Below are 286547 nucleotides of genomic sequence, written 5' to 3' on the forward strand. Positions count from 1 at the left end.
TCTCATGTGAGTCATCATCTCCTGAGCCCACTGAGCTGGAGTGACAGAGTGGTTGCCCCTTCCTGAAAAGGCTTTATCTTCTTGCAGGCAAGGCCCAAGCGGGCAGCACTAGGGGTTCTGCTAGGCACTGGGAGGGGGCGGCGGAACAGACCTGAAGCGGGAGGGACTGATCATTCTTAAGGAAGAGGATTTGAGTTTTTGCAGGGTGAAACCTGCCGGTTGCTCTCAGTGGAGACTGAGAACTGCATTTCCCTCTTGGGCCGGCAGGTGGCGCTGCTTTCCAGCCTTCCTGAGCTGAGCCTGGCCTCCAGTCCGCGGAGCAACCGCTGTGGGAAGGGGATGGGTGGAGGGGTCTGACTATGAGGGAGCCCATCGGTTGCCCAGGGAAGCCAGGGACTCAGGCAGGAGGAGACTTGGCTGGGAGTTGGAGCTTCATGTTGTACTTATCCTGTCCGACCTTGCTCTGTGGCCTTGCGCACATCATGGCCTCTCTAGGCTGGCCTCTTAGTCCCTGTGCTGGGAGTTCTGGACCAGATAGGCTACAAGCTCAGCAAAGGTGGCACCTTCTCCAAGAAGCTTCCAGATCCTCCGAGCTGAGCCGCATGCCTCTTCTGGGCTCCCTGATCCAAAGATGTGTCCCCTCCCCCAAACAAACCATTGCCCCAGAAAACTTAGGTCCAGTAAAAGGCAGTGTTTAGGGACCCCTTGTTTCCCTCACTGCCCTGGGACCAACCCCTTTAACCATGGTAGATTTTTAAATTTTTTTTTTTATTTCACAAGTTATATGTGAGTATATTCACCTTTTAAACATGAATATAGCCAAATAAAGTAATGAAATACTGACAAAGTAAAATATTAGAGGCAAGCCCAAAGCCCACCATGAGTCCTCATCCTAATGGTCCCTTTGCCCTCCCTACTTTTGGGGTATTCACCTTCATGAATTTGGTGTATACCCTTCCAGACCTTTTTCTAACTTTGTAGTTAGTTGTGTGTGTGTGTGTGTTTGTGTAAGTAAGGAAGGTTTTCTTTTTTACTTTATTTTGCAGATCGCATTTCTTCCCAGCCATCCACCCCATTAGTGCCTTTGCTCTTCTCCAAGAGTCTCCCTCGTTCTGGTCACTTCCTCAGAGGGGCCTTCCTGACCATACTGTCTAAAGCAGCCCCCACCCTCCTTGTATCTCCTTACTCTCTTTTATTTTCTTCATGTCATTTATCACATTCCCTGAAATTATCTTCTATATCTGTTTGTGACCGTCTCCAGTTGGTGCTTCTGAACCTGTTTTGGGTCATGAACACAGTTGAGAATCCAAACAAAAGCCACAAGCTCTTTTTCCAGAAACACCCACACAAATCTTTTGGGCAATTTCTGGGGATCCCTGGATTTGATGAGGACCCTATATTGGATGTTTAGAAACCTAGTTGTCTCATTGTATGGACAGGAGTGCTGAGGCACACACAGATTGGGGTGTGAATGGATGAATAAATGGGATCTAGTTTTATGGGGGTAGAGGAAGGTGTTCAAACCCTGATCTGTCTCCAGTCACAAAAAACACCTATCTGGGGGTGGGGTGGGGGCATCCAGCCCTGCTCCACCCTGGACCAGGAGTCCCTGAGGATGAGCTCTAACGAGTCCGGACTGGGTCTGGGCAGCTCCACCTGTCAGCTCTGCAAAAGGTAAGCCAAGTCTGGCACCCAGGATCAAAAATGAGAACCCTGGGCCAGATGGGGGCTGCAAAGGGTCCCTCCCTGCCTCTATTTGCTTGTGTGTTGCCATGCAGCCTTTGGGGTTCGAATCCCAACTCTAGCTCATCCGTGGAACAGGAACTGAGGGAGTGCTCAGTACAGAACCACCATCATCATCGTCATCACTATCATCACCACCACCACCACCACCTTCATCATCATCACCTCCATATTTGATGCAGTAATCCCGAGAGGTGGACAGGGAGGAAATTATTTTCTCTGTTGGACAGATGGGTAAACTGAGGCCCATAGCAGAGGAGCGACCTGGTCGCAGAGCTCCGTGAGCGCAGCGGGGTTAATAGGCCGCACACACGGACCCCCCGCCGGCCCATCCGCCCCGCCCTCCCTAGCGGCCCCTTCCCCGGGCCTGACCCCCGGCGCTGCCTGACAGATGACCTCAGCTGCCGCCAATCCATTGGTTCCAGCTCCCGGGGGGAGCGCAGAACAAAGCGCGCTTTGTGGTGGGGCCGTCCCCCCACCCGGCGCGGCCGCTGCCGGGACCCCCTCCGGAACTCCGCGCGACGCCCCCCGGCCGACAGCCGTGTAATGTCTTCCAGGCCGCGCGGCTCCTTCCAGAGCCCCGGAGCCTCGCTCGCCTCCCCCGGGGGGCTCCCCAGGTGGCGGGATCGGGGGCGCCCCCAGCGGGAGGTTGTGCCGACCGCCAACTTGTCCCCGCGGAGGGAGCGAGAGGAAGGGAGAGACTGGCGCCAGTGGTCCTGGCCGTGGGCGCAGGGCAGGTGCTGCCACCTGACAACTTTAGAGCCACCGCAGGGGGTGGAAAATGCTATTAGCGTTGGTGATGGTGTCACGGTTATTGCTGTTATTGTTTTGCGGTTGGGGAGGGAAGGGTCATTTTGACAGACTTAGGTTTGAATCTTGGCTTTGCCACCTACGAGCCGTGGGACCTTGGTAAGTACGTTCACCACCAGTAACAGCAATAGTAGCCAACATTTCTTGAGCACCTACTGTGTACCGGACCCTACTAAGTGCTTAAAGGCTTTATTGAAATAATTTAACCCACACAACAACCTTACAAAGGAGAAGTTATTATCCCCCTTTTACAGAGGAGGGAACCAGGACTCCAGATGTCCTGGAGACAAAGTCACCTCTTGCGCCTCAGTTTCTTCATCTGTAAAATAGGCTCCCCAAGGGCTGTTCACTTTCACTGGTCTTACCTCCTTCCAGTTGAGGATACAGGGCTGGGAGCAGGTCCCTGGCTCTCCAAAGGGACCCGGCATGGGTCTGCCCCTTCAAAGATGCCCCGTGGAGGGTGCTGCACTTGTGGCCATGGCTGGCTCCTGCTGGGCTTGTAGGGGAGGGAGGAGTTGGAGGAGGGTCTGCCTGAAGCTGGAAACCTTTCCCCTGAGGGATAAACTTCACTGTCCTGTGTTTCCCTGGATGGTTGAGGGGTGAGGGCAGGAAGAGAGGGAAGCCATGCCCAGAGAGGAGACCAAGGGGCCACATAGGGGTCTGGAGGGGTCTGCCTCCCCACCCTTCACACACTCCCTTGGACATTCATTCTACCAGGTGCCTACTGTGCACCAGGCACTGTTCTAGGTGCTGAGGCCATCAGAGTACAAAACAGATAGAAACTCTTGTCCTCTTAAAGTCCACTCAGGAGAGATGAGCAAGAAACACACACAAAACATGTATAAAATGTGAAATACAGTATCTGATAGTGATAAGTGCTGTAAGGGGAAAGCAGGGGAAGAAGAAAGAATGAGATGGGGAATATCAAGTTTATTAAGGTAGCTGGGCCTCTCTGAGGAGGGGGCACTGACCAGAACAGAGAGGAAAGAAGCCTTGTGGATGTCAGAGGGAAGGGTTTCAGGCAGAAGGAACAGCATATGCAAAAGCCCTAAGGTGGGAGCCTGCAGGGAGTGTCCAAGAACCAGCAAGGCAGCCATTGTGGCAGGGGCAGCCTGGATGGGATAAGACTGGGCTGAGCAGGTGATGAGGTGGGAGAGGTGGGCACCGTCATCTGGGAACTTTGGCGGGGAACCATGTGAGAGCCGGGACCTAGTTGGGCTCCACCTGCTGAGTGGGACAGGGTTGGGGAAGGAGTGAAGGGGGAAGCTGCTGCTGTCACCAGGGCCCCAGGTGATGGTTGGTGATTGGATCAGGGAGGAGAGAAGTGATCCAAATCAGGATGTAATTTGAAGGTGGAGCCCCAGAATATTCAAATGGATAGAACTGGATCTGAGGGATGAGAGAGAGAGGGAGGACACTGGTGACCCCCAGATTTGAGAGTTCATCAGCCCCTTCCAGGATCTTCAGTTCAGGCCAGAATATAGGCAGAGTCCCTGGGGTGAATCCCACTCTGCCACTGGTGCCCCAAGGCGACTCAGCCAAGCACCGGACACACATTAGGGCCTCCTGTTCCCCAAGGGCACAATGAGAAGATGAGGTTAGAAAAATGTTTCTTAAAATCCTGTCAAAAGCCTCCTTCACAATTTGGGCCACTTGGGACAGGAGAGGTTGAGATCACCTTCAGCGATGACTGTTTTAGAATTGCTAAATCTATTTACTTTTCTTATACTTAAATCCAAAAAAAATTTTTTTCTTGGGAAACTTGAGATAGCCAGACTAAATGGAAAATCAATAGCATGTTACATAAATGTGGTTGTCAAAGTAAACAGTGTATGCATAACACTGTTACTGACTTCCTTCAGATCTGACTGAGGCTGCACAATCTCTCTCCCCCCACATCTCTCTCTCTGTAACAAGTGTTTGAGACCCCCACCCCACCCCCACCAATCCAGGACTCTCTTCTTGCAGGACTCAGGACTGAAAGAGACAGAAAAAGGATTAATTGTCTTGCTCCATGTCCTTACCTTTTTTTCATTTTATCTAACAAACAGAAAGCCCTTATGATGTTATGTAAATGCTTCCCAAATATAATGGCATTTGATCGTCACAACAACCCCATGAGGTGGGTACACTGATTATCCCCATTGTGCAGGTGAGGAAGCTGAGGCTCAGAGCCAGGATGAGGTCCATTGTCCATAGTCAAACAGCAGGGATGAGGTGGAGCCAAGATGCAAACCTCATCAGGCCCATTCTAGAGGCCACTCGTTGTCCCTGGAAGGCACATCATTATCACTTTGGAAGTGCCGAACGACTGGAACTAGAAGGGCCTTCCGTTCATTTTAATTCAGTCCATATTTATTGAGTGTGTACTAAAACATAAGTCATATCACCCTTTGCTTCAAAGTCCTCGCGGATTGAATTTAGAAAACAATTCCAGGCTCCTCACCATCAGTGCCCTGAATGACCTGCCCTTTCCCCACACATCCCACTCTAGTCAGGCTGGCTGCCTCACAGTTTCCAATCGCCTTCTGACCTCGGGGCCTTTGCACTTGCTCCTGCCTCTGTGTGGGATGCCATTTCTCTGATCCTTCTGGCTCCTTCACATCCTTCAGGACTCAGCACAAATGACAACTCCTTAGAGAGGCTCCCTTGCTTCATCTCCCCCCTCACCAAGTCGCCCCAATATTCTCACCCTCTTTTTTTCCCTTCATAGCTTGTAATCATTTTGTTTATTTGCCTGTGTACTTGTTGTTTGTCTCCCCTGCTGCCCTGCTATGATGTAAGCTCTGTGTCAGCTGAACCTAGTGGGCAGAGCAGCTAAGCATCTGGGGCCAAGAGCCCAGAGAAGAGCAGGCGGGGGAGGGGGCACTTGGGCTGTCCCCAGATAGGGGGGCAGATGTGTTTGTGGAGCCACAGAGGGCAGGGGGTCACCAGGAAGATCAACTTAATATGAGCAAAGGTCTTTCACACAGTCCTAGTGTTGGGACAATAGAAAGACCTGTGTCATAAGGTAATGAGCTCCCCCATCACAGGAGCTATGCAAGTTGAAATAGGACAACTTCTGATCAAGACCACCTGATATGTTGGGGCTGTGTAGAATGGACTCATTACCATAGGTGAGGTAAATATTCATTCACTTGCTCATTTACCCATTCATTCATTTATTCTGTCTCCTGTCTATCCATTTATTCATTGACTCCGTGTTTCCCAGACTGTGCTGAGTGAAGGACAATCTTTATGACTTGGCCACACCCATAGGGCATCTGTGCTTAACATCTTAAAATATATATATTATATACATAATATCTTCAGTCAGCCCCAAGCCCCAAATTTAAATATATATGTGTTTTTAAATCACCTTTATTGGGAGATAATTTGCACACAATAAAATACATCCACTTAAAGTAAACAGTGCAATGCATTTTGACAAATATACACACCCACGTAACCACCACCTCCATCAGCACAGAGAGTGTTTCCATCACCATCATGAGTTCCTTTCTGACATCAGGCCCCAAGCACCACGCTGGTCCCAGACCATTACTTTATCAGAAAGTGCCAACACTTCTCCAGAGTTTCCCCAGGGCCACTTTGCACTCCCAGCAGCAATATCCAAACATAAATGAAAAATCAGAATCCCTTACCACAAATAAGAAGGAACTGAAATGAGTAAAATGGAAACAAAACAATATTCTCAACTTCCAGCTGGATACCATTGCCTGCAGAAGTTCTGGGCCCAAGACCAGCTTCCCCTAGGTGAGAGAGAGAAAGAGTGAGTGAGAGAGCACACATGCACGCGAGCCCCAGGTGCTAGGAAGGTGTTACCAGCATCCCTGGAGACTTTCTCCTTAGCCTATTGGAAAATCTGGGAAATACTGAAAAAAGAATGACTTTCTCGCTGTGGCTCTGTTGTTATTTAATACCTTATGGCTGTTCACCCACATCATCTTTGGTCCACTCCCACCATCACTCACTGATGCAGGTTCCACATTTGAGAAACTTGGCAGCTCCTCATCTCCCCTTTCATCCGCTCACTCATTCATTTATTTACAAAACCCATGTTTATTACTAGCTATTCTGGGCCAGCTGCTGGGGCTACAGAGAAAAACTCTGAGTCTTGAGGGTAGCATAGGGCTCAGCACATAGTAGACTCTGAGCAAATATCTGTTGATTAGGTTGTTGTGGAATGAAAGACACAAATACTCATATCCTCCTTCATACTCTGAGCTGTTGCTCTAACCAAGTCTGCCTGGGGCAATCAAGGAAGGCTTCCCTGAGGAGGTGGACCTTGAGCAGAAACTTGACCCCTTCCTTCCACTCATTTTCATTCTAATCACTTGATAGAGCAGGAAGTGGAGGCACAGAGAAGTAAAGTGACTTTCTTAAGGTCACACAGGAAGAAGAGAGGAAATGAGAGATGGGCAGGACCTAGGACTCAGGGTGCCAGCCTACCATTTCTCCTAAGGCCAGGTCCCAGATTAACTGACAAGAGAGCAGGGCTGGGGAGGGGGCTCCTAGGCCCTGAGTCTGGAATCCATTTGCTCTTGCCCAGTGATGTTTTCCCAAGGAGAAGTAGGAGGCCCTGGCCCTGCCCCTCCTTGTCCCCCTCCCCGCCACCATCTGCTCCCTGTTTATTTATTTATACTTAAGTCTCACCTCCCAACCCTGCCGGGGGCACCAAACATACCGGCATCCCTGCAGAGAGGGGAATGAGGGGGAGAGAGGCACTGTCAGCCCCCACAGCCAGGGGAAGCCCAGGTCTGAGGGTTCCTCGGCCCCACTACCCCTGCAGGGACCAGCCAGGATGACTGGGTTCAAATCTTAGCTGTGGGGCCTCAGGGCTGTGTGACCTCTTGGTGCCTCTGTCTCCTCATCTGTAGAATGGGGTTAATAGTAATGACTACTATTTTCCCAACCTTTCATGGGGTTTGTAATGAGGATTCAGGAATGTGCTTTGCACAGTGTCTGGCATAGACACACTCACAAGTGTTTCTGTTCTACTGTGTGACCTTGAGCCACACACTACACCTCTCTGGTCCATTCCCTCATTTCTGCAATAGTGGCTAGTCACATAATCTATGCAGCTCCAAGTCTAATAATGTCCTAGGACTTGCGAGGGCCATAACGTGGCCCCCTCCCCAAGACCTACACCTCTGGCTCTGGCCAAGATGGATAATTTAATACCAGCCCCCTGCCTCCAGTGGACATGGCCCTCCAACGATCCCCTAATCTGCAGAGGAGGCAAAATGACACCTTCCCCAGCCCTGCACGAGGCCAGGGAAGCCCTTCCTGCGATCTTACCTCGGCTCCCTGAATTGTCACCCCCGGAAGGTTAGTCCCGGCTGCCATCCACCAAGGGGCTGCCGCACTGATTATCGCTGCAAATGCAAATCCCAGGAAAAGGGGCCCAGCTGCTCATTAAAGATAATTAGCTCAGGGTCTATGAGCTGGGAAGGAGCTGCGGGGGCCCAGGCTGCTCGCCGGGGCTTTGTTCTGGTGCCACCCTCCACAGGCACGGCCTCCTCCTCCCTGAGCTTCAGTGGACGTGAGCACCCACCCCTCCCCAAATCGATTCTCTCCTTTGTACCCCCATTCCCTTACCTGAGACTTCATCCTCTCCGGGCCCTATTCTCCTCTCTGAATCTACAACACCCCATCTGAGCCCCAACTCCCTCTGTTCTGCCAGCTTCCTCTCTGCCCCCAGCCTCTCTCTGAGTCCCTGTCACCCTCACTAAGTCCCCATCTATTTCACTAAATCCTTGTTCTTCTCTGTACTCACATCTCCTCTGAAGCCCTTCTTTTCTCAGTGAGCCCCACTCCTCTACCCCTATCCCTCCCTCTGAGCTCACTTCCTTCCCCAGCCTGCCCCCACCAGCCCTCCCATCCCCTTGCACACCACACTGCTCAGGTACCCACTTGGGATGCACATGCCATCTAAAGGCCTTTCAGGGGAGCGGGGGTGGTCACAGGCCACCTAGACAGAACCCCTCCATTCTGGGGACCACACTGCCCTGTGGTAGCCACAGGGGGGCAGATTTCTTCGAAGGAGCAGGGAGAACTCGCTGACAGGCAGGGCTGAGGGCCACCAAGTCAAGGAGTGAGCACTGACCACCCAAGCCTCAGGGGCAGAGACCGGCTGCATCTGACCTCCTTCCAGTGCGAAGACTCAGCGGCCCCAGGGGACTTGTGCCAGCAGGCCTCTTGGGTCAGCAGGCCCGACCCAGTTCCATGTTCTTTCTGGGGAGGGGAGGATGAGTCAGGGAAGATGGGTGGGGGCTTCCATAACCAGAGAGGGACGAGCCGTGGGAGTTTTAAGAGGCCATAGAGACAGTAACCTCCCCGCCTCACGGCCTGCTGGCCTGAGTGAAGCCCATTCTTTCCTCACTGCCCCAGGGAAACAGGCTCAGGAGGGCCTGAGCTGCGATCAGGGCCCACTCTGTGTCCACTTCTCTCCACTGCACCCAGGCATCCCAGGCCAGAGGGAGAGGATGTGGGTGAGCCCTGCCCCCGTCCGCCTGGAAGCCCTGCCTGGGGAGAGGAGGCTGGGGGAGCAGCAGCCCCAGGAGGGCAGGACGGTGGAGGAGGGAGGGAGGGTGGGAGGAGGCAGGTGTCTGTGGGATCCTCTCTTCTCGCCTCCTTAGTCGTCTCCCCCTCCAACTGGGCCCCTGACCCCCCCCACCCCATTCTCATCTGGCCTCCATGTGCTTGGCCTGCACCTGAATACACACTCCCCGATGATCTGTCTTGGGCTGTCAGAGGATCAATGGGGCTCCCAAGGCCCAGCGCAGCAGGGCGCTGCAGGGAAGTCCCTAACGAGAGGTAAGAAGAGGGACAGAGACTTGATCCTGGGGCTGGCATTTTGTTGGGGCAGCCCCTGGAAGGCCTGGCTCCCCAGTGGTGAGACCTGGCCAATCCCTTGTGCGGCATCCTAGTCTGGTTTCCAGGTCTGCTTCACCTTTTAACTTTGGGGACCTATTTCTACCCCACTCTGGCCCTCAGTTTCCTTATTTGTGAATGTGAAAAGATTGCCTTCTCAGGTGGAAATAAGGTTCTAAAATCAGCAAGTCATTTCTCTTTACATGCAAATATAAAATGGTCTCCAAAATGCTCCAAATGAAATAAAGCAAGATGCAGAGCAGCATGTGGATTCAGCCACCTTCTGTACGCTTATAACTCTAAAAGAGGGTGCGTGTGTCTATTAGCAGTGTGCTTGGAACACGTCTGGAAGGACACAAAAAACCCAGCAGGAATAGGGGTGGCTGGGGGAGAGGACCTGTGGGCTGGGGATGAGATAGGAGAGAGACTTGTCTTATACTTTTTTGTGCTGCTGAATTATTGGTCCACGTTCATGTGTTCCTTGGGCAAATAGTAACTACACTTAATGCAAAATAGATCATCCTGTTAGGATGTGTGTGGGTAGGAAGTATGAAGAGAAGCAGAATATCTACCTAGTCTCCACGTATCTCCCCACAGATATTTGTTAATGATGAAGAGAAAAATAATAACTCTACTGTGGGCAAAACTGGCAGACCCTGCCTTAACCAAGTGATCGAAGTGGACATGGCTAGGAAGGGAGCAAACTGACATCACCTACCCCCTGTTGAGGAAGTACGCAGCGGCACTTCCGTGTCTGCTTGCCTAGAGCACCTGATCCGAATCTAATAAGGAAAGGCAAAAAAAAAAAAAAAAATCCAAATGGAGAGACAGTTTACAAGACAAGGAGCCTACACACAGAAAATATCAAGGTCATAAAAGCCACAGAAAAATTGAGGAGTTGTCTCAGATAAAAAGAGACCAAACGGGCATAAAAACTAAATGCAACATATATTCTTAATGGGACATTGGATCAGAAACAAGTTTTTTTGTTTGTTTGCTCTAAAGGACTTTAGCAGAACAATTGGCAACATTTCAATAGGTCTAAATGTAGACAATTGGATTGTATCCATGTTAATGTCCTGATTTTTGCATCTGTACTGTGGTTTTGTATGAGAATGTCCTTATTTTTTAGAAAATATACATAAAATCATTTAGAGGTAAAGAGGCATCATATCTGCAGTTCACACAAAAATGTACGCAGAGAGGAATGATAAAGCAAGGAGAGTAAAATGTTAGCATTTGAGGGTGAAGGGCATACAGGAATTCTTTGTACTAGGTTTGCAAGCTTTCTGTAAGTCTCGAATTGTTTCAAAATAAAAAGTCAAGTACAGACTTGGCATAACCAATATTTAGTGGGCATACGTGGTGTCCAGGTGCTGTTCAGAATTCATCCTCATAACAACCCCATGAGAGAGGCATTCCTCTTTTGTGCAGATGAGGACACTGAGACACAGAGTGGTTAAGCAATTTTCCCAAGGTCACACAGCTGGAGGAAGTGATGCTGGGGACTCTCCTTCAGCAACATTCTATAGGTCTAGGAACAAAGGGTCTAAGATTCAGGATTTTAGGATATGAATTGAGGGCAGTGAATTGTTTTTTCTGCACTGAGATTTTGCTGCTATTGGAAAAGTAACCTTGATGTCCCTACCATCAAGTGTTCATTCATTCATTCATTCATTTATCTGTCCCACAACCTGTATCAAGCACATCCTCTCAGCCAGCCCCTGAAGCTATCAAGGTGAAATGGGATGATCCCTGCCCAAGGTGGGAGGGCGGTAATATGGGGTGGGGGTGGGGGTACAAACTATTGGGTGTTAGACAGGATACAAGGATGTGTTCTATGAAACAGGGAAAACAGTCAATATTTTATAATAATTATAAATGGAGTTAACCTTTAAAAATTGTATAAATTTTTTAAAATAAAGTCATAAAATAAAAAGTAAAAAGAATAAAATAAAGATTTTTACCTTCTCTTTCCTTCTTCTTCTTCTGCTTTCTCCTCTGCCACCACCTCCTCCTCTTCATTCCCCTCTTCTTTTTCCCTTTTTCTTTTCTTTTCTCCTTCTCCTTCCCCTCATCCGCCTCCCTCCCCCAACCCAGCTCCTCCTTCTCTTCCTCCTCCCCCGTCTACTTCTCCTCTCCTCCTTTTTAATATCAGGCACAGAGAGCTGAGTTAATTCCATTTCTCAAGTCACGGCTCATTGTCATCACATGCTTCACTGAATTTTTTTCCCCATTTTTATCCTCAATCCCCACTTCTCTTCCCCCTACCCTAAACCATGGTGAGCACCCACCCATATGGGGCTGGCACGTGATGATGAAGACAGCATGCCATGATGGTGTGGCACAAGGACTCTGGAGTTTGATTGCTGGATTCAAAGCCTGGGTCCACCTCTTACCAGCTCTGTAACCATAGGCAAGTCACTTAACCTCTCTGTGCCTCAGTTTTTTAATCTCTGTAAAATGGTCATAATAAAAATCTTACCTACCTCACAGGACAGTCATGAAGATTAAATGAGTTATTAATGGAGAAACACTTAGAATAGCATAGTATCAATCTAAGAAATAATCTCAAGCAGCCGGTGTACTTGGATGTACTTCTATCCTCGTAGAAAGTGCTCAGGTTGTAGCCTCTTCTTTTCTGTCTATTCCCTCCTGCTGTGTCCAGACCAGGTCTCACCTCTGAAGCGCTGCCTCCACATTTCCACAAGGATGTCTATCAGCATCCTAACCTGTCCCAAATCTGCTCATGCCAGCCTCCCCCAGCTCAGCCTCCTTCCCTTCCATCAGACCAAAAGCCTGAAGGTCATTCTGGACTTGTCTTCTGGAGTAGACCTATTAGCAAATTATGTTGGATCTACCCACAAAATCGATCCAGGATCCAGCCACTTTTCCCCACCATCACTCTCCACGTCTCCCTCATCTCCCCCGGGGATTGGTGCAGCGTCTGCTCTACTGGTCTCTTCTTCCACCCCTCCTCTTCTTCACTCAGTAGCCAGAAGGATTGTTTCAAAATCAAAATCTGATTGTGTTTCTGCTCAAAACCCTCAGTGAGTAAGTGCCATGGGGGGAAAATGCTAGAATAAATACCAGCTCCTGTTCAGTGACCACCAGGCCATCCAGGATCTGCTCCTCCACTCTCTCTCCCTTGGTCCCCCATCCACTCCACTGCAGCAATGCCTGCCTCTTTGCTGTGCCTCCATCACACCAGGCACCCTGCCACCTCAGGGCCTTTGCATGTGCCACTGCTCTTGCCTGGAGTTCTCTTCCTTCAAGTCTGTTCTCAATTGTCAACTTCCCAGTGATGCGTCTTCTGGCCACCCTACCCAAAAGTTGGTACCTTCTTCTCATCTTCATTTTCCTCCTGATTTATTTATTTTTCTTATTTGTCTGCTACAAAGAGAGTGCCCAAAGGTGGCAGGATATTTGTCAGTTTTGCTCATAGCTGTGTCCCCAGTGCCTAGAACAGTGCCCAGCAGACAGTAGGCCCTCAATAAAGATTTGTTGGATGAAAATCAGCACCTTGTACTTAACTCAGGAACATCAGAGGAAGGGAATATAGTGAATTTAAAAGGGCATCTCTCTGGTCAATAGGCACATGAAAAGATGCTGAATATCGCTAATTATCAGAGAAATGCAAATCAAAACTACAAGAGGTACCACCTCACACCAGTCAGAACAGCTATGTTACTAAAAAGTTTACAAACTATAAACCCTGGAGAGGATGTGGAGCAAAGGGAACCCTGCTACACTGTTACAGGGAATGTAATTTGGTACAGCCACTATGGTATACAGTATGGAGATTCCTTAAAGAACTAAAAAGAGACTTAGCATATGATCCAGCAATCCCACTCCTGGCCATCTGTCTGGAGGGAACTCTAACTCAAAACCATACATGCACCCCAGTGTTCATACAGAGAACAGACTCCAGACCTTAGCTTCTGGGGTTTAGTGTCCAAACACTACTCCTCAGTTCAGGGAAAGGACCAGAGAATTGGATGCTGACCAAGCACACGAGGTACTGGAAGGAAAAACAGAGACCAGCACTGGGGGACCCTATGGGGACAGAAAGCCTGACAGCTAGGAGGGAAGGTCGGCGAGTGACATTACAGTAGAGACTCTGAAGAACAAGAAGTTGACACGTGAAGAGGAGTGGAGGGTGACTGGATGTTACCAACACTGTTGTTTGTAATAGCAAAATCCAGAAAAGACCCAAATGTCCACCAACAATGGAGTTCTGGATGAAACAGTGTGGTATATTAATATAACAGAAATATTATATTAGTATTTATTAATATTGATTAATTATAAATATTAGCGGTTGCCACAAGGACCTGCAGCTGCCTGCCTCAACACAGACGGATCTCCAAAGCACACCGTGGAAGAAAAAGTCAAGTAGGGCAGGATACGTATTATAAGCACCAATGTGTGTATTAGGTCATGGGCATTTCTATACACTTTTGAGAATGAAATACAGTCCTATTTATCATATAAGGACTTATATAGAGGTAGTAAAAGTTAAAGCATTCCTGGGAATGATAAGTACAACAGAGTGGTTTCTTGGGGGTGGAGAGCCAGACTGTTTATTGGGAAGGAGTATCAGGGGCCGTCTGTATTAGCGATCTAGTCTGCATGACAAATAACCCCCCAACATGCTGTTTTAAAACAGCAGGAGTCATTTCTTATACCTCACAGCTTTTGCAGGTCAGGAATTCCGGAGTGACTTAGCTGCTGGTTCTGGTCATCAGGAGGTTGCATTCAGGTGTCAACAGGGGCCGCAGGCATCTGAAGGCCTGACTAGGGCAGGAGAACCTGCTGCCGAAGGGGTTCATTTGCTTGGCTGGCAAGGTGGTGCAAGTCTTTGGCTAGGGGCAGCGGGGCGAGGAGGAGAGAGGGACTCAGTTCCTTTCCATATGACTTGAGTGCCATCACAGCATGGTGACTGGACTCCAAAAGTGACCACAGACAGACAGACAGATATCTGAGCCGAAACTGTACCCTTTTTATGACCTAGCCTCAAACATTCCTTTCACAGAATTCTCTTCATCTGAAGCAAGTCACGAAGCCCAGCCCCCACTTAAAGGTGGGGGTGGGGGTTAGATGCTCTTTTTGAAGGAAGTCATTTCAAAGTCTCTGTGGACATATTTTAAAACCACTACACTCTCAGTTGTGTTTGACATTGTCTTCCTTAAACGGGGTGATGAGAAGGTGGGGTTTATTATATTATTCTCTGTATTTTTTTTTAAGTATAGTCAACTTACAATGTTGTGTTAATTTCTGGTGTACAGCATAGTGATTCATTTATACATATATATTCCTTTTCATATTCTTTTTCATCATATGCAAAATATTGAATATAGCTCCCTATGCTATACATCTATATTATCTTGCTCTTTATCTACTTCATATATAGTTAATATCTGCAAATCCTGAACTCCCAATTTATCCCTCCCCACACCCATTTCTCCCTGGGAATCATAAATTTGTTTTCTGTCTGTGAATCTCTCTGTTTCATATCTGTATTTCTTTGTGTGCTTAAAAACACAGTGGCATGTGGGGAGTGGGAAAGGGGAGCAGTGATGGGTGAGTGGTGTGTGAAGGCCAGGGAGGCAGCTGGTGAGGGCAGAGGGGTGGGCAGTGCCCCAACCACGTAGGGTTTCATCAGCTGAGGTCACGTCATAGGTGGGACAGAGTCAGGACCCCAAGCAGGTCAGGGTGGGCTCTGCTTCCCCTCTGAGCCCCAGCACCTGCTCGAATCTGCCTGGAGAAGATGGTTCCCGTGTGGGTAGTGATTCCTTCTCTGAACCCACCTCCTGGGTGCCTGTTCTTCTGAAGTCGCCCATCCACTTCTGTCCCCTGACACCTGGCTCTTTTCTCCAAAAGTATCCTCTTGTATTCATTTCTACGAGATTCTTCCACGGAGATACCACTTGTGTATAAACATATATGCAAATACATCTCCTTTTATTTCCTCCCAGATGGAGGCATGTCATACACACCCTCCTATAGCACATTGCCCCTTGTCAATACACTTTGGCGATTCTTACACATCAGCATATAGCGTCTCCATTCTTTCTCATGATTTTGTCATCATGTGAATGTGCTGTAATTTATTCAACCAACTCCTATTTATTTTGTTTTACCTTTATTATTATGTTTTAAGCTTCAAATATAGATAGTTGAGTTTTAAAAAAAAAAACACTCCTCAGTTCATGGCCAATTATTGATGTTGACCCCTGTGTGCCCCTCCTTTGTTTTATTTCTCTCTCTAGATCCCCTTTTATCCCATTTCCTCTTCCCATTTTCTGCACCTCCATAGACCCAGTCTGATGGGTTCCAAGTGTATTCTCTTGGGGTGTAAGTCTTCCTGTAGCACATAATGAGCACAATGTGCTGGTATGTGTATTGTTGCTTTCTGTGTGTATGTGTGTGTGTGTGTGTGTGCATTTTTAATTGATTTTTGCTCTTGTGTTCATTCCCTGTTTAATATCCAGCCAGCTTGTGCTTGATCAATGGCTTCTAATTGCTGACTAGGACTCCTTGGTTTGCATCCACCATGTTTTCCTCTCTGCTACCCCAGTGACGGGCACCTGGGTGGCCTCTAAGTCTCTACCATCACAGCAGCACTACCATGTCCTCAGATGGGCTGGTATGAGAATTCTGTCTGGACAACTAGTCAGGAAGGCAATTGCGGGGTCATAGGCTATATGTATTCTGGTTATCTTTTGCACCACAATAAACCACCCTCAACTTGGAGACCTGAAACAGCACTTTGTCTGTTTGTGATTTTGTGGGTCAGGAGTTCAGGAAGGGCTTGGCTAGGCAGCTCATCTCTGAACCGTGTGATATCAGCTGAGACAGCTGGGGCTGGAGGTTCCCTTCCAAGATGGCATCTTCACTCATCTGCAGCCTTGATGTGCCTGGCTGGTCTTTCTCTCTCTCTCCCCTGCTCTCTCTCCCCCTTGGCCTCTCATCCTAGAGGACACCTCTCCATCACTAGCTGGACTTCCTCACAGCATGGCAGTCTCCCAGTGGTTGGACTTCTTTCATGGCGGCTGACTTCTCCCCAGGCGATCACTCCAAGAAAGAGGAAACGGAAGCTGCTCGTCTTTTAAGATCTGGGCCTAGAAACTGACACAACATCACTTCTGCCACAGTCACTGGTCAGGCAGTCATGGGCCAACCCAGATTCAGAGAATGGGTGCAGAGACGTCACCTCTCTATGGTAGCAATGTCAAAGAATAGTGGTCAACTTTTACACCCTCTGATATATATATATTTAACATGACAGATTGCTCTCCAGATGACAGCTCCACCCTCCCTACCCCAGCACTATCGCCACATCCCTACCCACACTTGGCTCTAACCAGCCTGTTCAGTTCTCCCTTTATACATAGCTAACATTCTTGTATATGGGTCATTTCATGCATATGCAAGTATGAATGGAGGATAAAAGCCCCAGAAGCAGATATTCTAGTCAAAGGATGTGTGTGCTTGCAACCTTGATAGATATTGCCAACCCTTCTGTAAACCCTGAGTTCCATCTCTTCATAACAGATCTGCAATCTGAGCACTACTCACCACCTCTGTCCTCACCCATCTGGCACAAGTCACCCTCCTCCCTGGGCTCCCAGCTTTTGTCCCAGCCCTCACAGTCCATTCTCCACATGCAGCCAGGGGCATCCCCCTAGGACCTAAGTCAGATCCTGTCCCTCCTCTGCTCAGAAGCCTCTGATAATCTCCCATATTATTCGGAGCAAAACATTCTGGCACTGGCTCTAAAGCCCTGTGTGTCTGACCCCGTGACCTCTTTCACCTGGTTCCCTCCGCCGACTCCTTCTCTGCCCCACAGAGTTTTGAGCACGTTAGACAGGCTCCCATCCTGGGCTCCTGGCAGGAGCGTGAACCCCCCAGGCACGGGGCAAGGGAGTTACACTTAATGTTCCCTCTACCTGAAATGCTCTCTACCTGTCTCCATGGCTCATCCTTACTCCATCCGTGCCTCAGATCAAACACGTGCCCTCCGACTCCAGCTCTTCTCCTTACCCTACTTTTGTTTCTTCATAACATTCCCCCCGCCCCAGAACATGCGGCATAACAAGTTGTATGTTCGGTTATTGTCTGTTTCCTCTCCAGATCACAAGCGCAGGGCAGAGGCAAATCCTCGGCACCTGCTCAGCACCTGGCATTTAGTAAGAGCTCTACAAATATATCTTGGATATTCAAACACCCGCTAAAGAGATTTGTGTCAATTTGCACCCCCTGCTCCCAGCAATGTGTGGACCTCAGTAACTTGAATTAATCCAAATGCACTCCCAGATATATATTCTTTAAATTCATTCTTTCCCCACTCAAGAACCTTCAGGGACTCTCTATTACCCTACCTGGTACATCTCAAACTGGAACCCAAGACCTTTTAATACCAGGACTCAGTGTTTCCCCAGCTCTTTGAAAAGAAGTTCATGGATGGGATTTTCTCAAGGTGGACTTTTCCTCTTATTTATTTTTCTAATGTTGTTGGCATGGACTCCCCCTTAACTGAAAAAAATCCCTAGGGGATTAAAGGGGATATGTCATAAATAATGAGTTCACTGGTTGGAGCTTCTAATGTAATGAAGCTAATCCCAACTCGGCCCCAATAAACAGCACAACTGATAACTTGGATCAGTGCATTCTTCTGGCTGAGCCTCAGTTTACCCATTGGTAGGATGAACACAGTAACACTGTCCTGTATGGTCCGCTGGCTAAGTGTCAGCCACAGGGCCTGGTACTGGGCACATTTTAACTCACTCAATTCTCATGGCAACTGTAAGAGGCACTATGATTATTATTTCTCAGATGAGGAAACTGAGCCCTAGAGCAATTAAATAACATGTCTATGTTTCCATAGCTGGGGAGTGGTGGGGCCTGGATTTGAACTCTCCACACTCCACTCCCAGGTTGGACACAAAGTCACATGGCTAAAGCAGTGCTGTGTCAAGTCCACGGTCCTCTCTGGGCTGTGCACCAAGGCTTCTCTGTTCTCAAATGGCTTCTCGATGACATTCTATTCTCTATCATTATTAGACTAATTACCATTAATAACAGCTAATAACTATTGCATGTTTACCAAACGGCTTACAACTATAATATGTTTACTGGGTGCTAAGAATTTCCTCCACATTTTGAATCTCTCAACAACCCTAGAAGTTAGTGGCTCATTTAACCCCATTTTACAGGTGAGGAGACTGAGTTCAGTGGCGGAGCTGGGATTTGGTCCCTGAGCGTCTACCCACTAAATGGTCGGGGGAGCACCTCTGCTGACGTGGGACTTTCATACCATCATCTCATTCGACTTCACAGTCACACCTTGAATTCTATCCTCCTATCGTTTCCATTTTGCCGACAAGAAAATTGAGGGGCAGTGCCCTACTCAAGGCCACACACAGCTCCTGGCAACAGTTGGCCCCGCCTCACCTCCCCCAGCAGTGTCCAGGACATCACAGCTGGAAGGGACCCGATTTACAGCGCAGGAAGGAGCAAGTCAAGGTCTCTGGGGCGCTGGGCAGGCAGTTGCCCAGAGATCCTGTTTACCAGCAGGGCCGGAGGTACACCAGACCAGGAAGGAGGGAGGCCCGGGAGACGCCCCATGTTTGCATCTTCAAAGCCTTGACCAGGGCTCTCCCATCCTCAGGGCTCCCCAGACGGGCGGCGAGACAGGTGGCGAGCTGTCACTCCCGTGGATTGTCTTCCTGCCCTGACCACACTAGCTCAACCTGGCCTCTCGACTCCTGCTCTTTCCTGAGCTCCGTCTGTTTCCCCACCTGGAGAGCCCCATGTCGGGGGTCCTGCACCTCATTCATTCACTCAACAAATCACTATCACGTGGCAGCTACAATTTTAGTCACTGGGGATACATTCATGAATAAACAGATCCCTGCCCTAGAGTGTTGATAGTTTGGGGTGGCGAAAAGACAATAAATAAAAAACACACAAAGTAAAATGGATAGTATGTTTGCCAGTTAGAAGGACCATGGCCAAATAAAAAAGACAGCAAGGCCAGTGGTTTGGGAGTGGGGAAGGAAGGTTATGATATTAAATAGGGCAGGCCTCATGGAGAAGGTCACATCTAAGCAGAGATGTTGCACCAGGCAACACCTGGAGGAAGTGTTCCAGGTGGTGCAACCCTGTCCACAGCAAGTGCAGAGGTCCTGAGGTGGAGTGTCTGGTGTATGAAGAGTAGCAAGAGGACAGTGTGGCTGGAGAGGTGTCAGGGAGAGGAGAGGGTAGGAGGGAGGACAGACAGGTCAGAGAGTGAGGGAAGGGACAGATCACCTAGGGCCTGGGGCCATCGTATGGATTCTGAGTGAGCTGGGAGCCAAGGGAGGAGCCAAGCAGAGGAGGGACCATCTGATTTGTGCATTATAGGATTTCTCTGGCTGCTGTGTCAAGGGCGCACTGCAGAGGGGAGGGAGGAACCAGGGAGCCCTTGAGGAGAGCATTGCAATGATCCTGGCAAGAAACAAAGCTGACTTGCCCAACATGGTAGCACTGTTTCAGTGACCACTGCTGCAGAACTAACCGTCCCAGAACTCAGAGGCTTCAGGCAGCTACTATTTTATGATGCTCATGAATTCAGACCTGGCGTGGTGAGGACAGCTTGTCTCTGCTGCATGGTATCTTGAGCCTCAGCTGGGAAAACTCAAAGGCCAGAGAGGAATGAACAACTGAGGATTATGGAGATTCCTTTAAAAACTCACAATAGACTTACTCTATGATCCAGCAACTCCACTCTTGGGTATGTATCCTAAGGGAACTCTAATTCAAAAAGATACATGCACCCCAGTGTTCATAGCAGCACTATTTACAATAGCCAAGACATGGAAACAACCTAAACGTCCACTGACAGATGACTGGATAAAGAAGTTGTGGTATATATATATTCCAGTATATATATGGAATACCACTCGGCTATAAAAAAGAATGAAATAATGCCATTTGTAGCAATATAGATGGACCTAGAGATTATCACACTAAGTGAAGTAAACCAAACAGAGAAAGACAAATACCACATGATATCACTTCATGTGGAAGCTGAAAAAAAAAAGACACAAATGAACTCATTTACAAAACAGAAAGAGACTCACAGACATAGAAAACAAACTTATGGTTACCAAGAGGAAATGGGGGTGGGGAGGGATAAGTTGGAAGTTTGGAATTTGCAGATACAAACTACTATATATAGAATAGATAAACAACAAGGTCCTACTGTACAGCATAGGGAACTATATTCAGTATCTTGTAGTAACCTATAATATGAAAAAGAATGTATATATGTATAACTGAATCACTATGCTGTACACCAGAAAATAACATAACATTGTAAATTAACTATACTTCAACTAAAAATTTAAAAATTAAAACAATAATAAAACAAATGAGGGCTATTATCGTCTGGAGGTCCCTGGACTAGGATGACTTGAAGACTAGGACTGCCAGCAGGAACACCTGCCTGTGACCTCTCCATGTGGCCAGGGCTTCCTCATAGTGTGGTGGCCTCAGAGTATCTGACTTCTTACACAACAGCTCAGGGCCCCAAGAATGGGTGTTCCGGTGAACAAGCTGAAGCTACATCATCTTTTGTAACCCAGCCTTGAAAGTCACACAGAGTCACTTCTGCCATCCCTATTGGTTAAAGCAGTCACAAACCCACCTAGGCTCAGGTGGAAAAGATGTGGACTCCCACCTCTCAGTGGGGCCATATTCTAAAACCTCTACCAGCACTTAGCATCTCCAAGGCAAAATGGAAGTTCCTTGTGTTGGCTAATGCAGGAGGCACAGGGAGGAGCCACAGTAGAAATGGTTTTGCTCACCCAGGGCTCACAGCCCAGAGACCAAAACAGTTACCTCTCAGGGGTGTAGGCAGCCACAGAAGAGCCCAGCTTGGCTAATCAGGGTGGGCTTCCTGGAGGAGGTAATACATGAGCTGACTCTTAAAGAGTAAGGGGGTCAACCAAGAGAAATGGGAGAGTGCACACCAGGAGGAGAATTAGGAATGCTCATTTTGGGAGACAGGAGAGAGAGATGAGGTCTGGGTTTGAGTCTTGCTCTGCCACTCCTAGTGGGCGACACTGGGCAGGCCACCTTGCCTCTCTAAGCCTCAGTTTATTGTAAAATAGGAGTGATAATAAATGCACCACCTTCAGGGGAGGAAATGCATACAGGGCACCTACTAGATAGAAAGAACCTGAAACTGTCAGCTCTGACTGGGAAGTCACAGGTGATGGTCAGCTCGCTTAGACTCCCTGGGTGCTCAGACGAGGAACCGAGCAGAGATCCACCCAATGCCACCAGGCATCACAGGCGAGGACTGGGGTCACAACCTCTTGACCTGCCACAGCCTGACCTCTCCCAGTCTGCTCTTACTCCTCACACCACAAGTTAAACTTGGGGGAGGGGGTGTCACTCCTTGGATGGGGGATGGGCCCCATCCAAGTAATCTTGTGAGGCCTCCAGAGGGGGTCACCTGATCCAGAGAGAGGCTTGAAGATAAGGGTGGTCACTGCCCTGATAAGGGCTCCTCACAGCCTGCACTCTCCACATCCCCATTCAGCAGGAATTCCTCCGTCCAGCATGGAGTTCCGGTAGATTTTACGGGCCAGCCACAGCAGACAAATGGAGAAGAAAAACATCCCTCTGGAGCCCTGCTCAGCTCTCAAAATCTGATTTCCGCTCAGCCGGAAGGAGACCGGCTGCTTTAACCCTCTGTGGGAGGGGACCGCGGGGTCTGATTCAAGATCCTCCCAGCTGCCCGCCCTGCCTGCCCACCCCACAGACTCCCTTCCTTCCTCAACGGCTCCTAAGCTGCCCCCTCCAGCCCCACCCCTGCCCCAGGGCTCAGCTTCCCCCCTCCATCTGCAGAACTGCGTCCAAAGCCCCAGACCCCATCAGCAGCAGAATGCCTACTTACTGAGAGCATACTACATGCCAGGCATCTTATAAACTTGCTCATAAGCAGTCTGCAGTAAGGTGGGAGAGAATGTGGACATGGGGCAGGGACAGAAACGGGTCTGACAACCAGCTATGCCTGTTCTAGTTTGCAAGATCTTGGGCAAAGTCCCTAAACCTTGCTGGGTCTGAGTCTCCTCATCTGTAAAATGGACTTCATAAAAGGATCCATCTCAGAGGATGGTTGTGAGGAGTCAGTGTGATCAGACACATCAAGGGTTCAGCATGTAGCCCTCAATAAACAGTAGTTGTTGTGGTTATTACTACCCGCCTTCCCTCCGCAAACCCAACGGGGTTTCATCATCACCCACATCTGACAAATGAGAAAAGCGAGGCTCTTGGGACTCGCCTTTCCCTGTTCCAGCCTCACTTTCTACAATTATTCATCAGGACTGCAAGCCCGGAACTTGTAAAATAATTGTTTGAAGATTCCATCTTTGTGAGTTCGCCTGCTCTGTACAATGTAATTGTAACCCCAAAACGAATACTCTCTGGAGGTCTCACGGTCACTCACGGATGTGTGCAGAGTGAAGAAGAATTCGGAGTCACACACACATTCCCAGCTGAGGTGGATCAAGATGACATGCTGCCTTTTCATTTCCACTCTCGTGCTGTAAAGAAGTGACCTGTTTGTGGTCTATTTAGTGCCATGCTTTGCACCTGTTTGGGCTTTTTGTTGGTGGCTTCACAGTTTAAAATGACCCCGAGCATGGTGCTGAAGTGCTGTCCAGTTTTCCTGAGCTCAAGAAGGCTGTGATGGGTCTTATGGAGAAAACACATGTTTTAGATAAGCTTTGTTCAGGTGCGAGTTATAATGCTGTTGTCCATAATTTTCATGTGAAAGAATCAACAGTATATATTGAATAAGGTGTCCTTAAACAGAAACACATATAAAACGAGGTTATGTATTGATCAGCTGATGACAATATTGACTAGAGGCTGGCAGGAAACTAAGTATTCTTCCCTAGGAGCGATGTGTTCAGTATTTGCTAATTCAGTGTTGGTGGTAACTTTCCAGAATATAACAGCAAATAATAAAGAATCAATTTGATTTTCAGGGTTTTGGTACTTTCAGGTGTGAAGATAATATTTGGGGGACATTGCAGTGAGCTACAGTGACAATTAGCATTGCTGTGAGACAAATTACCCAACAAGTTGGTGTCTTAAAACAACCATTTTCTTATGCTCGAAGATTCTGGAGCTCAGGAGTAACAATGATGGGCCCAGCAGGGAACACTTGTCGCTGCTCCAGAATGTCTGAGGCTTCACCTGGGAAGACTCAAAAGTGGGGATGGAACCCTATGAAGACATCTTCACCCACACATATGTCTCCTGGGCTGGGAGCCTGAGAACAAAACTATCACCGATCAGAAGCACCTTCACGTGGCCTGGGACTCCTCACAGCATGGCGGTCTCAAGGCATCCGAACTTGGTATGTGGCAACTCTGAGCTCTCAGTGAGAAGGTTCCAGTGAGCAAGGCAGAGGCTGCGTCACCTTTTCTGACCCTGCTTCAGAAGTCACAGAGGGTCACTTCCGTCAAATTTAACTGGTCAAAGCAGCCACAAACCTGTCTAGGCTCAAGGGGTGGGGACATAGACCCCAGTTCTTGATGAGAAGACTGGAGGGTCAGGTTTTCAAACCACCACAGCTACTAACACAGACTTAAGAAAATTAGAGACCCATGTCCAAATCTTGACTCTGCCCCTCTCCTAGCTGGGCAAGTGTGAACAAGTTTCTTAACTCCTCAGAGCCCTCATTTCTCTTTCTGTAACATGGTAGTAATTACAGGCCCCGCCTCCGAGGATAGTGAGGATGAAATGAGACGGTGGGTGTGAAGCTGCTGTTCAGTGCCTGGTACACAGAGCTGCACAGATGGTAATGGTATGAGCATCATTCATTATGAGATCCAGGTGTATTGATAACAGCTTGCATTTGGCTGCATGTAAAAGAAATCCAATATAGTTGCTTTACCAAACAGGATGTTTTTTTCAAGAGATTAAGGATTAGTGTGACTGCTCAAGGAAATTATCAAGGACCCAGCTACTTTGGCTTTTCACTTTGCCATCCTTAGCATGTGACCTTTGTCCTCATGGCACCAAGCTGGCTGCCATACCTCCAGGAATTGCATCTTTGTTCCAGGCAGGAAGTAAAGGGTAAAGGATAAAACCTTCTAGGAACACTCCCTCATTTCATTTGAGGAAGCAGGCCCTCCCTAGGAACATTTCCCATCTTCATCTCATTGGCAAGAATGAGCCATATGGCCACCCATAACTACAATAAGGCCTGAGAAGGGGAGTATGAATCGGAGGGCCCATTGCTGCCCTAGACAAATAGAGGTTGCTAGGGAGGGAGTTGCTATTGCGTAAGCAGATAGGAGTCTGCATGCTAACCCAGGAGACAATCCACAAATGCACCTGTTGTGCCAGCATCACCATTGACAATTGAGGTTAGACTAAAACACAGTTTCATCATGGAACTCCCTTATTTAAAGTAGCTGAGACCCCCTAAACTTGATCCAGGCTACTTCCCTCAGGAAGCCTTTCTGGACTGCACTGGGTCTCTAATTTCACTCTTCTCTAATATCCTATTATTTGGGCCAGGCTACCAAACTCAGAACTGGGGGACCACGATCTGCCAATGTTAAATTTCTCTTGCCTACCCCAACAACTTGCACACCCACCCCCTCCACACACACACAAACAGCGTATAGCCAGCAGAGGGGAAGAGCATTGCCCACAGGCACAGTCAGCAGCTGAGCTGGGGATGGGTCCCCTGCCCCTGACACTCCACCTTAAGGATTTTCAACAGGACTCCTTGAATTTTCAAAGGACTCATTAAATGGTGGTTTCATTTAGCAAGTCTTGAACTTCCACAACATCCTGATGACTCTTTCTCACCTGATACTGGTATTAGGGCCAACTTGAGCCAGATGGGTACCTGGGCAAACTAAATTATTTAGGACTTCCTTCAACTTAATAGTCTTTAAACATCAGACCCATATTTCTTTAGAGGAATGAGGCTGAGGAGGCATAGCAGCAGCTGCCTCCACTCTATCAGTGAGCAATTCCACCCTGCCCCAAATTTGCATCCCTTGCTCCACAAAATCAGAACACTGAAATTAACAAGCCTACTCTCCCTGGGGTGGAGTTTTGTGAGCATCTGAGTTTAAACTACCTTGGAGACGGGCTCTTCCCTCCTCATCCCCATCATAAGCAACTTACCAAAGAATTCCTATCTACTCCCTAGCTGTGTGGCCATAGGCAAGCTACTTAACTTCTCTATTCCTTAGTCTACTCATCTGTTAAATGGGAATGTGAATAGTGCTTAGCTGATAGGGCTGCTCTGAGGATTAGATAAGAAAATACATGCAAGTGCTTAGAAGAGTGCCTGACATATAATAATCCCTCAATAATATTATTCTTTCTGTTTTCATTGTTCTTCCCCTGATGGAAGTGCCAAGGAAACACTGTATGTAACATGTTACATTTCTAATGATGTTTTCATGTCCTGTAGAGAGTGGGGCTCTGGAAAAATGCCTGGAAGCCCCCCCTCTCAACCCACCTCTGCCTGGTAAGCAGTGCCCACCTGTTCACTTCCCCTCTCACTCCTCTCCAACGTGCTCTCAGGACAGAATGGGCTGCCCACTCCCACACCAAGGAGGATGTCACTGATAACAGCTGGAGAAATGTCTGCTAAACTGTATTCTCTACTGGGTGTCTGTGTGGGGTAGGGTGGTGTTGAGAGACTGTGCTCAAAGAAGCCTAGAAAATGCAGATTGAAATAAAGCCTAAGGAGTTTATTTGTGCAGGATTTCTCATAGCCTTTAATATGCTCATGTCTGCAACTCTAGAAGGCAGATGCAAAATGTAGCTTCCCAGACTCTTTCTTATCATGGAACTCTGGGCATCTTCCAGAAACAGAGTTTCCAGGAATTCACTCTTAAAAATGATGGTCTGGAGGGACCTTAGAGGGACTGAGCTCTCATGGTGGAATCGATGGCATGAGTTCCACACTGGATGAACCACATGGGGTCAATGGAGCTTTTTCATTAACCTGAACAGAACAGAACTAAACAAAACCTGGCATCTCTATGGAAGGATAGTTTAAATGTTTATTTAACACACTCATTCAACAGATGTTTCTGGATGCCGACTACATGCCAGGTACTGACCTGGGTCTTGATCTCACCCTCTAAGAATTTCAATGAGATGAGGCAAGTGGGCAAAATTGCTATCAGGCCAAATTCTGCTTCTATCACTTCCTGGTGGTGGGACCTTGAGACTCTTATAAGATTAAACAATGAAAACAGCTAACACTTAACACAGCACATACCAAGTGCCAAGACTATTAGAAACGCCACATATTTTGAGCCATTTAATGCTCACAATAACTCTCTACAGGGAGGCTCTATTATAACCCCAGTATTACAGATGAGGAAATCGAGGCACAGAGAAGTAAATTTTTCCAGATTACACGAATAGTAAGTGGCAGAGCTGAACACAGGCAGGCTCCTGAATCTCAAACTTAACCATGTGACACTGTATTATCTCCAGAGATAATACCCAGGGCAGGCATAACTGGTTGTTTTGGTATCTCTTCTTCCCTTCTTTACTAATAGAAACTCAGTATTCAGCAGGGTGTGAGGCCACCTGCAAGCAAAGACCACATTTCTTAGCCTCCTTTTAGGTAAAATGTGGTCAAGTGACAAAGTCAGGCTAACAGGATGTGAGTAGGAGGGAGGCTGTAACTCCCAGAAAAGTGTCTTCAACAAATGAAGCATGTCCATGCTTCTTCTGCCTTTTTCTCTCTTCACCAGTTGGAATTCAGAGAGAATGGTTCCAGTAGCCATACTGGTCCATGAAACAACCTAGGGAGTGGAAGCCACCTATGGTGGAGCAAAAAGACAGACAGAGCCTGGGTCCCTGACACCATCTGCTTTAGTTACTTAATGTTACATAACAAAATGCCCTAGACTTAGGGGCTTACTACACCAATGATTATTTCTTTTCTTTATCTTTCTTTCTCTGTTATTTTTCACAATTCCAGTGGGTCAGGAATCCAGGATCCACATCCAAGGAAGCTCACTCACATGGTTCCACGTTGGTACTGGCTATAGGCTGGGGGCTTCAGTTCCTCTCTGTGTGGGCCTTTCCACAGGACAACTTGAATGTCCCCAGTGTGGTGTTGGTGAAAGAATAGACAAATAGATCAATGGGAGAGAACTGACAGCCCAGAAACAGACCCACATAAATACAGTCAACTGACCTTTGACAAAAGAGCAAAGGCAATACAATGGAGCCAAAATCGTCTCGTCAACCAGTGGTGCTAGAACAAGTGGACATCCACATGCAAGAACATCAACCTCAACACAGAACTTACACCCTTCACAAAAACTAACTCAAAATAGATCCTAGGCCTAAATGTAAAACACAAAACAAAACAAAACAAAATCCTGGAAAACAACATAGAAGAAAACCTCGATGACATTGGGTATGGTAATGACTTTCTAGAAACACCACCAAAGACATGATCCATGAGAGAAATAATTGAGAAATTAGACTTTATTAAAATTATAAACTTCTGCTCTGCAAAAGACAATGTCAAGGAAATGAGAAGACAAGCCACAGACTGGGAGAGAACATTTGCAGAAGACACATCTGATGAAGGACTGTTACCCAAAATACATGAAGAACTCTTAAAGCTTAACAATGAGAAAACAACCCTATTAAAAAATGGGCCAAAGACCTTAAAAGACACCTCACTGAAGAAAGTACACACAGATGGCAAATGAGCATATGAATAGATGTTCCGCATCACAAGTCACCAGGGAAATGCAAATTAAAACAACGAGACCACTACACACCTATGAGAATGCCCAAAATCTGGAACACTGACAACACATCAAATGCTGATGAGAACGTGGAACCATAGGAACTCTCATCCATTGCTGGTGGGAATGTGAAATGGTACAACCACTGTGGAAGACAGTTTGGTGATTTCTTATAAAACTAAACATGCTCTTACCATACAATCCAGCAACTGCACTCTTTGCTATTTATCCAAAAGATTTGAAGACTTGGGTTCACACAAAAACCTGCACATTTTTTATGTTTATAGCAGCCTTATTCATAATTGCAAAACCTGGAAGCAACCAAGATATCCTTCAGTAGGTAAATGGATAAATAAATTTTGGTACATATAGACAATGGAATATTATTCAGCACTAAAAAGAAATTAGCTTTCAAGCCATAAAAAGATAAGGAGGAAACTTAAATATATATTGCTAAGTGAAAGACGTCAGTCTGAAAAGGCTACATACTGTTTTATTCCAACAATATGGTATTCTGGAAAAGGCAAAAACTATGGAGACAAGAAAAAGATCAGTGGTTGCAGGGATGAGGGTGGAGGGTGTTCGATGAACAGGTAGAACACAGAGGAATTTTAGAGCAGTGAAAATATCCTGTATGATACTATATTGATGGATATACGTCAATACACATTTGTCTAAACCCATAGAATGTACAACTCACCAACAGTGAGCCTAAGGTAAACTACAGACGCTGGGGATAATGGTGTGTCAGCGTAGGTCATCAGCTGTAACACATGTACCACTCCGGTGGGAGGTGTTCATAACAGGGAGGCTATTCATATGTGGGGACAAGGGGTATAGGAGAAATCTCTATACTTCTTGATTTTGTTGTAAACCTAAAATTGCTCTTAAAAATTGTCTTTAAAAAATATGTTAGAGTGGGTGCCCTGTGCGAGGAGGGACATGGGAGTGGAGAATCAGGGAGAGAAGTCAGAACATTGTGTATCAACACAAGTCTTGCACCAAGGAGGGGGAGGAGAGACAAAGCAGCTCCACTGAGTGGGATGGGTATAGCTCAGTGGTAGAGTGCATGCTTAGTATGCACGAGGTCCTGGATTGAATCCCCAGTACCACCATTAAAAAAAAAAAATTTTTTTTTAACGGGCAGCTTTGCCGAGAAGCTACACTGAACTCTGGTGGAGGAGTGGGGTTGTCTGGTCAGATCTGAAGGGATGGGCACCCCAGGAGGGGTGGAAAGAGTGGACAAAGCTGGTGCCTCGGGGGAACTAAGTGTTTCAGTGGGACTGAAGGCCAGGATGTGCTGGTCAGGAAGGCAGGGGCCAGCTGCTGCTCTCTCAGCCTGTAAGACCCTCCTCCTCTTACCTGGGACTCCTACTCAGCCCTTATACCCCTCTGGGCTGCCTGAGAGGCTGCATGCCTGGGGAAAATGAGCTGAGCTGTGCATCTTTAGGCAAGTCACTTTCCCCTCTTGGAATCTCAGTTTCTTCATCTGTGAAATGGGAATAACAATGCCTACCTCATAAGGTTGTGATGAAGTGGAAGTGCAATGAACAAAATACAAAGTCCTTGCCCCGTGAAGCTTATATTCTAGTAGAGACAGACAGTCAGCAGACAAATAAATATGTACTATGTTCACTGCTTTATTCCCAGTACCCAGAACCATGCCTCGCACATAGTAGGTACTCAATTAACATTTGTAGGTAAATGAATAAATGAAAGAGTGAACACAATGATAAATACTGTGGAAAGAAGTAAAGCAGGGGACGGGGGAGAGGGAGAGACAGAAGGGTGCTGGGGTAGAAGGGGCCATTGCTATTTCAGTCCCAGTGGTCAGGGAAGACCTCCCTGAGGAGATGAGATTTTAGGGAAGATGGGAAGGAAGTGAGGGAATTCGCTATGTGGATATCTGGGGACAGTGGGTTCTAGGCAGAGAGGGGCTCCAGGGAGAGCAAGGATGAGGAACAGAGGATGGGAGGAGCTGAGGCTCTTGTGTGGGTAGGCTGAGCATGAGGCAGGAGCCCCCTCCCCACTCCCAGGGACAAGACCTAGGAGAGTACAAGCGGCTGAGCCCCTTCCTAGGCAGGGTGCCCCTCAGCTGGGGCCAGCCCCTGACACCACAAACCCCAATGCCTCTCAGGTATTGAGCGCTCTGTGCACCAGGCCCTGGCTATATTGGCATAAACTCACGGAATCAACATCAATTCTAGAAATAAGTACTATTATCACCGGCCTATATTCAGAGCAGGAAGCTGAGACTCCAATAGACAGGAGACAGCTAACCTGGGGCCGGAACCACGTCTCTCTGATGCCAGGCCCTGGCTTGCTCCTACCACATTGTCCAGGATTTCTTTGTTTACAGCTCGCCTTCCCCTCTGGGCTGCAGAAGGCCCTGAGTCTCATTCATGGTTTTATTTTACTCCCAGGGTCCCCTGTGTCAAGACCTGCCCTAAGAGCGCGAGCGAATGAATGAACGCGCCTTGGGAGGGAGCCCCCTCCCCACCTTCCGGGCCCAGTTCACGCCCTATTTGGCTCCTCCAGGTCGGGCTGGAATGGGAGGGGGCTGGACAGAGGAATTTCAAGCTGCCTGAGGGTCGAGAGCAGAAGAGAGGGGGAGAAAGGGGGGTGGGTGGGGAAGCGAAAGTGAAGGGAGCGGGAGCCCCTGTGAGGAGGCGCAGACAGGGAAGGAAATCTCCCGGTAATAATTCATCGGCTCAGGAAGCAGCAGCCTGGCCTGGGGCTGTGTGTGGGGCTAGCTCTGCAGGGAGGGGGCCCGCGCAGACTCCTTCTCCTCCTCCCCAAAGCTCAGCCTGGCTGAGGTCACGGTCAAATAAGAGGGAGAGAGCCAGGTGTGGGAACAGACCCTCGAGCCAGCCCTAGGGCCTGAAGACTTCAGGGACCACTCTCCCCAAAGCCAAGGGAAACCCTCCAGCTCCCGGCCTTGCCCCTATTCTGGCCTTGGTCAGGGAAGCCAGGAAAGCACAGCCTGGCAGAGCTGGAAGGCATCGTCAAGGAAACTGACACCAGGAAGGAAGATGGAGCTGAAACGTACCTAGAAACCTTCCGACTTCGCTCCCTGTGCTCTCTCTGCCACACGGGCTGCCATTTGGGCTCAAGAGAAAGTTCTTTTCAAGACCAAGCGAATACAGGCTTGGCCAGTCCCCAGGATGAATCTGGGAAGGGAGCATGAGCAACACAGGGACCCCAGCAGCTATAATCAGCTCAGGACTTCTTCCCAGGGGCCTCTGAGGAAGAGGGTATGTCGGATGTCAGGCTGAACCAATCTAAGGTTTCCAGAAGGAAGGAGGGCAATGAGGGAGGATAGTCTCCCCACCCCTCTCAGTGTGTGTGTGTGTGTGTGTGTGTGTGTGTGTGTTTGGGGGCGGGGTTGGCATTTCAAGCTGAGGAAAGGGGAGGGCGTGGATTTGGAGCCAGGGAGGCTGCAGCGCTCCAGGATGGAATTGTGGGGAGTAAGGGAGAGAAACTTGCATTTTACTGCAGTGGAGACAGGACGGGGTGACAGTGAAGCCAAACAGGCTGGAGCCAGGGCTCTCACTCTAAGGCCAGAGCTCTCTTATCCCTAATCAGGGGTACTCCCCCACAATAGCAGTACTGAACAGGAAAGCACTCAGCAGTGTCTGGAACGACCATTTCGGTGGTAGGGCCTCAACCAAAATGTCAACTCTGTGAAGGCAGAGTTTGTTTTGTTTACGTCTCTATCCTCACCTAAAACCATGCCTTACATAGCAGGGACCCAGTAAATATTTGTTGAATGAATAAATGAATGAGTGGCACTACTAGCGTTTGTGGGGTTTGTTTTGGTTTTGCCTTTTTTTTTTTAAGTTTGTCGTCAGAGATGTGACACCGTCAAGTCCATATTTGGAAAGATTATAGTGTTTCTCCAACTGGTCTCCATGGACACCGCCGCCTTGTACAAATGCAGGTTCCTGGGCCCCATTCCAGACCTGCTGAATCAGGATGGGGAGAATCGGGAATTTATCATGTCAGAAGGCCTCCTCTCCTAATTCTTCCACACACGAAAGGTACAAAACCACAGTATTAGAATTTGAGGGCCGAAAAACCCGAGCTAGTTTCTCCGTAACCCGAAGCCAAGAGAGGAGAAAGGACCTGTGGTACGGCTGAGGAAAAGGAGTCCGGATCTGGGCACAGCCCACCCCACCCACCGCGACTCCCGGTGTTTGCCCCGCTGACCCGCGGGAACCCGGAGCCTTCGGGGAGGGCCACCAGCTCGCGGGCCGCTTTCAACCTAAGGAACGGGGGCGGCGGGCGAGTCGCCATTGGCCGAGGCGCGGCGGGCGCCTCCCCATTGGCCAGGGCGGAGCCCCCCGCCCCGACCGGGGCGGCCTCGGGACTGGCCCCTCCCTCGGCTATAAGGCGGCGGCCGGCGGGGCCGTGGGAGCGCGCGGGAGCGCACGGCGGGGCGCGGCCAACGCTGGGACGCAGCGCACGGAGGGACGCGGCCCGGCGCCCATGGCGTTCGCGCTGCTGCGCCCCGTCGGCGCGCACGTGCTGTACCCGGACGTGCGGCTGCTGAGCGAGGACGAAGAGAACCGCAGCGAGAGCGACGCCTCTGACCAGTCGTTCGGCTGCTGCGAGGGCCTGGAGGCGGCGCGGCGCGGTCCCGGCCCCGGGGGCGGGCGACGGGCGAGCGGCAGTGCGGGCCCGGTGGTGGTGGTGCGACAACGACAGGCGGCCAACGCGCGGGAGCGGGACCGCACACAGAGCGTGAACACGGCCTTCACGGCGCTGCGCACGCTCATCCCCACCGAGCCGGTGGACCGCAAGCTGTCCAAGATCGAGACGCTGCGCCTGGCGTCCAGCTACATCGCGCACCTGGCCAACGTGCTACTTCTGGGCGACGCGGCCGACGACGGGCAGCCGTGCTTCCGTGCAGCTGGCAGTGCCAAGAGCGCGGTCCCCGCCACCCCCGACGGCGGTCGTCAGCCGCGCTCCATCTGCACCTTCTGCCTCAGCAATCAGCGCAAGGGGGTGAGTGCGTAGCTCTCCAGTACCGAGTCCTCTAGGTCAAGGGACGGGGCCTATTAGAGAGCAAAAGAGGGTCCGAGACCCCAGTGAAGAGAGGAGGAAGCGACGTGGAGTCGTTGGAGGAGTGGCCTTCCAAGCCCAGGGTTCTGTGCGGAACAGAACTGCTACTTAACGTCCCCCAGACAAGGGAGGTAGGGAAGCCCAGAGCTCAGGCGTGATTTAAAGGATGGAGATTGCTCGGGGGGACTAAAGGTGTGCGAGGAACAGCGCGTGAGGAAATCATAACAAAGGTTTCTATAGAGCTCTTCCTATGTGCCGGCGCGTTCCTCGCCCTCTTTCTTTGCACGTTTACAAGAACCCTGTCAGGCAGGTAATTCTGCCTATTTGCTCACTGGTGAGGATCTGGGGCCAGAGGAGTGCCCACACTTACTCAGCTGGGAGGCCAGAGAATGCATGCTCTGGCTTCGTTGGGCGTGTGTTGCCCTGAGCTGCCCTTTCCATAGTATAATTGCCCCACATCCTGAGACTGACCTAAAGGCAGGAGACTGAGAAGAAAAGGGGATGCCCACCGCAACCAAGAGCCTGGGGTACCCAGCTGATGAGCAGTAGGAGTGAGGGAGGGGGTCCCCTGAGGACACCCAGAACACCCAGTCCCAAAAGGGATGCACTGTCTGGAAAGGGCACCGTTGAGTCAGAGGGCAGAGCTGGAGGTAAGCTCCTGTGGTCTGTCCTGAGTAAGGAGGAGACCCAGGCTTGTAGAGGGTAGATGGGACTGGGTTGCTGGTGGGGGGAGGCGCCTCTGGCTGAAAACTGGTTTTCTCCTGCTTGGGCCCTAAGGAGCCTGCTTCACCTCCAGCCTTTCCCTCTTCTGGCCTGAGCTTTTCTTAGAGTAAGGAGGCTTGCCTGCATGAAAGCTTTGGATTACAGCAGCTACCATTTACAGCTGGTGAAACTGAGGCTGAGAGTCCCTGACTGGCCCATGGCCTTCTTGAAAATGAAGGGGCATGGGGGATTGGAGTCAGGCCTCTGGGGCTCCAGGTCTTTGATTCTCACAGCTGCCCTAGCTCCCCCAGTTCACTCTGTTCTGGGAAGTCTCTGTGTCCTGGCCTCAGACCACCCGCTTCTGGCTCATCAGACTTATGTTCTGGTCTCTCACCCCCACGGCCACCTCAGTTTCTCTGAGTCTGTCTTTTTAATTCAGATTTGAACTCTCTTGAGGGTCCCTGATGCTCCCAGGTGTGGGCCCTGGTCTATGCTCCAGGTTGGGCTGGGAAACCAGGGTGGGCCTTCAGGCACCCAGCCTGGGGTATGAGGGCTGACTGGGCCTCAGTAACAGTCCTTGACTGCCTTTCACCCATTCATTCAGCTTAGCACACCTCAACTACCCAACAGCCCCTTTTTGTAGACTCTGAGAATGTCCCCAGAGAAGCAGGTCGTGGTTGCCCATCCACCACAGTCAGGAACTCCCAGTGCAGGGCCAGGGTCTGGACCAGGAGGTGAAGACCGGGATAGTGCCGTCTGATGGAAAGGGAGGGGGCACAAAGGGACTGTCAGGGTCAGAAGAAGCCCCTGACTCAGGGGCTAAATTCTGACAGATGCTCGGGGATGCAAGCAGACAGATGAGGGGGTAGGGCACAGAGAGCCCTGGGGTCAGAAAACATGACCTAGAAAAGGAAAAGGGAAGACCCTGAAGGTGGCAGCACACAGAGGGGAGGCGAAGACTGGCCAGTCACAGCAGCGTCTGCACTGTGCTAAGTGCTCTCCACATGTTACCATTAAAACCCACCTAACTGGGGAAGGAGGTGCTCTGGTTATCCCCACCTGCTCAGAGATGCTGTCACTGGTTCAGAGACACTGTCCATGATGGAGGCAGGATTCAAACTCAGGCCTGCCTGATTGGGAAGTGAGAAAAGTTAGGGAGGGCCCTGTAAGGGCAGGCCTGGGGGAAGGGATGTGTCGATCACGTGCCCGCCCCCACAGCAGATAGGCTGCGGGACTTAGCTGGTCTTGAGATCTTAGGGCCTTGCCTGGGTTTGGCTGCTTCCCTGGAATCTGTCTGTGAGACCTAGAACTCAGCCAAATTTGGCCACAGAAGCCACACTTTCACCCCACAGGCTCCTGTGGGACTAGGCAAAAGGGGCGATCCTGGCCGGCTCTGGCCCCTCAAAGACTCGACTGGAAGAAAACTGGCGGTCTTGGGGAGCCTGTTGGGGGCTTTCTTCTGAGCTTTGGGGGTCGGAGAGCTCCAAGGCCCCAGACCCTACCCTTTCACTCTAAGCCACCACCTCCTTCCCAGCCAGCTGGTCTGGGGTTAGGGTCACCATGGAAACAGCTGCCTGTGGCATCTTCCTATTCAAGGACGGGTTAGGTGTGGCCCTCTGGTAGACATAGCACGGGGGTTGGGAATGGGGTTCTTGTCTCTGCCCTGTTTTCCCTTTTGTCGCTTTTGAGTTGGGGTGGGCGTTGAATAGGCTCATCTTGTAAGGCCCTCCCCACTTGGTATACCCAGCTGTGGGGCAGAAGTGGCACAGAGTGCGGTAGGGTAAGGAGGCGCCATCAGCAGACGATGCTGATGCTAATACTTGTGAACATTTATTGAATGCTTACTGTGTTCCTGACACTGTGCTAAGGGCTTTACCTGTGTTAACATGTGTAATCCTGACAGTAACTCCAGTTTACACACAAGGAAACCGAGGCTCAGCGAGCTGAAGTCACTTGCCCTCGCCCAAGGTCCAACAGGTAGTCCAAGGCAGAACAGGGACTGAAGCCCAGATCTCTCTCACTCTAGCCACCTAACCACAGTGCTTCCCAGAGCCCTTGGTGCAGAGTTTCGAAGGGACAAAGAAACCAAGGCCTAATCTGGGCCTCTTCTAAGCACTTTTGGCAGTTTACAGGCCTCTTTCACAGCTGCATTTGCATTCGACTGCACCCTGGGGTAGCGAGTAGAATCATTTCATCCCCATTTCACAGATGAAGAAAGTGAGGTTCAGGGAGGTGAACAGTCCCAGTGTTCTCAGGGGATCCAGGTCTTGCGATGACTGCCAGACTTGAGGTGGAGGTGGCTCTCCCTGACCCCTGACCCCGAAGACTTTGAATGAGAAGGTGGGAGGCCAGTTTTCTATCCTCTAACCTCGATGCTGCACCCCCCCACCCCCATCCGCCCTTCTCAGCCACTGTTGCCAGAGTTTGTTTGAGAAGCCCAGGCTCCAGGCTCTGCTGGGACTGTGGCCTCAGCCCTCAAAATAGCCCTGCCTGTGAATGAACACACTGTCCCTGGGCCCAGAGAGCCTCAAGGGAGGCTGGGCTCGCATCTGGATGGATCTGCCCCAACCTGGGCCCAGGAGTGGAGGGGGGCAGGGACCAGAGCTCCCAGATGGTCAGCTATTTCTCTAGATGGCTGAGAAAGATGCCTGTTCCGTCATCTCCTAGCCAGACTCGGGGGGTGAGCATTTACAGTGAGATTTCAGACACCATTGTGTCCTGGGGAAACAGGACAGACTGTTGGACACCTTGGATGTCTAGCCCAGCCTTTTCCCCACTCTGTGGGTACCTCTGAGCCAGCCGCGCAGTGCTGGAAGACCTCAAAAGAGAGGTTACTCTAATGTCTGTGACCTTGCTGGCTTCAGTGAGGATGAAACCCATGTGTCCGACCTCAGAACAGTGAGTAGAGATGGTCCCTGCAGCATGAGGGACAGGTGGCTTCAGTGGCTTCCACCATTAGCTTGTCTTCCAGTGGACACCCCGGATCCAAGCAGCATTGGTTGGCACCTGCCCCATGCCAGTCCCGGGACTGGAACTGGGGCCACAGAGTGAGATACTTTCGCGACCACTCCCTGAGGTCCCAGCCTGATGCAGGAACATGAGAGAGACCCCCATCTGGGTTTTATCCTTGTGGAACGTCCCCAGAAAGGCAAGAAATGCTAGGCAATTGTAGGAATAGAGAAGTCATCCCAGGACACGGCCAGAGAGCAGATTAGATTTCTGGCTGAGTGGACACCCTGAATGAAGGCAGGGAGGCCAGAATTCCAGAATGTATGCACTCTACCACTGAGCTATACCCACCCCCCTAAAATAGTATGATTTAAACTGTATTGGATTTTTTTTAAAGCAGCCAATTACATGGGGAAGAAATGAAAAAGGTAAAAAAGTATACAGAGTAAAAAAAAGCCCCCCTCATATCCTGTCTCCTCATCACATTCCTCTCCCACAAGGAAACCCATTAGCAGTTTCCCATGTGCCCTTCTCTCTGGACTTCTCAGCACACAGGAAGGTGCACTCAGTCCTTGCTTTTGTCCTTAAATGATGTTATCTCAACATCATCCCCTATCAGTCCATAAAGTTTCTTCTGCCTTCTGTTGCAAGAACTTGATTGTGTGACTAAATGTGACTTGTTTATCAAGTTCCCTATTGCTGGACACAGAGGTTAGTAGTTCCGGTGTTCATAGTGACCTGATCGAACCCCCTAATACCTCTCTCTCCCTTCCTGCAGGGTAGCCGTCGTGACCTAGGGGGCAGCTGCTTGAAGGTGAGGGGGGTGGCCCCACTTCGAGTGCCACGGAGATGAGCCTGGAACCCTGTGTCATTTGCTCCAAGCAGGACCCTGAGAAGGAGGCCAGAGGCCAGCCACTGGGTGAACAGGCGAGAAGACCCCAGGAGCCGAACCCAGGTCCCTTCTTTGTGCAGGGATCAGAGGACAATGGCCTGGGCCCATGACCCTCTGAGCAGGCCCCCTGGGACATCTCCACCCCACCCTGGAGAGCTGTGAGGACACGTCCAGCCAGCCCCAGCCCTGGCTGGTCAGAGACAAGGCAGAACTTTTGGAAAAACAAAGACAGTTGATGACAGAGGATGTGTGCTTGTCTGTGCATGAGTGTTGGGGTGTGTGTGTGAGAGAGAATTGATGGGTTTAAAATAAAAGGTATTTTTAAGTAAAAGATGTTCCCAACTGAAGACGGGAGGGGCCTGGGAACATCAGAGGTCAGAGGTCGCCCCTCTCCTGGACCTTGGAAGAGACGGATGTCACAGGTGCTGCCCTGTGTTCTGGAGGGAGTGAGGCGGCAGGGAGGTCGGGGACCCCTGCTCCAGAAGTCAGGATAACCAAACTTTCCTCACCATCTTCTTGAACAACTGTTGGGTGTCTGGTGTAGTTGATTTTAAAAACAAAATCTTAATTTTATTTATTTTTGAATAAGGAATATATTCATCCACATGGTCCAGAATTCAAAAGGTACAAGCAGATATGTGGTAAAAAGTCACCGTCCCCTCTGTTCTCTTGGCACAGTTCTCCCACTACAGGCAGGCTTAGCATTAGTTTTTTTTGTTTTGTTTTGACATCCCCGTTCCCTGTGAATAATCAAGCAAATACAGAAATATATGTATCTGTTTTCTTACACTCTTTACACAAACAGTAGCACATCATACCCGTTTTCTGCTTCTTGTATTTTTTTTTTCCTTAATCTAGCTTGGCTGTCATCCAAGTCATAACGGGAAAGGGTACCTTCATTCCTTTAGTAGCTGTTTATTCCATTTGGGAATGTACCGTACTTTAACCCACCCATTATCCATGTCTTTACAAACAGGGCTGGGCAGGCACATGGTTTTCCACATGTGCAAATGAGTGTGTGCTAATGGGATGCTCTTACCCCTGTTGTAGCTGAGATGATTTGAAGAAACAACGATACCCAAAGCCTCCTGGCTGGCACGTGGCAGGGTGACAACGTGAAGTCTGTCCAAATTTAAAGCCCAAAGTGAGCTCCTTCCTCTGCCCTGGAGATGCCCCAGATGGGGTGCCAGTTTTGTGACCCCAATCATTCTCCCAGTGGCCCTGGGAGTTGGGGGGAGGTGTCTCCCCATCTCACAGATCCAGCCTAGAGTGTAACAGGGACAGCTGGTCAGTGCAGCCAGGAGTTCTTGGCTCTCTCTGTGGGGCCAGGATCAGAGACGCTCAGGAGGCTGGAGGCAGGGAGAGGAGCCAGGAGAGGCAGCAGAGCCAGGCAGCCACCCTTTCCTCCAGGGACATTCATGTGCCTGTTTTTTAATTTATTTTTTTAACACTTTTATTTAGCGTTTGCCAACTGAAGCCTGGCTCCAGAGTCCGTGCTTCTATCCACTCTGCTCTGTCACCCCCTGCGTTTGATACCCAGACTCAGCTATGTGGGGCTGCCCATTTTGCAGATCAACAGACAGTTGCCTTTCAGGAACTAATTAGGAAAGCACATTGCACTCCCTGCATCTACCCAGGGCCAGGTCTAGGCAGCCCCTGGCAAAGCCACAGGAAAAGGACTGTGACATTGTCAATGGCAGGAAACCTGGGAGTGGGGACAGAGCAGACACTTGGGTGCTCTGGGCTGGAGGCCCACTTCTGCCACCAGATTTCCTGGGTGACCCCCAAGAAGTTGTGTGACCCCTCTGGGCTTCCCTGACCCAATCCCTAACCAGCAGGAACAGCTGGAGCAGAATAATAATTAATTTGTTTTGCATTGGTATGTAGTCGTTCATAGATCATTTGCTCTTGGTAGATAATATAAGTTGTATCCAATAGTATGCAGGGAAAAGTCGTACCTCCCTCAGGCTCCGCCTCAAAGCCGACTGCTGTTAGCAGTTACCCGTGTGTCCTTCCAGAAATGCTCTATACTGATTACTGGTTCTAAAAAAGTATTTCTAGGTTTCTCTGCTTATGTTTTCATAGTAAAAAAAAAAAAATTGAAACACTACAAGACCCTAGAAATATCACCCATCCCAAAGACAACCACAGTTAACACTGTTATCCTGCAGAGATTTTTAGAAAACATACACATGCACTTAATCTTTTACAGCATAGCAATTCACATAGGTCTTGTTTTTCTGCATAAGAGGTAGCATTTTACCCACTGTTATATACTTGGATTTTTTTTTTCCTTAACAATGCATCTTGGAGACCCTTCAGTGTTCAAAGAGCTGCTTCGTGCTTTTTCACAGCTGCATGGTGCTCCATTCTGCACATTTTGCTGCTTGCTGTCTTCCCTGAGCCTGGTTCCTGAGTAGGGGATAGTTAATGTCTCAGACCCCTTGTGAGCTACAAGGCCAGCCCAATACACATGACCTGGCACAGCTGTGGACCAGGACCTCTGGGGCCATTTGCCTAACATCCCTGCCCCCAACACACACAACTTCCACCTTCAGGATGGGCCAGCCCAGCCAGGCTTCTGCAGGCTGCCTGAGCAGGAGCCGACTTAGGGCCAGAGGAGTAAAATTGCTCAGGCAGAAGAAACCCAGGGCTGAGGAGGGTAGAATGAGCAGCTTCAGCCAAGCCACCTGGGACCCTGAAGGGGGGAGGCTTAAATACCAGGTCACACCTTCCACCCAAACCCTTAGACACAAGGAGCATCAGCACAAGAAGGATCTCAGGCTCAGTCATTTCACAGTGAGAAGCTGAGCCAATACAGATGAAGCAAACTGCCCAAGGTTCCCCAGCAAGGCTCTCCTGGGCCACTGGGAGCCCAGGTCTCCCTGATCGCCACTCAGGGCTCTCTTCCCTAATTCCACAATTGCAAGTGGGAAGGCGTTAGAGGTCGTCCATGGCAATGGGGAAACCAAAGCCCAGATAGGGACAGCAATGGGCCAGAATTGCACAGCATTTGGAGCTGAGCAGGGCTGAGAATGCAGGGCCCCTGCCTCCAGCCTCGGGCTCCTCTACCACATGAAGTTCCCCTCAGTGGCCCAGGCCTCTTCCATTTTATGAAGCTCCTATTAGATTAAAAACAATAAAAACATCAGAATAGAATTCCAAAAACTGACACATTTAGCAAGTTAACTCTTAAGCGTCCATATACAATCACTAGTATGATGCAGTATCATGAGAACATTAGAGGATTTACAAAAACATCAGCCCATACCTATAAAGTTAAACACCTTTGTTCAACCCCATCTGAATTTCCTGCTACTGTGTGTTTTACCTCTTGTAGACGTGATATCAAAAGTCTTGACCTGGACAGCAAAATGTAGCACACCTCTGGGCTGGATCCTGTCCGGCAGGGGCGTAATGGTATAGAGGACATTACTGTGCAGTTGACAAAGTTGGAATAAGAACAACGAAGTATCAACGTTACACTTACTGAATTTGCTAACAGTATGGTTATGTTAGAGGATATCCTTGTGCTTCAGAATACCCCCTGAAGTATTAAGGGGCAGAGGAATGTGATGGAGGGGACATCCCTTCAAATGGTTCAGAAAAAAATAATTTGTGTGTGCGAGAGAAGGAGAAAGCAAATGTGGCAAATTGTTAAAACTTGTGAATCCAAGTCAAGGGTATATGGGAGTTCTCTGCACTACTTTCATCACTTCTCTGTATGTTTGTAAATGATTGCAGAGTGAAAGTTAAAACAAAGTTGAGCTCTTGGCCCGCTAGGATGTGAGGCCTGCCAAATGGTCTACTGGCCCCCTGTGACCTGCCCTACTTCAGCTGCCCTCACTGGGGATGGAAAACATCCCTGGTGGACCCAGGCATCCCTGCCCATGACTCTCAGGCCCCTGCGCCCTTTAGGAGGTTAAGGTGGTCCCAGCCCCGGAGCCTCCTGCCACCATGATTTATGTCCCTGTGAGCCTCAGCAGCTGTGAACACGGGTCCCGCCAGGCGACCTGCTTGGGGTTGGGGGGAGCAGCGTTTGCTTCTCAGCGTGTCTAATCCAGACCAGACTTGTAGACCCCACCGGCCTGGGATCAGCTCCCAGGGGGCCAGGGTCAGAGGGCAGGCCAGCAGGGCCTGGAAACTGAGGGTGAACTGGCTGAAAGGCAGAAGCCTGGCCTGGTCTAGCTTGGCCACTGCTCCTGTGTGACCTGGGGTTGGTGTCTGCCTTTCTCTGGGCCTCAGTTTTCCTCATCTCAGCACAACCTGCACATAGTAGACCAGAAGGCAATCTGGCCTTGTGGGAGGGAGGGCTGGTAAGATTTAGGAGTTGGTGTTTTCTGGATGCCCAGATTCTCTAAGCTTGGAAAAGTGCCTGACTTTTTTGAGGGCCCTCTATAGTCAGGCCTTGGCCTATCCACTTTACTTAAGTTACTTAATATAGCCTGCTCCATTTTATAGATAAGGACACTGAGGCACAGGGAGGTTAGAGAACTTGCCCGCATTCATATGGCTCCTGGTAAGTGAGTGGATTGAACTAAGTGTTTTGGCTACAAGACCCACTGGACTCTCAAGGTACGGCCTCACGAGGTATGTGCCCAGTCCTGTAAGGGCCCAACTGAACCTTGGCTTCCATCATAAGACAGAAAAGGTCATTCCCCGAGCCTGAGTCTTCACCCCTGCCCAGAGCCCAGCCTGCACCGAGGGAATTGGTATGGGTTTGGGTCCAGGAAGCTGCATCTCCCACAGGCTTCCCCAGCATTGCCAGAATTCCCAGAATTGGAGGGGCCCAAATACAGGCTGTTGGAGGATTTTAAATGGACAATCCTGGAGTTCATCTCCTCAGAACCCCTCAGATCAACAGTGGGGACACTGAGGCCCAGAGCAGACAAGATACATCCTCAACATCACATAGCAAGTCAGAGATGAGCCAGAATCAGTTTTCATGTGTCCTAGTCCTTGTTTTCATTGCTTAGTGATCCTGCCCAGAGCAGCAACAAGCATGAGAGTTGGAGGCACCGTTCTAGGTCACTTACAAGAAAGGCCTCACTTGACATAACATTGTAAACTGACTATACGTCAATTTAAAAAATAAATAAATAAAATTACAGTAAGAAAAAAAATGGCCTCACTATCTTGCAACAACCTGCGTAGGTAGGTACTGTTGTCATCACCATTTCACAAACTAGAAAACCAAGCCTAAGGTCACTCAGCTTGGCAACAGCATAGCCTTGATTCCAACCCAGGGCAGGTCTGGCTCCAGGTCCCATGGCCTGTGCCACAGCAAGGAGGTAAAATTCATCAGGAGGCATAACATAGAGTTTAATATCATAGACCAACTTAAGGCAGGCGGCTCAGTCAGTCAGTCAGTCAGTCAGTCAACAAACATGTATTGAACTGCTCCGTGGACCATGCAAGGTTCTAGGGATGGACAGAGAATAAGACAGATGTGGTGCCTGCTCTCACAGAGGCTGCTATCTATCAGATCAGCAGGCTCTGAGCAAATTATAAATTGTGAGGAGGGGATGTGTGAGTGGGAGAGACTAGAACAAACGTAAGGATGATGATTCTGAGGCAAGAAAAGGCTTTGCCAAGTGTGAAAGGTTCTGCAAAGTTGTCTGGGCCACCCCTGCATGAGATAAATAATGCAGCACCTGCAGGTCCCTGGATCTCCCCTGAACCTAACCTGATAATCCCTGATACATCTCTTCTGAGAGCCCAGATCTGTGCTGCGAAGTAGTCAAAGTCAGGTGAACCTCTGCAGGCAGAAGAGAAAGTGATGGCGAAGGCTCACGGAGCACCGCCTCTGGGCAGGGCACGGGGTGAGCCCTGTAGCTCACCTACACCTCCCCAGCTCCGTGAGGCAGGAGCTCTTAGCATCCTCATGGCTCCCCAGGGTCATGCAGTCACTGAATGACAGGCCAGGATTTGGACCCAGGTGCACAGGGTCCAGAGCCCACCCCCTTAACCTCCCTCCTCTGCTGCCCACATGCTCAACGCCAAGGTTCTGAGGCAGGAGGCAACTCCCCCCAGGTCACAGAGCCAGGCCACAGTCCCTGCTCACAACACCTCCGGCTGCCACCACATGGCAGCATCCCAGGGCCTCCCACAGTGCCAGCACATAGTGGGTGCTTAGCAGACACCTGCTGAAGGACTGAGAGGCTGGGGTCATCCCCACAACCTGCCCAGAGACAAGTCTGCCCTGCAGGAATGTGAACCTGCATCACATCGTGCTGTCTCATAATCACCCTACAAGGTGGATTTTACCCATTTCACAGATGGAGCTCAAAAAAGAGCAGTGGCTGGCCTGAGATCACACAGCCAGGAGTGCAGTTAGACCTCAAACCCAGCTCTGCGGTTCAGCCCATCTGTAGAAACCCACGTCCGGAAGCTCAGAAGATACTGACAGACGGCCTTTAGCCATAGAGGAGAGAGGGATGGGTCCAGAACTTAGGGAAGAGAAAAGGCGCTGACCAGCTGGGAACTCCGTGGGAACATCTTTTGCCCCCAACCCTACCCCACCCCAGTGTGTCCCCCCCGGCAGCAGCCGGGGCAGGGCGAGGAAGGGGTCAAGGAAGCGGGCCTCGGATTCCCAAGGAGCACCGTCCTCCTGTCCCCTGTGGCATGGTTAAGAAGTCATCCCGGAGCTGAGCCTGTCTGCAGCTCCCCGACCCTCTTCTCCCTGACACAGCCGCCCCCTCCTGCCCACCCCTCACCCACCTTCCCCTGCCTCCTGTCTCCTCAGCCCAGGCCCACCACCTCCCCCGCCCCTGGCTCTCAGAAAGCCCTGGAAAGGCTGCTTTCTTTGAGACAGGAAGGTGTCCTCAAGTCTCAGGAAGGAAAAACAGTCAAGCTGAACCCACCAAGACCGTCTCCAAGGGGCCGGGGCTGGCACTGGGCCAGGACTGACATCACCTGGGAACTGCCACGGCCGCAGCTGCAACACGCCTCCTGGGGGGACGAGCTTTTGCTATTTAAAAAAATAATAATAATAATAAAAAAAACGTTTCCAGTCTGGTGTTTTCAAATGTGCTTTTTATAGTGGGCCCTGGGGCGTGGGTGTTTTGGTGTCCCCCCTCCCCTTTTTCCACACGTCCTGATTTTCACACCACACAATGTAGCCTTTGACCAATTCCAGCTAATTCCCGGGGATTCAGGGTGGGACCTCCTTCCAGTCTCTGATCCCCTCAGATTATGTTTTATCTATCTAGATATATTTAATTTTAACTTTAAAAATATCAAAGGGGGAGTATATAGCTCAGTGGTAAAGCATGTGTTTAGCATGCACAAGGTCCTGGGTTCAATCCCCAGTACCTCCTCTAAAAATAAATAAACCTAATTATCTCCCCACCCCACCAAAATAAAATAATATAATAATAAATCTAAAAATTTTAATAACAAGGGGGAAGTATATAGCTTAGTGGTAGAGCATGTGCTTAGCATGCACAAGGTTATGGGTTCAATCCCCAGTACCTCCATTAAAAGAAAAAAAACTAATAATAAAATAAATAGACCTAATTATCAACCCCCCAAAAAACAAAAAAGACTAAAAAAATTAAAATATCCAAGAAAAAATATCAGGTGAGAATAAGCCTTTCACCAATCCCCCATCACTTCCTTCCTGTCTCCTGAGGCAACCCCTCTTTTATTTTATTCAACAAAATCTCCTCTAGTGTGTACTATGTTCCAGGCACTATTCTAAGCTATTATCTAATATTAACATGTTTCATCTTCATAAAAACTGTCTGAGGTAAAGTTTCCATTGGCCATTTTCTTGTGAATATTGTCAAAGATATTCTATGCATATAGAAGCAAATCTAGATTTATAATCTTAACCCCTCCCTTTTAAAAAAAATGAAAGCTTTTTTTTTTTTAATGGAGGTACTGGAGATTGAACCCAGGACTTCGTGCATGCTAAGTATGTGCTCTACCATTGAGCTATACCCCCACCCTCCCCTCAAAAGTGGAAGCTTCTTATACACCCTGGTCAGAACTTCACATCATTGACTTAAAAAAATATATCTTGGAATCATTCCATATTGGTGCCTAAAGAGATTCCTCATTCATCTTTACAGCTGCATGGTATTCCCTTCAATGGAAGGATGTACCACAATATAATTAATGTGTCCACTCTTGGTGGACATTAAGGATATTTCTAATTTTTTTCCTTTATGAATAATACTGCTGTGAATTGCCAAAATGATCTTTCCAAAGTATAGCTTGGACCTCATCTGTCCAATACTCAAAAGCTTTCCACCTTTCTCTTCTATGCAGAAGGGCATCTTAAATGTAGGGACTATCAAGAACCCATCTGACACTGATGAAAGCAATGAAGCTGCTCTTGAAAAACAGCTCATGGACAACTGAGCTTCATATGAAGTTCAGAGACTCCTGGAAACCCTACCAATGCACACAATAACACAAAGACACCTCCCCTGTCTGTATGATGTGCCTGTGGCTTTGAACTGGGCACTCTGCCCTGCCAGCTCTGCTGCTTTTGAGTTCCAGGGCCGTGGGGAAATTGATGAATCTCACCAAGCCTTGGTTTTCTCATCTCTAAAATGGAGCTAATTACAGTGGCTTCCTCCTAGGATTGTGAAAAATAGATCAGATCCAGACTCTGAAATGTTTAGCATGGTACATAGCAAATCCTTCACCCAGGGTAGCTGTTGCTATTTCTGCAAGATATACTCCAAATTCATGCATTTAGTCAACAAATAGTATTGAGAACATACTATGGGCAGGGAACTGGGGGTTTCATGGAGATGAGGAGAGGTTTTTAAAAAAAAAAATCAAACTAAATCAAGCAGCCATGCATGACTGTGCTGTGGGCTCTGAAGGTGGAAGAGGCAGGGAAGGGAACACAGGAAAGGAGGCAGCTAAGGCAGCCTGGGGCAGGGAGAGGAGGGTTATCTGGGAAGTCTTTGCCAAGAGTGGTGCTGGGGTGACTCTTGAAGGGGAGATTCTCTAGGTAAAAAGGACCCTGTGTAGAAGAGAGTACATATAACAGCCTTGAGGAGAGAGAGGGCCTGAGGCAGCAGGGGGACTTCATGGGAGGCTCAGAGTGGCTGAAGTGTTGAGGGGTTAGGAGAGAGGAGACTGGAGAGCTGGACAGGGTGGGACTGGGAAGTGGGGAGCCATGGTTCTCACCAAAGGAAGGACTAGTCATTGGCACAGGTAGAAAAAGCCCCTGGTGACCACGGTGGAGACTCAGTCAGCAGGAGGCATGAAGGCCAACTGGAGGCCACTTGGGTCATCCATGTAAAAATGATAATCTCAACTAGGGGGTGGTCATGGAGGTAGGCAGAAGAGGGCAGCAGCCCAGAAAGCAGAGTCAGGAAGCAAAGAGATAACCGCCCAATTAAGAGACTGATGGAGTGTTGGAGAGAGGGAAAAGTTGAGTAGAAAGGGCCAACTCCTGACCCTCCCCTGCCCAAACCTGCAAGAGTTCCTATCACTCTTAAAACCAAATCCAAAATTCTCTTCCAGCACACTAGTTCCTGCTCCCCAACCCCCACCCCACCCACTCTGGCCTCATCTCCCTCCCTCCTGCCCCTTTGATCTCTGGGCCCCAGGCACATCAGCCTCCTGACAGTTCTTAGAACACACCAGGCACACCCCAGCCTCACGGCCTTGGCCTTTGCAGTTCCCTCTGCGTGGACTGCTCTTCCCTGTGTATCTTCAAGTCTCACTAATTCCCTTCGTTCAGATCTTTGCTTAAATGTCACCTCCTCAAGGACGCCTGCCCTGACAACACTCGCTAAAATAACACCCCTCCACTCATCTATTTTTCCTTATGGTAAAATGAACATAACGTAAAATTCACCATTTTAACCATTTTAAGCGTACAATTCAGGGGCATTAAGTCATTGACAATGTTGCAGACCATCACCACCATCAGTTGTCAGAACGCTGCATCATCCCAAACAGCTCTCCACCAATCTTTATCCACACTTGTCTTAGTTTTCCTTCACAAGTTCTTACTACCTGAGACTATGAGACTTAATTATTTATCATGTTTGGTACCCATCTCCTTTGACTCGAATGGAAGCTACAAGAGGGCATGCACTTGGCCTGTGGTGTCCACTGTGACTTCTCCAGCCCTTCGAGAGTGCCTAGCATATAGTAGGTGCTTACTAAATGATTGTGGCTAAATTAACTGAGGAAGGGCGTTCTTTCAGAGAAGGAGGACACGGGCAGAGGAAAAGATGAAATTTCTGCACAATCCCTCCTTGCCAGCCCCTCCCCCACCACTTCTCCGGCTCCCTCCTCTCTCCAGCCACTCTGACTGTGCTGTTTCCAGCACTCTTCCACTGCCCAAGCAGCTCGCCTCACTGGAAAGATCACTTCTTCTTTATGCATCAATATACGTATGTATATGTATGACTGAACTATTACGCTATACACCAGAAATTGATACAATGTTGTAAACTGACTATACTTCAATAAAAAAAACTCATCAAAAGGTACACTTAACAGCTATATATTCCACTTTATGTAAATTACACCTCAGTTTAAATAAGGAGCAAAACTTCTAAATGTATAACATGATCTCGACTTCATAATGAAAACAATGATTGTATATGTACCTGCAGAAAAGGATTTGGAGAGGATTTTTGGGTGATGGGATTTGGGTGGTTTTTTTTAACTTTCTTTTTTTTCAACTTGTCAACCAGCATTATAATAGTTAAAATAAACACAAATGTACAACTGTAAAACAAAAAACAAAAAAAAACTCCTGTGACTATTAAAAAAAATCATCTTCATTTTTCAAAACTCTGCTCAATCTCACCTCCACAAGAAAGGATTCCCAGAAGAAACGTCATCACCCCAACCACTCTCCCTTTCCTACCTTCCCATGACACTGTACTTCTGCCTGGAATTGGTCAGGTCTCTTTTAGTTGTAAGTGACAGAAATCCAATTCAAAGTAGCTAATGAAGGGTGAGAGGAGTGGGAAGGTAAGTTATGGTTTCCAGAACTGAGTTCAGGGCACTGATTTCATAGCTGAATCCAGGTGATGTTATGATATCATTAGAAATGTCTCTCCACCTCTCATCCCTGCTTTCCTGGATGTCAGCTTCATTCTCAGAGAGCCTCTCGTCTTTTGGTGGCAAAGATGACTGCCAGCAGCTCTGGATCATGACTCATCCTTTTAGAAACCCCTTTGGAGTGGGCCCTTTTACTAGTAATTGCAGCAAAAGTTCAAGGGAAGGCTCCTATGGGCCCGCCTTGGATGACATGACCAACCTTGTGCCAATCCCTATGGCGAGAGGGACAAAGTGTTCTGATTGGCCAGGCCTGGTCCTGTGCCCATCTCTGAAGTCGGTGTGGGTTTGCCTGAGCTACAAGCACCGAGAATGGGGAAGGGAGTAAATTTCCAAAAGAAAATGGGAAAATGGGGAAATGGCCTCTCAGCAGGCAAAAGCCTCAGATGTCACTAGCTGTAGATGTGAGAGCTATGCCTCTGTTGGAGCACTCGCCATGCTGCCATCAGAAACTTGAGTTATTTTTGTAGGCTGTGTCTTCCCCCTGAATCTCTGAGTTCCCTTGAGGCAAAGTCTCAGCACGGGGTCTAGCACATGGACTGCTTGATGAACACCAGCATGTCTTCTCTCCTCTTCTTCAGGACCCGGGCATTCTTTGCACTCAGCCTGTGACTTGGTCAGCTCTGGAAAGACCCTGACCCCCGCCAGGGCAGTGGCCAGGCCCATGGGAGTGCACACGATCCCCGACCTCTGCTCTACCCCACTGGCACAGAATGTCCCCACCACAGGGGGATCAGGAGGTCCAGTTCTCAGTCCATGTCATCCACGTGACCTTGAGAAAGTCCCTTCCCCTCACTAAGCCTCAGTGGTCCTTTCTGTTCAACAGGGGCTGGGAGAGGCCTTTGACCTGAGAGGCATTTCCTCCTTTTCAGCCCATCATGGCCTCCTTTACAATTTTTTCCATGTCTGGGTACCACCTGTGCTCCCAGTTACATAATATTTTTTTCTTTAAATGAACTGTCTTTTAAAAACATAAATATATTCATTTCAAAAGGGAACTTTAAATCCCTCCATAAATGGAAAACCAGTATCTCGTGCCATAAATAGAAGGTAACCATAAAAATAAGTACAATGAAAACAAAACAATGTCATTAAATTCCCGCCAGATCCGGCTGCCTGCTGAAGGCTCAGAGGCCGGCTCTCTGTTAAAAAGGGAAGTAAGTGTTAAGAGAGGTGTTAAAAACACACCAGCATTCAACAGAGACTTTCTCCTTTGTAACAAGTTGAAGGAAAATGGGAAAGGGAGGAAAATTCCACTCTGGGCTCTGTTGTTCTTAACTTAAGGTGGGCGTGGCTCCGCCTGGTAGCAGCTCAGGTGGGACCTGTCCCACTCAGCCCACGCTTAGGAAGCTGTGGACCCGGCTATCCCGTCCATGGAGGGGCTGCGCCTCCCCTGCACACAGGCCAGGTTGGGGTGTGGGGGTCAGAGCCCCAGTCAGGATGGAGCCCGAGCTTGGGGCTCTGGTTCATATTTCAGGGTCAGTGAGGGATGGTCAGAAGAATCTCTGCCTGCTCAGTCCCAACTACCCTCACCAAACATGGCCCCGGGGGATAACAACACAGCTCTCATTTGCGTATGTTTGCATGAAGAAACTCTGGAAAGATCAGAAACTAACAAAAGTGGTAAGAACCAGACAGTTGAGAAACAAAGTGGAAATGAGCCTCTTCACAGTATCCCTTTTTATATTTTTGAACTGTATGAAAATATTACTGACTCAAATTTTAAACAATAAAGACAAATATTTATCAGCACCTGTTCTGTAAGCAGACTTCAAGTTAGGCACTGAGTTCATTCATTCACTCATTTACTCTCTTATAAATTAATCAATTCAAGGAACATTAGCACAAACCTTGGATGGAGCCCTCTGCTATAGGAGTCTGTTCATTTATTCAGTCAGCTAATGTTTACCAGGACTCCGTGGCTTTGTTCACTCCCATGGGGAGGGATCATCAGTAAGTCCTGCCCTCAAAGAGCTTGTGGTCTAGAGGGGAAAACAGTGGCCAGAGAGAAAAGTGAGATGCCAGGAGCCAGACAGTAAACACACCTTATGTAAGGGCAGGAGAGGTGGGGGCTCTGCGGTAGAACCTTGCATGTTCTCCTGGGGAGGAAGGGGAGTGAGGCAAAAGGCAGGAGTAGAAAGGATGAGGCCAGAAGGTCATGGGGGCCACATCATGAGGCCTGGTCCCCAGGGAGAGGAGTTCAGGCACATGCAGCAGGAAATGGGAGGAGGGGATGGTCTTGCTGAGATGAATCCCACATCGCCCCTGCCCACTCCACAAGTCCAAAAATTCCCTTCATTTCCAAAGCCATTCTGCCATGTCTCTTGTCACCTTTTGCCCAAGTGACTACTATTATCCTCCTGGCTGGTCTCACCCACCTATTTTGTCCCCCTCCAATTCACAGCAGCCACAGTTATCTTTTCAAACTTAAAATCTGATAAAGTCACTCCACAACTTACAGCCCTACAATAGCTTCCTGATGCTCTTAGAATAAAATCCAAATTCCTTACTGCGGCCCACAAGTCACATGAATGACACAGCCCTGGCCAACGTGGCTGACCTCATCTCCTACCACACTCCCCTCAGTCACTGCACTTTCAACACTGGCCCCTCTACTGTTCCTCAAATACACTGAACTTTTTTCTACCACAGGGCCTTTGTACATCCTGTCCACGCTGCTTGGAATGCCAGCTTTTTCTCATTCTTCAGGCTTCATCTTACATAGCATCTTCTCAGGAAGGTCTTGCAAGACCTCATTATTTAAAGTAGGGATTAGCAAACAATGGCCCATATTCCAAATCTTGCCCACTGCCTGTTTTTGCAAATAAAGATTTATTGGAACACAGCCATGCACATTGATTTACATATTACATATTGTCTATGGTTGCTGAGAGCTGTGACAGAGACCGCATGCCCTCAAAGCCTAAAATATTTACTATCTGGTCCCTGAGAGAAAAAGTTTGCTGACCCTTGATCTAAAGCAATCCTTCTCTCTTCCCAAGTTCATCTTGATTGTATCACTACACTTCTTTATTTCATGGCACTTACAACAATCTATATCCTGGTTATTTGGTGTGTGTGTGTAACAGCTTGTCTCAAAGAAAATTTAGAGACAAAAGCAGTTAGAATCCAAAAAAAAAAAAAAAAAAAAAAAGTACCTGAAAAGAAGTTTTACAAGAGGGTCCAGGTTTTAGAATGTTAAATCACCAAATAAAAAATACAACAGCTATTTCAAGGGAAAAAATTACCAAGGATTAGTCTGTCCATGGCAGAAAAAGCAACACTTTTCTCATTTGATTATTATATCTGCAAAGGTAATCACGTATTTTCAGATAGAGTTTTGCAGAAGTAAGAAATAAAGTTGTTTTTGTTAGAGAGTCAGTAATTCACAGGGAAGGCTCAAGGCTTTGTTTATTTGGGGATTTCAAACTAGACAGAGGAGCCCTGGTCCTTCTCAAGGTACAAAGTGCTTTTGTAATCTCTTAGACAAAAATGGGAAAGGCTTAGTTTGGCTTCCAGAAATTATCTTTCCCCAGCCCTCTGCCCCACTATTAGAACACAAGGGAACTTAAAACATTCTCCCTGAGGGAGATACTGTGTCTGTGTGGTTTACCTCTCTATTACCAGTACCTCGTACAGGTCTGACACATCAGGGAAAATTGTGAAAGGCTTTGAAATGGCAAAAAACAACAACAAAAAAACCCGACAAAGATTACTGACTGTCCAATGCCATGCACTGTCTTCACCTCTTTTCAGGTTAACTGATTCTACGGTGGTCGATGCCTTTCCTTACCTCTGAGTGATTGTACATCTCCGTAAGTCATAACGAGATGGAGAATGACACAAATAATTCTTGTTCATAGAGATGCAGATAAGTTTTATCTGCTCTGGGTACAACTGATCCTCCCGCCCCAGCTCTCTTAGAAGAAAATAGTTTTGCATCTTTAGCAAATTAATTTAATTAATTCAGCATTCATATAGATATAAATATAAATATCTTCTCTTTGGATTCTCTTTCCAACTAGTTTTTAACACCTTATTGGTTCCCTCACAAATTAATAACTTAAATACAAACTTTCACACATGTTCACTTTATATTTGAACAAAAGGCATGATTTTATTCTTTTGTAAAAATTTTAACATACATAATCTCTCTTGTTAAATCTTTGGATAATGAATGCTGGAATGAATAGTGAGTATGCTCTCAGAGCTATCTGTACTTCCTGTAGCACTGACTTAATAATGTAATAATGATAGTTATTTGTGCCTTTATTTGTCTATTGTCTGTCTCTCCTGACCATAAGCTCCGTGAGGGCAAGGATCTTGTCTGACTTGCTCATCACTGTGTTCCCCAGAGACTAGCAGAGTGGCTAGCACTGCCACATAGTAGGTGATTTTATATAGCTATATATGTATGCCTGTGTGCATATATATGTACATATACATGTATATATGTCTTGAATATGTATATATACATATAGAGAGAGAGAGAGAAAAAATGGGTTATGTGCTGCCCAGTTTAGAACAGAACTGAATACCTCTTTAAAGTTCCCAGTAAAAGATAGTATTCTTTTTGGAAGAAGGATTCAAATTTCTGGGACAAATTGAATAAACAGAGAGGGAAAGAAAGCAAGCAAGAAAGAAAGCAAGAGAAAGAAAGAAAGGAAGGCAGGAGGGAGGGAGGAAACTAGGGTTGATTTTCTCTGGCAGGAACAGGACGGGCTGGTGGCATTCAAGACGCACCCCACATCCCCTGCTCAACTTCAGGCGCCATCTGTCCTCACTGATGAGGTGACAGAGGCCAAGATGCTGCGTGGGCTGCTGAGCATTCTACTGAGTAAGAGCTGTGATTACTACACTGTCCCTTCCTCCCCCCAGGCTGCCTCCTCCTCCGCAGACTCTTCTCTGCCCCTTCACCCGATCCAGCCCTCTCACAGATCACCTTCCTGCGTCCCTCCACTGTTGCTGGCGCCTCCCGGACGCCCAGCCTGACCTTGAGTCCTCTCCATTGTGACCATCACCAGGCAAAAACCCTCTAACTCACTTGTTCTGATTCCACCAAAGCATCAGATCGCTATCCGAGGTCTGAGAGGTCCTCCTTCTTCAGTCTGAGCTAGAAGCCTCCAGGGATATCAGGGCGGTTATGTGTAGCCCCCTGCCCAGGGAGCTTGCAGTCTACTGGGAGAGAGGACATCTGTCCCTTTGGAGTCTTCATACCATGAAGACTACCGGTGCCCACACATCTGCTCCTCATCTGTGGCAGAGACCACCAATTGCCCCTCATACATGCTCTTCCCTTCTCGTATAGAAATAAAACTTCAGACTTTTAGCGGGACACTTAGCAACACAAAATAAAACTCGATTTCCCAGCTTCCTCCCCACAGTTAGTTCTAGCCACGTGACTAAATTCTAACCAGTGAGAGTGCCATGTACATCTCCTAAGTCATGGCTGCCCCTTGCCTTTCCCCCAGCCCACTGGCTATGGTATTGATGTGAGGGAGCCATCTGAGACCACTGGGACCAGGCAATGCCCCAGGGATGGCAGAGCTACAAGACAGAACCCTGGGACCTCAACTCCACCGAGCTAGTCCTGGATTCTTTACACCCAGACCTGAGAGAAGTAAAATTCGGCTTTGTTTATGCTACTGTTACTGAAGATTTGTGTTAGAACAAATGAGCCTATATGGTTTATATTCTAGTTGGTCATCTATTTTCTTTGCAATAGAATTCAAACAAGAACAAACATTTATTGTCTACTATGTGCCAGGCACTGTTAAAAAGTCTCAGGATACAGATTCTCCAATATGATAGAGCATACATTTTAGTATGTGAGTAATTTTGTCTAAATCATGTATGATTCTCCTCTTCCTATGGCCCCTCCTCCTTCCCTACTCATCCCTCATGCTGAGTGGCTAATGTAAACATATACCACAGCCAAAGAACCATGAGAGAGGGGCAGCAAAGAGAAATGGGAAAGACATGGAATTTGGAGCCACATGAACTAGATTTAAATCCTAGTTTTACCTCTCAGAGACTGTTTCTTCATCTATAAAACGGAAATAAAAGTAATAACTACCTCTCAGAGTTTCTGGGGGTAGGGGACAAAATGAAATAATGCATGGAAAGCTCAGAGCACAGTGTTTAACACATAGTCTGTGCTCAATAAAACCTGGCTGCGAGAGTATAACAATATTATTATTGATTACCTGAGTAAAGGCAACAAGGAAATACTAGGGGTCTCTTTTCTGATCCAACTTCACCTAAGAAGCTAACACCTAAGTGTTTCTCACCTCACCCTTCCTCCCAAGCCACTCTTTTCTTCCCTTTGTGAAATCCGTGCCAGTTCCTGGAGCTTCTGCTGTTGCCTCTCCCTGAATGGAGAGGTGCTGAGGCTGAGGTCTAAGGAAATCTTCTTCACCACCCCAACTACAGCCAGCTCCTGAAACAGCAGCCTCTTCCCTGCTTTGAGGCGGGTTTTCCTCACTCACGTGTCTTCCCAGATTTGGGAAGTGGAAACGACTCAACTAGGAGGCTGCAGACCTGGTTACAAGTGTCTGCCCTGTTGCTCTCAATACAGTTGTACACTCACTTCCCTGCTTTAAGTGTTCCCCTCCTCAAAAACAGCAGTTGTACTTCTACTCATCCCTCAAGACCCAGTTCAACCACCACCCCCTTTGTAACCCTTCTTTTGTTTCCTCAAACAGAGTTTGTGTTTCTCTCCTCTGTGTTCCCCCCAACCCCCCACAGTGCTTGGTACAATCATTCCAATATTATAGCAGCCATCACCTTATGTCTAACTACATCCTGACTTGTCTGTCTTTCTCTACTAGACTCTGAACTACTTGAAGACAAATTGTAGTTTACTTAGTCTGTATCCCTAATGCAGATTACCTGGCAGATGACATGGAAAATGAAACATAAATGGATAGACAACGCGATAGATGGATACAAATGGATGATGAATTGTTTAGATTAATTGTATGTAGTTTTATAGATGTCAGTTGTATAGATGATGACAGATATGGCTAATAAATGATATTTAGTAAAAGAGTGAATGAAAGCTGGCTAGCAGATGGATGAGGAATGGATAAAGAATGGTTTGGTGAGTTGATGACTGGCTTCTGAATGAAAGATATGAAGAAATGAATGAGGAATATATGTTGGATGGATACTTAATGCATGAGAAATAGTGAAAGATAAATGACAAGTGGAATAATGGATGGATGGATGAGGAATAAATAGATGCATAAAGAATGGATGGATGAGGAACTAATGAATGCATGAAAGATGGTGGGTGGCTATTAATGGCTGGTGAATGATGGCCAGATGAATGATGGATGGAGAATAAATGGGCAGATGGAATTATGATGGCTGGGTGGCTGGCTGGATGGATTTATGGATGATAAATAGATTGATGAAGGATGGATAATGGATGATAGGTAGATGGATAGTGGGCTGGTGGTGAATGCATGATGATGGATAAGGAATAGATGGTGGGTGAAGGATGAATAGACATTTGGCTAGATGGATGGTGAAGGGGTGATAAATGAATTGTTGGTGTTTGAATGGATGTATAAAGATGGATAAATGATAGCTGGATAGATTGATGGATGATGTGTGAACAGTTCACGAATACGCATATGTGTCACCATGAATATTTTTGAGGGTCCTTCCAGCGCCGCTATTTTGTGACTCCCTCTCTCCTGAGAGAGGAATGAAACTGATATCTGATAAGCTTCCATGAGCCAGGCCTCTTCATGGGCACTTGACTTATGTCATCTCTAGTAATCATTCCAACAACGCTGCAAGGCAGATACTGTTATGCTCACTTTACAAATGAGGAAAATAAGGCCCAGGAGGAGGAGATTTTCTCAAGCCTGGCTCCGCCTTGCTTGTGTCTCTTTTTCTCCTTCTCCCTCCTGTGGTACCTCACCCCTCTGCTAACCATTTTACACCTGCACCATCCTTGCACCATTCGTGGCTTGATCCTTCAAGAGCCTGCCCACACCCTGGCCCTCCAGGATCTCTCCATTCCATATTTAAGACTTCCTTGCTCCGCCCTTTCCTACATTTCACTTGGTTCCTACCATGATTCACAATTCTCAACAACACAACCATGTGTTGACTGCCCACCATGTGCTTGGCATTGAGCTCAGTGCTCTATATCTATTACCTCATCTTATTTCCTTGAGTGCCCTAAAGGTAGGTATCATTATCCCCATCTTAAACGTGAGGAAGTCAAGGCTCAGAGAAGTACAGTGACTTGCCCAGGGTTACCAGCTAGCTAGTGACAAAGATGGGGGTAAGTAAAACTCTGGTCTGTTCAGTTCCAAAGCTTGCATCTTAAATCTTGATGTTACATTTCCTCTTGGATATTGTGATGTTTGATTATGCATATTTGTTTAAGTGTGTATGCCCATGTGTTTGTGTCTTGTCTCTTGGAACAGAGTGCCTTGGAACAGAGACACTTTATCATGCTTCTCCTGAATCCCGTTCAGTATCAGACACAGAGAAGAACCACAGAACTTTGGTGCAGAAAGAGCCACCTTGGACATCCTGGAGTTCAATGCCTTTATGTTCTCAGGGAGATCACCCCGGGTCAGAGAAGTTATACAACATTCTCAAGGCCACACAGCAAGGTGATGGCTAGGTTTGGACCTGAACTTGAGCCTTGGTGCTCAGCAAGAATGCAGTGATGAAACTCAGCCTCCTGGATCTGCTGGGCCAAGTTAGAAGAAGGAGGAGAAGGAGGAGAAGTGAAGCAGATGTAACTCTCAGCCCACCCTCCAAATAAATAGCCTCCATTCCACTGAGTGGCAGAAACTGAATCTCAGTCAACTCTGGGTGTCTTCTTTCACTTTCCCCTTTTAGGTCACCCATGACCCCACCTCCATGTATCTGCAGAAACCAAGTCCAGGGGGCCTGCACACTTACTCAGGCATCTAGGTTCATGGCTTCCTTAGGTTTAACCCAGGAGTGAAACCATAAGTGCTGTTCTATGAGCCCTTAAGATGACCTGAGGTTTCTGTATTCATCTTTCAGGGTCACACATCAGTATTTACACACTCCACCATTTCCTATATCTGACCCTCTGCATCACTTGGGATGCTTATTCAGCTATTGTAGCATAAACTATGTCCTAAATAAGACAGAAGTTTATTTCTCTCTCGCTAACCAATAGAGGGTAAGAAGTGCAGCTGATCTGGTGTCCCATGGTGTCAGAGACCCTGGCTCCTCCCATTCTGTTGCTCTTGGTTGAGTCCCTATTTGGGGGGGGGGGGTGCATTAGATTTATTTATTTATTTAACCAGAGGTACTAGGGATTGAACCCAGGATCCTGTGCATGCTAAGCATGCACTCTACCATCGACCTATACCCTCCCCCTCAATTTTGTTGCTCTGAGATCCTTCACATGCAGCTTCCATCTTGTGGTTTAAGATGGCCTCTCCAGCTTCTCCTGTCATGTCTAACTCCACCTGGCAGGAATAGAAGAGGAGTGGTGACAGAATGGCCCTTTTTTCTTTAAATACACAACCTAAAAGTTCCACACATCATTGGTTTCACATATCCTTTGTCAGAACCTGATCATGGGCCACATCTAAGGGCCCACTGCAAAGGACACTGGGAAATGTAGTCTTCAGCCACGTGGCCATCTGCAGCCGCATAACAAGGGGAAGTCAGATAATTGCATGACGACTAAATATCTCTGCTACGCTTCCTTTCTGCCCACCTCCCGGATAATCTTTATCTCATTTCCTAAAGAGGAAAACCAATTTTGACTCATCTATTCTTCTCACTCTATTAGTTACGGCATGAATTGTGTGCCCTCAAATTCCTCAGGGCTTTGACTCAATTTCCATGACTCTTCCAAACCAAAAGCTTTGGCCTTTGAGACAAAGAAAAGAATTTCTTCCATTTCTGCCTCACCTTCTCTAAGGTGATAGAGGCCACTAACCAGCAGGGGAAAGGTAAAGTGCAAAAGAAATAGAGGAGATGCCTTCAACACTACAAAATATTTACAGCTACAGCTACAATTCAGACTTCTCCTTTTCCTGATAAGTCTTTTGGTGGCTTCTCCTGACCTAAGACTCTTAGCCTTGGCTTAAATGATAACTCCTCAAAGAGACGTTCTCTGCCCACCCTGTTTGTTTCCTTCATGACAGACATCACAATATATAAGGTATAAATATATACACTTTATTTGGCTTGTGAATGACATGAGGGAAGAGACCATGTCTGTCTTTTCATTTGCCTAAGGCCTGGCAAAATGCCCAATACACACTGGATGCTCAGCAAATACATTAGACTGAATGGTAACTTTGCATACCAGGTCCCTGTAAGGTACAAAAAAAAGTTCAAATCTTTTCCCCAGGTGACTGAAAGTGGAGTGTATGTGACTCTATTTACAGTTATTGGCCCAAGAGGAACCATGATTCTTTGATTCTAGAGGTCAAAGCATCAACATGGCTGGGACTTTTCCCAATGGATGCCAAGGGTGGAGGCATGCTGGAGGGTCAGATGGGCTTCTCCATCTTGAGAAAGACCAGTCACAGACCCCAGCTTGACCCCCAACCAATATCAAGATGCTTCCACCCATCCAGGACTTAAATAAACCCAGGAAAAAAAGGAGGAAGGGGAAAGCTTGACTCACTCAATTTCATTCAAATCTCAAATGACAATTTTTTGGTCTAGATTTGATTGAAGTTTGCATTTTTTGGCACCAGAGAAAACAGGAGCAGCAAAATCCGCATAGAAAATGGAATGTTATATTTCTTGCATGTCTGAGTACATGGCTGAGAGGTGTGTTTTGGCCACATAAAATGATGCCATTCTGGGTTAACTTATGAAAACTTGTAATCATGGAGTTAAAGTCATTCAGTCTCAGAATCACATAAGGTTAGAATCATCAACTGTATTCAGAAAGAACGTTAGAGATTGTCTTCGTTTGTATTCCCCTGAAAGCAGAACCTAAGACAAGGATATGGGTGCCAAGGAGCCCAGGAAGCAAGAAGGATCTGGGAGAGTGAGACAAGAAAGAGAAGAAAAGAGGAGTGAGACTGACTGAGCCAGTTTCCAACATGGGCGGCAGATGCCCTATCCCACTGCTGGCCTTCTGAACGGCCACGGGGAATCATCTCCAGTGGATAAGAGGCTGACACATTTATACACCAACACCCATCCCCTGTGACGGATGGCTGCCCCTGGGCAGGTCAACTCCTCCCAAGTCCTGGCTGAGAGTTCCCAAGGCTTCAAAGAAACCAAATGACTGACAGGCACTTGAAATCGGATGCCACCCAGTATGCTGGGAAGCGCCCACCACAGCTCCAGCTAAACTCGGTGGTAGGCTGAGGGGACGAGGTGTGAGACACCAATAATAACTAACAACCCAAATTCACCCCTGAACAAGAATTCCTCTCTAAAGGTCTAGACTGGAAGTCTGCAGACTACAAGCAGTCTGGGGGATCCATTTTGTTTCATTAGCACCTTGTTAAAATGAAATTAGGATCCAAAGGCCATTAGGAGAAGCCCGCAGTCTTCATTTTGCTATATACCCCATCACTCCCCATTGCACATCTGCCTTCAGCTTTCTGTTACCTGTCTGGCCCGCAGGGGCATCTGAGCCTGAGGCACAGCACCTCTCATCAGCACAGGGTCCTTAAGAAGATCTTTGTCTCCCATCTGTATCTCCAGTTCCCTGACACATAGCCTGGCCCATGACAGGACCCAATAAATGTCTACCAGGGAATGGAGCCTCTGCTTACATTTTTCCTCTGCCTGGGAGCTCACTCCTTTCAAGGCTGCCTGTTGTTATTGTCTACTACCTGCCCCCACCCCTCCTGCCTGGCCCCCAGGCATTCCCAGTGGGGACTGGGGGTGAAACTCCCTGCTAGGGGTGAGCAGCAGGTTAATTTCCTCCTGGAGCTTCCCTCGGCAAACAATGAGACAATGGCGAGCCGGAGGTGGCCTGCGTAAGACAGCCGTGAAGGGGAAGTTGTAATCTGTGCGTGAAGCCAGCGGGGCGGGCAAAGGGGCGAGAAAAGCAACCCGGGCCAGACTGAGCTCTCCACCCAGCCGACCCCTGGGACCAACCTGAAGGTCACCTGAGTCGCCCTTGAGGAAAACAGCCACGAAACACCATAGCCAGGAGAAAACACGGATGGGCAGGGCTCGCCACCACACCCCTTCCCTGTCCAGATGGTCCTAGTTCCTCTCTGCATAACCCCATCTGCCTACCTTCTGAGCCCTGCTGGCAGGAACACATCCCCAGACAGACACCATCTGATTCTGGCTGTGTTTTGGCGGTCTGACCTTTGGGAGTGTTACTTAACCTCTCTGTGCCACGGGTTCCTTATCTGTAAAAAGGGAATGATACCACCTCCTTCCTCTGGGTGTCGAGAGGATTCCATTCCTCCATCATCCAGCAGGCATTTATTGAGCGTCTGCTGTATGCAGGCACTGTGTTGAAGGTTGGGGATACAGTTGTGAATGAGTCAGCTTCCCTGCCCTCATGGAATACACAGTCCTCACATGGAGACAGTCAATAACCAGGTAATCACACCATGAAATTACAACAGTCATGGGTGTCATCAGGAGGGGAAGTGGCACCATTAGGTCCTTGCAACATAAGACCCAATCTAGTCTGCAGGTCAGGGTGGGCTTCCCCTAGGAAGAGGCGGTTAAAGTGAGCTGAACAGGACATGCAAGTTTACTAGGCCAAGGGGGAAGGGTGCAGGGACCAATACCAAGGGCCAGATGCTGGAACACAGTTGGCATTAATGAGGAAGAGCCAGGAGGTCTGTGCACCTGCGACAGGAGTTCATTCTTCATCTGGAGAGCAAAGGGAGGTCACTGAAGGTTCCGGTGGAATGACACAATCCCACTGGCTTAGGACAGTACCCAGGCAGGTGAGTTCCCTCCTCCTTCATGAGGGGTCCTGTCCAAGCACCTCATGCACGACAAACCACTGCTTCCCAACCTTCTCATCACCGCCAGGGCTGGGATTTGCTGTGCTAACCTCACAGATGAGAAAACTGAGGCTGAGAGCAGGCAGGAGAGGGAGGTGGACCCAGCACACCAGATGAGTCCCAGTCCTCTCTGCAGAGAGGAAGAGTCAGAAGGTGTCCTGAGACAGCAGAGACACTCAGGAGGACCCCTAGCTTCCTTCCCCCATGCATCTCAAGGTGGCTCCTTGACCCTCTTCCTTCACCCCAGAGGCTCCCCTAAATCCAGCTCTGTACCCAGAAGGGGAAAAGGGCCACAGACAATTTAGCAGGATCCCATCCCAGGTGACGACCCCACATGTCCCCAGGAGCTGAGTAGCCTTGTTCAAAGCCACACTTGAGACATGAGGTATCCTGAGATGGGCACCATCATTAAAAGAATGACACATCAGTTGAGGATAAGACATAAATTGGTTAAAAACCGACTAGGTCCAAGATGGCAGAAAATTCAACTTCCACCTTGAGGCCCAAGATGGCAGTACAGTTGACTTCCAGTAGACCTTGAGCTTCATTATACACTCATTGTAATACATTAGCATGCTAAGTGGCACTCCCACAGGTGCCATAAGAGTTCTGAGGCTGGCCATAAAAGGCCAAAAAGTGGGTGGTGGCCCAAATCCTGGGACTCCCCACCCCTTCTCCAACATAGTCGGAATAATCTTTCCACTTGTTAGCATATGGAATTACCCAGCCTATAAAAACTAACTACCTCTACACCTGTGGCTGCTCTCCCTTCTGAGTGAGACCAACTGCATTCTGCCCAAGGAATGTGTATCTACTAGGGCCTCTCGCCTCTCTCTCTCTCTCTCTCTGTCTCTCTCAATCTCTCTCGCCCTCAGAGACTGCCTGCACTCTGTCAATGGAGTGTGTATCTCTCTGAATAAATCTACTTTCACTCTACTATGACTCACTTTTTAATTCTTTCCCGCACAAAGCCAAGGATCCTTACTTGGCAGGGCACGTCCCAGGGACTTGCCTGGGACCCGGGACATGGCCATCCTCTCCCACCCAGTTTTCCTGCAACACACCCACACCTGGGTTCAAAGCCAGTCTTCAGCTCTGCCCAAGCAAGTGGCTTCGGATTCATAGAAAGAACAGCTCCCACCATTGAAAGCTATAGCTTCGCCTTTCACATTCCTTTCTCTTAGCCATCCGAGTGCTATGAGCCCCACTTTACTGAGGAGGAAACTGAGGCTTGAGGGAGAGAGTGTCCCCCTGGCCACGCTTGCAGAGCCAGGAAGGAGCTGTGCTGGGTCTCAAAGCTCAAGCTCCAGGGATGCAGCCCCTGCACCTCCCAACCCCCACCCCTGTGGGCCATTTTTTTTGGTGTGTCACTGCACATGTCAGAGCCCTTGGTGGCATCCTATGAATGGAGCCGAAACCCTTGCTGGGCTACAAGCCCCCAGCCTCCCTCTGCCCATCTCCCCACCCCACATAGGCCTCTCTCGCCCTCCCTCCCTGCTCCCACCTCGGGGCCTCTGCTTCATTGGTGCCTCCACTCGCTTGTCCCCCAGCAGAGGCCTTCTCCTGACCCTTGCACGCAACCCAAAGCACTCATCTCCTGACCCTGTGGGGGCATTTGTCTGTTTATTTTCTGTGAGCCCTGGTCTCCTGTGTTCACTGCTGAGCCCCAATGCTTGGCACAACGGTAAGTGATCAACAAGTAATTGTCTCATGAGCGAATGAAGGACAGAGGGTATCCAGTCCCACCCCTCTCCCAGTGTACCCCCACACCTGCACCCCCAACTTCCCTCAAACACCTCGTGTACTGGAGCAGGGCTTTCGGGTTTGGGAAGGGCTCATGCATAGCTGTCGCCTAACTGGACCGTCCACCAGCCTTGGCAGGTCCTGATCACAGGCCCTGCACTGAAGAGCCAGAAGACCAGAGCTCAGCCAGATCATGTGGCTTGTCCAAGGTCACAGAGTCACGAAGGTCCCAGAGCTGTGATTCCCTGGGGAGGTTGTCTCACCACCCCGACTGCAGCGGCCCATTCCTGCAGCAGTAGGCGCCTCTGCTCAGAGGGCCCAGTGGAATGGGAATACTGAGGCTCCAGTTCACCCATCTCTCCAGAGAACCCACTTATGTTTGGGGGAGGGGTGTGGCTCTGCTGCCAGCAGCTTCCCTCCTCCCTGTGCTGGGACTCCAGCTCCGCATGTTCCAGGAAATCCAGGCCACATTTCCCTCCAGGAGCCGCCGCCCAAAGGGACCCTCTGGGGAGAGACAGAGCATTTTTGAGGAAAAGGGGGGTGAAGGTTGGGGGTGTGGGAGAAAGAGTCACAAAAAAAAAAAAATAGTGGCTGGGCCAGGAATGTGCCTGGGTGAATCGGAGCCAAGCCTCCTGTCACATCCACAGCTGTGCCGGCCAGGGCAGCGAGCAGGGCGCAGGCGGGGCCGGGTCACTCTCAGGACAGGACACCAGCTGCCAACCTGCTCCTGGCTGACTCCCTGCCATCAGCCTGGTGGGGGAGGAACTGGGCATGTGCCTGGGCCTGGAGTCGCGACCTGGTGTCCTGCCACCCCAGTCCATTCGCCAGCCCGGGGCCTTGGTTTCCCCAGCTGCGCAACAACAGGATTTGGAGAAATACTGAGACAGGGTGACTCTTCAAGAAGAGACGGGTTGAATAAAGTGAGGGATGGCTACACTTTTTAGCAAGGGTTCTGAACCTGGGGTTCAGAACTCAGGGGCTCCATGAACTTGGATGGGAACAAAATAACAACTATATATTCACTAACTTCTAACTGAAATGCAACATTTCCTTCAAGTACAAATATGGACCATGAGCCACGGCAGGGTCCGCAGTGCCTTTGTCACAGTAGAAGTCAGAGACCCTTAGGTCTGACATCACAGTGCTTACAGACCCCTCCACATATTATTTAAGCTCATCGAGACCCCAAACCTGCATGCACATCTTTTATTTGATGTACAGATAAAGAAGCCCACCTATTACTGCATCACAAACTCTTGCTGCTGCTGCAGTAGTAGCATTTCCGAATGATTGGCTTCCTTTGCAATCCTATGCACTTTACTTTATGTGCTTAAAAAATATGATTACGAGAAGGGGTCCATCTCATCACCGGATGCTAAAGGGGTCGAAGGTACAACAAGCTAAAAATCCCTGCTTTATATGCAGCCATTTTTATTTTCAAATGGGGAAGTACTCTGTATGCTGACTTAGAACAATGTCAAAACATAGTGCTAAGTGCAGTACAAAAAGCAGAATACACCAGTGTCTGTGCAAGAACCAGCCTGGGTACCTACGTTTGCTTGATGTGCATAAAATACCTGGAAGAAGCCCCAAACTGGGAACAGTGGTCATCTTCAGGGTCCAAGAAAGACCTATCACTCAACACCTTGTGTACTGATTCTTTTTCCATATACATAAATTATTCAGAAAGAGTCAGGATTCTTGGAAGATGGCTGTGACAGGGGTAAAAACATGTTTGAATCTTCCCAAATCCCTACTTTAAAATAGGTACAGCAACTAGCAAACCAAAACCCCACAGACAAGGTTTACAACAAAACCAGATGACAAAAGCATCCCCACAAATCCCCAAATACAAGTGGGTGGAAACAAATCTGCACAGGATCAGGGTCTGAATGGGAGATACACTGTACTTGTCTTGGGGAGGATACATGAACTAACAGTAACGGTTAGTGGAGGACACAGATAATCACAAAAACACATAGAAAATTCCAACTCTGACAACAGTAATTCTAAGAGTTCCAGACTTTTAAGTATATAACAGAATCCATGTCTAAAATATTTCATTGTGAAAAAAAAAAGAGAACAAAGGAAGGAAGGAAGGATGAATGAATGAACAAATGAACGAAAGGGCCCAGAAGACAGACAGATATGCTGATAATTCCTCCTTTGCTGGCCCAGCTCAGTGGCCATGGATGGCATCTGAGGGCAGCTGTTCACCCATGTGGGCTCCGGGGGAGGTACCCAGCCCCCAGCTCAGGCCACAACGCCCACTGCCCAATGTCTTCCTTCACGATGAATCATGTGTTTGTGGACTCAAAGACAAGGTGATCCCAGCCAGGAAGTCTGTAGAGTCATCAGCATGAAGGCAGCCCCTCAAAGCGGAAAAAACATAGCCCTCAGAGGCTGGAGACATGGGTATGAGTCCTATCCTGGCTACATAATTCACAATGTGAGCTCACACAGGTCTCAGAGGCACCTGCCAGGTCTCACACGACACACCTGAGGATGCCTCTGGATTCCCAGGCAGACTCTTCAGCCTCTCAGCATCTCTGTTTGGGGGAAATCAGGCCACTTGGCGGCCACTGAAGACGGGGATGAGGATGAAGGCATGTTATGTGCTCTCTCCTCAGGCTCTGCAGATTCTCAAGCAGCACCAACCCCAGAGCTGGCCAAGAACAGAGCCCTGGGGACCCAGCCACACTTCCATCCACTCTCAAGAGCAACCTCAGCAGGCAAGTGTCCTGATCCTCATTTGACAGATGAGAAAACCCAGGCTCAGAGAGGGGAAGAAGGTGACCTGAGGTCACACAGCTCTATTGTGCTTTGACCTAGGTCACTTGATGGGAGCACCTCACTGCCCCCTCCCACCAGGGACAGCTCTGTCTTGGCAACCCCGACCCCACGCCCAGCCTGGAAGCCTGCTTGGGGTGGGGCCGTCTCCCTGTGAGCAAGACTATTTTTAGTGTCAGCAGCAGGGGCTGGGGGCTGAAGCCAGGAGTGACAATGGGGGGAAGGGGGTGGGGCCGCTGGCGGCCACCCCCGCACCCAGCAGCCGCCCCATTTCCTCGAGGAACCAGCCTGTGCACAATACAAGGAAAGCCGAGTGGGGAGCGGCTGGGGGCTCCCGGGGCGGGAGGGTGACCTGGCCCATCAGGGCAGCTGGGGGCCTGGAGGAGGCCTCCAGACCAGGGGGAAATGGACCGTTAGTCCAGCTGCCTGGACTGAGCAGCAGGGATCATTCATGCTCTATACTCAGCACATGCGGGGACATACACACACACACACACACACACACACACACACACACACACACACTCCTAGGCCAATCTCAGAGGCAGAGAACTAGGCGCTCGGGTCTCAATGAGGTGAGATTCCCACAGAAGCCAACCAGGAGTCGACTTGGGAAACCAGGTGGGAAATGGCATCACAAGCATCCCAGACACTCTGCCGGGTCCTGGCCTCTTGGGGAGAGGTGTCTCTGCTGGGAAGGGTCCTAGCCTGGGGCTCCCAGTCAAGGGGGCTCATGAGACAGGAGCACGAAGGTGGCTCCTCACAGCCTGGCAGCGAGGGTTCCTTGCCTGACCACTACAAAGGGGTTCCAGTTTTGCTGGGTAAGGGCTCTGAACTGAATTTGATGTCTGAGGTTTCCATGGGTTCTCCTATGGCTCAGGGCGGGAGACTGCTTCTCCCTCTCCCCATCCCTGCTCCGCCAGCTACCTCAGACTGGACCATGGGTGATGCCTGCTATCCCACCTCCACACCCTGGCTTACACCATGCCCCTGCCAGGGACACCCTCCTCTGCCTCCCCATTCTCCTACCACCATTACAGCTCTGAGAGCAAAGACAGCGACATACTTGTCTGCCATCACATCCCCAGAACCAAAAACAGTACCTGACACATAGCAGGTGCACAACAAATACCTGTGGACTAAAATCCTTGTCTCCTGCTGGAGGCCTCTCCTCACCTCACCATGGACAATGTTAGCTCACTGGATCCCCACTTAAGGGAGGAGGCCCGGCCATCAGCTCTCAAGTCTGAAATTATGTTGTCTACGTGGCTGGGTGGCATTCCTGCCACAGCAGTCCAGCTGACAGATGAAGGTGACAGTGGGGTTGGGAAATGGGATGGGATTCCAGATATAGGTTAGAGATGGGACCAACAGGACCAGCTGATGGATAAGAAGCAGGGGATGAGATGACAAGGAGAAAGCAAGGAGGTCCCTCCTTGGTGTTAGGCCTGAGCAGTGGCTGAGCAGTGACTCAGCCCTCCACTGAGTCAGAGAGAATTGTAGGAGGAGGAGATGTAGGCATGACAGACAGCTGGATGTCAGCATCTGGAGCTCAGGGGAGAGGCTGGAGCTACATCTTAGGTCTACGTTTAAGAGTCATCAGGACTTAAGTCACAGGGCTGGGTGACATCACCTGGGAGTGAGTCTGCAGAGGAGAGAAGACAGTAGAGTTTTACTAAGAGAGTAATCAATGCTGGCAAGAGTGAGGTTTGTTTGCCCCAAGAATGAGATCTTCTTCTGCCCTCTCAGGACCTACCCAGAGCTTAGGTCTCTTTCACATGGGATGGAATTTCACCCAAAGATCAGGAAGGGAAAGCAGAGGATTTCTGGATATGCTTTGGAGGCAGGCTCTACACAAAATGAAAAATGACCCACTGGAAACGTTTAAGTAATATTTGATGGAATACTACTCAGCAATAAAAAGAAACAGGTTGCTGAACATGCAACAACATGGATGAATCTCAAGACATGAAGATGAGGAAAGAAGCCAGGCACAAAAGAGTCCATGCTGTCTGATTTCACGTACATGAATTCTAGAAGAGGCAAAACCAAGCAACAGTGACAGATCGGATCAGTGGTGGCCTGGGGCCAGGAGGTGGGAGTGAAAGGTGAGGGGCACAAGGGGGCTTTTGGGGGCTGTGGAAGTGTTCTGCATCTTGATTAGGTAGGTGGTTATACAGGGTTTCCATGTTTGTCCAAACTCATGGAAAGACACACTTTAAAATGGACACCATGGGTGCCTGTGATTTTACATTAATTACATCTTGATACAGTTAATGTGAAAAAATGGCACCATCCTTTCATCCTTGAGAATTTATGATTGCTTATGAGACAGACTGCATTCTTTCTGGTAACGGAGGGTCCCTCCTCCCAGATGGTTCACAGGGCCCAACGCTAAGGTTGCATTTAGGTACCTGCTTAACTTATTTCCAGGACTGGAAAGTGCTGAGAAGAGAAGGCCCGTTGCTGTTTCCTGAGCATATCTTATGGACAGTACTGAGCTCTAGTCCTAGGTAACTCAATTCTACCAACATCAGGTCCTTCAGCTGAGCTCAGAGTGTGTGACCCTGGGTTCACCTCGGTGGCCCCAGCACTGCCTAGCACAGGAGTGAAGGTGGCATCTATTAAGGGAAAACCTCTGCCCGGTCCGGGATCCTGCCGCCTGTGGAGTCAGGAATGGCAGTGGTCCGGAACCCTGGGCCCAGTGCCTGTCCTGTCCCCATTCCACCCCCAGCCCCCTCCCCTGGGACTCCAGACTCTGCTTCCTCCACTTGCAGCTGTTCCTTCCGCTTCCCAGCCTCTTCCTTTCCTCCTCATCTGGGCCCTGGCTACGTCTCCTTGTCTCCTTGGGCCTTTATCTTCCCTTCAGCTGCTCTGGAGGGACCAAGGCCCTCCCTCCATCCTCTCCTTCCCTGCTTCCCTGGCTGGGCTCTAAAGCTTCCCCCTTGGGCTCAGGACCCCACCCTGGCCTCTCCCCTCACTGCCAGCCACTTCCAGGGGGCACATAGGGAACACAGGCCAGGCAGGAGTGGCCAGAGGAGTCTCAGGTCCCTCCAAAAGCCTCTGAGACTCCGATTTGCTGTGTGAGGCTGTCTGTGCTCCAGTTCCCACTCTGTCACTTGCCAGCTGTGTAGTTTTAATCAAGTCACTGTGCCTCAGTTTCCTCAGCTGAAAAATGGGGGTCAAGACACCAACAACTTCAAATGTTCTGGAAGAATAAAGCATGTCAAGCACTTAACAGAGTGCTCTACACAGAGAATTTGTCTTAACACAAGGATGCAATGCAACAAAATGGAAGGGTTCTCTAAATTGCAGAGCCCTAAATGACCCTTGGTTGTATATTTGTGCTATGTTTCTGACCCAGTGAGCCTAGAACTCCAAGGAAAAACCTCCCAGTGGCCCCTAATCTATCCCAGATGTCACCTACCATCTTCTCCTTATCATTACATGATCGATAACCCCCTCAGGTTTCAGAAAGGCTAAGTCAAGGGTCTGTCTCCTTTATAAAGAACAGCACACCTCCAGCAAGCTCACTGTCCCCAGGGGCCTCCCAATAATCCAAAACAGGGAAGAGTCATTATTGTTCCCTTTTGCAGATCCAGAAGCTGCAGCCCAGAGAGTTTCAGGCTGCCTGACCCCACAGCCCAGGCTCCATCACAGCCTGGCAGACTGAACGGAGTCCCTGTCCAGCCTTCCACCCGTGCCCAGCTGAGCTCCTCGGGGACTCTTTGAGCTTCCCCCACACTCCTGCTCAGCAGCTTCTCCCTCCAGTTCTCCCAGGCACCTGCCTACCCTTCCAGGATCCTCTGATGCCTGTCAGCCTGGGAGCAGCCAATGCCAGATTAACTGCTCTTTCCCTCCTGATTCCAGAACAAAAGATGCTGGTGTCACTGAGAGCCTGGGGGCCCCGGGTCTAGTTTTATTTGCAAATATTCCCAACAGCCACCACGTGAAATGGGCTTATTCCCACCTTAAACTGTGGTTCAGAGAAATTCGGTGAGAAACGCTTGAGGTCTCCTACCTAGAAAGCGTGTGAGCCAGAGCTGAAACTCACATCTGTCTGACTCTGAAACTCTTGATGCCGACCTTCAAAGAGTTCAGTGCCACTAGCGGCTTCTTTCTCAGCTCCAGCCGTCAGTTTCCTCATCTCTCAAATGATAGTAACACTTCATTTGTTGAGTTGTGAGAACTAAATCTGAAGAAGTTTACAAAGCACCCAGAACAGCACTGGGCACATGGGGGTGGCATCACTGAAGGATGAGGGGCGCTGAGGTCAGGCCGGCCTAAGGTCAAGTCCTAGCTTCATCACTTTTGCTCATGGAGACAAATATTCTAACTCTCTGAGCCTCACTAGATCCATCCAGAAAGCAAGGACGATCAGCCCCTCTAACAAAGATGGTGCTGGTCCCCAAAGCTTAATTTTTTTTAAGTTAAACACACAGCTCTCATACAAATAAAAAGTAAGCATGTGCCAAAATTATATGTAATTCATTAGCATTGAAATGATCAGCAGGACTGTGAAACTGGTTCAAAGAGTGTAAGAGAGTCTGAAATGTTTATAATCAACAAAAGACAAATGCTGACGTATGATTGCAAAGTGAAACTGGCTAATGTTCTACAGGGCAAAACAATTGTAACCTTTGGGGTGATCTTTTCTGCTGGACAAAAATCATTTGCAACTTAAATCTAGACGTGAATACATAACTTCCTGAGTCTGGACCCTAACAAATAAGTAAATGACAAGTGAAAGATCTCTTCCATAGAGCATTAGATAACCCTTGGGTGGGCCTGTTGACAGTGTTCCAGCATGTTCCCGAAAGGACATGCAGTCCTCCTTCTGCATTACTACCAAGTCTGGGATACTTTTTTTAAAACCTGAGGATGCCGTGCAGTCATGGAGGTAGAATGGATTAATAAACGCATTATTAGTGCAATGTCTCTGCCCACCAAGCCCAGAACTCCAGGGAGTCCCTCCCAGCAGCCCCTCTGCTAATCAAATGAGGTAGACAGCAAGCTACACTACTCAAAAGACTGTAAACTATTTATAAACATTATGTTATTCATCTTTATTTCCTTTCAGAATATTCTGAATGTCAGTGCTGGGACTAGGACAAAGTGATTCTGAACATTACACAATCACACAACCCACGTGTAACCTAAAGGATACTTACATGGAGTCCCCGCTCACCCACTGGCTCTCTGGTAAAGCCTGGGAAAGTCTTTAGTTTTATTTACTCAACAACTACTTCCTGGGGGCCTACTTGCTGCCAAGCACAGTCCTGGGAACTTAAGGCAAAACAGAAAGCAAGACAGACCCAGTCCCTGCCTTCAAGGGCCTAGAATCTAGTCAGGAGACAATTAACCAAGACAGAGGCTAAATAATTACACACCACCACAAACACACAAAAGGAAGAGAACAGGGATGAACACCAGCAGGGCTGTCAGCTTCCTAGCCAGCAGAGGGAAGCCTCCCTGAATGATGACATTCACATAGAGGTATGAGGAATGAGAGGATGCCAGCCAATGAGGAGGTTGCAGGAAAGCCATCCCAGGTGAGAGGCTCAGCCTGTGCAAAGGCCCTGATGTGGGAACTAGCTTTAAGGAATGGAGAGAAAGAGAGTGGTCACTGTTTAGAAAGTGCGGGAGATGAGGTGAGGGAAGAAACCAGGACCTTAATCATGGAGGTGGTGGAGGGAGGATGTGGTAAGAGACCGAGATTTAATTCTAAATATGATGGGAAGATACTGGAGTGTTTTGGTCAGAACCTCCGTCACTCCACCCGTGAGATGAAGAAATTGGTCCTGGTTTCTATCTCAGGGCTCCATCTAGGGGTTTTCACAGGGAGGTCCCTGAACCAGCAGCATCAGCATCACCTGGAACTTGTTAGAAATGTAGATTCCTGGGACCCACCCCAAACCTACAGATCAAACCCTCTGAGAGTGGGACTCAGCAATCTGGGGTTTAACAAGCCCCCCAGGCGATTCTGATGAGGCACAAAATTGGGAACCAGCGCTCTGTAATCAATAATCCGCAAGTTATAAACACGACCCAGAGTCGCCACCTGGTGTTATTTTTGGGAACTACAGCCTGCCTTCACTACCCCTTTTTGATGCCAGCAGGAAGGACTCTTTCCACGGTAACGACACAGACCACAGTCATAGACAGGAGGGTGGCTTTAGAGTGTGCTTACCCACTTTTCCCACGTGCAAGGACACACAACAAAGGAGAGCTTCCCCAGTGAAAAACTTCAAATTTTCTCCCTGCTACATTTGGGATTAAAGCCAGACTTCTTACAGTCTTCTCTCTCCTTTCACTCACGCACTCCCTGCTAGTTTGATCTCTGTTTCTCGAACTCACCAAGCATATTCTTACTTCAGGGCTTTGGTATTTGCTATTCCCTTTGCCTGGAATGCTCCTCCCCCCAGATCTGGCTCTCTCCTTCACTTCAGTCAGACATCTGTCCAAATGCCTCCTCCTCTGGGGAGTCTTCCATGACTATAGTCACCAGGGAGCTCTGGCCCTACTTTCTGTCTATGTCTGGCCCTACTTTCTGTCTATGTCTTCTTTTTCTTCATCCCCTACATAATCGCATATATTTATTTGATTTTAGTCTCTCCTCTTTATGAGACCATGAGTTCCAGTAAGGCAGAATGTTTGTTCTGTTCACTGTTATAGCTCAGTACAAACAGTAGATATTTACTGAAAGAATGAATATACTCTGTGAGGCTGGTCTCATCACCCTCTTTCCCACAAATGAGGAGATTGAGGCTTAGGAAATTGATGCAACTCACTCAGGCTCACACAATGAGTAAGTGGCTGGGATCCAGATTCAAAGTAGGAGTTCTGGAAGCTGAGTGTGAGCTGTGTCCATGGTGGCACCTTGGTGTTCCTCAGGCTGGGGAGACTTTTCAATCTGGCCACCATGCCTCCATCTCCCAAGATCAGCAAGCAAGCGATTGTGAGTTCTAAAGGGTGTTTTTCAAAATAAAGGGACTGAGGGCAATGGTCCAGTACTGAGATCTGAAGTGGGGCAGCACCACCAGAAGCACTAGGCAACCCCCAGTGATTGAGGGGTGCCCAGAGCACAGAGCAGGAGGGGAGCAGGAGTGCAGACATCTGGCAAAAGACCCCGAGTCCTACGTGGTATTCAAATGTTTCTTTGGTAATCAGCATAGGGGAAAACCCTGTTTTTAATTATCTGAGTCTGGGACCAAATTCTATTTCACAGCAAATGCAATATGTGAGGGGCTTGTTTTGTTTTGTTAATTTTTAATAGGCTTTACTTTTTAGAGAAGTTTTAAGGTTTACAGAAAAATTGTGCAGAAATTACACCAAGTACCCTTATTACTTCCTCTCCCCAACACGCTCAGTTTTTCCTAATATTAACACTTTGTATTAGTGTGATACATTTGTTACAATTGATAAATCAATACTGATATGTTATTTTTTTATTGAAGTATAGTCAGTTTACAATGTGTTAATTTCTGGTGTACAGCATAGTGATTCAGTTACACATATATATTCCTTTTCATATTCTTTTTCATTGTAGACTATTAGAAGATACTGAATATCATTCCCTGTGCTATACAGTAGTACCTTGTTGTTTATCTATTTTATATATAGTTGTTAGTATCTGCAAATCCCAAACTCCCAATTTATCTCTTTCCCCCATTCCCTCTATAAGTTTTTTTTCTATGTCTGTGAAAAAAACTGTTTCCATTTTGTAAATAAGTTTATATGTGTCCTTTTTTTTAGATTGCACATATAAGCGATATCATACGGTATTTTTCTTTCATTTTGTAAATAAGTTTATATGTGTCCTTTTTTTTAGATTGCACATATAAGCGATATCATACGGTATTTTTCTTTCTCTTTCTGGCTTACTTAGCTTGGTATAACAATCTCCAGGTCCATCCATGTTGCTGCAAATGGTATTATTCTTTTTTATGGCTGAGTAGTACTCCATTGTATATACATACCACCACTTCTTTATCCAGTCATCTGTCGATGGACATTTAGGTTGCTTCCATGTCTTGGCTATTGTAAATAGTTCTGCTATGAACATTGGGGTGTATGTGTCTTTTCGAATTAGAGTTTCCTCCAGACATACTCCCAGGAGTGGGATTGATGGATGGTACGGTAACTCTATTTTTAATTTTTAAAGGAATCTCCAAACTTTTTTTCTTAATGGCTGCACCAGACTACATCCTTACCAACAGTGTAGGAGGGTTCCCTTTTCTCCACACCCTCTCCAGCATTTATTGTTTATTTATGGACTTTTTAATGATGGCCATCCTGACTGGCGTGAGGTGATACCTCACTGTAGTTTTGATTTGCATTTCTCTAATAATTAGCAATACTGAGCATTTTTTCTCTTGTGCCTATTGGCCATTTTGTATGTCTTCACTGGAGAAATGTTTATTTAGGTCTTTTGCCCATTTTTTTGCTGATACATTATTGTTAACTGAAGTCCACAGTTTCCTTTAAAGTTCACTCTCTATGCTGTAAGGTTTTGTGGGTTTTGACAAATGCACAATGTCCTGTATCCACCACAACAGTATCATACAGAAGTATGTCACTGCCCTAAAAATACCCTGTGCGCCATCTATTCATCACTCCCTCTCCCCAAATCCTTGGCAAGACAGATCTTTTCATTGTCTATAATTTTGCCTTTTCCAGCATACTATTTGCTTGGTTTTCATATATAGTGGATCTACCAGGAAAGCAACCTCCATATAAGTTGGGAACAAACCAGGTTGTGTTTGGTTCAGAACTTTACCTAGGACCACTCACATTTTGGACTATCACAGCCGTGAGTTGCCAGAGCTCCTGATTCAGTCCACAGATTCACAGCAATTCCATCCATAGCCATGCCCTCCCAACTACAGTTGTCCTCTAGTATCCTCAGGGGACTGGTTCCAGGACTCCCCTCAGATACCAAAATCCTCAGATACACAAGCCTCTTATGTAAAATGGTATAATATTTGCATATAACCTACGCACATCCTCCCATATGCTTTAAGTCATCTCTAGATTACTAATAATATCTAATAGAATGTAAATGCTATGTAAATAGTTGCCAGTGTTTGGCAAATTCAAGTTTTGCTTTTTGGAACTTTCTGAAAAAAGTTTTTTTCAAGTATTTTCAGTCTAGGGTCGGTTGAATCCTCAGGTATGGAACACACAGAGATGGGGTGGGGGTGGGGGCTTCAACTGTACTTTGTGATGTTTTCTATGAATTGTGCCCAAATATTTGTGTATCGATTTATTCTTAATTACTTTCATTTTATTTTCTTTTATATTACAATTAAGGTATTATTTACGTTATAAATTATGTGTGTCAGTAGGTTATGTTATTTATCAACTTCATTTTAGAAAAGAAAAGAAGCATTAATTACAACTGTGTCAAAAGGAACACTGGGTCCCATAGTTTCCATGTACTGTTACACTGCATGACAATCACAGCAACAGCAAGCACTGCGGAGTGCCCACCTCTCAAAGGGCACCATGCTAGGAAGCGACTTGTACCAATGTATCATTATGTCTACACAGTTCCCCTACCAGGTGCTACACAGTGTGCATTGCCCCATTTTACACAGGGGAAAATTGAGGCTCCAGTCCCTCCGCCTAGGCGGGACTGGAAATTGAATCCAAACCCACGCTCCTAACCCCCCATCATTCAGCCTTGAATTTCCTGGGCCTCCTGGAAAGACTATGCTGGGTAAGCTGAGCATCCTCAGGCCTGAAGGCCCCAGAAGAAGATGGAGATATATGGGGAAGCAGAGAGGTCATGAGCACAGGTTCTGGCCTGAGTTCCATTCTCGGCTGTATCACTTACTCATATGTGACCCTGGGACAGTCACTCCCACTCTCTGAGGCTCAGTGGTCTCACCTATAAAAATAGGGGAATATCACCAAAGTGTGATAGGTGCTGTCCCTTTCCATGTCTGTGGAAACTATGGCTCATGGAGGGGAAGTGACCCACTCAAGGGGTGATGGGATGGCCCTCTAATGACATACTCCATTGTCCCATAAGGTCCCCATGGTTCCTTCAAAGTCCAATCCAGGACTCACAGGTCACCAGGCAAAGGTCAGAGGTCACCTGCCCTAGCCATCTATTCTCCAATTCAACCACCTACACATGACTTCCACAGGGCAGAAGTATCTGAAAGCCCCTAACAGGCTGGGAGAGTTGAGGGGCTGTCCCTGGAAGCACTGAGCCTCAGTTTCTCTGTGCTGGACTTCACTTCCAAAAAGGATCCCAAATCACTCCATTCCTCTCCATCCCCCCTTACTGCTTCTGCCCCAGTCTATGCCACCATCACTTCTCACATGGTCTACCTCCTGCTCCCTTGCTCCCTGCTCCCCATACAGCAGCGAAGGAGACCTTTTATACATGTAAAATCAAATAAAGTCACTCCCTTGCTTAAACCTTCCATGGCTCCCTATTATTCTTAAGCCAAAGGCCTCTGCATGTTGTGAAGGACCCTGCCCACCTCCCTCATCTCATTTCCCCCAATGTTCCCTCCACTCTCCCACCCTCCCCATATATGTTCAGGCCCCTTTGGCCTCCTCCACATGCTTTTAATACACCAGCATGCCCCTATCTTAGGACCTATGGTCAAGCTCTTCCTCCTCCTTGGTCAGCACATTCACAGCCCCCTCCTTGCCTTCACTGGGCAAACTCTTCTTCCCTCCCTCCCTCCACTAGGACAGCTTTTCCTGCTATGCACTCTCATACCCAACTCGCTCACCTCCTAGCAATAATCCCAGTTGGTGATGATAGATTTGTCGGATTATCTTCCCCTCCACTTGACTGAGGTCTACCCAGTCAGGGACACTGAGTTGCTTCCCCCGTGTGCTGAGGACCTAGAAGTGTCTGCCCAGAGTTGATGCTCAGGAAAATCTGCTGAATGGCAGGCTACAGGTATGAATGCCCACCCAAAGGATAGGGTTGTTCATCTCCTCTGCTATGTGGACTAAGACATTCAAAACAACCAGAGGACGAAAGTGGAGGCGGGGAGGAGGGAATGGAAGGCAGAGGAAATCCCAGGCTAGTTCAGTTCACTGTTCAGCAGAAGCCTACAGGTGCCAGATGCCATGCTGTGCACTGGGGACAGTGTGTGCACTGGGGACAGTGTTTACACTGGGCTAGAGGGAGAACTAGCTCTGAGCTGCACTGCCTGGGCTCAGAGCCCTACTCAATACTCACTAGCTATGCAAGTTTGGGCAAATTGCTAAACCTCTCTGAAACTTAATGTCTCTAAGTACCAAATGGGAGATGTGGGGAAGTTACTTGATTACAGAAACCCCATGTCATAATTAGGGCCTTAGGACTTAACATGCCCTTGAAACCCCAGTGGGCACAGCAGTTCTGTTTGGTTACTATTGCTGCATCACTATCCACTCCAATATTTAGTGGCTTAAAACAGCCATTTTTCCCCTCACTATTGTGTGACTCAGGAATTTGAAAGGATCAGCTGGACAATTCCTGCTTGGTTGCAGTCAGATGCTGGCAGGGGCTGTGCTGATCCGAGGGCTCAACGGCAGGCTGTCAGCTGGGCACACCAACATGTGGCCTTCCTACTACAGTAGCCCAGGGCAGTCGACTTGTCATGTTTGTTACCTGCACCCCCCAACTCAATTTCAGGCAGCCAGCTTGATGACAGTCACCTCCTATCTCTCCAGCTCACTCTCTCCAGTACCGCAGTGCCAACAGCCCTTCAGCCCACTGGGACCTCTGATGCGTGGAGCCTACCTCCTTTTCCCTTGTGTCTTCACTTCTCCCTTCGCTGATTAAAGCCCACTGGGCATCATTATCCCCACATACTGCACACTCCTGAGATGGCCCTGCCCTTCCCTGACTAAACACCCACTGGTTGACAGTGCCTCTGTCCCTCGGTGCCTGTCTCCCTGCAGTGGACTATGGCAGGGGAACAACACACCACCATGCGGACTGGTCTGACTTCACTCACTCGATGGCTAGTCTCAGTGAGGTCTTCAGCCCTGCCTGACAATTACACTATAGTTCCCCATAGGCCATTCATTCTCCCCAGGCAATTCCTTCCTGTCTTTGTCTCAAACCTCCATCACCTTCTCCCCTGTTCTCACTCTTAGCTGAGAACCTTCCTTCCTATCCCACAGGAAAAACTGTAGTAATCAGAGAACTCTTCAACAAGTTTCCACTTCACAGCTATCCATCTACCTTCACTGGTACCCATTTATACTCTGCGTTCTCCTCTGTGACCACACGAGGACCAACTACCTGAGGTCCAAACCACAGTCAGCCCTCCACTGGGTATAGATCCCCTCCTTCTCTTTCTTCAGGGATGTCATTCTAGCCACTCTCTTCTTCCTCTTGCATCATCATTATTTGCAATCTACTGAATCATCCTCATCCACATAAAAACAGGCTAGTGAGTACTAGCTGCATTAAGTAACTTCTCTTGACCCCACTTTGCTTTCCACCTACCACCCCATCCTCAGTCCTACAGCAAAACTCCTAAGAAACTTGTCCATACCCACTGCCTCCATGTCTCTCCTTCCAGAAAAGGTACAAAAATAGTACAAAGAATAACCAAATATCACCCAGATTTTACCACCTTTGCTTTATCATTCTCTCTTCCCTTCTCCTCCTGAACTCTTTTACAGTAAGTTGCAGACATGCTTCCCTTTATCCCTAAAAACAAGTGTGTGTTTTCTAAAAGCAAGGACATTCTCTCACAATAACCAAAATCAGAAATTTTTACATCGATACAGTACTATTATCTAGGCTACAGACCTTATTTTCCACCAGTTGTTCCACTAATATCTTTTACAGTAAGTGAAAACATTTATTTTCCTGGTCCAGGATCTCACCTCACATTTAGTTCCTTTGTCTCTTCTGCCTCCTTAATCTGGAACCATTCCTTAGTCTGTCTTTGCCTTTTATCACCTCAGCAGTTTCTAGCGAAGAATACAGCCAGTCATTCTGCAGAAACAGCCTTCAGTCTGGGTTTGTCTAATGTTTCCTTGTGAGTCAGTTATGCATTTTTGGCAGAAACACCACTGAACAGCTGCTGTGTCCCCCTCAGTGTGTCGTATCAGGAGGGACACAATGTCAGTTTGCCCCATTATTGGCAATGCTCACTTTGATCATTCAGTTAATGTGGTGTCTGCTGGGTTTCTCCACTGTAAAGTGACTATTTTACCCTTTGTAATTAATAAGGATCTTGTGAGGAGATACTCAAAGACTATGCAAATATCCTGTTTCTTGTCAAACTTTAATCCACTGTTACAGCATCTGTTAATGATTCTCTTCTGAAACAATTATTACTAGGGTGGTTGCCAAATGGTAAATTTCTAATTCCTCTTTCTCCACATTTTACAGGCTACAGGCTTTCTGCTGTTAAGAGCTGTCATTTCTCTTTATGCATGTACATATGTGTGTATGTTTATCTTCTCCTACTCTCTCTTACTACCACTCTAGTCAGGCTTTTGCCCCCACCATTCTACCTAAACTCTTTGTGTCACAGTGACAATGCCCTCCACTGGGCTGAATCACTTCTAGGTTCCCATCTTCCTGAGCTCTCAGAAGCCTCTAACACAGATCATCCATTCTCTCCCCATTGAAATGTTGGCCTAACTTGGTTCCCAGAACACTTACCTCACTGGCTGTTCCTTCTCAGGCTCCTTTGTTGGTTCCTTGTCTGTAAATGTTGGATCCGGGGTCTCTGTCCTTGCCCTGCCCTCTTCTTTGTCAGTTCTCACTCTGTTGGAGATCTCACTCAGCCTCAGGGCTTAGCATTTCTACAATGACTCCCATATTAATCTACTTGGGCTGCCGTAACAAGATACCACAGACTTGATGGCATAAAACAGAAATTTCTTTCTTATTTCTTACAATTCCAGAGGTTGAAAGTCCAAGATCAAGGTGCCAGCAGGGTTGGTTGCTGGTGAGAACTGTCTTCCTGGTTTGCCACCTTGTTCCTATATTCTCACAGGGCCTTTCTTCTGTACACCCACAAACACACACATACAGAAAGAGAAGGGAAGAGAGGGAAAGAGAATTCAGATTTCTCTTCTTAGGATTCTCAGATTATAGCCCCACCCTTATGACCTCACTTGATCTTTCTTTCTTTCTTTCAAGGAGGTACTAGGGATAGAACCCAGGACCTCATGCATGCTAAGCACACACTCTACGACTGAGCTATACCTTCCTCACCTTGACCCCATTTAATCTTAATTACCTCCTTAAAGGCCCTATCTCCAAATACAGTCACATTCAGGGGTTAGAGTTTCAACATTCAAATTTTGGGGAGACATAATTCAGTCCGTAACAACTCCCAAAATTGTATCTCCAGCCTGGGCTGGGATTTATACATGCAAGTTCTAACTAGGCATCTCCACTTGGAAGTCTGACAGGTGCCTGAAATTTAGCAAGTTCCAAATGGAACTGTTCGTTCTCCCCTCTTTTTCCCTGTAAAAAGGCTCTCCTCCTGAAGCCTTCCTCATCTCAGTTAATAGCAAATTCCTTCTTTCAGCTCTTCTGGGCAAAAACCTTGGAGTCATCCTCAATTCCTTTCTTTTTCAAACACCCCATACCCAATCTGTCCTTTTGGCTTTGCTTTCAAAATAATCCCAGAGTCTAACTTTGGTTCAAACCATCACCATCTTTTGTCTGGATTGTGGCCTCTTAGCTGGTCTCCCTGCTTCAGCCCTCATTTACATTCCATTTACTCTACACCCTGAAGTTACAGAGATCCTGTAAAAATGCAAAGCAGGTCCTGTCCTCTCTGGTCAAAACCCTCCAATATGGCCCACCTCCCTCCCTAATAGCAGAGGCCAAGTCCTCACAATGATCCACAAAGGTGTGCATGCACTGGCCCCTTCATATCATGTTTCCTCGCTGACTCAGCTCAGCCACCCCTATATACTGGCTGTTCCTTAAACTCACAAAGCATGAGTCTACTTCACGGTCTTTGCCCATCATCCACTTGGAACAATCTCCTATATACACTCATCGCTCCCTACCTCATCTCTTCCAAGAGTTTCCTCAAGAATCACATTCCCAGTGAGGCTTCCATTGATTACCACAGCACTCCCTTCTCCATTCCCTGCTTTATTTTCCTCCATAGCACTTATCACCATCTGACACACCATACACCTCTCCACCAAACATGAGTTCCATGAGAACAAGGACCCCAATAATCATTGCTCACATTGACTGTACCCTTGCTATATGCCAGAATATTTTTAAGAGCTTTACTGTATTACTCATTTAATCCTAACAAGAGCACTATGAGGTGGGTCTGTCAGTCAACTATTACTTTAATAATGTTATGTAACAAACCACCCCAGAAGTCTGTGGCTTATGAGCAGCAAATATTGATTTCTCCTTTTCCCATCTGTAGCCATTTGGGGTTTGGCTCACCCCGACTGAGCTCTGCTGGGCTTGGCTACTACATGTGTCTTTTCATTCTTCTGGACCAGCTTGTTTGATGCTGAGGATTTGGATAGAAGCTACTGCTTCCCTAAATTGGCACAGAGAAAATTTCTCCCTGTCTGTTTAGCTTTCTGACATTCAAAAGAGATGGAGTTCAAGAAAAAAAAACACAATCTAAAATTTAATACAAGCTAAACACTAAACTACAAAACTATTCTTATTCCAGACTTTCCTACAGCAATTTTGACTGGAACTCTGTTTCAAAAGATGGGGTGCACTAATGATAGCCCCATCCTTATGGCAGAGGTGGAAATTCCAAGGGGGCAATTGAAAACAGGAGAGGTCCCTTAAGGCCTTGGCTGAACTGCCACACTGTCACTTTCATCTACATTCCACTGGCCAAAGCAAATTGCATGGCCACATCTAGTATTGAAGGAGTTGGGAGTATCAACCAGCCCTGATAGGGGAGAGAGGAACAGTCACTGAACAGTAATCTACTTTGCTGCAAGGTATGTCACACTATATCCTCTCCCCTTTCTTTCTTCCTTTTCTTATTCTTCCTTTCTTCCTTCCTTCCTCCCTCCCCCCTCCCTCTCTACCCTCCTTTTCTTTCTTTCTTTGTTTCCTTTTCTCTTTCTTTTTTATTAACAGATAAGGAAACTAAGGCTCAGAGAGATCAAATAACTTGTCCAAGATTATACTGCTAGTAAATGACAGAGCTGGAATCCAACCAACTTGGAGTCAAGTTTACACATGCCACGTACACAGGGCCAAGAGGTTTGGACTTTCCCTGAAGGTGATACAGTGCCACTGAAAACTCTTGAGCAAGAAAGGTACATGGTAGTTAATAAACTTTCCTCCAGTAGCAGTGAGCAGAGCACATGGGAGTGGTAGAGAGGAGCCCCTTAAGGTAGTCACAAAACTTTAGGCCAGAATTGATAAGGGGCTGCGCTGAGATAGTGTCAAAAAAAGAATAAAAGAAAACACAAAGCAAAATGGTAAATGTAAAACCCAAACAGAAAAAGACAGAAGTGAGAGACAAGTTGAAGAACATTTTAAAAACTCGTTTTCCTTTGTTGAGTGTTGAAATAAAACACTCATGTTTGCTGTTAAAAAAAAAAACAAACAAAAAATTCACACAATGCAGACAGAAGTGTTCAAAGTTCCCTCCTCTTCTCTCTTCTGACATAAGCTCCACTAATAGTTTGTGGTAAATCCTTCCTGAACTTTATCTAAAACTATATAATACATATACATATATCCATTTTATGTGTGTTTTTAAAATGTGTTCTCATCAAACTTTTGTTTGGTCTCATGCTTTTTATCATATAATAGTATGACAAGGCCAGCTTTCCATGTCTGGAAATTAAATGGTCCTCATCCTTTTTAACAGCTTTGCCACTTACTAGTCATATGACGTCGCACACACGGTTTAACCTCTCTGAGACTTGGTGTGCTTAATCTCTAAATGGGAATAAACATGTACCTGCCACACAGGGCTGATGTGAGGATGAAATGAGTTACTACATGTAAGCCATCTTACATAGTGTCTGACACATACTAAGGGCTCAAAAAATATTAGCTCTCCTTGTTAATAGCTCTATGTTTAGCTGTACCATAATTTACTTAACCAATTCTGTACCTTAGTCAGTTAGTGCGTTATGTTGTTTGCAAAGATGACCACAATGATCCCACTCATCCCTACACACGTGACTCTTTCCAATATGACTTTGATGTTTTTTCCAACAAGAGATGGTGTCTATTTCTACTCTCCTTGAATCTGAGCTGGCCATGTGACAGGCTTGGATCAATCAAATGCAGTGAAAGTGATGCTACAGCACTCCCAAGCCTAGGCCTTAAGAGGTCTTGCTGCTTTGGTTCTTTTCCTTTTGGAGGCTATCACGAGGAAGCCTGAGCTAGGCTGCCAAAGAAGCCACATGGAGAAGAACCTAGACACTCAAGCCAACTTCTAGACATATGAATGAGGCCATACAGGACCAGTGAGTATGCCAACTTCCTAACGGACTGTAAATACAGGAGGAAGCCCAGGAAAGACCACGTACAGCAGAAGAGTGGTCCCAGCTGAGACATGTCCAAACTGCCAATCCACACAAATATAAGCAAATAATTTATTGTTGTTTTAAGTCACTTCATTTTTGGGTCATTTGTTAAGCAACAATAGAAAGCTGATATGCTTAGGTGCTTAGTGCAGTGTCTATGGCCCAGGTTGGAATACAAACTCCATCTCTTGTATGTGAACTTGGGCATGTTCTGTATTCTCCCTGAATCTGTTTCCTCATCTGTACAGTGGGATACTTTTAGTTTCTACCCCATCAGGCTGATGTGAGGATTAAATGAGATGATAAATATTCAGTGTGTGACACAGGGCAAGTACTATGAACATTTCAACTGTGGTTGTGTTATTGTTCTTTGAAGGAAGTCTAGCCTGAGAGTCGTGCTATGGGAAGGGGACAGGAAGAGTAAGTATTAAAGATAACTGAGCTGGTATCTGGAGGCTCCATAACTAGTGAAGAGCTTTTTGGAACCAGAGACCTATACCAGGCTGGCCTGTGAGATGTCAGGGGTTGGGTCTCAACTGTGTCCTGCAGAGTAGAAAAGGTTGTATACAAAAAAAAAAGAAAAGAAAAAAAGAAAAGATTGTATATGTGTGCCTAGGGGAGCCTTCTGAATGATGTCATGCATGGAGGCTGGAATTGGGTGGCAGAATGAAGAACTGAGGCTGTAGGAGGGGCTGCGATCATTAGGAAAGGTGTGAGGACTGAGTCTTGGGACTTATCCCCACTCTTTTTAGATAAAATCCCAGACTCCTTACCATGGCCTGAATGCCTTGCCCACCTTACCATATTTCCTACCCTTCTTCTCCTCACTCAAAGTGCTTTAGCCACCCTGGCCTTTCCTCAAACTTATCAAGCTCTTTCCTGCCTCAGGACCTTTGCACTTACTGTTTTTTTCCTCAGAGGGACCTTCCTTCTGAACCACTCAAGCTAAAGTTCTCCCCTCTTTTATTCCTTTTCACAGCTCCTTATCTTTTTCCTTTATAGCACTCATTGCTACCTGAAGTTACTTTGTTATCCACTTGTTTACCTGTGCATTATTTATCAGTTTAGAAGGTGTTTTGAGGGAGGGTATAACTCAGTAATAGAGTGCCTGCTTAGCGTGTACAAGGTCCTGGGTTCAACCCCAGAACCTCCATAATAAATAAATAAACTAACTAAATAAATAAACCTAATTATCCCCACCACGCAAAAAATTAAAAAAAAAATTTTTTAAAGGTGAGTTTCATTAGGAACTAACTGGTATCTGTCTTGCTCATGCCACTTTCCCAGCACCTAGCACACTGTGTGGCTCATGGCAAGTGATTAACAGGTATAAACTGAATAAATGTGAATAAAGATAGTGTGAAAGGAGCCACGAGAGCTAAAAAGACATGGTCCAAAAGCTAAGGGAAGGCATCGTTTCCTGGAAGAGGGCTTCACAGAAACCTTGGAATCACCTTGTCTAACCTCCTCAGTCCACAAGTAGGGAAGCCAAGACCCAAAAAGGAGGAATGACCAGCCTGAGGGCAGCCAGAAAGCCATTTCTGTGGACCTCCAGCCCGCTGGGGCCAATACTACAGACCTGTCTGACAGATGAGGCCCAGGGAAGGTCATGGTCACCTTCCTGAGGCCATCACTATATGTTTGCAGCTGCCACCACCCCCATCTCACAGGGGAGAAGATTGTCTCTTTGGGAGCAGAGGTGCCAGTCAGCCGATAACTGTGAAAGGAGGGCTAGAGAGGGTGGGCAGGCCCATCCCTGGGCCAGGCAGCTATTCTGAGGCAGCTCAAGGATAATAGCTGGTACCAAAATAACCCAGCCTCCTCAACCTTGTTCAAGACCTCACACCTCTGCCCCACCAGAGGTGAGGCTAACACTTGAATTCCTCTCAGTAACACACACAGCAGCTCTTAGTAGGGCCTGCAGGGAATAGGGTGATCATCAGACTCAGCTCTGCCCACTGGGGGCTCACAGTCTGATGGAGGAGGCAGGCTAGGGACCAGTCACGTTGCTGAGTGACGGTGCCAAGATCTGGGAGAACTAAAGGGAGGGAAGATCCCCAGTGGAAAGGATCCCTGAATTAGTTCGATGGACGTACAGAAGTTAGCCACTCCAGGAGGTGCAGTCCCATAAGTAACTGCCAAGGCAAAGGGAGGGAGGCGACACAGATAAGCTCCAGGAACAGTCTGCAGCTTTAGCGAGTGGGAGCATCAGGAAATTGAAATGAGAGGGGCCGAAGAGGCCAGAAAAGGAGCGGCGAGGGATATCCAAATTATGCAGGAACTTAGATGTCAAGAGAAGAGCTTGGGATACCTTGGGTGCACAAAGGAAAAGTCTTGGGAGATCTTTGACCAAGAGGACGTCATAGTAAGTTTTGCAAGGTATAAAGTGCCCTTTAGCTGCCCTGGGGTTGTTGCCGGGGCAAGCGGGTGTGGGGATGGGGGCAGATCGAAGGGAGAAAAAACACTTCATTCTGGATGGGCAGCTCTAGATAGAACTCCTGCAGGAGGCAGGAATTAGGTCTCAGTCTCTAGAAGGCTAGTACTATCACGTTCTCGACTCCTGCGCCACACCATTCCCGGGTCCAAGTTTCGGTCACTTGTTCTGGAACTCGAAGTTTGAGCCAAAAAAAAAAAAAAAAAAAAAAAGTGCTGCTGGCACCCTAACCCTAGACGAGGGGCGCAAGCAGGAGACTTCAACTCCCAAAATGCTTCGCTCTGCAGCCCTGCAGGTCGCGCATGCTACTTTTCAAGAAAGGCGGGCCCCCGGCTCGCAGACTGGTAGGACTCACCAGCTGGGTGAAGTGCGGGAAACCTAGGGACCGCCATCTTACCTTGGGTCGAACCAATTGTACACTTAGTGGGATGTTCGTGTTCTCGCTCTCGTCAGTTCGTACAGGTACTGAAATAAAATGCGCTTAATTACTACAAGTCTCCTTATTATGCTTTACGTTGAGACCTCCTTCCATTTTGTGCCCCAGTCCAGAACTAACCCCCTAGGGATACAATAGGACGTCCCAGCATGGCCGCACTCACCTAGATTCCGCTAGGGGCGGAGTCGGAAGCGGTCCCGCCCCGCCTCCCGGTCGGAGGGGGGTTTCCGCTTCCGGCAGCGGCGGCTGCAGCCTCGCTCTGGTCCCTGCGGCTGGCGGCCGAGCCGTGTGTCTCCTCCTCCGCCGCCGCCATATTGTCTGTGTGAGGAGAGGGGAGAGCGGCTGCCGCCGCTGCCGCTTCCACCACAGGTACCGTGGGAGCTGCCAGGCGAGGTCGTTGTGGGGTGGAGGTGGACCCAGGAGGGGGCAGCGGGGCGCGGCCGCCTCTCAAGCGTCCAGCAGACTCCCTAGAGGCCCTTCACCTTCCCCTTCCCCCCGTCTACACACACACCAGCCGAGGCCCCTGCAGCCCGTCGGGGAGGCCCAGGGCCACCCTCCCAGGGCGGGGAGCGAGGCTTGAGGCAGAGGCTGATGCGAGGATGGAAACTGGCTCTCGGGAGTCCAGCTTATTGCGGGGGAGAGGGCTGGGCTGGGGCGGGGACTAGGGGGCAAGTTGGAGGAGGGGGTCGCCAGAAGGGGAAGGGGACTTGAGGGGTGGGGCCGCTGTGGAGGATGCTGGGGGAGGGTGCCTAGGGGAGTGATGCCTGCTATGTAGACTGGAGTGGACCCTCGCGCGTAGCAGAGCAGCTGGAGTAGGGGCCTTCTAAGGTCCCTCTGGGCGAGGCTGGACTTCCCACCTGCACACTGGGGTGCAAGGTGGAGGGAACCCGGGGCGAGGTCGCTGGGGTAAAGCGGAAGGGGACCACGAAGTGGGGCAGAATGGGTGGAGTTGGAGTCAAGGGTTAGTTGGGAGCCTGGGTGGAAGAGAAGTATGCAGAATGAAAGATTGGCTACGAGTATACATGTTAGTTTGTGACCTTTTGAAGAGTAGGACTTTTATTTTGTTTTTGTTCTTCTGTTGTTGTTTGGTTTTTTGCAGCGTTGGAACATTTCTAGCCTAGGCAGGTGATGGGTGGAGTTTATGTAGATTGTTTTTGGGAAGCAAAGTCAGTATCGGGAGAAGTTGTTTCTTGGCCTTGCTATTGTGGGAAGGAAAGAGTTCTGGAAAGGAGGTGGCACGTTAATTGGGGAAGAGTTGATTACCTTTCAACTGCGAAATTCTATGAGAAAAGGGCTTGAGGAGAGGCAGTGAAAAGAAAACTAGAAAGGGAAGATTTTTCTAAGAGTTGGAAGACCTCGTTCAGTCTAAGGATTGACAGTAAATATCTGGATTCTCAAAAATAAGTGTCATTGTTACTTAGCTTCGTAACCTAACTTCTGTAAACCTCAGTTTTCCTATCTGTAAAATGAGGGTGATAATATTTCCTAGATGATAAGTTTATGATGAGTAAGTAAGATAATGTGTCGAGTGCTCACCTCAGTGCCTGGCAAGTAGTAAGTGCTCGATAGACCTTATCTGCCACTTTTATTAAAGGGGCTAGCTTGTGTCTTTGGGGTTCCTCCATTATAGGTAAAATTTATGGTCAATAATCTGACAGTAGGCAGAGCTTAAGAATATTATATTTATAGTTGTTGCAGTGTTTTTCTTTTGTTGTAAGTCACTTGGTTTAACTGGCTTGGTGGACCTTGGGCTGAAAAACCAGGACCAATACTAATTCTCCCTCATGTCACTTAAAAAGTTCACCTGCAGTTTTACCTGGGCAGGTTTGTCCTTCTGTGACTTTGAAATTCTTGATTTTCATTTGCTATTAGGGAAGGATGTATGACTTGAAGAGAGAATGAATGTATTTGAAGTTTGTTTAGATTGTTTTGTCAACTGATTACAAAATTAGGTCACCCTGGGGCAACTTTTGTTTAAAAAAAAAAAAAAAGAACCAGATATGCCTAGTTATACCCTCTTGTGTGAAATACAGTAGAGAAAAGAAGCACACATTTAAGGGGGAGCAGTTGGTTAGTTTCTGCCTAATGGGTTAGTTGTCTAGCTGGGGAAGAAACAAGTATCAGCTTCTTTTTTTACAATGTATTTTTAGTTCTCCTGTTGCCTAGCCACTCTCTTCCAGGTTGAGTCTTTGATTTTACCATTGTCTCTTATCTCTGAACATACACCTTTACTTCACATACTCTTTTGGAGAAAGGAAAAATTTTCTTTGGGAACTGAGTTTAAAGTCTTACATAGGGTTTGGGTTCATAGTAGGCAGAATGACACCCCGCCCCCAAGATGTCCATACTCTAATCCCCTGTAAATATGTTACATGGTAAAAAAGACATTGCGGTAATTAGGGTTAAGCATCTTGAAATAGGAAGATTATCCTGGATTTTGTGGGTAGGCCCAATCTAATCACATGAGCCCTTAAAAGCAGAGAACTTTCTCCACCTGGGAGTCTAGAGAGATGGGACAGAAGGGGAAATCGGAGAGAATCGAATCATGAAAGGGACTCCATTTGCTGTTGCTAGAGGGGGCCACATGGAAAGCATGAGAAGGAATGCGGGGAGCCTCTAGTAACAAAGACCAGCCCCGACTGACAACCAGCAAGGAAATGGAGACCTCAGTCCTACAACCACCGGAAACTGAATTTGGCCAGCAACCTGAGTGAGCTTGAAAGTGGATTCTTCCCCAGTTTCCAGCAATGAAAACACCTTGATTCTGACCTTGTGAGATCCTAAGCAGAAGACCTAGCCAAGCCCACCCAACTACTGACCTACAGAAACTGTGAGATAATAAATTTCTATTGTTTTAAGCCACTGTGTTTGTGGTTTTATTATGGCAGCAATAGAATGCTAGTATAGATTTTGGTACCAGGAATGGGGAACTAGTACCTAATAAAGTGTTAAGTGGCAGTTAAAGAGGCCAGCAAATTTTTGAGGAGCATGATAGAAAAGGCCTAGAACAGATTGTTAATAGAAATAGTGAGTGCTCAGATGGAAGTGAGGTATGCATTGGAAACTGGAGGAAAGAGGATCTTGGTTACATATTGGCAAATAAGCTTAGAATTATGTCCTGTGGTCATGTGGAAAACAGAACTTATAAATGATGAACTTGGGTATTTAGCTGAGGAGATTTCCAAGTAGAATGTTGAAAGTACAACTTGGTTTATTTGTGAGCATGAGTCTGCAGTGAGCTGTGAAATTCATGTAAAGCCTGCTAAGTTCTTGAGGATTTTATACTAGCAGAAACATTGCCAGCTTGGATTGAAAAAGACAGAGTAGGAAGTTAAAGAGGGCTATTGAAGCCTCCCAAATTCTACTGGTAGGATGCAGGCTAATAAAACTACTCATATGTGGATGTGCTGCATTTTCGTTAAAAAAGAAGAGTGACTCAGAGGGTGGAACCAAGAGCCCAGAGAGATGGAGCTGAAGGCCACAGAAGAGTTTTCCCTGGCTTTGAAATGGAATGGAGTTTGCCTAGATTTTGAAACTGCTTTGGACCGATGGATCTGCTTTCTCTTAAATTTTCCCCATTTGAACTGGAATGTCTATAAGTATTGCCCTATGCCTATCCCACCATTGTATGTTGGGAGCAGATAACTTGTTTTTTTAGGAATTGTGCCCCAGGATTCTGAATGTATTCTTCCCAGAACCTCACCCACACCTGATGTAGGTGGTGAAATTTGAGACTTTTGAATTGATGAGTTATAGGTGAGATTTTGGACTTGGGAGTTGATGCTGTAATGGAATGAGACCTTAGGATGGAATGGATGTATTTTGCATTTGGGAGAGAGAGCAGTCTTTGGAACCCATAGGGTGGGCTATGTTAGGTGGAATGAACACCCCTAAAGGTGTCTGTACCCTAATCTCTGGAACCTGAATTTGTTACTGTTATGTGGCAAAAGGGACTTTGAAGATGTAACTGTGGTATCCTAAGATAGGAAGATTATCTTGGATTTCCTAGTAGATCCAGTCTATTCACCTGAAAGCAGAGAACTTTATCCAGCTGGAGCTAGAGAAATCTGAAGCACAAGAAGGACTCAACCTGCCATTACTGGAGGGGGCCACATGGAAAGCACAAGAAGGAATGTGGACAGCCCCAGCTGACTGTCAGCAAGGAAATGGGGACCTCAGTCCTGCATCCACAAGGATCTACATTTAGCCAACAATCTGAGCTTGAAGTCAGATACCCCACCCTGCCACTGAATTCCCATCAGTGAACATAGCCCTATGGACACCTTGATTTTTGGCCTTGCGACCCTAAGCAGAGGATCCAGCCAAGTCTACCTCACTTCTGGCCTATAGAAACTGTGAGATAATATATTGTTTTATGTTTGTGATAGTTTGTTACAGCAACAATAGAAAACTAATTAGAAGGGTTTTGCTCATTTTATTTAAGAATCTTTGGGGGTTTCTTTTCTAGAGAACAAAGGGAGCCAAGATTATTCTGTAAAGTAATTTGGTCCTGGAAGACTTCACAGAATAATAGTGTTGAGTGGAACCTACACTTCTTCTTAGATGTATAAACATCCTGTTAGTGTCATTAGATGCAATTTGAAGGGGCTAGATGGCCAGCTTGGTAAAATGTAGATTCTAGAGTGCTAGGCCATTTTGGTAGAACTTCTATAAATTGGTGATTCTTCCATGCCTATAATAAACATCTTGGATAATTTCTTTATTTATTTTTATTGGCTGAATAAAACATTGAATTTGTGACAACTCTTAAAACTCTTTAAAGACTTTTTTTTCCTGTTTTTTAGAAGAGATGGAAGTGATTATTTTATAAATTTATAGCCACCTATATTTAGTAGCCTGTCTTTTTACACCTCCCACCCCAACCCAAAGTTGTTCTAAGGTCTTTTCCCTATGTCTTTGTCATTTGAGGTTAATAATAAGATTTGGGAATCATAACTGCAGAGTGGAGCTTTTTGTTGTTCAACAACATGCTGTTGATTAGAATTCGTAAAATATGGACTCTTAACTTTAGTGAAGGGGGCTAAAGAGGATGGAGGAAATAAAGACAGTTTCTTTTTGAGTTAGTTACCTGAATACAAAATTAGAGCATTTCAGGATGTGAAGGACTTTTGTGATTATCTGTTTGACTTCTAGGTTTAGAGTAAAGGAAATTGGGCCACATGAAGTTTAAGTGGCTAAACCAAGTATCTCAGCCCTACAGCTGGCCTAGAATCCTGGCTCAGGCAATGGAGATTCATGGCTTTTGAAATGTATTCCCTATGTACCCGTGCCTTGTCCTTTTCCTAGGTTGTACCTTGGATAGGTCATCTCTCTGTGCCTCAGTTTCCTCATGGGGTCATTGTGAGGATTAATCGAGATAATGCATGAAACACATTTAGCATAGTACCTAACACAGTAAGTACCCAAAAGTTGTTAACTATTATGATAATTGTTTTGACAACTGTATGACAACTTTTGCATTAATATTGTAGTACAATTTGCACAAGTTCAGAAACTGAGAATGGTATGATTTGACATTGGATTAGGTAAGGAATTGACATTTTAAGGTAATAATAATGCTTGGGATACTTGATTTAAAATGAGAAACTGAATTTGATCCTTGGTCTGTCACAATTCATTGGGTGACCTGGGCCAAATTTGTTTCTCAAGAGTGTTAGTGTGTTCATATACCTAAATTTCTTTGAACTCATAAGACGGATAATTTCAAAAGTAGTACTGTTATCATTTAGTTGTTTCTTAATAGAAATCTAGGCCAGCTAGCTTTTCAAATGAAGAAAGTCCTCTAGGATTATTAAGAGAAGGAACTGCTGTCATTTTAATGAAAGATATATTTACATTGGGTTATAGACAACTGATAGTTTTTCTTAAATATTTGGTATGCTCCAGAGTAGATTTCAGGTGATATAGTTGTTGACCAAACACACTTTTTTCCTTCACATTACAGAAATCAAGGATTGAGTCTTTTTTAAGTTTAAGGTAAAAGAATTTACAGTATCATGCTAGGAGTGATGTTTCACTGGTTTCTACAAAGTGTGTATCTTTCAGCCTTAGACATAAGAAACCTGCTAAGCAACAGTTACTATGGTGGGTATAAGCTTTTTTTACATTAGTAATAATAGTGTTTTCTTATATAGAAAATACTTTGTTATCTAAAGTGAAGGTTTTAGTATTAAATACAAGGTACACTTCAAATAATTTTTTATAATTTTATATGTGTCACATCGTAAATGCCCTTATATTGGGCACTTTGTTCTTTTTACACTTTCTGGTCTTGTGGATTTTTCTGACAAGTTTTTATTAGCTGAAACATTTTAATCTGCTTGGAAAAGTGAACACTTGAAATTTTTCTAAAGTTATGACTAATGCACTAACGGGCATTTCTCAGTTTAGCTACCTTACTAATGTTCTGTAAATTTTAAGAAAGCAACCTTGTTAAAAATAAATGGGTAGATTATTTTCCTAAAAATTTAATTATGTCATATCAGAGAGTACAAAATAGCCATTTTGGGCTATTGAATTTATAAACAGTGTTACTCATTCAATAAGCCCTTTGAGTGCCTGCTACGTTTCAGGTAGATGCTGTGCTAAAGATCTCTAGATTGTCCCTGACCTCAAGCTTACAGTTGAGTGATACTTTGTAATAATGCATATATCATTCCACAACTTAGTAGCTTTCTGAGGTGTTTCTTACAAAAACTCCCATTGGCTTTGTACCTTACGTATAGTTTCTGAAACAGCTACAGAAATGTAATAGGGGATGAATTGAGAATTTCTCATTCCTAATGGAATTCTTGAACTGAGATTGCTGGTGGCGGGGATGGTTGGGGAAAGAAGGCAGCAGGAGAGTTGGAAAGAGCTCTCTACCTTTGGAATGAGAGACCAAGTTTGAGGAAGTTTACTTAACTTCTCCCAAGCCTGGATTTTGTCATCTCTCCAATTGGGATAACTACCTTGGGCAACTTACTTATTAGCCTTTTGTGTGTTCGTTCATCTGTAAAATGGGAATCAGTACTTACCTTAGAACGTTCTTGTAAGGATTAATGACTAAAGCATCACATAATGTTATCTAAGGGTTACTGTGAGGATTAAAGGAGATAATTTATAAAATGCCAAGTGCTTTTCCCTTCCCTTTTAGTGAAGACTGTGTTCATTGCCAATGCTGTTAGTCTTTACTCTATTTTCTTTTTTTCTGCTACCAGGAGTTCTTATTTTTTAATGAGGCCTTCTGACCTGTACTTCCTGTTTCTGGTGTGGCCTGCTGAGTTGGTAAGGTACTGAATTGCTGCCACTTAGGGTTGGGTCAGTATGTAACTTGTGCCCAGTGTAGATTGCCTCAGTTATTCATCTATGGTGTACATTGCCAGAGTGATTATCTAGCCTTAGTGAATCTAGGGTTCTCTTGCTTCTGAATAGAGAAGTGAATCTTCCCATCTCTGACTCTGGGAAAGTTCAAGGTTTGTTCACCTATAGACTTGTGACCTGGGATCAGAGTTCTTATTCCCAGTGGTTCTTTGATCACAGCTTGGGGATTAACTTGTGTATTGTGTGTTAGGAATAAGTTTGGAGGAGAACTTCCTGTATTAACATCTTCTCTGTGTCCTGTTGTCTCAAGTAATCCACTAACTTTCTTAGCTTTCTTTCCCCTGTATTCTTAAATCATACACTCCTTAAGCAGAACAGGAACCTGTCTTTATCAGTATTTCACAGCGCTCTGTGTATTTATGACTCTCTGTAGAATGACTTCATATAGCCATCTGCCTTGGACTCTTCCATCTTTTCAAACCTGATTTTGTATACCATTTTGGCCTCGTGGCCACCCCATTCAGATAAGAGAATAATGACAACTCCAGATTGTTGAAACCTCCAACACTCACCCCTTACCTAGCCTCTAGATTTAAAGCAACCCATTTCATTGTAGTATTTATGGTAGGTTATTGTTGAATCAGTGTGCAGAATTGGAGAAACAGTGTTGAATTAGTGAAAATAATCTACTTAGGCTTTGAAACCCAAACAGACTTAGGTTCAAACCTGGACTGTGCCACTTAGTAATCCTATGACTTTTGGCAGGTCATTTAACCTCTGAACCTATGTTTATTTCTAAAATGAATATAAATCTCATACTATGGTTTATAAGAAGCATTCAAATAATAGTTATTACATACATAGATGCTGGATTGTACTTTAGATTACTCTAGGTCTCAAATGAAATTTCCTGTCTTATGGTTCCAGAGAGTTGTGGCTAATGGAATGAAGTTTCAGATTGTGACTTCATTTTGTTTGTGTTGCCTGATAAAAAGATACACAGATGATAATTTCTTTGCCCATAATTTATTTTATTTTGTATTACTGGAGGCAATACTGTACTTCAAACTTCTGTCAAGTATTTGAGATAAAACTGTGTTAATCCAAATCAAACTGCTTGGGTTTTCTTATAATACTTACCTTCATTGAAACACTTCCCACTGTTGCTATGTTATTTGTGTAACACTGACACTTTGATTCCTTTTCTGGCTTAAAGGTGGAGAAATGAAATTCACACAGAGGGCCCAAATGCTAATGTTTTTTGTTATTCCATACTTGCTAGTTTGTTTTATCGAAATGCTTGAGTGTACCGCCTGTTAAACAAGAATCTTGTAAATTTTGTACATGGAAATAAAAATAGAAGGCCCAGTGATACATTAGAATTATAATGTCTTAAAAATCCTGTGGGTTTGTGCAGGCAGTAACTTGATAACTTCATGAGTTATCAGGTATTATTATGAATATTTATATTCTGAATTTAGACCCTTAACAGGACCAGAAAAAACTTATATTATTGGTTTTGAACAGATAGTTTTCTTGCTTCTTCAGTGTGTACTTGGAATGTTGGGTTTTGAAGGTTGGATTGGGTATGGGGGACTATCAAGGAGCTAATTGTTAACCTTTTTGACCTGTATATTTTTCCCCAATTAAAAAAACAAAAACAAAAACAAAAACACCATTACTATATGGCATTAATTTGATAGATGAGAGAGAGTATTGCTGGCCGTGATTACCACCTGAAGTTGAGACCAGAAGGGAGAATCATTGTAAAGTGGACGAAAAAAGATAACTTCATTTAATCTTACATTCATTTACACCATTAACTTGTTTTCTCTTAGCTTATTCTTTTAAGCTAGGGTTAGGAGGTTTAGTTTGTGTTTGTTTGTTTGTTTGTTTGTTTTTGTGCCAGTGACCTCCAAATAGATGATCTCCCAGGAGAAATGGTTGCTTATTAATGGTGTATCTGTACTATACTTGAAAGCTGTAAAAGGTGATTGCCTGTCTAATGCGAGTTATGAAATAGTTTTCTCAGCCTACTGCATGGATTTTGACTGTTCAACTCCAGTTTTCTTTAGGTTATTTAAATCAGAATTTTCCAGCCATTGTATTATATCAGGGGGAGTTACAGAGCAACTGAGAAACTGGTCCTCTAAGCCAATGACCTTAGTTCCAAAAGTCTTGATCATTTACTTCCGTGTGCCATACAAATACTGTTTTCTCTTTGGTTTTGACTTTTTAAAAGGCTGTAAGCACTAATTTAGAAAGTTCAGTAATTGAGTATCTTTTAACAGTTTTAAGATTCAAGAGACTGCCAATTTTAAAATAATCTTGACTTTAGAAAAGACCATTTTTAAATTTATCTCTTTTGACTGTCAAGTAATTCTCTTTCCACATATAATTCAAGGGATATACTTTAAAATGTTTAGATTCTAAATGATTAAAGTTTGGACACTTGTAAAGAAATTTGAGTTGTTATATTTTTAAGCAGTATTGTGAAGCAAAAATAAAGTTCCCTTGTATAAAACTGCTGTCGTTACCCAACTGATTCTGAATGCCACTGTATCTTTTCTGAAGCTGACATTTTGTTAATCATTCATCAAGCGTGGGTCTCATGCTGGAACATAAATGGAAGCCTAGGATACATTTTCTTCCTCTCTTCCTTCAGGAAAGAATGGGATATACTTAACTTGAGAAATTTTAATTGTTTAATATTTACGTAAATTATCAAGTTAACCTTTTAAAATTGATATTTTGCAATGTTGAAAGTGTACCTTTCCTTTTGTCTCACTTGGAGATTCTTAATTCTTCAGGGGTTTACAGATTACCCCAAGCCTGTAATGAAAGCTACAGACCTGTTCTTCAAAAAATGTACCTGCACATGTTACTTTGTATATACTTTAGGGGGTTCATGGATCTCTAATCTTATTGATGAACTCCATTTTGAAATAATTTGTATAATCCAAATAATAGTTTTCCCTTTTTATTATTTTTAATACAGTAATATTTGCATGATTTATCATTTGTCACAGTATTCTTTCAACAAGTATTTCTGAACCACCTTCTATATACTAGCTTCTGTGATAGACTCCTGAGGATGCAAAGCCACTATTCTCTGCCCTTGGAGCTTTGTTTAGTTAGGGCAACAAATACGTAAACAACACAGTGACAGTACTTGAAGGAGGAGGTAAGCAAAGTGTGCTGTTGAAGTACAGGGGAGAGGTCTTGACCATTAGAAATTTTTGGTAAATCTGTCGTAGGTTCTGTATTTCTTAATTGGCAAAAATTACCTTGTGAAACTCTAAGGTTTGTTTTTTTTTTTAAGTTCTGATTGGGCTAGTAATGGAAACTAAATCAAGGAGCAAATGGTCTTAAATTGATAGCTTTAATGTACTTGCTGTTGTATCTGATAATGCTGAACATTTTCTTTGCCCATATTTTTCCCTAGTTACCTTTTTAAAATACGTAGTTTTTAAGTTGTATATTTATACATTTATATATTTAGTATAGAACAGGAATTGCTAACTGAAATTACTGCAGGAGTTGGGCCGGTAAAATAAATGCATAGAGCTGTCTGGGTTTACCTGTGTCATCTCCACTGGGTTGATCAGCAGATCCAAGTGAATTTGTCAGTGCAGGAATGCAGAATCATTGTTACCAGAAAGGCAGACCTGTTTACCTTTTCTCTTTCTTATGAGACACTGACAGTTAAATTTTTTTTAAACACTATGTGGAAAAGTTGTATAAGAATGTTCATAGCATCATTATTCATAATGGCCATAAAGTGGAAACTACCCAAATGTCCATCAGTTGATGAATGGATGAACAAAATGTGGTATATCCCTATAGTGGATTCAGCCATAAAAAGGAATGAACTACTGTAAAGCTGCATCATGGATGCACCTTGAAAATTTAAACGAAAGAAGCCAGACATTGCAAAATTACATACTGTGTGATTCCGTTTTTATCAAACGTAGGATAGGCAAATCCATAGATACAGAAAGCAGATTGCTGGTTCCTGGGAGGTAGAGGGATATTAGGAATGACTGCTGTGGGGTATTCGGTTTCTTTTGGGGCTGAAGATAATGATCTGGAATCAGATGGTGCTGATGGTCACACATTATAAACATGCTAAAAAACCACTGACTTACACACTTTAAAATGATGAGTGTGATGTTATGTGGATTTTACCTCAATTTTAAAAATTGAAAAAAAAATTACTCTTTCAGACAATTAGGACATGTATGTCTGCTGTACAGCAGGATAGACAGGCTGTAAATCTAGACAGGGTTTTTTTTTTAATCACTACCTCTCTGTGACATTATAGAAATTACTCAGGTTCACCTGTAAAATGGGAAAAAGGATTACCTAGGTCTTGGACTTGTTAGATTTAGGTGTTAAATATAAATCCCAAGGAGCAGTATAGGCATAGGCATTCACATTTCTTTAGAATCCAGGCATTAGGCAGATAATGTTTGCTGCCCTCAGTTCCAGCCTATTTTCTATTGTTGGCAAGTCTTGGGCAACCTACCATATTAATTGTTGCTCACCTGCCGGGAGTATGGTTGTCTCCTGGGTAACTTACCTCCATGACAGTGAAGGAGAGAGTGGGAGAGGGTATTAATCCTTATATTCTGCAGTTTCCTCAGTGTAATCAGATAGGTTAAATGACAGATCCAAGGTCATATTTGGTCTTAGTGGCTTCATTGGTCTTTCTACAACCTCATGATGCATTATAAAGCCAAGTTCATGTTTTTCAGTAATGGACTACTGAGCTGTTTCTGTAGCTCTGTCAAGGATTGTCTGGCACTGTGCTCATCACATGGGTAGATCACGTGGCCTCGTAAAAGCTTATGGCTCCAAAGAAACGTCTCTCACACATATTGACTAGCTTCTCATTTCATTGGGAAGTGATAGTATGACTGTTTCACCTCTGTTGTTAGTGATGGGAGTGATAACATTTACATGCAAGACCAAAGAGCATCTTTGAGATCAGCTACAGATCAAATATCCGTAATACAGCCAGGCTGCTCTTCTCAATTTTGAAGAGGAACGGGTCCATATGTAAGCAAGTTTGATTTTTGCCAAAATACTGTCTATTACTGTCTTGATATTCAATTCATCAAATATTTATGGAACATACCAACAAGCCTAGGCACTGTGTTAAATACAGGGCAATACCAAGAGAAACAAATCATGGTCTAAGTCCTTGAATTAATAATCTAATTTTAAAAAATCTAATGAGTGAGAAGTGTATAAACAAAATATGAGATAACATAATCAGTATATTTGAATGCTTTGGCCCCAGAGAGGAAGTACTTTGGTTCATTTTGGACAGGTGTGGAAAGGCTTCATAAAGAAACAAGACATGAAACTTGCTGCTTCTTGAAGGGTGAGTAGGATTTCCCCTAGAAAGCAGTACTGGAGGGTGTAAAGTATAAAGGCACAGAAAAGAGGGGAAACAACGTGTTCAGTAATCATTTGCTTAACATTTTTAGTTTTTAACTTTTAAAAAAATGTTCTAGAAATCTTAAGCTATGCAGTGGGAAGACATTAGGATAGAATGGAGGTTGTAAACTGATAGCCAGTTACAATACTGACTGAAATGGAAATGGTTATGGGATTATTCAGGATTTTCATTTCTTGTATCTGTTTGGGTAAGACTTTTTCCTCTAGGAATTTCAAATTTCCTGCCAAAAAGTTGTTCTCTCATGTTATTCTGTGTTTTAGGATACAGCATGTGATAGAATTTTTTTCCCTTTTTAATTTTATTTTTTAGATTAATATATTCCTTTTTGTATGTACAGTTCTATGAATTATAAGACACAGATTCAAGTAACCACTATCACAACCAGGATACAGAACAATTATATCATCTCCCTTATGTTACCTTTGGTAGTCATACCCAGCCTCCCACCCCTATACTCTGGCAACCAGTATTCTCAGTTACTGTAGTTTTATATTTTTCATGAATGTTATGTAAATAGAATCAATATGTAATGTTTTGAAACTGACTTCTTTCACTTAGCATATTGCTTTTGAGATTCATTGAAATTGTATCAATGGTTAGTTCCTTTTTATTGTTGAATAGAATTCCATTGTATGGATGGATCACAGTATGCTTATGTAGTTAAGACTCTTTGGTGATTATGGATAGAGCTCCTTTAAATGTACGTGTATAGGTTTTTATGGACATAGTGAGTGGGTTTTATGGGTTATAAGAAAAATTTTAACTTTATAAGAAATTGCCAGACTTTTCCAGAAGGGCTTAGCTGTACCATTTTGCATTCCTACCAGCAGTGTAAGAGTATTCAGTTGTTCCACATCTTCTCTATCACCTAGTTTTGTCAGTATTTAACATTTAATTTTGAAATAACTTTAGACTTACAGAAGAGTTGCAAAGATAGACTCTTCATATACTTTTACCCAGCTTCTCCTAATGTTAACATATCACATAACCATGATACTTAATTAAAACTAAGAAATTAACATTGGTACAATGCTCTAAACTATGGACTCTATTTGGATTTTACCAGTTATATCCTTTGTCTGTTCCAGAGTACCACATTACATTTAGTCATATGTCTCCTTAGTCTCCTCCAGTCTATGATAGCTTCTCAGTCTTTCCTTGATTTTTTGAACATTGACACTTTTACAGAAGACTGGTGAGATTTGTAGGATGTCCTTCAATTTAGGTTTGACTCTTATCATAATTAGATTATGATTATGGATTTTTGAGAATGCCATGGCGATGGCATGCTCTTCTCATTACATAGTTAGGGTATATGATATTAGCATAACCCATCTTTAGTGGTGTTTAGATAGTGTCTGCCAGGTTTCTGGCTTCTCCACTACAGAGTTACTATTTCTGTGTTTCCATACTTATTCATTAGAAGGGCTTTCCTTAGTCCAAACCACCTTCAGGAGAAGGAACATTGAGCTCCACCTCCTTGTGAAAAATCATATCAAATAATTTGTGGATGGATGTTAAAACCATCATAGTAATTAATGAATATCCTGGAGGAGATACTTAGAGGTTATGCAAATATCCTGTTCTCCTAAAAGTTTTAATAACCAATTTTAGCATTTGTCAGTGAATCTTGCCTGCGGCAATTACTGTACTGATCTAATGGTAAATTCTATTTCCTTTTTTCATTCTATATATGTAAGTTAAATTCTTGTGTAAGGAAAATTCTTTAAATTTATTTAATCATTTATTTACTATTTAATCATCATTTATATATTCTGGACTCATGGATGTTTATTTTATTTGGGGGGGCTACAATCTAGTATTATCATTACATTTTATTGTTCAGATTCTCCAAGCTTTTGCAATTGGAGCTCTTTCAGGTTGGCTCCCATGTCCCTTTGACTACAAGATTTGCCAAGCTATAATGTATTTTTTCTGCCCTGATCCTAGACTCAGCCATTTCTCCCAAGAGCCCTTGTTCCTTTTGTTGGAGAAAGGTATTAAGAAATCAAGATTTGGGCACTAGTTATTTTTGTTGCTACTTACTGGCACTGATTCTAGGTGCTCGCAGTGCTCAGAGCTAGAAATTTGCTTCCAGTGATGTCTTTGTGTTGTATGGTTTTATGGGTTTTGACAATACTTAGAGTAATAAATCCACCTCTACAGTATTAGAACAGTTGCGTTACCATGGGTCAACGACTCATGTTCTCTGTCTTTATAGTTCCGCCTTTTTCAGTCTGTCATATAAATGGAAGCATATAGCAGCTAGCTTTTTGGATTTGGCTTCTTAACAAATAGGTTTAAGATTCATTCATGTTGTGCAATAGTTTGTTTTCTGTTGTGTGATTATATTGTGTATCCATTCACCTATTCAATATCTTGGTTGTTTCCAGCTTTTTTGCAATTATGAATAAAACTGCTATTAACATTTCCATACAGGTTTTTGTGTAAACATAGATTTTCAGTGCACTTGAGTAAATAACTAGGAATGGGAATGCTGAGTTATATAAGTGTTTAACTTTATAGTCAGCGGCCAAACTTTTCCAAGATTGTTATACTGTGTTGCATTCCTATCAGAAATGAATTAGTTTATGTTACTCTGCATCCTCACCAGCTTTTGGTTTCTTAATTTTAGCCATTTTAACAGTTGATTGCCACATCACCCAAATCTGGGTGACAGTTGTATTCCTCAGGGTCACCTGATCCACAGTGGATGATCAATGTGTTAATAGCTGCGTAGTATATCTCATTTCAATTTGACTTTCCCTAAGGGGAAGAATATAGCTCAAGTGGTAGAGTGCATGCTCTAGGTTCAATCCCCAGCACTTTTCTAAAAATAAAGTAAACCTAATTACCTCCCCCACCAAAAAAATTAATCATTCATTCATCCATTCATTCATTTGACTTTCCCTAATGACTAATAATATTTGTTCTTTATATGCTTATCCACGTATCTTTTGTGAAGTGTCCAGATCTTTTGCCTGTTTTAATTGGGTTGTTTTCTTATTGTTGAGTTCTTTATATATGATACATGCAAGTCCTTTATCAGATACATGATTTACAAATATATTCTATCTGTGGCATTTCTTTTTATTCTGTTTACAGAGTCTTTCACAGAGCAGAAATGTTTTAATGTTGAAATCCAGTTTTTCAATTTTTGCTTTTATGGATTGTGCTTTTGGAGTTATGTAAAATACTCTGCCTAATACCATGTCACAAGATTTTCTTATGAAGGTTTGATAATCTTAGGTTTAGATCCACAATCCATTATGAGTTATTAGGTGTGAGGTTTAGATTGAAGCTCAGATTTTGCATATGGATGTCCGAGTGTCCCAAAACCATTTACAGAAAAGATGATCCTTTCTTCATTGAAATGCTTTTTAACTTTGTCAAAAATCAATTGGCCATATTTGTGTGGGTCTATTTCTGTACTCCATTCTGTTCTGTTGATTTATGTTTTATCCCTTTGCTAATAATACAGTTTTAATAACTGTAAGCTATGAATAAATAACTTAAAATTAGATAGTATGATTCCTCCAGCTTTATTTTTCTTTTTCAAAACTGGTTTGATTATTCTAGTTCATTTGGATTTTTAAATCCAGTCTGACAGTCTTTTGTCTTTTACCTGAATGATTTATTTCATTTATATTTAATATAATTAGTCATTTTTCCTCTCTGTTTCTAATATTCTGGGGTTTTTTCCTTTTGTTTTCTTACCATTTTTTGGATTCTTCCTATCATTCCATTTTCCCCCTATGGTATTTTTGTTCCATAAGTAGATACCACCATAAATGTTATAACTTGGAGCCCTAACTTGTCAAATTCTAATGTTAATCATTATTCAATATTTGAACTTTTCCATAAATTTTGCTCTTTATTTTCCCTTTCAACTCATGCCTTCCAAGTAGAATTATTGTTCTTTATTTTCTTTCTTTAGAGATATTTACTGGATATAGAGTTTTAATTTGGCAGGTTTTTTTTTTTCCTTAGCACACTGTTGGTATTAAACTGTCTTGGCCTCATTGTTGCCTTTGGAGAAGAAACAACTTCTAATATTGCTTTGAATGCAATTCATCTTCTCTGCTTGCTTTTCAGATTTCTCTCTCTTTGGCTTTACTTCTGTTTTATTGTATGTTTAGTTGTGAATTTCTTTTTTATTGATCTTGTTTGGAATTTGTTGGCTTCTGGAATGTGAGTGTGTAGTTACTTCTGGGAAATTCTCAGCTGTTAACCATTTCAGCTATTGCCTCTGCCATGTCCCATTTTCTCCTTTTCTTCCAATACCAATTAAAAGTATATCAAACCACTTCACAGTATTATTATTCTCTTATTTTTTCATAGTTTTGACTTTTCTGCTACACTGTGGATAATTTCTAGCCTATTTGCCAGTTCCTTAGTTCCTTTTCTCTTCATCTTTGTTGAATCTACTCTTAAATCGATCCATTTCAATTATTTTTTATTTCTGAAACTTCATTCTTCTATGTTTTGGAATCTGCTCTTTTTTTTTAATTTTTTTTATTGAGTAATAGTCATTTTACAATGTTGTGTCAAATTCCAGTATAGAGCACAATTTTTCAGTTATACATGAACATACATATATTCATTGTCACATTTTCTTTTTTCACTGTGAGCTACCACAAGATCTTGTATATATTTCCCTGTGCTATACAGTATAATCTTGTTTATCTATTCTACATTTTGAAATCCCAGTCTGTCCCTTCCCACCCCCCACCCCCTTGGCAACCACAAGTTTCTATTCTATGTCTATGAGTCTGTTTCTGTTTTGTATGTATGTATGTATGTATGTATGTATTTATTTATTTATTTATTTATTTTTAGATTCCACGTATGAGTGATCTCATATGGTATTTTTCTTTCTCTTTCTGGCCTACTTCACTTAGAATGACATTCTCCAGGAACATCCATGTTGCTGCAAATGGTGTTACGTTGTCGGCTTTTATGGCTGAATAGTATTCCATTGTATAAATATACCACATCTTTATCCAGTCATCTGCTGATGGACATTTAGGCTGTTTCCATGTCTTGGCTATTGTAAATAGTGCTGCTATGAACATTGAGGTGCAGGTGTCATTTTGAAGTAGGGTTCCTTCTGGATATATGCCCAGGAGCGGGATTCCTGGGTCATATGGTAAGTCTATTCCTAGTCTTTTGAGGAATCTCCATACTGTTTTCCACAGTGGCTGCACCAAACTGCATTCCCACCAGCAGTGTAGGAGAGTTCCCTTTTCTCCACAGCCTTTCCAGTATTTGTCATTTGTGGACTTTTGAATGATGGCCATTCTGACTGGTGTGAGATGATACCTCATTGTAGTTTTGATTTGCATTCCTCTGATAATTAGTGATATTGAGCATTTTTTCATGTGTCTATTGATCATTTGTATGTCTTCCTTGGAGAATTGCTTGTTTAGGTCTTTTGCCCATTTTTGGATTGGGTTGTTTGTTTTTTTCTTATTAAGTTGTATGAGCTGCTTATATATTGTGGATATCAAGCCTTTGTTGGTTTCATTTGCAAAAATTTTTTCCCATTCTGTAGGTTGTTTTGTTTTATTTATGGTTTCCTTTGCTGTGCAGAAGCTTGTAAGTTTAATTAGGTCCCATTTGCTTATTCTTGCTTTTATTTCTATTGCTTGGGTAGACTGTCTTAGGAGAACATTTTTGAGATGTATGTCAGGTAATGTTTTGCCTATATTTTCTTCTAGGAGGTTTATTGTATCTTGTCTAATATTTAAGTCTTTGATCCATTTTGAGTTGATTTTTGTATATGGGGTAAGGGAGTGTTCTAGCTTCATTGATTTACATGCTGCTGTCCAGTTTTCCCAACACCATTGGCTGAAGAGACTGTCTTTATTCCATTGTATATTCTTGCCTCCTTTGTCGAAGATTAGTTGCCCAAAAGTTTGTGGGTTCATTTCTGGGCTCTCTATTCTGTTCCATTGGTCTATATGTCTGTTTTTGTACCAATACCATGCTGTCTTGATGACTGTAGCTCTATAGTATTGTCTGAAGTCTGGGAGAGTTATTCCTCCAGCCTCTTTCTTTTTCTTCAGTAATGCTTTGGCAATTCTAGGTCTTTTGTGGTTCCATATAAATTTTATTATGATTTGTTCTAGTTCTGTGAAATATGTCCTGGGCAATTTGATAGGGATTGCATTAAACCTGTAGATTGCCTTGGGCAGTGTGACCATTTTAACAACATTGACTCTTCCAATCCAGGAGCATGGGATATCTTTCCATTTTTTAAAAATCTTCTTTAATTTCCTTCATCAATGGTTTATAGTTTTCTGTGTATAATTCTTTCACCTCCTTGCTTAGATTTACTCCTAAGTATTTTATTACTTTGGGTGCTATTTTAAAGGGGATTGTTTCTTTACTTTCTTTTTCTGTTGATTCATCATTAGTGTAAAGAAATGCAACTGATTTTTGAACGTTAATCATGTAACCTGCTACCTTGCTGAATTCTTCCATCAGCTTTAGTAGTTTTTGTGTGGACCTTTTAGGGTTTTCTATATATAGTAACATGTCATCAGCATATAGTGACACTCTTACCTCTTTTTTTCCAATTTGAATCCCTTTGATTTCTCTCTCTTGCCTGATTGCTGTGGCTAGGACTTCCAAGACTATGTTGAATAGGAGTGGTGATAGTGGGCAGCATTGTCCCAGATTTTAGTGGGAAGCTTTTGAGTTTTTCACCGTTGAGTACTATGCTGGCTGTAGATTTGTCATATATAGCTTTTATTATGTTGAGATACGTTCCCTCTACACCCACTTCGGTGAGAGTTTTTATCATAAATGGGTGTAGAATTTTATCAAATGCTTTTTCTGCATCTGTTGAGATGATCATGTGATTTTTGTCCTTTCTCTTGTTGATGTGATGTATTACATTGATTTGCGTATGTTGAACCACCCTTGTGTCCCTGGGATGGACCCACTTGATCAGGATTTTTATGTGCTGTTGGATTCTATTTGCTAATATTTTGGTAAGGATTTTTGCATCTGTGTTCATCAGTGATAGTGGTCTCTTTTTTGGTAGTGTCTTTGCCTGGTTTTGGTATCAGGGTGATGGTGGCTTCATAGAATGAGTTTGGGAGTATTCCCTCCTTTTCAGTCTTCTGGAATAGTTTGAGAAGGACTGGTATGAGTTCTTCTTTGTATGTTTGGTAGAATTCCCTGGTGAAGCCGTCCAGTCCTGGACTTTTATTTGTAGGGAGGTTTTTTGTTGCTAATTCTATTTCATTTCTAGTGATCGGTTTGTTCAAGTGTGCTATTACTTTTTAAAGTACCCTGTTCCCTGCAGATATTTTGAAGCTTCTCTCATTTCTATAAGTATAGTCAACATAGTTGTTTCATAGTTCGAGTCTAAGATCAGAAGTCTCTGGATTTTTTCTGTTGTCTGTTCTTTTTCTTCCAGTTCTTATTCTTGGAGTCATTTCCTTCAACACCTAGTTGTCTTTTATTACAAGCTGGATGTTGTATTAATACAACAAAATTATTTGTAGGAATCATTTGAGGCCCATAGCAAGGTATTTTTCTCTGCAGAGCGCTTGCTCATGTCAGGTGTCTATGGACATCACTGATCCAGGGACCACCTTAAAACAAGCTTCAGATCAAATATTCCCTCTGTAGGGCTATAATTCTTCCGTGAATCTTCCACTCTCCCATTCACTCCTTCCATAAGGTTTTAGCTCTCTGAAGTCTCAGCTTATTATGGAGAAGGTCTCTTTGCCCTTCCGTCCTCCCTCCCTCCCCCCTCTCTCCTCACCTTGTGAGAACCCCAGACTTTAGTTTCTGTCAGAAACAAAATTCTAATTTTCAGTAATCAACAAAGACTGTTTGGGCTTCCTTGCTTGCTTATCTTCTCTGGGTTCTCATTTTCTTTTCACTTTTGACTGTGTACTTGTCTGTCTTGTTTAAGAATATGAGAGAGAGATGGGGGAGAGGGGAGTGTGTGTGTGTCTGTGTTTAATTTTCTCTTTGATTCTCAGTGGGAGAGTTGACCTGAATATAAATAACCTAGCCTGCCATTACTGAAAACAGGAAAATTACCTGGAAAGTCCTGATTTCTTACTTTGAAATCTGAAAAGCACTCACACTTTCAGGAATTGTCTACACTCAATAGCTGCTTATCCTTTCTAGGTATTTTGCTTTGCACCTCAGCAGTAGAAACTAATTTGTTTGAGGAGTGGAGAAAGGAAGAGAATGAGATCTAAATTGCAATGATTGTGAATTAATAATTGTTTGGGGGAAGGGCACACACACTAACAGTCAAGTAGAGTACACTAGTGTTTTCCAAATCAGATATAGAGGTTGCTGCTCTGATTTGCTTCTTACAGAGGATAACAAGGTGTGCTAGCCTTTGGTCATTTTGGGGTACAAAATTATAGGTCTTTAAAATTCCTAACTGCTTTAAGTATTGTGCTCTATAGTTTCTTGTTTTAGTGTTTTTCATCTGAATAATTCCTATGCATCCTTTAAAACTGAGCTTAGATGTTATTTCTTCACTGACTGCCTTTCCCCAAACATTGAGGTACTCCATAAGTATTTGTTGAATGAATAATAGGTTGGTTGGTGACTTAAATTCCCTTCAATGCCTGCAGAGCACCCTGACTCAATTCTTTCAAGCACTGATCACTTGAGATTTTAATGGTCTGATTTTTTGGTTGTTATTGTTGGAGGGCAGAGTTACTTTCTTTATTCTCCAGGGTCTAGAGAAAGGATCCTTTCCTGGCAATCAAGCACAGATTTCCTGGTACATAATAAGTATTCAATAAATGCTTAATGAATGAACATTGTGCTCTTGATTTGAAAGGAGGAGATAATTGGAAATTAAGGGCAACTGTGGACAGTTAAAACAAGTAATTCAGATAGTATTAACTACTTATGCTTTTTTTGTGTTCATTTGGCCTTTTAAGCAGTGCCACTTTAAAAAGAGAAAGGGCAAGTTTGTATGACTGAATGTTTGTCTTTGCTTCTACGACTAGGCAAAAACATACATAGTTATACTCTCCTTGAGTTTGTTCCACAAATTCTGCATCTCTCTTACCAGTTTATGCTGCCTGATTGCTAAGAAGAGTTAATTCTCTGCAGCAGTACTTCAGAGGTTTTTTTTCCTCATACAACTGCTTTTCCTCTAAACAAGTGGTCCTAAATCATGTACTCAATGCAGTATAAGCACATTCCTCATTTTTTACTGTAGAACTCTTTGTCCTTTCTGGATGAATATGAGATCTTGTTTATTTACTGTGGTTGATCTAGGGATGGTAGGGGGATTTCTTTTCTTTTCTTTTCTTTCTTTTTTTTTTTTTTTTAAAGATCAAGGCCTTAATAAACTTTACGGTTGAAAGACCTAATAAACATTAGGGTTAAAAAACTATCACAGCTTGAAAATAAACTTAACTTTTTTAAGTTCCAGAATAATCTTTTCCAGTTCTAATACTGGAGAGTTGATCTATAAAAATTCATTAGTACAAATGATGGTTAGACTTGTGCAGTTTCTGATATTGGACCATTTACTAAGCCTCTGATTTTCTTTTTAGTTGCCAGATTGAAAAACAGAAATCATACGGAGTAGAAGAGATTAGAGGGAGAAACCGGCTGAAGAGGGCAAGAGGAGTTTTTATTGAAATTAATTAGTTCTGTTACATTCATGTCAAAAAATTTGATTTTGACAGCACGTATTTTAGCCTGATGATTTAATGAAGTTTTTGTTTCCTTGCATTTTATTAAAGGATGGGTCACACAGAGCCATGTAATTGGCTTTGGTTGTGTGATCTGACTTTAGTAGGAAAAATTTTGTTGAGAAGATAATTTTTCATAGTTGATTAGTTGGCTTCTGTTATGCTAAGCATTGAACAAGCCCTAGCCATGTCTTTATTCATAGTCAGTCTGAGGGCTTTTCAGATAGACTTAGTGATCTGAAATTGCTAGCCACTGAAGTTACATCTCCTTTTATGCGCTACATGGGGACAGTAAGGACTAATTAGTTCATTTAAAATGAAAATTATTAGGAAAGGTAATCCTTTTTCTGTAAGTCATTTTCTGTAAGTTTTCTTAAGATATACTTGTATTATGAATGATGGATAGGAGAATTGACCTTCAGGATATCCAGGACTCAAGCACTTTTCCCAAGTTTCAGATAAGCTGTTGTAAAAATTGCTTAGCTAAAGTTTCTCCAGTATTCTCTTAATTTTAATTGTTTTGGGGGGAAAGGACAAATCTTAACTGTGGCCCTGTTATTTAATAGAAGAAGCTATATAATATTGTGGGGGCGAGTTGAAAGAGAGTGAAGGGGAAACTACTCAGGAACCCTTCAGTTGGTCTTTCAATTTTCCTAGCTATGTACCAGATGACCTGAAGTGTTTTGCTTGTATTGTATGTTTTATGACGGGGAGATAATTAGATTTATTCATTGATTTCTGCTTGGAGGAGGTACTGGGGATTGAACCCAGGACCTCTTGCATGCTGAGCATGTGCTCTACCACTTGAGCTATACCCTTCCCCCAACCTGAAGTGTTTGGGGGCACCCTGCCTTTTGGAGGCAACTTCGTTTTCATAACATTGATTTGATCGATGAATAATATTTACTGAACATCTTGCAAAACACAAAACCTTGAGCTGGGTACTGTAAAGTGAAAAGATAAATCAGATAATGGATCTTGACTTCAAAAGCTAAGGGTCTAATAAGGAAATTTAAGGTTTGAAGTCCACTGTATATGAGGTAGAAAGTGATAAGTTTTATAGAAATGAGAAGACTTGTACCTTGAAAGCCAGCCAGCTTGGCTTTGAATCGTAGCTCCATCTTTACCAGATATTCTTGATAAAGCTTCTGAATTTACTGTTTTCTTATGTGTAGATTAGGGAATGAAATACCTGCCACATAGAATTTGGGGAGAGGTGGGTAGATTATTTAAAACTGAAAAGCTCTTTTGGCTCATGCTTCTCATATCCAATTGCCTATTCAGTGTCTAGTACGTCAAAGAGCCGTTTTAACCTTATATTCAACACCTGACTTGTGAGTTCTCTTCCAGAATGTTTTCTGTCTCCATGAACGGCATTGACAGTCTCCCTAGCCAGAAATCTGAAAGTCACTTCCACTTTTTACCCCATTATCCATTCCATCCAGAGCTATTGATTTTATACCATAAATTTTGCCTGTCAGATTAGTTCACTCATTAGTTCTCCATTGCTACCGCCATAGGCCAGATCTTCACAATTTCTCACATACACTACTGTTGATAGCTTTCTGTTTCCCTGAATCTGTTCTTTCTGCCTGTCCCGCACCTACCAGAATAAATTTATTTAAAATAAATTTTATTTATTTAAAATGTATATATGGGTCATTTTCCTGTTTAAAACTCTTCAGTGAGTTTTCATTATCCTTAATCTGCAGATAAAATCTTAAAAGCATATTCGTCTCATCCGTGTTCTGCCTTGCTCGTTTTTATATCCCCAAGGCCTATCATAGTACTTTTTCATAGTAGATGCTCATATATTTAAGGGGTGACCGAAGGAAGGAATTTCTGAAAGAACCAAATCTATAACTGGGAAAATTAGGCTGTCCTTTTGTTTCCTTCCTGTTTGGTTTCATGTGAATATGCATACACATTTACAGCGGTACAGGTAAAATACTATTTCTGAATAAAATAAATGTTTATCTTTTTTTTCACATCTTCTTTTTACCCTGTCCTGTCACCCTCCTTCATCTGTCCTTGCACCATTTAATTTATCTGAAATTGCTTAGCTGTAGTTCAAGAACCCCCTATTTTCTTCTCTCCACATAATTAATGAAGGTCAACCATTTGGAATTCGTGTGAATTACTCTCTTACTGTAAGCAGACTATTTGGTGTGCATGACAGTAAAGTAAAGCACCTCTTTGGGGTACTGCAAAACAGCTAGTTGTCCTCCCAGTGGAGACTCAAGTTCACCAGTTCATAAATTAGGTCCCAGCTGATGAGGCACAAAGCTGCAAAGGTCAATCAAACAAGTACTTGAGAATCTCAAGAGTTTCATTAGTGAATAGTCTTGCTCTGCTCTTAGAGAATGCCAAGGCCTTAAGAGAGCAGAGGAAGGCTGGGTGATAAGAGTATGATAGATACATGAGCTAGTAAATGGGAGTTGGGGAATATTTTCCATATGAGTCAGATGATTTCCAGGGAGAAATGAGGTCTCATTTTGTAATGACATGTCCACCCATGAGTTGGCCCTTAAAGGCTGGGCACTTTCTTATTTCATATTCATAGCTTGTTGCATTTAATCCCAGTTGTTAAATTTGTGCTGATTTTACAAACTTATTGAGCTCTAGGGGAAGGGCTTTGAGATCCACAGTTAAATGGTATCTTATAGAATATCAACAAAGAATAAAATACATATAAAGGAATATAGAGACTGAAGAGAAAGATACTGTTTCAGAGAAGAAGGGAAGAATTTAAAAGTTTATTGTCATTAAAAGTCATAAATTTCTGGGGACAGTATTTCTACTGGTTTAATGCTGTCGTATATACTCTTTTGGCTGTTTGTGCACATGTGCCTTTATGCATCTCCTTAATGTCTTTTGCTGTTGTCAGTGCAGGGATAATAGTCACCAAAAAAGTCCTACAATACAAATGACCTTACATCTTTGGAAAGAAGAAAAGTTACAGTAAAAGTGTCTGTTTTTTTTGCTTGTTTGGGGTGTGTGTATTTTTAAATAATTAATCGATATTAGGTAAAGATAAATTAGGTTTTTATCACCTATGTTGTTTTTATAAAACCAAAGATAAATATTTGGAAATAATTTGAAAGAGTCTTGATTCACTTTTTATTAAGTATTTGAATAATTTTGTTGTTTTCTGGCCATCTAAATTGTATATGTATGAGACCCCAGAGTTGAACAGAGGCAGGTTGCAGGGGTTTTATGAAAGGGAGAATTCTAAGTAGACACATGGATCTTTTGATCTCATGTATTGTGTGAGGATTGAGTGTCACTGTCTGTCACAATTCTGGAGTATAGCATTAACCCTCATCCCAGTCTCTTACTCTTTCTCTGAAAGCTTTAAGCCACTGGAACCATGGACATAAGGAGACATCACTTCTGGCTTATCTTTCGGTATGGTAGCTAAGCTCCAACTTCAATGCAGCATTGGAAAGAACATGCAGATTCTTGTAAATGGGTCTCTCAGAGCTCTCAAATAGGCACAGTTCTAAACACTTTATACTTACTAACTCATTGAATCTTCACCACAAACCTTAAGGTAAATATAGTTGTCTCTATTTTTATAGTCTGGTTGAATGTCAGCTCCTTCTAGCTATGTCCTTTGGCAAGTTACTTAACCTTTCTTGAGTTTCCTCATCTGTAAAATGGGGATAATGGTAACTTCCTTACCATTTCCTTGTGTGGTAAGGATTAAACGCTTGTAGATGTTAACTATTGTTATCTAACTAGTTTATGATTACATGGAAAAGAAAGATTACTGTCAGAAGAATCAGAAATTTGGTTTCTGGTCATTATTCTGCTCTTAGTAGCTATGTGATTGTAGGTAAATTTTCCTCGTCTTGAGCCTCACTTTCTTATACCCATTTTTTAACTTTTTATTTGGAAGTAACTTCATATTTATATGAGACAAAAATAGTACAGATATGACACCAAAAGCAAGATAAGACAAAATAGAAAAATTGGGCTTCATCAAGATTAAATAATTTTGTGCATCAAAGGACACCATCAACAGAATAAAAAGGCAACCCACAGAAGGGGAGAAAAATATTTGCAAATAATATATCTGGTAAAATACTAATATCCGGAATATATAAGGAACTTCTACAACTGAATAACCAAAAAAACCCACAATTAAAAAATAGACAAAGGACTGAAATAGTCATCTCTCCAAAGAAGACATATAAATGACTGAAAAACACAAAAAAATGCTCAGCATCACTAATCATTAGGGAAATACAAATCAAAACCACAGTGAGATACCACTTTATAACCATTAAGAAGGCTGCTATTTAAAAAAACATATAAATGCTGGGGAGGACGTGGAGAAGTTGGAACCTTGCTGCATAGCTGATGGAAATAGAAAATGATGCAGTCACTGTGGAAAAGTGTGTGTTGGTTTCTCAAAAACTTAAACACAGAATTAACATACAATCCACAATTTCACTCCTGGATGTATACCCAAAAGAATTGAAAGCAGAAACTCCAAAGATATTTGTACACTAATGTTCATAGCAGCATTATTCACAAAAGCCTGAAGGTGGAAACAACTCAAGTGTGTATTGATAGGTAGACAAAATGTGGTATATACACGCAGTGGAAATATTTAGCCTTTAGGAAGAAGGAAATTCTGGCACATGAAGACATGCTAAATGAAATGAACCAAATGTAATATGACAGATAGTCTTCAGTTCCACTTATGTGCAGTACCTAGAGTAGACAAACTCAGACAAAAAATAGCACAGTGGTTATAAGGAGCTGGGAGGAAGGAATTGGTATTTAATGACTCAAGAGTTCCAGTTTGAGATGATGAAAAACCTCTAGAGATAGAGGGTGTGATGGTTGTACAACCATGTCAGTGTACTTTCAGTACCACTGAACTGTACACTTAAACATGGTTAAATTGGTAAGTTTTACGTATATTTTATAATTTTTAAAAATACATGTTTCATCACAAATAAAAATAGTACAAAGAACAACTGTATCCCCCTTTACCCAGATTTACCTGTTGTAATATTTTACCCCATTTGCTTTATCATGTGTGAGTGTACTCTTGCATACACCTAATCTACTATCTGAATTCCAGTTTTGTCATTTGATCTGATAGTATTGTTCTTTATAGTGTTTTCCCCCCTTCTAGTACAGAATACAGTCTAGGGTGGGACATTGTACTTAGTTGTCATGTCTCATAAGCCTTCCCTTAGCTTTTATAATATTGACATTTTTGAAGAGCAGTGTATTACTCCCCATCCCCACCCTTTTTTTAATAGAAGCATCCTTATTTTCTGTTTGTCTTTTCCTTGTCATTAGATTGAGGTTCCACAGTCTTGGCCAGAAAATGTGTAAGTGATGTGTCTTCCTCAGGTTATGACATCTGGAGACTTAATACATTTTTAAAAATCTAATTGACTTTATTCAATGTTTATGCTTTGGGCAGCATGGATGCCTAACAAACAGAAGGGTGTTCCCTCAATGCATTTTTAATTAAAAGGAGAGTAAAGAGAACCAACAAATGCTATAGGAACCTCAGAGAACAGATGAATAGGTTGGAATGGTTGGGGAAGACATAATAAGGGAAACTTAGTTTACTGATTTGGTAGAAAGCATATTTCTAAAATTTTACCAGCCTTTCCTTGGTATCAAATTTTGCTTTATTTCAGTCAATTTATATTGCTGTCTTCTACCAGCCTCTATTAAATGTCAGGAAGAAATTACTGGCTTTTTTTTTTTTTTAGCGAAATCAAGTGTATCTTTCAAATGGTGCTCATGAGTCTACCGATTATTATGTAAGGTTCCCCAAATAATAAAATGGCATTGGACCTTTGTTTTTTTAATGGAAGTAATGGGGATTAAACTCAGGACCTCGTGCATGCTAAACATGCACTCTACTGCTAGGCTATACCCAGCCCCCCAACATTGAACTTTAATGAATGAGAACATTATTCCTTTCCTGCTTTCATCAAATATTAGAGTCAGACTGAGGGTTTGTACTCTTGGCTTTGCCACCATTCTAGAGCCTTTTAGCACCGATACCTGAGTTGCTGAAAGGAAAGTGCTGTTCTTGCCAATACTTTTTGTAAAATGTATATAAATAGTAGTAATGCTGATAGGTTTAGCCTTTCTTCTCTTTCAGGCTGTCTTATAAAGAGCATCCAAACTTTAGATAAGGAGGTAACAGGCTACTTCATAGAATAAGATTAGGGTCAATATAGGTTTAAGTATGTTTCTTGGGTGTTTTGTTTTTTCCCCATGTTATAGGAAACAATGTGATTGGCACAGTTGGGATATATTCATTGATAAACAGGGAGAAGAGACAGAGGTATATTTGAGGCCAGTATTGTAAGATGATTTTTTTTCTTCCCATGTACTTTTTAAAAACAACTCCTTGGCCTTTGTGCATTTTGTTTCTGCAGTTTGAAGAAAACAGGTCTGAAACAAGGTCTTAACCCCAGCTGCCTCTCAACACGGTGACTGCCAGGTCTCCAAACATCAAGTCCAGCTTTGTCCGCCAACCTGTCTGACATGTCGGGACCCGTGCCAAGCAGGGCCAGAGTTTACACAGATGTTAATACGCACAGACCCCGAGAGTACTGGGATTATGAGTCACATGTGGTGGAATGGGGGTAATTATTTCCATTTACTTCACTGTACTCACCCAAAGGGCTGACTCTTACGGATTTGTTGAGTAATTTATGTCAGGAAACCTCCCTGACTGTGCACTTATAAACCTCAAGATTGAACCCGATCTGTGTTTTCTTTTGCAGTAAAACAGGGTATTGCTTTGGCAAATTAATAGTTTTGGTGGGTTTATCAGTTAAAAAATCATTTCAGTCTCTTCTTAATTCTTTTCTCCAATGTATGTATTCTGTGTATAAAGCTTGTAACAAAGAGTTACCTGTTAGGTTGCTCAGCTAAGGGCTTTGTAGTTAGATCAGAATTAATACTTGGGAGGCTTTGAACTTTGAAAACACCAGACTCTTACATAAAATATTTTTGAGGTCAGAGAATGTTGTCCCATGATGATACTGAAGGATGAAACAGTTCTCCAGAAAGGTGTCCTCTTTCTGATAAGAAGCAAAATTAAACCTGTAAAATATTAGCCCTTATCATAGGCTAGCCATGTGTAACATGGAATTCAGCCCAAATTCCATCCTGAACAGTTGCAGTCTGCCTGAACAGCTGTGTTTGCCCTCCTAATTCTCTGTGCAGTCTCATTTGGATGTCCCAGCATGGTATGTATTTAATTGATCAGATCATACCTTTTGTGATAAAATTATTTTGACATTCAAATGCAAAAGAAAGCAATTTGAAAACTCAAAGCTGCAGCTCCCATATGCTACATTTTATATCTGTCCACATGTGATGTTCATATCCTGTAAGTGGTTAAAAATAAGTCTCCTAAAATTGTCATGGGGTGTTTTTTAATCCTGATCAGACCATGGTTCTTAACAGTAAGTACATTGCCTCTGCACAAGAAGGCATAGTGTGCTTCAAAGATACCATCAAGAACCATGGTACAGTGCCAATAGATGTTATCATTATTGATACCCTAACAGTTTTCCTCTTATGTCACATGCTTTGGACTCTAGGAATACTCTAGGAGTTTTACTACAGAAATTTCAACCAGTCTCTTCAAATTAAGTGTTTTGCACATAATTCTGCTTAAATGGCACTAAACAGCCCTTTTGAGTTTTTGCCATGGTGCTATTTGCTTGCTTGAATTTGTTTTCTATGCCCTCCCACAAGAGAACTGGACCAGATCTAAGAGCTTCCTTCCCTAGACCTGCCATGGTTATTGTATTGTCCATTGTCTTGAGTATCTTTCTCCTTCTCTGTTCATTCACTTTCTTTTTAGCTGCTTGAGGAAAATGAACGGCTGATTTGTTACATATTGGATTCTCAGTGTCTCCAGCAGGAATAAATAACTTGTAGGTCTTATTAAAAAGATTGTATTTGTCATTCTTTAGAGCAGACCCCTCTAAGTTGTAAGCAGAGGCAGGGAGCAAATGTTGACATTTTCCTTATTCATTTCACCTCTAATGTTGCTTACTGGCCTTGGAATATGGGTAAAAGTAGGGAAAGAGACACCTAACTATGGTTAATGAGCTATAGTGTGGTTTCCAAACTCCATTACATGAACTGTCCTCAGATCCTTGGAGGGCAAGTAGGAGGTCAAACCTATATATTTGAAAATCACTTAAATGCAAAGAGGCCCATTAAAAATCAGCTGCTCCCAAAGTGTGGCTGAATTGAAATATTCTTACAGCATATATTGACTTCTTGCTAAATGCTAGCTCTGGACCAGGCACTGGGGGACAGGAATATGTAAAAATTATTCTCCAAGGGAAAGCTGTCTGTTATTGGAGACAAATGTACATAACAAACCCTAATACAAGCTAGTGATGTATGGTATGCCAGTAGAGATGTAAACCATTTGGGATTTGAAAGAATAATTTAAAGGCTTAAATTTTTTAATTGTAGGATAGGGAACACAACATTTTTAACTGGCCAAATTAAAAAAAAAAATCAATTTGGGAATTATTTGAAATACCTCTTACTTATTTTTCTCCTACTGGTTTTAGTTTTATAAATTGAATTAGTGCTTGATAATACGAACTTTTTAAATCATTGTGACTTTGTTCACAGAAATCAAGATGACTACCAGCTGGTTCGAAAATTAGGCCGGGGTAAATACAGTGAAGTATTTGAAGCCATCAACATCACAAATAATGAAAAAGTTGTTGTTAAAATTCTCAAAGTAAGTATAAGAAGAAAAAGATTATAATTTCAAAGGTTTGGGGGGGTTCGTTTTTTATTTTATTTTATTTTGTTTTTTTAAGTAATAGTGATACCTTTTTTAAAGTAGCATTTGAAAGCGTTCTTGGAGTGCTTTAACACCTTTATTGTTTCTCTGAAGTCAATAGAAGAGGTTATCTTCATTTGACAAATCAGGAAACTGAAGCAACAAGTGATTAGACTCAAGTGGTATAGCTAGTTATGGCAGAGGAAGGGAGTAAAGATTCAGTCTTCTCTCTCCTTGGTCTTGCCTAACACTGATTTCCTGTATTTTTAGTTATGTTATGCTTTTGTTTTCAATAAATTATTACCTCTACTGTGTAAGGATGAGGAGTCACAAATGTAAGCTTTTAGAGGGCAGGCAGATGACATTAATGCAGCTAGTTGGATTTAAGTGCACATGATTAGAGTATGTGAGTGATGGGTACTTTGGAATGTACTCCAGCTCCAGCTGATTATTGCCTTACATTAATGCAAGTCCAGTGTTGCTTGATACTGTTTTATAAAGAGAAACTAGACACTTATATTTGCATACTAACTCTTTCGGTTTTTAAGTGTTGGCTCGAAAATTTTTTAAAACACTCCAGATTTGACCAGTGGGCTACCAGTATGTAAATTGTGATTTAGTTATAACTGTGCTGTGTACTGTCATATACCAGAAACTTAGCATATGGTTCCTTGCCACAGGAACTTCTCCATATTTGATATGAGAAGCAGAGGGTCCCAGACGTTCTCAGTTTATAGCAGCCATATCGCCTCAGTAACTTTCACGGTACCCCTAAGCCAAAAGAAATACAGTTTTGTATATTAAGTAGTTAAGTCCAATTAACTTTAAAAAAAAGTTTTTATGTTTCAACTTGGTTAACCATTTTAAAAGTTATACACATGAAAGAGAAAAGTAATTTTATTTTATTCTTATATAACCATAATTAATTATTATTGGGATACATATACCTGTTAGTCTTTGCACAGCTTCTCAAATGTTGGCATCAGATTGAACACCAGCAGTCTCATTTCCTGTTCCACATTAATTTTTGCACAATACCTTTTGTCACAGCAACTGCTGAAAACCCAGCTTCACAAAAATATGCCATCAGAGAGAATGTAGTGCAATCTAATATTGAAACTATGAACTACCTCAAGCTCGTAGTGCACTCAGTGTCTAGCAGATAGCAAGTATTAATTGGTGTTTACCTCAAAAATTAGAAATTCACAGAGCGCCTGTGAATTTTCTGAGGTGCTTTGGCATACTTTTTGAGAACCAGGGAGTTCAAGTATTTGTATCTAATAGTGTAGAAAGAGAACTAGGCTGGAAATCAGGATTTGGATTATGATCCAAACTCTAAAAGTAATTAGCTATGATAGTCCTTTTAATTTATCTAAGACAAGTGTTCATCTGTGAAAATGAGATAATCTTGTTCTACCTATCTTTCTCAGAATTACTAGGATGAAATACAAAATTGTATATAGAAATATACTTTGGAGACTGAAGTTCTGTGCAATTGTAGGATGATATTCCTGTGGAAAAGTATATTATAGAATGAAGTTGTATATCACTTAAGAGTCATATGAAAGGCACAAATAGTGAGTCTTACAGTTTAGAAGAGAATGGTGGTTAGACAAAGCTCCCTGGAGCTGTTTTCAGGCCCTGAGTGAGAGGAGGATTTGGATTGGTGGGCATGGGAGCATGGAAGGGAAGCATAATCTAGAATGCACAAGATAAGAGAAGAGGAAGAAATAAGTGAGAGAAGTATTTTGTATGGAAGCTGTCATGTGACCATATGGGAGGTAAACTTAGAAAGGGAGATTTAATTGATGATGGCCTGGAAAAGATAATCTCTGCGTTTCCTTCCAGTCTTAAAAAATATATTTTTATCTCTTCTAGGTCATTGGGAGCCATTGATGGTCTTGAGTGAAGGGTGGTTTGGAAAGTTTTTTTTAGTTCAGTCTTTTCCTAACTGTACTGTATATGTTACCGTAACTGTGTAGCTAGATGGTATAATTATAGATGAAGTTCATTTATAAACTATATTTAAATTTTTAAATCTCTCCCCCCTATTTAAAAAGACAAAATTTGCATTGATCACATTAAAATAGGGTTTAAGTCACCTTTCTGGTCTATCACAAACTAGCTTTTGTAAGTTTATGGATTTCAAGGATTTTGTAAAGTTTTGTAAACCGGTAGTTTTTTGTCATTGGCCAGCAGTTGGGAAATAGTGACTTAGTAGAAAACAGGAGAGAGATTGATGGGTTAGTCCCAGGAGAGTAGAGACATCTCCTAGATACTCTTAATAGATCAGAAACATTCAACAGTTGAAGCAAAAAGAAGCTTGGGAATCAGCTTGTTTCCCAGCCAATATACTGAGTTCCAATAGAAGCAAAGCTACGAGGCCATGAATTGAACTAAATGTGTGATTCACTGTTAGTAGTAAAACAGTTCCCATTTATTGAATATCTACTTTGCTTTGGGCTTTTCTAACTGCAGTATTTACATCACAATCCTGCAAGGCAAGTGGAAGCTTCAGAAACACTTAAGTGCTTTTCCCAACGCTGCACAGCTACAAAGCCAGGTTTTGAGGACAGTCTGTTTCCAAAACCTGCTAGCTTTCTGCTGTACCATATGCTTAGGACTTAAGATGAAGTTAAAAGAGTCTACGGTATTGTTTGGTAGTCCTCGATCTGGGTCATCAACCTGGGAGATACCTAAAAATAGATCTCCAGCTCCATTCTCAAGATTCTGATTCAGCAGGTCTATACAATCTGTATATTGAAAAATACAGGCTGATAATCAAAGTTTAGTAGCCTCCAATCTTGTTAATGAAGAGATAATACATACTTACAGCAATTTCTAAGAAGTATATGCAGTGTGTCAGTAGTCTGAGGTGACCAGCACCATAGGAAAAGACTTGCATGGTCCAGTGCAGTATACATGGGTCACATATGGCTATTGGGTGTTTGAAATGTGTCTGGCCCAAATTGAGATATGCTAGAAGAATAAAATACACCAGATTTCAAAGACTTAGTACCAAAAAAGAATATAAAATTGCTCATTAGTAATTTTTTAATATTGATTCACATGTTGAAATGATAGGATTTTGAATAATTTTTATTGACTAAAATATATTATTAAAATTTGTTTATACTTTTTAAATGTGGGTACTATAACATTTAAAACACACGTGTGACTTGCATTATATTTCTTTTGGACCAACACTGCTTTAGACTATTTAGAAAGAGGATTTTGTAGAGGAGGTACATTCAGACCAAAGCTCTTCTCAGAAAAATGAAAGGTATTTCTATACCAGAACAGATGTGGAAATGATGGGTGAAGACAAAGGAATATGGACGCTCTATTGGTATAAGGCTAGACAGACATTATGTGTTATGTCTCAGCCATATTATAATTAATTATAATTATTGATTAAGGTAACTCTTATTGATTATTTTACCCATAGTGAAAGGTTTACAGAGGTTATATAACTTGCTCATAGGCACACAGCTAGCAGGATGAAAATGGAATTCACATTAGTCAGTCTGACTCCCAGGCCCACATTTAACCCAGAAGGTTATACTGCACAAAGACAGTTTGGCCATCTTTGCTGTTGATCCTGACTTGACTTGTAGAGACTGTTAAGACTTAGAGGAAGAAATGGAAAGAGCGCCATATTTCATCCTAAGTAATAAATAGATTTTTCAAGATATATCTTAGTATTACCATTTACATTCCTAGTTTGTGCAGTTTTAAAAAATTAACATATTAAGACTGATGATTGGAATTAAATGCTAATTCTGCAGAGTTCTGAGTTTTGGAGTAGAAATCTTTTTCTTTCAATTCAACATTTGCTAAGTACCTGCAGAGTACCTGGCACAGGGCTAGGAGAAGGGGATTCAGAAATGTCTGACACATTTCCTTCCTTCAAGGAGCTCATAAGTAAGCCATTTATGTATTTACATTACCTGTTGAAATATCCTGAAATAATTTGTTTTAATGATGCATTTTTACTCTTTCAGCCAGTAAAGAAGAAGAAAATCAAGCGTGAAATAAAGATTTTGGAGAATTTGCGAGGTGGTCCCAACATCATCACACTGGCAGACATTGTAAAAGACCCTGTGGTGAGTATAGAAGGCACTAGTAAGGCCCATTAGGGCTGAGGTGGTTGACACTGAGCACAACTGGCCTCTTTCTGTTCCTCCCTCTACCATTAAGTCCTTTAAAAGTGCTTAATCAGTTATACCATTTAACTAGCTTGGGTCTTTCTTTCAAAGAGACCTCCACCCACAGACTATTTCTTATTCTTCTAGGCTAAGAGACTGATAGCACTGGAAACTGAAATGTGTTAATCCATTTTGCAAACTCAGGTCCGATGCCGATGGGCGATGGGCGCATTGTCGGGCTGCCTAGAGCCTGGTGAGACTTCAGCTCCATGTCTTCTGTTTGAAATCCATCCCCAAAATGACCTAAGTGTGGTGATGATCAGAGTGGGGAGGGCTTGTAGCAATAGAGGGTTTCCTACTTCTGAGGCGAGGACTGCCAAATTCACCACGTAGCATCCACAAACATTGTGCCCACTAAAGCTGCCAGGGCTTTTGCTAATGTGTTTTCTTTTTCTTTCCCCTAGTCACGAACTCCTGCCTTGGTTTTTGAACACGTAAACAACACAGACTTCAAGGTATAATGTATAACCAACCATTTCAAGCTTTTGGATTTTTAGACCACGTGGAAAGTCTTTAAGGATGTTACTGTTAGAAGAGCTTCCTTCTAACTTGTTTAAAAAGAGCTTTTTATCCTTACAGTGCTAGGTTTAAAAATAGACATACCCCTGTACAAGCAGTGCCCACTTTCCACATCTTGGTATTTTGCCCTTTTGTTTAGTGCTCTTTTTAATGACCAATATGTTTACTACTTATTACCTTTATCATTCATTTGACAGTTTTCACTAATGTCAGACTTAGTGAAAACAACAACTCGTGTTCAGTCAGGATCTGGCTTTAGGGTATTTTGCTGTAAAATGACAAATTTCAGTAACGAATGTATTCTGTATGTAAAAACTTATACCTTAGGATTCCTCAGAAACTGGGCTCTAGATCTTAAAAAGAGATGGGTGGGGAAGGGTGGTGTAAATTCTGCTTTGACACAATTCTCAACTCCAGTACAACAGAAGAATGTGGACACTCCTTTGGGTTTTAACTTGTAAAGGTATTTGTCTTGCCTTTGCACCAGTCCAGTATCAAGAATATTAGGTATCAGTAAGTGGGTGAATTCTTTTGCTGAGAGGAAGGGGAAAAAGAATATTTTTAGAATGATAACTTCAAGGAAAATGTTGTCAGAGGACATCACTAACCATTTAATGATATGTACTTTTTTAAGTCTGAACTCTTCAGAAACTGGAAAGGATACATAAAAGATGTTCAGAGTTACTTTCAAATTGGGACAAGAATAGTTCTGTTAAATTGGCTCAACAGATTTGGCAGCAAGCCATCTGCATACCATCACTGGTGATCTGCAGGGCCTGTAACTGTGTAGGCCAATGATGGGTTAATTCCCTACTAAGGAGGCTATGTATTTGCCCAAATGCCTTTTATGAGAAAATCTGGAGGTAAATGAAAAGCAAACTAAATTGCAAATGTATATAATTGCATGTTACATGTATAAGCTGATATGTTCCCAACAGTGGATTATAGCTTCAGCAATGTGAGTTTAAGTAATTCTTCACTTATGCACATAGAATTAAAGACTCAAAGTATCTCTTTAAAGTGAATGTTATGTTGGAAAAGTAGAGACTGGTGAACAGCAGATCTTGGAACAATGGTAAATGAGCCAAGTCTTGATTTAAATTACTACAAATGAGAGATGAGAAATTGCCTTCCTGTCAGTACTGTTTCATGGCTCAGATGTTGCATTTGTCTTTAACAGCAATTGTACCAGACGTTAACAGACTATGATATTCGATTTTACATGTATGAGATTCTGAAGGTAAGGAAACCTTGAATACTGTGTATCTTTAAATTGATCTCCCAATTGTTAAACCAAACGACTATAGAAAAGCCAGTGAATTAACTTTGTGAAATATGTTGAAGGAGAGGGTTGTCTCTTTATATAAAATTTTAATAAGTTAATAGCATCAGAACTCTTACGCTGATGTAAGGGTTATAGAGTAGGGCCTCGTACAAATATAATTTAGAATGCTTTGGAAAGGATATTTAGAAGATAGCTGGGACTCCTTAACAAATATTTGTAATCTCTGTTTTGCCCATGTGAAAGTTACAGTTAGATTGTAAAAACTTGTAAAAATAACTCGTGGTGTACTGTATACTCAATTTCACTTAAAATTGAACAAGTAAAACAGTAAACTTTAACTCAGCCCTCAAAGGGCCGTTGTCCTAAGGATAATGTATAACTCTGCATAGAGACTGCTGATTTAAAGTGGACTTTGATTTCTAAAGTGGGGAATCACCAAATATATTGCTCCCAGTGGTCACAAGGTCAGCATTATAGATGAGAAAATTGCTAAGAGTTGGCTGAAGTATCTTACTAAATGAGGGTTGTTGTAAAGCCTTCATTTGAACCTTAGAAGTGCCCTAAAGAGACTATGCCAGCAGAGATATTTGGTCTTTCCATTGGCTTGTGCAGTCTGGTGGCAAGTAGGACTCCAGAAAGTTAAGGATATGCTTGCCTAAGCCTGGGAACCCTAGGAACCCAAGTTGCCCTTCAGGAAGGGCAAAAACTTGGCTAGTGCCATCTGCTGGCTTAATGGCCTGGATTAGCAAACCCCAGAGGTTATGCCACTCACTAGTTTGAGAATGGACATGGTTTTGAAATTTGATTTGATGTCATAAATTAGGAGTTGGCAAACTTCTTTACAAGGACAAACAGTAAAATTTTTGGCTTTACGGGCTATAGGGTCTTTCTCACACTACTCAGCTCTGATGTTGTAGCACAAAAGCAGACACCAGCAACATGCAAACAAATAGATGTGGCTTTGTTCCAATAAAACATTCACAGAAGCAAGCAGCAAGCTACATTTGACCCATGGTTGTGGTTTGCCAACTTCTGTTGTAGACTCTTAGCTGCTGAAGAATTATTGTTCTTTGAATAAGAGATTTGTAGGGCAGATCAATTTTCTTCTTTTGAGGGGACGCATATTTGTGAAAGTAATCCAGGTTTTGGATGAGGAGAAATTAGAGATAATGCAATTGGTGTACACTTTTAGTCTTTTTTAACAAAAAGGATGTTGAAACCACTGTGCAAGATCAGAACTTGAAGTTCAGAGGCCATTGGTTTATTTGACCATGGGACCTTGAATAAGTCTGAAAAGTAGCTGTGGAAGTGATTACCCTAATCTTGACTCTTGGGGGTATTATGAGGCTAGAAGAAAAACTGTAGGAAGAAGTAAAGGACTTTAACTAAAGATTAGTTACTATGCAAACTAACTCTTTCCTTTCTTTCCTATTCCTCCCGTAGGCCCTGGATTATTGTCACAGTATGGGAATTATGCACAGAGATGTGAAGCCCCATAATGTCATGATTGATCATGAGCACAGAAAGGTAAAGTTATTGACAAGCCTTATTTATCAGCATAATAGAGTTAACAACCCATCTTCAACATTTTATCCTAGCATCTGTCACAGGCCCTGGTATCTGTTAAGCACTTGATAAATATTTGGTGAATGAATGAATTAACAAATCAGAATGTTTAAACCATTCATTCGTTCGTATCCCTAAGAATACTATCAAAAAGAAAACAGATTAGTGTAGTAGGTAAAACATTAGTTTGGGGCAGGGAACCTGGCTCTAGTCTTATTTATTGGAAAACTACTCTCTTGGAAAATGTCTTTCTCCTCATCTGCCTCTTTTTTTCTTACCTATACAGTGAGTATACAAGTAATGATATTTGCTTTGCATGCTACTAGGTTATTGAGAGAGTTAAATGTATACAGTTGTGAAATGAATAAAATGTTCAGAAAATGCTGCTGCTCGTTAGTATGTCATAAGGCCTCTGAGCTCTGCAAGTGCTTTTATGAAAGCTGCACTGACCACATACTTTATAACATTTCTATTTTTTAAGATGACCCAAACCCACCTTTTGTATGCAGCGATGACTTTCTGTTTTAAGCTTCAGGGATATAGGTGATTTGTTCATTTAATTAATATTTTTTGTAGATATACACTATGTAATAGGTATTGTTCCAGAGGCTGGGGATATATGCATGAGACAAAAATAGACAAAAAAAATATTCTTGTCCATAGGAGTTTGCATTTGGGGGAGGCTGGTAGGATAGAAAATTTAAGTGATGTGAAAGAAAAATAAAACAGGAATAGGAAGTGGCAGAGAGTGTTGCAGTTTTAAACAAAGTGGTAAAAAGAAGGTTTCATTAGGAAGGTGACGTTTTAAAGAACACTTGAAGGGAATCAGCCATGCAGTCTCAGGAAGAGGTTTTTCCCAGCTGGAGGATATAGCAGATGCAAAAGCCTGAGACAAGAATGTGCTTGGCATGTTGGAACAGCACAAGAATAGAGCTGGGATAGAATGAACGTGGGAGAGAGGGGAAGGAAATGATCAGAGAGATAAAGAGAACTAGATCACGTAAAAACCTGGAAGATAATTGTCAGGCCGTTTCTCTGAAGAGGTTTCACAGGGTTCAAGCAGAGGGTAAGTTCTCGCTTGCGTATTTAAAAGTTCATTACACATCTATTAGAACAGCAGAAATAAAAAATAGTGACAATTCTAAACACTGGCAAGGATAGAAGGTAACTCAGTCTGTCATACATTGCTGATGGGCATGTAAAGTGGCACACTTGTTTTGGGAAATGCCAGACTATTGTTTTTATAGTTTATCAGTTTCTTTGAAAACTAAACGTATGCTTACCAAACAATCTCTGGCATTTATCACAGAGAAACAAAAGCTTAGGTCCACATAAGAATATACGTGAATGCAGCTTTATTTGTAACAGCTCCAAATTGGAAAAAACCCGAAATGTCCTTCAGTGGGTAAATGGTTCATCAAACTCTGGTGTATCTATATCATGTAGTATTATTACTGATAGTAAGAACTATTGATAATGCAACAACTTGGATGGGTCTCATGCTGAGTGAAAAAAAGCAGTCTCAAAATACTGATGGTTCCATTTATGTAATATTCTCAAAATGACAGAAAACAGAGGGGTTACCAGAGGTTAAAAGGTGAGAGGAAGGAACAAGGGACATCTGTGGTAGTCTCCTGTATCTTGTGGTAGAAGCTATATGAATCCATACACACAATAAAATTGTATAGAACCACACACGCATACACACAAAGTTGGATATAAAACTGAAAACCAAAGTCTGTGTTAATTGTGCCATCATCAGTTTTCCTGATTTCAGTATTGTACTGTAGTTATGTAAGATGTTGCCATCAGGGGAAACTGGGTGAAGGGTACACAGAACGTCTTCAAGTTCCTATGAATTTATAATCATTTTTAAATAAAAATCTTTTTTTAAAGGATTATTCTAGTTCCTGTATAGAGAATTGGGCCAAGAGTGTGAAAGGTAGACAAATAAAGAGAAGCAGCTATTACAGGAAATCAGAGATCGGTGATAGCATAGGCCAGGGCAGTGGCAGTGGACATGATGATATAGTCAGATTGTGGGAGAGCCAGCAGGATTTGTTGACAGATGTGGAGTAGAAGAGAAACAAGAGTCCAGACTGAAAATTTTTTGACCTAAATGATTGGATAAATGGCATTAACTTTAATGAAGGAGGAGGAGTCTGGGAAAAACAGGTGTTTAAGGGAATAATCAGAAGTTTAGTTTTGATGTGTCTGTTAGGTGATCGTAGAATGATGGTTGGTAAGAGGCTGGGCTAAGTAGAGTATATAGGTGGGAAAAGCTGAGATGCTGTGTGTGAAGCCACCAGACCATAAATAATCAGCTGGGAATACTTACTGATATGACAAGATGTGCGGGAACAGCTCTGGAGCTCTGATAATTAAGGAGTTGAAAAGAAAGGCTGTAAAAAAAGTTATACTTTCTTTCATACCTTTTGTTAAATTTTCCCCTTTGTTTACTAAAACAAGACACTATACCGAATTAACAGTGAACTTTTATAGAGACAATGCTGAAGCAGTCAGGAATTCCTCAAGCCCTTCTGCTTACACTTCACATCATGATCATACTTTGCAAGATGGGCAAATTAGGTTGCCTCTTGTCCTTACTACCACTGTTTCTACTCTCAAGATGCATTTTGGTGAGAGCTGTTTTGTATGACTTTTCTTTCACTCAACAAATATTTTTAATTTTTCCTCCTGTGTACTGGACATTGCATTGAATTCTGAAAATTAACAAAAATGAGTAAAACAGTCCCTATCCTCAAGGATCTTACAGTCCATATTGAAAAAGAAAGGTAGAATCAACTGTACAGTAAAGAGTTGTAGGTTCTATTATAGAAATTTATCTGAAGTTTGATGGTGAGGGCTAAAGACAGTGGTTGGTTCTATTTGCATAAACAGAAAAGACTTCAGTAAAGGAGCTAACTTAAAAATAACTCAAAAGATGAGGTGTTTGCCACAGTAGGAGGCTAGGTTGTATAGTGGAGACATTCTGTAGTCAGATGAGCAGTTTAAGAAATATGCAGATGCACAAAATGAGATTGTATCTTCGAGGAACTGTAAGTCTCCCTGGAGCAAAGGACCTAAGATTATGGAGAGAAACCTGTATGTCAAGCTAGGAAGTGTGATTTTCATCCTAAATGGAATACGTGGTCACTGAAGGGATTTTGGTAGAGTGACATGGCTGGTATTTTTAAAGGAGTACTCTAATGGCAGTGTGGAGGGGTAACTTGAAAGATAAACTCACTCATGATTTGTTATCTTTCTTTTCTTTCAGCTACGGCTAATAGACTGGGGTTTGGCTGAGTTTTACCATCCTGGTCAAGAATATAACGTCCGAGTTGCTTCCCGATATTTCAAAGGTCCTGAGCTTCTTGTAGACTATCAGGTGAGAAGAGAAGGCCAGATAAAATTTTGTTCCTATGTTTATTTATGATTTTCCTAAATTGTATTCTAGATATAAAGACTTTTCCTCTACCAAAAAAGAAAAAAAGTGCTCTTCTTATAGAAACAAAGTCCTTGGGAGTACTTTTCATGCCCAATCCTCCTAAGTGTTGTTTATCAGATACCTTAAAAAATTCAGACTCTGTCCTAGAAATTCCTCTTCTGGGTTCTTGAGGTTACAACCCTGAGTTCAAAAAACATTTTATATTTTTCATATATAAGAATATAAAAATATTCTTTACAGCATTATTTATAATGGTGAAAAGCAAAACACTGTCCTATTACAGGGGAAATTAAAGGTCAAATTCTGAAACATTTATGCAATAAAATAATGGCACACATTAAAAAGTTTTCCTTGGCTAACAATTGAGGTGTTCTTTATGTAAATGAAAGAAGTAACTCAAAATAATATGTACGAGAGGGCAGGGTATATCTCAAGTGGTAGAGTGGAGGTCCTGGGTTCAATCCCCAGCACCTCCATTTAAAAAAAATAATAATCAATCAATAAACCTAATTACCTCCCCCTGTCAGAAGTTAAAATAAGAAATAAAATAGTATGTATGGATTATTTTAAAATTGGGGGGAAAATACATAGAAGAAAAGGCTGAAAAGTACATGAAGATGTTACTGGTGTTTGGGCTTCAAGTCAATGGAGTAATTTTTTTCTTTTTTAATGAAGAGCAATTTTTTTTATTTTAAAATGTTCATGTGTGATAACAGTGTTTTCTTTAATGCAGATGTATGATTATAGTTTGGATATGTGGAGTTTGGGTTGTATGCTGGCAAGCATGATCTTTCGGAAGGAGCCATTTTTCCATGGACATGACAATTATGATCAGGTGTGATATATGTTGTTCCTGTTAGGAAATTTACTGATTTAACCTAGTGATGGCCAGATCTGCCTCCCCATTAGAAACTGCAGTGGATCTTGCTAAAATACAGATGCCCAGCCCCAGCCTGAGAGCTATTAATTTAGAATCTCTATGGGATCCTAGAGTAATTTTCAGTGCATGGCTTGTTCAACCAACCTGACATCGATCCTCAGATTGGTGTTTTGGGAGCTGTCAGTTTAGCTTTTGAAATTAGAGTTTTTCCCTGGCCTTTAATTTGCATTGCTTGTTTAATTGTGAAATATACGTGTAAAATATTTTATAAAACATGTATGTACAATTCAAAGAATAATAGTTTAAAAAATGGGATATTACCTTAGAATCTACTAATGTGAGCTTTCTTTAGGGTTGGGAGTGTTTTCTCCAACATGTTGGTTTCTATGTGGTATTTCTATGATCATATGTATCTCATTATATGGATTGAGCTGATGTATGTCAGTAGAAATATAGATGGTATTTTTTATTAGCTGCACTTCCTCTTGAAGATCAAGGGGCCATTTCATTCAAGAGAACCTGGAATGATTTTAGGGTCTTATGGAAGGTATTATTGTCTTGTTTGAGCACGGTGACGATTTTTCATGTGAGTCAAAGAATGCCACCTGAATTCAGTTAAAATCATCAACTCTATATCAAGTGCCATGCAGGATTGAAATAAAGTTCTTCATTGTCTGTCTACTAAGGGAACCAAACATATAAGAAAATAAGTTACAGTTGTAAATGTCAGAATAGAAGTGCAGACAAAGTACAAAAGGCAGTTGTAGTGGGAGTGAGTAGTCTATGTAAATAAGGGGAACTTCCCAAAAGAAATACCATCTTCAGCTGATTTTTGGGGTAGGGAGAGACTTCACCGGGAGGAAGGAACAAGGTTATAAAGTGGTTTGCTTTTTCTTTTGGATTCCTTCACGTTAGTAATAATTTAGGGAATGTTATGTGGAAATCTGTGCTGGGCAAAAAAAATTTGAAGTAAATTGAGGTGTAACATTCATACCTAATTTAATCATGTGGTATGCTTTTGGTGTGGGTTTTTGTCTGTCTTCTATCCTAGTTGGTGAGGATAGCCAAGGTTCTGGGGACAGAAGATTTATATGACTATATTGACAAATACAACATTGAATTAGATCCACGTTTCAATGATATCTTGGGCAGGTAAGTCATAAAATCTATGCATCTATGCCTTAAGCACTTTGGGTATAAACTGTTACTTTGGGTCTTTAAAATAGTTACTTTCTCTTTGCCAACACTGCTGAGGTGTTAGTGGGCTGCTGCTGGAGGATGCTGCATAGGCAGGTCTGTGATAAAAGCATTGGTTGAATGGTTGTTTTTCCCAGATTCACTTAACAGGAGTCTGAATGTGGAGATTATATTCAGAGGATTCCTGACTATCTCGATTCTAATAGAAGGGTTACAGTTGGGTCAGAAATCAAAATCTCTTGATTTAGCTTGCTTCTCCAAATGACAAAACCCTCTCTGAGAGAAAAAAAATAGTAATAGAAAGTGTATTTTTCAAGACTGGTGTGCAGACAACAGACTCTTAAAAATAGTGACTAGGCACAATACTAATTCATTCACCACCTAACAGGACGAGGTGGACTTTCTTGATGCAAAGACTTCTGCTGGCCAAGTCGCAGGCCTGCCAGCAATGTGAAGGCGGGTAGGAGACCTGGTTAGCCCAGCCACCTTCTTGTGCAGGAGCATTCAGTCCTGTAAAGTAACCTGAATTATGTTTCATAAAATTGTGGGGACCTAGATTTCTCTTTTCAGCAACACTGCTATTTCCAGTCTCTCCAATTAGCTTTGTTGTCTCTCCAGTGGCAGAGTGGTATAAGACTAGTCTCTTGAGTTTTTCTCTCTCTTTGTGATTGGCTGGGCTCCTAGCCACTAAGGAAAATGTAGCAGGGAAATGTTGGGCTTTTGTGCCCGTTGGTCCATTTCTCATTCCCCTTTTGGCTCTGCAGACACTCCCGTAAGCGATGGGAACGCTTTGTCCACAGTGAAAACCAGCACCTTGTCAGCCCTGAGGCCTTGGATTTCCTGGACAAGCTGCTGCGATACGACCACCAGTCACGGCTCACTGCAAGAGAGGCCATGGAGCACCCCTATTTTTGTGAGTCCAACTGCCCAGTCCACAGAGCCTGTGCAGGCCTGCCCAGCAAACTCTACCAGGCAGGGGGAAATAGATGCTGTGAAGAAAGCTCTGAGCCCAGATCCCTACCGAACAGAATTGAAATCCCAACCTCCCTTACTTAGCTTTTTGCAGAGTTACTTCACCCCTGATGAGCCTGTTTCTTCAATGAGGATAGTAATGGCAACTGTCTTAACAGAATTGTTGGCAGGATTCTTGTCTAACAGAGTACCTGGCACATGATCACCCCTAAATAAACTTCTTTTCTTACCATGTGGGTGACACTTCTCAGTAGCTAATCTAGAGTTGTTGGATTAGAGCATACAGCTCTATATCTGTCTTGTCTCTGTTAATTCACAGAGAGAGCCATGGAGGCTTAAAAATCTTTATGTGTGAACACCTTGACCTAGGTTTGTGGGTATAGCTAATTGTGCTGTCCTGAGTGAAAATGCCACTTAGACCCACCCCATCCTCATTGTGATGGTAGCTTCAGTGCTGGATTGTTCTTGGGGAGTGGTGGGATAGTTTTTTAGTGAATCGGTTATACTCTTGCCCAATCTCTCGTACCTGAAACACAGACAGGCTGATTGGGATGGAGAGTGAAGTCTGTGATCTTAGCACTAACTTGCACAAACCTATGGTTTGGGCCCATTTGGCAAGATGTTTGACCAAGTGAGCTGTGAAGTGTAGTATAAATCAGTTCAACTCTGATAATATATTTCTGTCTAGGTCAGGGTAGACTGTGTTATTAAACCCTGACAGGATCGGTTTTGTTTTAAATTAGCTCTACTATGGATAATAACCTCGTCTTGTACCATTTAGTTTAATAGTTGGCCTTTACCATAGTTTGACGGGAGAACAGTTCTATTGTATATTACTCGTTCAGTTCACAGTGAAGGCAGTTGGCATCTTAAGGGAATAATATGGACTATAAATAAAATACAAAGAGTGAGGATAACTACTTTAAAGCCCCAGACCATTATATAACAGAACCTAACATTTTCATCTCTTTTCTAGACACTGTTGTGAAGGACCAGGCTCGAATGGGCTCATCTAGCATGCCAGGGGGCAGTACGCCTGTCAGCAGCGCCAATATGATGTCAGGTCAGTTAGTTGGTAAATTTCTTCAAAAAAAAAAATCAAAGACATCAATTATTGTTCTTAATTTTGTTCCCTCTTTGTGGCCTGATTTCTGTGGCCTTCCTTTTCTCTATAATAATTACCTTATTGACATACTAACCTGTGTGGCTCTCCCCACCAAGTTTCAGGATGCTTTTGACACCTGGTATATCTTAGTGACTCTGCCTTGAGTAGGATATTAACAGTCTCTTCTAGGCCAGAATTGTTTGGGACTTGAAAGTCTCGCTAAGCCATGAAGAGTAAAAAGATCCTTTCAGCTCACAGGCTAGAGTGACATTAGTCGTCTTGGTCCTCAGAAACAAGATTAACAAAATGAGGGAGAGAAGAGCTGGTGTTTGTACATGGTTATATATGTGTATAAGAGTGTTTCTCTGCATTTTTTAAGGCAACTACAGTGTGCCTAGTAAATTATAATGATTCTATGAAATAACTTTCATTGTTTTGGGTCATTGTGATTTAGAGTGAGTTTTTATAGAGTACTCAGTTACCATATGCCTATCCCATAAAAATTATATATGTGGGTAGCATCCACGTGGGTTCTTGTGGTAGAGAGGACTCAGACACCCTCAAAGAATTGTTATTGTCTCCATTCTCCTTTAAAGAACTTAGCTGCTTTCTAGAATTTCCTCTGGGTATCATGCCAATGTGCAAAATGATATATATCCAAGATTATTCATTGTAGTCCTACTTGTGATCACAGAACATTAAAAACAGCTCTCAGAGTAGGGAACTGATACTGTGGATTATGGAACATTCATTTGGTGGAATGCTTATGCCTGGAAAAAAATGAATAAGTGTTTTGTATTGTTTTCTAGTATCAACTCCAAGATAGTAATGTGAAATGAAAAAAAACAAGATGCAGAACCATGTCCACAACCAGGAATGGGCAAGAATATATAATCATGTTCCAATATGTGATTCTTACATGTATATTCTAATAAAATTATATTTAGGTATATGCATAAAATATTTCTGGAAGGATACACCCCAAAAATGGTGCCAAACGTTGGCCAGCTGACAGGGCAAGGGAGAATTTTTCACTGTATACTCTTTTCAGCTGTTTTTGAGTCATGTAAATATATTACCTGTTCAAATATATATATATATAAAACATTTTGAAAATTAAAGAACTAGCTGATTGAGGACTATCTAACAGGTAATCTGGTCATTAGATGGGTGGGAGAAACCAAATGGAAATAATTCTAAAACACTATTTTAGCTTAGAGATTTCCACACTGAAAATGCCAAATAACGCTAAGCAGTTTGGTCATTAAGACCAAACTTTGACTTCAGCCCTCAGCTGTTCAGTTTGTAGTGACTAGCCACATCTTAGCTATTTAAATTAACTAAAATCAAATAAAAATTTAAAATCAGTTGCGTAGTAACACTAGCCACATTGCAGGTGCTCAGTAGTCACGTGTGGCCGCCATGTTACTACAGATAACAGAGCAGAAGTTTTGGCTGGACAGTGGCTTGGGTTAGAATCCAAGCATAGCTACCACTTACTAGCCTTGTACCTTGGACAGACTGCTTAAACTCTGCAAACTTAGATTTGTTTGCATGTCTACTAAATTTATTAGAATTTGCCATTTTAATTCGTGAGGATTTAATTTGAAATTAGATTTAATTTGTCAAAATCTAAGGAGAGGCCTTCAATAAAATGAGAATTATTGTGTCACTTTTGAGATAAAAGTGCTCTGAAAAACTGGTGACAGTATTTCTATGGTTGGTGTCTCTGGCTCACTGTCACCTGTTTTCTTTCAGGGATTTCTTCAGTGCCAACCCCTTCACCCCTTGGACCTCTGGCAGGCTCACCAGTGATTGCTGCTGCCAACCCCCTTGGGATGCCTGTTCCAGCTGCTGCTGGCGCTCAGCAGTAATGGCCTCTTCTGTCTCCTGATGCCTGAGCAGAGGTTGGGGAGTCCACTCTCTCCCTTGATGCAGCTTGCGCCCGGCGGGAGGGGTGAAATACTTCAGAAGCACCGTGTCTGAACCGTTGCTTGTGGATTTATAGTAGTTCAGTCATAAAAAAAAAATTATAATAGGCTGATTTTCTTTTTTTTCTTTTTTTCTTTCTTTTTTTTTAACTCGAACTTTTCATAACTCAGGGGGTTCCCTGAAAAATTATCTGCAGGTGGAATATTTCACGGACAAATTTTTTTCTCCCCTTCCAAATTCAGTTCCTCATCACTAAAGAACAAAGATAAGCCAGCCTCAATCCCGGCTGCTGCATTTGGGTGGAGATTTCTTCCCATGCCCACCATCGCTCCCCTACCATCCCACACTTTGAGGGGTTTGTCTCTCATGCTCTTCTCCAGAGATTACATAAATGTAGCTTCTTCAAGGGAGGCGAGAAGGAAGGAGGAAGGGAGGTCCCAGCCTGTAAGAGCAATGTACTGCTAGTCACTTATATCACTTTACTCCAAAAGTGCTTCAGTGGGGATATCCTGGTGAATCTAGTGGAAATGTGTCTTGTTACATTGAGATGCTGAAAATCTACCCAAAGTGCAAACAGGTCCTGAAAACTTCTGTTTGGTATGAATCATGTCTTATTGACCTAACTTTAAGTCCAGCTCACTTATATAATTTAGTTTCAGTTTAGTTTACAACTTTAATACCATCCCTCCCAGGCTTCTTACCTTTGGCCTCTCCCCTTTCATCTCCCAACATGCTCTATAGCAGGTAGGAGGAGGAAGGCAAAATCTTTCTCAGTTTTCTTTGACTTGGCCCTTTTGAATTCAGTTAGTTACTGGGCATAACTTAATTGCTTTCTACAAAAGAAAAAAAATTGTCTATGTAGGTTTCATGCTAGCAACTCTTTAAGACCTAATGAGAGATGTGGCCACACTGAGTTTTATTTTAAGCTTTCTGTCCTCTTTTCCTCCTACCTTCCCCTTCCCTCACATGCCATCCAGTGAGAAGACCTGCCCCTCAGTCTTGTAAATGTATCTGAGAGGCAGGATCAGAGCCACTATCTCCAGTGAAACTGAAATGGTAGACCTGTAATTGTGGGAAAACGAAAACTCTCTTGTTACAGCCCTGCCACCCCTTGCTGTGTGTATATATATAATACTTTGTCCTTCATATGTGAAAGATCCAGTGTTGGAATTCTTTGGTGTAAATAAACGTTTGGTTTTATTTATCAAGGTTAGATTTAAGTTCCCTGTGTAAAGGTCTCGCTGGGTGGGTGTCTCACGTTCACATCTGAGGGGCCTGCAGCCCTGTACCGTGGAGGCCTTCCAAGGCTCCCATTTTTATACACCCTTCGTTTGACCCATGGTACTGGGCAGGGCAGAGAGGCCTTAAAAAAGCACCACAAGCCAAAGCGTCTCTGGGGATTAAGGATCCTTTGCCATAAAATTCATTTTGTGTCTCAGCAGTGCAGGGATTGGGGATGGAAAAAGTCGCCAGTTTTCGTGTGTTTGTGTGTGTGTGTAAAGTGGATTTTCCACTGTAATCCAACCACCTAAGTTTATCAGGTGCTTCACTGAAGAAGCCTAGTTTTTTAAGCACAATAGCAAAACCATCAGCTCTGTATTTTCTCCTGTTACTTCATTACAGTAGCTGCTTGTGGGGACTAGGAAAAATTCTTCCAACGTATTTTAAGGCCTGAAGTCTTAGTTCCCCATTCTCCTACCTTTATAGATTCACAAGCCTTTCTCACCTGGGCGTCATAGATAAACATAATTGAGGAGTTGAATTTAATGAACTTAATCTAACTTTGTAACCCATCTTGGCTCTAGTAACTTTATCAAGGTGGTGGCTTTAGTGAATATAATGATAAACTTTAAAGGAAGCTAAAGCCTCCTTTTATAACGCTTCTCAACCATAGGGAAAACATTCTGACTGTGTGGCAGGGTGATTTTCTTCTCTGTGGCCACTTACAGTGGATATTTATTGTTCTTGACCCTTTTATGCCCTAGAATGCTGTGGGGGGTTACCATGTTGAATTCGTGCAGAAGCTCAAAGCACCGGATGTGCCAGAGATGCAGTTTGTGATTATGTTTGCACTGGATTGTGATTTGAACAGGACACTTACGACTAATGAATTCTTTCCTTTGAGGTGGAGGAGGGTTGTAAATCAAGACTTCACATCCCACCCATGTAGCTCAGAGAATCTAGGTGTAGCTGAGGCTGATGTGAGGAGCTGCAAACAGCTGGACCTCCTAACATGCATCAGACCTTACAAGAAACTGAAGGTGAAAGCAGAGGACTCTGAAATGCTACCCAAGAGCCTTTTAAAATAAATAGAAGTTTTAAAATTGCTACTTAAGGAGTCACTGCAGAAGCATGAAAAAAAAAAAAAAGAAAAACCAATTGGGTAGGGGGGTGGGGGCAAGGGTTTACAGAATAACAACTTCTGTGTTGTTGTAAATTACCTCATCTGTATACCTTGTATTGGGACACTTCATTTCTCAGCACTACCTGTGTCTGCATTGATTAGATGGCAGGAAACGGAATGCCAGTCTAAGAGAGTTGTGTTGGCCATTACTCTGAAAGGTTTTTTAAGTATTTTTTAACTTTGTTTGAAGTGCCCCCCTCCTCCTTTTTTTAAGTTTGAAGTCATAAATTCCCCCTCCCCACCTTGATTTATTGGTTGTAATTGTATTGTAATTGGTATAACTAAAACATAACTGTGCTGGGAAGAAGTTGTGCCATGAAGGTCTTTAATTTTTTTTTAATAAAAACATTTAAACAAATGAAATGTCCCTGCAGCCTGAGCAATATGCTTCTCCAACCGACACCGAGTGTGATAGATGGCTTAGTTCTCATGTTCTTTCAATTTAATACTGGGTTGATGGAGATGTGAAGTGGGGTGGATTAAGATTGCTTGAGGAGCACTAAAGTCTAGGAGTTTTTGACATTGAGATACAGTGCAGAGAGCATGGTGTTGTTGCTAAACACGACTGGTTTTCATTCCTGCCCTTGTCACATACTTGGCTACTTGACTACTTAGCTTCTGAGTCTGTTTCATCATCTATAAAATGGAGACACTGCTTCTTTGGGATTGAATGAAAGTAAATGTCAAGGGTCTGGTACCTATTATGCCTTTGATAAATCTAATTCCCCTGGCCTCCGGTATGGAGGATTATTAGTTGTTGGCCCTGACTTTGCAAATAATTCACAGTATGATCTCTCCTCTGGATCTCTCGGGACCTCTGTGTGTGTTTGGTCAGGGGGAGACTGGATGAAGTATCTCCTGAGTTCCTTTTCAGCTTTGACAACTGATATTAGAAAGTTTGAGTGGTGTGTAAATAGAAGGGTCCATAGAGACAGCTTGTTTCTTAGCAGAAAAGCAGTGTTCAGTGCATGGCAGTAAGCCCTGTGGAAGGTCAGCCTTGGAGATATCTCCAGGGCAGGAGGCAACTTTCAGTCTTGGGGCCTGGAATGAAGGTATGCTGGTGAGCTTATGGAAACATATTTGGAGCCTAAATAAAAACTATCAAGAGGGCTGCTAAAAGATGAAACCGTTTACTTGCTTATTAATGCCAAATGAGTAAATTCTACAACAATATATAATCAAATTGCCATTTATTTCTCATTTAACCACAGATGAAAAGTTGAAACCAGGAAATGCTGTTATCCTAAATTTCTAGTTTTTTTTAAATGTTCAGTGCATACTATTTTATGGCATCCATGTGTTGTTGATATTCGGAGTTTATTAATACTGGAAGTTGAGAAGTGTGGTTTAGATAAAAGGAACCATCGTGTAATACCTTGTATCTGAAATGCCAAACTTACATGAACTTTAATTTCTTATGTTTACTTTTATTTTATACATGAGACAGGAAGATTAAATTGTTATAGTGAGCCTATTAGAGACAAAGGAATATATTTTGTAAAATTAGATCTTCAGGATATGGATAATAAAGTACTAGAGAAAATTGGAGATTGGTTGACAGATTTGAAAATTTTTATATCTCACTCTTTAAATTTCATCTTGGTTCACTTGTTGTCAAGTGTGGTTACAATTAGAACCGATCATTTGAGTATCTCTTGAAAAAAATCTAGTTTTGTCACCACTCCCACCAGCAGACTTCTCTCCTGAGATTAGAATTGGGTTTGAGTAGTTGTTTAATGTCACCAGTCCTTGCCACCTCCCTGCCGGTAACTTCGTCCTCCCTTGTGCCTCAGCTTTAGGGACTGTGGCTGACAGTGGTGTGCTTGCTAGAGAGGCTGTCTTCCCAGGGCCTTTTCCTGCTTGAAAAAGTTAACCAGAGGCTTTGAAGGAAAGTTGTCCCCGGTTCCCTTCTCAAAAAATGGGTCTAAAAACTTTGATCTACTGATGCTCCACCCTATCTCAAGTCATCTCTCCTTACTTCCCTCACAACCATCACTACCCCCATGCCCTTTTTCCTTATAACACCTGAACTTACATTATTTGTTTGTCTCTTCCCCTCACCTGCACGTAAACTCCCTGATGACCTTGTTTGTGTGTCTTACTACATATATCCTCATAAAAACCTCGTGTGTGTGTGTCACTATCCCTCAGATTGAAGAGGATGGAATGGAGTAGCACAAGGAAAAAGGCTTACCACCATGCCAGGCTCATCATAGGTGTTCAGTAATGGTAATTCCATCCTCCACTCCCAGTTCCACCTCCCCTCCACACAATAAGTTAATGGAAGTGGTGTGGAATAAAGAGCATCTCAAGATCTGAAGAGCCTTGTTCATAGGTTTGCAACTGTAATTATAAGCCACAGGTCAGACTTGATTAACATGACAAAATGTTTATTTCATGAGCCCTTGGTGAAATCTTAAGTGGCCGAAGGCTGAGCAATGATCCTGACCAATTTAGTAGATTTAGATGCTACAGTATCCCTGCTCCCCACTGTTTGTATGTAATAATACAAAGTTCAGGCTGTTCTCTAAGTAGAATAGACATTGAGGGTGTCACAAGGCAGTCTGGTTCTGGAGTCAATCTTAATGTAGACAAGTGCTGTCTAGATTTTATAACCCTACTATGATTCTGTGCTAAATTTAACTACTTTAGAGACGCAACCTAGTAGAACTACAAATGCCCCAGTTCTGACAAGAGTTCGTCTGGCTAGGTAGTTTTGGATCAGTTATTTAACCTCTCTGAATCTTCACAAGTGATGTAAAATTAGTATTGTAAAACATCTTAGACATGAGCCAAGTTGTAAAGAAGCCCTAACACACCTATGAACCGAACGCCCAAGTTAAGTCCACATTACCAATACAGATGAAGCCCCTTTTTGCCCCTCTTCTCTACCTTCTTGCTCCAGAGGTCCTAATATCTTCTTTATCTGTAAAATTAGAGTGTAAATACCTGTTCAGATTAGATGATAAATATTTAGAAAGTGCCTGGCACAGTGTCTGGCGTATAGTAGAGTTGGGCTAAATATTCATTTCCACTCTGAATAGTACAGTTTTGCAGGTTATGTGCAGAAAAAGATGCCACATCTATAGGAATGCCATTCATTTGTGCATTTATTTCTACAATTTTACAGTAGATGGCAGTAAATTATCTTGTTCTAAAAGGAAAAAACCCATTCATAAAATAAAAGTTTTCAACAGATGCAAGTTAAGTTTCTAATTTGCGTGAAGAACAGCATTGCTGTGTTCCCACCCCCTTTAACTCTTCCCCTGTAAGATTCTATCACTCTATCTCTGAATTTTTAACTTCTCTACTGAAAGCCGAATATTTTTACACGGTAGCAAATTACAGTCTGGATTTGCCTCCCTGTGGCCATAATCACCAGGGATTCTCAGTGGCCTCAGTGTAAGCAGCTCTTCCCCAGGTACCTCCAGATGGGAGTTTATTGGATGGCCAGTCCCTTTCTTGGAGTTCTTGAGAGCATTGGGTATTTCTGAGTCGGCTTCATTCTTGCATCACCTGCTTTGACAGAATTTTCTTGGCTCCTCTAATGAGGAAAAGAAAAAGCAGCAGCAGCAGCTGGCAAGTGGTTTCCTCACTCCACCCTGTGAGTCAGAGTCTCAGCTATAGATAAATGTTCATAGACTTATCTAGAAAGGAAGGACTTCTCTGTGTTGAACAGTTCTGGAAACTCCATGGTGAACCGCCTATGAAGAAGTCTAAATACTCACAGCTCTCCACGCTCTGAAATACATCTCGTTGTGTTCTCTGCTCACCCACTTAGCTCCATCCCCTCAGCCCAGAGACAGAGTTCCCTGTGCACTCATCTTGACTGGTCTTTCCAGAATTCATTTGTTTGCAAAATATGCCCCTCAACAAAGATTTGTTGGTGTCTGTGAACCTGGCCCTAATGCCAAACACTGGAGATTGAGAGAGATGAGACGCAAGCCCATGGGGAAATGTGTTATTGTCAAATAGAAAAGCAAGAAACAAAATTGTTCCCCAGGAAAAAATCACTGCTAGTCAACGTGGTAGACTGAGCTAACTCAGGTAGGTACCTACCTCCTGCTCTAAATACGTGAGGATGCTAACGTAATTTACTTTCAAATAAACAACCAGTATCAAAGAAAGAAATGGAAATTCCCAGGTGGTAGAAAAGAAGACAGAATTCATCCTTAAGGTAAGTGGGTATTGAAGTCATAGTGCCCTCCTAGGACACCAGGCTTGGATATGAATTGGACTCAGAGGCTAGGGGCGAAGGTTTGAATCCCCCAGGGAGATAGGAGACAGCCTTTGAAGTAACTTTGGAGGTAAAAAACAATCACCTGGCACTTGAAAAGGCTGCCTCCAGAATAAAAGAAAACAAAACAGTAGCTGTAGTATTAGGGTTATGGTAAGATGCCAAAGAAAAACTTCTTGGGGAGAAAGGGGTCCTGAACTCTTGGGGAAGGAGGGATGGTCAGGGAAACCTTCCAGAGGAGGGGCTGCTGAAGCTGGCTTGGTAAAGTCCCAGCCTTAGCAAATTAGAGCTGCCAGGACCCACACCTGCCATCAGAACCCATGTCTCCCAGGAGGGTATAGCTCAAGTGGTAGAGCATATGCTTAGCATGCATGAGATCCTGGGTTCAATCCCTAGTACCGCCTCTATAAGTAAATAAATAAAGCTAATTACCTCACCCTACTAAATAAATTTCTTTTAATTAAAAAAAAAAAAACATGTCTCTTGCTTAGTTCTGCTTCCTGGACTACCTTTGCGTAGCTGTGCTGCCAGGTCTCCAGTTTCTAAACCAGTCGTTATAGACAAACTCTCTTGCTTTTTGCTCTCTGATCCTTTCGACAAAAACCTTTATCCTCACAGATCTCTAGGTCAGCTATAGTCAGCTGATCTAAACTGGGTTCAGCCAAGCAAAATTGCTTCAAGTTGAGGATTGGCTGGGCTGGACTGGGCTCCTGTGTTGACTGGACTTGGGTTTGCTACAGATAGTTCCTTCTGGGTCCCAAGTTGAAGCTGCAGCAGCTACCCAGGGCATGTTCTTGTGGAGTACTGGGGCATGAGAGGCCGAAGGACAGACACCAAGCCACAGAGACGTCCAAGAGATCATATGATTTTTATGTGCCACAAATTATTCTACTTTGATTTTTTTCCCAGTAATTTAAAATTATAAAAGCCATTCTTAGCTCATGGGCCATACAAAACCAGGCAGTGAGCTGGTTTTAGCTTGCAAATGGTCATCCTTTGTTAACCCCAGGTCTAAAGCAAAAATATTAGCAGTGAATTATGTATTTATAGCATATATATAGTCATGTAATAAAATACTAAGCAATAAAAAGTAAGTTGAATTAATTTTAAAATAATTATGCTGAGTGAGTACCAGACAAAAAAAATACATACTATATGATTCCATCCATATACTATTTTAGAAAACATAATCTAGTGACAAAATGTAGTTAAGTGGTTGTCTGCAAATGTGGGGTGGAGCAGGGTTGGGGTAGAAGGTGAAGAGAAGGAAGGGATTTAAGAAGCAAAGCAGTGTGTGACAACAGCATGAAGAACAGAAGGGGGCAAAGGGAATCTACTTAATTAACCAAGTTTATTAATGGTACCAAAGAAGTGATTGTTAAAATTTACTAGATGTATGAATGAAATTGTAAAATTTGTCAGTTGATATTAAGGAAGAACTAGGTTTGGTGATTTCTAATTTAAATAAATAGAGTATTAGTTTTAAAAATCAAATTAACTTCAGCGTAATCTTTTCTGTTCATGAAAGCTAACCAGACGACCTTTTTAAAAAGGACTTACCATGTGATGGTAGATCATGAATCCTGGATTGAACAGGATGAGCATGAAACCAAAAGGGACCAGTAGTAATGGGTTCCACGGGCTGGACGTCTCAGAAGAATAAATAATTGTTATGGTAGGGGTCATCCAGCAACCAGAATCATGAGAATTTCAGTGACAGTGGCCTAGCACTGGAGATTGAAGAGGTGGATCAGTTTCTGGCCACAATGATACGGGGGTATGATAGAAGGAATGCGTCGCCTATTGGAAGAGAAAGGACTGTCACTGGAGACGATGGGGAGGAGGAGAAGGCAGTCAAATCCCTGATAAGACAGATGCTCATTTTGGATGAATGGCCAGTTTTGTACAACTCAAAGAGGGTACTGCCATATAATCATCTATGTGAACTGCACTTTCTGGCGTTGTGCAGAGCACAAACTGCAGAACCATATGAGAAGATTATGCTAAACCCTGAAGTCGCCAAGCATAATACAGGAATACCTGTGGGGAAGTGAGACAGGAGGTAAAATCTTTGATAAGCAAAAATAACAGCCCCAACTGTGGAGTACTTACTACCACGACATGGTAGTGTTCTAGGCACTTTCCCAAGAACTCTTGTGAGTTCAGGAACTTTATTATCATCAGTATCATTTTACATACAGATAAGGAAAACAAAAGAAATGATAAAATCTGGTCTTAAACACATTTGTTCAACCGCGCCACGCTCTGCAAATTCAGTTGGAACTAACTGGGGCGCGCTTCCCGTACTCTTCCTCTCGCCGCTTAGAGCGCCTGCGCGCGGGCCCCGGCGACCCGGCCCGGCGTAGCGGATGGTCACGTGCCGCACGGGGCGGGACCCGCGCAGGGACGCCTGCGCGCCGCGGGCTGACCAAGCCGAGCTTGCCCGGCGGAGCCGGCGCTTGGTCCCGCGGCCGTAGCCGCGTCTTCTCTTGGCTCCGCTACCAGCCGGGGCTCGGGCCCGGGCCCGGGCCCCCGGGACATGGCCCTCCGGAGTGCTCAGGGTGACGGCCCCACCTCCAGCTGCTGGGACGGCGGCGCGGAGAAGGCAGGTACGGAAGCCGGCCGGGGCGCGGAGGAGCGGCCTGAGAGGACGGCCTGAGGGGTAGGGGCGGCCCCACTGGCAGGGCACAGCTGCCGGAGGAGCTGGCCGGCGCCCGGGGGGCCGCGGGCTGGGGGCCCGAGGAGACTGCGCGGGGTGCTTCCAGGGCAGCGGTCGGGACAGCGAGAGAGGAAAAGGCGGAAGGCCCTAGTCGGTCTGAAGGGGAGGAGAGCCTGGATTGGGGGGTCAGTGATGCTGAAGAGACCGGAGGAACCCTGGTGGCAGACTCGCGTCCCCATTGGGAAGGGCGGGACGGTACTCCCGGGGTCTGGAGAGGAGAACTGGGTCTCTGAGAACTGAAGCCAAGCCTCACCCCTGACCGAGACTGTCCGGCCACGTCCGCAGGCTCCGGGCCCGCCTCCCTAGTGGTCAGGCCGGTTTCCCAAACTTCATTCATCGGTCGTCCTCTGGATGGACGCGGTGTACGGGGACCACGTATCTCTTTTAATTGCCACGAAATTCACCCTTTAAAGTGTATACAGTTGAGTGGTTCCTAGTGCATTCACAAGGTTGTGCAGGCATCGCAGTGTCTTAATTCCAGAGCATTTCTAATTCCAAATAGAAAGGCCATCACTCCCCATTTCCCATTCTCCGCAGCTCCTGGCACCCTCCAGTCTACTTTGTGCCTCAATCCTGTGGCACCCACTTATTTTAATGTTATTTCATTATGTAAAAAGCAATTCTATTGTAAAAACTGCTTTATACTAAGCAATAACTTCCATGAAATCATGGTTTACTTGTGCACTATGTTTTCATATATGTGTTACATACAGTTAATACGTGACAGTTAAAATTATCGTTTACTCTGTACCAAGTAAAATAAATTTGCGCCCCCCCCCCCCCCCGGCGAAGACTAAGGTAACTTTCCCACTTTTCCATCCTCTTGTGGGTGGTGCCCGTAATAGAACCAGCCACATACTCAACCCACATTTTGGTGAAGCACCTGGTATTCACATTTTGTTTCTCTGGATTCATTTTCTGTTACTCCCTTTCCTCCTATTCTAACCCTGCCTGGAAACAGAGCTCATTCCTCGTATTACTTCCCTGGGCCCTTTGGCCTTGTAACCCTTTGCTGGTGTTTGTATGCAATCTGTCCCCATGGCATAATAGTCATTAACCCAAGTTGGTATGGGTCTTGTGACCTGTTGCAGTGCAGCTGTGCCCAAGTTGCAAGACTTAATCCCCTAGTTTCCTTGATTTTGCTTCTCTGGATGAATGGGAGGAATTTAGAGATGTGAGGGTTTGGGGTTTTTTTCTTGTCTGTTTCTGTTTTGTTTTTAATCATCTGAGAATTGGCAAAGTTACTAATACTATAAACCCTCCTTTATGATCCAATTGATTTACTCTCTAGAATGTTTTTCTCCATTTAGGGGGTAAAGCAGCCTTTCTTCTACATGCTTATCTTTATGTTTCAGGTAGTTAATGAATCTGCTCATTTGGGTACTGTTTGTTGAAACTAATTAGGACCTCCAAAAAAAGAGTTTGTTTTATTTTGTTTTTAATAAGAATCTTACTCAGAATAAGGTAAGATTTTCCCTTCCCACTGTCTTTCTCTGGTACAGATATGAAGTTCAAGCATAAACTTTTTTTCCAAGCATAATTTTTTTAATTGAAGTATAGTTTATTTACAATATTGTGTTAGTTTCTGGTGTACAGCATAGTGATTCAGTTATACATATATGTATTCTTTATCATTATAGGTTATTACAAGCTGTTGAATATAGTTCCCTGTGCTATGTAGTAGGACCTTGTTGTTTACCTATTCTATATATAGTAGTTTGTATCTGCTAATCCCAAATTCCTAATTTATCCCTTCCCCCCACTTTCCCCTTGGGTAACCAGAAGTTTGTTTTCTATGTCTGTCAGTCTGTTTTGTAAAAAGTTCATTTCTGTTGTTTTTTTGGATTGCACATATAAGTGACATCATGTGATATTTGTCTTTGATTTCATTTGGTATAATAATCTCTAGGTCCATCCATGTTGCTGCAAATGGCATTGTTTCATTCTTTTTTATGACTGAGTAGTATTCCAGAGTGTGTGTGTGTGTGTGTGTGTGTGTGTGTGTGTACCACAACTTCTTTACCCAATCATCTGTCGATAGACATTTAGATTGCTTCCATGTCTTGGCTATTATAAATAGTGCTGCTATGAACATTGGGGTACATGTGTCTTTTCAAATTGGAGTTTTCTCTGGATATATGCCCAGGAGTGGGATTGCTAGATCGTATGGTAACTCTGATTTTAGTTTTTTAAGGATCTCCATACTGTTTTCCATAGTGGCTGTACCAAATTACATTCCCACCAACAGTATAAGAGGGTTCCCTTTACTCCACACCCTCTCCAGCCTTTATTGTTTGTGGACTTTTTCTTTAATCGTTGGTTTTTAAAAATATTTTATTTACTTATTATTGTATTCTTTTAATTATTTTCTTATTTTGAAGGGAGGAGGTAATTAGGTGTATTTATTTTTAGAGGAGGTACTGGGGACTGAACCCAGGACCTCGTGCATGTTAAGCATGTGCTCTCACTTGAGCTATACCCTCCTTGCCCTGTTTATGGACTTCTTAATGATGGCCGTTCTGACCAGTGTGGGGAGATACCTCATTGTAGTTTTGTTCAAGCATAAATTTTCAAGTTAATTCCCAATGTCAGTGTCAGGAGTTCAGCAGGTGGAACAGGGGGTGTCTGTCTGGGAGGATCTCCCTCTGACTGGCTCTTCCATTGTTTTAAGGCTAGCATTGCTTATTTAAGCTTAACTCCTGTTTAAAAATTGTAAAGCTTCCTTGATATGCATGCTTAAACCAAATAATAATTACTGAATTTTGTACTGTCTCGTAAGATTCACTTACTAAGTGTGTAGGTCGTTTACGTGATCTAAGTCATTAGTATATATTTTGCTGACATAGAAAAACTTTTAGAGGAGCATAGCTAGTGCTCATTTTTAGTCATTGTCCTTTCCTGTATATTAAGTTCACCAAGCCAGATGCTCTTGAAGATACCTGTTGCTCTGAGGAAGCAGAAATCTTTACCTGGGTCTGTAGCCAGAATTGGGAGAGGTTTGAGACAGCAAGAGACTCAGCCATCTTTATCTGAACTGTTAAGAACTGCTGTTCCATTTAAGTGATCATTCTAATGGAGGGCAAGCCAAGTTAGTGCCTGTGTCATTCCTTTTTCCTTTGTTGAGTGAATTACTTTTCAGGCAGCAGGGATTTATTTATAGCAGTGTCTTATATTTTACAGTGAGCTGTAAGATAGTCATTTCATTCTGTCATGGTTATAAAAGCCAAGACCTTTTACTATAAAGGAATTTGGAAGATACCAGCTTTGGAATATATAATACATCTCTCTTGTAAGTGGAGCAGTTAAAAAATTGGAGAAGAAAAAAGACAAATGAAGTTATTTACAAAACAGAAACAGAGTCACAGACACATAAAATAAACTTATGGTTACCAGGGGAGGAAGTGGGTGGGAAGGGACAAATTGGGAGTGTGATATTTGCAGATACTAACTATTATATATAAAATAGATAAACAACAAGTTTAATACTGTATAGCACAGAGAACTATTTCAATATCTTGTAGTAACCTATAATGAAAAAGAATATGAAAATGAATATACGTATGTATATGTGTGACTGAACTATTATGCTGTATACCAGAAATTGACACAACATTGTAAACTGACTATACTTCAATTTAAAAAATAATTGGAGAAGAAAAGATTCAGGGGGATTTGAATTACATAGATGCTATCTCCAGATGAAATGTGGACTTTTATCCCAAGCCCCAAAATAGCATTTTCAAGTCTAGAAATGTGTTCTACCCCAAAATCCATACATAAAATTTATCTTAAAATAGAATTAATAGTTAAACATTGATTTTAATCTTTTTTCCAAGCATTTCTTCTTTCTGAGGTAGAGAGAATAAGTGGAAATTAGTTGTTCAGTTGAGACTCTGCTGACCTTTTCTCCTTCATTGTGCAGTCTAATATTTGCCCTTATCACCATGTAATTTATCCATCTGTGGTTTGCTTGAGTTTTGTTTCTCCTCCCTTTTTATGTCACAATGAAAGCCAGTATATTAGGTGCAATAAAGTATTTGTGTGGGGGGGGCACACGTAGGAGTGCCTTCATCTGCCACTAACATTTAATCACTTAACTATGGGATTGAGGAAGGTGATATTGGGGTCTGAACATACGGCAGCTAAAATCCACAACTGAGCAGCATTCTCCTCTGGGAATCAACAGTAGCTTTAGAAAAAGGCCAAAGAGCCTACAAATCTATTTAGAGTTGTACAGTGAGGATATTCTTAACAATAGTACGGGGAAGATAACGTCATGTACTAGAGGCCAATTTTTCCAGAGGAACAATAGCTAAGCTAAATTATTTATTCTATTCTGCATTTAGGTATTGAGTTACCACAGAGCATCAGAATCAAGGTGATAGTAAATTTTGAAATGCAGGACTTAAATAGAATCCAAACAGAATATTTAGAGAAATAAGTGTTGGAGCTGTGGTTTTGGATTCAGAATTAGTTAAAATTCTAGCATGTTTACCGAAACCTACTGGAAATCCAGCAGATTGCAAATAGTGTTATTTCCCCTAAGATACAACCAATGGTTTCCCTTTCCCTAGATTATTGAATAGCTTAAATGGAAAGAGGGGCAGGGTGAGTATATGTCTAAACAAATTGAGGAAAATTTTCCATACTCTTGGCAAATAGGTTAACAAGGTTTCTAAATGTCCCCTTACTGCAAATATTTTGTACTACCACCAAAGTGTTCTTAATTTATGATGTGTAGAAAGTATAAGAACACTCTAAGATAAAAAAAAAATTTAATATCGGATTTTCTTCTTTGTTGGAAATCAATTCAATTCCTACTCATATTTTGCCTCAGCCTGTGTTATTATATAAAGTCTTTTGTGTCTCCTGTGTGTCTACAATCCTTCCTTGTTGGACACATACAGCCTTCTCTTCCGCAGGATGTCCCTTTGACCCAAAGTAAGATCCCTCCCTGTCATCCTCTTGAGTGCCGGATAAAAATCCAGACTCCTTAACGGGTAAATCCAGCCCAGGCTCTCCTACCAGCTGCATTCACTGCAGTCCTTCTGGCCTCTGTTCTCTTCCTTTACCTAGCACTTCAGCCTCACAGAATTGTTCTGCGTTTTCACAACATGATATTTCTTTCATGTGACAAGGTCTTTGCACATACTCCTTCCTCTGGAAGGCTCTCCTTTCAACACACTCTTCCATGTGCAAACTTTTCCTTCAGGAGGTACCAGAATATATTCTTGGTGAAGCCTTTCCTGATTGCCTCAGAAGTAGTTGTTTTTTCCTCTGGATTTTCATAATTATTCATGATTCTATTATATCATTTATAATACTTGTGTTCCTCCCTACTGTGAGCCTCTCAAGGGCTGGGAGGGAGTCACCTTCATGTCTTTATCCCCAGTACAGTGCTTACCACAAGGAGATGCTTACTAATGATGGACTGATAAATGAATGGATAGATTAATGGCAGGTAGATGAATGGCAAGACACGCCCAAGCCAAGAGCTTGAAGCACCTTGTGAATAAACATTTAACTAGTTATGTGCTTTGCTGATGGAGGGAATTGGGACTTGATTTTTCATGATTTCTGGGTAGAGTAACCATTTAATTTAGCATCTAACCTGGGATGTTCTTGAGAGTACAGATAGTAGGAGGGATTTGCTATGAAGCTACGCCAGGACTATGGGTGTAAACCAGAAATCTCTCAGACATACTGGGACACATTGTCACCTACCACGTCACCAGGAAAAATAACAGTCTAGCCAGGACAACAGGTTTACCTGGGTGAAAAAGCACCTGTGTTATTTTCCTGCCTACACCTCCAATTACTTGTAACTCCAAACCAGTTGGTACCTTTGTTTTTATGGTTTTTATGTCACAGCTCTCATAGATCAGTAACCAGGGCCATTAGTACCAACTTTCATTTGTATTAATAATGTGCAGCTTTGTCATGGAAGCAGTCTGTAGACTGTTGCCTCAGAACAACATTACTGAGGAAAGTTGCTTAGTGTCTGTTCTAAAACCTAATCTACCTCCCAATGTTAGTCCCTTCTGAAGTCTAACCTACTTCCAAAGTTAGTCCTCTCTAAAGCCTAACCTGCCTTCCAATGTTACCTACCTTACATTAACTCTAGCGCTCTGCATCTAGTATGTGCTTCATAAATATTTTTAATGAGTCCATTTACTGTTAAATGAAAGGGCCTGTATTTCCCATCTCCAAGCCTTTCTTTTGCTCTCCTCCCAGCCTCTTGCACTCTTCAGTAATGCCTTCTCAGATTAGCCTGACCCACAGCAGTCTCTTTGAGCTCCTGATATCTGCACATACCTTTTTTAGGCAGTTACAGTGCACTTCTTTGTGACATCTCTTTGGTGTTGTCTTGTTTAACTTTTCTTGTGTTTGTTCTTCCTAAAATTAGACATTCTGCATGAAAACTCTGAGAGCCTATTACCCCATTATTTTAAATAGAAGATTTATAATATGACGCACGGTAATCACAGACTCTCAACCAATCTCCTAAAAAAGTAAACACAGTATAAGCCTGTGTATAAATAACAAACTGCCACATAAGGATGTAAGATGCCTAAAATGTTATTTCCTGATCATCAGTAATTAGTATGGTTGTTAAGAAATACTTGCTTTGTGTGCAGTATCTTGCGTCTCTACCACCAGCCACACTGGAGACCTAAGTATACACCCTTTGACATTCTGCTTTTGAAAATATCTCCATGTGATTCTGATGTTTACTAGTTATATTACCCTGTAACTGGAGACTTCTTCCACATGTGGTTTTGTTTAAAAAATGTAGTATTGAATCTTGGTGACATGCATATACATTTTTCCTCTATAAAGAACAGGAAAAAACTATTATATTAAGAGATATGTATGCTCTGTAAAGTTTACTATTAAGAAAGCACAAGCATTCTATAGGAAAATATGAGCAGTAACTGTTAGATATGCCTGAATATACTGAGCACTTTTATAACTGTAATTCCTTACAGTTACTGTATTAATTAATTGTAATTCCCTAGTGTTTTGCACATTATGTGCTAATTAAATATCGATAGATTGACTTTAAATATACCTACTTATACCTCGAACCAAATAAGGAGATTGAGCCCTGAGCAGAAAATGCACACATGCTCAGTATGTGTCTAATGCCCTTTTCTCTTCTGTTTTGCAGACTTTAATGCCAAAAGGAAAAAGAAAGTGGCAGAGATATACCAGGCTCTGAACAGTGATCCAGCTGATGTGGCTGCCCTTAGACGCATGGCTATCAGTGAAGGGGGGCTCCTGACTGACGAGATCAGGCGGAAAGTGTGGCCCAAGCTTCTCAATGTCAATACCAATGATCCACCTCCTATATCAGGTAATTGGCGGGGAAGGGGGGGTTGTTGAAAGGGGATCGTGTCTAGGAGACAAGGAAAAAGAATTCTAGGGCCTTTGATTTTTATGCTCCGTTTAAACCAAGAGTATGTGAGTAAATCTAAAGCATTTTAGGAAATGCTTGGGCCTACTCTGAAAATAAGACCAAACTAATAAGTAGAATTTTATTTAGAAATGGAATGGGCTTTTATTAGGTTAATAGGTAGGAGCTTTTACTGGCTAGGTAGGGGAGTTTATTAAAAATGCATATTACAGTTTACATTCACTAAGAAGTGGGTTGTAGGAATTTGTATTTTAACAAGCACCCTAATTCTGTTGCAGAAAGACTACATTTTGAGAAACGTGGGCAATGGAGAGAGATAATACCTCTACAGCCCTTAAAAAAGCAAAAAAGCCTTTTTAATGGGGAAATACTAAGACCATTTTGAATTCTAAAATTATGTAATTCTATGGAAAGCTGTTACAGTTGGTCCTCCTAGTCCGAGGATTTAACCAACCATGGATCAAAAATATTCTAGGGAAAAAAAACTCCAGATAGTCCCAAAAAACAAAACTTTTTTTTTTAAAGGAGGTACTGGGGATTGAACCCAGGACCTTGTACATGCTAATAAGCACATGCTCTACCACTGAGCTATTACCCACCCCACCCCCCCAAAAAAAGCAAAACTTGAATTTGCTGCCATCTGGCACCTATTTACAAAGCATTTACATTGTACTAAGTTTTACAAGTGATCTAGAGGTGATTTAAAGCATACAAGAGGATGTGCATGGGTTATGTGTGAATGCTACACCATTTAATACAAGGGACCTGAGCATCTGGATTTTGGTATCCTTAGGTCCTGGAACCAATCTCCCTTGGATATCAAAGGAAATCTGTACTTAACTTATTTGCAAGACCTGCATAGTAAAAAAGAGTTCCTTAGAATATAGTGCAAAATACAAAAAGAAAGTACTGCAAAACAATGAATCCACTTTGTCATTCATTCACTCTACAAACATTTATTGCTTTCCTACTGTGTATGGCAAAAGTCCAGGTGCTGGGAATTGTTTCATTCATTTGGCAAGTACCAATTGTGCTCCTAATGTGTGCCAGGCACTAGAAATGATTAAAACAGCCTCTGCCGATAGAAAGGTCACAGTGTCATGGTGCAGCCGAGTAGATGTTTTAAGCTGCCACTTGCTATTATCTTTGGAACCAGGCTGCCTGAGAGCAGTCAGCTTCTTGTTGGAAGGAAAAGGGATTGCCATATTCACACTGAATCCTGAGATGATGCTCTGTAGATTCCAAATTGCCTGTAACTTTATAAGATGAAGTCTGTGTGGGGAAGTACTGTACAGGCTTCTCTGGTAAGTTTTTATTTCGGTTATGGAGGACATGTCCACTTGTTCTGTATATAACAGCTAGAGACTGCCTCCTTCCGTTCCCACTATATTGGGCTTATCAACTGAACACAAGTACTATATCCTGTTTGCAGTGTCTTAGTTTTAGAATTTCAGGGTCAAGAGAGGTTAGATTCTTCTGTATATGAATTTACCGTAGTAATCCTTTCTGAACAGCTCAATGCTCCCTAGACTTTACAGATGTTTGAGTTTTTCCAGTGGTCCTGTGGTTTCCACTTTCATGCTCTTATTTGATCCTATGGAAGAGAATAATTCCCATTTTACAGTTGTGGACTTTGAAATTTAGAGCAGTTCCCGTGAGCACAGTGGCAGCCTGCCCTGGGCTCCTGGCCTCGTGACTTCTCCTCTGCTCCTCTTTCCACCTCATCTGTCGCCTCTTGGATAATCTGTGTTCCCTCCTCACAAGTCACCATGACTTGCATGAAACAGTATGTTTGGAAGTAACTAGGGATTCCTCTCCCAGTGTTGTATCTTGAGTCATGTTGCATCTTCAAGAAAAAGCTGAAGTATGTCTTCCAGGCCTTTTGTGTCATACCAGAGTGTTCTGCTCCTGTTCTGGCTTTGCAGATATTCCTGCAGTAACATGTTCCTTTTCCTCCAATAGGGAAGGACCTACGACAGATAAGCAAGGACTACCAACAAGTGCTGCTGGATGTCAGGCGGTCTTTACGGCGGTTCCCTCCTGGTAAGACGTGCTTTCAGTCTTCCATGGGGGTCTTCTGTCCCAGTTGCACTTACTTTCCTGTGTTGGTGCTTGCTAGTATCAGGAAGTTTCCATCCCAGCACACAGTGTGACTACATGCGGGACCCTGCCCCCTCAGGGACCCATTGTGCTCCCAGTCTGCTGAGTCATTCTTTCATTGACTCAGTCCACTCAGACCCCAACTGTGAAAGCCGGAGCCAAAAATAATTTGGCCCAGAGGTGGTAAATGAGAGAACAGGGTCTTCCCACCTTCACAGCCACAGAAGAGATTTTGTAGGGATTGCTAGAGCCATCAATCTGGCTTTGAAGAATAGATTGGCTTGGAACTGGTCAATAACAAGATCTATTAATATTTTCATTTGTTTAGAATTATAAATAGTAGTATCTTGCATGTGCATATATTGGAGCCCTTGCACTATAAGGAGTGGCAGTCACTACATGTTTAAAGGGTCTGTTCCTAAAATCACCTCCCCATTCCCAGGAATAATGAGTAGAATGACCACTGTCTCCACTTTCACAGCGAAGGAAACTGGGCAGCAAACCTCATGCTGAGGATCTACTTTTCTTTCTTGGGCAACTCCACCTTTAGGTCCATGAGGAGAGGAGAATTACTAGAGCCTCTAAATCCGTTGCTTGACTCTTCTGAACCCATGCCCTGGTAGTGGATTTTGTCTGTTAAAGGGCCTTCTTTCCTGCTTGCACCCTTGGTCCCTGGAAAGGCTCTTGTGATTGGCAGAAGCCTGCCATTTTGGTTTTGATAAAAACATATGCCTGTGCTCCAATGCCCTTTTCCTATCCTGCTGGTCTTGATGAGACCACATAGGACAGATGTGTCCCATATTTTTCCCTCAGTAACCTGTTTTCCTTCTGAAACCTTTATCCCTCTTCCATATATGTGACATCTGTCTCTCATATTCTTTCTGTAGGCTGAACATCCTGTGTGGTTTCATATTTTTTCTACATCAATGTTCTTCTGAGCTTAGCTGATCACTTTTATACTGATCACTATACTTTTATATAGAATTCAAAGTTTAACTTTTTTTCTCATTACTCTCATTACTTTATCTATCCATAGTGCTTGGTTTACTTCATTTTCTCTTTTATCTTTCAGAGTATGCCTTTATGAGAAGGGGTGGGGTAAATATGGGCAAGAGATGGGCTTTGCTCTCACATAAAAACCTTTGTTCAATTTGGTCTGGCCCCTTACAGTAGCTGTTTTCTCTCACAAGATCTGTTTTTGACTGGAAAACCTAAGGTGTAGGAAGGCTGTGCTGTGTACTGTTCTTCTAAAACAGGTCATGAGGCCAAGCGCTGGCATTTTTATACTAAAAGCCGATGAGGAGCCACACTTGACCACCGCCAGAACCAGCTGCATCCTCTGACAGAGCTTCCAGGACAGGCTTCCTGTTTCCAGCTGCGCCTTTGGATCAAGGAGATCAGTACTTCCTGTGATACTTAGTCTGGTTCTGAGGGGAACATGCATCTCTTAAACTTTTTGTTTTTACATAATTTTATACCTACAGAAAAGTTGCAAAAATAGAACATAGAATTCGCCAGGTACCTTTTACCCAGATTTCCTTATGTGTTAGCATTTTACCATATTTGCTTTCTCTCTCTCCTTCTCTTTCTACACACACATAAATTTTTCTCTGAAATGTTTAAGAATAAATTACACACACAGTACTCATTTACCTCTAAATATTTCAGGGTGTATTTTTTAAAAACCAGGTTTATCACACTTATCAAAATCAGTAACAACACTGAAAAATACTGCTGTCTAAGCTACAGATTTTAGATTTCACCATTTATCCCAATAATATCCTTTATAGGAAAAAGAAATACAAATTCATGCTTTTCCCATTCAGTCTTCGTATCTCTTTAGCCTCCTTTATTTCTAGAATAGTTCCTTTGTATTTTATGACAGGTGAGTTGTTTTATAAAATTTCCCTCAGTTTGGGTTTCTCTGGTATTTCTTCATTATAAGATTCAGTTTATGCACTCTTGATAGGAATTCCACTGAAGTGATGCTGAGTTCTTTCCACTGTGTCATATCAGGAGGTATATGCTGTTGAATAGTCACACTACTGGTGTGAACTGTGGTGACTTGGTTAAGATGGTGTTGGCTGGGTTCCCCCACTGTAAGGTTGCCAGTCTGTGGCTCTTTCCTATATTCCAGGTGGTGTCAGCAGTGTATAGATCTTGAGTGTGTTGCCAAATCGTTTGTAATTAATTTTTATTAAACACTTTCTCTGCAAATCCACTGCTGACCATCTTCCTAACCTCCATGTTACTAGGTTGCTTGTCATGTTCAAGTGCATTTCCCTTGCCCTCCCCTCCCAGGCATGCCAGAAGAACAGAGAGAAGGGCTCCAGGAAGAACTGATTGACATCATCCTCCTCATCTTGGAGCGCAACCCTCAGCTGCACTATTACCAGGGCTACCATGACATCGTGGTCACATTTCTGCTGGTGGTAGGCGAGAGGCTGGCGACATCCCTGGTAGAAAAATTATCTACCCACCACCTCAGGTACCAGTGCAAAGGATGGGTATCATTCCTCAAGCCCCGCCTGGGGATAACTCCTCAGCCCATTTTCTCGTCAGTGTTTTTAGTGGTTTGAGCCCCACTCCACCCTACTGCCCCTCAACCCTGGTCTGAGTGTTTGGTCTGACCAAGCTCATTGAATTGTCTCCCTTTAGGGATTTCATGGATCCAACAATGGACAACACCAAGCATATATTAAACTATCTGATGCCCATCATTGACCAGGTGAATCCAGAACTCCATGACTTCATGCAGAGGTATATATGTGTCTACATTTATGTGTGTTTACACACCCCTCTTCAGCTTTCTCCTAGCCTTTGTTTATTCCTCACAAGTCTAGCTCAATTGCATCATCATCTTATGTTGATTAGTGTTAAGTTCTTTTGAGTTGTCCTTTCCAGTTACCAGCAATTTGGATAATTCAGTTCTGTACACAGTCTTTCATATTATCTGTGTGCTGTGCTCTTTTGGGGATACAAGAGATGTTACAGCCCATGCCCTTGAGGAGCGTACATCTAATGGGGAGAGGTGGACAAGGTAAGTATGTCAGCGTAGACTCTGAGGTTATTGCTGCAAGAGAAGTACAGAGTCTTATAGGATCCAGAGGCGAGAAAGACAGGGCCATCTGTGGGTTGTTTTATTCATCACATACCAAGGAGAAGAAATACTTCTTTGCAATTCTCTTATGACTTTTCTCTTCTCTTTAGATGGAAGTGTGTTCTTGGCCAATGCCTGCCCCTCTCTCTCTCTTTTTTTTTTTTAATAATGGCTGTGTCTTAAGGTGTTTCAGTCATCTCATGTTAACTATAAAATTAATACCGTTGTGTTTTCAAACCTGAGAATATGTGCCTGAGCCCCTCAAAAGGCTGTGGCTTTCTCAAAAGGAAAAGCACGGTATAGTTCTCTGAAGACAGTTGATTCTTGTCCCTGTAATTGACATTTGTTGGCCATCAGGAGAGCATCCAGGGAGATAAGGCAACCAGGGCCCTATTGTGATATTAGCATCATGGTGGTGGGTACAAAGATGCTGAATTTGTAGGTGACTGACTTTTCTAGAAATCGTGTTTCCCAAATGCTTTCTTCTCACAGCACAGAGGACAGAGAAGGCCCAGGAAGCAGGAAGGGATGGCTCAGTAGGGAACCTAACACCTAGCTTTCCTTGCCCCTAGTGCCGAGGTGGGGACCATCTTTGCCCTCAGCTGGCTCATCACCTGGTTTGGACACGTCCTTTCTGACTTCAGGCATGTTGTGCGGTTATATGACTTCTTCCTGGCCTGCCACCCGCTGATGCCCATTTACTTTGCAGCTGTGGTAAGTACAGACCATGAGCCAGCAGCTAGGTGCACATCATCCAGTCCAGCTTGATCATTTTCCCTAAAAGGAAACCTAATGATTGAAGATGCAAAAGACAGTACTTCCCAGGCTGGCATCCCAGGACACTATTCTGCAGAATGTTAATGGGAGCGCCATGGGAGAAAAAATTGTTCCATGTAAAAACAAGTTTTGAGAAATGCTGGTTAAAGTTAAACAGATTTGATTTGTTTACTGCTTAATTCTTCTGAACCTTTAAAATGCTCACATACATTGTGAATTATCAGGGTTTCTATTGACACTTCCTGGAGCTAGTATAGATGGCCAACTCTGGGTTTAAGACAAGAAGAGGCGTGGCATTATGATAGAAAAATTGACCTGGCTTTCAGTTGGGGTTGGGGGCTCCAGTTATTAGAAGGGCATGAGGGTGGAGGTGGGGACTCGTGGCACTCTTTGTTGTTCTTTAAAGAACATTCTTTCTACTGTCCTGAAGCATTTCTTCTATGCTGGAGCTCCAGGAATGTCTAGTAATTCCCCTCCTTTCCTTCCTCCTAAAAGAATCTCCTTCATGTAATTGGTCAGCCTTCCACATCGCGAGGTGAAAGTTTGCCTCCAGCAGGAAGGGCTAGCCCAGGGGTAAAAGCACTCAGATATGTACATCATTGCTTCCTAGATGGATACAAGAATGTGATGAACGTTGGGGGTGAGCCCGTTTGTTACCAATTTAAATTCATCTCTAAGGAGAATGAAATGAAGTGGCCAAGGTCCTGGATGTTCTGGTCTCTGATGCAAGGCCTTGCTCCCCACAGATCGTGTTGTATCGAGAGCAGGAAGTCCTGGATTGTGACTGTGACATGGCCTCGGTCCACCACCTGCTGTCCCAGATCCCTCAGGACCTGCCCTATGAGACGCTGATCAGCAGAGCAGGGGACCTCTTTGTTCAGTTTCCCCCGTCCGAACTTGCTCGGGAGGCAGCTGCCCAGCAGCGAGCAGAGAAGTGAGTGAAGCCAAGGCCCTGGTTGAACAAGGGTGTTTGTTAGTGAGCAGAAATGCTGGAAGGTTGTGTCTGGTGGGGACAGGGCTGGGGAGGTATTTCCAGAAACCTGTGCTTATGCCAGTGGAATCCTCACTTGAGACTTCCTGGGTCTTTATGAAGAAGAGTTTTCTGAATGGATGGCTCTGCCCTCAGCCTGTTTAGCCTAGTTTTTTCCCCTTCTTTCATCCCATTTCCTCCTTCTGTCTCCTTCCCCTCTACAGAACGGCAGCCTCTACCTTCAAAGACTTTGAGCTGGCATCAGCCCAGCAGAGGCCTGACATGGTGCTGCGGCAGCGGTTTCGGGGACTTCTGCGGACTGAGGATCGAACAAAAGATGTCCTGACCAAACCAAGGACCAACCGCTTTGTGAAGCTGGCAGTGATGGGGCTGACAGTGGCACTTGGAGCGGCCGCTCTGGCTGTAGTGAAAAGTGCCCTGGAGTGGGCCCCGAAGTTTCAACTGCAGCTGTTTCCATAAAAGCCAGAGAAGACACTTCCTCTTACGTGAAATCAAGGTCTCACCCTTCCATGGATGGATTGGGAGGGGGTGGAATTTCCTTTATTAAAAGGGTTTCTGTCAAGGGTTTTCTATTCCTGCCACCCTTCCCTCCCGTCCATGGTTGCCTTTGCTTCAGAGGCCAGTAGCAGAGCCTGCCTGACACCGGGCACATGGGGGCCTGAGCATGGAACTCTTTCTCCCTCACAGTGGGCTTCTGAGTGGGCTCTCCACTGCCTCCTCTCGTGTTGGAGGAAGTGGGTTTCTGGAGCTCCCAGCTGCTTTTGGACTGGAACTGGTCACTGGGGGATGTCTTGGCTGCTCAATAGTAAATAAGCTGGACCTCTGAATGCCTCCTGGTGGCTCCTCCCATTCTGTCTGCTTTACCCGGACAAAGAAGGATGGAGCTGCTGCTAAAGAAGTCAGAGGTTGGAATGAAGGTGAAGGGGCAGAGGAGGCTAGCCCGGAGGCAAGGTTGGCCCCTTTTAAGAATAGCTCCAGTAGTTGGTCAGAAATCTGAGAGACACATGTGAACTAGGTTACCAGGTAAATCCTACCTATTTTCAGCCTAGAAGTCACTTGGGCATTTCCAGACAAATAGGAAGGAATGTTAAGTTTTAGGGTTCAGACAGACTGGGTTTTGCCTGCTTTTTTTTTCCCTCCCTATTCTCTCCCACAAGCCACATGAGATGCTTATTAAAAAGACACTTTTACTACTATTTTTAGAATTACATACATCCAACATGTAAAGTACCCTCATTTTAAAATAAGAGTTCCTTCATGGGAAAAAAAAATAGTTCTCATCAGAAGGATGAGTTTCTAAAACGCTGACGTTTCCTTTTTACTCAATTATTTAACATTTTACTTTAGCCAGAGTTGCTATTTGTACACGTCCAAAGTGCCCACTTCTTGTCCAGCTTCCCTTCCTTCCTTCCTTCCTATTTTCTTCACATCACCCTTCTCCTCCCAAATTGGCCCCCACTCACCACCTTGGCTTTGTTTTTTGGGTTGGATTTCTCTCCTCAACTGCTGGTCTCTCCTTCCTGGTTGGAAATGTCACTGGGAACTTGTCAGCACCCAGAAAGGGACAAACTGAGGAGTGGTAGGAGCGTGGGACGGTAAGCTCCCTGTCCCAGGCTTCCTGAGGACTCTCTAGGCCTTAGGGAACAAGATGGATCATTCAGTTCTTCTGGTACAGCTTTCCTGTAAGTGAAGCCAGGTTTGTTTTAGATTAACTGTGGCTTGAGAAAAAAGTGCCTTTTGCTGCTTTGAAGAATTGGAGTGTATAATATGAAGCAGCCATGTACTTTTATTTTCCTGGTCTGTCGCGGGCACTGTTCTCTCTTGGCAGGTCTTTTCTTAAAGTAAACATGCCAGAAGCACTCCACCACACCCAGAACCCACATCCTTTCCAAATGCCCACGGTGTGCCCAGTGCAGGGCATTTGACGTGCCAAGTGCCCGCAAGCCCAGAGCAGTTAGGAGAGGCGTCTGTCTACGCTGAGTTACACGAAGCACTTTACAGCCAAGAAAAGCTCAAAGTGGTGGGTCAGACTCCATAGCAGGAGTCTCACCCGGGGTGAGTGTGATGTGGTTGGATTAATCTAGAAAGTGGTAGATTCATCAAGACAAAGGAAATTCTTCCAGGATCCCGATGATGTGACAGATCTTCCCAGTCTTCCCCCACAACAAGTTTGTCCTCTTGTCATCTTCACAAATGGACAGCAAAGGCCCCTCCTGCCACAGGCTATCAGGCCTTTCTGTAAATAGTGAAGGAATTGATGGGGAAGAGGAAAGGAGGTGCATGTGATCAGGGTCCCCAGGCCATGGCTTTTTGGATCCCAGGAAGCAGGTGGCACTTGCTTCTGTTGTGGCCTAGGAAGGAGAAAGTTCATTTCTTTTACCGCTTTGCTGACGTCAGGATTCTCGCCAGTGAGAAGAAAGCATTATCTTTTTACCTTCAGGTGGTTTACTATTCTGTAAAGAATATGTGTAAATATTTTGTACAGAGCCCTGTATGAAATAAACAGCCATATGTGGTTACTGGTCTCCTCATCAGTCATTCTTTCCTTGTTGGGAGTGGCTCTGGTCTTAGACATCTGGCTGTGACGTTCCCTGGCCTCCACCCCGGACCCGGAGCTGCGCTGTAGTCTGTGGACTCCTGGTTGGCCTCAACCTGCCTGGAGATCTTGCTTAGACAACACCTGCAGTTCTGTTTCTGTTTCACCTGAGACAAGAATCCATGTTGTCTGGGACATTTACCATTTCCTTGGCCTTGAGTGGAGATGTCAGGCGGCCCAGGGCTGAGCAGGCATCACTCAGCTGCTTGACTGTGTCCCACCACTGCAGGCCGGCTACCCATGCTCTCCTTTGACCTGACTTGTGGAGGACACGGCTGGCCAGGACACTGCCCTGCTTCTGGGAGCTCACACCGGAGAGTTGTGTGGAAGGAGCAGTTTGTTTTCAGTGGCAGTTTCATAGGAGTCGGTCATTGAATGTTAACGAGAATTTTGATAAATGGAAAATTGAAGGAAGGGGAAGTCCAGTGTAGTAAACATTTGCATTTTGTCCCTAGTTCCCCTAAAATCCTTAGAATTTCCTGAGTGATAATAGGAGTGTCTTTTGTTCATAATGATTTCCTTTTGATCCCACCTGAAGAAGAGACCAGAGGCTTTTGCCAAATCCAGGTAAGAGATGTTGAGACCCAAGGCTCAGCCTGGCTTTTTCTTCTTTCCTTCGCCTTACTGTCCCCTCCAAGTTTGCTGCTGGTGCCTCCTGCTGCCTTTTTTCCTATCCTCACAAAGGCCCTTGACTTGCTAGTATTCTTTTCTCCGGACTTCCATATGGTTGGAATTTGCCCAGCAGCCTTTGTGAGCCAGCAAGGCCGTGGGCTCGCCTCCAGCTTCCTGCTCTTGAAATGAGTGATTCGTGGCAGCCCCAGACTCTAGAAGCCACGTGGAGCTCTGGCACAGGCCATGGGGCCCATATGCCACTTCCTGCCCCCGCCAGCAGCTCTTTATCTGAGCAATGTGCTTCCCCTCGCCTTTCCCTGCTCCCGGAGAGAAAGATTGTGTCACACAAGTACACTTGGTGCTTCCTCAGGTAGGTGGATGGAGCCCAAAGCCTCTGGGGTTTGGTTTCAGGTCTTCCCTGGAGAGTTGGCGCTGGGGCCTGGCATGGGGTGACACCTTGGGTTGGGGAGGCACCTCCACTTGACCCTGTGGTTGGAGCATTCGTGAGCCTGCCCATTTTAGATCCTTCGCCCACTGGCATGTGAAGTCTGGTGCCAGAGGCTTGAACCCTGGGACAGCCCTGCACCGCTCCATTTGCCCTCCTGACCCCCCGCCAACTTGGCTGCAGCAAAAATAAACTCGCTGCCCAAATTGGTATAGATGGAGTGGGCCAACTGAAAGACATGGCCCGTGCAGCCCTGCCCCCAACCCTGCCACCTGTCTTGTCCTCACTTTTCACACAGCCAGGGGTGAAGAAATGCTTCATTAATACCTCTTAATACTCGTTGGAAATAGAATGGTGCCAGGGCACTGGAAAGCCTTGGTGTGAGGAGCGCTGGGAGTGACAAGGACTGTGGTGAAGGAGCCATCACACAACTCTGGACCCATGATTACCAAGCTTCGACTTTTTCAAGAAAAGCTGGGCATCTGGACTTTAATGCAGTACCTCCAATTTAAAAATACTGGCAACCAATTCAAATTTCTAAAATACTGGGTAGACTGGTTACAGCCTAGGGTGTACCAGTTTGCACCTGTACACCAAGAGAATGGTCTCCGTTTTCCTCTTGTGCACAGGCCCCTGAGGTGATGCCAAGATAGGCCCCGACAGGAAAGAGAGGAGGGAGGAGCTGGTAAAGGCAAGCAGTTGGCCCCATGCTCTCCCAGTGCAGGGGGTGCCCTTCACCAGACCCACAGGGGCAGAGCAGGAAGGCACTCATGTCCTTTGATCTCTCTGCGTACAGTGCCTGGGGTCTCTTTTGAGCCCTGATTCCCGAGGACAAGATGGCAATGCCTTTCCAGGGTCTAGAATAAGCCCTTCCCTACACACCCAATCCACATGCCCCAACTCCTGGAGCCTAGAGTCCAGACTTTGGACAGCAGAGATGCCCTCCACCTGCTGTAATGATGATCCACATCCCGGCTCAGTGTGCTGGCCTCAAACATCAGATCTCAGAGGGGGAGCGGTAGCGTGGAGGAGGAGGGGTCAGAGAATGAGGTAAAAACTTACAAAATGGACACCCAGAACCATGTTTTATTAATCTCTGATCAGCACAGAGTGGGTATTAATGAACAGTACTGGACCAATACTGTGCCATCTTGCCTGAGATGTAAAAACTAGGATGGACAGCTTCACCCCACAACTGCTGCAACTTCGCCTTTTCCTGAAATATCTCTTCCCCAACCCTGGACGCCCACTGAGAGGCCAGAAGTTTGCAGCCAACCTTTCCTGCCAGCCTGAAGCCCCTGACCCAGCCCTTCCCTCCCCCTCAAGCCCATGCTGACCTGCAGACCCTGCCTTGAGGACTCTAAACACACTGCAAGCCGATGTTGACCCAAAGCATCCGGCCCCTCAAGTGGGCATGAGATGCCAAGTCCGGCGCAAGGATCCCAGTGTTCAGCTGCACCCTCAGTCTACACTGACAGGGCCAACATAGCAACCTCTGGCTACCATTCCTGGAGAGCCTGGTGGCCTGCCTGTGCGCAGAGTCTCAGCCCATGACCCTTTCACTCCCTCTCACAACATGACACTCATCCCTTCCTGGAAAACCATTTTAATTAGTTTACACAGGTGGCAAAGAGGGAGACACCGAAGCTGGACCAGCTGGGCTGTACTTTAGAAACTGCCAGGTCTCCCTCCTGGCTCTGAACAGGATTAGCAGCAATTCTAGGAGGCCCCAGGCCCCCAACAGCAAAGCCAGAGAAAATCACTCCCAGAAAGCTGACAGGGGAGGTGGTGGGTTGTGAGTGCTCAGCGTTCAGCAGATGAGGGTGGTGGATGAGGGAGTGTGGACTCTCACAGGGCTCTCAGAGGCTCCATCCAGCAAGGCCTCTGGCCAGGGCTGTGTTTAAGGCTGGGTTTGGCAGAGATGGGAGCCACAGAGAAGAGATGAGAGGTCTGGCTGGCAAGTCCCAGGGGAAGGGCAAAGGCACTGGGGCAGATGCAGCCGTGGACAACAGCCAGCTCGGGAGAGGCCCCTGCAATGCCCATAGATAATGCAGAGGCCATCCATGCAGCTCAGGGGCCTTAGCCTTTTCAGGGCCCCTTATCTCAGCCAAGCGCAAAGGCATCTCCCAGGTCAGAAATCACCGAAGTACCTGCCCTGTCCCACAGCAGCTTGCTGATGTGGGGCGGGGCCAGCATGGGGACCAGGCCACCCTTGGCTCAGTGGCAATTCTGACAGCTGGGGTGGCAGGGAATCCCATTCACCCGGCAGCGGCAGCCCCCACTGGTGTCTCCTGGCCCCTAGAGGATGGCGGGGAAGAGAAGAGAAGGTCAGGACAGTGAACCCAGGGCCCCAGCTCCGTATACCCCATCACACCCTCGAAGCGCACACTCCCACCCCCAGCCCTTGCTCAGGCATGTCCCCTGCTGAGAATGGCCTTCTCAGCCTCAGCCACTGGATGGAGGCAGCCCTCAAGGCCTTTCTGGGCTCCCATAGCTCCACGGACGTGGTCTCCGTCTACCCACCCCTCGACCCAAAGCCGGAAAGGACCTGATGGGTCTCTGCATATTCGGGTGGGGCAGCACACGTGGCATGAGAGAAGGTGGCTCCTTCTGCCTTTACCTGTCTCACTGTCCGCCTGTATCTAACAATGACAAGACCCAGTTCTGGGAACTCCCCTCGATGACAGTGACCGTGCTTTGAGCTCACCAGGCACCAGAGGCACTGCGCTAAGATTGCTCTTGCATTCTTTTCATTTCATTCTGATGATAAGACTGAGACAGGCCCTGCTATCCCTTCCATTTTACAGATGAAGAAACTGAAGCTCAGAGAAGGCAGTAACCACACAACATGTGCCAGAGCAGGGAGCCACCACCACCTCTGTGGCCTTAGCCACTGTCCTCTGGGGCAGGGGTGGGCAAATATTTCTGTAAAGGGCCGGATGGTTCTTGCTTTTGTAGCACAAAAGCAGCCACAGACAGCACGTAAACAAATGAGCGGGGCTCCCATAAAAATTTACTTCTGGACACTAAAATTTGGGCTTCGTAAATTTTTTACATGTCACAAAATATTCTTCTTTGGATATTTGCAACCATTTTTAAAAATGTAAAGATGTTCTTACTTCATGAGCTGTCCAACTGCAGGCAATGGGGTGGACGTGGCCCAGGGGCTGACTTGTCCAATCCCTGCTCTCAGGCCCCCTCCCCACCACACTCCCCTTCACCCTCTGCTCCCCAGGAGACTCACCCCGGGGCCCCAGCGGGGGCCCTTGGTGACCCAGCAGATCTCGGTGTGGCAGACAGTGCAGCGGATCCAGTCACAGCCATCCTTCTTCTGCACCACGATCTGGCACTGCGGGCAGTGCATGGCCTCGCCCTGCTGCAGCATGGTCTGGAGCGGAGCAGGTGCTGACCTCGGGCCCAGCCCCATACCCAGCCCAGTGCCCTGGCCCCACCCCACCGCAGAGAGAAACCCACCACCATCAGAGTTGCTGTGAATCACTCTCCTATGCTGCTCCGCCCAGGCCCTGCTGCATCCAGCCTCCTCCCATGACCCAGACACTTTCTGCTGCTCACTACTTGACCACTCGTCCTGAGTCCCATCTCTGGATAGGAGTGATACCAGCCAGAGCTCAGAGCCCCCTGGGCTGTAGGGACCACAGACCTTCCTGAGAAGCCTCCATCCCTCCCAGTAGCTCCTAGAACTCAGATTCCCAACCTTCAGCCCTGCCTCAGCCTCACCTTCAGCATCTCCGTTGTCTGCCGGGCGGCCACATCATTCTGAGCCCGCAGGGCCAGGTCGTCCTGGTACTCCTTGCAGTTCATCTGCTCGTGGATGGCCTGCCGCGGAGCGAGGGGCTTGAGGTGAGAAAGTTACCCGGGGGTTAAGAAACCAAGGAGGCGAAGGGCAGAGCAGGCATCCACACAAGCACTTAATGCCTTTAGATGCTGTCAGTGACAGAGCCCTCCTTTGTAGACCACATACCCATTTTACAGAAAAGGACACTGAGGCCAGGGAAATAAAGCCAAGGTCATCACATACAGTGATAATCATATGTGCCTGTTAGTCCTGATGAGCACAGAAATCCCTAAACCACCTCTCCCCGAGACTGAAGCCCCTGTGTTCCTGGCTAGGTTCTGCCCGAGTTGCAAGTCTATTGCTCTGAGACTGAGCTCACTTAGGCTGTGACCAGGCTCAGCCCATCTACTTGCTCAGGACCAGTCTCTGCAGCAATCACCTGTCGAGAGGATGAGGGTAGGGATGGCCTGAGCTAAGGGTCAGGCGGGGTTCAATTCGGGTCTGGGGTTGGGGCTCAGTTCAGGACAGGGACTGACACTTAATCTGGGACCACCATTGGGGCTGTCCTGTGACTGGGATCAGGGTTCAGTCAGAGGCCAGGATTGGGGCTCAGTCCAGGGTCAGGGTTCTTCAGAGGCTCAGTCTGGGCTCATGGCTCAGTTTAGTTTGAGGTTCTTCAGAGGCCAGGTCTGGGCCGGGGTCAGGGTTCAGTCTAAGGCTTTGATTCAGGTCAGGGCCTAAGGCAGGCCTGACCACAGGGCATGAAGCTCTAAGTCATGACAACCAGGTGAGTATCCCAGCTCCCTTCCCAGGAGAGTAAGCAGGACCAGAGTGACCAGGCAGCGTGGGTCCCCGTCCCCACCTTGCAAAGCAGGCAGTTGACGTGGAAACACACCGGGCAGATGAACTCGTTGACATCATCCTCAAAGAAGCACCATCCCTTGCAGTCTGGGGTCTTGCAGTGGTAGCTGAAGGCACTGCGGTTTTCCGCGATGGAGACACCGAGGTCCAGAAATCGCTGGTAATCCTCGGGGCTCAGGAGCTGCAAGTGGACCACAATCTTGGTGCTCAGGGTCCAGAACACCTGGTATGTGTCCTCCTTGCCACCAAATATTCCCTAGGAAGCCCTCAACCCATAGAGTTCAACACAGCAATGTTTAAAAACTCCACTCAAAAAGTGGATGAACAGTTCTGAAGATGGATGGTGGGGATGACTGCACAGTAATGACTATACTTAATGCCACAGAACTGTGCACTTAAAAAATGGTTAAAATGATAAATTTTTTATCTGTATTTTACCACAATTTTTTAGAAAGGGAAAAAACAGACCAAAAAAACAAACAAAAACAAGCAAGGCTAGGAAGATGTGGTTAAACTAGTATCCTGGTACCTCACACTCTGAGAAAGCCATGTGGCAAAAATATTTTAACCCTTCCACACTTTTCTGACCCTTTGAGATTTATTCCACTTCTACAAGTCTATCCTAAGAAAATAATATATAAGAGGGAAAAGATACCATGTAAAATGTTCCTTGAAACATTACTTACAAACCAAGAAACTGGAATTATTAAGAGATGAGGTCTAAACAGGATGCATGACAGTGAGACTTATAATGATCTTTAGAAAGATTTTAAGGCAAAATAGCAAAAGCTATTGTATGTGTACCGGTTACAGTGAGGTAAAAGTCCTATCTAGACCCTATCTTGATTGGGTGGTAGTCACAAGAGGTGTAGCTGTCAAAACTCATCTAACCGCATGATTAAAACGGATGAATTTTCTTGTGTGCAAAATATGCCTTAATAATTTAAAAAGGAAATATAAAACCATGTCTGCCCAGAGATACCAAAGGAAACAGGAGAAAATGCAATCAAGGATTTCCTGGGATGGCAGGGCTGTGGGTGATTTTTCTCTTTGATTTTTTGTTCTGGTTCTTCGTGGTTTAGGCATGTTTTTGCAGAAAAAAAAAAAAGCACAAAAACAAAAAAAACCTCCACTGCGTTCCTTTGCTGAGCCCTGCCCCTTTCTCCCTCTGCCACACTGGATCATGCTTCTCCGAGGCATAGGTCAGCTCCCAGGGTCTCCAGGGAAGCACTGGCCCTGCAGCCCCTTGGCATGGACGCTGTCCCCATCACAATGCCCCTTGGCAGGGGTGGACTTTACAGGGAAGACTTCTGGGCAGCGACTATGGGCGCCAGGACGTATGGAATGATCTACGTCTTCGGGCCTCTCCAGGCCAGAGTGAGGAAGCTTCCAGAAAACAAGTTAAAAATGGGGCTGCTCTTTGTGTAAGAGCTGGGAGCTCCTAAAGGTCTGACCTTCCGTTTGCTCCTTTCCCTCTGAGGCAGAACCCTTTGGGCTCCAGGAAATACCTGGTAAAGTTTGGAGGGTTCTGAAAAGAAGCAACGTCGTAGGAGAGAGCTGGGGTGACATGTATGTGGCCATGGTGTGTCTCCCATTTGGACTTCAGCCACCTTTGGCCCTACCACCACGTTTTGGCCTGGGAATCCCAAAATGCCCAATTCTGGGAAAGCAATTCCCCAGAAGTTTAAAAACCACTGATCAAGCCCAACAGCCCACTTTCCAGATGGGAAACGGAGGCCCAGAGAAGGGAGAGCTCTTGCTCAAGATTAGCAGCAGGCAGGGCAAAACTTAACACCAACATTATAAATAGTAAACAGCAAACACACACGTGCAGACACAGCACTATAAAAGGCTGCTGGAGGGGTAGCCCCAATTCGTTCATCTCCCAAATTTATTCGGTCTCCCCATTTCCACACTCTTGGGAGGTCCCCTACCACACAGACTCTGGGCTTAAGCACGTGACTTGCTTTGGCCAATGGGACAGCAGCAAGTGAGCAGCCTTGGAAATGCTCCTGCACTGGCTGTTCTTAGCATCTTGAGAGCACGTAAGCAGGCCCTGGCCAGCCTGAGGTGGATGAGACCAAAGTGGAATGAGGCCCTGACATCCCAGCTATCGCACATAAGACTGTCGTGAACCAGCCAGGACAGCTGACCCACCAGCTAAGCCCAGATGATCTCAGCCAGCCCCAACCTGGACCAGATGAATCACCCAGTTCAGCCCAACCCAAACTGCTAACTTGCAGAGTCATAATCTAAATAAATGATGGTTGTTTTAAGTCTGGAGTGATTTGTTACACAGCAAAAGCTAACTGATACTAGGGCTTACCACGTATCAAGTACTACTCTGAATCCTTTACACAAGTCTTCTGCTATAATCTTCACAACCCTTGAAATAGAAACAAATTCTCTGACCCCGACCAAGATGAGAAAACCAAGGCACGGAGAGGCTGAGTTTCTGACCTCAAGTTACCCAGGCCATCCGGTCCCAGAATTCCCCTCTCTTAACTGCTCTGCTGTTTGTTTATAAGGGTGGTATCTTTACTAGTTGTTTCTCCCAATTCCTGTCCTGCCCACAGCTTGGGCCTCCAGCATCCCACAGAGGAGGCCCTTGATAAGCATCTGGTGCCTGAGACCGGGACTCCCAAACCAGTTTCCACCTGCCAGCTCAGCACAGGGAACATTCTCCCCACAACACTCCCGCCACCCCCAGGACTTACCGCCCGGATCTCCCTCTCCAGCAGCTTGCCCGAGCACGAGTAGGTGTTGTCAATGAACGGGCAGGCAACCTCAGCCTCCTGGCTGTTGCGGATGGTGCCCTGTAGACACTCCCTGGGAGAGGGTTGGGGAAGAGGGTGGAGGTTAGGGTCATCTGAACTGCATCCCCCATGATTCTACCCCTCACATGGTGAGGCCTGACCCCAGGTGGGCATCTCCTCAATACCTCCCTTGCTTCCTGTCCCTCCCACCAACCAGTCACCAAATCCTCCACTTCTAGCCCCCCACTGCCACCCTTATCACTCTGGTCCAGTCCCATCATCCTTCACCTGGAGGAGCCACCTCACTGGGCTCCTTGGGTCTACGGTGTCCCTCCCTGCAGCCTCCTACCCTATCCCACCCAGAGCAAACCGTGGTGACACACCCTAATACCTCTCTGTCCCCATCCCCTTACCCCCTCCATCCCTCGGCTCCAGCCACACTGACGGGAGCGGCTGCAGGCAGGCCAGGCACACATCCCGCCTCAGACTCCCTGATCTGTTCAAATGCGGCCTCCCCAGGGCCTTCCCTGAACCCTCCTGGGTCAGGGCCTCTGTTGTTTTTATCATAATCCACTGGTAGTTAGCATTTGACAAAATTTACAATTGTATCAGTGATGCTTTGATCAACATCAGCCTGCCCATAGGAATGTAAGCTTCGGGAGGTATGAACTGAGCTTTTTTGTTCACTCCTGGATCCCCAGTCCAGCCTAGCCCCTGGCACCCAGGGTAGCTCATCAAATGTGTTCTGTGGTGAAGGGGAACACGTTCTCCACTGCCCAGGCCAGAAGTGGAGCCTCAAAGGGCAGACTGCCCACCAGGGGGCACAGGCTGCCAGCTAAGGCCTCACTGCCCATGGGTGGGCCTGGGCAGTTATGCGGGTGGGCACAGGCTCTGGCGCCAGAACACATGAGTTGTGTGGCCTTGAGCATCTCTGTACCTCATTCCTCCTCTGCAAAATAGGGAGAGCACGCAGACCTTGACCTCGTGGGCTTTTGGCGGCTTCCAAAGAGAAGTAAGAGCACAGGGCCCCACACCCTTCCAGCCCTGGGTGATGGGCGCTGTGAGGAACTACATCAGCAGGGTTGGGGCTGGGGGCGCACCTGCAGAAGGTGTGCAGACACTCACGCAACACCACGGCCTCGCCGGGAGCCAGCACCGAGTAGCACACGGGGCACTCGGCGGGCTCGGTGTTCAGCACCAGGCTCCGCTGATCCAGCTGCACGTGCTGCAGGTAATTCCCCTCCTGCTGCTGCTGCTTCCGCTGGGCACACGGGGGTGGGGCCGCGGGGCGGGTCAGGGTCCCAGGGGTGGGCCAGACCAGGAAGGGGGCAGGACCAGGGGATGGGTCAGACCAGCAGGAAGGAGGACGGGGGAGGGGGCAAAACTGGGGGAGAGGCGGGACCCTGGGGTCGGGGTGGGGGTTGGGAGGTAGCGGGCAGGCAAGGGAGATTCTGGGAAGCATGGGGCCGGCAGCAGGGAGGCGAGGAAACCGGGAACAGGAGGTGGTCAGGCAGGGCAGGTTAGGGCTCAATATGGGGTCAAACCAGGCGAGGGAGTGATGGCGGTTGGGAAAGGAAGGGACCAGGGTCTCAGCGGAGTCAGGGATAGCAGGGCTCCCGTCTCTGCCAAGAAGCAAGACAGGGCTGGGTCCAGGGGGTGGAGATGGAGCCGAGTCAAGGTCACGAATAGGTCACAGGCATGAAGGTGGTGATAAAGCTAGGGAGCAGGGCTAGGCGGGAGAGAGGACAGAGTCTGGGCCAAGATTGTAGATGAGACCAGGAGTGAGGTCACAGCCAGAGTCCAAGAGGAATACAAGTTGGGGGTGGGGGCAACCGATCAGAATTGGGGAACGATCTCGGTTAGGTATCTGGGTCATCAGTGCCTGCCTATGTCACGATGGGGACCGGACTAATGGGAGAGGCAGGACAGAGGGTGGGGCCAATCTCCCAGGGAGCATTGAAGGGGTAGGCCCAGGGCCCTAGAAGTCTGGGACACAGCCAGGCAGGAAGGGGAGGCCAGGAGAAGCAGGATTCAGGGTCAAAGGCGGTTGAAGGAGCTGCGAATGGGGGCGTGGTCAGGGTCTCAGCTAGGATGTTGCGGTCAGAGCCAAGTACTCTTGTGTGCACAATGGGAGTGTAAATCAAAGCCAGAGGCGGGACCACAGCCCACATGGGGGTGGCGGGACATACAAGCCTGGACGTGCGGCACAGCCAGGAGCAGGGTCTCAGCGACAGAATGACCCCAGGGAAAGGGCCGGTCACAGTAAAATGCAGGGTCACCACCGGCAGTGTGGTGTGATTAGGAGGGGGCAGCAACCGGGGAGGAGCGGCAGTGCGGCAATGCGGGGGTGCCTCCCTTCCCGGCCTACGCCTCCCCCGTCCAGTCTGCAGGTGTCTGTCCGGGGACTTCCGCGCCCACCTGCTGGTACTGGCGCAGAGCCTCCTCCTCGCCAGCCAGCCGCGCTCGCTCCTCCTCGTCAGGCTGGTACGAGGCGGGGACCTGGTAGGCCTCGGGCCGCGCCCGGCAGCACATTTCGCAGCCAGGCCTCGTGGGCTTATTGATGAAGGTGCAACCCGGGCACTGCCAGCCCACCTGGGGGCAGAGGGGCAGTGAGCGCCCAGAGACCAGAGATGGAGACGGGCGAGACAGGGGCGCGCGCGCACGCACGCACGCACAGGGCGGCTTACCGGTGGAGGCTCGGGTGGGGCATCGGGCTGCCCCGGCCCCGGCTCTTGGGGGGCCCCGGGCTTCAAGGGGGCTGGCTCCAGGGGACCCCGTGGCTGCAGCGTGAGGTCCTTGAAGCCCAGATCTGGAGAGGAGGGTTCAGGGGATGGCGGATCCTTGCAGCCCACTTCATCCACACCCTGAGCCAGCCAGAAACCCCACGCCCTGCACTGACCCCAGTTCTATCCTCCCCTTCCTCCCCCAGGAGTCTCCAAGTCGGTCCTGCCAGGTAGGCCCAGACCTGGCTAAGCGGCCTGGCTCCCACGGGGTCAGAGTCCCTCCTCCACCCACTGATGTGCCCAGGTCCTCCAAGTTTAAAAACCAACCTCCTGTGCTCCTAAGCATTGCATCTATAGGGACAAACACTTCCAAGGTGGTCCTGCCAGAATACTGAATCTGAATCCATTCAAGAGGACACATCAGACAGAAAAACAAAATAAAACTGGCCTGGACTCTTCAAATACCAGGAGAGTCGAGGGAGGGAAGACAGAAAGACTGAGAGACACCAAGGCCTGCGGCCAGGTCTTTTGCTATGAAGGACATTAGTGAGACAACTGGTAAAGTTTGAGCAAGACCTGTATGTCAGATAGTAATACTGCATCCATGTTCATTTCCAAAACTGGATAGTTGTATGTGGCTATGTAAGAAAAGGATCCTTTTTAAAAGGAAATCCACACTGAAGTATTTAGGGGAAAGAGACAGCGTGTCTGCAACTCATTCTCAAGACAGTTCAGAAAAACTGTTTATGCATATATAAATAATTTTATACAGAGAGAATGATAAAGCAAAACAAATGCGGTCAAATGAAAAAAATTAGAATAAAAACTAGCTATTATCATCATATCCAATTTACAGATTTTAGAAAACTGAGTAGCAGAGACAGGAAGGGACTTGCCCAGGGTCACACAGCTGATAAACGCCAGGGCCAGGTCTGAACTCTGGGCCCCTCTCCCCCAAGGCAGGCTGTTCTCCAAATGGCTCCCTCCTGGGGTGTCCTTTGTCCTCTCTTCCTCATGAAGAATAAGGTGCTCCAGGCAAGTTCCTGTTGGGCTCTGCTCCCTGTTCCCCCTCACCTTGTGACCTCAGGTGAGTCACCTGGACCCGAGTCCGCGCCACTTACCTTCCAGCATCCGCAACTGCCGCTCCCGCTGCAGCTCCTGCGGGTTGAGCGAGGTGTTGCAGGCTGACAGCAGGTAGAGGTAGGCACTGTCCCCGTTTCGCCGCACACCGTGGGAGTGCAGCGTCTCCTGGTCCCGGGCCAACCGCTGCCCAATCACCCACTGCTGCAGGGTTGGCGGGAAGCCATAGTCCAGGAACACCTGGCAGGGGGACGGAGAGGGAGTGTGGATGGGAGGACCAGAGCAGGGCAAAGTGAAGCAAAAGTGGACCCTCTGCCCTGATGCCTCCTGTTAGCCCCCCTCACTCACCATGTCCTTGAGGGAGGCCACCGTCATGTCCGGGCGCACCGTGAGCCAGATGGTGACAGTGTGCATCTGAGCATCCTCCACGCTCACCCACAGCCTGCGGAGAGCGAGGCCGAGGGCTGCAAGTCCAGCCTCAGCTACCGGCCACCTCCTGGACTCCCCCAGCCCTGTGCTCACTCCTTGTGTCAGAACCCTGCCAGGGCTCCACACTGCTCTTAGAATAAAATCCAACTCGCTGTGGCATACAAGGGTCTCCATGATCTGGCCTCTCTGGACTTTTCCAGCCTCTTATTCTCTCCCTTGCCCCTTAGTCAAACCACAACAGTTATTATTAATAACTCTATGCCAGGACTCTTCAAAGCACCTAACATGTACCAACTCATTTAATCCCCTCAGTGAACGCATGAAGCAGGTACTACTGTTACCCCTATTCTACAGATAAAAACAGGAGGCACAGATGAGTTAGGGTGACTCTGCCAAGTGCACAATTAATAACTGTTAGAGGCAGGACGTCAACCCAAACAATGTTATTCCAGAGACAATGGTTTTAAACACCAACCTTCTTAAAGATGTGCAAACATTTTTGAAAGATCAAAAGCATGAAGAGGGAGGGCGAGGATGAAAAAACAGAACTGATTCCAGGAAAGAGAAAAATTAGGGAGTAGAATAATAAAAGGAAAATCCACTTAGAACCTCCAGAGAGATTTGGGAAAACGGTGCATCCATAAAACAAGAATAACCAGAAGCAATCAGAAAATGAGGAAGAGTTCCTGGAAATTTAACAGTGACTCCTGACTAACCTAACCTTTAGATCCAACTACAAGTTCACAAGGAAAACAAGAGCAAATGACAGGAGGCAATTAATAAACTCAGAATGTGGGAAAATTCTGGAGGCCAAAGACCAGGTTTCTTTGAAAAATTAATGGCATGAAAACAGAGAAGAATAAAAGACTCAGGCAATATTAAGAAATGCTATGTGGAGATCTCATCTGGCTCCTGACTGGAACAAACCAAGGATAAAAAACATTAATGAGATAATCAGGGAAAGCGGGCTATCAACAGAGTATTCAGAGATTTTAAGGAATTATTGTTAATTTTGTAGGTGTAATAATGGTACTGAGGTTATTTTTAAGTCCTTATTTTTTAAAGACATCAAATTACTTATGAATGGACTCAAATCTGAGATTTGCTTTAAAATACTCCAGGAAATACCCTCGGAATTCTTCAGGATAGTGATTATCAGTACCATGGTGATGAGTTAGTCAGAACTTTTGTTAGAGCAGAGAACTGCAGAAACACCTGCCAGTAAACCTTTAACACTTCATTTTACCTTACAAGTCATACAAATGCATATTCAATGGCCAAGGGCTTTTTTTTTTTTTTTAAGTACAAATTTGCTACTGGAGTTTCCATGGTTTTTTTTTTTTAATTTGTATGAACTACATTCATTATATATGGTCTATGATTTCTAGTATGTTTCTTTTGTTTTTTAATTCTTATTTTTTATTGGCATGTAGTCAATTTACAAAGCTAGTTTCAGATGTACAGCAAAGCGATCCAATTATACACTTTTTTTTTCAGATTCTTTTCCATTACAGCTCACTACAAGAAACTGAATAAAGTTCCCTGTGCTACAGTACCAGCTTCTTTAAAGTGAAGCAAGAACTTACAGATGCTCTCAAAGCATCTGAGTACAGAGCCCTTGTGGATTTTTACCATATGTTTTTAACTGTCCCCCCGCTAAAGTCATAACAGGTTTTTTTGGTCCTTTGTCTCTGTCTTGTCTTTCTAAAGCAATCAATTTAGTTCTCATAGAAACAATTCTGTTTTAGCACTCATGTTTTATTGATTGATGTGACAGCTAATTAAAGTGTGCTATTGTCAATAACAAGTACAACGGATACAAACGAGCCAGTGCAGGGGTATGTTTTACAGCAGAAACTACAGTGCCACTTAACTGGAGGAATCAAATGGAGGTCACCTGGGAGGGCTCCCACTACAATACTAATAAAAACCAGGAAGTCAGGAAAAGAAAAGGTGAGATGAGCATATCAAATTCCTCATTTTTCGTAACAAGGAGTGCACAGGTACTGTCCTGAGTGGCTATATCAAGAAGTGCATATATATAAGTATTTTATTTAAAATCAAAAGGCAATTGATCTACAGATTCAATGCAATCTCTGTCAAAATCCCAGCTGAGGTTTTTCTGGGTTTTTTTGCAGAAAATGACACACTGATCCTAAAATTCATATGGAGATTCAAGCGACCCAGAATAGCCAAAAAAAAAAAATCTTGAAAGAGAACAGAAGGAGGACTCAAACTTCCTGTTTTAAAAACTTACTGTGAAGCTATGATAATCAAAACTGTGTGGTACCACGTAAGGACAGACATATAGGTCAATGGAACCGAAATTAGAACCTAGAAATAAATCTCATATTTACTGTCAACTAATTTTCAACAAAGGTACCAGGACATTAAATGAAGACAAAATAGTCTTTTAACAAATGATGCTGTGACAACCAGATATCTGCATGCAAAAGAATGAAGTTGGACCTCTACCTCATACCATACACCAAAATTAACTCAAAATGGGTCAAAGATCAAAAGGTAAGAGCTAAAATTATAAAACTCTTAGAAAAACACATGGATAAACCTTTATGACCTTGGATGACACCAAAAGCAAAAACAACAAAAGAAAACACAGACATACTGGACTTGATCAAAATTAAAACTTGGGCTTCAAAGGGCACTATCAATAAAGTGAAAGGACAACCTACAGAATAAGAAATGAAAATTTCTGTCCATTGTATACATCTACACCACATTTTCTTTATCCTTTCATGGACACTTAAATTGTTTTCATGTACAATATAGATACACAATGAAATATTATTCAGCCACAAAAAAGGAAATTCTGCCATTTGCAACAAAATGGACCTTGAGGGCATCATGCTAAGTGAAATAAGTCAGACAGAGAAAGCAAACAGTGTATGATCTCACTTATATGTGGAATCTGAAAAAAAATTGAAGTCAGAGAAACAGAACAGACTGATGGGGGGATGGGGGTGAAAAGGTACAAACTTCCAGTTATAAGATAAATAAGTTCTGGGGGAAGTGATGAACAGCATGGTGACTACAGTTAACAATACTGTATCATATATTTGAAAATTGCTAAGAGAGTAAATCTTAAAAGTTCTCATCACAAGAAAAAATAATTTGTCACTATGTGAGGCAATGGAATTTAACTAAACTTACTGTGGTAATCATTTCCCAATATACATATATTTGATCATTGTGTTATACATTGTACACCTAAAATGGTTCTGAGGCTCAATTTCCAACATGTGGGGAGAGGGGAGGGAATGGGAGGTCTTCCCACACAACACCAAGCACCAGCAGGGCATCCTACACTTCAGCTGAATTCCGGCACTACCTACTCAGGGATAGCATCAGCTTCCACAGGTGGAGGGCTCCATCCCACAGGAATGCCCCCCACCGCTGCAGACACCAATCGAAAGCCCAAGCTGTCACCAGTGCTCTGACTGACTAGATATACGTTAGGGATTCCAACAACCCTCTCCTTCGACTTTAGACGTCAGTTGCAAGTCCAGGTTGTCACCTGTGCTTCTGACCTACTGGCTATAAATCAGAGGTTCCCCCAGTCCCCTCCTTGGGTTTGATTACTGTGCTAGAGCAGCTCACAGAGCTCAGAGAAATATTTTACTCACTACATCACCAGTTGATTATAAAAGGATGTAACAGCCAGATGGAAGATGCGGAGGGTAAGGCATGTGAGAAGGGGCGCCATTCTCTCCAAACCTCCACGTGTTCACCAACCTGGAAGTTCTCCAAATGAACCCTGTCTTTTTGAGTGTTTATGGAGGCCTCATTACACGGGCATGATTGCTTAAACTATCAGCCACTGGTGATTGATTCGACCTCCAGCCCTTTTCCCCTCCCCTGAGGTCAGCGTGATGGGACTGAAACTTCTAACCCTCTTTCTTTCTTTCTTTTAATTTTTTTTTTAATTGAAGTACCATCAGTTACAACCATCTAATTACAGGTTTCGTTCCTCTGGTAACCAGCTCCTATACTTAGGTGATTTAGGGCAGTCCAAGAGCCGCCTCATTAGCATAACAAAAGGCACCTTTATCATTCTCATCACTTAAGAAATTCCAAGGGTTTGACAAGCTCTGTGCCAAGAATAGGAAAAAGACCAATACATACTTTTTACTATAAGTCACAATACCTTAAACTAACTCAGTGTTATATGTCAATTCTATTTCAATAAAACTAGGAGGAAAAAATATGTCCATATAAAAACTTGAACACAAATGTTCAGAGCAGCATTACATGTTGCAGCCAAAAAGTGGAAACAACCCAAATGACCATCAACTGATTAATAAAGAAAATACAGTATATCCATACAATGGGTTACTATTCAGTCATAGAAAGGAATGAAGTTCTGATACACGCTACAACATGGATGAATCTAGAAAACATGATGCTAAGTGGAAGAAACCAAACCCAAAAACCCATATAATGTATGATTCTATTTATATGAAATTTCCAGAATAGGCAAATCCCTAGAGAAAGTAAATTAGTGGTTACCTAAGGTTGGGGGGGGTGGGTATGGAAAGAAAGGTAGGGAGATGAGGAGTGGCTTCTAATATATATAGGGTTTCTTAATGGGATGCTGGAAATGTTCTGTAATTGGTTGTGGTGATGGTTGCACAACTGTGAATATATTAAAAGCCTTGAACTATACACTTTAAGTTGGTGAATTGAATTCTTTAAATTGTTGAATATGGTCTGCCAATAATATCTCAATAAAACTGAGATGGGATCTTTTTTAAATCTAATGGGATCCACCACTGAAAATCACTGAAACTGTAGAACTATTGTCTTACTACACAGCAAAAAAGAACACACCAATGTTCACCGAGTGATTAACAGGTGCCAGGCACTGTGCTAAACTTTTCAGCATCAAGTTTACATGACCTGGGGAAAAGACTAACAGTACCCATTTTGCCTTGCTGCTCTTCACAAGGGAATCCCTGAATTCTAGTTGAATACCTGGCTGTATTTCACTGCCTCCCTTCAAGCTGAGCGTGGCTGTGAGAATAAGTTCTGGCCCTGGGAATTGAGTGGAAGAAGTGCATGCAACTTTCTAAGCTGTGTTCTTAACAGGAATGTGTTCTTAAGAGGAGGTGCCCCTCTTCCCTACTTCCTTCCTGCTGACAAGAATGCTGATGTGATGGCTGGAACTGGAACAGCAATTTTGGACCATGGAGGCTATGAATGACAGAATAATGAGACAAAAGATGCATGAGTCTCTGAGGACTGTAGGGAGCAGAGCCTCCACATCTGGACTGCTTGCCATCAAACTTATATATACCACTGTTAATATGTTTTCTTCTGTTATATGAAGCCTGACATCATAATACACCTCCTAACAAGCCTATGAACCACTACTACCATCACCCCGTTTTTTAAATGAAAAAAAACAGAGAGGTGAAGTGACCTGCCCAAATCTCACAGTTGATTTGTGACAGAGATGGGGTTTGAAGCTAGGTTTCCTGACACCAGAACTTGCCATTAATAACTGTTCTATATGCAAGACTGTACTGCAGCCCACTGGGTTCCAGGAAGACCTTAGTCCCTGGTCGGCCATGCACTCCTCACCTGATGTCCTGTGTCAGGGAGACTGCAGGCTTCACTTGCACATTCAGAGGTACCCGTTGCTCTGCCAGCCAGATGGCACACTGCATAGCCACCTGCTCATCCCCACCAGCCACTGCTCGGGTGAGTCTCTGGGCCATCTCCTCGGCTGAAATCCACAGTGGAAGCAGATTAGCACAGGGTTTATTATTCAGAAGCCGGGGATAAGGGGGTGAAGAAGGTGGTGATCCTTTATACATGCTGCTTCCTCTCTGTCTGTTTGGTGAACTCCTACATATCCTTCAGCACCCAACTTAAAAGTCCCTTTTCTCTGGGAGAACTTCTCTGACACTCCCCACTCCTCCTCCCTGCTCATTTGGTTCTATTTTTCTTTCATATTCCCAGGTCCCCCATACTTCCACTCATTTATCCAACAAAACATTTATTGAGCTCTTACTGTATACCAATCACTGTGTCAGAAACTGAGATTCAGCAGTGAATAAGTTAATGAGTGTCCCTCTCCTCATGGACCTCACAGCCCAGGAAGAAGACAGACAATTAATGAGTTTAAGAAGAGAAAAAGAGTCAGACTGTGATCCATTCTGGTGAAAAAAAAAAAAAATGAACAGGGCAAGGAGATCAGGGAAGGCCTCTAGGAGGGGTGACACTGAAGCTGAGATCTAAAGGAGAAGCTGGAGATGTCAAGACCCAGTTGGGGTAAAGCGTTCCAGGTGGAGAGAAAGGGAAAGGGAAAGGCCTTGGGTAAGAAATGGTTGGATCAGAACAGAAGCTGGTGGAACTCCAGCAGAATGAGCAAGGGGACAAAGCGGGGAAGACTGACGTCAGCGATGCCAGCAGGCCCGTGGGCTATCCAGACGCTCTGGGCTTTGTTCTAAGAACACAGGAGCACAGGAGGGTGTGAGCAGGTTGGTGACATGACCTAACTTAAGTTCTGCAATGCTGGGTGGAGGGGGCCAGAAGGGAGGCAAGGACCCCAGGTTGATTAAAGTCTGTTCCCCCACCAGCCTAGGAGGTCTCCTGTGTCCTCTGTAAGCTCCCCACTCGCTTCTCAGCAGAGCTGACCCATGGAGGCCTCAGGGGCATCAAATAAATGAATGACAAAGTATCTCTGGAAAGAATCAGGCCCCAAAGGAGGAAACTTGAGGGGCAGGTGGGCAGAGGGAAGGCAGGGTTAATGCGGCTCTCCCAGGCCCTTCTGGGCAGGGGAAGCCTCATCTGGCAGCGTCCACCTCCCACTCGAAGTTTCTCAGTCGCCTCCAGTCGGTGCCCACCTTTCTTGATTTTCTCGTCCATCTCGCGTTGTTGTGCCCATCCCCCCAGGCGGGGGCTACCGCTCCGGGGAAATGCTACCTTCGGTTCACCTGATGGAGGACGAACGCCCACGAGCAACTCAGCCCCAGCCTGTGGCTTCTGGCGCGGCCCGAGCCTCCTTGGTGCTTGGTTGTCCCCGCTGGCAGTCGGGCAGCATCACACTACCCGAGGACCGGGGATGGGGCCTGTAAGAGGGAAAAGGCCGGCCCCGGCGTGGGAGGTGAAAGGGCAGGGGACACCAAGCCAAGCTCGCACAGGGCGACAAAGCAAACGGGGCAGGCCTGGCGCAGGAGTGGGGGCGGTGCGCACAGCCGGGACGCTAGGAGTCCCCGGGGACCGCCCCCACTTCTCCCTGCTGGGACCAGGAGCGCCCACCCGGCGGCCAGGATTTCCACCCAACTCCCTCCCCTCCCGGGCGGCCCCTGTCAGTCAGGAAAGGGAGCGGAGCAGCCTCGGCGGAAAAGAAAGTGAAAGTGGCGGCCCCGGAAGTGCGGCGGAAGATTGTCGCGGGATCCGGGCCACCCCCTCCCGCCCGGTTCACCCGGCGGCGGCCCCCTCCCGGGTCACGGCGGTCCAGGGGGCTCAGCGCCACTGTCCAGGGCGTCCCCACCCCACCTCCCCGCGCACCGGGACTCGGTGACCCTCACTCACCCTCGCGGCCGCGCCGGCAGCGCTGAGGGAGGGGGAGGGGCGGGGTCAGGGGGACGGGGGCGGGGATTGGGCCGCGGGCGGGCGGGGCTCAGCGCGGAGACCGCCCCTGCTCAGCCCCGCAGCCCGCCCCGTCGAGGGCCGGCAGGTCGTTGCTCATTTTGCAGAAGAAGAAAGAGAGGTTCTGCTGTTAATGAGCTGCCGGAGGCCACGCAGCTGGATGTGAATCCCGGCCGGAAGGCCTCAGGAACCCACCCTTAAGCCAGCGGGACGCTGCCTCTCGGCAGTCACTCTCCACCTTTTGACTGGGCTGCTAATGAAGTTGGCATTCGCCTGGCATAGGCTGGAAGTTCTTTGCAAAGAACTTCTCCCATTCCTCATCCCAGAGGTCAGCAGATTCTGTAGGCTTCAGAATAGATCCAGAGTCTGTCACCTCGTCCTTCCTCTACGCCCCATTCTACTCCACCGCCAACCTTTCTGGTCTAGCGTCCTGCACCAGCCTCCTCACTGGGCTCCTTGCTTCCCGTTTTGGCCACTATAGCCCACTTTCCATCTAGCTGCCAGAGGGTCCCGTTAGAATGTAAATCAAACCATACCGCTCAAAGCACTCCCAGTAGCTCCCAACTCACTTAAGGTAAAAGCCGATGTCCTTCCCAGCGCTTGCAAACTGCTTCCACTCCTTTTCTGATTACCCTCCCCTTGGCTTGCCCTACTGGCCTCTGGGTCCTGGAACAAGGCAGGCACACTCCCACCTCAGGGCCTTTGCCCTTGCGGTAACCAAATATCTTCACGGCTTGCTTTCACTTTTTATTTTGGTCTTTACCCAAAAGTCTTCCCTGTGCACTCTTACCTGAAATTTCAGACACATACACATACATGCAATATTTTCTATTCTCCTTCCTGACTTCATTTTTTTCCCCAAAGCGTATATTACTATCTAACAGTGTATTTTACTTATTTATCTTGGTTTTGTTTTTTTGCCTGTTTCCCTCTTCTAGAAGGTGGGGACTTTTGTCTGTTTTGCTCGTTGTTATGTTCTATGGTGTCTAGAACAGTTCCTAACACATAATAGGTGTTCAAGGAGTCTATGTTATGTGACGGAAGGAATCTCAGACTTTCATCTGGGAACACCTTCCTTTTGCCTGAAATATCTCCAATAAGACAGATATGTAGGTTTCTCAGCCTGGGCTGTACATTTGAATCGCCTGAGGAACTTTTAAAACTCCTGCCCAGGCCACATCTCAGATCACTTGATTCAGAGTATCTGTAGTGGGCCTAGGCATCAGGGGTTTCTAATGCTTTCTGGTGAGTGTAATGGGAAGCCAAGTTTGAGAACCGCTATTTGAGAATTCCCTGTAGGGTACGTCTTCTGGTGACAGACTTTCTTGGGTTTTGTTTGAAGAGTCTTTCTTTAGACCTCATTCTTTTCTTTCTTTTTACTTCTTTTTTTTTTTTTTTTTGGTGGGAAGGGAGTGGGGTAAATTAGGTTTACTTATTTTATTTCTTTCATGGAGGTACTGGGGATTGAACCCAGGACCTCCGTGCGTGCTAGGCATGCACTCTACCACTTGCGCTATACCCTCCCCCAGTAGACCTCATTCTTGATAGGGATTTTTGCCGGATATGGAATTCTAGCTCGCATTTCATCACCTTGAAGACAGCATTCCATTGTCTTCTGGTTTCCATGGTTGCTGTTGAGACATCCTTATCTGTCAGTCTAACTGCTGTTCTTTCTTTAAATAGCTTTACTGAGATATAAATTATATACTGTAAGATCCACCCATTTAAAAGTGTACATTTAATGGCTTCTAGTATAGAATAGTGCAACTATCACCACAATCAAACTTTTTTAAATTAATTTTGTTTGTTTGTCGGGGGAATTAGGTTTGTTTATTTATTTTTTATTTATTCATTTATTTTAACAGAGGTACTGGACACTGAACCCAAGACCTTGTGCATGCCAAGCACACAATCTACCACTGAGCTATGCCCTCCTCGGCACCATAACCTAACTTTAGAACATTTCTATCACCCCTGGAGAAGAAACCCTGTACCCATTAGCAGACACTCCCAGTCTCCTACTCTTCAACTCCCCAGAGCTAGTCTACTTTTGGCCTCTATAGATTTTCCTAATCTGGACATTTCATATAAATTAAATCTTACAATATGTGTTTCTTTGCAACTGGTTTCTTCCACTTAGCATAACGTTTTTGAGGTTCATCATGTACTGCTGTTCTTTTGAAAGTAATCTCTGTTTTTTCCCCCCTCTGAGTGCTTTTAAGATTTTTTTCTTTGTTTTTGGTGTTTTGCATTTTTACTATGATGTTGTCTATGTATGAAAATTTATGGAGTCTCTTGAATCTGAGGTTGACATTACTTTTTGTCTCACTCGTTCCCTTTTAGCCACATCTAATCTGTGGTTTAATCCATCTGTGGAATTTTTTAGTTATTTTATTTTTCATTTGAGAAGTTCTACTAGATTTTCAAATCCATTATGTTACTTGACATAATTTTCTATACTTTGGCCATAGTTTCAAGTTTGTTATTTATTTAGTTATTTAAGTCCACTAAACATTTCTGTCTTATAGTCTGTGTCTGATAATATTGCTGTCTGAACTCTGAGTGTCTGTTTCTGCTGGTTTTCACCCCTATTACCTTGTTTTCTTCTGCTGAGCCTGCCAGTTTATGATGGTCACTTCTCTTCAGCCCTGAGGTCGCCTGCACAAATTTATATTAGAGGCAGATATATTCTTTCAGGTGTTCTGGCTTAGCTTTGTTCCTTTAAGGGCAAAGCCTGGCATTGCTTTGGACATCCTTCATCCCAGTGGGTAGACTCTGTAGTCACTCAGACCTGGCTTCAGTCCCACAGTTCACTATCTGTGTGACCTTGGACAAGAGATTTCCCTTCTCTGGGCTCAACTTCCCCCTCTGTACAACAGCCTTCATGATTGCCCCTCCCTCATAGGGCTGTTTTGAGAATCTGCATCAGTTATTGGTTATTGATACATAGCAAATTGTCCTCAAACTTAGCAGATTCAAACAATAATAAACATGAAGACACAGGGAACTATATTAGATTCCTTGTAGTAACCTATAATAGAAAAGAATCTGAAAAAGAATATATTTTATATATATATATATATTTTATATATTTTATTTATATATATATAAAATTAAATCACTTTGCTCTACACCCAAAACTAACACAATATTGTCAATCAGCCGTACTTCAATTAGAAAAAAAGAAGGTGGCCTTCTATGAACCAAGAAGCCAGCCCTCTTCAGACACTGAATCTGCCAATACCCTGACCTTAGACTTCCTAGCCTCTGGTACAATGAAAAATAAATTTCTGTTATTTATAAATAATAATAATAATAGTAGTAGTAATAACAATAAACATGTAGAGCTTACAGAGTTTCTATGGATTAGGAATTCAGAAACAGCTTCTTAGGTAGTTTTGGCTCAAGGTCTCTCAGAGCTGTAATTAAGATGGTGGCTGGGGCTTTAGTTATCTGAAGGCCTGATTGGGGCTGGAGGGTTGACTTTCGAGAACTCTCACTCATATCCCTGGCTGGTGCTGGTTTTCTGCAGGATACTTAAATTCCTCACCATATGTATGTCTCCATAGGGTACCCAAGTGTCCTAGCAACATGACAGCTGGCTTTCCCTAGAACAGACGATCCAGAAGAGCAAGACAGAAACCATAATATTCTATGGCCTAGTCCTAAAGTCATACTCCTTTATTTTCACAGTATCCTACTACACTGTCAACCCAGCTCAGGGTAGGAGGGAACTACACAAAAGCACAGAAACCACGTGTTGAGGATCATTGAGGGCCATCTTAGAAGCTGGCTCTCACATGTCAAAGGAGGCAATGCATATAAAGCACTTAGAACCATGCCTGGCATATAGTATGTGCTCAGGAAACATTAACCATCCCTAGTAAGTGTCCTGACTCTGCTCTAGGTATGTAGGATCTGCCTGGCAACCACTTTCATTCAGTCATTCAACAAACAGTCAGGGATGGGATAGCTCAGTGCTGGAGTGCATGCCTAGCATGAAGGAGGTCCTGGGTTCAATTCCCAGTACCTGTGTTACACAAAAGTAACAAATAAACCTAAAATTACCTCTCCCATTAAAAAATTTTAGTGGGGAGGTTATAGCTCAAGCAGTAGAGCCCATGATTAGCCTGGACAAGGTCCTGGGTTCAATTCCCAGTACATTCTCCGAAAATAAATAAATAAACCTAATTACCTCCCCTCACCCCCCCATCAAAAATTATTTTTTAATTTAAAAAAAGAAACAAAAAGAAAAAAATTTAAGGGAAACAAACAAACAAAAAACCATTTATTGAGCAGCTCTATGTGGCAGGCATCATTCTTGGAGCCAGGGAGACAGCTATAAACAAAACATGGTCCCTGGATTTATGAAACTCACACAAACAAACGGATAGAGTGTCCTGCCAGGTGGGGCTAATTGCTGTGAAGAACCACAAAGCCAGGCAAGAAGAGAGGGAATGAGGAAGGAATGAAGGCTTCCCCAGGAAGCTGGTCCAGCGGTGGTGGCGGCTTAGATTTTGACCTCTGACAAAACCCTCCCACATCTAGGAGCTTGTCCTAACAGCACAGGCAGATAGAATTCATGCCCAGTATACACCCATTTTACAAACAGACCCAGAGAGGAGCTAACGTGATCTCCAAGTCCCCAAGGTGGCAGGATTTCTCCAAACAGAGAGTTTCTCCAATTTGGATGCTCAACAGCATGGCCCAGGGAGATGGTTAAGATGCAGAACATCAGGGCTTCTGCCTCACCAGGTTTGGGGAGTATCCAGGGATCTGCATTTTAAACAAGCACCCTAGGAGACTGACCAATGACCTCTGAGAACCCTGTTCTGAGGGCTTCAGTGTGCAGGGGAGGGCAGGCCGGCTCTGACAGGGTCAGAAGAGGCTCCTGGTTGTGCCTCAAGGGATGGGCAGGGCGTAGCCTCAAAAGAAAAGGGGAACAGGCTGAGGCCCAGAGACACCAAGCATTTGGCCCACAGACACACAACCTGCAGAGTAGTTTTAGGTATACAGGGGTCAGTTGATTTAATCAAGTATATCTCCTGCTGTATATTGAAGGGGGAAAAAAGGCCAAAAATTATTTTCAGTTCCTCCCATCAAGAGAGGGAGTTTACTAAACAAAAGAGAGAGAGAGAATTTATTTCCCCATCTCCTGGATCTGTCCATGTCATGCTGATATGAATCTTCTTTTTTCCCTTTTTTCAAGGGGAGGGTAGCTAGGCTTATTTATTTATATACATATATTTATTTTTAGAGGAGGTACTAGGGATTGAACCCACGACCTTTTACATGCAAAGCCTATACTCCTATCACTTGAGCTACACCCTGCATTCCTTTGTTCCTTTTTGAAACTCCAAAGACCACCAGTGAAGGAGCTGGCCTCAGCCTATTGGAGGCTGAGACCACGTGGAGCAGAGATGAGCCATCCCAGCCAAGGCTCCCTAAGCCTGCCAATCTGCAGATGGCAGATGGCAGATGGCAGACGGCAGACAGACGAGTGGATAAGGTGGCAGCTGCCCTGTTGAGCCGCCCCCTGCCTGCAACCCCATGAGTGACCTAGCTGAGCCCAGCCCAAACTGCTGACCCAGAGAATCCAAAACCACTACGTTTTGGGTTGTGTAATACAACAAATTCTGATTCAGCCTCGTTAGTAGGGGAGAGAACTGTCCTTCCTTCTGTCGTGGCAAGTTTTCCATTGTCAATGTAATTAACACTAACTGCCCAACAGACACACTCCAAATTGCGCAGACTTAACACAGGAAGCTTCGTTTCTTGCTCAGTAAAATCCAGGGTGGATTTGGTGGTCCTTCCCTCTCTTGTAGCTTAGGGAATGCAGGGCCTCAGGTATCAGTGGAAGGGAAAACAAGATGGGGGCCCACCAGCTCTCCATCGCTTCACCCCAGAAGTGGCAACCTCTTTGTTACTTCTACACACACACACCATTGGTCAGAACTAGTCATGTGACTGTAAGGGAGGCTAGGACAGGTAGGGGATCATAGGACAGGTTGGTGACGCCCATCTTTGCCAGAAAGCACATACACAGGTATAATTAATTTCCTCATTCATGTGCTTGTCTTTTTAACATCTCTCTCCTCTATGAGACTGAATCCTTGAGGGTAAGGGACCACATTGCCTCTATGTAGCATGGAGCCTGCCCTACAGTTGCATTTGTAATCGTTGTTGAATTGCTAAGTGAACGAATACACTAACAGGTCACAGTGCGATCGGTTGTATTTAATCCCAGTTTCAGAGAAAATCCCCAATTAAATTTCTAACAGTCCCTCTCACTCAGTAATGTATATTACTTCTGATATTGTAAAGCTCTTATATGGTGATCATTCAATGACTACAAATAAAACATGAAAGTCCCCACTAATTGTAGCCAGGGGTGTGGCTACATGCATTGCTTGGTGAGAGTGGACTCAAATTTTTATGAGACAGTTTTCATGTGGCGGCTTTGCAGTGGCCCCATAAAAAGTTCCTGCTTCAAGATAAAACCAGGTGAGTTTTTCTCTCTACTGTGTGATTTTGGACTAATCTGCTGTCTCCAAATCTTATTTTTCTTATCTGTGAAATGACAAGACCATCTGCCTCATGGGATTGTTGTAAGGCATGGATGAAACTCTGTGTGTAATGTAGATAAAGACCTGCCACTTGGCAGCTCCCATTTTATATGGGCTGATCCCCCTTGCCCTTGCTCCACAGGCACTGGAGAGGACACAGCTTGCAAGCAAGCTGGGGCAGGGTCTGTTGGAGGCTGGGGAGGAAGGGTAAGAACTTGGGGGCTTCTCCATAAGATCCTAGATACAGCTGGTCCCTGTTCTGGGTGATGCACAGGGGGTTGGGGGTAGTGGGGGAATGATACTGGGTGCATAGAGATGAAGCTGACTTGTCCTTGTCTGTATCAGTTAGCATTTGCTGTGTAACAAAACACCCCCAAATTTAATGGCTTAGAACAATGATCATTTTATTTAGCCCATGATTCTGTGGGGAATTCTGGTCTGGGTCAGCCTTTGTAGTAAGCTGGGAGGTCAACTGGTGGCTGGGTGATCTAGGATGGCCTCCCTCACCTTTCTGCAGTTAGCAGGCTGTTGACTGGGGTACCTCAGTTGTCTTCCTTCTGCCTTCTCCCACTGCCTCCTTCCTCTCAGAATTTGATTCTGTTCAGGTATCTCTCTCCCACCACTCCCAAACCCCCTACATGAGCCTCAGGGAGGCTGCCCCCACCTACAGCTGGAGAATTGGCATGATTAATTAATGTAACTGCATTTCCCTTGTTGGTGATTGGTCAGGAAAGGGCATGGGGCCCAGTTCTGGCCAATGAGGTATGTGGGAAAGTCTGTTAGGAGTGCTCCTGGGAAAGCTTTCCCCATCCCGGGAAAGAGCTATGGAGGGAACAACAGCAACCACCTCTGATGGAGGGCTTGTTATGCCAGGCACTGCTTATTCTAAGTGCTTTAGGTAAAACAACTCATTCAATGCTCATGAGTTAGCTCTCACTTTACAGATGAAGATTCTGAGGCATACAGTGGTTAAGAAACACACCGAATCAAATGCTAGTGAATGTTGGAGCCAGGATTTCATTCCAGGCAGCCTGACTCCACAGCTCTGCATTCCGAAGGACTAGCATGCCACCTCCTTCTTCCTCTGGTCATGGATATCTTTAAAGCAGCACCTGGGACTGCTGTAGCCACTGTGCCAGCAGTTACCTGGGACAACAGCGCAAAGAGACAGAATGAGCCTAGGGCCAGGGTCCTTGCTAACAGCTCTGAGTGCTGAATCAACCAACCCTGCAACTCCACCCTGCTGTCAATGTCTTGCTTTGTGTGAAATACATTTTCTTCTTTTTCAGGCCACTATGACTCAGGGTTTCAGTTACTTACAGCCAAAAAGTACCCTGAGACACCAATATATCCAGAAGAACAGAGGGAAGAGGGTTCTTATGAACCACTCATTTGAGGTTGAGAAATAAGGCTTCCAACTTTCACCCTGGGGCTCGTTTTTGGAGGCAGAGAAAACTGATAAGAGATGGGGAGGAGAAACTGCATGAAACATCCAGGAGAGATGAAAGTATTTCAGAATTCCTTTATTAGGCACAAGGTAAAAATATATACTCTTAACATCTAAAACCCGTAGTGTTGATGTAGGGTCCTGGACCCCAAGTGTGCCCAGGACAGGGCCTGGAACTATCCAGGAGGCCAAGGGACAGACCCTGCCTAATCCCATCCCCCAACTCTGGTGCTTGGGTCAGGGGGTCACTGGCCCCTCATTCCAAACCACTCTGAGTTAGATGAGGACCAGCCTCACAGTCTACTCTCTTGATCTTCCAGCCCAAGTCCTTGGCTCAGGCCTGGATAGGCATCCCTTGAACAGGAGGACAGAGCTAGTGGGAGCACAGTTCCCAGCACAGTCTGGGTGCTGGGGTCCTGAGTTACAAGAAAGAGGCCTGGAGCCTTTGGCACAGGGATGCTTCCATTTCTCTGAAAAGGTGCAAGATACAAAGGCAGCTGGATTGTTTGTGAAAGGGACTGTCCCATGTCAGACGTGCCCAGGCTCCTGCAAGAATGGATGCCAACACCTGCACCGCCTGTGCCTGGGGTGGACATGGACCTGTGTGCGTGGAAAGGGGTTGTCAACCTGTGAGCAGGAGTTTTGTCTCTGTCATTCACTGTGGTGTTCCCAGCACCCGGCACGGGGGTTGGCCCAGTGAGCACCTGACAAGGACTTGGCAAAGCATGAGTTCACGTGCACGGGTGGGCAGAACCACCAGGTGTGCATCCAGTGTGCTCCACACATGCCTCCTCTTTTCTCCCTCCCAGAAGGCACTTAAGGTTCAAAGAGGCAGGAGAGAGCTTGGAGATACCCCAAACTCAACCCACTATTTGCAGTTGAAACTCTAGCAGGGCGGGTTAGCCATAGAGACCTACGTCTCTTTCTCCCTCCTCCTCCACCTCCTCCAGTCCTGGCCCCTCCGGGACCACCTGGTCAGCCTCCCAGAGGTGGGATCGCGTTGGGGCTGGGGGGATCACATTCTCCCGCAGCCAGGGGTGCAGCAGGATGCCCGAGGCCGTGAGCCGCTCAGTGGGCTCCCGTCGGAGGAGGCAGCGGACCAGGCAGCGGGCGGGGGCCGAGAGGCCCTCAGGCAGGGCAAAGGCCCCTCGGCGGATCTTGCCAAAGAGCAAGATGGGCTCAGAGTCCTGGAAGGGGTAGTGGCCGGCCAGCATGGTGAAGAGCGCCACGCCCAGGCTCCAGACATCCGCCGCCTTGCCGGAGTAGGAAGCCCGGGAGCTGAGGATCTCAGGGCCCACGTAGGCTGGGCACGCGTGCTTGTCGCACAGGGAGTCGTCAGACCCGGTCAGCACACAGGCGTCCTCCAGGTTCTCCAGCACCACCTTTGTCCTGCAGCACGGGAAGGGACAGAGGGGTCAGCTAGTGGTGACCCCAACACCACCACCCCACACTGTTGCCCTTCATGGCATCCAGTTCCCAAGAGGCTGCTGGTATTTGGCAGACATGAGCCAGCCCTATGAGGCTGGATGATTGAGCCCATTTTACAGATGAGGAAGTCTAGCTCAGAAAGGTTAAGTCATTTCTCAAGGACACAGAGCCATTCAGTTTGAACTAGGACTCTGAGAGGAATACATTTCCCAACAATCTCTGGGGCAGGGAAGGGGGTTGCTGAGGGGGCTGAGGGCATCAAGCCTCTTTTAAACTCGATGCAAACTTAGAGTCTAGGCAGGCAACAAAATGAGAGAAATTCCTAAGAAGTGGGGACTGTCCCAAACATCCCAGCACAAATCCTGCCTTAAAAGGGCACCACTAACTACATTACAGTCAATACTTGGAGCATCCACTGTGTACCTGACCCTGAGCTAAGCTGTACCTAGGGCATCTCATTTCATTCTCACACAACTTATGAGGAGGAAGACTGTGTAGCCAGGGCACAGGGCTGGGATGTGCACCCTGGCTCTCCCCCGCCCAGAGCCAGCGCTGTGAACCACTCATGTACTTCCCATTCTTCCACAGGAGAAGCCAGAAATCATGTTTTAATGAAAAAAAATCCCAGTTTAAAAAAAGTTGGCAACTGATTTCAATTAAAAACAAATGAACAGGTATGTGAGGGGGAAAAAAAGGGTAGAGACCACCACCTGCAACATCTGCTTTAAATAATTGCCAGGGCGCTCTGGATCACCTTACCTTCCCATTGCTAGTAATCTTATTTATTCCAATGGCACCACTTCCTGGGTGCCTGTCTGAAAACTCTGACCAGTCTTGAGAATCACAGCGCAGGGAGTGGGTGGAGGTGTCAGCATTAATGGCCCATTTCCCAGATAAAAAAATCAAGGCTCAGGCAGGTGAAGCCATTGCTCGAGGCCAAAGAGCAAGTTAAAAGGTAGAATCAGAATTTGAACTCAGGTCTGCCTGACTCCACCCTCCCTCCTCTACCGATGGTGCTTCTCAAATCACAGCCTTGAAAAGAGAAGCATGCACTTTTCTCACTTCTGGGAGGTCTGGAGGTGTTGGACTCACCCAAAGTTCAAAATGATTTGAAGCTGTGTATTAGCTTAAAAATCATTGTAAAATTTATATTCTACTTACTGAAAGGGTATTCGTTTTGGTATAAACTGTAGAAGGAAAGAGAAAACCACCCTCAGGCAAACATCACTGGAATAACTGCTACAGGCAAAATGGATGGTGGCTGAAATTAGTGGGTAAAAGTTTGAGGAGAAACAGGATATTAACATGCATAGCCTCAAAGCACCTCATGGTACTTACTAATTACAAAGTATTGCTCAAGGTAATTATTCATTACAAAGGGTAAATTAGGAAACTTCCAGTGGAGAAACTTGGCCCAGGCCACCTTTACCAAAGACTGAGGTTAACTTCACAATAGCAGGTATCAGTATCCTGTATCTCCTGATAGGATGCGCTGAGAAGGCCCTATCGCTTCTAAGGTTTTTCGGCCCAAAATGCGTAACCCCAATCTAACCGGGACAAAGACATCCATTGGGTCCAAATCAAGGGGACTTCCCGGCGGCCACGCTCACCTCTCACGGTCAGTAAAGACGAAGCGCTGGAGCTTGAGGTCCCGCAGGACGAGCCCGTGCTGGTGGCAGTGCGCCAGGGTGGCGGCCATCTGGCGGAAGAGCGCGGCTGCCTCGGGCTCGGGCAGGCGGCGGCGCCGGCGCACCAGGCTGTGCATGTCCCCGTGCGGCCGCGGGAAGAAGGCGTACAGGTGCTGCGGGCCCACCAGGACCTCCGCCGGCCGGGCCACGTGCCCGTGGCGGGGCAGCCGCGAGTAGGGCTCCAGCACCGCCAGGGCCTCGCAGGCTGGGTACACCTGTGGGCAGAACACGGTGTGAGCTGGGGGAGGAGGGGGGTACCCCGTGGGGCCCAGGCCGGCCTTGGAGACGGTCACGGCCAATCCTGCACACACTCCTGTGTGCCGCACCCTGGGCCAAGCGCTTCAGTCCCATGTCTCAATGCTGAGGAAGCTGGAGGACCATGCCGCGAACATGTGGCAGAGCTGGGACCTGAATCCGTGCTCTCCATCATCTGTGCTCTTAACTGTTACCTTCTATGGCTTTAAACTTCAGCTGATTCAAAAATAGCAGGTAACCCAAGCCCAGCATCTTTCCTGACAACCTCACCACTCTCACCATGGGACCCACCTTCCTTCCTCCCCCACCTCCTATTCCAGCCATACTGAACTTTAGCTGCGTTTCCATAGCATCTCGGGTTCTTTCCCGCCTCAGGGCCTTTGCACTGCCTGTGCCTCCCACCTGGAAAACTTATCCCTTGGCCATCTCAATCATTCAGGTCACTTCCCTGGAGTCCCTTCTGGGCTACACTTCCTAAAATGGGTGCCCCCTTCCAAAATATTCTATATTTCAGCATCCTTCTTAATTTCTTTGCAATGCTTATCAGAATTTGTAAATATCTAGTTTTTTGGCCTTTCACTGTCTCATGCATTTGACTGTGGGCACCAGGAGGGCAGGGACCATGGCTGTCAGTCAAGTTAGTTCCCCAGTGGCTGGCATAGGCCAGCATTCAATGCCTGCTTGAGGAATGAAGGAAAGGGTGGGTGGGCAGTAAGTCCTTTAGAATGAATGGTGCTGGGGCTTTACTGACATTAGATGGAAACTTCACCATAGTCCTGAAAGGATGTTCAGAGGAAGGTGACTTGGAAGCCACATAGCTCATCAGTGGCAGAGCTGGTCTACTCTCTTTGGTTTATCTGCCTTTAAACCCTTTGCGCACAAAGAATAAAAACAAATCTCAATCATACAGAAAATAAAAACAGATAAATAAAGCATATACATATTTAATCCGTGAAAAAAAAAAATAAGCATATGTCTTAAAACAAAACAACAGTTGGGGTGGCTTGGAGGAAATAATCCAAAAACAGAGACTTTCAAAAAAGTCAGGGCAAGCACGTTCCTGCCTCTGAGAATCTGCACTTGCTTTTCCTGCCACCTGCATGCTCTCCTCTAGGTACCCACAGGGCTGGCTCCCCTGATTCAAGTCACTTTTCAAAGTCACCTTCTCACAAAGTTCTTTCTGGACCTCCAACTAAGATCACCTGCACCACCTCCCCTCCCCAATCCCCTCGCTCCCAGCTTCTAGGTTTTTCTCCATAGCAGTTAGGATCACCTGACATATATTTGGCTTATTCACGCCCAGAGTGAACTGTGGGGGCAGAACTTGGTCTACTTTTGAGGCACAGCATGGTGCATGGCACGTACAGGGGCTTGCTGAAGATTGGTTGAGTTAATGAATAAGACAATAGTCTATAAAGACAGGATGCTGATCTTTCTATGCACTGAGAAGCCTAGACAATGTGGAAATGGCAGGTCAACCCCCACAGTTCATTCTGGGCGGAGGCACAAGCACATCCCAGTAGATTTTCCTAAATGATCCTGAATAACTGGGGCCATGTGGAAGCGTGGCGTTTCTGGCCCCACTTGCTTCCGTCATTCCTCTCAGCATGGACTTCCTTCCCCAGGGGAAACAGAGAAAACCTGTGATGCTATAGGAAGGGGACCCAGAGTTTGGGGTTTCCTTTGAGCACCTGGAGTAGCCCTGGGGACCTGTGTCAGGCAGCCCGGGGCCAGGTAAATCTGGTGTCCAGAGCTGTCCCCCTGCCCACTGCTCCCCCATCAGAAGGGGCTGATGCATTTCCAAGGAGACCCAGCCCCACTTCTGCTCCTCCCTATGTACCTGGGTCTCCCCCATCTGCCTTCCCCCTGCCCACCAGAGCCAGCCTGCCCTGCCTGTGTCTGAACCACCTGTCATAGCACGTGGCATGTGGCTCTGGGCCCAACCTGCCCAAGCGCAGTCTCAGCTCTGACACCTCCTGGCTCTGTGACGCGGAGAGTAGCCACAGCTTTCGGAGCCTCAGAGCCTCAGCGCCTGTCCTCTAGCTAAAAAATGGGCCCAATGAGAATCACTGCCTCAAAGATTGTGTGAAAATTAGAGGAGATTATGCAGACCAAACAATCAATGCAATGGTACTACATGCAAATACCAACTATTACGCTTTCTCATCTCTGTCCTTGTGGGCTGTGACCTGGTGGTGTCCTGAATGGGTCACTTGGCCTTTCCTGTTTCCTGGATTTGGCCAAGAACCCTGATTTCTGTCAGGAACACTGGACCTTGCCCTAGGATCCAGGCCCAGTGCCATGCGGCTTCATGCCTGGCCCTTCTCCTCTCCCTCAGTCTTCCCATCTGTAAAATGGCCACCAGTGGGCCAATGACCTCCGGGGTCCTAGGAGTTCTGATGTCTACCATATCGCATCCTTCCCTTGTGCAAATATCTTCAGGGGCTCCCCTAGCCCAGCGAGGGGCTCCTTCCTAACGCTTTCACCACCAGTGGCTGCCAGCACTCATCTTCTGGCCCTGTCTGCACACTCTGTCCACTCTGGCCATGATGAAGTCCTTTTAATTCTCTGAAGGGTTGCATTCTCACTCCTCTAGGCCTCTGCGCAGCTGCTTCGCCTGCTGGAATTCCCTTCTCCCCCTTCTTCCTGGCTAACTCCTACTCAGCCTTTTCCGACTCTGCCTTCCAATATAATAGAGGCTTCTCTGTGCTCTCATGGCCCCTAAAATCAACCCTAGCAACATCTCTCACACTGTGGGCCTAAGCTGTGGATTCTCCCAGGGTTGGGACCATCTGGTTTATCTCTCTGGTTTCAGCCTGGCCTGGGGCTTGACAGAGAGCTGGGGACTCATTGGCCACTTGCCCAATAAAAACAGAACTGAATTAATATAAGGACCCTTTAGCCCTGGCAATCCTATGGAGCCAAGGCCCTTCCCCAGCTCCCTGTGGTGCTTGGGGACAGTGGCCCCTGGGGCACGTACCTTGCAAATGTACTCAGTGCTGGTGGGGCAGTGCAGGGCCCGGTAGGTCCGGCTGCCCTCCTCAGGCTCCAGAAGAACATAGGGTCCAAGCCTAGAGGCAGCAGTCACAGCAGGGGCACAGACTGGAGCACGGGGTGGGCTCGGGGGCAGGGGGCAGGGCGGCAGCCTGGGCTGGGGCCCACTTAGGGCTTGCTTCCGGGTGGGACGCTCAGTGTCTAGGTCATCATCCGAGTCCAGCTGCTTCTTCCGGGAGGGGACACCCTTAGGAACAGCCAGAGGGGTGGCTCGCATCTAGAAAGAAGGGGAGAGAGGCACTAAAGTCAAGCTGCTTGGTGACCCCTCTCTTCCTCTGCTGGTGGGAAGATACACTGCACAGCCTTTATGAAGGGTGAGTTCGTGGTGTGCATTGAATGGACAAACACACATACCCTTGACTGGGTTTCCCATTTCAACTAAAATGCTCGTCAAAAAATTAAATACGTGAAAGGCTGTTTATCAAAGCCTTCTGTCTAACAGTAAAAAGCAGGAAATACCCCCAAATGTCCAGCAGTAAGAGGCTGCTTAAAACACCATGGTAGAGGGGGGAGGGTATATAGCTCAGTGGTAGAGTGTGTACTTAGCATGCACGAGGTCCTGGGTTCAATCCCCAGTGCCTCCGTTAAAATAAATAAATAAACCTAATTACCCCCCCCAAAAAAGACAAAACAAAACAAACAAAAAAACCTATCACAGTGAGCCACACAGTGGAATACTATGCATCTCTGAAAAAAGACCAGGAAACTCTCTACGTACTGATGCAATGATGTAGATTACAAGGTTATCCCTGCAGCCCGTATGATAGAAACAGTTGAAGGTCCATCATGAGTGAACTGGTTAGATACACTCTATTTCATCTATACATAGAACAGTTGTAGCCATTTGAAAGATTAAAAGAGAAAATTCTTTATGTGCTAATTGGAAAGATCTCCAGAGTGAACTGTTAAATGACCAAAAAAAAAAGTAAAGTGCAGAAAGGGACTTGATGATTGGTGAGAGGGAGGAGGAGTGATTTTGCACTATATCTGCTGAGTGCTGTAGTATCAGCAGCTATTACCTATGAAAAAAGAAATACACTTTATCTGTTTTGAAATACTCAATACATGAATGTAGAATCTTTATTTTAAATTATTGAAATTGAAAATTCCCTTGCCTCCCTGCCAAATGCCTACCTTCTTGGAGTGTCCCAGGAGGCCAGAAGCTACTGTGGACAATTTAGTCTGGGTCCTTCCAGACCTCTTCCTGTGCACTTACACACCTATAGATACAGACGTGGAGATAACATCATATTACACGTTGGTGGGGTTTTTTACATAAAAGAGATCATCTTGGGTATATTGTTCAGTAGCTTGCTTTGTTCACTTGACAGTACATATATTCATTCCAGAACATACATTTGTGTGTACATTCAATATACACTTCATTCACTCATCATCCTTCATCATCCGTACTCCTCTCCCTCCTTCCCTCCCTTTCATAGGTCTCTCTGGGACCCATCTGCCCACCCATCCAGGCTCCAGATGAGGGACAAGGAGGCTCAGGTATGAGGTGTTAAGAGGGAGACAGACTTCAGCATAATTAAAGAACTTCCTGACAGTCCCTGGCAGGATTAAGGGGAAATATCACTCAGAATCAGTTCTCAGACTAAGGCCCACCTCCCCAATCACGCTGCTTTCAAATGCATGGGCTGCCTTAGGAGGGAGGGAGCCCCCACTGAGAGTGAAAGGCCATAGCCCCATCTTGGTAAGAATGCAGTAGAGGGGGGCTGTAGTCAGATATTCCCGGGATCTAATCCTGGCTCAGACCTTCCTGGCTGGATAGTCCTAGGCAAGTTCTTCAAAATTCCTGAGCCTCAATTCCCTCATCTGTAAATGATGCAAAGCCCATAGGATTTTTTGGGATAATGAAATTAAAATACAAATGAAGTAACATGGCCCTGTTGCAGGGTAGGTGTCAGGAAATAGTCACTGCTGTTGGTCCGTTACTCCTCCTCCTCCTCCTCTTTCTTCTTCTTCTACACAGCTGAAGTCTCAGAAACCTCCCAGGGATGAAGCTAGGATGATACTCCTTACCGCACTGGCTGTTCTGAGAGTACAGCAAGACGATCCCTGGCTGTATGGGTGCTTTGTACCCTGCAAAGTCCCGAGACTCGCTGGACCACATGGCCACATCAGCACCCCAGGATGCTTTGGCCCTATCCAGAGCTCAGAGTCTGGTGGGGCCTGGGATAAGCTCCACTGGACGGATGGGGTAATGGAGTCTATAGATTAGCAAGGGAATTTGCAGGCCACACTGCAGAACTAGTCACTGTGGTAGGATGGAGGCAGCCCCTAATATCCGTTCCCCGACACTCCCCGAGGAATAAGGGCGGGTCATACCAAACACACCTACTCTCACAACCCAGGGCAGACAGGTGTACACACACCCCTCAGATACACTCTGTCCAAGATAGCCAGCCAAGGCACACAGGCAGGGCAGAGAGGGGCACACATATTATTAAGCGACACACACCTCTGCCTTCCGCTAGCAAGCGTGCACGCACACGCACACACACACAGAGCTCTCCCAACGGTTATACTCAGAACTGCAGGACGGATAGCAACAAAGCCACACGCTACGTCTGACCCCGCAACCCGCAACCGCGAAGGCAGTGGGCGGCCCCGCCCCGCCCTCAGTAACAGCAAGACAGCTTCTCCCGTGGGCGCGGAATCCCCGGGCAGAAGGTTTAGTGGAAACATAGGGAAGGCGGGGGCGAGGGGCGGGTACTGGGAAGGGGCTGACCTGGGACCTCGGCCCCACACCCCAGAGTCAGCAGGTACCACGCACATAGTCTGCAGGAACAGAAGATGCGAGCCCCCTATAGCGTGGGAACCGGTGGCCGACGGGCCCAGCATACACCTGCCAGCGGCCTCGCTCCGGCTTCCCAGCTGCCCCTGACCCCGCACCTGCCGGGCCCGCGGGCACCCAGCCTGTCCCTGCCGCGTCCCCGCACGGCCAGCACCTGCCGCCCGGTGCCCAGTCCTCCGCACAGCTCGCACGGTACCCGGAGACATAGCTCCATCCGGACCCCAGTGATCCACGCAGGTCCCCGAAGATCCGCACAGACAAAGCCCCAAGCCCTCAGTTCCCCCTCAGACCTCCCCGCACCCAGCTAAACTACTCCCCGGCCCGCCCCACACTCACACCAACGCGGACACCGCACACCCTGTCCAGGCAGTCCCCGCTTCCTCTGCCCCAGGGACACGCTGCTACGCCCCGCTGGTGGGCACCCTCGCGCCCGCCAGAGTCGGCCACACTCGGCTACCCCATGCCCTGCCTGGCCGCGTCACCTGGACACGTCGGGAGGGAACACTCAACCCAGGTCGCTCCCCAGACGGCGAGTTTTGTTAAAAGGGGTGTGTGTGTGAGAGAGAGAGAGAGGGGGGTGGCGGGGTGGGGGGGTGGGGGAGAGAGATACGCAGCAACCACAGCCGCCCGGAGGCTCCCGGCCGCCCTGCCGCCTCCCGCCCCCGCCGGATACCTTGCCCCGCGCACGGCGGGCTCCTGACGCCGCCCGAGTTCAGAGTCGCTGGTCACCCTCAGGTGGCCCGGGCCGCTCCGCCGCGGCTGAACGCGGCTCCGGGGGTAGCTCTGGCCCAGGATCCCAGCAGCCGGACGCGCGCGGAGCCGTCGCCGCTTCCGCCACGAGTGTCTCGGGAATGCCGGGCGCCGGGCTCCAGCTCCGGCCCGGGTGATGTAAACGTGAGCTAATCAGCCGCCGCCTGATGCCCTCAGGCCGGGGATTGCACCATCCCTGCGCCCCGCCCCTCGGGGTCACCGCCCGAGCGCGCCCCGCCCCTCCTGTGCGGTCCGCGCGCTGCTCCGGCACCCCTTGCCTCACCCGCCCTCTAGGTGTGTCTGGTCCCCCTCCCGCCTCGCGCCCGAAGATTGAATGCAGACACAAGCCACTGGCTTTCACTATCACCTTAGAAAAAGCATTTTGCTTTTCTGAGCCTCAGTTTTCCCATCTGTGAAACAGAAGAACGTTAATTCTTTCTCAGGAGGGCGCTAGGGAGAAAAAGCGAACCGTGACAGTTTCCTGGGTGCTTCCCCGTTTATAAAGCACTTTCTCCTACTATTACTTTATTAAACCTTTAGGAGAACCCTGGGCAGGCAGGAAGCTCCATTCTGCCTATTGTACAAAGGGGCAGCCCGAGGCCCAGCTGTGGGAAAGTAACCAGGAGCTTTTCAAAGACCACAGACCTAGGAGATGACTCTGGGCTCAATAGAACCATTGTGGTGCCCTGGGGAGGCCTGGGGTCTGGTGGGCTTCACAGCATTCATTAGATAGAGGCAGTGCAGCCTGGTAGTTAAGAGCAATCACCTAGGAACCAGCCTACCTAAAAGTGCCCTGACCCTAACTCTGCCCAGACCCACAGTGTCCAGACCCACTGTGCTACTTCAGGAAATAAATTAAATAAGCTAACACACCTTAAATACTTAGGACTGTGTGGCACATCATAGATACTCAGTAAATAGAGTGGAAAAAATGGAGGCTCAGAGAGCGACTGTAACACGACTTGCGGCCCCAGGCCTGGGAGGCCCTGGTGAAACATCCCTGTGCAGTCCCAGGGGTCCAATCCCTTTTAGGCCTTGGTGTTTGAATTCACCAGTGTCAAAAAATAACTCCTCCAGGCAGAGGTTGATGGGAGGGAGGTGGTGTCACCTTTGTTTCCCCGGTTGCAGAACCTCAGGGACTAGATCACCTGCATCTCAGAGCCTTCAGGGCACACCAGGGGATTCTAGGATCTTATTTAACCCTGGAGACTTCCCTTCTGGGGAGGGATGAATGAACTCATTTACTACACCAGGACCTAGATAGACTGTAAGGGGCAAGGAAAGTCAGGGATGCTGTTTTCTCAGCACCGCTCTGAAGCCAGACTGTGCTGGGTTTGCTCATACATTCCTAACTTTGTTCCATGCTGTGTCAGACCCTGTTCTAAATGCTGGGTACTCCGCGGTTACAAGAGTGACTCATTCTGGCCCTCATGGACTTTATGAATCAGTGGAAAGACAAACCATTATCAAGAAAATAAAATCAAAAAAAAAAAAAAAAAGAAACTCAGAGGGACAGTAGAGCTCAGTGGTAGAGCACATGCTTAGCATGCATGACGTCCTGGGTTTGATTCCCAGTACCTCCGTCAAATAAATAAATAAATAAACCTAATAACGCCCCCCCAAAAAAAAACAAAAAAAATTTTTTTAAAGAAAAGAAAATCAATAAGCCAGGATCATTTAAAACAGATTATAAGTGTCATGTATTTTCTTTTTTTTAAACCATAGATCAAAATTTTTTATTTTATTTTTTTAAATCTTTTTTATTGAGTTACAGTCATTTTACAATGTTGTGTCAAATTCCAGTGTACAGCACAATTTTTCAGTTATACATGAACATACATATATTCATAGTCACTTTTTTTTCCGCTGTGAGCTACCAAAAGATCTTGTATATATTTCCCTGTGCTATATCGTACAATCTGGTTTATCTATTCTACATATGCCTGTCAGTATCTACACATTTTGAACTCCCAGTCTATCCCTTCCCACCTCCTCCCTGGCAACCACAAGTTTGTATTCTATGTCTATGAGTCTGTTTATGTATTCTCTTGAATACATAGCATAGACTTGTTCTCTATTAGATATGACTGAAGGGTGGCTATTTTCAGCAGGGCATATCAGGAAGGTGATATTTAAAATAAGAACTTAAGGAAGAGGAGGGTTGAGAAGGACAAAGTTGTGAGGGGAGACAGAGGGGAAAGTAAGTGCAAAGGTGTTGGGGCACTTAAGGGACTGTGAAATTGGCAATGTCACTTCTATTCTATAGATGAGTCAAGGTGAGGGGCTTACCTAAGACCACTCGGCTTGTTACAAGAGGCAGATTTCAGATATGAGCCTGGGACAGCAGACTCCAGCACCCACATTGTACATTTCACAATTTTTGCAACCCAGCAGCCTCTTCCAGGACTCTTGTGGGTACAGTCACTGGAAATTCATCTGAGGCATGTACCCCAGGTTTTGGGACATTATCGCAGTTAGGGGTATCAAATCCCAATTCTCCAGGCCAGCACTTTTCAGTAGAACATGGCGTGAGCCAAATATGTAGTTTAAAACTTCTAGTTATGCATTAAAGAAAAATAAAAAGAAACAGGTGAAATTAATTTTAATAATATATTCTATTTAATCCAATGTATCTAGCATATTATCATTTCAACAGAGAGTAAAAAAATTGTTAACGAGATAACCTAAATTGTTTCTCATACTAATGTCTGCAAAATCTGGCATATATTTTACACTTAATTTGGACACAAAATAGCATGAAGGCTAAATTGTCAGTGGTTGAAGTAAAATGTCCTAACAAAACAATGAAGTTGCGATTAATGGAGAAAATGTTTCCCCTGCTAAAATTAAAATTCGATAAAGTGAAAATTCACTTCTTCAGTCACCCTATCAAGTGGTCAGTAGCCCCCTGCAGAAATGGCTACCATACTGAGCAGCACTGCCTCAGACCAAGAATCCCTGGCACAGGGTCCTGGGATTATAGCAAAGAAGGGAAGAGCCTGTTGGGTCTACAACATTTTTAAAAATGAGCTAATTGAAAGAAAAACATTATGGAATATAATAATACAGGTGGGTAAATGGATCTGGGCCAATCAATTTGGGAAAGGCGATGAGTGATTCAAGAGTTGCAACTCCGGGCCTGTGCTCTTCTTGGGGAGCGTTTATTAGACACTGGGCACCTCCCCCTTCTTTGGGGTTTCCCGGAGGCTTTGCAGAAATCCCTCAGCATCCCAACGTGGCTCAGGCTGGGCCCTAGGACAGGGAGGAAGGCCAATGCCTGGCCACAGCATCAGCCCATTGGTGGCCCAGTGGCAGCCATGACCATGCTGGGTGATCCAGTTCTGCCCTGTGGGCCTGGGTTTTCTTCACAAAGAATGTGATCTTGTGCCCATGGACCCAGCAGGGACCTGTGTGGGTGCTTCTCTTACATCATCTTACTGCCTCCACAAACTTCCCTACCAAGTTGCTGTTTTCATCCCTGGAGGCAGATGAGGAAATTGGGGCTTAGAAAGGTGACATCACTGGTCTAAGGCGGGGCAGAGGAGCAGTGAGATTTGAGCCAAGTCTGGCTGGAAGCCCGGATGGTCTTTGTCCACTGCCTTACATGGCCTCCCTAGACTGTCCTTGTTGGATGACACTTAGCTACTCTGAGACCCCGAGCCCTCATCTATAAATGGAATTGAGAATAGTATCCTCCTGATAGGGCTATTGAACTGCTTATTGTTATTGGCATAATCGTTAAATGAGAGGTTCCATGAGTTAATTACAAGTAAAGAGCTGAGAAGATTCCCTGGCACATGGTAAGCACTTGATGATAAGTGACTAATATTATTCCCATGGGGCCCAGGCTGCCACTCCTGCCTCTTAACACCCATCCCAAGAGTTGAAGGAGAGGTGGGGACATTTTCTGAGCATCATCCATGTGCCGTGCCTGGGCCATGCCCTCCATCTGTTTTCCCATGTAATCCTGACCTCAACCATGTAAGCTAAGAGTGAATTTATGCTCATTTTATAAGTGAGAGAAGCAAGTGTCAGAGAGGGAAGTAACCTGCCCAGGATCATACAGTGAGCCAGGTGGGGTTGAACCCAGGTCTGTATGGCTTCCCAAGCCCATGTCTGTTCACTATTTCAGGAGCCTCAGCAAGACTGATCCAAAGTTCCTGGGGAAACCCCATGCCTTGCTCAAGTGTAAGGGGTCCCAATCCTAACCTGTGGTGGGAGGAGCTGGAGACCCAGTAAAAAAGCTGATTTCTGGCTCTAACCTTGCCTCTGACAGTTGTATGACCTTGGGCAGCCACCAGTTCCCGTCCTGGCTCAGCCGGACAATTGCTGTTCTGTGTGTGTTGGGGGTGGGGCCTCTGAACTTCCAGGGATCCCGAGCCTCTCCTTCACCTTCCAGTGGAGGGCAGTAAGGAGGGAGCTCCAGACCTTCCCTCTTAATACCCGACTCACTGCTGAGTTGCTGAGTCATCTGGTCCCTGCCCGCCTTCCTTCTGGCCTGCCTCCTGCCGGTCCTGAAGCCACCAGGGCCTAGGAAGGAAAGGGATTATGTGTGTTCAATCCAGGCCACTGCCTGGCCCTTCCCTTTCTGAGAAAAACTTGCAGGGTGTGGGATGGAGGGTGCCGAGGTATTCAGCCAGCAACCAGTTGCATCAGAAGGCCTTGCGCAAGGCATCCTCCTGGGTCGGGCTCAGAGCTCTGCCCCGTGGCCCTACCCCCATTGCACTCCACTCCCACCCTGAGTCCTAGGGTGCCAGAGTGAGGATGTTTAGGCCTTGTTGGGGCCAGGCCCGGCCCCAGGGGCGTGACCTGGGCAGGGCCAGAGGATGGAGGGGAGGATTTGGGGCAGGCACTGCTCATCTGTCTGGGTGATAGAACTGATAGCATGTTAGGCTGGAAGATGCTCCTGAACCAGTTCAGGCCAACACACCCACCCTCTCCCTGGAGAAAGCAGAGACTAAGCCGGTGCCCAGGACAGTGACTGAGCCTATTCCCTGACTCTGGACTCTACTGAACCTTGACCTGAAACCTTAGATGTAGCCTGAGCCCTGATCGCTGCCCCCCAGCCATGGCCAAATTCTGACCATTGTCCCACGCTGAGCGACTTGGTCACTGACTGGGCTCCCGCTTTCTCCAATCCTGACTCCTGACCTAAATTCCAATTCCAGCTCCCGACTGAGTTTAGTCCTGCAGACAGACTTAGCTCTAATCCATTACCCTTGACCCCAACACCCAGAGAAGCCTCAACTCTCAACTCAAGCCTGGTCAGAGACACTCTTCTGAGAATCAAGAGACTCGTGCCCAGGCCCAGGCATCAAGAGCTGGCACCTGCTGGCCTCCCTTCTGGTCGTTCCCCACTCCCAGGTTGAGGATGGTTAAAGGAGCTACATTGAACTGGGGGCCCTGTGGAACTGCCCTCTGATTAGCCCAAGACTGTGACTCAGCAGGATGGGGCTGGATGTGGAGTCAGGCCAGAGCCACTGGTGATGGGCCGGGGCAGGTGCTGAGTCAGTGTGGGGAGAGAGGACAGTGTCTCTGAAGTTAGAGATATGGATGGGGTAGGGAGGCCCTGAGTCTGGCCATGGATGGTGCATGTGGCCGGCCAGGACCATTAAGATAAAGCAGCCCAGCTCAAGTCCTGTCTGCCTTCATTCTCCCCATTTATTGCCTATTTTTCCATCACTCATTCATATTATTCTCTCTCAGAGCATCCTGTCCTTTCCTCCATAATGTGTATTATAATTTGGAATTACATATGCATTTAATTACATATAATTATTACATAGTGATAATATAAAATATTAATTATTAATACTGATATATAATTAATTATTACTATTAATATATAATTATGTATCTATCCTCCACTAAGCTGTAAGCTCCCTTAGGGCAGGCATCTGCTGGTTTGACTCACCAGAGTATCTTCAGCACCTGGTATAGTGCCTGGCACAGAGTAAATGCTCAGGAAATAGTAGCTGAATGAATTAAATCCCTCCACCTATTTATTCATCCCTTATCCATCCGTTTACCATTCACTTGTAACTCATTCCCCACCATCTCTCCATTCAACTTTCTCCTGCCATCTCTATGTTCTTCCATCTGCCCCCTATTCAACCATCATCCATCCCTCCATCCAGCACATATCTATCTTTCTAAGCATCAATCAAACCATTTATGTATTTATTCATTCCTTCAACAAATATTTACTGAGTAGCTATTACTTGCCAGGCACAGTTCTAAAGGCTGGGCCTACTGATGTGAAAATAACACATATATATCTGCTGTAGCAGATGATGTCATGACAAAAGCAGTGCTTACAGCCTAGTAGAAAGAAAATATGTGAGAAATAATTAACATAAGAAATACTTAAAGTATAGGGCATGGTCAAGGGTGAAAAGTAAAAGAATGGGGCAAGAGGATCAGGAGGGCAGGGTGGAGGCAGGCAGTGGGTAGGGTGGTCCAGTGGATGCCAGGAGACCCTCTGGAGGGCACATTGTTCAGCCCAGGGGAACGACTTGTACAGAGGCTCCTAGGGGAAACCTGACTGGTGTGCTGGCGAAGGAGGTGGGCTGGAGGGGAGCAAGGGAGGGAAGGAGGTGGTTTATGAGTTTAGAGAGGTAAATAGGGGTTCAGACCATCTAGAGCTTTGGAGGCCTTTGAAAAGACTGAGGAGAAAGCAGCCGATGTTGAAATAATTCTGTTGAGAAACTCCAGTGGCTCAGAGCAGGGCAGTGGCTCTGCAGGTGGTGAGATGTGATTGGACTTTGAGTTTATTTTAAAGGTGGAACCAACAGGCTTGCTGATGGTTCAGATGTGGAGTGTGAGGGGAAGAGGGATTCAAGGATGCCTCCAAGCTTTCTTGACCTTGACAACTACCAGTATGGAGCTGCCATCCAGTGAGATGAGCAAGGTGTTTGAGGGAAGACCAGAGGTCCGCTTTGGTTGTGATGACTCTGAGGTATCTTTTAGACATTGTAGAAGAGACACTGGGTTGACAATTGGATGGATGCACTGGAGTTCAGTGGAGTGGGCTGGGCTGAAGGTATAGATCTGGAGTCCTGGCTTGAGACTGGATGAGAGCAGCAGGGACTGGGTCTTGGATCACTCCAACAGGGAGAAGCAAAGGAGTGACCCCTGAGGAGGAGGACAGCCAGGAGAGCATCGAGGCCTGGATGCCAAGTGAAGAGAGAAGGTGTATCAAGAGCAGAGAGTGTTCAACTGTGTCAAAAGCTGTTGATCAGTTAAGAAGATGAAGACTGAGAATTGAGCATTGGATTTGGCAACTTGGTGACCCTGACCAGAGCGGTTTCAATGGGAGTGTAGTGAGGTGGGCAGGTAGAAGAATGATCAAAATAGTAAGAGAGGAGAGGAATTAGAGACAGTGAATAAGACAGTTTTTTCAAAGAGGAGTAAAAAAAAAAAAAAAAGGATGGTAACTGGGAGGCTTGAAGGATTCAATGAAGGCTTTTGTCTTAAAGATCCATCCATCTACCTTTCATCTATGAATCCATCCAACCACCATCTACCATCTACCTGTCCATCCACCATTACTGTGCATCTGCCCAAACATCTGTTTCTTTTTTAATTAAAAAATATTTAAATTGAAGTATAGTTGGTTTACGGTGTTGTGTTAATCTCTGGTGCATAGCATAGTGATTCAGTTACACATATATGCATATATTCCTTTTCATATTCTTCTTCATTATAGGCTACCCAAGCATCCATTCTTCATTCACAAGCTGAATGCCTACAGGGTACCAACTCCCATGCCAGGCACTGGGCTGCGGAGTGGAGGGAAAGAAACGGAGAACCCAGAATCTGGCACTTGGTAGCTACTCAGTTTAAGTGAATTGAATGAATTGAGAGCAGGAAGGCATGATGCCTAGCATCCAGGTGCTGGGTCTAGCAGGAGGACCTGGAATGCCAGAGCTGTGGGCATTGTCTGGGTGACACCTGGTACAAACCAGAGAGGGTAAGTGTCTTGCCTGAGGTCACCCAGTGGGTCAGGAATGGAGCCAGGATTCATACCTGGACCTCTTATCTTGGCAGGCAGGTTTTTTTCTCTTCCAGGATGTTCTGTCCAGGGGGACAGAATTTAAGCAGGAGCAGGAGATGTGTGAGAACATGGCATTTTCTAGAAGGCAGATTTGAAAATATTTTTATTTATTTATATTTTGGCTCAAAATTCAAAAGGTGCAGGGAGTCATACTTGAAAAGTCTCCCTCCCATTCCTGTTTCCAGGCCCCTAGTTCGTCTTTAAGGAGGCAACCAATTTTCTTATGTTTCCTTTAAGATGTAAGTTGTAACTATTTTCCCCTTTTACTCAGATGGGGCAGACCCTCAGGTGGCTTTTTTCCTTCCCATTTAACAATTTGTTTTGAGGATTATTCCACGTCAGTTCAGAGAGATCTTCCTGATTTTTTTTTTTACAGCTTTGTAATATTCCATTGTGGGGATGGACTGGCTTATTGAAACCATCCTTTGTGGATGAACATTTTATTACTTCCAGTCTTTTGCTGTAACAAACAATGCTGTGATGTTCGTACACAGGGAAGTGGAGAGAAACTCTGAGCTAATTTCCTAGAAGCAGAATTGCTAAGTCAAAAGTTGGTGCATTTGTGCTTTTAATGGAAATTTCTGGACGATCCTCCACCAAGATTGTACCAAGCTACCTCTGGCTGCAGAGCATGTGAGAGCCTGTTTCCCCAGAACTTGGACACCCCAGGGTGTTATCGAAGCTTTTGATCTTTACCAGTCCGATTTGGAAAAACAAAAGTGTCTTCATGCAGCTTTCATGTTTCTCTTCTTCTGAGGGATGACTTGCCACGTTTTCACAGCCAAGGAGGCAGCAGATGTGGAAGAAGAACTTCTCAAGGTTGGTGTGACCCTGGCTGTCTTGGTGGGCAGTGAGCGCCCCTTCACAGGAGTTGACTCAGGGGAAGTAAGAGGAAGCCAGCTGGTTGGTCTGGCAGGGGCTGTGCTTCTGAGAACAGTTTCAACTTCCTCTGCTTCCTCTGGTCTCAGCTCCCTGCCTCCTTCCACATGTGCCCCTTGGGGTCTCTCATCCCTCCCATCTTTGCACCCCCACAGGCCACGCCAGAGTTTCCACCCTCTTCCTTAGGGAGCCATTTCCCTCTGCCTGCCATTTAAGCTTTCCTTGGCCCAGAGCTTCTGGAGGGCTGGGCTACGGTGACATCCAGTCCTCCGACCTGGCCCCTCATGACACCAGGGAACATGGTAGAATCTTAGGCTATCTCCATCAGTCTGGCACTTACTGACGGTCAAGCCCACACCCGTCCTGGTGGTTAAGAGCGCAGAGCGAGTGTGTGCCGATGGGCACACGTTGGCATACATGGCATGCATGTGTCTCTGTGGTAGCCCGGACAGACCTGGGCTGGAATCCCTGCTCAGCCTCTGAGGAGCTGTGTGATGTCGGGCGAGTCACTTGCCCTCTGCGAGCACAGGGTCTCGGGCCCCCCTCTGCTCCAGCCCCAATCCCTTTTTCCTAGTCCTTGAACAAACCAAAATTTTTCCTGCCTCAGGGCCTTCACCTTGGCTGTTCCATCTGCCACAAACTTTACCAACATTTTCCCCAGGCTACTCCTCCTCCTTCCGTCTCAGATCAAATGTCACCTCCTCAGTGAGGCCCTCCCTGACTACTCATGAAGCATGGTGCCCCTCCCTTGCCCCTGCAGTCTACCTCTAAGCCATGACTCTGTCTTGCTTTATTCATAGCACTTGTCAAGGTTTGAAATGATCTCTGTGTATTAAATTGCTATTGTCTGTCCTTCCTGCCCCTATTGGAAAGGAAGAACCTGAGAGTGGGGATGCTGCACCCTCATGTCTAGCACACAGCCGGGCACCTACTAGGTGTTCAGTTAATAATTGCTGGATGATGAATGCAAAGCGCTCAGCATAATGCCTGGCATGAAATAAAAGCTCAAAATTGCTGGTTATTTTATTATATAAATGCTAGGTAGGGCCTGTCATTATTATTTATAAAGAATAAATAACTCTGCTCAGCAATTCTTACATCGAGTATTTATTTGAGTTCCGTGTGATGCAGGGATGTGAGACCCAGTGGATGGTGCTGAGGAATGGACGACTTGCTGGGAAGACAAGGACCAAGGAAAAATAGTCACGTATTAAGATCATGATGCATTAAGTTATTCTAACAACAAGACTAGAAGTGGTTATTATCACCCTTGTTTTTAGGTTAGAAATGGAGGCTCAGAGATGCTGACATGCCTAAGGCCACCTAAGCACTTGGCATAGTGCCTGTGCCCAGAGTGGGGACTCAGTGCCCAAGGATCATTTGCACACCTGTCCAGGCCTCCCTGGTGTGTTTCTAGTGCCTGGGATGCAGGGCACGTGCCTGGGCTCACCTCTCACACAGGGCACTGGGGAGGTGGCTCTGGGCTGCATGTGTTCCTCCAGGGCTCCTGGTGGAGAGGTCCGCGCTGAGGGCCACCAGGAGGTCTCTCTGCTGGGAGGTCTTTAGCCCTGGGGTCCAGGATACGGGCTGATTGGAAGGAGCAGCTTTGATGTCAGGCAGGACAGGGCTAGGTGGAGGCCTGGGAAGGGAAGAAGGAGGAGGCTGTGCCACGTTGATGTGTGCGTGCACGGACACGGACACACACACACACACACACCCTTCTTACTCCCCCAGCATGTTGAGGACTGCTCACACTGGCTGAGCCACTCTGCACGTCAAGGGTCCTCCCAGTTCCCTGGCCTGACTGACCTCATGTGAGTGCTCAGCTGTGCAAAGCAGGACTGTGTCCACCCTGTTCACCAGGCATCCCCAGTACCCAGCCCAGGGCAAGCCCAGAGGAGGCACTCAAGTTTTATGGGGATGATAAATTCACTCCCTTCCTCTTTCCATCTTTAATTTGTTACTCTTTACTTCTATTTTAAATTGGAGTATAGTTGATTTACAATGTTGTGTTAATTTCTGGTGTACAGCACAGTGGTTCAGTTACATATATATATGTATATATATATAGTCTTTTTCATATTATTTTTCATTATAAGCTATTACAAGGTATTGAATATAGTTTCCTGTGCTATATAGTGGGACCTTGTTTATCTATTTTACGTATAGTAGTTAGGATCTGCCAATCCCGAACTCCCAATTTATCCCTCTACCCTTCCCTTTCCTCCTTCACTCACTCATTCACTCACTCACTCAGGGACTCCAGGATGGTGCAGTGCTGCTCCTGCCCTCTCCCCTCCAACACACACAGCATGCATCTGCAAAGTACCCAAGAGATTCTAAGTCCTGGCAGCTCTTCTCCTGCCAAACCCAGTCCTGGACCCTGCCTGGTGCACACCCAGTGGACATCCTGTTTTCCTCCCTCTTCCTCCCTGCCCTGACCACATGTCCTAGGCCAGATGCTTATGAAACCCTGAGTTCTTCCATCACCAGGCTCCTGATGGCCTAATGCCCAGAGTTTGGCTTTCAGTCATGTGCTCTGGGGCTTGGCGAGGCGGAGACAGGAAGCTCACAGCCCTCAGTTGATACCAACCCAGGCTGGGACTTGGCGCTGGACTGGAGTCACTGTCGCATCACTGCACACACTCATGGAGCACACCTGTGAACAGACATGTGAGGACGTGGCCCGGAACAGAATGTGATGTGTCCAAGGTCACAGGGAATGTCAGTGTGGGAATCTGTTCACTCCTGAACACAACTGCACAACAGTAGAAATAGACTCACTGCCTAGTATCACAAGACCAGGGTGTGAATCCCAGCTATTTACTAGTTGTGTGACTTTGGACAAGCCACATCACTTCTCTGAGCCTTATCTTTACTTACTTACACATAGTAGATGCTCGATAGATGTGGCAGCTAAAAACATCATTGGCAGAGTCAATGCAAGTACACACTGAGTGTGTCAGTATGTCTGCAGAATGTCATCACAGTAACCTACATGCCTGTAAATATCAGCGTGCACCCACTCACGTAACGTGCTTATTCACGGATTTGTGTGTGGGTCCACCAGTATGGATGCATGTGTCTGTGAGGTCACTTGGGCTGACTGTTTTCTCCAACAATGCACGCCGTTCTAGGGGTGGTTTTCCAGAGGATTTTCTGAGTGCTCGTCATGCCAGGAATTGGCATTGATCTGGGTAGACGTGCAGATGCTTACCTGTGTCTGTGTGGACCTGTGAGGGGTTATGAGTACAACCTCTTCCCTTATCAGGTTGATTAGCTGGTAGAATCTGTGGGATTGGGTCATTTCTGCATCTGCGGATGCCAGTGTTACGGGGCATTCTGAAGCTGGGTTCAAATCTCACCCATGCAACCTTGGGGCAAGATGCTGCAACTTTCTGGGCCTAGGTTCCTTTTCTGGGAATTGGAGATAATGGCAACCACCTTATGGCGGTCTGAGGACCAAAGGAGCTAGTTTATGTGAGGTGGTGAGTGCAGAGCCGGGCACAGACGGGTGCGATGTGTGCTGCTCTCTGAAATATGACATGACCCTTTCCTTCACTTACAGCACTGGCTCCATTATTCTGCCATTGTCTGTCTACAGGATTATCCTGTCCTCTAGAGTGTGGGTCCCCGGAGGGCAGGACTATGTCGCAGTCCTCCCTAATTAGAACCTGCACATCGCTCCTCTTTCCTGACAACAGCTAGAATTTCTTGGGTGCCAGGTACAGCAGTGAGCTCCTTAAGTCTTCAAACAATCTTGAGAGATTGGTCTCCTTGTTGTCTCCAGTTTACAGACAAAGAAACTGAGCCTCGAGGTTAAGAAAATGCCCTGGATCACACAGTGAGCAGAACTGACCAAGGGTTTAGGGCACAAATGTTGCTGAACCCTCGGCTCATGGGCTCCCCACAGTGGACTCTCTCTGGCTCCACCTCCACTGACACCGCCGCGTCGATATGAATATCCTTTTGTTACTCTCTCTCATCCTGGGCGTCTCAGCTCCCTGCCCTGGCACAGCGCCCCCAGAGGTAGGCCGGGTCCCCAGGTCACCCCTTCTTCGATCCAGCTGGGGGCGAAGTGGAGGGGCTTATCTAAAACTGGGCTTGAGGATAACCTAGACCCGAGGTCAGCGGAGATGGGGGAGGGGATGCAAGACAGCAGGAGGGAGGGACAGCCTCTGGGTGGTGATGGGTTGGGCGCTCAGGCTCCGGGATAAAAAGGGGTGGACCTTGCCCATTAGCCCCCCTCCCTTTCCCAGGTCTCCCTGCCTCTGGTAGGAAAGGGAATGCAGGTTGGTGGAAACGGCTTCCCTCTACCCGAGTTTGAGCTGCCATCACCTTGGAGGAACACCTGAGGGCACCCTTGAGGCAGCTATGGGCTCTGTGTCTATTTAGTGCCGCCCTGTGCCCCTCGGGTCTCCAGGAGCCACTAAGACCTTGTATATTCCGGTGTTGTTGGGTGGAATGCCTTATAAATTTCAGTTAGGTCAACTTGGTTGATAGTGTTGTTCAAACCTTCCATACCGTTACTGATTTTCTGTCTACCTGTTTCATCACTTTTAGAACACAGTATAGACATCTATGCCATGGCCTGGAAACTCTCTCAGGGCAGTCAACTAAGGCAATTGTAGGACTCTGCTCATTGATTTATTTCCCAGTCCATTCTTTGGTTCTTCCAGGTGGGAGGATAACCTGATTCCTGTTACTTCATCTTGACCAAAACGATTGTATTTTTTTAACTTAAAAACAAATAGTTGTAGAATAATAGAAGAGTTGCAGAGACAGTACAGAGAGTTTCTACATAGCCTTTAGCTCTATTTCCTCACTCTCCTGCAATCGGTGACACTGTCTTTGTCTTTCTTGTCTTTTAGGACCTTGGCATTTTTGAAGAGTGCTTGTCAGATGTTTTGTAGCATGTCCTTCAATTTGGCTTTTCCCGTAATTGGGCTGAAGTTATGGATCTGGGGAAGAATACCATGCAGGCGAATTGCACTTCTCAGCACATCTTTTCAGGGGTCCAAAAAGCAGCAAAACTTGTTCCTGGCAATGTTCATCTTGAGCATTTACTAAAGCTGGTGCCTGACCGATTTCTCCACTGTGAAACTGCTATTTTTCCCTATCCACATTCTATTTGTCAGAAAGCAAGTTGCCAAATCCAGCTCACACTCAAGGAAAGGGGAATTAAGCTTCCCTCTCTGGAGGGTGAAACAGCCAGGAACCTGTGGACACATGTTAACCCCCAACAGAAGGTAATCAACATTTGGAGAGGAGATACTTTGAGACTATGCAAATCCAGTTTCACCTTAAAGTTTCAGCCACTCGTTTTTGCATTCATAGGTGGGTTTCGCCTGCAGCAATTATTATTCTAGTGGGCTCAGGGCCATTTTTCTAAGTCTCTCAATCCTTCTGTATTTATTAATTAAAAATTCTTCTGCAAGGACAATTTGTCCCTTCTCCCCCATTTATTTAAGTATATTCCATCAATTATTATATAATTATATTATACCTATTATTATTATTACAACAATTTTTTGTTAATTATTTTAAAAAATGTAATACATTCACATGGTTCAAAATTTAAAATAGGCAAAAGAGCATGAGGTGCCAGAGGCCCTCGCACCCCTATCCAGCCAGCCAGTCCCCAGTGCCTCCCCCAAAGGCAACCAAAGCCAAGATTTTACACCTATACCAGCGACGTCCATAACTATTCTTCTTTTTACACAAACGATTTAAAAGTCATCATAGTGTTTTGCTCCTTGCACCTTTTCACCTAACAATATAACTTAGAGATCAGTTCAGATGAACATGAAAAGCACTTTCTTGTTCTTTTACACAGTGTCCCACGGTGTAAAATTTCCATGATTTATTAACTGATCCCCTAGCAATAAGCACTTGGGTTGTTTCCAAATGTTCTCTGTTACAAGGCTGCAGTGTTCCAACATGTAGAATTTAACCTACAGATATACCCACACAAGACAGAAGGGTCAAAAGGCACGTACTTCTGTTTTTAATGTTGCCAAGCTGCCTCCCTTGTAGGCTGCACCAGTTTACACCCCATATTAGTTTCCTAGGGCTTCTGGACAAGGTACTGCAAACTAGGTAGCTTAAAATAACAAAAACTTATTGTCTCACGGTTCAGGAGGCTAGAAGTCTGAAGGTGACAGGACTTGCCCATGGATTGAATTCAGGCTGTGAGGAAAGAGAGGCGTCAAGTATGACCCCAAGGCTTTGGCTGGAGCCACCATGCTCTGAGAGGTGGGCAACAGAGTTGAGGCAGAGTCTGGTGGGGGCTGGCGGGGGAGAGTTTGGGACAGTTGAGTGAGGTTTGGGAATAATTGTTCTCCCATCCGTAGGCTGTTGTTAATGAAGGTTAAATGACATCCTGTCTATAAGGCCCTGAGAACAGGGCCTGGCCTCTAGTGAGTGCGGCGGGGGTGGGGGGAGGTTACCTGTTCTTATTGTCCTGGAAAATATCCCACCTTTGGCTCCAGCTCTGGTTCTCAGAGCCCCCTCCTCACATCCCTCTTGGGGATGCGGCAGAAGTCTGTCAAAATGGCTGAGATATTTCTCATCTCATCGGTAAAATGAAGAGAATCATCCTTTTTCTCAAAACAAAACAAAAAACGGAGCAATGTGCCGGGCACACAGTACCTGCCTGCTCTTTCCTCCCTCCCCCACCCCAGCGATCAGGGAGAAGAAAAGCGAAGTCAGTACCCATCCTAGCTGTTTATTGAAGGGGAAGGTGGGATGGAAAGGTGCAGGTTGGGGAGGGGTCGTGGGGGCACAAAGGCAGTAGGGCCTGTCTAGTAGGGGAGGACTGAGGACCCTCCCAGGAGGCCCCTCTACGCTGGTGGTGAGATTGAGGCGGGAGGGTAGAAGCTGTGTCCCGGGCGCCTCTTTCCAGCTGTCTTGGCGCTCCCCCTAGTGGTAGAATAGAGATGCTGCATCTGGCCGGGAAGACTGCAGGATGGAAGGACCCGTGCTTCCAGGAGAGCACATTTGTTACCAGGTGAGGTCAGGATCTGTGGATGATGGTTTCTAGGTGGGTGGACTTTGAGGGACAAAGGCATCCCACTTCTCCTGCCCCCTTGGTTCTTAGAGACCATTTACGTACATGTCCAAAGTATCTTCTGAGTCACCTGGGACCATTAGACATCAGTTAGTCTCTCTGTGCCAAACATGTCCCATCCCTGGGGGTCCTCTGGAAGCCAGGAAGGTGTGGGGTTCTTCTCCAGCTGAAGAGCTGGCTCAGGAGGAATCTGAAGATGTGGGTCGAAGTTCCTGCAGGCTGACCGCCTCCCTCCTCCACTCATCTGTAACCTGGGGCCTGTAATAGCTCATGATGGGGTGGACTGACACCCAAATGCATGTAGAAAACATGCTGGAGAGGGTAAATGTGTTCACATCATCCTGGTCCAAGAGAGTATCAATGATGCATCCTAAGGCATCCTGACACAGCTGACAGAGGGAGGGGGCAGTGAATGAGAATGACCCTTCTCCCCCTCCCCCTCTTTGCCTGTGGAGGGTAATACTTATATTCTGGGGAGAAAAAGAAAGCCCTGGAACTCTAGAATCTAGTCCAAACCCTTCAGAGTACAGAGGCAGGAACCAGTGGTCTGAGAGGGTAAGGAGCTTGCCCAAGGTCACACAGAGGAAAGAGTGGGGATAGGTTGAGAGAGATGTTTTCTGCCTCTGAATGGCCTTGGGAGGGAGGTGGGGGTAGGAGGTTTTGGGAGGACTCTGGTAAGGTTGGCATCTTAGATGAGTTAGTGCCCCGCCCCTGGGAAGGGACACAGGGATGTGAGCTCCAGACTTTCTTACCTGGAATGGGGCCTTCTGGGGACTTAGATGGAAAGGGTCCACTAAAAGGGAGAAGTTAGGGAGACAGTGGGAGGGTGGGGTGTGGTGGGAGAAGGAAGAGTCCAGATCCCAGATCTGGCTCTTCCTCTGGCTGTGTGGGCAGCTCAGAAGTCCCGCTTGGGCTGGATGGTCTGCGCAGAGGATTGCCCAAAGTGGCTGGCATCACAGAAGATGGGGGACAAATGCTGCTCTTGTTCATCCCCGAAGACTTCCACGTGGCCATCGGCATCAGTGTCCAAGGGTTCTGCCTTGGTGTCCGGGCTCAGCCAGCCGGTCATGGCCCAGAACAGGCAGATGGCCAGCAGGATCCCAGCCGCCATGCAGAGCGCTGTGCCTGCCAGGCGGCAGGTGCTCAAGGCCTGGTTGTAATCGGCTGCCCGCTGATCCAACACGAGGAACTCACCCCCTCCAATGCCCTCCAGCTTGGGGGGCACTGCATAGCCAGTGGTCAGGGCTGCCACACCCAGCAGCAGAAGCAGGGTCCCTAAGGACAAGCTGATCTGGAGAGAGGCAGACAGATTTGGAGGCAGTCAGGGTCTGCTGGGGTCCCAGGAGAAGGATCTCAACTGGACTTGAAGGGAATCCCTTAGTCCAGCCTGTAGAGATGGGATCACAGACACACCTGCTGGGCTCTGACTGACAAGGGGCAAAAACTCATGTTCTGTTTGGATTCTTGAGGTCTCCAGAGTAATTTCCTTCTCACCTCCCACCTAGAAGTTGGTTTCTGCCAACCTTGATTCTCCTTCCATCATTATTTGGATCCTATCTTACATCCTGCTCCATCTACCTTCCATCTCTATCCCTCTGTCGGGTTAACTCCTACACATCCCTTAGATCGCATATCAAACCTCACCTCCTCCGGGAAGCCTTCCAGGACACCCCTGGACTCGGTCAAGTCCCCTGCTCTGCATGTATGCAAACACTGCACCCATTCATTCTTCAGTTCATTCACCTTGGTGCACATTTGAACATGTACTTTGGTTACTGTATAAGTCTTGTCTGCCTGCTCCACTGGATTGAGAGCCAGGGATGCCATGAGAGCAGAGACTATGTCTTTTGGGCTCACTAGGTATCTTCCATGCCTAGTACGGTGCTGGGACAGAGCAGTAGCTGAGTGTTTGCAGAATGACTAAGTGAATCACAGCTAGGAGCTCCTCCAGGACAAGAAACACATTGTCTTAAATTCTATGTCCCCAAGAGCCTAGCACACACTACCTGGCAATAAGAAGATGCTCAGAAACTTATAATACACACTGACTTTCTCTTGGAAGTCTTCCCTGATCACCCCAGCACTGATAGCCTTTCCCCTCCAGACATCTTCTGTACACCTGGCCTGAGATTCTGCCTTCACCGCACAGGCTGGCACCTCATCTCCCCACTAGACTGAAGCCTTTTGAAAGCAGAGGTGAGGGGCCCTCTGCTTCAGTCTTCCCACAGTATTCACCAAAAAGCATTGTTGGGACCCAGCTCACTGCCACCTCCATACCTTTCTTTACCCACATTGTGCTTCCTTAGTGACCAGTCTCCGTGGCTGGTACGGACATCGACTGTTTCTCTCATGCCTTCTGCTGCCCTGGCAACAGTCCCCCAGTATATCACTGGGAAGCCACAGGAAGATTTAAGCGGGGTGAACCCCCTTCCTGCCAGTCAGCATATACCATCTACCATTCCCCCTGGCCACAGTAACTAGCTCAGGGCTGGGCAAGTGACCCAACCAGAGCCAAAGCAATACTAGTCAGGACTTCTGGAAATGAAGGGTGTTGCTTCTTTTCTGAAGGAAATACTGGAGGAAATTCTGATATTCCTCGTTGGTGGGGAGTGAAAGACTGAGGGTCAGCATGGGAGCAATCATTTGGAGAACATATGCGGAGAGTCTGAAGCTAATAGACTGCATGGGTGGAGGTATTATAGGGAGACTGAAGGAAATCTCGAGTCCTCAGTGTGATGAACTGCTGGATCAAACTCTGCCTGAAGGCACCCAACCTCTAATTCTATAAAATGAGCAATATTTTCCTTTTATTGTTGAAATTCATTTAAGTTGGGTTTTCTGTTCTTTGAATATGCAAGACTCCTTGCTGCTTCTCAGCCCCTTTCTCTCCACTGATCCCACCTCCTCCCTGAAACCACAGGAAATCACAGGAATTGTTCCTCCTCCCACTTTACCTTCCAGCACAGTGAGGGCCAGTGTCGGCGAGGGCATAGGACGGGACGCCCCTCAGGGTCATCACTGAGGGCGGTCCCTGCACAGTCCTCATAGAAGAGGTGCAGATAGGAGCGGACCCCATACCACTTGCCGTCTTCCACACTGGGGCCTCGGCTACAGCCGCAGGGATGGTCGCAGCTAGGCATCATGGGTCTCTGTCGGGTAGGCAAGGTTCATGGACAGAGGGAGGGGTCAGTGAGAGTTGCCCACGGTGACTCTCCAGGCCCCATGAATCTCTGTGCCTCACTCATCTCTCCACCCATTTCAGGCACCCAACACTCATAGCACACACAACCTGGCCTTCTGGAATCTCGGCCTGTCTTTCCCTAGGTACACTGAGATTGAGCCCATGCACTGAGTGCTTAGCGCAGGGCCTGGCAATTTATAGGTGGCAATAAATGTGCATGTTTACTCTGGAGGCCACCCAGCGCCTGGGACTGTGGGTCTGGAGCCTGACTGCCTGGTCTGGAATCCAGGATACCCCCCTTCCTGGCTACGGGATGTTAGACACGTGCTTTGATGGCTCTAGGCCTCAGTTTCCTCACATGTAAAACAGAGCCAATAATCATATGGGCTTCATACAGTTATTGTGTCCCATGCCAAAAAATGGTAGCTTTTGTGATAATTATTACTTTAACTTCTTCATTATTATTTTTATCATGAACTTTTTGAGCCCTGTGTCTGGAGTGAGAGATCCTCACCCCCATCTCCTAACATATCTCCTTAATCTCCCTGCCTTTCAAGGTACTCTGGGGGGTAACTGCCATGGCTGTTGGACACATGGCTATTGGACACTAACTTATCCAATCAGATAGAGCTCCCCAAGCTGCAAGGCCCTGTAAGACCCCTCAGAAGGGCTGCCCTCAGGAGGCAACAGTCTCCAAGTCACAGAGAATCTTGACTCCACAGGAGGTGAAAGTCAGGGGCCCTCGGGCTGCAGGGCTCTTAGTCTCAAGGGCTGTTAGATTTCTAGAGAAAGCTGTCTAAGGACCTTTCTATTTTGTCACAAATGGAAGCACTGAGGCCTAGGGAGTGGCAGGTACCTGTATACCCACACACCCTTAGGACTAAAACTGTTGGGGGTCAGGGAAGCTGGGGAAGGGCTGGACTCACCCCCACCCCATGGTGGCCCTCAGCCCCTCTGAGCAGCTTCAAACCAAATGAAGTAATGTGTCTACACTGAAGGGTGAGACAAATTTCTAGCCACCTCTAGTTTCCAATCAGATGTGGCCCTCCAATCCCGGTGTGAAGAGACTCGCCAGCATACGTACACACACGGCACAGAGAAACACACAAACCAGACACATACACAGATCGATGCACAGACACACAAGTCAACACAGACACACAAACACCACAAAGAGACACAGACAGGCACACGTGTACCACGTAGAGACACATACATCCAGACACACACCACACACACACACACACACAGAGGCACAGCCACAGTATGTGCTGAGGTAATTCTTGGAGCCCCCATGGATCAGCACAAGTGCTCAGAATTGCTGCTGTTAAAGGCAGTCTATAAATCGCCGCTCTCCACAGCCCTCACCCAAAACGCAGGGGGGAAAGGGAAAGGCTGTTGAAGACTCCTCCTCCCCTCTAAGATTTCCTTCAGAACTGACAGACAATGGGAAAAGGCAGAGACCAAAAGAGAAAGAGAAAGAAGAGGCCAGAGGTCTGGGGAGAGAGAGGCTCTACCCAGGGGGCGGGGCTTTGCAGAGGGTGTGACCAGAGTGGGAACCACCCCAGGAGGAGGCCCGGGTGAGGAGAATGAAAGGGGGTGAGCGGGGCGGTCAGCGTCTGGGTATCGACCATTAGGGGAGGGGGAGGACAGGGTGCTCAGGGATAGTAGGCCTAGGTTAGCTTCTCCCTTGTAATTTAACATTTCCCTTCTCCAAATATACAGAATCACTCAATACTGCTGGCGATGGAGCTGGAAGGTGACCTTGACACTGCCTCCCCCTCGGCCTGGCTCGTACGCCTCCCTTAGGGTTGCAGGGAGGCGGTCTGGCGGTTAGGGCGAGGGAGGGAGAGGATGCTGAGGACCGGGGACCAGGGTTGCCATAGGAACCTCTGGGGAGCTGTCCTTAGGCGGGATGAGGGAGGAGCTCGGTGAGAAGGGAGCAGGAAGAGGAGGGGGCTACAGGGTCTAAGGGGTGGAGGCTGCGGCGAGGAGGCGAGTGGAGGGAGGCGCACAGGAAGATGACAGGCGCGAGGGCCAGAAGATGGATGCCTTTATGGAGCCTCCCTGATTTTTCCTTCCCAGACCCCTAGACCCTCCCACTCCAGCGCCTGGCGTTGCTCAGGCCGGGGGAAGGGGCGCCGTTCTGGGAGGCTAGGCCAGGGAAATCAGGCCAATTCCTCCCGCCCTGCACCGCACACAGTTTCTGACCCGACCGCCGGTTCCCTGGTCCAGATTAAGTGCATCCTTTCCCCTCGAGGGAAACCTAGGCAGAGAGGAATGGGGATGGGTTTTCAGCAGAGAGGTGGGTGGGGTCTCGTCCTCTGAGAACTCTGTCCAGCCTATCAACCCTGAGGTGTCTCTTGGCGTTGGGACTGGTGAGACCTCCACCCTCTGCTACTTCCCTGGGACCCCCTGCCCTTCCCAAAGCCGGAGGCACGCCCGGGCTGGGGCGCTGCCGTCCTGCCCCAGACCGGACACGGCCTGGGCTGGGGGTGCGGCAGGAGGAGGCGGGGGGAGGCTAGGGGGAGGGTCGGGCCGCGCCTGAAACAGGGCTGAGCTCACCTCTCCGTCTGCCGTCTCCGCTGATGGGAGCCGGAACGCTAGCAGAGCCAAAGCGGGTTGGGTCGGCGCCTGCGCCGCAGCTGGGGGGCGGGGGGGGTGACACGGGGTGTTGGGGGGGCAGCCCGCCCCAAGGGCTGGCTCTGCAGATTACGGACCCCTGCAGGATCGCGAGCCCCTATCCCCTTCCAAGAGTTCTTTCCTCTCCCTGAGATCCCAGGCCCCTCACGGGGACCCCACACCTTCATACAGTCCCTGTAACTCCTCTCCTGACTGTCCCACCACTTCCTTAATCTCCCTACCCTCTGACTGAAGACACTTGCCTTCACTGAGCTTTCATTTCCTCGCAGTATCCTCAAGTCTCCTCTCTGGGCCTCCATCTTCAATCTCCAGTACCTCCTCTAAGAATAATGAATAAATCTAATTACCCAACCCCCCCATCAAAAAAAAGTCTACAGAGTCTGGGCCTCCATCCCCCTCATGGAGCCCTTACCCAAGTATACAAACGCTCATCTCCTGGCTGAGCCCCATCCTCTTCACAGACGCCCGCCCGTCTCTCTCTCTGAGCCCCCACCTCTCCCACTGCATCCCTACCAGGAAGTCTCCTCCTGCTTGAATCCAGAGCCCCTAATCATACTGAAGTCCTCACCTTCTCACTGAGCCCCTCCATTCTCTCGATTCTCTCCCTCCTTGAGCCCATATCCCTTGCTAAGGATCGGTGCCCTCCCCGATCTTGAGAACAGAGCTGGGGTTGGGGAGGAGGTGAGGGGAGAGACACGTCCTTTCCCTTCTGCAAGGAACCTCCCTTCTCTCTCCCAACCTAGTTCTTCCCTGGGCAATGCATCCCATGGCCCAGCTCCCTGGAGAGCCAGCCCTTGCCAGGCAGCCGAGTTGACTTTATTCCTTGTCCCATATTTGCTATGTGGTCTCGGGTGTCACCGCACCTCTCTGAGCTTCTTCTGGCACCATTGCACCCACATGCTTTCATGCCTTGTGTCCATTCTGTCTCTCCTTGGGCTGGGGGCTGGGGACACTGGGATGAATGAACACTGCAAGGTGGAGCCACATCCTTTTCATTCACTATTTTATCCCCATGCCTCACATGGCGCTTGGCACTGAGTAGGCAGCTCAGTAAACACTTACTAAACACAGACTAATAATAGCAAATATGTGATGATACTCGTTGTGTGCAAAGGGCTCTCTAAGTGCTTTGTGTGTAATGCTTACCCATTTAATTCTGTGTGTGTGTGTGTGTGTGTGTGTGTGTGTGTGAGTGACAGACAGAGAGAGGGAGAGAGAGAGAGAGAGAGAAGGAGAAAAGGAAGTCCTGGAGCTGAATAAATTTAGCAGTTGAATCAAACACACAGTAGAGAATAGGGAAAGCCCTAAGGAGCACCTGACAGGTATTTATAATCTGAAATAAAAGTCAGTGAGGTCATTAACATCTTTAAGTCTCACAGCAAATCCTCCACTGACCTCAAACCTAGGCCTCTTTCTATTCGGGGTTTGTATCCAAGTCTCCAAAAAAGATCCTTGGTCTTAGAATTTTGGGGAGGAGAAAAAGCAGAACTTGAAATTCATTTAGTCAAACCCTGAAAACCACTGAGGGTGAGAAACTGGGTTGCTAAGAAACCTCTGAAGATGGGGGAGAGAGTTGGTGTCCATTGCTAGGCAACCTGGAGGAAGCTAGGCAGACAGGTTTCGTAGGCTCCTGGGATGCCAGGCTGGATATGCCTTAAAGACTCCTAGTTCAACCACTTAACTGTACAGATGGCAGAACTGAGGCCTCAAAAGGCAAGGCAATGAACCCAAAGTTCCTCCAGTTTCTCAAGGAGAGGAAAGACAAATGGCCTGGGAGGGCACTGTCACTGGGGAGTGGCCTGTCATGACTGAGGCAGAGTTTTAGGGGAGGACTGGTCACTGAAGAAAACTTTGTAAAAGGAGTAAAGAAGTCAACTGCAAAGGGCCTTGAATGCCAGGCCAAGAGCTTTCGCCTTTATCCTGAAGGTGATGGGGAACCACTGAAAGGTTTTCAGCTGTGATTAGATTTGTATTTTCAAAGGATCCCCGGGGCTGCAATTTGAATGAGATGGAGGCCATTGGAGAGTTTTGAACAAAGGCGGGACATGGTCTGATTTATAGTTTAAACAGATCCCTTTGGCTGCTATGTGGACCACAAGATTGATTGGGGCAAAGGAAAAGGCAAATATTTCAGTGAGGTGGCTGGTACAGGGTACCAGGCAAGAGATGATGGGGTCCAGGACCAGGGGGGTGGCCATGGAAAAGGTGTGAGCTGATAGGACACAGGACGCATTTTGAAGTTAGAACCAAGAGGAGATAAGGACTATGAAGCTATGAGGAAAAAAGGAGTCAAAGATGACCCCGAGGCTGTTGGCCTTTGAGTAACCTGAGATGCGAAGATGAAGGTCGGGGAGCAGGCTTGGGAGGACTGTGGAAACCAGACTTCATTTTTAGACATGCCAAGTTTCAGGTGCAAGTTAGTTATCCCAGTGGAGATGACAAGAAGACAGCTAGACATAACGGGTCTGGCAATGTCAAGATGGAGGTATCAGTTCGAGAATCCACAGCTACAATAAGCAAATTCTAAGATGGCCCCCAAGATTCCCACTCCCTGGCAAGTTTACCCAACATAACTTTCTCCTCTGCATGTGGGTGAGACCGGGGAGTCCATGGACTTCACTCTTGTGATTATACGACACTATTGGCAAAGGTGAAGGGATTCTGTAAACATGATCAAGGTAAATGTGATTAGATTAGTTGGTTTTTAGTTCATCGATAGGGAGATTTCCCTGGATGAGCCCTTTAAAAGAGAGCCTTCTTTGAGCCAAGTGACTTGAAGCTGCTGAGTCCCCCTGCCGGCCTTGACACAAGACGTGCCACGCTGAGAGAGGGCCTGTGAAGAAAGAAACCGCAGGCGGCTTTTAGGAACCAAGAGTGGCACCAGCTGACAGCCAGGAAGAAAACAGGGGCCTCCGTCCTTTAACCACAGGGAACTGGGTTCTGCCCGCCATCACGTGATTATGGCAGCGGACACTGAGCTCCAGAAAGGAACACGGCCCAGCCAACACCTTGACTGTAGCGTTGAGAGACCCTGGGCGGAGAACCCAGGTGAGGCACACTTGGACTCCGGGCCCAGGGAGACTGTGAAATCGTAAATGCATGTTTTCAGCCATTAAGTGGGCGGCAGTATGTTACAAAGGAATAGACAACCAATACATGAGCGTATAGGTGTTTTTAAAACCCTGGAACCAAGATGGCTCAAATAGCGCAGACCAGGGGCCTGACCCAGAGATGAATCACAGCGCACGAATGGAGGGGGATTGGAGTGGGACACACCCTGCACCCCCGTGCCACCACCCTAGCCCCCGCCCGCTCTGCCATACTTCCTACCCCTTTCAGCCGCTAGGGGTCCCCAGAGTCCACTTAAGCAGGTCTCTCCCCACCTTTCGCAGGTCAGAATCCATTTCCTTCTGAGATGGGAGGAACCAAAGTAACAGTAAACGGTCTTTCGAGTCCCATTTCCCCTCCCCCACGTCACCTGGGGGAAACTAAGGCCTGCAAAGGGGAGGAGCTTTGCCCAAGACCTGCAGTGCTCTAGCACCGTCTCCGGCCAGGCCTTTTACCCCGCCTTACCCCCTCCGAGGGCATTCTGAAGGACACGGGCCTTGAGCCTCCTTCTCTCCAGCTGAGGCCCGGGGAGCGACTGCGAATGAGAATGACAATGGCAGAGAGCTCGGGCGTGACTCATGGGCTAAGGCTGGAGTTTCTGATTGATGCCGACTGGAAAGGGTGGAAAGGGTGGAAAGGGCGCAGCCCGGAGGTTGGGGCTGACCGTATGGATGGAGAAGAGACCCCTCCTGAAGGCGAGGGATTCAGAGGTGCTTCGCTGTGGCTGCTTGGCCAGTGACCCCCTGCCCTTTGTCCAGCCCCTTCCACCCTCCGCCGCCGACTAGGTTCTCCACAAGCAGACACTGAGACTGAGTTTGGGGTGCAAGATATTTATTAGGGATAAACACCTGTGAAAAGAAGAGGGGCGCAGCAGGACTGGGTACAGGAAGTCAAACTGCGCTGCTGGCCTGGCAAAGCCTCAGCCATCCTGGGAGGGCCCTGGTGTATTGGGGGGGGGGGTGCCCCTACTGCCCCTGACTGTGTAATGCAACCTTGAACTAAAGCGGCAGGCTTTTCTGCCTGTTCTCACTCAGACTCCAGATGCAGGGTGCCCTGGGAGAAGCAGCTCTCTTCCACATTTTCTCAACTCTTTCTTACAGGTTTCATTTTGTTTGTGGCCATCTTGCTTCCAATCACAGAGGCTAAGAGGAAGCACTCACAGTCATTCCTGCAGCCCCAGGGCCTCTTTCTATAGGTGCCCAGTCCTCCCAAACCTGCTCTGGTCCTCTTTTAAAGCATCTATGGGTGTCCCAGTCCCCCAAACCCTCTTTGAATGAGGTCTTCACACTTGGCCTTGATTCTTACTGGGGAAACAGGCTTTGTCCAACCTTAGGAATTCACCAGATCTGTCTGGTAGAAAAATTAGGGGTACAGGGGTCAGGGGTTAAGAAGTTTGGAAATGCCTTGGCCTCAAATTTCCAAAATACAGTGGTAAGAATCTCAAGGACAGGAATCGCTGTGGCTTCTGCTGCTCCACACCATCTATACCGGGGGTAGTTATGTGCCAGGCACTGGGACTAACCCCATTACGCCAGACTCTGAGCAGACAGCCTAGCATGATCTGTAGACCCAAACAGGGAGGGAGAGGCAGCACCCTGAAGTCACACTTCACCAGGAGACACAACCAAACTTTAGGGCCCTATCTCTGACCTTGGTTCTTTGGAGGCCCTTTACAAGTTTCCTCCTCTGAAAAAAAATGGAGCAATACAATTTATGAAGCACATGTTAGGTACTTCTCATCTCACACATCATTTTACTCTGTGAAGCAGATATTATCATCCCCATGTTAACACATATGGAAAGAAGAGTCAGGGTCAAGTTAACTTGCTCACGGTCACACAGGTGCTCAGTGGTGGAGCCAGGCTTTGAGCCCAGATATTGTGGCCTAACCCTGCTTCTTAATCCTCCTTTAGGGCAGGGTCAAACTGGCCCCCTTGTACCAGGTGTGCCTGCACAATTGTTTCATTTGGTCCACAAGGATGTAACAATATTTGAGTCAGCTTTCATTTTGAAATTGAGACATTCACAGAAACATCCAGGTTTCCACCTTCTCTTGAAAAATCTAGCCCCCTGGTCTCAGTGTCACATTCCCACAGGGTCACAACTGGCAGGTGAGCAGCTGCTCCCCTGTAAGTGGCTCATGAAGACAATGTCTACCCAGGCTCTCTCATTCATTTCTGTTACCTGCCTGGCCTCTGTGGGGATGAGTCAGCCAACCTTAGCGAAGGCCAGGGAATCCTAAGATAGAGGGTACAGAGAGGCCTAGAGGGGCGGGTGCCTTCTTGCCCTGGAACCCCCAGGTCTTTCTGCATGATTTTAAATCACACGGACTTGAATCTGCCAAACTGTCTGGGGAGGGTTGAGGAAAGGCACAGACATGTAGAACCACAGGGCGAGATGGGGCAAATACACTTTATTCAGTCCTGGCAGAAGTCCTGCTGTGGGGCCAGTGCCCCAGATCAGAGGGACCCCTCCCCTCAGCTACAAGACTAGTTCTCCAAGACCACAGACAGTGACATCTTTTCACTCACATGACGTTTTCTGGGATTTTTCATTGTCTTTTTTGTTTTTCTTAAAAAAAAAAAAAAAGAGAGAGAGAGAGAAAGAGAGCGCGCGCGCGTGCGCGCGAAAAGGCCCAGAGCCGGAGCACCAAGCTTAAAGGAGGCAGCTGGTGGCTTTGTCAGCGACGGGAACGCGTGGGGCAGAGACCTGCAGAGACCCTGGGCAGGGGTCCCGGAGGACTCTGGGACCGTTTGTTCCTGAGATTTGTGTGTGTGTGAATGAGAGTGTGTGCACACCCGGGAGGGTGGACACACGCCGGTGAGATACAGGTAGTGAGGGCAAAGGGGGCGTGGGGAGGCCGGAGGGGCAGGGCTTTAACAGGGAGCTGGAGTATGAGGGGTAACAGCATCAGGGGCAGGGTTTCGGAGAGCACCCCGAACTGGACATATCTTCCTCCTATAGCAGCGCTAGGCGCAAATGGCCCACCACTACTCTGACACTCCCTTCAGTCTCACTGGCCCAGTCGATGGTCTCTCTCAAGCCGGGTGCTTTAAAGTGGGGCTCGTCTTGTTACTCCATCGGCTATCATACCTCAGTCTCAACCCCACAGTACCATTGTGTCTCAGATTCTCCCACTGAATACTGTCACTGGAGGCAGAGGGACCTGGGTGAAAGTAAGGGGCTTGGGGAAGAAGCCCAAGCGGGGAATGTGCCCTGATACGATACGGCACTTCCGGGGGGTGGGGAGCAAAAGGACCCTGTCCCCAAACGAACTGCTACATGTCCCAGTTCTGAGTTTTCTTTTCCTCTCGTGAAGGGTTTTCCCAAGAAAGACCCCAATTCCCAGGTGAGGGAAAGAAAGGGACGTTTCTGGGAACCAAGATAGGCTGTAGAGGCAGTCAAGCAGTCGGTGTGTGGGGGTGGGGGTGCACGTGGGTCTGGGAGACCCCGTAAGGTAAAAGGGGCTATGCCACTTGGGAGAGTTCCAAGCTCCAAACCAACCCTTTCGGGCCGGCTTGTCTCTTTCTCCCCCTTCCGAGTGCTCCTCCCATTAAGGCAGTGACGCCCCGTCGGGCTGAAAGGAAGCCGTGGCTCCTGGATCAAAAGATTTCTCAGGATCGCTCTATATCCGCCCCTCTTCTTCCCGGAGCGACTGACAGAGGCGTGCGGTTCGTCCCGGACCAGCCCCCTCCTCCCAAGAAGCATTAAGCATGCGCGAGAAGGGGGCGGGTCCCAGCGCTCCAGGGGGAAAAAGGAGCGTGCCCCTCCCCCTCCCCGAGAGGGAGGGGCATGGGAGGAGGGCGCGGGGCCGCCCAGCTGCAGCGCCCCTCTAAACAAGGGAAGAGGCCGGCTAGGCGAAGGCGGAGGCGGAGGGAGTCCGGAGCAAGGGCAGGGGCGTGTCCTCCGGCCACGAGGAGGGGCGTGTGCAAAATGGGGGAGGGGTACAGGTCTCTAGAAGAGGACATGAGGTGTATCGGAGGGGGGCTGGCTGCTGGTGGCTGTGCGGGAGGGGGCAAGATGGGGAGGAGCTTGGATGTCGGGGAAAGGATGGGGGTTGGGCTGCCTTGGGGTGTGTCTGCGGGGGAGGGGCATGTCTGCATTTGGGGGGATGGGCACGTCTAGGAGGGGGGAGGCTGCGCGGGAGATGGGGTGCCAGCCTCGGCCTCCGAGGGGCCCCAATACCTGATTCCTGTATGTAAACAGCTGGTTTGGGGGCGTGCGCGCCCCGCTGACGGTGGGCTCAGTAGGTGAAAACCAGGTCGGCGATGCTAGACGGGCGCCAGTCCCCTGCGATCATCTCGGTAACCTCAGGGGTGCAGTAGTCCGGGAACTCGAAGTGCGAAGTGCCCGAGGCGGGTGGCAGGTCCGGGTCGCGGTCCAGGGCGCTGCAGTCCAGGCCGGCGGGGCCAGGGGGCATTCTGGACAGAAAGCCCAGCGACTCCTCCCCCGACGCCACCGTCTCCTCTTCGCCTTCCTCCGCTGCCGCTACCTCCTCCTCCTCTTCCTCCAGCTCCTCGTCCTCCGACGGAGTCGGGGAGGCGGCGGTGACAGCCGGCCCCTCGCCCGACGGCCCCTGGGCACGCTCCGCTGGTCCCCTGGCGGCCCGCCCTGCCGGGACCATCCTCCACAGCTCTCGCCCGGGGGTCTCGACCAGGCGCACTTCCAGCAGCTCCTCCTCGTCGTCCTCGTCGTCGTCCTCTGGCGCCGCCGCGCCGCCCCCCAAAGGCCCTCCCGCCGCTCGGCGGCCCCCGCGACCAGGCAGCTGCGGCCCGGGCTTGAGCCGGCTGCCGCCACTGCCACTGCTGCCGCTGCCGGGGGGGCGGGGCCGCGCCTTGGCGGGCGCCCCCTTGCTCTTTTTGCGCGGCCGGTACTTGTAGTCCGGGTAATCCGCCATGTGCTTGAGGCGCAGCCGCTCCGCCTCCCGCACGAACGGGATCTTCTCCGAGTCCTGCAGCAGCTGCCAGCGGCGGCCCAGGCGCTTGGAGATCTCGGCGTTGTGCATGTCGGGCCACTGGTCCATGATCTTCCGCCGTTCGTGCTGCGACCACACCATGAACGCGTTCATCGGTCTCTTAATGTGGCCGCTCGGGGTCTTGCACCAGCCGGGCTCACGCGCCCCCTCCTCAGCCGGCCCGGGCCCCGGGGGCGGCGGCCCGCCGTCCCGCTTGGCCCTCGCGCCCCGCTGCTGCACCATCGTGCCTGGGCCCGGGGCCGCTAGACGCCGCCGGGGGCCGTCCGCATCCTCCGCGGCTGGGGGTGGGGGAGGAGGCAGCAGCGACGGAGGGGCGGCCCCGCCCCGCAGCTCGGCCCGGCCCCCGCGAGATGGGGAGCGAGGAGCTGGGTGCTTGGGCCCAACGGACGGCGGGGGGAGAAGGTCAGCGGCGCGGTCTCAGGCGGGCTCGGCGCGCCCCCGCCGCCTCCGGCAAGTTGCGCCCTGCTGCACGCCACACATTGTTTTGCGGGGGCAGAGGAATTGCACCCCCGGGCCCCCGCGGGCTCTTCTCGCAGCCTTCTGCTCGGCCGCGGCCGGCGCGCGCCGCTCCCCGCCCCGCCGTCTTCCAGTCTCTTTCTCCCCGCGCGGCCCCGCCGGCGCGCGCGCCACCCCTCCCCCTCGCCGTCTGCGGGCCGCTGCGGCGCGCGCGGGGCCGCCCCGTGTAAACACCGAGGTGCCCGCTAGGGCTGCGGCCGGGCCACGCCTCGCGCTCGGGCCGCGCGTCACCCGTTGCTGGGCAGAGAACCTGGTATTTGCATCTCCCAATCGCTGCCTGCCGAAGCGGGGCGGGGCTCGGGCTGCGGGGCTGGGCGGTCTCGCGGCTGGGATTGGGGGTGTCGGATGAGGTCGGTTTCTTTTCTTAGGCTTAGGAAGAGCGGGAGGGTGGGGAGACGCCGAGCGTGCTTCCCTATCTGGCTCCGAAAGCTTGTCTCCGCCCCGCGCAGCCTTTGAAATTTTAGCTTACTCAGTGACACCTGCAGCCAGGTAGGACCTCCGCTTTCTTCTCTTTCGGGGGCGTCTTTTTGGACAGCCCCAGAACAGAAAGTGGGGGGCGCAGGCTCAGGAAAGCTCCTCAAGGAGACAGATTTATCGTGTCATCGATGAAGCCCCTGCCTAGTACACACAGGGTCTAGCCACGTAGGGTCTCAAGAAATGCTTTTGAGCCCAACGAACCGAATCTCTTAAATATTTTTTTTTCTCGTTTGAGGCTCCACGAAAGTCCTGAGAAAGAAGGGAATATGACGCCCACTTCCAGGTACGAAAAACCAAAGATTTGTAGACTAGGGCTCAAATCCTAGGCTAGTGGTCCCAGCTCTTTCTTCTCTCAGCGCACCAAGGGACCGGGCCAAGGGTCTGGAGCAGGGCGGACTTCCCGCCTTCAACAGTACTCGTGAGAGGCTCGAGGATGAATGGGTGCCCCTTTCCCAGGTCCCACCCCACACCGCAGCCAGCCTGGTGCCAGGTTAGGGCGCGATGCCCCTCCCGAGTCTGGAGAAGCGAGCGCGGGCACGGGGGCGGAGCCAGACCCAGGGGCGTGTCTGGGACGCACGCTCGAGGCGCGTGGCGGGGAGGGGCTGCGCGCTCCCAGCTCACCACGTGTGAGCCCGCTCAGGCACTGCGGGGCGGGTGCTGCCCCTTGGGGAGGTCACCTTCACCGCGTCTTGAGCCTGGGCGATGGGAGGGGGCGCTGAAGCATCCCACCGAGGAATCAGGAGCTGGGAGAGGTCGGGATGAGGGTCTCTAAGGTAGCATTCCGTTGGGGCATAGTGGGCAGTGACCGGGTCGGGAGGTACTTGTCTCAAGCCGTCGACCTTACCCACCTCTGGGCGAGCCGAAGGTGAGAGCCTAGCCCGAGGGTATGGGATGGGGGAGGAAGGGCCGAGGTGTAGCTCCGCAGAAGCGGGGGGCGGGCTGATGCTTTGAGGGTCCGGGAGGGAAATTGGAGCTTAGCCTGCTGGAGGGGACGATTCTTAAAGGCACAGGGCGCTCGTAAGGAGAGGGCCCTGCTCCCCTGACTACATGGTTCCTCCGGCGACTTATTGGACGCTGAGATCTGGAGATCCACGGGTTTGAACCCTCACAACGGTATCCTGGACGATTCCATCTCGATAGAGTCAGAATTTCTGTGTTCATATCCTGGTGCCTCCTTTTGCTTATCGTTAAAATAGTTTGAAAAAGCAGTTTCTTCCTCATATGGTTGTTTTATAAATTAAATGGGATAATGGATGTAAACCCATCCCTGACACCTAGTAAGTGCTCAGTAAATATTACTTATTCAAGGACTCAGGCCACCACCAGCCTAGAGACATCAACTTAATAAGAAGAAAAATAGGCAGGGGCGGGGATGGATTTAACGTTTCAGAAAAGGTATCAAAGTAGTGATCCTGGGGAAAATAAAAGCTTTTTTTAAATTTTCTAACATTCTTACACTTCTCTCACTTAATATTTATTTATTTGTTTACCCTCCCCGCCTAATACTTATCTTGAATGGCATAGGGTGGGCACTGCCATCTTTTCAGTGCTTAGGGCCTCCGAAAGGTCTTGCTCTGGCCCTGCAGCTGCTGCGTTGTTGTTGTTGTTGTTGTTGTTGCTGTTGTTTTTGCTGCTGTTAAAATTTCAAGTCCTGGCCTCCTGGATATTCCTCAAACACTGAAGGCTTGGGCCCACCTCAGGGCCTTTGCACATGCTGTCTCCTCAGCCAGGAAAACTCTTCAACCCCCATTCCCGCATCGCTAGTCCATCTCATTCTAGCCCCAGCTCACTCTCCAGAGAGGCCTGCCCTGACGACCACGCTCTGCTGTTCCCCACCCATTCCCATGCATCTCAGGTACACAGAATTGCTGCTCTGTGACTTTTTTTTTAAATCATTGTCCATGATTGGCTCACTTTATGTTTATATGTATTTATTTACATATAATAAAAACCAGTGAAATCAGCAACATTGATAATAACCTACCTTCCCCTGTCCCCATCCCATTCCCTGCTTTCCTTCATCTGATGTAATGTCTATCCTGAGTTTTCCCTTACATTTTTTAAAAATGTTAAACTTTTTTTTTAGCTTAGCAGCTTTATTGAAATATAATTCACATACCATACTATCCACTCATTTAAAGTATACAATTCAATGGCAAATTAATGGAGTTGCACATCCAACAGTATGATCGATTTTAGGATATTTTCATCATCCCCCAAAGAAACTCTGTGCTCATTAACTCCTTCAGCTCCTCTACCTCCATCTCCAGCTCTACTGCCTTTGCTGTAACCCCTAAATCTAGACAACCATAAATCTACTTTCTGTCTCAATAGATTTGCTGCACCATTTGACTTTCCCATCAGCAGTGTATGAGGGTTCCAATTTCTCCTTTCTCTTATTTTTAAAAATATGTTTTCTTAAAATATATTCTCTTGCTTTTAGCTTTATCAAAAGGCTAGCAAGCTGTATGTAATACTCTCGTATTTACTTTCTTACTCAATATTACAGTGCTAAGATTTATCTAAATTATTGCACCTATATGGAGTTTGTCCACTTTCCACTGCAAGAATATACCACAGTTTTTCTACCTGGTGTCATGTCCATGGACACTGTGGTTATTGCCAGGTTTTTGCTCTTATGAACAGTGTTCCTATTAACAATCCTAAATGTATTCCTGGTGCTCAAGTGCAGGAAGCTCTCCCAGGTGTCTTATGGAACGTGTGATGGCTGCATATGAGGATGTGTAAATGCTATCTTTGACAAAGTGATGTCAAACTTCTGAGTTTACTTTTCCATCAGCAAAATAGAAGAGATTGCCCTCATCCACATCCTGTCCAAAGTTTGGTACTGTTAGACAACTTAATTTTTCCTTGCATTGTTCTAACTCATCACTCTTTCTATTTTCTTCATAGCACTTACCACATTCTGGAATTATTTTATTTGTTCACTTGTTTTTTGCCCGTGTCCTCTCCACTGGAATGTCAGCTCCAACAGGGCAGAGATTTTTGTCTGTTTTGTTTACTGCTTCATCCCTTGGAGAGTGCCTGGCACACAGTAGGTGCTCAATTAATACTTGTTAAATGAATCGAAGTCAGTGCTCTATCATGAGTACATTCAAATTCCTGTGGGAGCCCAGCGAAGGGAGTAAAATTTTGGAAACCCCCAAAACTCCAGTCTGCCACTGAGATGTGGTTATCACCACACACAGACTGCCCTGAGTCCTTTTAAATGGGTGCCTCAGAGTCTACCTTGCAGGCCACAGGAGTTCAAGGCTGGGCTTATCACCAAGTTGTTCAGTTCAAACTACGGTAATTAAGATGGTGAGGTTCTTGGAGCGAAGCTAACCACCAATGCCCCCACTGTCCAGGCCACCATCTTCTCTTATCTGGGTACCTGCCCAGCCTCCTTTCTGGTCCCTGTACCCACCAGGTCTCCTTCCATTCCATTCTCCTCCCTGAAGCCAGAGTTATACGGTGTTTTTCTCAGGCACAAGTCTGATTATGTCTCTTCCCCTTTTAAAAACCCTTGAGTGGTTTCCCCAGTACTCTCAAGAGAAACACCAGACTTTCTCCTGACCCGTGAGTCCTGCTCACCTATCTGACCTCCTCTCCTGATTTCGCAGGCTCGAGCCAGTTTCTAGTCACGTAGGTCTTGTTTCAGTTTGTGGAACAAGCCAAGCTGCCTCCCCAAGCGGGGTGTTCCCTCACCCTTTCCAGCTCTCCCGCCTCCGTTGCTTCCTTATAGCTCAACTAACTACGTGTTCCCTTTCTTCAGAGCACCAGTGGCCTCCCTAGCTTATTTGACACTTGGGACAGAAAAGTTTTTAACACCCACCTCCTTTAAGTAACATTATTTTCTATAACAATCATGAAATACAATGGATAAATACTAATGATCACAGCCGGAAAGGAAATGCAGATGGTGAACATATTCTTTTATTGAACTTTGTATATGTAATGTCAGTAAAAAGAAATATTACAGTCCAAAAAAAGGAAAAGAGTACTGGATCAATACTTTTCAATTAATATATTTCTCTGAAAACAAAAAGAAAAAAAATACCTACATAGTGGTCCATTGCAATAATAATTATGTTACATTGCATTAATTCCATTACAGTTTAAAAACAACAAAACACTTCAGAAATAAGAATCAGTTTTAATAATAAATGTGATTCAAATTCGGTAAAATATAATTGGGCAATAATACTAATATGATATACTGTTTTACTAAATAAGAAAATTTGCAGTAACCACACTCTGTGCAGTTCACTCTTTGTTTCACTGTTTTAAATTTTAAATACAAAAGCTTCAAAAAAGAAAGCTTCAAGTGGTCACATAGAATGACAGAATTGAAGCAAATCAAGTTCTTGTGCTTCAGCTTCTTAATCACTGTGCTGTCATTGTTTATTTTGAATCTATTGTTTAAACACAGCCATATGTTGTACCAAAGGGGCCAGAGACACAAGTACTCCGGAAGTGAGCTTGAACAATTCCGGACTGTTATAAACTTATTCTCAAAACTAACGCGTACAGCTATGTCTGACTTGGTGTGCGTTAGGGCTGAATGTGTAATTGGGAGTAACTGAATTACCTTCCTTGTAGGCTATGATTTTTTTTAGTGTGCAAGTAATTCAAATATGCTGATTTGAAGTTTACAGATAGATCATTAAGACTCAAGGGAGACCAACAACTTGATTTTCAGGGAGGTGGTTTTATCCCTGACATAGTTTAGAATTGAGGGCACGTGGTAATAATAAAATGCAGACTGACTTTCAACGAGTTTTATTGTTTTCAAATTCTCTGCAGACAGTACACCCTCTCATTGCCTGCAGAGCTTCACTTGGAACACCAGGGCAGAGCAGCAGTTCCATGAGATCAGAGGACCCACCTGATCTCCACTCTCCCCAGCACCTAGCAGATCTTGGTGCAACACATCTCAGTATCTGTTCAATGAGGAAGGAGCCAGCTCAGGTTTGGGCGTGGCTGTCCAGACACCATCATGCAACTCTACCCACCCCAGCTGTACCTAGCTCCAAAACATCAGACTCTGAACTGGCATGGTCCTCAAAGATGTTCATAATAGAGAAAACAATATGAACAAGGTAATTTGGTTTTTGATTCATCTAAGTGTCTTCTTTAAAAAATACAGAGATTATGATCATGTGTATGATCATACACATTAGTGTATGTGTATGTGTATATACATTGAGTGCATATGTGTATATACATTATAGGGCTCTTACTGAGTAACAATATAGAACTGCACATGTGGCTCTGGAGCACTTAAGTATGGCTAGTGCAAATTGAAATGTGCTGTAGTGCAAAATTCTCACTGGTTTTCAAATACTTAGCATAAAAAATGTAAAATATTGCAGTAATATTTTTCTATCGATTATATGTTGAAATTGTAACATTTTGGACATATTGGGTTAAATAAAGCAAGTTAAAATCAATTTCCTTTGTTTCTTTTATTTATTTATTTTGTACCTTTTGGCTTCTGGAAAATTTAAAATAACACACATGGCTTGCATTATATTTCTAATGGATGGTACTAATATAGAAGATGGAGGGCTTTCTCATCTTTACTTGGCAAAATTAAAAGCTGGCAATCTTTTTCCCACCTCCAACTTTTTAAATGCATGGTTTTTTTAGAGGAGGGAGGATTTTTTTTTTAACTTCTCTGTGAAATCCCAAAGTCTTAAAGATCTTGATGGAATTCCGGGTTGCCAATCCATGAGATGCAGTTTGAGACTCAGAGAAACACAAGGCAGAGAGGAGAGACCAACTGGGACATGTTCACGGGGAGAAGACTGGACAGCATCAGTCATTTTAGCAGCACCAGCAGAACTGATGGAATTGGGGAATAATCAGATTGGGAGAGGGAAGGGGAAGGTGACTAGATGGAAGAGGGGATTTTATCTGGATAGTAGGTTCCATCTGGTGACTCAGATCACACCCCACTGGTACATCGCCACATTTCCTCCTGGAGTATAATCCTTACCCCCACAACCTGACTCTAAAATTCACTAGACTTTTTCCTTTGGGGATGATCATATAATTTATCATGAAAGGGGACACTATTAATAATTATGCTGGAAGAACAGAAATAAACTGAGACTGCCTGGGTAAACTCGGAAGGAAGTCATCCTCATCTTATTGGCTAAATATAGTGGACTCCCATAGATGACTGAGAAGTCAAGCATAGAAATACTGGGGCTTTAAGCAATAAGCAATCAAAGTGTCTGGGATTTGAAGTCAAACTTTGTTCAATGTTAGTCTTTAGGGAGTTACTTTGACTTATTTGCCTCAGTTTCCTCATCTGCAACATGGGAGAGTAATTAGTTCAGGACATGGGACATGGTAAAGTTTCAATGAATGGTAGCTATAACAAAAGCATCAACAAAAATACTCTATTATGTATCTTCTCTTTTTTTAAAAAAAAAAAAAAAGGCACAAAAACTATAGAGACAGCAAAAGGATCTATGATTGCCAGGGTTTAGGGGGAGTGCGTTGAATAGGTGAAGCAAAGGGGACTTTTTAGGGTGGTGAAACTCTTCTGTATGATACTATAATAGTGGATACAGGACCTTATTTATGCATTTGTCAAAATCCATAAAACTGTACAACAGAAAAAGTGAACCTTAATGCACGAAAATTTTAAAAAATCATTTAGAACACTGGGAGAATCCAAAAATGAAATGTGGGATGTGACAAACCAATCAAATTGTGTTACAAATATATGAAACAACCTCACTGAAGGGGGTGGGGGAAAGGGTGTTGACTTAAGTAACTTTAGAAATGAGTGGAGTCTGTAAAACTAAAAACAAAAGAAAGTATACAGAACTACTGCTCCAGTTGATAGTTTCCCACAGGGGTTTGGGTGAACAATGCTGATTCTGATTTATATATACTGGAATTCAACAATTAAGTGGGTGGATGGTGGATGGTGGGAGCCAGGTTTCTTACTGCTGGAGTGGGAATTTACAGATAAGCAAGGGGAGGAGGCTAGAATGAGTCATGTGGTAATGGATTAGAGTTGAAAATATAAATAGGATCTTATGTTTAGATTAATATAGATACAGATGGTTACACATAGAAATATTCATAGATATGCCTATATGCATAGGTTAGTATACACATCTACATTTCTCTATTCTGTTAGTTGAGAAGGCTTAAAAGAAACAACACCCCAGTAGCAATGAGCACAGTTAGCACCAAGATCTTGGTTTTTAATACCATTCACCAGTAGGAGGAATCAGGGCTTTTGAGAAACAGCTGATTCTAGGACTGATGCAGGGAATATACAAGATGAGTCTGGGACATCATAAAGTAAGGAAGGCTCCAGAACAGCAACAAAAAGGTATGTCAAAGGGACAGAGGAGCCAACTAAATAAAAGAGCTCCCACGAGCCAAATCTGGAGCAATTTGAGCAACAAAATTAAGTACTACTGGATTATAACCTAAACTATGAAATAGGTATTTATGAGTCCACTGATGTAAATAAATAGAGGAAAAGAAACGTATCCTCAGTACAGAAAAATTCCAAATAACTTACGCAGATACCACACCTTCAAGGGGATAGAACATGTCTCCCTACTCAAGTGTGGGCTAAGCACAGCCACTCCCTTCCAAAGAGGAAACCATGAAAGGGAGTGAAAGAAGAGTAACTTTACAGTGGAGAAATATGACAAACAGTACCTCAGCCAGTTGATCAAGATCAACATTAATAATGAAAAGTCCTGTTGATGTCTGAGAAACTGCCCCAGCCACGAAGAACCTAAGGAGACATGAAATAAATGCAACGTGGCATCCTGGATGGGATCCTGGGATGGAAAAGGGGTATTAGGTAAAAACTGAGGGAATATGAATAAACTATGAACTTTTAGTTAATAATAATGTATCAATATTCATTTATTAATTGTAACAAATGCACCATATTACTGTAAAATATTGATAATAGAGAAAACAGAGTGGGTAGGGAATGTAGGAACTCTGTATTATCTCTGCAATTTTTCTGTAAATCTAAAACTGTTTTAAAAAATAAAGTTTATTTTTAAAAAGACGGCACAGGGTTTTAAGAACACATTTAGTTTATTTAGATTTTAGAGTGTTAAACACAACCTGCCTTAAAAATGGAATTTCTTCAATGAAGTAAGAAATATTCATTTATCCTACAGCTTTAAAATGTTTTGAATCTGGGAATTAAATTGTCTAATAAAAGTAGGCTACCAATTACTTAGGTCAATGTCTCATGAACTCAGCATCAAAAATTTAGCGTCTTTAACTTGTATTTATTTGAAATACAAACAAGTAAAGATACTAGTTCCTCGATAATTTTAAATTAGATGAAAATACCTATAATGAAAGAAATCCACATAGAGCAGATATCAACCCCACTGCCTAAAGTTTCATTGCCTAAAGTTGTTTTAGTATAAAATGACATATATTTTATTGTGTAATTGGAGCAGTTTTGTTCTTAAATAAAATACCAGCCAAAGATTATTCAGGCTGCAACTGACAGAGGCGTTACTGCTAGTTCCTTCTAATTTGGAGAATTCCTTTTTTTGAAAAATCGAATCTTGTTGCTACATTGAATCTAGAAGAAGAGCAGGGTCGAAGCTCATTGGTGGTATCTCAGGACGGAGGGCAGGACTCAAAGACAAGGGACTTGCCCATTGGTGGGCTGCCGGGCAGCTGGGATGGAGCTGGCAGCCCATTGGCTGCGTCGCTGGAGGATGGTGTAATGGACCGCCAAGGCCTGTGCAGCTGGTTTCTACGGCAACCGAGGCTTGAAAGAGCCACTCAGATTTCGGCATTCGCTCCTAACTCCCCCCTTCCGGAGGGGGATGGGCGGCCTGGATTTGCAGGCTGGTGGAGGAGGCGTGGGGGCTGGGAGTTAAGGGGACAGGGCTTTCTTCTGACCAAACCAACCCAGCAAAGCAACACTTGAACCGGGTTCGAGGAATCTGGCCTGTGTGCGCACTGGAAAAAAATCAGACAAACAGAAAGCCGTAAAGAAGATAGAAAAATGCCCTATAATTTCATCCTCCCTTGACTTCTCCATTGGTAACATTTTGCCTGTGAACGAACACAAAGTCTGGCACAGAGTAGGAACGCGATGCTTAGTGGGAGGGAGAAAGAGAGGAAAGGAAGAAGGAAGAGAAGGAGAGAGGGAGGGAGGATCCATGATGTGGACAACGTGGCGTGAGACAAAGTGCCCGCCATGTGGGGCCAGAAGTTCACAGACGGCCCTGAGGGGGGATGACAGACTTGGGTATGGGGTCTTGAAGGAGAGATGGGTCGCAGGCGCACTGGAAGGAAGGAGGGGGCGGCATTTGGGAGACCTGTCTCTGCAGTAGGACCCCCGGGTTCATAGCCCCGCGATCTCTGCCGCTTACCAGAAGCCAGTGCTTCAACTCTCCAGTTCCCAGCGTCTTTGTGTGTGGGGACTGATAAACAAACAGTACCCATTTCAATGAGTTGGTGTCAGAACTGAGTTGAGATCATGCATGTCAAGTTCTTAATACAATGCCTGAAACAGTCAACTGCAGTCACTAGCTGCTATTATCATAACTGAAGGAGTAGGATTTGATGAGATGGAGAGAGTAGGGGATTATCGTTATGGGTTTGGGTAAGGAGGGAGGAGGGAGGAGCAGGCTGGAACTCCTACAAAAGAGACCAGTTTGGATGTCATATAGATCATGGGAGGTGAGAGCCAGAGGGCAAAAAGGAAAAGATAATGAGAACAGCTACTGTTTACTGAGGGCCTGGCACTCTGCCAAGTCCTCCACATGAATTTTTATTTCATTTTCTCACCAGCCTTGATCAGACAGTTATCCTTAAACCCATTTTTCTAACAAGGAAACAGGCCCAGAGAGATTATATGGCTTGTCTGAGCTAAGAAATGACACAACCAAACAGGGGCATTTGTGGTATCCAGGACAAGAGTGCAATTGGAGGTCCAGATAACATGTCTCTCCAGTTAGAAGTGATTCATCAGTCTAATGTGTTAAATAAAATATGTCCTATTCTCCTTCATGGGTCTACCTTTCAATAACCTCAAAAGCCAGGTTCAAATTAGAATTCCAGTGCCCTTGAAATTCTGTGTCAGAATGTGTTGGCCCAAGGAGGGCAACCCCCTGGGTCCTTCATCCAATCCTTGTCCAGCTACCTCCCATCCCATCAGCGAGGGACGTGGAATGCATGAGTGGACACCCCAGCCCCCACACCGAGCTGTCTCTTGCAGAGACCTACTTTGAGACCTAAGTCTCAGGTCTGTAAGGTGTGCATCAGGCCCGTAGCTGAGACGGACCCAGGGTTGAGGCCCACAAAGGCTCTAAATGAACTTTGGGATATTTTGGAAGGGAATTTTGGGGTTTCAGAGAATGTTCTAGAACAGGAGGGCAACAGACTCTGGGTGGGCAGTTCCTCTAGTGCCTACAGAGTCCCACTCCACCTCCTGGGGAGGGGCAGGGCTCAGGGCTGGAGCTACTCTTGGCAGGGATAAGGGAGTGTGTTGAAGCCAGGCCTTCACAATCCAGGAGCTGGCACTCTCTCTGTATGCTTACAGTGCCAGGGGACAGGCAGGCTAAGTTTCAGTGATATGCCCCCAGAGAAGTGCAGGAAGATGGGCCTGACCTCCAGGCTGAAGTAAATCTTTATCAAAGGTGAGAAGACCAAAGGAGTGAATTTACTTTTTGAAGATGAATAAATAAGCCCTTATTCAATAGAGAGTCAGTGACAGGTGTGCTAAGGAATACTTTGTGTATCATTTTAAAAGGACAGGTAGGCACATATCCTGATACGTAACTTCAGCCAAATAATTTCTAGATCATTCATGCAATAAATATTTATTGCGATTTTACTATATGCCAAGCTGAATGTTGGAGCTACAACAAAGGGCAAAACAGTCATGTCTCTGCCCTCTGGGGGCTCAAAATTGAGACAAAGAGGCAGATATTAATCAAACCATGGCGTACACAGTACATAAACACATCATTATACCTGCAGTGGCTGCTAAAAGGAGGGAAGAGTGTAAGAGATGTCTGGTCTAGAAGATTAGGGAAGGCTGCTGTCAGGAAATGACATTAGAGCTGAGCGCCAGGGGAGGTAAGGGTTAACCACGGGTCTGGGAGGGTGAATTCCTGGAATGACTAGCAGGAGCCCAGCAGGGGCGAGGGGGTGAGGCCCAGAGGAGGCTGGGCCAGGCCGGCCTGGAGGGCTCCAGGGAGGACACAAAGTCTTTGAAGGTCTTTAAGCTGGGGCTTAATGTGATCAAATTTCATTTTGGGGACAATTTTCCTGGGTTGAAGGAGGCCAAGTTTGGAAGCAGGGAGATCAGTGAGTCGGCTGCTCTGGAGTCTTGAACTTTCCCATCAAAATTTCTTATTTTTAAAGAGGGAGGAAATGGACTCCTGTTTCTGCAGAGTCCACAGGAATTTCTTTGAAGTCTTGTGTTTTGCACTTATTTTTATTGTTAAAAACATTTCTTGGGGGGTCAGAGATAATACATGAAATGGTTAAAAACAAAAGCCTCCCTGCTCCACCCTGCCCCAGGGGTACACCCTGGAAAATAAGTTTTCTTTCCATCCCAAATCCCAAAGAGCTAGTTCTTCTCAGAAGCTACAGCAGTGACCAATTTCACTAATATCCTTTCAGAGTTATTCTATACATAAATGAACATACGGATATATTTATTTCATCATTTTAAAGTGTAATATGTATGTCAAATCATCACATTGTACATTTTAAATATCTTATAATATTATTTGTCAGTTTTACTCAATAAAGCTGAAAAAAAAATAAAATTAAAATGTAAAGAGTAGCATACCATTTCCTGCTTTGTTCACTTTAAAATATCTTAACCTTAAATATAAGACATGATACCATAAAACTCCTAAAAGAGAACATAGGCAAAATATTCTCTGACATAAATTGTAGCAATGTTTTCTTAGGTCAGCCTCCCAAGGCAAAAAAAATAAAAGCAAAAATAAACAAATGGGACATGATCAAACTTACAAGCTTTTGCACAGCAAAGGAAACCATAAGCAAAACGAAAAGACAACCAATGGAATGGGAGAAAATTTTGCAAACAATGCAACTGACTGGGACTTAATTTCCAAAATATACAAACAGCTCAATATCAAAAGAACAACCAACCCAATCAAAAAGTGGGCAGAAGACCTAAATAGACATTCTCCAAAGACATACAGATAGCCAATAGGCACATGAAAAGATGCTCAACATTGCTAATTATTAGAGAAATGCAAATCAAAACTACAATGAAGTATCATCTCACACCAGTCAGAATGGCCATCATCAAGAAGTCTACCAAAAATAAATGCTGGAGAGGGTGTGGAGAAAGTGAACCCTCCTACACTGTTGGTGGGAATGTAAATTGGTGCAGCCATTATGAAAAACAGTATGGCAGCTCCTTAAAAAACTAAAAATAGAGTTACCACATGATTGAGCAAGACAAAAACTCTAATTTGAAAAGATACATGCATCCCAATATTCACAGCAGCGCTATTTACAATAGCCCAAACATGGAAGCAACCTAAGGGTCCATCAACAAATGATTGGATAAAGAAGATGTGGTATATATATATAATGGAATACTACTCAGCCATAAAAAATAATGAAATAATGCCATTTACAGCAACATGGATGGATGTAGAGATTATCATACTAAGTGAAGTAAGTCAGAGATAGACAAATATATGATATCCCTTATATGTGGGAATCTAAAAAAAAGTATACAAATGAACTTATTTACAAAACAGAAACAGACTCACAGACATAGAAAATAAACTTATGAGTACAAAAGGGGAAGGGGGGAAGGATAAATTAGGAATTTGGGATTAACAGATACAAACCACTATATACAAAATACATAAACAACAAGGACCTACCATATAACACAGGGAACTATATTTAATATCTTATAATAATCTATAATGGAAAAAGATCTGAAAAAGAATATGTTAATCACTTTGCTGTACACCTGAAACTAATACAATGTTGTAAATCAACCATACCTCAATAAAAAATTAATAAATAAATATAATGTCTTAAAGATTGTTTCATATTAATACACATATTCTTTTAATAGCTGTTCTTTTTAACAGATGCATATAAATAGTTACACTATTTACAGCCTATATAACTATTATTGATAGATAATTGATAGATAACCAGGTTGTTTCCAGTCCTTGGTGCTGCAAGTAATGCTACAGTGAACATCTTGAAACATACATCTTTGTGCATGTGTCCAACTTCAGCTATAGATTCATTTCCTATAAATGATTGCTGTGTTAAAGATTATGTGAATTTAAAATTTGAAGAGAAAGTGCCAAACAAACTGCTTTCCAAAGATGTTGGTCCATGTTTTAAGTCTGCAAAGTTTGCATTCTCCTCCATAATGTATCTGTTTATTTTCATGAAACACGTCCTTCCCCAAATATTCTTTGCCATATTGACTAGCCAGCAAGTCATGCTGTATGGAGCCACTGGCTTTGTCCAGGTCTGGTGACACTCTTGTGGGATTCCACCTTAAACTTGGTATGATCTGACTCCTGCTCTCCCTCAGCTTCCTCCTGTACCACCCCAGCCTCCACCATACTGACTTCCTCCTGGTTGCTCTTTGTTGGCCATATCTGGAGTTGACTTGAAGCGATGTAATGGGCACTCTGGTGGAAAATAAGGTCCCAAAGGATCCCTGAAGCCTCTTGTAAAAGTTGTACACTAGGCTGTCTCTCCAGAGCAATTAGGGAGCCCTAGAGGGAGTAAAAGAGTCAGAGTGCTAGGTGGCATTTTAGGAAGATTATTTGTTCCTTAGTCTGCTTCTTTCTTCCAACACTCAAAACAGCCTTCACCAATGACCTCCACATTATTCAATCCAGTGGGCAGTCTTCAATCCTGACTTCCAAATCTTGACATTTGTGAAGGCCAATTTTCCTTGACCTCTTGCATCACTTGAGAGTTGTTAATCCCTGCCGCTTGTAGCTAGTCTCCCTTGGTTCATGTGTCTCTACGCTCCTGTTTTCCTTTTCCCTTTCTGGCTGTCCTTTATTAGTTTGTCACGATCTCCTTTTCCATCAGGGAAAACTGTCCCATGTCAGAGTTGTGTAAGATATGATCTAAGCTGATATAATCTTTCTCTCCTACTCTTTTTCTCATGACCTATTAGGAGATTGTAAAATCAATTTAGTGGGTCATATAAGCATTTATAAAAGAATGAAGCAATAGAATAAAAAATATCAGAGCATACCATCCACAGGGATAATTCTATTTCTTTATGTATATAAACTTACTGCTTTATATATAAGTATACACATGTATGTGTCTGATGGCTGCAACGTAAAATGTATATCTTACTTGTGCGATGCAGTTAAACAGTTTGAAAACCATTGCTATAAGACATCCATGTTTATTTCTCAAGCCCAGAACCCTCCTTAGAACCTAAGACCTATGGATATTGAAACATCCATTCCACACCTTCTCTTAGACATCCTCTATAGATACCTCAAACTCAACACAGCCAAAATTAAACTCAAGACCTTTGTTCCAAACTTGGATTTTCTCCTTTGTTTTGCAACTTAGGGAATGGCCCCACCATCTACCCAATTGCAGAAGCTGGAAACCTGGGTGTCATCCTTGGTACTTAACCTTTCCTCCAGCCTGTGTCTGAATCTTATTGATTTAAACTCCTAAAAATCTCTTGACCCTGCCTGCTTTTCTTAATCTCCATCATCCAGGTCCAAGGTACCCTCATCTGTCACCTTGGTAAACTGGACTGCTTCCTACTTGGGCTTCCCTCCGACCCATTCTCTACAAAGTATTATGAATGGGCTTTTAAGAATATTATCCTGATCTATCACTTCCTTGCTTAAAAATCTTTCAGTGGCACCTCGTCATTCTTAGACTCAAATTCTAAACCAGGCTGCCTAGCACCCTCAAGATCTCCAGCCTTACTTTGTAGCATTATCTCCCTCCCCGTCTCTGCACTGTAGCCACAGTGGCTGTATCAGATGTGATCAGTTGGCGGATTGCTTCCAGTCCCACTTTTTATGTGTCTTCTGTGCCTCACATGCTGAAAAGCAAAAATAATTCCTGACTCCCTTGCAGCTAAGGTTCCAGCAATTAGGTGTACTTGCATGAGGTTTGAAAGGTGGAAGTAGGCAGAAGTCAAACAATTTTAGTTGTTTTTGCTTGTAGGTAAGATTGTGGAGACACTAGAATATGGTCTCTGACTTCAAGGAATTGGCATTTCACTGTTCTAGCAGTAACACTGGCAGTGGCATCCTGTCCTTGGTGGCAGTTTCCGCAGTATGTCCTCAAACTCAGCCTTTCCAGTGATGGCCTCCTGGCTCCTTTCTGACTATGAAAGCGGTGGTATCTCCACTGGTAGGTCAGTTCTGTGGTGTTCTGGGAGTCATTCCAGCCTAGAGACCATCACTTTCTTCAATACCTAGAATGGTTTCTGTTTCTGAGCACTGGACTACTTTTGTTTTCTAGAATTGGCCATGCCTCCTCCCACTATAGGGTTGTTATATTTGTTACCCCGTAGGCAAATGTAGGCTAATACCATGGCCACCACTAAACCCCCACCTCGTCTCTCAATTAACTCTTTATATACTCTTGATCTCAGTTCAAACATTTTGTCTGGGAAGTTATCCCCGATCCCCCAAGACCAGATCAGTTTTCCTTGTTAAACGTATCACTCCATCTGTTTCTTTCAATGCATTATCATAGATTATAACTATGTATTTGTGTGACTCTAGACTTTGAGACACAGGGGACTTGACTATTTTGCTGTATTCCATTGCCTTAAAAGAGATGGTGCATTTAAAACACAGTGTGTTAAATGAATGAATGGAATGGAGGCGGCTAGAGAGGAGGGTGTTAGGACAAAATCAAGCCTCTTGTAACACTGATAAGCCCTGTGTCACCTTCTCTTGGACTTTTCCCAAACATATCTTCCTGTGACTCTCTAGCCAGCCTGAACATGCCCTGTGCTTTAGCCTCCAGGTCTTTGCACAGGCTGCTATCTGTTGCTTGGATATGTCTTCCCTCTTCTCTTGACTCGTCTTCATCTTGCAGGTTTCAGTCAAGACATCATCATCTCTTCTAGGAGACCTATGCTTGAGACAATTCTATAGTCTTCTTCCAGAACATTTAAACATACTTAATATTATTTGAAAAACTGCTTATTACTTATCTGTATCTCACTCTGCAAGAGCACACCATCTTATTCATGGGTGAATGCAGAGAATCTTGCATGGGGCCTGGCTCTCATAGCCTTCAGGATTGTTGAAAGCTGAATGAATGAATGTCAGCTAAATCAGCCAAACTCAGTCTGGGGAATCTTGACACTTCCCCTACTAGGGGCCCATGAACAGTGGGAGACTGTAATTTGGGGGCTGTGAGATCAGGAGAGGAAGCTGGGGGAGGTTTGTTCCGCTCCAGCCAGTGGCTCAATCCCCAGAGCAGGCAGGAGGCCCTGGAGCAGATCCTGGGGGGGGGGGGGGGGGGAGGATGGGTAGGGAAACCATTTCTTCCTCTGCACTCTCCAGTTGGTTGGGGGGAGGGGCAGAGAGAGGGAAGATTCCTTCCAAGGAGGCTCACTGGCACAGTGCCTGCTCAGAGGAAGGGGGCAGGGACGATGATGAATGCAGGCTTTCTCCCAGCCTCCAGCCCTGTGAGGGAGGGTAACCTGTGGCAGAGACGGGAAAGATGAGGGGGAGAGAGAGGACAGGAGGGGGAATTGGGAAGGAAAGAGCGTGTTTGCCTTGGGAAACAGGAAGAAGGGCTGAGCTGGCTCTGAAAGGCAGGATTTCCAAGAGCCAACCAGACCTCAACCACACCAGGTCAACTCTGGAAACATCCTCAAATCACTGGGTCAGAGAATCAATACACTGAGGACACTAATTCTTACGATCAGATCATCCTATCATCTCAGAGCTAGAAAATCTGTCAGACGGTTGTGTCTGCGGTTTCTAGCGCTAGCTTGGAGGAGGGACTCAGCTCTATTGGAAGTTTCCTGGACTCTTTCTTTCTTCCTCCCTTATAGCAGGAAGAGATGGCATTTTTTTTAAGCCTATGAATACTGTGTATCCAATTCCAGAACACAATAATTTTAAGATGCTGAAGTGACATCTTACCTGGGGTCTTTCTCACTGGTTTGTAATCTCCAGGGCACAGTTCCTCTCACTCATGTTAGTACCATGCAGAACTGTGGTCTCAAACCTGGCTGCCCATCAGAATTGCTTGGGGGTGCTTACTAGAAATATTTTCACTCACTCCGGTGATTCTGATTCCTGGGAGCTGAGTTAGGGCTTAGCAGTGTGCTAAGTGACTGTGATGCACAGGGCTAGATAACAACTTCCTAGGGCCTGGGACAACATAGTAGGTGTTAAGTGTTGCCTGCAGGGGCTGGGTACGTATTTGCAGGGTAAACAAATGGTGTGTAGGAAGCCTGGGTTGAAACCAGAGTCTGTGTACCTATGCATCTAACAATGGGAAAAGAAATAGTGCAGCAGTGTTAGTAATACAAAAGATAAATATTTATTCAGAACAAAACTTTTAACAATCGATTTTACATTCTAAGCCACAAGGAAATAGCAAAACATAAAGCAGAGGAAAGACAAAAAACTAAAAGAAAAAGCAGCATACTGTCTTTTCTACTTTAACTTGTAACACTTAGTTGGCCCAATGCCCTTTTGCTTGCCTAGTTCACAAGTACATTTTAGAGTTAACAGCTCACTTATAATAATTCCGGTTAAAACTGCCTTTCTCTTTAGAGTCAGGAGGTTGCAGATGAGCTCCAGTGAGCTGCTTCTCTGGGGTTTATAGCTACTGAGGCTAAGGTGCAAATGTAAACCTTTGGTAGGTTTCCTTACTCAGAAGCACCTCTATTTCTCATTGATGCCAATGAGTGGGGAAGGGTTAGGCCACAGAGGACCTGGCCCACCTTAATCCAGATATGGTACCCCAAGGAGCAAGGAGCACATCCTGGATTATGTTCCTTTGTCCCTTCCGTATCTCCTAAGAATTCAAAAGCCCCAGCTAAATCTTCTGCTTTCTCCCCCAGTTGATTTCTTAGCATTCTTCTGGGCTCATTATTCTGGAGAACAGACTTTCTGGACCCTCAAGTGTTGAGGAAAATGTTGTGAAGTGTGAGAGGTAGTGAAATGAGCACCAGGCTTGGGGGCAGGGAACTCTACTCTAGGCTAGCTCTGGCACCAGACAGCGGTGTGATTTTGACATATTCATTTAACCTCTCTGGATCTGTTTCATCGGTTGGAAAACCAGAGATTGGTCAAAATCAATTTTTCCATCTTTTTCAGCAGGAAAATTCTAGATTCCATGATTCTGTGAAGAATGGCTTCTGAGCCACAAAAAGCGCTGTCACAAAATCCAAGCATTTTAATGCCGTAAGAGAGGCCCTTGGCCACCATTCAGAGCTTATTGACTCAGATTACATACACTTCTAACAACACTGGTTTCACAAATTCTCAGACCACATAGATTAGAAGCAGCAAATTAAAAGGGGAAGGGACGAGTTGCAAAAGATAGACACCCTGACAGAAGCCACAGTCAACAATGTTCTCAATTCAACAAACAATGGTGGCGTGCCTACCATGTGCTGGGCCCTAATGCAGCGCACTAGCGCTGGGGCGTAAGGGCGAACATGGCAGCCCACAAGGTGAAAATATGGGAAGACGACAAGGCGTGGGGAGTAAAAGGTACCAGAAAAAAAATCCCCCAATACAAATATAAAAACAAAATATAAAAAAGGAAGGGGTGACATATCTGCACACGACAGTTCTCGGTAGTGTTACTGATGACAGAGTCACCAAATTCAGGAAAGGCTGACGTGGAGTAAACTCGGTTTAGGAAGGCAGAGCGAGATGTCTCTTGTAGGTTTAGGAAAATCTCCTTCAAAAACGATTAAAAAATGGTTTTAAAAAAGTTTTGGCACTTAAGAAGGGGTAAGCTGGCTCTGTGTTCACCGTGGCAGGCAAGCGGGTGTTCAGTGCCCGGCCACGCCGGTTAGCTGAGCTGCCACGGAATTGTGAACTGCTTTGGGACACTGGGCAAAGGCGTGTCCTCGTTTGCCACAGAGGTTGCACACGATGCCCTTCCGGCAGTAAGGGCTGAGGTGCCCCTCTTCCCCGCACCTGAAGCACCTGTCCTGTGTGCAGCTGCCGCTCATGTGGGTCCGGGAACCACATTTAAAGCACGTCTTGGGCTGCCCCTTGTACCAGCTGTAGCCCCTCTCGGCCCCCAGGAAGAAGGCCCCGGGCAGGTGCCTGACCCCGCCCTCCCCCTGGCGCAGCTCGATCTCGCACTTGTACTCCCCGGTCCAGATCCCAAACCTGTCGGTCACTTTCACCGGCACGGCCAGGACATCGCAGTGGCGCTTGAGCCAGGTCACGATGTCCTCCACGTCCACCGTCTCGTTCCGGAAGAGGATGAAGAGCGTCTTCAAGCTGGACTTGCTCCGCCCCAGCACCACAAAGTTCTCCCAGCAGTCCTCCTGTTCGCGCTTCTCCTCGTAGACGCGTAGGAACAGGGCCAGCTTCTCCGCCGAGCGGAAGCTCACGTCGAACTCGCGGCTGCCAGGGATCTGGATGACCGCGTAGATGTCGCTCGGGTCCATGCCTATGGAGCGCAGGATGAGCGCGCCCACCACGAAGTCCCGGGTCGGGCAGGCGCCCTCGTCTCCCTGGAAACAGATGCGCACGAGAAAGCGGCCCTTGCCCGGGCCCACCGCGGGGCCCGTTGCCGCCGCCTGCTCGTCCTGGGGGAGCCGCTCGGTCGCGTCCTCGGCCGCGCCGGGCCTGGCGGGGGCCGCCATGGCCGCCCCCTCCGCCTTCTTCCTCCTACCCGTCTCGGCTGAGCCCTTCTTCTTACGGACGTCCGCCGCCTCGCCGGGCGGGTCTCTCCGGCGGCCCTTCGTGTCCCCGCGGCCGGCCGGGGGGAAGTCACCGAGGCCCGGCGGCGCCAGGCCCGCGGAGGCGCCGAGCCCGCTGCCCGCGCCGCTGCCTGCGCCGCTGCCGCTTTCTTCCTCCCGCCGCGGCGGCCGGGACTCGCGGAACTCGCCCTTTTTCTCGGCCAAGTTCTTCACCACCTGGGCCCAGCCCATCTTCTCGCGGCCGCCCTCGGCCTCCTCGGCCCGGTCTGCTGGGCGCGCGGGGGGCAGGAGCTGCGGCCGCCCCCTCTTCCTCTCCTCCTCCGCGCCGCCGCCGGTGGCCATTTTACCTCCTTCCCAGCATCCTCCACTCGCTCCCGCAGCCAAAGGGCGCCCATCGCGCGCGCCCGCCCGCCTGGAGCTGTGGGGGTTTGGGCTTTTTTTTTTTTTTTTTTTTTGAAATTCGATGCTTCTCTCCCCCGCCCCGCCGAAGGTATTTACTTGAGGCCAGCGCCGGCCGGGAGCCCCCTGACAACGGCCCGGCTGCGTTTCCGCCAGTGCTCGCTCCAGCCACACCTACGCACCGAAGCTGGACGGGGAGCTTGGAGCGGGTCCCTGTCCCTTGCGAGGGTTTGGCAGCCTTGGGCCTCGCTCTCGAGGATTTGGTATTTCGCAAGCGGTCTTCGATGATTTCATTCAAGCAGCTTTACTAACGGCCCACAGCCCGAAGGCGGGACAGAACTGAGGAAGATTTCGCCCATTTTGTTTTCATTTTTGTAGTTTTTCAATTAAAAAAAAGAAAGACAAACCTGGCTTTCCCTCCTTCCAAAGCAGATCACAATGCATTATTTTAACAACGTTGGATTATGGGCATGTTCAAACATACAGGAAGTTGAAAGAATTTTGCAGTGAATATTTTACCTTTAACTTTTTAACTTTTAATTTTCTATCATTAACATTTTACTGTACTTTATCATACTACACTTCTATCCATCAGTCCTTAGTTTTTGATACGTTTCCAAGTTTCCAAGTGAGTCATATGGCGTTATTTTTAAACAAGACCTCCATCATATTCATGATGACAATTCTGTTGAGCGCTATGTGCCCAGTACGGTTCTAAGCATGTTGCAAGCTTTATAACGTGGAATCTTCCAAAACAATGCTGTAATTATACCCATTTCACGGGAAGCAGGGGCTTGGAGATAGGGTTTAAATCACTTGGCCAAGTGGCGGAGTTAATAGGCAGCCCTATGCGTAGGTGGCTTGTATTTATTCTCCGTCTTTGCTTCTGACATTGTGGATCAAGGACTGTTTTGATCAGACTTTACAGGAAACCTCATAAAGACACAGGTTCCCGAACTAAAGTTAGCACTGGACTCTCTGCTCCTCCCTCATCTGTCTGAACTGGTGCTTCAGCAAGACAGATAAAACTTGGGTGATTGAGGGGATGGGGTTAACATCACCTTTTGTCATCCTGCTTTCTTTACCATTCCTGCGTGGATTTCAGGGTGCTCCAGTGAGCTTTAGTGAAAGAAAAGATGGATTGTGGAGTCAGGGAGACCCTAGTTTTAATCTGACTGCTTCAGATCTCAGCTTGATAACAGGTGGTGGGGGAGGCAATGACCTCAGTTTTCATAGCTCAATTTGTTCATTCATAACAAAGGGATATTAAAATCTACTTGCAGAGGACTAATGTGGGTATTCAAGGAGATAACATGTGTCAAAGATCTTGGTCCACAATGGATTTCTAGAAAAGGTTATTCTTCCTTTCTGCCTGTGTTGGATTCCTTCCTATTTCTTTTGCAGTTCTACTTAGTTTGGGAGTCCCTGTGACTTCTTAAGATGTTTCCCTTTACCCCAATTCCAGTTTTGGTCTCAGCATCTCCAATTCTTGTGCTGCTTGAACCTTCCAGTTCCCTCACTTCATAACCCCTCAGGGGCTTTCCTCCATCACTTCTCTACCACACATGCCCACGATAGATCGATAGTACTCAGATCGTTAACCAGAAACAAGGTCAGATTCACACATTCCACTCTTTCATTGAGGAGGATATTTACATAACAAAACAACCTGTGCGTTTTAAATAATCTCTTTTATTCCTCTTACCCTAACTCTCCACCTCAGCTAACCAGCACACAATCAAATATCTACAAGGGTCAGGGAAGTGCCTTAAATAAGGAAATGTGCTGGGGGAACTTATCTCAAGGGGCAGTTACTAGTCAACTCCAGCTGATTACTGCTCCCACTGTGGCCAGATCTTCCTGTTTTTAAAGAGAAGTCTGAACTCTGGTTTCTTTTTTTTAATGGGAAACATTCTTCCTTCTCCTTCTTCTTCAAGATTGTCTCAGCTATATTTGGATCCTCCGTATAAATTTTAGAACCAGCCTGCTGAGTTCCAGGAAACCACTTTTGGGGATTTTAATTAGACTTGCATTGCATTTATACAGCATTGCCATGTTATAATAATAAGTCTCCCCACTTATGACCCTAGCATTAAAAGGCTAGTTAGGAGCCTGTGGAGGAGGTATGATTTGATATGGACTTTGAAAGGAGAAGCAGGTTTTGGAGACCTAGACATTACCACTTTTTTTTGTGGGGGATAGGGGAGGCAATTAAGTTTATTTCTTTACCTACTTATTTTTGGAGGAGATTCTGGGGACTGAACCTAGGACCTTGTGCATAAGCGCTCTACCACTTGAGCTACACCCTCCCCCCTGGAATGCACTTTTAAATCTATGCTCTATCTGGCAAATGTGGGGTGTGGAGAGAGAACTGGAGTGGGGCAAGGATGGCAGCAGGGACTATAGTCCAGGGGTGAAAGGAAAGTGGGGTGTATGTTTGTACTGGTGGTGGTAGTGATAAGTCGTCTGATTCCAGACATACTTTGAAGGTATTGCTGACAGATTTGGAGGTGGGATGTGACATGAGTCAAAAGATGAGTTAATGGTCACTCCAGGAAGAGAGTTGCCATTATGAGTTAGGAGAAAATGTTTCTGGGGAAAGGTCGAGTGTCAGAGTTGCCTATTAGGTGCCCAGGTGGAGATGTTGAGTAGGCAGCTGGTTGTATGTGGCTGGAATTCAGTGGAAAGGCTGGAGATGTGACTCTGGGAGGCACCTGGGTAGAGGTGGCATCTGAAGTCACAAGACTGCAAGGGAGCATGAGTGGACTGATAAAGTATGGATAGAGACACAGAGAGGGCTGGGTCTCAGTCCTAGGGCAACCCAGGAATAAAGGGAGACCAGGAGGAACCAGTAAAGGAAAAGCGAAGGAGGTAGAAAGCAATCCAAGAGAGTGGTTTCCTGGACACCACGTTTAGAAAGTGTGTCAAGAAGGGAGTGATTTGTTATGTCAAATGCTGCAGGCGGACCAAGAAAGATGAACGTTGAGAGGTGACCACGGGGTCTAGCAAAGTGGAGGCCACTGGCAGCCCTGACAAGGGCAGTTTAGGTGGAGAGGTGGAGAGTGAAATCCTGGTTGGAGAGGTGGAAAGGAATGGGAAACAAACCTTTCTAGAAGTTTTGCTGTGAAGTGAAATAGAAATGAGAGGGTAGCTGGATGGGAACTGGTCACTTTAAAAAAACAGAACAAATTAAAATATGTTGCTAAAGCGTTGAGGATAATACAGAGGAGAGGATGATGGAGAAGTGGGGAGAATTGTTGGGGGGATATTTTAGAGAATATGCGAGAGGACAGGATTCAGTCCACAACTGTAGGACTCGGTGTCAGTAGGTAGTTTATACATAGTTACAGGAGGGAGGTGTGTAGGTGGGTAAATGAAGTGATGTGAACTTGTGAGTTTACTGAGCTCCACGATTTTCCTAGTGAAATAGGAAGCAACGTTATCAGGCAAGAGTAACGATGGAGAAGGAAATGATGGTGGTTTGATGACAGGAGAAATATGGCATAATTCTTCAGCATGACAGGCGGGGCCAGCTGAAGGGAATTTGAAACCGCGTTGAAAAGAACGCGGAGACGGCTACATTTTGTCATGCGATGTTAGTCCCTCAAGGCGCTCAGTAGTCTGCGTCCGTTTCCTTGGAGACGGAGACGGGAGAGGGAGCGTCAGGTCTCCCTGCAATGTTTGAGTGGCCCTGGTTGCCGCGCGACCCACGTTGAGACAAGAAAGTTGGTGAAGCCGAATAAATAGGCATCCCCAAAGATCAAGGCCCCAAGGATTGAGGACTCTTCTTCCATTTTCCTCAATGGCGCGCGTCTTCCCAAAGTAGGTGAAAGGAGTAGCGCGGGCTGTTGGCGTGCGCATGCGTGTCCCCAACCTTGCCCCGGCTGGTCCTCGCCAGGTGGCCTCCCGCGGTCTTGGCCCCGCCCTCTCCCTGCCCATTTCTCTCTAGACTGCTTTTTCCTCGCGTTCTTCCGCTCCGGGTGGGCTTGTGTCCATAGTAACTGCGCTTTCGGATTCGAGACCCATCGCCTGTTTCCGCTGCAAACGTTTGCCGCTTGCAGCCCCATGGGCTGGGAATGATGGGAGTTCTTTCCAACTCTTTCCAGACAGAGCCACGCTGGGATTTACTCCACAGCCCACCAGTTCCAGGTTCTGGTAAGTCCAGGAGGGCTAGGGCAGGTGTGGGGGGCTCGCTGACCTTGGGCTTGCAGTCCGCCTGCCCTCAACCCCCACGGCGTGACTGTCCCGGGCGATAGAATCCAGAGACCTGAATTCCAGGCCAGGCTCTGTCACACATTTGCTGTGGGACCCGGAGTGTGCCTCTGACCTCACTTTTCTCACCACCTTATCAGGATGTAAGGGTATATTCTGTTGCTCTCTTATTTATCTCTGATTGCTATTCTGCTTTCCTATTGGGTCTTTTCCATGCCTCCTGTTTCTCACAGTTCTTTGTACCTCCTAGCCTGGATGTGCTTTGTAAATTCTGGCTGGCTGATAAAAAAGTGATAGCTAACATTTATGGAGCACTTACCACATACTTCACAAATGTCGTCTCTTGGAATTTTCATACTAACCTATGGAGGTAGGTTTTATAATTAGGTCCAGTTTACAGATGAGAAAATTGAGGCTCAGAGAGATAAAACCACCTAGTCAAGGTTGCAGATATCTATAAGGGGTGAAGCTGGGATCTGAACCCACCAGGCTGTGTGACTGATTGTGTTATGTCTGGTAGGATTATGTTCCACGGCAGCGGTCCAAGCAGAAATCCAAGCCATCTACTCTGCCTCCAATCCTACAAACGGTTGACACTAAGAAAAGCAAAATGAAGACTTTGCCAACCGTCCAGCCAGGTGGGCAGAGGCACTTGGGCGCTGGAGTGGGAGTTGGGGACAGGATAGAGTGGATGCTCTTGGCCCTTGGTGGCAACATTTATATCAGGGTAGGCCAACTACTACAGCAAACAATCCCAGATTTCAAGTATTAATACAGAAGCTTATTTCTCATTTATGTCAAAGTACTTTTGTGGATCTTGTGGGGAGGAGGTAATCTTTCTCACAGATGACATGACTGTCTCTGTAGAAAAGCTTAAGGAATCTACTAAATCTAAAAGAAAGTAGAAGTAATAAGTGAGTTTATCAAGGTTAATGGATACAAGCACAACACACAAAAATCAATCACATTTCTATATGCTAACAATAAATATGTGGAAACCAAAATTAAAAACACATTTACAGTCACTTCAAAGAAAATGAAATATTTAGGCATTAACTTTAAAAAACATGTACAGGATCTGTACACTGAAATTTATATAATGCTGATATAAGAAATCAAAGAAGACCTAAATCCATGGAGAAACTGTACTATATGTTCATGGATTGAAAGACTCAACATAGTAAAGGTGTCAGTTCTCAAATTGATCCATGTTTTTAATGCAACTCCTATCAAAATCCCCGCAAGGCTTTTTGTAGACATGGACAGGTTTATTCTAAAATTCATATAGAAAAGCAAGGCCCTAGAATAGATGACAACTTAAAAAGAAGAATAACATGGGAAGAATCATCTTACCTGATACTAATGTGTACCATATAGTTATAGTAATCAAGACAGCATAGTATTGGCAGAGGGATTGGCATATAGATCAATGGAACAGAACAGAGAAACCAGAAATAGAGCCACACAAACTTACCCAGGTGATTTTGACACAGGTGCAGAAACAATTGAGTTGAGGAAAGAAAGCCTCTTCCACAAGTGGTACTGGAGCAAGTGGACATCCATAGGTGAAAAAAAGAATGTCAGTTTAAGTCACACAATTTACACAAAAATTGACTCAAAATGTGGATTTAAACTGAAATCAAAATCAAATGTAAAACAGTAAAACTTACAGAAAAAACATAGGTGAGAAAAATCTTTGGGACTGGTGGCCAGATGAAGAGTTCACACCAGCAGCTGGATCTGTAAAAGAAAAATGAAATAAATGGATAACTTGGACTTCATCAAAATTTAAGACTTTCGTTCTGCGAAAGACTGTTAAAAGTATGAAAGGGCAAGCTACAGACATGGAGAAAATATTTGCAAACCATATCTGATAAAGGACTGCTTTGTAGAACATACTGGGAACCCTCAAAACTCAACAGAAAAACAATTCACTTAGAAAATGGGCAAAAGACACAAAGAGACACTTGACTGAAGAAGACGTACAGGTGCTAAATAAGCACGTGAGAAGGTGTTCAACATCCTTATCCATTAGGGTGATGCAAGTTAAACCACAATGAGTGTCACTGCACACCCATCAGAATGGCTAAAATGGAAAATAGTAATAACACCAAATGTTGGTGAAGAGGAGAAACTGGGTCCTGCGTACACTGCTTAGGGGAATGTGAAATGGTGTAGCCCCGCTGGAAAAGAATATGACCATTTCTAATGAAACTAAACACACATTTCCTATAACAATCCAACAGTTGCACTCTTGGGCATTTATTCCAGAGAAGTGAAAACTTACGGTCACTTCAGAACCAGTGCATGAATGTTTCATAGCAGCCTTGTTCATCATACCCCCAAACTGGAAACAAGCCATATGTCCTTTAACAGGTGAGTGAGTTAAACAGACAATGGTACATCCATTCCATCCTGTGCAATTCCTTTCAGCGATAAAAAGGAAATAACTTTCGATATATTCAATGACTTGGATGAATCTCCAGAGATGCTGAGTGAAAAAAGTCAATCTCAGAAGTTACATACTGTATGATTCCATTTGCATACCATTCTGGAAATGATGGAATTGTAGAATGGAGAATTAGTGATTATCAGGGATTAGGGACAGAGGTTGGGGGAGGATGGTAGGGGGAGGGAGTGACAATAAAAGACAACAGAAGCGATCCTTGTGGTTGTGGAGATGTCCTCTATCTTGCCCATCTTAACGTCAGTGTCCTGGTTGTGGTATTGTACTTCGTTTTCCAAGATGCCACCATTGGGAGAAACTGAATTAAGGGAACATAGGATTTTTCTGTATTATTTCTTGAAACTTATCTGTATTATTTCTGAACTTATCTCAAAATAAAAAGTTTAATTAAAAAAAAAGATAAACCAGGGCTACCACCACTAATGAAAAGAAATACTCATTATTAAAGCTACAAATCTTCCTAAGTATTTAAGTTCCATTTACAAATCTTATAATTTTATAAACACTTGTAAAGAGGGTTTTGGAACGTGGTTAATTAAATTCCCCTAAATTGTTTAAGCCACGTTTAAAAATTTAATATATTCATTTTCATTTTCACATATTTCACTTGTTCTAATTAACAAAACCTGGCATTTAAGTAATTCTTTGTACATCTAATAAATAAACATCTAAATATGGGTACTCTTTTGTTCTCTTAAAAGTTTTGGTAATTTATACACATTTAATAAGGGTGTTTAAACCTTCCAGCTTCAAACAAATCTAAATCAAAATCTCACTGACACATTTTAAATTAGAATTGTAAAATTAATCTATTTTTGGGGGGGGTAATAAGGTTTATTTATTTATTCATTTTTAATGGAAGTACTGGGGATTGAACCCAGGACCTTGTGCATGCTGGGTACGCACCCTGCCACTGAGCTATACCCTTCTCCCACAAATTAGTCTATTAGTCACTCCATCTCTCAAGCAATACCATTCAATGCCAGATATGTACAGACAATTCATAATTTTAATACAAAATTATTTAAATTTACTTCATCACTTCAATTCATAATACAAAAATTTTCCAGGGTTAAGGGAATTGATCTATAAAGGAAATAATATTTTTCAGAAATGAACTGGCTTGCACCTCCAACAGGGATTTTGGTGGGGGCTGAGAAGGCAGTGGCAGCCCTTGTGATGCTTTGGGGGATTTATCTCATGCTGGTGCCGGGCATGCCGAGAGAAGCAGGGATTCTAAGAATGTGCCCTCCAAATGCCTTATTCTGATCTGAATTATCTTTGTATACTTCGTATCTGGCAGGACCACAGCTTTTACACATATTTCAGGGACAGCGAGTTGGCATGTTGCATGGCTCCTGGGCCTTTATCTGATGCTGTGGTCCTGATCCCAGTTCTCAGGTCATTAGTAGTAACAGTGACAATAGTAATTTATATTTAGCACTGGATATGTGTTAGGCACTATTCCAAACACTTAAAGTGTAGTAACTTCTTATTTAATCTTCACGACCACCCTCTGAAGTAGGCATGATGATTATTCCTATACAGACGGAGAAGCTGAGGGACAGAAGGTCATGTGATCTGCCCAAGGCCGCATAGCTAGGAGACTGCAGAACCCAGATTCAAACCCAGGCTTTCTGGCTCATTAGTTATTGCTCTTAACCCCTGCACCTTCTGACCTTGCCACCGGCCAGCTTGGTGGGAGAGACTGGGGGTGTCTGTTGTACCCCTCTCCTCCCCTCTGTTCATACCCACAGACACTGTGGTACATGAAAGTCCCGTGGCTTCTCCATCCCTTAACCAGGCCCACAGTGGGGCTGGGGAGCTTATGGATGGATGTGAGTTTCATCCTCTGTCTGACTGTCATGCATTATAAGGCTGGGAGTGGATGGGGCTGGGGCCGGGCTATCTGTCATGGCTGGTGCATTTCCTGGGACCTAATCCCAGACCTGCTCTACCCTCACTCTCTCTCTGCCCTTTCCCATGCCCTAGGCTTGCAGTCCAAGCCCACCTTGTGGATGACAAGCCAGCTGAGGACTCCACTAGGACCGTGCAGAGGGAAGTTGGACCCTGGGAAGACACAGACCAAAATCCAGCTAATTAGAGTATGGGGAACATCCTCCCACAGGCAACAGGGCCTGGCAGCAGGCAGCTGGGAGGGGGGGGAAATGTGATAACAAACATGCACTGAGTTGCTCATGGGTGCCCGACTTGACTCTTTTTTTTAAAATTATTATTATTTTTAAATGGAGGTACTGGGGATTGAACTCTGCCACTGAGCTATACTCCTCCCCCTGACTTGACTCTTTTTTTCCTCACAGCAACTCCATGGGCATGCATCATCCCTATTTTACAGATGGGGAAACCAAGGTGCAGGGAGCTAAATGACTTGCACCAGATCACACAGCTAGAAAATGCAGTACCAGGAGTCACAGCCAGTTAACCGAAGTGTTGGCTGTTGTGTTTAAGACTCAGGAAAACGATCAGAATCACTTCTGATCGTACTGTATGAGGAGCACAGTCCTGGTGGCTTGTTCATTTAAAAAATTTCCAGGAAATTAACCTTTTATGGAATACAGTGCACCTTGAAGCAAGGCTTAGGAGCTTCCTGTTCAATTTGTGACAGTGACTGACAGAACTTTTGATAATTGATTTTTCTCACCATTCATTGTTTTTAATGGCTTCTGAACATTGTTTGGAAGTATTTGAAAAGAAGAGGGGTCTTTAATGTCCATAGCAGAAAGTAAAATAATAAAAACAATAAATACTACAAAATACTATAGAAGAATACTTTTTAAAAAATTTATTGTAGTATAGTCAGCTTACACTATTGTGTCAATTCCTGGTGTACAGCATGTTTGTCATACATATATATATATACATATATTCTATAGAAGAATTCTTCTGCAAGAAAGTTTTTTTAAATTTTTTTTTGGGGGGAGGTAATTTGTCTTTTATTTATGTACTTATTTATTTTTAATGGAGGTACTGGGGATTGAACCCAGGACCTTGTTGCTAGGTACAAACTCTACCACTGAGCTATACCCTCCCCCCAAGCAAGTTTTTAATAGCTCAATGAACAATGATTACTATATAAAGAACTAGGAAAAAATGTATTTGCTTTGAAACCTTTTTTCCCGTTAAGCTTCAATTTTTCAAAAATGGTTTAGAGGCAGCTCAGCCTTCTTAAAGGAGTAACTCAAATTTCCAATGTTATTTTTATCCTGACTTTAGCCAGGTTGATGTGTTTTTGTTTGATACACAGTGTGAACTGGGACAATTGACTCTAAAACCTGTGCTCCTTACCAGTTCCTAACACTGTCTCTTGTAATCATTCATTTGCTGAGTCAACAAATATTTATTGAGCACCTACTATGTGCCAGGCCCTGTTCTGAGTGTGAGGATTCACCTGCAATGTGACCTGTGACCTTGGGGAGCTCACATTCTGTTGGGGGGGACAGACAATAAACAAGGCGAATAAAAATATAATATGTGTAGTGAGGATAAGAGCTATGAAGAAGTAGAAGGGTTAAGGTTAGGGAACTAGGGAGGCACAGAGGAGGGAGTAACTATGACTTTTAGGAGAGTGATCAAAGGAGGCCACTAAGGTGGGGACATCTGAGGGAGGAGTGGTATAGGTAGAGGAACTGGAAATGCAAAGGCCCTGAGGTTGGCAAAGTCAGTGTGGTGGAGCTGGTGATGAGGAGGAAAGATAGTGGGTTGTGGCGGGAAAGGGTTAGCTTGTATACAGCCCTGTAGTCCATGATGTGGCTTTGTGTTTTTATACTGAGTAAGGCAGGAAGACCCTGGAGGGTTCTGAGTAGAGCAGGGCTGTGATCTGACTTAGGTTTTCACAGGAGTCTTGGTTGCTGCTCAGGCCAGACTGGACTGCGGGAATGAGGGGGAGACAGAGCAAGGAAGTAGAAACTACCCAGCTGGTTTGTCCTCTTGGAGATGGAGTAGAATCCTGACTCTGCCCCTTAGCCTCAGGTCAGTTATTTAGTCGATCAACAACTCCTGAGAGCGTACCCATGACGTCCAAGGCACTGTGCTCGATGCTGGGGACACGGCCATGAACACGGCATTCAGAATCTGTGCTGTGATGGAGCTTATACTTTAGTGGGAAGACACATAACCAATGAATTTTAAAAACTCCAAAGAATAGTTACCCAGCAGTTTATACAGCCCATACTTACGGAGCTCCAGGCATTGTCCTGTGTGCTGGAGATGCAGCTGTGACCAAACAGCCAAAGCCCAGAGAATTTCAGAGCCCTCCTGGCTGTGAAATTCGAGTTCGGGGACAGATAAGAAACAAGGTAATAAGAAAATAGGTTATGTTGGGTGGTGATAAGTCCTAGGAGAAAAAGAAATTGGGAAAGGGGGAGATAATTTCAAACTGTAATTCTGTAATTACAAATTGGGGTAAGGGTTGGGGGGGACACAAAGCAGGCTTCTACACTAGATTCTAGGAGTCAGGGAAGAGCCATTTCTCCAGCCGAGGTCTACACTTTATCAGAATCACCTGGGAGTAGGGCTCATTGGGCCCAAGGCTTGGAGACTGGTGTTTTTCACAAGATGCTTCTGTTCCCAGTGGGCCATATTTGGAGATGTTTTGGTCTGGAGATGTGAAGGCAAGATAGTGGAGTGGCCAGGAGCCCAGACTTCCAGGACAACAGCCGTGCTATGTGTGACCTTGGAAAGGTCCCAAATCTCTCTGACCCTCAAGTTCTGCCTCTCTAAAGTGGGGCTAATGGTAGCTCCAAATGAGGGAGCGCGCGCTAAGTGCTTAGCACAGTTTCCAGCTCATAAGTCCTCTGTGCGTTCATCCTCTTACTCTCTTTATTGTGTGAGGAATATGGGAGCTGAGGGCTAGAAAGGGGTAGTTTCTAGCAAAGGACAGACAAGTGAGGAAGAACGGAAGGAATAAAGAAGAATGGTGACAGGTGACTGCATGTGTGCCGGGTGTGCGAGGCACTGCCACTAAGCGGCTTAATCGTGAACCTAACCTCATTTATTTTTTATGGCAGCTCTCTGAAGTGGGTTTTGGTTTCCTAACCTACAGAATGAGGATAATGGGGTTCTGGGAGGTGAACTAACTTGCCCAGGTTCCCTTAGCTAGCTGGTAAGTGGCAGAGCTGGGATTTGAAGCAAGGTGTGTAGAGGCCTAAAGTCCAAGTCTTGATCATGGTGAGGTCCGGCCACGCCTTATAGCCTTAGGCCCACTCAATTCCTTGTCTTAGTGTAGCAGAAAGACAGGCAGTGGGAGTCAGCAGTCTGCCTTTTGAATTTCAGTGCCACTGCTTTCTGGCTGTGTGACTTTAGGGCAGTCATCTAACCTAGCTGAACTTCCCCTTGTTAGTACAATAGAGTTTGTAAGCAAAGGGTTGTTGGAGGGTGAACTGATACTGTGTGCCATGGGCTGAGTGAGGCCACACTCTCAACCATTGTTACTGTTATTGTAGGTTATGTGTACCTGCTGGGGGTGACCTTGGGCAAGTCACTTAATCCCTTAGATGCTTATCCCCAGCGGTGTTGTATGAAATGCAAGTCCTCCCTCAGCTCAGCTGCCTGATGAGAAATGGTAGTGATTATCATCCATTCTGCCTCTCCTGCTTCTTCTCCAGACATGGCTCATCTCCTGGGCCACCTTCTTTTCCCACTTGGGCATTTTCTATAACTGTTACCACTGCTATATTTCATTGATTATAAGAAGCCATAGACAATAAGGCACACCTTTATCTTAATTACCCGCTAATGAAATATTTATCGATTACATTGTGACACACCACCAACTGTAAGACATATCCCCATTGTAGAGATGTAAAATTATGGGGAAATTGGCGTTTCAGAATGGATGAAATAGTTAAAGGTGCTCTGACCTGCAGACAATGGGGAACCGCCGCCCAACTTGGGTGGCATTTACTAGTTGAGGCCACAAGGCGGCGGATGTCCGTCGGGAGGGAACTGGTCCCTAGGCTCCGGGAGGCTCCCGCCGGCCCCGCGCAGCACAGCCTCCCTTCTCTGTCCTTCTGCCCGCAGACGATGCTCAGGAACCGGCGAATCTCACACCAGGAGCTCTGCAACCACGAAGACTTCCTCTCCAAGCTCACTGTGGAGCTGATGAAGGCCATCCAGGACATGGAGGAGAGCTCGGCCATGAAAGTGCGGGTGATGCTGCAGCAGCAGGACGTCTTCTCGGTGAGACCCTCCATCGTGGCCCGGCAGCCCCGCCTCTGCCCTCTGCGCCGCCGCCCTCCTGAGCGCTCGGGCGCCCTCTCCTGCCTTCTCCCCGCCTCTCCCGGCCTGTAGCATAAGCTGCTTCCTGCTTCCTCCATCTGGAACATAAATCTTAACACCTTGCCCCCAACCCCCGCCCCAACCTACCTGGGCTTTGGAATCAGACTGGGATGCGGGGGGGTGGGGAGCTCATCCCAACCAACACTTATTAGCTGGAAGACTTTGAGTTAACCTCTGAGCTCTGTAAAGTGGGGCACAGTAGCACCCACTCCAAAGAGGCATTGTACTTGGCACACAGTAGGGGTGTAAGAGAAATTAGCTGCTACCACCAGCACCGTTAGCAGATACTAACACGGAGTAATACTATGTGTGTATTCACACAACCCTTACAACAGCCGTGTGGGGTGGGCATGATTGTTATCAGAACCAAGGCAGTCTGACACCCGGATCTGTGCTCCTTCCACAATGCTAGGATTATCACCCTCACCCAGTGGTGGCGCTCGTGGCCTGTGGGTAAGAGTGATTTGCAGAGAGCCCAGTATCCACAGCCTTCTCTGGGAGAGGTTGGTGAGACTTCCATGGGAGGGCTGAAAGTTCACAGGGGATCAGGGATTCTGGCTGGAGAAGAGTCAGAGAAAATGGTTTAATGGAGAAGCAGTTACCCTCTGACTGCAGTCTGCCTGGCGGGGAGAGGAGTTGAATTTACCTGGAGCCTCTGAGACGAAGAGAAATTCCGACATCTTGGGGTCTTCATTGGTTTGCTTGGGCTGCCGCAACAAAATGCCACAGACCGGGTGGCTTAAATGATAGAAGCTTATTTTTTCACAGTTCTGGAGGCTGGAAGTCCAAGGTTGAGGTGCTGGCGGGGTTGGTGTCTGGTGTCCTTCCTTGGGGTGCAGATGGCTTCCTTACTGCTCTGTCCCCACCTGGCCTTTCCTCTGTATGTGTGTGTGTGTTGGGGGGGAGAGGGCGAGAGAGAGCAAGAGCCCTGGGTGCCTCATCCTCTTCTTAGAAGGACACTAGTTTCCGGAGTAGAGCCCCACCCTTTTGACGTAATTACCTCTCTAAAGGTCCTCTCTCCAAATACAGGACTGTGGGGGAAGGGATTGGCCCTTTAACACATGAATTTGGGGAGGGACACAATTCTATCTATAACAGAGACCAAACATGTTCTCCAAACCTCGACAAAGTTATTGTCTGATATTCCTCCATCGTTTTATGTCTTGCTCATCTGGATTGATTCTTGTGGGCCCTTGGGAAACAGGACCCAGTGAGACACCTGGTCCACATCAAGCTTTCATTCAAGTGGGGTGACAGGCAGTTAGAAAGCCTTTTGTGTGGACTGTGATGGGGATGGGGACCTGGGGAGGTAGGAGAGGCCTTGTAACACAGACATGGAGGATCAGGAAGTGATGATTGAGTTGAAACTTGCAGAAGTCAGTGTTGACTGGTGGAGAGCAGCGCTGGTCCCAGGCAGAGGCTGGGGGTCCACGAGGCCTGAGGGGAGAGGCACATGGCTGGCTCAAGGAGCCACATGGCGCTTCGTGTGGCTGGACAGTCAGGTGTGAGGAAGGGGTCAGAGAGAGGGGAGGTCAGCCCGGGCTGGGTCGGGGGGCTCCTTGTCAGCCAGGGTAAGTAATTTGGACCTCATTTACAGGGCAGAGGGGGGCCCTTGGAGGGCTTTAAATAGGGGAAGGATGTGGCCGGCTGTTTGTTTTTTCAAGAAAGAGCACTCTGACTGCCATGTGGGGAAGAGGTCAGAGGAGGACGAGTTAGGAGAAGCCGTTGTGCTGTTTCAGACAGAAGGTGAAGAGAACTTGAATGAGACAGTGGCGCTGGGGGTGGAGAGAGGGGCATGGCTGCGCGGGCTGTTTGGGGAGTAAACCTGTTCTACTTGGCACGTTTTGGGTGAGAAGAGGGAGGAGGGACCAATGCCTGGTGCTTGAGTGTATGGTGGGGCCGTCTGCTGAGGCGGGTGGCAGGAAGCGGGAGAGTTTGGGGTGCAGGGGGGGCAGCAGATGAAGGCTTTCTGACCTCTAGTCAGGTTCCTGGGCCTGGGAGTGGGGTTGGGTTTGGGAACTCCCCTGAGGAAGTGCTGAGTCCCCGGACAGCCCATGCTCTGGCAATGCCAGCAGAGGCTCAGGGTGAGCTGACCACCCCCCCACCCCCCGCCCACAGACCATCATCAACATCTTGGAGTGCTCCAACCAGAAGAAGCTGCAGCAGATGAAGTGTGAGCTTCAGGAGTGGGAGGAGAAGGAGGAATCCAAAATACACAGTAAGAATCCCTGGGGCCAGCACCTTGATGCTCCCCTAGTCCTGTTGGGGGGTCAGTGGCTGGGCATTCTGGAGGCACCTCCCTTTCGGGAACCATCAGGCCCGTCACCTCCCTTCTGAGGCAGGTGGAATTGTGAAGGTGCAGGGCTACCGGCTTACTTATCCAGCACTTAGCACTCGCAGGCCCTCTGTGCCTTGTCTCTATGGGCCTGCTCTCCATCATTACAACTACCTGTGAGACTTGGACCCTTCTCCCATTTTACAGATGAAGAAACTGAGGCTAAGGGAAGTGAAGTAGTCCATGGAAGGTTAGACAGCTAGGACCCAGAATCCAACCCCAGTCCACCTCTTTCTTGCCAAGGTCCCTCTGGGAGTCAGTGGCTGGGACAGGTCACTGGCCTCAGACCTGCTGAACCTGTGGTCTCTTTCTCCCAAGCAGACCAGAAGCCTCCTGAGGGGAGGGGCAGTGTGTCAGGCTGCCTCAGACACTGGGGATCCCTTCCATGGAGGACGGCAGGATAGACTTGTCTTAATCCTGCCCTGGTCATGTCTCAGGAGCCAGTGTCGCGCCATCTCCCTGGGCTTGTTGACTTGGGAGCATTTGTATGAGGAGACGGAGGCCCAGAGAGGGAGGGTCATGTGGTGAGTCAGTGGCAGAGCTGGGGCTGGTCTAGGGATCCTGCACTGGGATACTTTCTTTCCAACCCAGTGTTGCCTCTTCTGCGAAGGTAAAGAGCTTAACTGTTCACCACCTCCTAGCCTTGCGTGAGCTCACTTCAGCCCAGACCCCAGTCTGTTGGTCAAGGAGAGCTCTGCCTCTCGGGTCTCCCTCGAGTGGTCCTTGAGGGACGCACCTGCCTTCTGTCCCTCCTGACCTTGCAGACCTGGAGCAGCAGGTGGAGCAGCTGAATGCCAAGATCGAGAAGACCCACGAGGAGCTGAGCTTCGTGAGCACTTACAAGGACCGTGAGTATCCCATCAAGTCGGTCCAGGTTGCCGACCTTGGGCACCAGCTGCAGCAGATGAAGGAGAGCCAGCAGGTAGGTCGGCCCCTGGCCTGGCCTCGCCCGATCATGTGGGAGACAGGGCTGGTGCCCAACACTCCCTTGCTGACCCCCAGGATGAGCTGGAGGACCTGAGAGAGGTGTGCAGGATGGTCTTGGCGTCCATGTCCAACCAGATTCAGAAGAAGAAGAAAAAACTGCTGAGGTCTCTGGTGGTGGTGGGTAGCCAGCTACTGTGGTCGGTCCTGCTCCCAGCCCTGCTTTTTTCCTTGGCCTCTGCCTTCAGGCCCCCCACACCCTCACCTTGGCACCCAGTGCATGGTAGAGACTGGGGGCCAGACCTCTCCTTCCTCCACAGAAAATCCAGCATGCTAACCAGGAGGCTCTCCTGTACAAGACTTGGAACAGCCAGGCCATACTGAAGTGCATGGGCAAGTTCAGAGAAGTGAGTGAGCATGAAGGTGGTGGTCCCCTCTGGGAGAGAGCAGGAGGGTGGGGGGTCCCCAGGACCCCTGGATCAGGCTGGTTCTGATCTGGCACCCACGAGGTCTCTAACTCTGGTGTTAGCCTTCCATCTTGGCAGTGCCATTAATGTCCCTTGTCATTCATCTGAGAGGGGGATTAGTGCTGGCCTAGGCCTTGGCTCATTCACCACCACCACTGGTCATGACCCATCAGCAACATCACCAAGCATCACTCACACGACCATCACTACTGTCACCGCATCCCCTGTTTTCACCTCTGAATTCTTTTCATTGACCATCACTCATGACCAGTGCTAGCAAACTCCGCCATCACCACCCTCTCGCCATCATTTTCATTGTCTTGCACCTTCATCTGTCTTCTGGGTGAATGGCCTCTGTCATCTCCACCAGCCCCATTCATTCTCATTAGGAAGCACTGCCACCCCTTTACAACCTGTCTCTGTGCTCCACGGTCCCCTCACCCTTTCCAGCACCATCGAACATAGTCAGTAATCATGAGCCGGCCTTGTCTTGCACAGAGGGGCCCGTCCCTGGAGTCCAGGAGTCCCAGTGCCAAAGCCCAGGACATTTCCTTCGACGTCTTTATTGCTCATCTAATTTGCACTTTTCTCCCTTTGGCTGGGGACTTCTCACCCTCCCCTGCTCTCCTCAGTTTATGGACCAGTTTGAGAAGGAAATACCCATCTTACGGGCCGAGATGGAACAGCTCCAGGCTCAGATTTGGGAACCCCGAGAGATCGTATTTGCGGACGTTCTGCTTCGGAGAGCCAAGTACGTGATCCTTTTGCAGCTGCCTCTTAAACCAGCCAGGCTCTGGGCTTGAAGAAGCTCGTTGTTCTCAGGGAAGGCAGCACCCTGTGCAGGGAGGCAGGAGACCTGGGATTGTGCCTCAGCCCTGCCACTGACCGTGTGGCGGATGTGCCCTTTTCCATCTCTGGGCTGCGGGTGTCCCATCTGTGCCCAGAAGGCTGAGTTAGGGAATCTCTCTGAACCCTTCCAGTTCCTAGATTCCATGTTTCAACCAGGTGGGTGCACCCCTAAGCTCCTGGGTTGTTCAGGAAGATGGAGTTGAGTGGGGTGGTTGGCTCCAGGGAAGAACAGTCTGGAAGACACATTGCAAGGTGAAAAAGATGTTTTCTTTGTGGGGCAGAATCCAGGGCCCCAAAGAAGAACTTCCTTCCTTCCAGAACCAGTTCTCTGCTCTCCGGGTCTGAGCTGGGGGTCCCCCCAGGCCGCGCCTCTCCAGATGGCCTGCCATTTGCAGATTGTTTTTCTTCTTCTTAGCTTCTGTGTCTGTCTCTTCTTCTTCCTTTCCTTCCTCCTCCGCTGCCTCCTCCTCTTCATTCTCCTCTTCTTTTCCTTAAAAAGTACTGTGTAATTTATGATGTGCCTACAGAGTCAGGCACTGTGAGTGCAAATGACCCTTGGCTCTGCCACTGTGGAGCCAAGGAGGGGACCAGACATTAACTGATAACGAGCCACAGACATATCACGTCGCAGCTGAGCCCAGAGCCACTGAGGGAGAGGGATGGATATGGCCCTGGGAGAGCATATCTGGATGGTGAGGTGCCATCAAAGAAGGTGTCCCTGAGAATGGGACATTTCTGAATTGAGGTCTGAAGATGTGTAGGAGTTCACTAGGCAAAGGGGGCTCAGTGGGGAACTGAAGGAATAGCATTTTGAGGCTGGTGTCTCAGGGGTGTGGTAAGTAGGCAGCCAGGGTCCCTGTCTGAGCTCTGAACACTTTGGAATAAGACTGAAAGGGATGGGGGAGGATCTAGCTCAGGAGTGGAGTGCGTGCTTAGCATGCATGAGGTCCTGGGTTCAATCCCCAGTACTTCTGTTAAAATAAATAAATATAAATAAACCTAATTACCCCCCCAAAGTAATAAAGTAAAAAAATGATTTCTCCCCCAAATGAAAAGATTGAGAGAGAGAGAGAGGAGAGAGAGGATGTCCTGGAGCCTCATAAATGTTCATGCTGATCACTGAGATGGGAAAATAGCGCAGATGGGGACCCATTGCTCTTGCTACTTTGATGGACAGACTAACACCTGTCATTTACTGAGTCCATGTTACCTGCCAGCACCATCTCCTTTAATCCTTTTATTGAGGACAGAGGTTGAAATTACTCCCCCATTTGACAGATGAGGACACAGAGGCTGGCTTGGGGTCTGTCACATAGTGAATGCTTGTTACATAGGTGCCAGTGGGAGGAGGGAGGCTCAGAGAGGAGGAGCTGTGATTCTGACTCCAGAGAGTGCTTGTCCTGAGGGGCCCCTCGTATTTCAGAGCTGACTTCCTGCTCCCTCTTGACCTCAGACCTCTGTCGGGGAACACGGGTCCTGCTGAACCAATTCCTTTTTCATTTTGGTGTGTGTGTGTGTTGGCGCTGCATGGTCACAGGTTCTGCTTTGGAATGGGGCTCCCCAGTTGAGTATATGTTCTACTTTTTTTTTTCCCTTAACAGAGGCACTGGGGATTGAACCCAGGACCTGGTGCACGCCAAGCATGCGCTCCACCCCTGAGCTGTACCCCTCCCTCCCAGCACCAATGTTCTAAAAAGCAGGGCTCCCCTGCTTGGCCTCTCACACCCCTCTTTGCTCTTTGCCACCAGGTGCACCCCGGACATGGACGTTATCCTCAACATCCCTGTGGAAGAGCCGCTGCCCTTCTAGATGCTGGGGCCTTGGGCCACCCTTTCCCCCGGTTTCTTCCCCAACCTGGAGTCTTGAGTTCTCTCCTTCCAAGACCACGCCCCCATTCAGCTCCTGATCTGCAGTTCCTCCTTCCCTCCCTCCCTCCCTCCTTTCTGGTTGGTGCTGCTACTTGGGCGAGGTAGGAATTCCTAGTCAAGTCCTATTTACCAATAAACCTTGATTTGCATTTGTTCTCTGCCAGTGCTTGGGGGGTTCCCAGCGAGGCCTTGAGAAGCAGAGGTAGGAATGGACTTTGTCTTAAGATCAGGGGTGGGCAACTGTGCTGATGGCATCTGGGGCTCCACACTTCTCGGGAAACGCTGGAGTGACCCCCCTGCCTGAGTCTCCTGAGTCCCCAGCCGCCCCCATCCCTGGTGCAGTGGGGCCCAGCTTTCCCTTCTGATTGGTGCCCAGACCCATTGAGGCTGGTGCTGGGATGGTGGGGAGATTCCTTGGGTTTGATCCCCCTGGGAACTTGCTGGGCCTTCATTGCTGCTGGCCATCTCTCTTCCAGTCCAGCTGTCTGCCTGTCTTTCCACAGCTTCATGGCCTTTACCCACACTGTGTGTGGACGTGAGCACAAACTCATCCTCAGGGCCTAGCTGACCCCATCCCCTGCCACGTACTCTTCTGTGGGGGACTTAGAGGTGTGCCGCCTGGGCCCCCTTCACACAGGGGCTCGTGGCTTCAGTTACAGGGTCGGAGGGCCATTGGCAGGTGTCCTCCCGTGGTCAGTCCCTTCTGGGTGTGCCTGAGCTGCGGAGAGCCACCTTCTCCAAAGCCAGGCCCCTTCCCTCCTCCAAGGACTGCTTGGCGTGCAAACCCCAGAGGCCACTCTGGCTGCAGAAGTCCCTGTGGGGTTGGCTGAAGCTGCCCCTGGGCCTGCCCGGCCCTGCCTGCTTGCTTCTCCTCCTTCCTCCGTCGACCCCAGGGGCAATCATTAGTAAATGTCCTGCACCCTACAGTCTGTCTCCGAGTGGGCTTCCCTGGGGACCCCGGCTGCCACCCAGAGCTTTTGGTCCCTCTCAGATCCACTCTGTGTGTTAGGAGACTGGTGACAGGTAACAAAACACCCAACTGAAATTGGCCTACACAATAAAGGGCTCAGGTAAATAAATATTGTAGGCGGGGTAAGGCTTCGTCCAGAATCAAGTGATGACACCAAGGACCTAGTTTCTGTTTCTCTACTTTGTTCTCCAAAGTGTTTTTTCTTGCTCCTTGTGGTCCCAGTGTGACTGCCAGCATCTCCTGTGCTGTTTGGATTCCTTGTTCATGTCCTGCTGGAAAGAATGTGTCTCTGCCCCAGAATTTTCAGCCAAAGTCTTAACATTCACTGTGACTGGACTAGCATATATATATATATATATATATATCATGATACTATTAATACTATTAGTGATACTGTTTAATGATATATAAATATATATAATGATACTATTACTTTAACCAAATATAATTAAAAAAAATCAGATAAATCCCATTAACCCTTTTACTATGTGTGCCTTTCCCCCACCCCGTGCTATACAGTAGGTCCTTGTTGTTTATCTATTTTATATATAGTAATGTGTACATATTAACGCCAAATTCTTAATCTATCTCTCTCTACCTGTTTCCCCCTGGTAACCACAGTTTGTTTTCTATGTCCGTGTGCCTGTTTCTGGTTTGTAAGTAAAATTTGTAAGTTCACTCTTAACCACTGTCCCGTCAGGAGCTCAGCTGGGCTGGAGAGAGGGCGGAGCCACCAGGTGTCAGAGGAGCCAGTTAAGAGAAGTCCAAATTGCAGTAACAGTCAAGCTTGGATAGTAGAAGCAAGAGGCTAAACTGAAGAAGCGCTGACATCTACCCCTTGGATTTTCCCCCTGGAACAGCACCATCGGGCAGGTGGATCAGCACCTGGGATGGTCTCAGCGCTGGGGGAGCCCCCAACAGAAGGCTCCTGCAGTTTATGAACTTGGGGTCCGGGTGGGGTGGGGAATGGAGTAGCGGGTTAGGATCATCAGGAATCCAAATCAGCACACTTGGGGCGGTGGAGGGAAGGAGAAGCATTCGATAACGAAAGAATCCCACCCTATTATCTGTCTTCTGTCCACCATCTTGATTGGAGTACTGGAAGGCGGCAGGAGTGAGAGGGAATAGGTGTAGGGGGGTCCGGAGGAGGGGAAATCAGGCCTAGGTGTTACCTTTGATGGCAAGAACAGGCAACAGGAGTGTCTCCAGAGCGTTTTGCTAAGGTGCAGGTGCCCGGAAGGGGGAGAACTGAGCATGGGAGGGATTGTGGGCAGGCATGACCCAGGCGCTATTCGACGACCAGGCACTATTTTTTAAATTTTAGTAGGGGCTGTAAGAAAAGCCTGTTCTGGCATTCAGTGAGGCCAGCCCGTCGGATAAATGGAAGTGTCCTGTTCTAAGGCCCATCTCTCTGTGTACCTTGTAAAGTGCATTGTGAGCCTTGATCTGAATCTGGTTTAGGTCACCAGTAGGAATTCGGAGGGCTTTGGTAAGGCCTTGAACTGCGGCGTCCCACCCGGAGTGTCCGGTATATGCCTGCATTAAGGCGGGGTGTTGACCACGGCGTGGGATACCGAATATCTCCAACAGATGGCGGTAAAGGGCCAATAAAATGAACCTGTCAACGGCCTGAAGGACGGGCCCCAAGGGAAGGGATACCAGCTTCTAAATCGCCCATGGCGCGTTTTATTGTAGCCTTCTCAGTTGGAGATTTTGGTCGTTAGTGTGGCGAGTGGGAGGCTTTTGTTATGCGCCCATTGCTATTGTCTGCTCCCTGCTGACGGGAGCGGGCCTCCAGCCTCATCTCTCACCATTTGTTCTCCCGTCCCTGTTTCCCATCCCGAGCCTTTCTTCTTCCTGTCAAACAAGCTCGTTTCCTGCTCAGCCTTTGCACTGGCTGGTGCAGTGCTCTGAATGCTGTTCCCAGGGTCGGTCTTGCCTGACGACCATTTTTCTAAGGTAGTTCTTTCCATCACATCACTGTGTTTTGGTTTTTTTTCTAAAAAAATTTTTTTTGAAGTGTAGTTGATTTACAATGTTAGTTTCAGGTGTACAGCAAAGTGATTCAGTTATACCTATACATACACATATATATTTTCTTTTCCATTGTATGGTATTATAAGAAATTGAATATAGTTCCCTGTGTATACAGTAGGTCCTTGTTTTTTATCTCTTATATATAGTAAAGTGTCTGTTAATCCCCAACTCCTAATTTAATCCATGTTGCTGCAAATGGCATTATTTCATTCTTTTTTTTTTTATGGCTGAACAATATATATATATATATATCACATCTTTATGCAGTCATCTGTCACACAACACTTTCTAAGGTTTGCATTCTTAGCAAAAAAAGATGCATAAACTGAAAGAAGCATTCTTACTCGTCAGAACACATGAGTGAATTCTGGAAGTGCAGCTTCACGGCTACGACATTCTGTGAGTAATCCCACCAATGCTGCATGCCTACTCTATTACGGGGCTAGGTTCCCATTCCAGCAAGGTCAGGGCGGCTCAGCCATGGGAGATAAATGGAGTCCCTAAATGTTTCCATTTGCTTAATTGACATGCCTAGCTCAGTGGCAATGTCGGCACTCCTGTGAAGAAATGAACAGTTCTCACCTGTCCAGCAGCGTCAAGTTCAGATTATTCTGATGTTTTGTCACATCAGTAAAAATAATTACCTTGTTCTCCATGGGAGCCAGGGCTGGCTTCATAGGTGTGTGACCTGTGCTGTCACACAGGTCCCCATGCTCAAAAGAACTCTCTGCTTGGTTTAATAGTCTGCTATAGCTGTCTTGAAATTCTTCATAATTTTAGAAAAAAGGCCCCACATTTTTTCTTTTGTGCAGGCCCTGTGAATTATGTGTCTTGTACTGACTGGAATCCAAGAAGTTGAATCTCATTTTCTTGAAATCCCTCATGTTTTGATTTGCAGAAGCAGCTCAATGCATTCTTCATCAGATTTATGCCACCAGCCTGCACGTCTCCCATCTGATCCTATGAAAATGAATGCATTTCTGTGTTGTGTTTCATAGCCTCTGAACACCCTGGATGATGATTAAGGGCTGGACCATCGAGCAAGGCCATCTTTCACTTCTTTCATCATCTTGTTTGACTGATAAATGATCCTATGGAAGAAGAGCTTGGATGACTGCTGGAGCATTCGCTTTTGGTTTGCATTGCTCTAGTGAACTCAGCTTTTCACGTTCATGCTAAATTTTAAAAATTATTTACTGGCATGCCCAAAGAGTTTTAGATGCAAAAATCAGGCCCAAAGCTTTTGCTAAAAATATCAAGAGGGAGATGCTTTGTTCAGAGGTCACAGTTGGATGCTTCTTAGAGGGACCCTTGTCTAAGGAAAAATGGCATCAATGATAGAACCTGGAGGAGTTTGAATGCCAGGTGGGGAAACAGTTCTTTCCAGCTATAAGATACATGAGGGGCCTCCCCAAGCATCCTCTCCTCCTTCACAGTGTTGTTTTCGGAACCCATGACATCTTCAAATTAAACAAGGTTCTGTAGGGGGCAGTGATCAAAGACGCCTGCCCAGGAGGCAGAAGGAAAGAACTGTAAGTGTCTTAGGAGACCTTCAAACTCCTTTTGACCTGAAAGGAAAATATACCCATGAGTGAAAAAACCTCACAAGTGGTTAGCCTCTTCAAAGCCATTATTTAATACCAGAATTATTTCCTCCAACATTTTCTTATTGTAATAGGGAAGAGCAAACCTGACTCCATGTTAGATCTGTTCCTTTAGCTCTAATCCTGTGCTCTGTTTTCTGTGCTTAGTCATCCTGGTTCTGCACTTTTTGTAAAAGGATGTTGCCTATAGCCTGAAATATATAGGCTAGCCCATTCTGAAGACTCTGACCTTTAAGAGTATGATACTTTCCCATTCATACAGAGTTTTCACTCATATAGAGTTTCCATTCTGTTCCTAAAAAGTTGCAGAACAGAGAATAACACTTGTCTTATTGGAAGTTTGCAGGAACATCGTGATCTGACCTATGTGGACAGCTACAAGAACAAAAGATTCTGACACTAAGAAGTTTACAACAACTAACTACATCCTGGGTCCTAAGGACAGTGAGGAGCAGAGCACCCTGTTGACATGTGTTGGACATTATAACCTGAGCAAGAAAGAAACCTTTTTCTTTAATACCATTGAGATTTCAAGGTTGTTGTTACTGCAGCATATGCTTTCCTAGCTGTCCTCAAAGTGTGGGCAGTAGACTCCTGAGGACCCGCCAAACCCCTTAAGGTGGTCCTCAGAGGGACCAAACTATTTTCATAATGACACAAAGGCATGATTTGCCTTTTTTGCAGTGTTGACATTTGTACTCGTGGTGCAGAAGCAATAGTGAATTTAAAACTGCAGGGGAGGGTATAGCTCAAGTGGTAGAGCGCATGCTTAGCATGCACAAGGTCCTGGGTTCAATCCCAGTACCTCCATTTAAAAAGTAATTAAATAAATAGACCTAATTACCTCCCCTCCAAAAAAGGAAAAAACAAAACAACCAAACAAACAAAAAACTGCTGGCACCATCGCATGAATCAAGGTGGTGGTACTCATTTGTATTCTCATCACCTTCCTTCCCAATAAAAACAAATGAGCAAGCAAAACACCCGAACAAACCCCCGAAACTAGTTTTACTTAAGAATGTCTTTGATGAAACTGATAATTTTTCTCAATTCATCCCTCGAGTACACATCTTTTTAGTATTCTGTATGATGACATGGGAGGTACATCAAAAGCAATTTTGAAATATAATGGTTGTCTCACTTGTGCTATTGGTGAGCTGGCCTAGACACTCTGTCCATGAAACATCGTTTCCACGCGGATGAAGGACTTGCAGACAAACTCTGGCTATCTGGACTTCGGTATTTGCTAGATTTTTTTTTTTTTAAACAGATGATTCAAGTGAGCCAGTCACTTCAGGGACAATGACTGATAGTGTTTGTTGGCTTTGACAAAATTCAAACTATATCCACCATTATGAGCCTGAAGTTTCTCAGGTCTTAACGACTTCTCTGTAAGTGCTGATCTTAACCAATATATCATGATATTGTATAATGAAACATGTCAAATGTGGAAGAGCTGCATAACTCATTGAACCAGTCTTTTCCAAATGACCAATGCATGAAGTGACCAAATCTTGCATGGGTAACAGATCCATTTAAAGAACAAAACAGACCAACACATTTAATGCAACAGAGTACAAGAAATTTCTTTGATATGATTTCAGGCTCCATGTGGCAACTAACCTTTAAGAAACTACCAGCTGTTTGGGTTTGGATGTAATAGCAAAGAAGACTAGCCACAAATATCTTAAAAAGCTATTAAAATACTCTTCCCTTTTCCAACTACATGTATTTCAACCAGATTGACATAGGCAGCAGAATGAATACAGAAACAAATATGAAAATACTGGTGTCTTCTATTAAATCTCAGAAAGAAATTTGTAGAAATGAAAAGAAGTCATTTTCTCCTTCAAATATTTCAAAATATGCTTATTTTTTCATGCTATATTTATGTTAGCATGTGATGAGTTTATAATAGCTATTTAAAAATCAATCAATACAGAAATGTTAAAAATTTTAGTTTAACTTCAAATGTGGTCATTATTGATAGACATAACCCACATAAACAAAAGCTCTAGCTGTATCTCAGAAATTAACACAACATTGTAAACTGACTATACTTCAATTAAAAAAAAATAGAGAATTGTAGGGGGAGAGGGTATAGCTCAGTGGTAACAGTGTGTGCTTAGGATGCACAAGGTCTTGGATTCAATCCCCAGTCCCTCCATTAAAAAATAAATAAATAAGCCTAATTACCTCCTCCCTGTCCAGAACAAAAAGACAAAAGAAAAAAAAGACTTGTAATTTTTAGCTACATAATTTAAATTTTTTTTATTTGATCATTTATCTGTTCATTCAACAAATACTCTTTGAGCACTACTATGTGCCAGTTATTTTTCTAGGCCCTGAGATTTCAGCAGTTAATAGAAGAGATAAAACGATCCACCCTTACATGCAACCCAATGTTCATAGCAGCACTATATACAATAGCCAAGATATGGAAGCAACCTAGATGACCATTGACAGATGACTGGATAAAGAAATTGTGGCATATTTATACAATGGGCTACTACTCAGGCATAAAAAAGAATAAAATAATGCCATTTGCAGCAGCATGAATGGACCTAGAGATTGTCATTCTAAGTGAAGTAAGCCAGAAAGAGATAGAAAAATACCATGTATCACTCATACGTGGAATCTAAAAAAAAAAAAAAAAAAGGGAAAAAGGACACTATGAACTCATCTATAAAACAGAAACAGACTCGCAGACATAGTAAACAATCTTAAAGGGGGTGGGAAGTGATAAATTTGGGAGTTTGAGATTTGCAAATGTTAGCCACTATATATAAAAATAGATTGTAAAAAGTCAACCTTTATGAGGTTTACATTCTAGTGTGGAGGGGGAATGAAAAATAGACAAAACAAATATGTAAAATCTTTAACATGTTAGAGGGTTATGGAGAAAAATATGACAGGAAAAGGAAATAGGGAATTCCTAGGGTGAGGGTATTCGATTGTAAATAGGGCAGTCAGGGAAGGCCTCACCATGTGACATTTGATCAATGACCTAAAGGAAGAGAGATGAGGAGCCACGTGGATCCTTGGAAAGGTCACCTCAGTCACAGGAACTGCAAGTGCAGGAGCGTGTCTGGGTACCTTCCAGGAGCATCCAGGAGACCAGCTTGGTTGGACTGGTTTATTGCGAGCAGCATTATTGGATAGTTTATTACCATTATTAATAATATACTTTATGTAATTTTTCCTTGTCTTCCTGATTATCTACTGGCCCTAGATATGGATCCTAACTTTTCCCTGGTGTATTTGGATGGATGTAAGCTATTTTGCTGGAGAATTTTGGTTGGTATCATCTTCAGAATGTCCCCTATAATGTGTATCTCTGACTGTTTAATTATTCCTATTATCTCAGATAGCAGGTACTGTCATTCTGAGGATGTATCCCTCAGTTTTATGAGGCAAGTGAGAGAAGATCCAATATTTAGAAACGTTAAGGCTTTTGTATATAGATGCTACAGGTGGAAGAAGGTATTCATTCACTCAGCAAACATTTACTATTTGCAAGGCCTTGTTCTAGGCTCTTAAGCTGTATCTGTAAAGAAAACAGACAAAGATTCCTGCCCTTGTGAAGCTTGATTATTCAGTAAGGGGAGGTAGAGAATCAATGACAAACATCACAAGGAAGTAAATTCTGTGCCATATTGGAAGGTAATGCGATGGAGAAACCTGCGGCCTTGATTGTGGTGATGGTTTCACAGGTGTACACTTAATTCATCAAGTTGTATACACACTAAACAGCTACAGCTTTCTGTATGTCAGTTGTACCTCAATAAAGTGATCTTTGAAAAAAGAAGGTGACAGCCGGCGAACTGCGCTGCCGCGCGTGGCAGGAGGGCCTGGGCGGGGCGCGGGCGGCGACCTGGGCGGAGCCCCGCGTGGACGTCTCGTGGGCGCTTCCCCCAGCGGCCGAAGTTTCACGAAACCTGGGCGAAGAGGCGCCCCTGGGGTACTTTTCTTTCCAAGATGGCAGCCTGTGGCCGCACACAGCTGCGGGACGTGTCCGGGTTGATGCTGAGGGAGAGCAAGACTTCAGTGCCTACAGCTATAGACGGAGGAGGAGCAGTTTCCGCGCTGGCGTGGACCCAAGCTTGTGGAGACGCTGAAGCGACCTTACGCCATCAGGAGGATGAGAGATGCCTTCAGAGAAACACAAGCCCTAGTGAATAAAGCCAGAGGAGACCTTGGAGTAATACGCCGACAGGTCCACATTGACCAATGTATTCGACTGACAACTTGCCGCTGAGAATCAAGAGAAGCCAGGACCCCGGGAGCCGGGACCGGCCACCGGCAGCAGCGTGGACCTCCTTCAGCGGGGCCTGGGGGCTCCCCGCAGACCCCGGGGCTCTTACTCTGCCTGCCCTTTAGGAGCTGAGCTACTGGGCGAAGCTTCCATCCTTCCGCAGCCTGGGTGAAAAGGGATGGCTGTCTCTCCGTGGTTCAAGTGTTAGAATGAAGAGCTGGGGCGCCTCAGAAGAACGCTGTGTATTATGTGTCTCCTCCCGCCCCTCTCCTGTCTCCTCAGCTCTTGTAGGGAGCATTTGCAGACTTTGTTTCTTGGTCCTTGACTATAAATAGAAATGTCTCCCTAAAAAAAAAAAAAGAAAAAGAAAAAAAAGATGACAAATGGCATGGAAAAAAAAGAGTAAGGAGTTCTGACTTAAGTCTTCGTAATTTTTGCAAGTAAGTACATCATTAAATAAAAATCCCTTCTTTTTGTAGTGATCAAAAATTTAAAAAAAACTTCCGTGGCCAGTACTCTTTTGCCTTCAAGTTTAGACCCACAGAATCTACCTAGATAATAACCTAGGAAGATTAAACTGGTGATTATCAGGGTAACTTTTTTTCTAATGTCAGGATCTTAGTAATTTATTTGAAGGCTTTCTTCTTTTCTTTTTTCCTAGATGAACCTTTTTTTTTTTAAATTGAAGTATAGTCATTTATAATGTGTTAATTTCTAGTGTACAATATAATGTTTCAGTCATACATATACATACATTCGTTTTCATATTCTTTTTCATTGTAAGTTACTATAAGATACTGAATATAGTTCCCTGTGTGAAGGCTTTCTTCTTTGACAGAAGAGAGATTAGTACTGTAAGTATTTTGTCTCTATTTCTTGTCTTATTTTTTGGTATTGGTTGTAGTAACATCAGATCATATAACAAACAAATTTGGAAATCCAGCATCTTAACCTAATAACTTACTCCCCACATATATCCTCATTCGCAAGGTGAAGGGTGGTTTGTTCCTCTATGCAGTTATTCTTCCACTTGGACCCACAAGGATGGAGCCACTGCCATCTTTAGCAAGTGGTTACCGAGGTCACCCTGGGTATCACCATCCTTCTGAAGGATATTCCGTTAAAGAAAGTCAGATTTTACATAGGAGGACTTTCTAGGTCACCAAGTAGTGGGATAACTCCCTTCCACTTACATTCTCCTGGCCAGAACTCAGTCACATGACCCTCTTAACTGCAAAGTCCTTTGTGAGGTGTAGTCTAGGGGTGTACCCAGGAAGGAAAGAAAATAGTTTTGATGAACAGCTAGCCTTGTTTTGTCACTTCCTGTGGAAAAAGGTAATGGTCATTTCTTTAGCAGGGAAAGAGTCAGTGTGTTCTTTTTGCTCTAGGGGCTGTAATCCCACATTCGGTTTCCCTGGACCAAAGCGGTAACTGGAGAAACAGATATGGAGTTGGTATTTCATATGGTCTGAGGCTGCAGGTGGCTGTAGTTACCCCATGCAAAAGGCTTGTCATCTTTTTCCTTGAAAAAAATGACTACTGAGACCACTGTTTACAATTTTAAAAAGTCCAAATATTAAAGCTTTTCAGTTAGTTATTTTCCTCTTTTCTGATTTTTCTCATTCTTCCTCTCACTTACAACTCCTATTACTATTTTAAATCTTAGTTTAACATCCTATTAACATCTGATCTTAATATTATTTATTATTGTCATATCAAAGAATATGTTTAAGTTGTAACATTATTTAAAACTTAAAAACAATCTTAATTAAAAACAATTGAATCTGAAGTAAGTGTATTATTAAGATAATACCTACAATGCACAATTTCACTTTGTATTTTAGAAAATGTGTTTATATTTAGACTATATGTACTGATAAAGCTTACCCAGAGACATGGGATGACAGCGTATCTTTTTCTTTTAACTTTTTATAATTTGATGACTTTGGAATTAAATTCCAATTTAAAAACATCTTTAGATATACGCAGGTACTTATTGTATTGCATTAAAGCCTCAAAAGGCATTTAAAAATAGCAGAAAATATAACATCTCAATGCAAATAATATTAATTGGAAATCTGTTTTTGTTTGCTGTTGCTATAGAACAAATCACCATAGACTTGGCAACTCAAAGCACCGTGCATATTTATTAACTTACAGTTCTGTGGGTCAGAAGTCCAAGTGGGCTTGAATGAGTTCTGTGCTTAGGGTATCACAAGTCTGACATCAGAGTATAGGCTGGGCTGGCCTCTTGCCTCGGGGCTCTCAGAAAGAGTTGTTGAAGTTCCTTTCTCCTTGTTTCCTTTCTGGCTGCTACCTGGGGACTGCTTTCAGGTCCCCACCTTCCTTGTCATCCACCATTCAGGCAGGCAGGGATGTGTAATATTTGTCATGCTTCAAATCTCTCTGACTCCTGCTACCAGTCAGAGAAAAGTCCTTTTAAGGATTCACCTGATTAAATCAAACTGACATGGCTAATCTGTATATTAAGGCCAACTTACTTGGGACTTTAATTATGCCTGCACAATCCCTCCATAACAGTACTTAGGTAAGTGTTTGATTGAATAATCAGGGGACAGGAATCTTGAGGGTGGGGGCAATGTTAGAATTTTGCCAACCGCAAAACCCATGTTTCCATTAACATTTACATATCCTTGAATGTCATTTTAGGTAACGAAAAGTCTAATGCTTTATGGAAAGGCAAAGGGAATTAAAATGTTTATAGGCAGTTTTGCTTTAGCGTAAAAAGCTATTTTAAAAAAACCAGAATAAAATATGCCGTGTTTGTACTTTAAAAACTTTTTACATTAAGTAATCAATACACCATTGTAAACGAATTGAAGCATATCTGTGATCACTTTCTTAAAACAATTACATTTACAACTATTCAGCAATAGGTATTTTTCTTTTTGCCAATTGTAAAATTAAGTATTGAAATTCTAAAACTGAATGTTTTAGACTTTTGTGTCCCCTTAAAATTCATATGTGCTTGTTTGCAAATTTGGGGATTTCCTGGGTGAAATCTGAACCTGGCTCCCAACACGGAAGGCAGGGAGAGACCTAAGAATGAAGCAGCCACTCCAAATTGGTAGGTGACAGGTTTAATAAGCAAGGGAATTTACATAGAAGGCTTATCTTGGGTGGCTGCAAGATGAATAGATTTCCACACCCACCAAAATCTGAAGAATTTGGAGCGAGGCCCTTATGGGGTTCACAGTCTAGGTGGTCTCCACAACCCATTGCTCTCTCAAGGCTGCATCCTTGAAATGGCAAAAAGAGGGGGAGAATCAGAGGTGGGTTGAGGGGGACTGAGTGGAGGAGTAGAGTGACTTTGAGACCCTGGGCCCTTGGGCTGAGGCATCAATGGCTGAAAAGGAAATTGAAAAAAACCCCAGAAAGTTTAAATGGAATTGTTATGAAGATCTGCTGAATAGTGGTGGTGCAGAATGCCTCCCACAGCTCCCTGTGCAGTCTTCAGTAAAACATTTATTCCTCATGACTGCATTGTGGAGTGAAATCTATTTTGGGAGGTATTCTACTTCATCTTTGAGTAGAGTGTGGAGCAAAAAGTGTAGCTATTGATAAGACCCCAGCATTTAAGTGCCTGTTTTTGTGTGTGTATTTTTGTTATAAATGGGGATCAACTTATATATATGATTTTTAAATTACTCTTTGAATTAACAACACGTTTGGATTCCTTCTCTACGACTGAAGAAAACTCTAAGTTTATCCTTTTTAGGGGATGCATAGCATTCCACATTATGAATATAGAGCTACTTAATTTAACAAGTCCCTCATTCCTGGCTATTTAGGCAGCTTCCAGCTTTTCATTATTTTAAACTATGCTGCTAGGTTTATGCTTGTACATACATTATTATTTTAAAATATGAATTCTGGTTATTTCCTCAGAATATATTCCTGAAATTAGAATCTCTGAGCCAAAGAACATGAATGTTTGTAAGGTTTTGAATAGCTAAATGTCCTCCAGAATGTGACCATTTAGCCCTAAATAGGAATGTCTGATGATAAGACTTGTTTCTGTTTATACTTTGTTAGACTTGGGTTTGCAAATCTTTTGAATCTCTGACCAACTGATAAAAAAATGAGATCTCATTGTACTTTGAATTTGCATCTATTTGGTTACAAGTAAGATGGATTTTTTTTTCCTCCCATATTTTTGGGCTATTCTAGCCGTTAAGTTGCTTGTTCATGTTACTTACCCATTTTCTTTAAGGGATTTCATGTTTTCCGTGTGACTTTATGTTAACTTGTTCTATTTTAAGGGTATCAACACTTCATCATATATGTTTCAGTTTGTCATTTATCTTTTTTTGGAGGGGGAGGTAATTTGGTTTGTTTATTATTTATTTAATTGTTTACTTATTTTTTAAATGGGGGACCCAGGGATTGAACCCAGGACCTCATGCATGGTAAGCACGTGCTTTACCGCTGAGCTATTCCTGCCGCCCTGTCATTTATCTTTTTTTTTTTTTAATTTTTATTTTTTTTTAACATTTTTTATTGATTTATAATCATTTTACAATGTGTCAAATTCCAGGGTTCAGCACAATTTTTCAGTCATTCATGGACATATACACACTCATTGTCACATTTTTTTCTCTGTGAGTTATCATAACATTTTGTGTATATTTCCCTGTGCTATACAGTGTAATCTTGTTTATCTATTCTACAATTTTGAAATCCCAGGCTATCCCTTCCCACCCCCCACCCTCATTTATCTTTTAACTATTTATGATACTTTAATTTTTCTCTTTCATTTTGAGATTTATTTTATTTTTATAGTTTTTTTTTGAGTTACAATTGACATACAATAAACTGCACACATAGGAAGTGTACTGTTTGGTAAGTTTTGACTCATGTAGACATCGCTAAGCCATCACCACAACCAAGATAGTGAAATACTCGTCACCCCTCCACGTGTCCCCATGCGCCTTTGTGATCCTTCCCTCCAGTCCTTCCCACCCATCCCTCATATCCCCAGGCAACCCCTGATCTGCTCTCTGTCCTTAGAGCTTTTCTTTGAATTTTCTAGAATTTTGTATACATAGAATCATACAGAATACACTTTTTTGAGGTAATTAGTTATTAAAAGAAATACAAACTAAACCCACCCTGATATACCACTACACACCTGTTAGAATGATTAAATTTAAAAAGACTGACCATACCAGATGTTGGTGAGGATGAGGAATAACTGAAACTTTCATATGCTGCTGGTGGGAATGTAAAACCACATAACCATCTTGGGAAACAGTTTGGTATTTTCTGAAAAAGTTAAACATTCACCTACCATGGGACCCAGCCATTCCACTCCTAGGCATTTACCTAAGAGAAAAAAAAAGCATAGATCTATGCAAAGACTTGTATATGGATGTTCACAGGTTTATTCGTCATAGCCCCAAGCTGGAAACAACCCAAGTGTTCACTGACAAATCAGTGGATGAATAAGCTGTGGTATAGTCACACAATGAAATAGTGTACATAAATAAAAAGAAATGAACTATTAATACATGCAACAATATAGATATATTTCAAAATGACATTTTTTGAAATCCAGGTTAATATTTTCTGCTATGTAATCAGTTTATTTTTACATGAATTTCACCTTTGTTGTCATACTTAGCGCTTCCTCACTCCCAAAATAAATATTTGCCTATGATCTTTTAATACTTTTATTTTTTTACACTATCATTTTTAAACCATCTGAAATTAATTTTGGTCTAAGAGAGGAGATAGGGAATTGGTATTTACAGTTTTTTGGTAGGGTTAGCTAATTTCCAGGATGGCTTTGAATTGTTTTGGCCTGAGGATCCTGGCTTGTTCTTCTCAGATGGAATTAACAGACATCAAACTCTTAAGAGGAAATTTATGCAGGATCCTGCTTTCCAACCAAATAAAAAAGTTATTTTCATTGTATGACTTGAAGAGACAATTTTGATATAATGGCAACAAATGACAAGTGGCAAGAGTATAAACACTATTTTGAATACTATTATTAGTATATACTATTATTCTATAAACATTTCCATTTGTCCATATGTATACGTGTTATTAGTGTATAATATTTCATCATTTAGAATTTTCCTGTTTTCTTGCCATTTTTTTGTTTTTATTGCTTTTATTATGAAAAGTATCAAGTATGCACAAAAAGATAGAATAGGATAATGAGCCCCCAATTACCTAGCACTCAGAGTTGAATAAGACAATATTTTGCCAACATTGTTTCACCTACTACCCCCATCCTTACTGGCCCTGCACAAACATTTTTTTCTGGATTATTTTAAGCAAAGCCCACCATCACATTTTTTTCCTACCCATAAATTCTTGCCATTTGAAATAACTTTGCATTGAACACCTTTGTGCTCTAAGCTTTTTGCTTCTTTTGAATAACTTAACAGTGGCTAGATTCCCAGAAGTGGTGTTAACGGATTGAACAAATAGAAGTTCTCTTTCTTTGTTCTTGTTTCCACTCAGCTTCCCAACAGGGTTATGCCAGTTTTATACTACGGGTGGGCACATCTGAGTCACCAGTCTCATCGCAGCCTTGCTTTCAGAGAGTATTACCCATCTTATTACCCAAATGAGTAGATGAATACCTCATCAGTCGGTCTCCCTGGCAGACCAAACCCACCCGGTCAGCCCCTTTCTCCCTCTCCTTATGCTCTGTGGCAGCCCTGGGCACACCACTCAGCTCTCCCTTCAGGAGAACTGCTTTGAGGATGTAGTTGGCGGAGCGCCTCCAGCTGCCATACTCCCAGATCTACAGTAGTGTTCACCCCAATGTCATGTTCCTTGGAGGCTGCTCCCAGCCAATAACTGAACCCAGTGGGACCCGAGAGCCTGCCTGGCCGACCCTGCCCTGGGTGGGACTCCTCTGAGGAGCAGTTCTTGTTTTGGGTCTTTCCTTGGGCCTGGCTGAGACTTTCTTAGATCTGTAGCCTCAGGCTTCTCTTATCCAATTGTCTGTCTGTCTATCTCTCCTTTTACAGCACTGTGGTCTGAAGGCTCTCCCTGCCTCCTCCTGCCCCCTCTCACCTCCCTCCATCACCAGTGTTTCCCCTCAGTAACTCTTTGTGTCTAATTCTGTCTTGGCATTGGCTCTTGGAAGATCCAAGTTGAAGAACCACGAGTCCACATGGCAGTTGTTCTTGTAAGATAGATACAAACTCCAGACTATTTATTGAGTGGATGACAGAGTA

The 286547-nt window shown here is 45.7% G+C and overlaps 9 protein-coding genes, 2 long non-coding RNA genes and 1 other non-coding gene across 24 annotated transcripts; 5 read left to right on the forward strand and 7 right to left on the reverse strand.

The window, feature by feature from the left end:
• The first annotated feature begins 32720 nt into the window (after positions 1-32720).
• TCF15 (transcription factor 15) lies at positions 32721-38669 on the forward strand. Its single transcript, XM_010960923.2, has 2 exons — positions 32721-33254; positions 37741-38669. Exons 1-2 carry the CDS (start codon positions 32736-32738, stop codon positions 37813-37815), a joined length of 594 nt encoding a protein of 197 aa, XP_010959225.1. The 5' UTR covers positions 32721-32735; the 3' UTR covers positions 37816-38669.
• A 1555-nt stretch (positions 38670-40224) lies between these two features.
• Positions 40225-86971, reverse strand: LOC123618515 (uncharacterized). Of its 2 annotated transcripts, XR_012500587.1 has the most exons (6): positions 86916-86971; positions 86714-86781; positions 80044-80390; positions 44718-44824; positions 41186-41289; positions 40225-40976 (listed from the first exon to the last, which is right to left on the reverse strand). It is a non-coding gene; the product is annotated as an uncharacterized LOC123618515 (long non-coding RNA). The 2 variants fall into 2 exon arrangements; XR_012500588.1 differs by lacking the exon at positions 41186-41289.
• An 11-nt stretch (positions 86972-86982) lies between these two features.
• On the forward strand, positions 86983-136372 carry CSNK2A1 (casein kinase 2 alpha 1). Its single transcript, XM_074347078.1, is given in 15 exon segments — positions 86983-87121; positions 93973-94044; positions 115663-115872; positions 117896-118007; positions 122057-122158; positions 122665-122715; positions 123960-124019; positions 125508-125591; positions 128908-129018; positions 129812-129913; positions 131010-131110; positions 131920-132068; positions 133104-133190; positions 134991-135061; positions 135063-136372. Coding segments are annotated over 13 exon segments (1287 nt in total). The 5' UTR covers positions 86983-87121; positions 93973-94044; positions 115663-115771; the 3' UTR covers positions 135219-136372.
• Positions 136373-144193: 7821 nt separating this feature from the next.
• Positions 144194-161428, forward strand: TBC1D20 (TBC1 domain family member 20). The gene is made up of 8 exons (XM_010960920.3): positions 144194-144414; positions 151696-151881; positions 153904-153984; positions 156343-156529; positions 156700-156801; positions 157714-157855; positions 158665-158852; positions 159113-161428. Exons 1-8 carry the CDS (start codon positions 144345-144347, stop codon positions 159366-159368), a joined length of 1212 nt encoding a protein of 403 aa, XP_010959222.2. The 5' UTR covers positions 144194-144344; the 3' UTR covers positions 159369-161428.
• On the reverse strand, positions 152465-152549 carry TRNAN-AUU (transfer RNA asparagine (anticodon AUU)). The gene is given in 2 exon segments: positions 152465-152500; positions 152504-152549. It is a non-coding gene; the product is annotated as a tRNA-Asn (tRNA).
• Positions 161429-164152: 2724 nt separating the features above from the next.
• RBCK1 (RANBP2-type and C3HC4-type zinc finger containing 1) lies at positions 164153-181863 on the reverse strand. 5 transcript variants are annotated; one of them, XM_074347080.1, is made up of 13 exons: positions 181768-181863; positions 181077-181301; positions 179809-179953; positions 174127-174220; positions 173820-174018; positions 172663-172784; positions 172394-172567; positions 171076-171236; positions 169937-170048; positions 167221-167400; positions 166301-166417; positions 165807-165950; positions 164153-164860 (listed from the first exon to the last, which is right to left on the reverse strand). In XM_074347080.1, exons 2-13 carry the CDS (start codon positions 181096-181098, stop codon positions 164780-164782), a joined length of 1551 nt encoding a protein of 516 aa, XP_074203181.1. In that variant the 5' UTR covers positions 181099-181301; positions 181768-181863; the 3' UTR covers positions 164153-164779. The 5 variants fall into 5 exon arrangements, with proteins under 5 accessions (XP_074203181.1, XP_045377034.1, XP_045377035.1 ...); XM_045521078.2 differs by lacking the exon at positions 181768-181863 and having other exon boundaries at positions 167254-167400; positions 181077-181719; XM_045521079.2 differs by lacking the exon at positions 181768-181863 and having other exon boundaries at positions 166301-166399; positions 167254-167400; positions 181077-181718.
• Positions 181864-189905: 8042 nt separating this feature from the next.
• Positions 189906-199997, reverse strand: TRIB3 (tribbles pseudokinase 3). The gene is made up of 5 exons (XM_045521077.2): positions 199745-199997; positions 197397-197482; positions 196189-196479; positions 192876-193168; positions 189906-191226 (listed from the first exon to the last, which is right to left on the reverse strand). The coding sequence occupies exons 3-5, from the start codon at positions 196477-196479 to the stop codon at positions 190737-190739; spliced, it is 1074 nt and encodes a 357-aa protein (XP_045377033.2). The 5' UTR covers positions 197397-197482; positions 199745-199997; the 3' UTR covers positions 189906-190736.
• A 15280-nt stretch (positions 199998-215277) lies between these two features.
• Positions 215278-221611, reverse strand: NRSN2 (neurensin 2). Its single transcript, XM_074346901.1, has 3 exons — positions 221572-221611; positions 218780-218974; positions 215278-217116 (listed from the first exon to the last, which is right to left on the reverse strand). Exons 2-3 carry the CDS (start codon positions 218966-218968, stop codon positions 216721-216723), a joined length of 585 nt encoding a protein of 194 aa, XP_074203002.1. The 5' UTR covers positions 218969-218974; positions 221572-221611; the 3' UTR covers positions 215278-216720.
• A 5540-nt stretch (positions 221612-227151) lies between these two features.
• On the reverse strand, positions 227152-230447 carry SOX12 (SRY-box transcription factor 12). The gene has a single exon (XM_010960914.3). The coding sequence runs from the start codon at positions 229952-229954 to the stop codon at positions 229001-229003; it is 954 nt and encodes a 317-aa protein (XP_010959216.2). The 5' UTR covers positions 229955-230447; the 3' UTR covers positions 227152-229000.
• A 567-nt stretch (positions 230448-231014) lies between these two features.
• On the forward strand, positions 231015-236178 carry LOC141574039 (uncharacterized). Its single transcript, XR_012500589.1, has 2 exons — positions 231015-231590; positions 235532-236178. It is a non-coding gene; the product is annotated as an uncharacterized LOC141574039 (long non-coding RNA).
• A 12089-nt stretch (positions 236179-248267) lies between these two features.
• On the reverse strand, positions 248268-251122 carry ZCCHC3 (zinc finger CCHC-type containing 3). Its single transcript, XM_010960913.3, has one exon. The coding sequence runs from the start codon at positions 250983-250985 to the stop codon at positions 249759-249761; it is 1227 nt and encodes a 408-aa protein (XP_010959215.3). The 5' UTR covers positions 250986-251122; the 3' UTR covers positions 248268-249758.
• Positions 251123-251252: 130 nt separating this feature from the next.
• C19H20orf96 (chromosome 19 C20orf96 homolog) lies at positions 251253-270610 on the forward strand. Of its 8 annotated transcripts, none has more exons than XM_074347082.1 (11): positions 251253-254864; positions 255149-255197; positions 255775-255892; positions 259714-259826; positions 263761-263919; positions 266137-266236; positions 267118-267275; positions 267356-267457; positions 267598-267684; positions 268342-268495; positions 270342-270610. In XM_074347082.1, exons 1-11 carry the CDS (start codon positions 254845-254847, stop codon positions 270497-270499), a joined length of 1218 nt encoding a protein of 405 aa, XP_074203183.1. In that variant the 5' UTR covers positions 251253-254844; the 3' UTR covers positions 270500-270610. The 8 variants fall into 8 exon arrangements, with proteins under 8 accessions (XP_074203183.1, XP_010959212.1, XP_045377032.1 ...); XM_010960910.3 differs by having other exon boundaries at positions 268377-268495; XM_045521076.2 differs by lacking the exon at positions 270342-270610 and having other exon boundaries at positions 267356-267444; positions 268377-268495.
• The last annotated feature ends 15937 nt before the right edge of the window (positions 270611-286547 follow it).

This window comes from Camelus bactrianus, chromosome 19, assembly GCF_048773025.1.
Source record: "Camelus bactrianus isolate YW-2024 breed Bactrian camel chromosome 19, ASM4877302v1, whole genome shotgun sequence".
In the NCBI taxonomy this organism is placed as follows: domain Eukaryota; kingdom Metazoa; phylum Chordata; class Mammalia; order Artiodactyla; family Camelidae; genus Camelus; species Camelus bactrianus.

Excerpts from the sequence above, each read along its gene's own strand:
- RBCK1 (XM_074347080.1), bottom strand. The coding sequence starts at position 181,098 with ATGGACGAGAAAATCAAGAAAG. Across the intron at positions 166,418-167,220 it reads TCAACTGCCTGCTTTGCAAG|CCCCTCGCTCCGCGGCAGGC; the intron begins GTGGGGACGGGG and ends TCTCACCTCAAG. Across the intron at positions 165,951-166,300 it reads AGACAACGGAGATGCTGAAG|ACCATGCTGCAGCAGGGCGA; the intron begins GTGAGGCTGAGG and ends GCTCCGCTCCAG.
- TCF15 (XM_010960923.2), top strand. The coding sequence starts at position 32,736 with ATGGCGTTCGCGCTGCTGCGCCCCGTCGGCGCGCACGTGCTGTACCCG. Across the intron at positions 33,255-37,740 it reads TCAGCAATCAGCGCAAGGGG|GGTAGCCGTCGTGACCTAGG; the intron begins GTGAGTGCGTAG and ends CCCTTCCTGCAG.
- C19H20orf96 (XM_074347082.1), top strand. The coding sequence starts at position 254,845 with ATGGCGCGCGTCTTCCCAAA. Across the intron at positions 255,198-255,774 it reads CCCACCAGTTCCAGGTTCTG|GATTATGTTCCACGGCAGCG; the intron begins GTAAGTCCAGGA and ends TATGTCTGGTAG. Across the intron at positions 259,827-263,760 it reads CCAAAATCCAGCTAATTAGA|ACGATGCTCAGGAACCGGCG; the intron begins GTATGGGGAACA and ends TTCTGCCCGCAG.
- SOX12 (XM_010960914.3), bottom strand. The coding sequence starts at position 229,954 with ATGGTGCAGCAGCGGGGCGCGAGGGCCAAGCGGGACGGCGGGCCGCCG.
- ZCCHC3 (XM_010960913.3), bottom strand. The coding sequence starts at position 250,985 with ATGGCCACCGGCGGCGGCGCGGAGGAGGAGAGGAAGAGGGGGCGGCCG.
- NRSN2 (XM_074346901.1), bottom strand. The coding sequence starts at position 218,968 with ATGATGCCTAGCTGCGACCATCCCTGCGGCTGTAGCCGAGGCCCCAGT. Across the intron at positions 217,117-218,779 it reads GGCCCTCACTGTGCTGGAAG|ATCAGCTTGTCCTTAGGGAC; the intron begins GTAAAGTGGGAG and ends GCCTCTCTCCAG.
- TBC1D20 (XM_010960920.3), top strand. The coding sequence starts at position 144,345 with ATGGCCCTCCGGAGTGCTCAGGGTGACGGCCCCACCTCCAGCTGCTGG. Across the intron at positions 144,415-151,695 it reads CGGCGGCGCGGAGAAGGCAG|ACTTTAATGCCAAAAGGAAA; the intron begins GTACGGAAGCCG and ends TCTGTTTTGCAG. Across the intron at positions 156,530-156,699 it reads TTATCTACCCACCACCTCAG|GGATTTCATGGATCCAACAA; the intron begins GTACCAGTGCAA and ends GTCTCCCTTTAG.
- TRIB3 (XM_045521077.2), bottom strand. The coding sequence starts at position 196,479 with ATGCGAGCCACCCCTCTGGCTGTTCCTAAGGGTGTCCCCTCCCGGAAG. Across the intron at positions 193,169-196,188 it reads GCACTGAGTACATTTGCAAG|GTGTACCCAGCCTGCGAGGC; the intron begins GTACGTGCCCCA and ends TTCTGCCCACAG. Across the intron at positions 191,227-192,875 it reads GTCTTTACTGACCGTGAGAG|GACAAAGGTGGTGCTGGAGA; the intron begins GTGAGCGTGGCC and ends CCCGTGCTGCAG.